Genomic DNA, 288,358 nt, shown 5'->3' with positions numbered 1-288,358 from the left:
TATCAAAAGGCAAAACGATATGATGCTGGAAGATGAGGCGCTCAGGTCGGAAGGTGTCCAATATGCTACTGGGGAAGAGCAGAGGGCTAGTACTAGTAGCGCCATAAAGAATGAAGCAACTGGGCCAAAGCTGAAAGGACGCTCAGCTGTGGATGTGTCTGGTGGTGAAAGGAAAGTCAGATGCTGTAAAGATTTTTTCTCCATAGGAACCTGGAATATAAGATCCATGAATCAAGGCAAGCTGGACATGGTCAAACAAGAGATGACAAGACTTAATATCGACATCTTAGGTATCAGCGAACTAAAATGAACTAAAAGATTGCCGGAAGAAATATCAACAACCTAAGATATGCAGATGATACCACTCTAATGGCAGAAAGTGAAGAGGAACGAAAGAGCCTCTTGTTGCGGGTGAAGAAGGAGAGTACAATTTTTATACAACATTCAAATGGTAGAACACAATCAATCATAAATCCCTTCTGCTTAATAGGCTCAATAAGGCAATTAAGTAAGTCTTTTCTTGATGGTAGCCAGGACATTTCCAGCATTTTTATTCCCCAAACTCTCTGAAGAAATTTGAGGGTGACTGACTAGTCAGTTTGATGTAGTAGTTAAGGCATCAGGCTAGAGACTATGAATTCTAGTCTTGCCTTGGGCATGAAGTCAATTGGGTGACCTTGGGCCAATCACTTTGTCTCAGCCTAGGAGCAGCAAGGGGGTTAAAAAGCGGATAAGACACCAGGATAAAAACCAGGATAATTTGAGTACTGCTCCTGCCTTAGGCACAAAGTCATACCTTTCTAAAGGTACCCCTTCTCAACAAGTAACTGGGCGAAGTACATCATAGAACACATACACACACACACACACACACACACACAAATGCAATTAAAACAGGTATGTGTGTGTGCGCGCACACACATTATACACACACACATACGTATAGCAAATGTGAAATTAATGTAGTTAGCAGAGTTGTACAAAATGGAAGTATAACTTTGCCAAGTATTTATTAGATATCATAAATCATACATATTTTATGTTTTCTTCCATTCAATTGTGTCCAGTTCTGGAAGAGTGCCTGAACTTTTCCTGGCAAGGTTTTTCAGAAGTGGTTAGCGATTGATTCCTTCCTATGGCTGAGAGAAAATGACTAGCGCAAGATCGCCCAGTTGGCTTCATGTCCAAAACAGGCTAGAACTTTCAGGCTCCTGGTTTCTAGCCACATACTCTAAAGATGATTTAAAATTGGGAAGAGGAGACAATTAATAGGTAACTATTCTAAGGAATAGAAAACCACTCAGGAAAAATCCACCTCCTTCTTTCCATTCCACTCAGTCAAACAGCCTTCCATGAATAGAAGACGACTGCTGGATTTTTAACAGCATTTTGATAGGCTTTTAACACTGCTTCCTTCTGATTTAATCCTAGAGGACTACTACACTGCTAACTATTCCATTTGTGAATAATTTTCTCTGCACTTTGAAGCCAACCAATGGTTTGTCCACATTATCCTCACCATCTGCAATTTTCAAATGTTTTCAGCACAGTGATAGTGCTATGAGGTTCTAGAATTTGCAGAGAGCACCATCGGTCAAGCCTTCAGCCAACAGCTGAAGACAGATAAGCTAGCCGGTCAGTGCTCTTTCTTTCTGTATCGAACTAGATAATTGCTGAGTGTGCTACTCTTAAAGCTTTTAGTACAACAGCAAACAGCTTTTCTACTTCATTCACAAAAAAAGAAAAGCAAATATGTTTCTAGTACTGCACACACATTTACACAATTTGTGCATTTGTCCACAAAATGACATTCCTTTGAGTTCTTCTGAAGAGTTCCCAACAAATCCTGAAAATGTTGTACAGCATCAAGCTGTGGTGGTGCAGTGGTTAGAATGCAGTATGGCAGGCTAATTCTGATGACCGCCGGATGCCAGCAGTTTTGCAATTCGATTCTGCCTTCCATCCTTCCAAGGTCAGTAAAATGAGGACCCGGATTGTTAGGGGCAATATGCTGTCTTTGTGAGCTGCTTAGAGAGGGCTGTAAAGCACTGTGAAGCGGTATATAAGTCTAAGTGCTTTTGCTATCAAACTCTATTAAAATACATGCAAATAAAATTGCATGTAAGGGTTTTTTCTCAGGAAGGGAACATACTGACAAACATGGGATGAATTGCTTGGAGAGTGAGTTTTACCCATCTCTGAAGCAAGGAAGCGTAATGGGGTTTCTAAGGGTAGGGAAAGGACAGAGATTTTGGAAATTGACAGATTTAAGGACAATGTCTTTTGATTACTAAGGGTTCTGTAAACCAAAAAATAAAAAGAAAGTGGATGAGTTTTCAATTTCTTTACTTTCCTTCAACATCTCCAAAGGAAAGAGATTCTAAAATAAATTTAAAATATAGAAAATAAGAGTCACTTTCTCAGAGTAAATCCGTTACAATATTAGAAAAAAGTACACTAAATTCATTATCATATTAGGGCCTTGTAAGCCTGAAAATATTACTTAGCCTCTCTAATAGCTAGATTATTATTCATCAGATAGGTGTTAATAGGTCATTTAAGGACAAACTTAGCAGTAGTCTTGGAACTAGTTTATTTATCTGTTCATCATTTATGAATAAGAAAATTGAAATTGGAAATTGAAATTATAGTAATAACTAGTAATAGTTCTATCTATACAGATTCTAGTGAACAATTCAATCGGCAATAGAATCAAAACAAGCAATAACATTAATAATAAGAAGGTACTTAGGATGATTCCTAGAACAGCACTGATTTAAGTTTTGCCCAGAAAGCAAAGAGGTTTAGGGCTACCCATACTTCCATGGGGAAAGTCTTCCAAAGAATGATGGTTGCTGTCAAGAAGACCTGTCACCAGGTCCACCCTCCATATATCTCACAAATAGAGGTAACCTTAACAGGCTCTTTCAAAATGTCCATACTGAAAAGGCAAATTCTATTTTGAGAAGATACTTCTTGACTGAATATGTATACTTTTTTCATATTACCATGTTATGCAACCTATATATAATTGCATATTTCCACTTTCTAAAGATAGACTATAAATTACATTTCTTTTTATTTCCCAACTTTTCCTCCAGAAGCTCTAAGTAATATAGCTAGCTTTCTCCCACGGTGCTTTCGGATGCCTTAAAACAGCATTTCCCTGTCCCCAGATAAAATGTTATTAGCACAAAGATGTATCCACATTGCTTACAGATAGAAGAATCCAGCTACAATATCACATGTGATCAGCAGAACCTCATCTCACTCCACTATTGGGACTGTGCCTTTTATAAAACAGGAAAGTAGTGCATGAACGTAGCTTTGTGAAATATGCTGTGATAATCACACCCGTTAAAACAGCCTGTCCTTGTTTCAGTGACCTTAAAAGTAAGATAGGGTGTAAATGTTAGAAGAAGAAAGCTCCATGCTCTGGTCAAAGTCAGAAGATTGAAGTAAAAGGCTCCATTTCAATTCTTGATGTGTTTCATTTGTCAAGCATATTTGGTACAATCTAATTTTTCTTCTTGGGGTGTCCAATATTTTCTATGCTGGAGAAACAGTACGGCTCTTACCTTGGTCTCTTTAATTAAATAGAATACTAACAAGATAGTGCGATACATTTATCTATATAGACTAATGATAGACAAAACAATGGGGATGCCATTTTTAAAAATATGATGCTATTCTACTGTTGAAAAAAAAATCTTCAGGTCCAGTCCAAGTCCAAGAAAATGGAGACTGTTTTAGGAAAGAAGGTCCGGTTTATTGAGTTGCCAGCAACTTCAGTGACACAGCATGTGTTTCTGGGGTGGCTGACAAAATGGAGCTGGGAGTAGTGGATTTTTATACCTTCTGTAATGTACTGGCCTTATATGCTGTAATTACTTGCTTATGTTTGAACTGTTTGCTAATGGGTGAATTCAGACACACATAAACAGTGATGTAGTAGCATATACAATGGGCATTCTGGACTGGTTCTGAATTGATCCAGAACCCCCATAGTATCTTGTTGAAAGTTGCCTGTCTTCTCCATTCAGCATGAACAATCGCAAGATGATAATTTCTCAGATAATTTGTCATGATAGAGCTCCAGGAACCATTTTGTTACTTTCCTGTTTCTAAACTGGGAATAAAGTGGCTCTGAAATCCCTTTCAGAGGATTTTGTGGCTTTCATCACAATGAATGGGATTTTGGTTAGGCAGCATTACCTCAAAAAGAACACAATGGAGCAGTTACTCCCTCTTCTGGGCATCTAAAGAAAATTTGATCAGCACACATTTAAAGACTGACATTACATTACATTCACTTTTCTTTCAGGTATCTTATACTGTTAGAAAAATATTCGAAATCAATATATTTTTGTTAAATTAATTGATATTTTGTTTTTCCCTGATGACCGCTGTGCAAAGGAGTATGGATTTTAAAATTGACATTGTTTATTCCAAAAAAAGAAAATGTTATGATAAGTATAGGTCAGGGGTCTGCAACCTTGACAACTTTAAGATTTGTGGACTTCAGCTCCCTGAATTCCTTAGCCACAAATACAATTGAGCCCAAAAACCTCTGTTGTTAAGTGAGAAATTTGTTAAGTGAGTTTTGCCTCATTTTGCAACCTTTCTTGCCAAAGTTGTTGAGCAAATCACTGCAGTTAATAAGTCAGTAACCTGGTTGTTAAGTGAATCTGACTTCCTTGTTGACTTTGTGAGAAAGTCGCAAAATGTGATCACATGACTATGGGACATTGCAATGGTCATAAGTATGATCCAGTTGCCAATCATCTGAATTTTGATCACATGATCATAGGGATGCTGCAAAGGTCGTAACTGTGAAAAATGGTCATAGGTCACATAGGTAACTTTGAATGGTCGCTAAATGAACTGTTGTAAATCAAGGACTACATGTGTAGATTTATACACATGTACCAATCTGAGTAATTCAGTCAACTTTAGAATTAATTAAGCCCACTGACCCCTTCATGGATTACTGCCTTGTCGTGGCGAAGGGGCTTGTGTAATTCAATGAAGCTATGAGCTATGCCGTGCAGGGCCACCCAAGAAGGACAGGTCATAGCAGAGAGTTCTGACAAAACGTGATCCACTGGAGAAGGAAATGGCAACCCACTCCACTATCTTTGCCATGAAAACCCCATGGACAGTACCAAAAGGAAAAAAGATATGACGCTGGAAGATGAGCCCCTCAGGTCGGAAGGTGTCCAATATGCTACTGGGGAAGAGCAGAGGGCTACTACTAGTAGCACCAGAAAGAATGAAGTGACTGGGCCAAAGCCGAAAGGACACGCAGCTGTGGATCTATCTGGTGGTGAAGGGAAAGTCAGATGCTGTAAAGATTTTTTCTCCATAGGAATCTGGAATGTAAGATCCATGAATCAAGGAAAGCTGGACATGGTCAAACAAGAGATGATAAGATTGAACATTGACATCTTAGGAATCAGTGAACTAAAATGGACAGGAATGAGTGAATTTAATTCAGATGACCATCAGGTATACTACTGTGGGCAAGAATCCCTCAGAAGAAATGGAGTAGCCTTCATAGTCAATAAAAGAGTAGGGAAAGGAATACTGGGATACAATCCACAAAATGACAGAATGATCTCAGTTCGAATCCAAGGCAAACCATTCAATATCACAGTAGTCCAAGTCTATGCCCCAACCACCGGTGCTGAAGAGGATGAAATTGACCGGTTCTATGATGCCCTACAGCAACTTATAGTACTAACTCCAAAAAATGATGTCCTTATAATCATGGAGGTTTGGAATGCTAAAGTAGGAAGGCAAAAGATAACTGGAATAACAGGCAAGTTTGGCTTTGGAGTACAAAAATGAAGCAGGGCACATGCTGATAGAATTTTGTCAAGAGAATACGATGGACATAGCAAACACTCTTTTCCAAAAACCCAAGAGACGGCTCTACACTTGGACATCACCAGATGGTCAACACAGAAATCAGATTGACTATGTGCTCTGCAGCCAAAGATGGAGAAGTTTTATACAGTCAGTAAAAACAAGACCAGGAGCTGACTGTGGCTCAGACCATGAGCTTCTTGTTGCAAAATTTAGGCTTAAATGGAAGAAAGTAGGGAAAAGCACTAGGCCACTCAGGTATGAACTAAATCATATCCCTGATGAATATACAGTAGAGGTGACAAATAGATTTAAGGAATTAGATCTGATAGACAGAGTGCCTGAAGAACTATGGACAGAGGTTCGCAACATTGTACAACAGGTAGCAACCAAAACCATCCCAAAGAAAAAGAAATGCAAGAAAGCAAAATGGCTGTCTGAGGAAGCTTTGCAAATAGCTGAGGAAAGGAAGGAAGCAAAAGGCAAGGGAGAAAAAGAAAGATACACCCAATTGAATGCAGAATTCCAGAGAATAACTAGAAGAGATAAGAATGCCTTCTTAAATGAACAGTGCAAAGAAATAGAAGAAAACAAGAGAATAGGGAGGACCAGAGATCTTTTCAAGAAAATTGGAGAGATGAAAGGAACGTTTCGTGCAAAAATGGGCATGATAAAGGACCAAAATGGCAGGGACCTAACAGAGGCAGAAGAGATTAAGAAGAGGTGGCAAAATTACACAGAAGAACTATACAAGAGCAAGCTTAACATCCCTGATAACCATGATGAGGTGGTCACTGACCTCGAGCCAGACATCTAGAATGTGAAGTGAAGTGGGCCTTAGGAAAGCTGAGCAACAACAAAGCTAGTAGAGGTGATAGTATTCCAGCTGAGCTATTCAAAATCTTAAAAGACGATGCAGGAAATGTGCTACACTCAATTTGCCAGCAAATTTGGAAAACTCAACAGTGGCCACAGGATTGGAAAAGATCAGTTTACATTCCAATTCCAAAGAAAGGCAGTGCCAAAGAATGTTCAAACTATCGCACCATTGCACTCATTTCACATGCTAGTAAAGTTATGCTTAAAATCCTACAAGCTACACTTCAGCAGTATGTGGATCGAGAATTACCAGAAGTACAGGCAGGATTTTGAAGAGGCAGAGGAACTAGAGATCAAATTGCCAACATACGCTGGATCATGGAGAAAGCTAGAGAGTTCCAGAAAAACATCTACTTCTGCTTCATTGACTATGCTAAAGCATTTGATTGTGTGAATCACAACAAACTGTGGCAAGTTCTTAAAGAGATGGGCGTACCAGACCATCTTATTTGTCTCTTGAGAAACATGTGGGCCAAGAAGCAACAGTAAGAACTGGACACGGAACCACTAATTGGTTTAAAATTGGGAAAGGAGTCCGGCAAGGCTGTATACCAGTAGTGGCGAACCTATGGCACACGTGCCATAGGCAGCACTCAGAGCCCTCTCTGTGGGCACGCACACCATGCCCCGGAGATGGCAATCATCCCTCTTCAACCAGCTGCCTGCTAACTCGCCAAGGTCCCATGTGGCTGGATGCATTCCAGCACAGCTGGTTTCCCTCCCCCCATCCCATCCCTCCTGGCCTCACATGCACTGCTTTTCCTGGGCATGACCCACTGCATCACCTCCTCAGCTGTGGGCCGGCCATCCAGCTCAGAGGGGACTTCTCTGAACTGCTGGTGGTGGGCTGCGGAACCCCAGAGTGCGCCAGCGAGGGGCCAGCAATCTGTGGCGCTGGCCTCTGTGTGCGGGAGCCGGTGGTGTCAGGCAGCAGCCCCCCTGGCCCTTGCCTTGCCCCATGACAATGGCACCCCCACCCTGCCTCTCCTCACCCCACAGAACGAGTCTCCTGCCCACTGCCCCACCTGCCAGAGATCCCCTGGATCTTCCCCACAGGTGTCCTTCCCCATGAGCAATATCGAGGTGACCACACCCACCTTGGCCACACCCACCCAGTCTGCCATGACCACCACAGCCATGACCACCCAGTGGACCATGCCGACCTGGCACCCGGTGATACAAAAGTGGGTTTTGGGTTGCAGTTTCGGCACTCGGTTTCTAAAAGGTTCTCCATCACTGCTGTATACTGTATACTATCGCCCTGCCTGTTTACCTTACTTTCAGAGCACATCATGAGAATAAAAAGATGAATGAATAAAAAGATGAATAAAAAGTTGGAATTAAGATTGCTGGGAGAAATATCAACAACCTAAGATATGCAGATGATACCACTCTAATGGCAGAAAGTGAAAAGGAACGAAAGAGCCTCTTGTTGCGGGTGAAGAAGGAGAGTGCAAAAGTTGGCTTGAAACTTAACATTAAGAAAACCAAGATCATGGCATCCGGCCCTCTCAATTCCTGGCAAATAGATGGGGAAGAAATGGAGGTAGTGACAGATTTTATTTTCCTGGGCTCCAAGATCACTGCAGATGGGGACTGTAGCCAAGAAATTAAGACGCTTGCTCCTGGGGAGGAAAGCCATGGGAAATCTAGACAGCACACTAAAAAGCAGAGACATCACCCTGTCAACAAAAGTGTGTATAGTCAATTTAATTTAATTTAATTTATTAATATTTCTATACCGCCCTTCTCCCGAAGGACTCAGGGCGGTGAACAGGGCAAGAATAAAAAACACAGAATTACAAAAGTTAAAAAATGATTAAATACATGCCCACTAAAAAAACAATTAATACATAGTAAAACCCCAATAAAATACAATGAAAACCCCACCAATCCCCCATCAGGCCAGGCCGGCTTGTTCGAACAAGTATGTTTTTAGATCGCGGCGAAAGGAGCGAAGATCGGGCACCGTCTGGAGCTCAACCGGTAACTGATTCCATAGTTCTGGGGTGCCCACAGAGAAGGATCTCCCCCTGGGGGCCACCAATCGACACTCTCTGACCGGTGGCACCCTGAGGAGGCCCTCTCTGTGGGAACGCACAGGGCGGAGGGAAGTTGATGCCAGCAGCAGGTGTTCCCTAAGGTACTCCGGACCCCTGCCATGTAGGGCTTTAAACACCATTACTAGTACCTTGAATCTCACCCGGAAGACAACTGGCAACCAATGCAGCTCACGGAGCAGAGGTGTAACATGGGAGTATCAGGAGACTCCCAACACAACTCTCGCGGCTGCATTCTGTACCAGTTGGAGCCTCCGGGTGGTCCTCAAGGGAAGCCCCATGTAGAGAGCGTTGCAGTAGTCTAGACGAGAGGTCACGAGCGCGTGAGTGACCGTGCATAAATCATCCCGGCTTAGATAGAGCCGCAACTGGCGCACCAGGCGAACCTGGGCAAAAGCCCCCCTAGTCACAGCCACTATGTCAAGGCTATGGTCTTCCCAGTTGCAATGTATGGCAGTGAAAGTTGGACCATAAAAAAGGCTGAGCGCCAAAGAATTGAGGCCTTTGAACTATGGTGCTGGAGAAGACTCCTGCAAGTCCCATGGACTTCAAGGCGATCAAACCGATCAGTCCTAGAGGAGATCAACCCTGACTGCTCTTTAGAAGGCCAGATCCTGAAGTTGAAACTCAGATACTTTGGCCACCTAATGAGAAGGAAGGACTCACTGGAGAAGAGCCTAATGCTGGGAAAGGTTGAGGGCAAGAGAAGAAGGGGACAACAGAGAATGAGGTGGCTGGATGGAGTCACTGAAGCAGTAGGCATGAGTTTAAATGGACTCCAGAAGATGGTAGAGAACAGGAAAGCCTGGGGGAACGTTGTCCATGGGTCGCGATGGGTTGGACACAACTTCGCAACTAACAACAACAACAACAAGCCCACTGAAAGTAATTAGATATAAGTTGATCATTACAATGAGTATATTCTAAAGTCTACCCACTCTTATTTTAATCTTCTCTGTTTTTCAAAACTGTGACAATGCTACTAAAATATCTTAACCAGAATTACCTAAATATTTCTTAAATTTCTTTCTGATTAAGAAAGAGAGTTATATGAAAAAATTCCAGCAATTCATGGATCTGTTTCATTTAAGGCAAGAAATTATGACTGGCCATAATTTTCACACACTTCTGACATTTCATAGACTTACTTCCTATGCTTAACATATTTTATATGTTTTGAAACATGATAATAGGGAATTGTGTGTTTAAAATATGACAACTGGGAATTCTTGTGTAATCAACCTTCACTGAAATATAAACTGTTGTAAAACACACAAAACAAATATTTCTGCTCATTTCAGACTTTAGGGATGATATATAAGAGTTGACCCTGCAAGTTATAGCTATTCCTTAAGCTTTCGTCCCTGCCTGTTTATGGATCTCTGTTGAAATGTCCATCCATACTTCAATTATTTCTTACATATTTTGCTTTATATTATCCAAGCAACCAAAACCATTTTTTCCAAATGCTTTTAGCTCCAGTTGATTGTGAATTTTTGCTTTTAATCTGTTGATTTTTGAGTAGTTTTTTTTTCCTTTTTTATCAGTTTTCACCACTTGGAAACCATCAAAATTGGAACAGTTTCTAATTTAAGTAGAATGAATCAATGAATATGAAAGACCTATCATATTCTGTAGAATCACACACTCATAAAAATAATAAGCACATGATCTAAAAGACAACAAACATATATATTCCTTGATAAGATTAAAAATGCGAATCCCAGGCATGTTAAAATTAACAAACAAACGAACACTGGAATGGAATTAAAAAAACTAAAACAGTTTTTATCAAGCTTTCATTGGCTAACTGCCAACGTCGTCAGGATGGAGACGCTGGGCTGGGGAGATCACGTTTATACTGCACTCTGCTCATGGAGCACGTCACCGGTCTGTTTGTTGAGACAACTACATCCCCCAAAAATGGATGCGCGACAACTCAAAGAAATACAGCAGACCTCAACAAACAGACCGGTGACGCGCTCCATGAAAAAATTTTTACACAAATATGAGCTTTCACTGCTGTGACTACTGCCTGTTGATAGCCTTGGGTTAGGCTGAAACAGAAATAAGATTTGTCCCATGTTTGGGGCCTAGCAAGGTAATCTAAATCAGCTTCCCTCCAAATGTATGAAAAACAAGTCATGAAAAAGAAGGTTGTCCCCATAAATTATTATAAAGCAGAAACTTGGAAGGGGAAAGATGGTCCACTGATTTCCTGGGATGGTTCCTTTTAAGGACAAAGGGTAAAAGTAATATTTTTAAGTAGAGGATCAGGAAAAATATAAAAATCTTTCCAATGTTAGTCTTTTGCCTCCTTATAAGTCCTGGTAAAATATGCTTTAAAAAAGCACTTTCTACAGTATATCTCTGACATATTTTCTACTGCTAAGATCATCTTGCAATATATTGGTCCCACTAGTCATTTGTAAGTATTTTGATGCATTCTTTCTTTAAATGTATGCATTTCATTTGGAAATTTGACATGTTCTTTATGTTGTAATTTGCGTATTGGCTCAAAAAAAAATTATTTCTTGTCTCCCACACAACACATATCAAGGAACATGGGCAGACTGACAGGATAACAGAATGACTGAGGTGGAAGGGACGTTGGGAATCTTCTAGTCCTGGGGTCTTCAAACTTGGCCCTTTTATGACTTGTGGACTTAAACTCCCAGAATTCTTCAGCCAGCGTGACCAAAAGAACATTTTTTCACTCTGGATAGAATTAAATAGTAGATTTTGATGAAGTGGGATCGATGTTTTTGAACTTTTGTGTTGACTCCCTAGAATACCATGGACAGCTGAGAAAATAAAAAGGATCATCTAACAAATCAACCCAGAATTCTCAGTTCAGGCTCCAAAAACGAAGCTCAAATTATCATATTTTGGACACTAAAAGTCAACCCCATCTTGAATCAATCACACAAAAGGGTACTGCACAGGAAAATGGTCAGGAATACTTTCCATGCCACAGAACCTAGAAACAATGGATTTACATGTATTTCATTTAATCAGTATAAACAGAATTTTTCTGATAATAAGACCTGTCCAACAGTGGGACAGTCTGTCTATGGAGATTGTGGATTCTTCATTTCTAGAGGTTAAAGATAAAGATGGACTATGACATCGCTAGCATGATTTGCTTAATTTTCCTGCACATTCCAGAGAATTGGTGCAAGTGTGTAGAATGATCCTCGTGGCTCCCACAATTTCAGCTCCATAGTTCTATAATTCCATGATTCTATTATCCATCCATCCATCCAATCACATTTCTCACCTAGGTCACCCTCTGTAGTTTATGCCCTACTGACAGGTTATCCCTAGCCAGCAGTTTGACCAATGCAAGAATAGAAGGCTAGTTGTACTTGCACTACTCTTGTTACATTGTTATGATCAAAACACATTTTTTTAAAAAAAATGCATTCCAAAATATTCAAAACAATTAACTTTGGGAGATTACACAGGTGGTGTATAACTCAGCAAAATAAAAACCGGAAGTACTGAACAATGCAAATCAGTTGAATCCTCCAATAAATCAGATGAGATGTTTATGGAGTTTGTGAAATATTAGGGACTTTCACTTGCTGATCTGCTTAGCATATTTAATGTTCTAATTTGCTCTGGTTTCTATGACATTTTGGCTCCACCTAGGGATTTTGAGTGGGATTGTACCTGCCCTCAGTGTGGAAGGGACTGCCACTCTCCAATTGGCCTTTTTAGCCACACCAGATACTGCTTTAGGACCTCTTTCCAGAGCACGATACCATAGTCTCTCGAGACTGAAGGATGCCAATGATGATGAGGGGTTTTGAGTTTCTCAGAGAAAACTGAAGTTGATTAACTATTCTGATTATTACAGCTTAGTTGGTACTTAAAGCCTAGGAGTGAGCAACCTGTGGCTTACAGACCTCAAAAGATCTCCAGCTCTAGGAGAAATCAAAGCATCTATACCCAGATCTCTTCCTTTCATGTTGGTAAAGTTGAGCACTAATCAACCCAGGTGATCACAGTGGTGCTTGATTGCTCTATGGTGGACACCATCTTTATTTATTTAATTTTTTTACCACACCCTGCCGTGTCCCCTGTTAATTGACATACTTAAGAGGGATAATTTTCCTCTTTTATGAAATAATTCTTTCTAAATAAGCATAACTTATGTCTCATCTCTGTTAATGTCTTTGCTGTGTCATGACTACACCCACTGCAGCCTCAGAGAGAATATGTAAAGGCAAGTTGGGGAGTTGAAGTCCACACATCTTAAAGTTGCTAAGGTTGAGAAACACTATTCTAGGAATATCTGAGGTGTTGAAGTCATATATTGTATTCACCTGTAAGGGGAAATCAGGCAAAAGATGATTTTTCTCAACTCATTTTTTTCCTGTCCCTTCCCCGCACCCTTGGCAATGGGTTAGGAAGGCACTTGAAGCAGAGAAACTTCCAGAACTTTCTGCAACTTTCTCTGCTTTTTCTCTTCATCACATTATTAAGGTTTTCAGCATCTTACGATATTGAGAACAGGTATATGCATTGGTAAATATTGAATTGATCTCTGCTGTTATTGAATCATCCTCATCATAGGTCTTTGGGAAGGGCTTAAACTGCCAAACTCAGTCTAAACATGTGGCTGACTGTGCACCAAACATTAATAATAACTGAAAGCTTCATTTTAGCAACTCAAGAACAACCTTTGCTAACTAACTGCATGAAAGTGAAAATTCAACATGTAACAAAAACAGCAAATGTTGCCTTTGTAATAATTGACACAACTGACCATTTGATCAGTAGCTGCAGCAAAATTTCACAAAGTGACTACAAGCATGATGGAGTTACCAGAATTATTGGAAACTTTGCCGGAGGCTTAGATTTCAATGTAGTGAAACCTACCAGCACTATCACATTGGGAAGGTTTTGGGAAATGACCTGGTTAAGATCTTGTGGGATTTTAAGATCTAAAAAGAGAGGCATCCTGTTTGTGATATGCCTGATATAATGGTTATTGACAAGAAGAAAGTCTGGTTCATTCCAGATGATGCTAGGATTCAGAAAAAGCAATTGGAAAAAATAAAAAAATATTGATACCTGCAGATTGAGCTTGAACACTTATGAAAAAGAAATCCGTTGTTACACCAACAGTGATTGGAGTCCTCAGAGATACTTCAAGGGCTTCTCAATATATGGAAATATTGAATTTATCACACCTGAACACACACACACACACACAAATCCTGCTTGGAACTGTATAATATTCTTAGACATTGCCTTAGTAATTCTTACGTCCTTGGTTAGGACTTGAATTATTAAGTTTCCACTAGTCTTATCTTAGTCTATGAATCTTACTGTAGATTGCCCATACATAATAATAAAGTCTCATAAATAGCTCGGCTATGATGTACTTCTGTGTTTTTATCTTCCAGAAATACAGACCTAGTCATTCTTGGCTGCCTGCTGAGTATTTATTCCTGTTTTTAACGAAATGGTGTCATGTTACAGCACATAGTAGGCCGGAAGTCGACTTGTCTCTATAAACTGTATTAGCCAGCGCGGTCTCAAATCTCTGGCTGAAAAATGGAGTTAATTCAATCTTCACAATATCATCGATTTAGAGAAATCGATGGAATGAACGAACATATTCGAAGAACAGTACTGTACCATTCATCGAGATAAGCCAAGATGATAGGTGGCTCCATAGCTCAGTGGTTAGAGCACTGGTCTTGTAAACCAGGGGTCGTGAGTTCGATCCTCGCTGGGGCCTTAGCGTTTTTTAAAAACATTCAGCGTTGTTGTTTTTTCCAAAGTGTTCTGTGTGCAATTTAACACAACACGTTCAATATAGAAATTTAAGGTCGGTGACAGCTCTATTGTGCACAAACAAGCTCAATTTCTGATTGCAAAATACTGACAATCGAAGAGGTGTTTTTTTTTCAAACAGTGCGGGTGAAATCAAAACATTTTGATTTATTTATATCTTGAAATCGGGTGCTGCTTTGAACGACTGCTTCGTGCGCAAAAATGATGCTTAATCAGCTAGGATCCCAAGTGAATTTTAAGTCCGAAGGACAATAAGAAGTGAGCGAGTTGTATAAAATCTGTGGTGTAAGTTGTCTTTCCACGACAGGACCGGCAGGTGGGGCTGCTGATCAAAGAATATGGTGAAAAGGGCAGTGGCAGCCGAGAAAGATTTATTTGGAACAAGAAAGGGGGGGGAAAATCAGCCTCCTGAGTACACAGTTGGAATGCTTAGCCTACCATCCCCTATTTCCATGACACCCAGACAGGATTTGGATGTCTATTCATTAGTCAGATTTATATTCCGCCCGAATCCCTAAGTCTAATTTCTCTTACAGGCTGTTATGGAAAAGTGAAGTGTGGTGGGTCCAGAAAGCAACTGGGTCTGAAGTTACCCATCCGGGGCTCCTGGTGGATTTATATCTGTGGGTTCCTGCTCCCCATCCAGTGGGTGCTTCATCGCTACAGGTTTTTTGGAGGAGACTGGACAGTCAGTTGTTTGAGGTGTTGGTGGGTCTCCTGCTTGGGCGGGGGGTTGGACTGGATGACCTCCAAGATCCCTCCCAACTCTGTTATTCTACAGTTCTGTAAGGGTCTCCTACTTGAGCAGAGGGTTGGACTAGATGGCCTCCAAGGTCCGTCCCAACTCTCATTCTATGATTCTGTAAGGGTCTCCTGCATGAGCAGGGGGTTGGACTAGATGACCTCCAAGGTACCGTCTAACCCTGTTATTCTATGATTCTATGATCACACAAGGACTGCAACAACACGGGGGACAGGAGGTGTTTCAGCTCAGACTGACAGACAACTGTGCTCTCTTTATTTCTCCCACTGCATTTCTTTTATGGGGTTATTTGGGGTTATTACACCAACACCAACACACATACACCCCTTTCACAAATTAGCAGATAGTCTGAGCAACATTAGACTGGTTAGTAAGGCTCAATACCTGAACAGGGAATTCTCTATTAGCATATAGAGGCAATCTGCCTTCTCAAAGCAAAGTCTCCTCCATGGATGTTGTGTTATGTTTCCCGTAAGTCTCAGCCAGTGCATATATTAGCAATGCAACCAGGATTGGGGGAGTTTTGCTATAACACATCTGGGAGGCACCAGCATGGAGAAGGTGAGAGAGATGAAATCCAGAGCACAGTTCACAGAGACATGCATTTTAGAGATGGAGAAGACTTTGATGTATAACATTTCCTCTGATTAACATCTATATTCTTGCAATAGTCTCACAGAAACCACAAACACTTACTTCCTTTTTTGTTAATTCTATATTTAATAGAATACAGAGAGAGGAAGAAAGAAATTTTTAAAAATTCAGCTTTTGGGTTGGCTTCACTGAAATATAAAAGATTGAGTGGCATTTGGTCATTTTGACTTCTGTTGTAAAAATGCAAACATTTTAGAAGACAAATTAGAAGATTTCATTCTTGAGATACAACCAGCTTTCCTCATTTGCTCAGCCCTTCCTCCTTTGCCAAAAATGAGCTCTTAAACTGCAGCTCTCTGTATTCTTAGGGATGCTTTTTCCAAGGAAGTCATGAAGGGTCTGGTTTTTCAGAAAAAGGGAGCAAATCCATTCTCACATGATACAGTTGTAATTTTGGTGGACTGTAGTAAGTGCTCACTAGAGTGCCTGCTCAAATTCACTAGGCAATTCTCAGAGACAGACCTGTGCAGAGCAGAAAACTGGAAAACATCTGGGATGGTTAAACTCCCAGTTGTAAACATTTAAACAATTAAACATTTAAATGTATGTAGCATATCTGGTGTGGTCAGTGGCTGCAAAGCTGCGTAGATTCAGGTTAAAAATGTTTTGTATAAAATCTATATGCTATTCTGATTCACTTTCTTGGAAGTAAAGTGAGTCACTTGGCAATCCCACCCAGATCCCCTTCTCTTGATTCTTGGAAGCATTTTGGATGTTCAAACAGAACTTCTTGCACTGACCCTACTTTCCTTCTTTCCCTTCTTCTTCAGTGTTTTCTCTTTAGCTGCTGACTTCAGCTTTGGAGACGGTGACGGTTTCTTCAGGGCTCCGGGTAACTGTGATCTTGTCTTCTGGTGGGGCTGAGTTCTTGCTCCAGAGATAACCGGCGCTTTCTCCTTTTGTGTTCGCCCATCAAATTTGGCTTGGGAACCCCGGCCTTTGGGATGCTGTGCTGTTGGCGGCTTTTTACCAGACCGTGTAGGAATTGCTGAGCCACGAGTCAAAGATTTTCTGTGAGATGCAGGCTTCTTCCGTTTCTGCCCAGAAGAAGCTGGGGGACGTTCTGTAGAACGGACAACTGTTTTGGAAAACTGGGTTGCAAGGCGCTCTTTGATCAGTTCAGGCACAGTCTCTGAGAAAACATGGTTTAAAAGGTCATAACTCACCTTAGCAGATTGACTACTTACAAATGTTGCCTTAAAGCAAGCAATACTCTCCTCCCACATTTTTCCCTCATTTGCAAAAGTAGTGGAAGGTAAGATCACGTTTTCATTCAACCATAGGCATTATATTTGAAAGGTTGATCTGGGTAGCAGATTAAAGAAAAAGATCTTTAAACGCCATGCCCATATCTGTAGATATTTGGGGGTAAAAGTGCAACTTTACAGGAGGGAATCAGCAAACACTATTGCCTAAATCAAGCATTTAATGTGGACAAATAGTCTACAAAGCCATGATTTCCTGTGACCCTCAAACACATTATTTTGGCCCCAAATTCAGCAATATAGTTGCTGAAAATCAACAACACATTTCCAGAGAACACTATAATGTAAGCTCCAACATAGGTCTTATATAATTAAAACAAAAGTCCAGAAAGGGAATAAGTCGTATGAACCATACCAACATGTGATGTGACCACAGGTATTTGCATCGCCAGATAAACTTTTTTCCTCCCAACAATATTAAATTGCCCAAAGTTACTCACTGCTGGTTTTCTAATTTCCAGGAAGGAAGGAAGGAAGGAAGGAAGGAAGGAAGGAAGGAAGGAAGGAAGGAAGGAAGGAAGGAAGGAAGGAAGGAAGGAAGGAAGGAAGGAAGGAAAGGAAGGAAGGAAGGAAGGAAGGAAGGAAGGAAGGAAGGAAGGAGGAAGGGAGGGAGGCTGTTTATAGGCAGTTCTTTATTATATTTTTCAGTTAAGACAGAAGAACATTAAAATGCAGTGCCACTATTGACAATGTTATCACTATTTTTTTTTAAAGAGAGAGCTAATGAGACTGAAAGTGTTTGCCATTCTGAGAACAGTATTTCCTTGTATCAAAACCAAAATCTACAACTAAATAATGGACAAAACCTAAGGAAAGAATAACATAGGATGCCAGGGTTTGGGAGAGACCTTGGGGGTCTTCTAGTCCAATTCCCTGCTCAAGCAAGAGACCTTATACCTTTCCAGACAAACGGTTGTGCAATCTTTTCTTAAAAACCTCCCATGTTGGAGCATCCACAACTTCTGCAGGCAAGTCATCGCACTGATGGTTTTCACTGTCAAGAAATTTCTTTTTAGAATTCAGGGAAATGTATTTAATTATTTAGATTCTCAAACTCAAAAGTTCCAGAAGTTACTCCAGTTCTGGTTTCCAGGAATTACGTGCGAAGATGCTCAGTTCCCTTTGCTTTGTTGGATCTGATTCTTCTCTTGGCATCCTTCAGTCTCGAGAGACTACGGTATCGTGCTCTGGAAAGAGGTTCTAAAGCAGCATCTGGTGTGGCTAAAAAGGCCGATTCGAGAGTGGCAGATACAGTCTGTCCCCTGTCCAGCCCCCAGATTTTGCTGGTTCCGGGACTGCCTGCTTGCCTCAGCCTGCCGCACAAGTGTCTCTTCGAATTGGAGAAGGCCATGCTGTGTCTTTAGCCTCCAAGCTGAACAATCAGAAGTCAAGGTTTCCCAGCTGTTAATGTCCATTCCCAAGGCCTTTAGATCCCTCTTGCAGATATCCTTATATTGCAGCTCTGGTCTGCCTCTGGGGTGTTTTCCCTGCACTAGTTCTCCATACAGGAGATCTTTCGGAATCCGACCATCAGCCATTCTCATGACATGCCCAAGCCAGCATAGACGACACTGTTTCAATAGTGTATACATGCTAGAAATTCCAGCACATTCCAGGACTGCGCTATTTGGAACTTTGTCATGCCAGGTGATACCAAGAACATGTCGGGTACAGCGCATATGAAAGATGTTCAACTTTCTCTCCTGCCGTACGTGAAGGGTCCAAGACTCACTGCAGTGCTCAAGACGCAGGCTCTATAGACCTGGATCTTTGTATGTTCTGTCAGCTTCTTATTAAGCCATACTCTCTTTGTAAGTCTGGAAAATGTGGTGGCTGCTTTACCAATACATTTATTTAGCTCAGTATCTAAAGAGGGAGTGTTGTAGATAGTTGAGCCGAGGTACACAAAGTCAGGAACGACCTCCAGTTCTTGTGCAGAGATTGTAATACAGGGAGGTGAATCCACGTCTTGACCCATGACTTATGTTTTTTTCAGGCTGATTGTTAGTCCAAAGTCTTGGCAGACCTTGCTAAAACAGTCCGTAAGTTGTTGAAGGTCTTCAACAGAGTGAGCAATAATGGCAGCATCGTCAGTGAAGAGGAAATCTAATAAAAATCTAATAAAATTAAATTAAATTAAATCCCATAGGCATTTCAGCTGGACTTTAGACTTTGCTCTCAATCTGGAGAGATTAAAGAGTTTTCCGTCTGAACTTGTCCGAAGATAGATACCCTCTGTTGCGGTTCCAAAAGTATGTTTCAGCATGACAGCAAAAAAGATCCCAAATAAAGTTGGCGCAAGAATGCATGCCTGCTAAACTCCACTTCAAATCTCAAAGGAATCCAGGGCCATGTTTAGTTCTTCTAAAGTTGGTTCACTATCAAGCTCCTCCAAGACAGGAAGGCACTCAATATTATTTAATGCTTCTTCAGTTACCCCATTTTCTCTGGAATATAACTCAGAGTAGTGCTGCACCCAGCATGCCATCTGCTGTGCTCGGTCCTGGGGGGGGGGGGCGAAAGCCCTAATAAGCAGGCATATACATAGAATGAAGGGTATCGCTAAGCACATTGATTTGTGCTTTAGATTGTAAGCCGCCCTGAGTCTTCAGAGAAGGGCGGGATATAAATGGGATTAATAATAATAATAATAACCTCTCCTGTAGCAGACTTCAGAGGGACAGATTTCTTCTGTCCTAAGGCCTGCTTGATGCCATCATACATCCCCTTGATATTGCCTGTGTCAGCTGCTATCTGGATCCGAGAGCAAAGCTGCAGCCAATAATCATTAGCACATCTCATGGCGGTCTGTTGGACTTTCCTATGAGCAGCTCGCAGAACCTGTAGGTTGCACTCACTGGAACAGGCTTTATATGAAATTAAAGCTCTCCTTTTTTCCTCAATGGCTGGCGTCAGCTCCTCCGAATGGGCTTCAAACCAATCTGCTGTCTTTCTGATCTCTTTACTGACAAGGCAGTGTTATAAACAGTATTCTTGAAATATTCCCATCGTTCAGATGTATTTGCTTCAGCCGGGCCTGGGAGAGTTTCCTTGAGTGCTTGTTTCAAATTCCTCCACTTTACCCTGATTGCGGGTCTTGCTGATGTCAATTCATGGTCTTCCTTCCTTCAAGTGATGCAATCTCTTTGTTTTTAGTTTTATTTTGCTGCACACCAAGGAGTGTTCTGTATCGCAATCAGCACCCTGATAGCTGCGTGTGATTGTAATACTGGGAAGGTTGGAGCACCTGGTAAGAATCAAGTCGAGCTGGTGCCAATGGAGCTGCAAGGACAGAATTCTTCACTTCCTGCAGTAGGTGGAGTAATGAATCCTAGTAGGGTGTTTCTGACCACAAAGCCAACCCTATATTCCCTAGTCTCATTCAATGGTTTTCCCTGCCAGAAGAACGAGAAGTTTCTTTCCTTAACAGATCCCAAGTGTGACAGACTTGTCTCCTGAAGGGCGACGATGTCCATCTGCAGTCTACTCAGCTCCATTCAATGACAGCTGTCTTACGTACGTCGTCTATTTCTTGCAAATTGTCAAAAAGGCCAGGGGTCATTGTCCAAACATTCCAAGTGCCCAACTTTAGGGCTAAAAATTTTTTATGTTTGTTGCATGGTGCAGAGTTGTTGATCTGCTTGTCAGCTTTGACCCTAAACCCCATGCACCCTGTGAGGTTAACAGACTGTGGCAGGGCAGCACCTTACTGGCTGGGGGCTGCCCAGCTTAAGGCGGGCGGTAGCTGCCCAATGAGGTACAATGACCTCTCCCACCGTTGAAAGTGGCCCCTGGCATCACGCTCTATGCCAATCAAACAAAGACTTATAACCGGTAACTGCCACTTCCCGTGTTGTTACAATGCTGTATGCAAAGCTGGGGTGTCCTCTCCAGAGCACGAGGCCTGGGTAGATTAATATGGAGGATAGACTGTTACCCAAGCAGCAGATCTCCCCTCTCCATGTCACTGAAAATAGTCCAATGGAACGGCAAAGCCGATACGATTAATTCCAGTTGCATCACAGGAGTTACCAGAACATGGTTGTAAACATTCACGAACTGCTTCCAGGACTTTGGCTCCGGATTTTGCCTCGAGGTTGACTCCTGAAGCCTTCTCCAGTAGCAGATATAGCCACAAGGCAGTGGAGGTTTGAAATCAGAGTTTCCCTTCTCCTGGAAGATGGTTCTGCCGTTTTATCCGCTGTTGGGGCATAAGGTCCTCTTCTGCCTTCAAAACCATTGACCGTCTTCTCCTGTAACCCTAGAAAGGGGCCTTTACAAGATGCTACCAGCCGGGCCAGCTGGACCAAGATTTTTTAGGGAGGTATTACTCTTCAGCAGCCCCAAGGTTTTGTGATCCAGAACTAGTCTGGATTAGATTAGACTAGTCTGATTTGATTAGAGATCAGTAACTTTGCCCATCATCTCGGCTCTCCTCTGTCCTTTCCAGAGTTTTTTCCCATTTGGGAAGAAAAGCTGCATCTACCCTGGACTATTTTTCCTTACTTCCAATGGTATGTCTATCATAAATTAAGAAGCACTACCAAATCATGCTATCATGTTATCTGTTATATATTGAGTGTTAATTGTTAGACAGCTCAGCTGGGCATCAGCTGTGTAACACCCGGCAACAACAGGTGGCGTTATAACTCCCATCCTATTGGTCAGGCCATTCTGGCGGGACGTTTTTAGGATGTGGATTGGTCGCTGGCTTGCCGGCAACAGTATTTAAAGGAGCTGAGCTGTGGAGACTCTGCCGGTTCCATCCACAATAAACCTGAGCACTGACCCGGTGTCATGTCATCTGTTCCTGATCGGTCTACCCACAATATTACTCTTCAGCAGCCCCAAGGTTTTGTGATCCAGAACTAGTCTGGATTAGATTAGACTAGTCTGATTTGATTAGAGATCAGTAACTTTGCCCATCATCTCGGCTCTCCTCTGTCCTTTCCAGAGTTTTTTCCCATTTGGAAAGAAAAGCTGCATCTACCCTGGACTATTTTTCCTTACTTCCAATGGTATGTCTATCACAAATTAAGAAGCACTACCAAATCATGCTATCATGTTATCAGTAAATGAGTACACGAATCATTGACCAACTATATTATCTAGACAAGGAATTATGTGAAAGAGATAGCAATAGAACAGAAACAACGTACAATTTCTTGCTGAACAACTGACTTCTTGGGACCTGGAAAAAAGTGTTGAAAGCTGAACAAATCTTTCCTTTCAGGACGTCTGAATATTTGTACTATTACATAGTGAAAATAAACAGCAGAGCAAACCCAAATCTTATTGACTTACTTGCAGCTGGAACAAATGGGATCCGCTTGCTCTTTGTTTTCACTGGAACTGGCTTCTGTTTACATTTTCCTGGTGGAGCTCTCCTAAAACACAAATTGGATCACAAAAAATGTATCTAGGCATCTTAATGTAGATAAAGAGTTTCAGGTTTTTTATCCTAGGGGCTGAAGAAGGTTACCTAATTTTTGAGTAATTCAAAGGTGTGCAGTTGATGCAGATTTTTTTGGATCTTTCCAAACAGGAAAATAATTAAATACAAAGAAGATAATAACTGTATTCCGTGAATTTAATTTAAACGCAAAAAAAGACATTTTGTAGTTTTTGCTATTAAAGTTATTATTCCTTTTGAATATGGGGACCAAAGGACAGTATCAAAAAAAGTCAGGACATACCTAAAAAGGGTGGGCTTCAATAGTGCAATTGCCATTTTGACTCTTATCTAGATGCCCTGTTTTGAATCCTGATGTTATCCTTTCCTTGACAGAATAATGGCTTTAATTAAGGATGTTTTTTAATATATTTTCTAATTAAAATGGACATTATTCCTCATTTACATAATCTGCCAATGAGATCATAGCTGCTTCTGTATATTTTCCATGCTCTGCTAATTAACTGTGACTTTAAACACAGACAGATAGGTTGGGCAGAAGGAAAACAAACCATATTACAGCAGTAACTATATTAATCCAGCCACAAAATGTATTAAGAGTTTGAAAATTGGGAGATTTTTGTCAGAAAAAAATAGTTATAGGAAAAAAGGGGAGGTAGACGCATGGCTGGTATACTGTATTAACATGATTGAAAAAGTTCCTGAGTAAAATAAACCTCCCTTGACATCTGCCTATTTTGAAAAAATAAGTGCCCCCAGAAGTGGCTAGAAAAGAGCTATCATGACATCTCACCACCAAAGAGTTGATTTCCATAGTTACATTGCATAGTACTTCTTGACAATCATGGTTGGCACACATCTCTTAAAGGAAACCAGGCCTTGAGGCTAACCCTTGGCCTACATGGGATGATAGAAGGGATAAACCAACTTCTGAAGGATCAGAAGTTGTTATTATTATTATTATTATTATTATTATTATTATTATTATTATTATTATTATTATTATTAAACCAACATCTTTCTCACCCACGTTTAAATCCTATATTTGGCCTCCTCGACATTATAGTAGCCCATACCTGCTACCATTTTATGACCCAACTTTACTGAGAACATAAGAAAATACACTTACTACCAATTAAATGTATGGATATGTGCAACAGATGCCAATTGCATAGAATGAACAATGTTGATCCTTTCTTCTTTCAAAGGTTTTAGTCAAAAGGTTTTCACATACCCTAAAATACATGTATGCATACATACAATTCCTATTCAAACAACTCAAAGTTATGGCATATTTAAAAGCAAAACCAGTAGCTTCAACTATAAACACAGCCAATTTTACTTTGTATGTACAGGTAGTCCTCTTTTAGTGACCAAAATTGTGACCAGCAACTCAGTTCATTAAGCAAGGCAGTCACTAAGTGAAATCCTGACTGGGTTTATTATTTTACTTCAGCTTTTCTTTGCTGTACAGATCCTCAAAGGCTGTAAATGTGAGGATTGGTTATAAAGTTACCGTTGTAACTGCAAATGTTCATTAAACAAGGATTGCCTGTAATCATCTGAAATCAATAGCTCAAATGCCAGTCCTGAAATTTCCTATGTAAATACTTCCCTTTTTCAAAGAATACTGTAAATTACATTTCCTACGTTCATTTTTTCTACCCTTTCATAAAACTAGCAGCAGATAATTTTTTCTGCTTTTCCCCCCCATGCTGCTGTTTTTCTTACTGCGGCTTGTTCTTGTGTAGAATATATCCAAGAATATATCCAATATATATATATTTCAGTTCAAATCTATCAATGGAGTTTTCACATTTGTCCTAGACTTGTTCCTCAATTGCAGACAAATTCTGTGGTAATCCTCCATTTTAAAATAAATACACACCTAATTTACACGGAATGGAAAGATATATTTTTGCCTGCTTTCCAAGCTGTCAGTCCCACAGAGCCTCCTGCAGGCCAACTTTCCTTGATGACCAGTTTTGCTTACCACAGCCTTCCCTAAACTGGCACTTGGTGAGATATGTTGGACTACAACTTGCTTCAGATGAGAATTAGAGTCCAACACATCTGGAGGGCATTGGCTGGGATAAAACTATCCTCTAAAATAAGAACAAGACAGAACAGAAAGAACTGGAAGAACATGATAGCTTCCAGTGATGAAAACAAGATGCACAGAGAGATGAACTAAACAGATTTTGGAGAACAGGCCCAGGCTTATCCCCTTGCCTCTTTTAAAACACTGATTACTTGAACCATTATTATTATTATTATTATTATTATTATTATTATTATTATTATTATTATTATTATTATTCCCATGTTAATTGGAATATAAACACTCCTCTGGATTGGTGGGAAGAGTCAATTAATGTAGCCTTAAGTGCTTCTTTGAGACAACTAACTATCATCAAGAGTATGGGATGACTCATATGTCATATGTAATATAATTTCTTTGCTTTTGGCTTAGAATGATGAATGGACCACGATGGTGAAAAAGCAGAACATTGAACATATATTGATGTGACCCATAATTTTTAAATAGGACACTTTTAAAAATATTACAGATTTCACCACATACCCTCACACACATGAACTGATGCTTATTTGACTTCTGAGCAGAGAAAATAAAGCTTTTGTTGTGGGGCTATACAAATTATTTGTTCAGGCCCTGTAAACAAGCTGTTTTTGAGATCATAGAAACAATCTTTCAGGTTGTTAGAGCACAAATTAGAGTCTATAACTAAATGTGTTTCATCTGTTTCCACCTTTTCAGTCTTAGACAGATTTTTCTGACAGGTTTTTGTTTTACAGAGAAGCAGCTGTAGTAACAGGAAGCTTCAGTGCGGGACTAATACAGACGGTGCTCTCTAATCTAGTGTTTCTCAACCTTGGCCATTTTAAGACGTGTGGACTCCAACTCCCAGAATTTCCCAGCCAGCTGCTGAAGTCCACACATCTTTAATGAGAAATACTGCATGGCTTTAATCTCTTCCACTCCCTACTCCGTGAGGGGAGAAAAGGCTTTCCCAGCTGCAAAGGAAAAAAAATACAAATAAAAGTTGTGCACTCCTTCGTTAAGAAAGAAAGAGTAACTTATCAATAATGTAAATTCATCCACGGATATCATTCGTGAAACTGAAGTCAGATGGATTCATGAGAGTGCCTATGCAATTACAGATGCTTTCTTTCTTCTTTTTTCTTTTAAAGTAGCTCAAGAAAAAAGTTTCAACATCTTGGAAGAAGTACCCACCTTGCTGGATCCACAAATTTGTAAATAGAGCCACGTGGTGCATAGGCACTTGGATAAGATGTAGCCATAAAATAAAGTTCACCTGGAGAAAACAGAAGGAAGGATGTGTACTAATAACGGGACTACTTTGCACAAGACTGAATTGGTTGTTAGGATGTAATTTCTCCTTTGGCTGGCTCATGTAATAGGTCACATCAAGGCTGAAGGTAGCTGAGTACTATCGCCATCCAGTCTGTCTTTCTTTCCCACTCCTGTTCTTGCAATTTCTGGCAGATATAAAGCTGGAAGGTTATTGGTAAAATAATACATATAGTTGATTTGGCTTTATTCATTGCTGGTCGACCATGTCCGCCCACCTCTACTTTAATACAAGCAAGAACAATGCTCTATTTTGCATCCAACTGTGCAGCATGAATGACCAGACATTTCTCTTGGCATCTGCTCCTCACTTTAAATTTTTAAAGATATTTTAAAAGCATACTTTAATGGGAAAGTGGCATACAGTATCAGCCTCAAGTGTAATTTTTGGTTCTAGGTTGAGCTATGTGCCTCACATTAGCCCACAGGCATCCTTAGGAAATAAATTAGATGGCAGCTGAAGCTCAGGACTTTGGGACTATGTCTATTTGATGGGAAACAAGACATATGTAAATTAGCATATTAAAAATATATCTGTGAGACCCAAAGACTTGGCAGGAGCAACCTAACAGGTTGCATTCTGATAAATGGTTTTGGGGGACTAGTCACAATAGTAATTTTGCAAATATTCCTGCAGTAGCCATTTTGTCAGAGCATCCACAGCAAGCTCTAAACCTTTCAAGCATGTCCATCTATTCAAAAATGTTGTCTGTGACCAAAGACATGCTTTGGAAAGTCACCACAAATGCAGAACAAGTTTAATTAGTTAATTACACATACATGCAGTGGATACAATGTGTGTAGACTGCCCCAAACAATTAAAACATCTTGGCAGTAAACAAAGCAAGAATAAAACAGAAAGCATGGTAAATAAAAATTAAATAAAAAGATGCATACATACCCAATAAATTCAAGCCAAGGGTTTAGTAAAATAATACCGAGCATGCACATTATTATAGAAAAGGCCTATCCTCTATCTTCCACCCATAGGTATGTCATGGCAGGTAGGATTCCCAGCAGATCATCTCTATGGGTTCAGACCAGATGGCAGATTCAATTTTGGCAAGACAGTGACTGAGATATCCCTGTACTAATCATATACTTCTTTGAATTAGATCCTCCATTTTCTAAGATTTGGAAAATAAGATTTAAGAAACAGGTTACCTGCTTCATCTTCTGCAAAAGAGATTATAAATTTGCTGTAGGAACTAACGAGCCCTGGAAAGGCACAGGCTTTCATGCTACCAATGCAAATATCTTGTTTCTTCCATGTATTTGTTCTCTCATCTTCCCGCAAAGCCATAAGTCGACTGAATGGGGAAAGAAAGTTTAATCTTATTTTTATTTTGCAATCCCATGATAGCTTGAAGTTTTAAAAAATAATGGTGGTACATACAATATCTACAAAACGAGGGTCCCTTCATAATACAAGCAGAAATGAATTTAAACCTTGGTGATCCTGAGCCACACACCCTACTGCGTTCACTTAGGAAAGGCCATAGGTCCGTACTGGAGCATCTGCTTCCATTTTATCAATCCCAGGTTCAACCCCAAGCCTCTCTAAAAAAACAGCCACAAAAGGTCATTAAAACTGTCAACTAAAAACTTAAACTAGAACTTCAGTGTAACAAAACTGAATTACAAGGATAAATATTATGACTCAATATAAGTCACTTCCTATATTTCTCTATTACCCAGTATAGGGATTGTACAAAAGGTTATTCTTGTTATTAGCATAATGACCTCCATTTTGCTTCTGTGAAGGCAAGAAGATCACATATACAGACCCAGAGACAGGGGAAAGAGCAGGAAAGTAATGAAAGTCGATTGGTCAACATTTTGTGTGCTAACAAGTGTCACCTTGTGATTGGTTGTTATCTGTATATAAATAGAAGTGGCTAACTGTGTGGCACTTCTGAACGCAGCTGCCAGTGTTTCAGACAGTGATCCACCCAGCAACTTCTATTGGCCAAATAAAGTTCTGTTTTACCTGGAAGCCTCCGCTTGAGTCTCCTGATTTGCCCTCTTGGAAGCTCAAGTTTTTTGGGTAGCTACTGACCCTTACACCAGAAATAGGGAGTTTGTGACCCTTCAGATGCTATTAGAGAATACTCCCATTATTCTTGACTACTGAACATACTAATTAGATATGATGTGGATTAGATGTGATGGGCAATAAGTTGCCATCTATTGCTCTATTCCATTTAAATAACTTCTATATATTTTCCCTGTCAGAAATACTCTATGATATAGATTTTTAGATATAGATCCATGATTTTGTACCTGTGGGAAGGACATTCATTTTCTGATGATTCTCTCTGTCTTGAAGGAATGGTTACCTGAATGTCTGCAACTGAGACATAGCACTGCCTGATAAAAACTGTCAAAAACTGCGTGATAAAACTTTACAGCAATTAGAACAGGAACAAGACCTTTAGAAAGATGGTTTGAACTTCTCTACCATGGTCACTTCCTGTACTTTGATGTTTTGCTAGCCACTGGCTTTTACCTAATGGTAACTATCTTCAAATATATAATCCCATATACATATTTGGGCTGAATGTGCTAAAGACCTATAGCTTGGAGAGCCATCTTTTCAGACTGTCTGTAATGGATGGCCATAGTTTGAAATAAATGCTGATAAAAAAAACCTCTTGAAATTTGATGTGAATTGCAGAATTTAATAAGCATAATTATCTCACCTCAACAGTGAGATAGATGTTATATACATTTAATTAATAAATAAATAATTTTCATAATGGGCAACACTGAGAACAGTCAAAAAGAAGCAAATGTTTTGCATACTCAGGCAAGATAAACAGAATTTTATCTGATCATAAAGTTTATTTGTAATCAATAAACTTTGTCCTTTATGTATTACACATGTTAGTGTATTTAAAAGTAAAAGGAAATAACTGTCCTCCTTACCCATTCATAAAGTCACCAAAAATGTAAAGGCCATTGAGGTTTGGAGACTCACACCCTCGATAAACATATCCACCAGTGACTGATTTTCCTACAGAACGTCCATAAGAAAATATTGGAAGTACATCCTCTGTTAAAAAAAAATAGTTACTCAACTGAAATTGTCTGATGATCTAAAAAGAAGCAAAAACAACAACAACAACAACAACAACAACAACAACAACAACAATAATAATAATAATAATAATAATAATAATGCAGTGACATTGACAGACTCTATCTACCAAGGCAAATAGGTGGACGTGGAATGCTGCAAGTACATCAGATGGTTGAAGAAGGAAAAATGGCTTTGGAAGAATATCTGAAGGACAATGATGAAGATGCACTGAAATTAGTATATCAGGAAGGCTTACTGACTACTGGAGAGACCAAACTGGCCTACAAGAAAGACCAAATGAAAAACAGAATAGAGGCATGGGAAGACAAAGCACTACATGGCCAATACATTAAAAAAATAGCTGGGAAAGCAGATAATAATACAAGACCTGGCAATGGCTAAGAGCAGGAAAGTTGAAGAAAGAGACAGAGGGACTAATTCTGGCTGCACAAGACCAAGCCTTAAGGACAAATGCATACAAAGTCAAAATTGAGAAGACAGCAACAGACAGTAATTGCTGCCTATGCAAAGAAGCTGAAGAAACAGTGGATTACCTGGTAAACTGCTGCAAGAAGATCGCACAGACTGACTACAAGTAGCAACAATGGTGCATTGGAAGATCTGCAAGAAATATCATTTGCCTGTAAGCAAGAACTGGTGGGATCATAAAATAGAGGAAGTCATAGAAAATGCTAAAGTTAAACTGCTCTGGGACTTCAGAATTCAAACAGACAAGCACCTGCAACATAACACCCCAGACTTAACAATTGTCGATAAGAAAGACAAAAAAGTCTGGATAGTGGACGTGGCAATGCCTGGAGACAGGAGAATAAAGAACTGGAGAAGATAACAAAATACAAAGACCTACAAATAGAAATAGAAAGATTGTGGCAAAGGCAAGCAAGGGTAGTACCAATAGTAATAGGCACCTTGGGTGCAATCCCAAAACGACTTGACCACCACTTGAGCACCATTGGCATTGACAAATTCTCCATTAGTCAATTGCAAAAGGCGGCCTTACTAGGAACTGCTTCCATCCTGCGACGATATCTGTAATACCATCAAACATCCATATCTGCTTATCCCAGATCCTTGGTAAGGACTCGATAGGTAGACAAAAATGCCAAATCCAGTCTGAACATCTGGTTGACTGTGCAATGATCAATAATAATAATCATCATCATCATCATCATCATCATCATCATCATCATCATCATCCTGTGGCTGGACCTGGACAGCTATCGGGTGTGGTCCCTATGGTTATGGGATTACCGGTCTTCTGATTGGTAGTGGCTTAACCACTGTGAACCAACCCAGGCACCTCCAATCATCAATGATGAGAAGAAATAAAAAAAAATCCCATACCGGATCGGTCGTCACCCGGGTCAACAAGGACCACATCAGATGCTATGGCTCCTGGACATCTGTCAAAAAATGGGCCACAGGGCTCAGTTGTTACTGCTGGGGAACCAGAGCATACAACTGTAAAGCGACTGGAACAAAAGTGCAAAACCTGGACAACCAAATAAAATCAAGAAATCATCCAATGCTACTACTAGGCAGAACCAACAGCCAGGGGATTTAAAAAAAATAATGATGATGCAACTGTGGAAGGAAAAGCATCCGGAAAGTGATGTAACCGAACAACGATTAATGGTTCAAAGACATTTCATCATCCGTAATAAAGTTTTTACAGATGTGGAAATTCAACATCTAGGAACATTGGCTAAAAAGAAAACAACAAGCAATGATGAAGAACAGGCTGAAGAAATTGTTCCAATACCTGAACAAACTGACCAACAAACTGACCAACCAGTGGAAGAAGCCACCACACAGGATAAAGATTCCCCTGTGCAACAACTCGAAAGTGTAGAGCTAAGTAATCTAGCAAAGATGCTGAAAGAAAAGATTGAAAACCACATCAAAGAAAACACAGAACACAGGCATGCTGGCTGAGGAATTCTGGGAGTTGAAGTCCACAAGTCATAAAAGGGCCAGGTTTGAAGACCCCTGCTCTACACCCATGAAGTGACATCGACAGATTGTACCTGCCAAGAATAGGGGGCAGAGGGCTACTGCAAATCCACCAAACTGTAGAAGAAGAAAAACAAAGTTTGAATGACTATGTGAATCAAAGTACAGAAAAATTGCTGCAGGCTGTGAAAACAGAGAGCATTATCAAAATAACAGAAACAAAGGCAGAATATAAGGAGAAACAGCTGGATGACAGATTAAATAGATGGAAAACCAAAGCTTTGCATGGACATTTGAAAAACATTGAAGGAAAATGTGATGACAACTTGACATGGGCATGGCTTAAGATATGAACCATCAAGAAAGAAACAGAAGGCTTAATACTGGCTGCTCAAGAACAAGCACTACAAACTAATGCCATGAAAGCGAAGATACAAAAAACTACTAACAATCCAAATTGCTGACTTTGCAACTACAAAGTTGAAACTGTTTCACATTTAATATGTGAGTGCAGCAAAATCGCGCAAACTGATTACAAAGGTAGACATGACCGAGTTGCTAAACTAATCCACTGGGCATTGTGTAAAAAATACGACTTGCCTGTGTCCGAAAAGTTGTGGGAACATAGGGTGGAAAAAGTTATCGAGAATGAGAGGGTGAAGATCTTGTGGGACTTCCGAATACAGACAGATCACCATTTGGAACACAACACGCCAGATATCACAGTTGTAGAGAACCGAAGCATACAGCTGATTGATATCGCTGTACCAGGAGATGCCAGAGTTGAAGAAAAAGAACTGGAAAAAATTATGAAATACCACAACCTGGCCATCGAAAATGCGTGATTATGGATGAAACGCGTAACAGTGATACCCATTGTCATCGGGGCATTGGGAACTATGTCCAAAAACTTTGCAAAATACATCAAGAAATTGCAGCTTCCTGCAATAACTCCAGCAAAGCTACAAAAAACTGCGCTACTCAGAACATCTTACATTTTAAGGAGATACCTGGTTGATACCTAGGACGCTGGCAGCAACCCGTGCCAACCATTAGTGCCAGTCAATTTGAGTGTTCAGTTGACTGAGTTTCATGTTTTATGAATAAAAGTTTAATAATAATAATAATAATAATAATAATAATAATAATAATAATAATAATAATAATAATAATAATAATAATAATAATAATAATAGAGCTGGAAGTGATCTTGGAGGTCTTCTTGTCCAACTCCCTGCTCTGGATGGAAACCCCATACCATATCAGACAAATGGTGTCCAGTCTCTTCTTAAGAACTTCCAGTGTTGGAGCATTCACCACTTCTGGAGGCAGGTTGTTCCACTGATTAATTGTTCTAAATGTCAGGAAATTTCTCCTTAGTTCTAGGTTGCTTCTCTCTTTGATTAGTTTCCATCCATTGCTTCTTGTCCTGCCTTCAGGTGCTTTGGAGAATAGCTTGACTCCCTCTTCTTTGTGGCAGCCCCTGATATTGGAACACTGCTATCATGTCACCCCTCACCCTTCTCTTCATTAAACTAGACATAACCAATTCCAGCAACCGTTCTTTATATGTTTTAGCCTCCAGTCTCCTAATCATCTTTGTTGCTCTTCTCTGCACTCATTCTACAGTAGAGTCTCAACATCTTTTTTACATTGTGGTGACTAAAACTGGATGCAGTATTCCAAGTGTAACCTTACCAAGGCACTGTAAAGTGGTATTAACACTTCACGTGATCTTGATTCTATCCCTCTGTTAGTGCAGCCTAGCACTGTGTTGGCTTTTTTGACAGCTGCAGCACACTGCTAGCTCATATTTAAGTGATTGTCCACTAGCACTCTGAGATCCCTCTCACAGTTACTACTATTGAGCCAGGTACCACCTATACTGTACTTGTGCATTTGGTTTTTCTTGCCTAAATGTAGCACCTTACTTTTTTCACCATTGAATTTCATTTTGTTAGGTAGCGCCCAATGTTCAAGTCTGTCAAGATCCTTCTGTATCTTGATCAAGAGCAATGTCTTTGTTAACCTCTGTTAATTATCTGCTAATAAGAATCTTAATTTCCATTGGGTCAATCCTTAAATAGTCAAACCAGCACCACTTCTGCAGAGGAGGATGAACCTCAAGATTTATAGGTATACAAAACAAAGGTTTATTGGGAGAATAGTATCTCAGAAACAGGCTAGTGGCCCTTTCAGGGTACACAATTAATAGTAGTGTAGAGCAGGGGTCCCCAAGCCCCGGTCAGTGGACCAGTACTGGGCCACGGCATGCCAGCAACAGGTCTGCACAAACAAGGAAAGCCCCATCCACAGGATGCAGGCAGCACACAAAACCACGCCCCCTCCAGTCCGTAGAAAACCTATCTCCATGTAACCGGTCCTTGGTGCCCAAGAGGCTGGGAACCTCTGGTGTAGAGCACCATTTTTCTGAGCAGTAAGCATGCACACAGGTATTGCTTTCTACTATGTGTTGCTCGGAGAAAATTTATTTGCCTGATATTATTCTTGATTAAGTACACTAAGTGTTCTTAATGCACTTGTCATTCGACCCAACTATAACTGCAACATACTATGTAAACAGTCTTATAAGTAATAGGCCTGTCGAAATATCTATTTAAAGATTATTTGTTTGCTCATTTATTTTAAGAGGTAAACAAAATGTTAAAATGTTTATAGGCAGGGCTTTCTACTTGAGTGACATATATAGAAGTAACACACTCATTTCAAAACTCAGGAAAGATCTTAGCTGCAGGGTTTGCAGAGAAAGTCTGGGGAAGGCCAAATCCCCAAATCAACATATGGTTACAAGCTGCATGATCCGCCTTTTGGTAAGGAGGCGGAACTGGTGGCACAACTCCACAACACATTTTGCCATTTTGAGAAAAACATCCTGAGGATGCCTGCATCTCTTAGGAAATGGATGGCTTAATGTAGACTTTTGATCTGACAGACTCTGTTCCCACTATATGGTCCATGCCAGGTTTTTTTTTTATTCTAATGCTTTATCTTGCATTCTATGAGTCTTTGTGCCAAGCAAATACTGGCAAGTCTTTGGGATATCACTACTTGTTGTTTGGACCAGGCTGGCAGAAATAGGGCCATGCATTGGTGAAGGTTAGCCTTTTCTGCAACACTTTTTAAATGTAGGTGGTGCCATGATTGCCTATGTGGAGTTACGTATGTCTATTTTTGATTAGTTATTTTTTTTGTCTGTTTTCAGCAATAGGTTGTGCCTTGCCTTCATTTTCTTCTAAGAAAACAGGTTCAGCAGCATGTAAGAAACAGGCAACAGGAGGAGGGCTGAAAAATAATGAAAGCAGCTTCACACATCCCTTTTGTATGTGTGTTGTGATGTTACATGCATGCATGAAAGGGGTTTCATGCCATAACACTGCTTTTATTGTTTTAATGAAAGTAGTAAGCTGCTATAGATGCCTACACATTGGCGTTCATCTTATTAGAAGCCCTGAGATGTTGTAATAGGATAGGATATCTTTATTGTCATTGTGTAACTCACAAAGAAATTAATACTTACCTAACGAGGAATTTTGACACAGTTTTGTGTCATAGCACTCAAATCCTTCCTTGGCTCTCCAACCATAGTTCCCTCCTTTAATAATTATATCCACTTCTTCAAATCTGTTCTGGCCGACGTCTCCACAGAAAATTCGTCCCTTTCCCCTCTGACTGAGTGGATCTCCACGATCCACAGAGCAGCGCCACATGTTCCTCACACCATATGCATAGACTTCAGGGCGAGCTTTGGGATCTGAGGAAAATGGATTGTCATTGGGAATGCGGTAGGGCTTCCCCTGGGGACCTCTTCTATCCACATCAATCCGTAAAACTTTTCCTAACAAGCTACTCCTAAGAAAAAAGCAAGACGTAAAAAGGCACTGTTAGAGACATGGACAAAGAACTTAAGTCTACAAAAAGTTAAAAATGGATAAGCAGTTTGGTTTGGTTTAAACTACTATAGATGAAATAATATAATGTGCTACTCAGCACATAATACAGTAGTTGTGAAAAGCCTCAATAGAGATTTATCCTGGTTTGGGAAGCAGAGAAAATCTTGGTTTATTTTTTATTTCATCATGGAACTCCTCAACTCCCGAATGAAATCTTAAGCCAAGGCTTGATCTCCACATACAGAATACTACTAGTTACAATATACTATTTACATGTGAGCAGTATATTAAGAAATCTAATTGGTTTGTCTGTTTGTTTACCATGCATTGAATATATGTTCTAATAAATATTTTCCACTGTTATAGGGGACTATTAGCATATGCCAGTAACTTTATTTAATAGTTTATATTAATAAATTGCAGAATTATTTGAAAGGCGCACACCTGCCATTTTATCAATAATATTTAAAACAGTTTTATTAAATAGTTTTAAAAACTGATAGAAAGATTTTTCCCCCTTTGGTTCAATTATATCTGAATTTTGGAGACTGTCTGAACAAGCCCCTGAAGTTTTCTTTGCAAAGTTTTTCAGAAGTGTTTTGCTATTGCCTCCTTCCTAGGGCTGAGAGACAGTGACTGGCCCAAGATCATGCAGCTGGCTTTGTGCCCAAGGCAGGACTAGAATTCACAGTCTCCGAGTTTTTAACCTGATGAGTTAACTAATTCACCAATCTGGCTCTCAATATTAAAAGTAAAGTTCAATAAAAATTAATTCACAATAGTTACAATAATTAGCTTTATTGAACTGTTTATATTAACAAACTTCCCATATAACCATTCACATTTAAATGCAATCAAAGGTGAATATATTTACTTGTTTTGAGCATTTCCGAATTTACCAAAAGGGTCCCCAGCTTTCCCTCCATCTCCAGTAAACAGATACAAGTAACCATCTAGCCCAAACAGGATCTCTCCACCATTATGATTTGCAGCTGGTTGTTCAATCTCTAAGAGATTCCTAAAGAAGAAAAGAGAAACAATATGCAAGGGGAAGAAGAAAAAACAGATATAGATAAAGTTGGATGCCTTGGATGACTTTCAAGGATTCTTTGCAAGTAGATTATTTATTCAAGCATTAACTACAACAGTTTATCAGTTTAGTGCTTTTGTTTAACTTTTCTTACACTAAGCAAAGAAAGGATATTAGCATTCTTTTGCTATTTCTATGTTTCTACTGAAGCTGATCAGAGGGACATGCTAAAACTTGGGTCAGGACACAATGTCTATCAGCATCTATGCTTCCGTGATTGTAGACAGATTGTAATTTTCAAGAAAAGTATGACTGTTTTTTATTGAATCCAGACTGTTAGTCTGCACAACTCTGGATGCAATAGCAGCCTTGTTGCTGCTTCTGGAGTATTACTGAAGCTCTGAATGGCCTTCTGCATAAGCCATTATTATCTCAGAATGGATTCATGTCTCTCCCTGTCTTTTGAAAAGGGAATATTCGAGCATGGGTTCAGGATTAAAAATAACATGGTCTCATGAACCTTTTTTTAGGACCCCCTCTGTGCCTTCATGAATGGCCCTAGTTCTGAATCGGACATTGGTTGATCAGCTTCTAAATCAGGACTCTAAAACATCAGTCATGCCAGACCTCAGTAAAACCAACAGAAAAGCCTGTTTATGGATCAGAGTTTTAGTTATATTCAGAGTCACAAACAGTTAAAAACCACTGCTCTGAAATGATGTGGGCTAAAGAGTGATGTGCACCATAGATATAGATGTGTTCTTGGCTTAATACCACAAAGTTACTTCTCTTGCTTAGCAGCAGAAAAACAGATGGCATGCATTTGTAGGATTTGTATAAGTGGTTCTTAATTTGATTTATTTATTTGGAAATGGGTTATCCATGGTCTTAGTATTCTGTTTTGGTCTATCCTGTCTTACAAGATTTTATGTAAATGAAATGAGCAAATATGTCCTCCGGACTTGGAAAAAAGCAAGTTGAGGATAGGAGTTACTACCTTTCTGTGGTTACATCCGCCTTGTTGACATCCGATGTGGAGACCATCAGTTCACTAATCCTGATTTTTTCCACCTTTTTCTTGTCCTGGTAGGAGTAATAGATGTAGAATTTCCCATTTTCCTTGTATTGGGGATGGAAAGCCATCCCGAGGAAGCCCCTCTCATCCCCAACCCAGGGGGTAGTCAGCACCAATTGCTTAATGTCTAGAAAAGGTTCTTCTAGTCTACTTCCATCTGGGAGGTAAACCCACACAAGGCCCACTTGTTCAGCTACAAACATTCGATGGCTATTGTCATTGGCATGCACCATGAGCACTGGATTCCTTAGCCCATTAGCCACTTCTTTGAGGCACAATTGAAGGCAACCTTTCTTGTCTGCCACCACAGCACCCAAATTATCATTTAGGTCAGTGTTCTTCAGTACATCAGGGAAGCAATAGTCTTTGTCCTGAATGTTTAAGATGTTGCAGAAATGGGTCCTGTTCTTCTCACACCATTCCTGAATGTGCCTGTCATCTGTAAGCAGTGTGATTGCCGAACGGCAATAGAGATGGAATTCTGAGCAGTAGTCAAAACAAAGGCCAGGGAGGTTTCGAAGGGGCGTCTGGGGATTCTCAGCATCATAGAGATGGGCTGCATAGGGCGAGCATTCCTGTTAAAGATTAAAACATTACGGTATTCTCTGAAATGTTATGGAATGGATTGTGACTGTTTGCATCTGCTCAACCATTTGAATCTGCTTAACTCAAATGTGAATAAATAGTTATAAAGACATTTCACATCAGCAGGGCTTCATGTTCTTAAGGAACGCAATCATCTAAAGATATTTCTAATTTTTTTCTGCAGAATGGAGGAATAAATAATAAATTAGATCCAACACAGTAGACTAGTCATTAACCCATTGATTGCAACATGGGTGATTAAATCTGGACTTCCCTGTTGTGCATACAGATTAAGAATGTGTTATTTGAGTCGAGTCCTTATATTCAGCAGACAGTCAAACATCAGGTGCTGGCAAAATTGCAGGTGTGTGTCTGTGTGTGTGTGTCTGTGTGTGTGTGTGTGTGAAGGGAAAGAGATAACGTGAGGAAATATCATGAAGAATTAACTTAAAATAGATTGCTTGGAAAGCATTTGTTACCATAGCTTAAAATATTAAGATAATGATTTGAAGAGAAAGGTTAAAATAAAAACAACTATGCTATATTTATCCTAGGTAGGCTAGAAGTGAAAAAAAAAATTAAATTTGGACTTCTAATATGGGTCCAGTACCTGAGACGTTTCCAGAAAAAGTCATGTATTATTTGAAGAGTTTGGGGCAAATGAATTGTGGTTGCATTTACCTCACATATTTTATATTTTCACAGCCCTTTTTGAAATTACCTAAAAACCATCTTATTAAACCAGTTAAAGTCAAGCTTTTATTCCAATTTACCATGTTTAAATTGTGATTTGTGGTAGCAGTGCTCTTTCCCATCAACCACTATCTGATATCTTTAATGGAAAATGTCAGCAGCATTTTCCATGCAAAGAAAATTATCTGGGTTCCTGAAGAGATTGGGCTGAGACAACAAATGAGCAATCAAGGTCAGCAGTGTGATTCAGCCTGAGCCAAGAGCTCTAAGAAAGCTTTTTACCCTAAACATTTTCAAATTATACAGATCAGGCAAATGCCCAATCTGTAGAGGAGGTTGGTGGGTATGGGTCTTCCATTCTTTTAAATCATGTTACGTGTAGGATAATACACACAATTTTAAAATTTTAAATAAGTGAATCCTACAAAGTTGCTACTTATTTTAAAAAAATGTAACTGAACAAATTAATACCCATTTTCCCACAATTTCCTTAGGTTTATGATCTATTGCTTAAAGCCCAAATCTTGTCCCTGCTTTGCTTCTATATCAAAGAATACAAGTAACATCCACTGTGACTAAGCATGCCTAAAGTTAAGACAGTTCATTGGGTTCACATAAGAATTAAATTACTTTAACAGTAAAAAAAAAACTCAGTCCCTCTGCTGCTTTTCATTTTTCCATGTGAGATAGTAATTGAAGGGGTATTCTGATTGCTATTCTTATTTTTCCTCAACAAGAACTGGGCACATGAAAATTTCATTCCCACGTTGTCCACTGTATAGTGATTCCATTTGCTCATTTGAAAAAGTTGCTTCCACTACATAATCTTTAATTTAGATCTACGCAGAATTAGTGGTCACCAGTGTGTAAATGCTACAGTAATTCTAGATCAAAGGTCCCCAACCTTTTGGGTACCAGGAACCAGTTCCATGGAGAGAGGTTTTTCCGCGGACCAGAGAGAGCATGGTTTTGTGTGCTGCCTGCATCCCGCGGATGGGCCTGTGCTTCTTTGTGTGGACCGGTTGCTGGCATGTCACAGCCCGGTACTGGACCACAGACGGGGGGTTGGGTCCCCTGTTCTAGATAGCTCTCTGCTTGTGTGAGCATCTATTTATCTTCCTTTCTTCTTGAGAGCCACTTATATTAAATGATACAGATGGTGTTTAACTATATTGCATCTTATTCCTTTCCTACAAAAGAATGTCTTCAAATCAGATTCCCACCCAGCTGCAGATTTTTTTAATCAATCAAAACTTTAGAGAACAATCCTAATCTGTTGGTTGGAATTCAGAATGAACAAAAAAAAGTCATCCTTGCTTATGCAGAAATGTTCTGCTGAAGGGCTAGGAGAATTGCTTTTATACATGTTGATCTGCTGGTGATGATGTTTCTGCCAGTAGGACCCCAACCAGGGATTTTCAGGGATATACGAAGGTAGATCAGAGAAATCCTTGGATGAAGTTTCAGGACTGGACCCTCCAAGTATCCCAGTCTGAAGCTAACCCCAGTTAATTTTCCATTCTTGAATTCAAGAGTCAGATAGAATTTCGAAGATGCAAAACTCTCTTGTGGATCATCTTTCATTTTACTCTCATTCACTTCACTCAAGAAGGATTTAAAACAGAATATTATAATCTTTGGGGTTTCTATTTGAGAAAAAAATTAAAAAGCATTTTTTTCTTGCAGAAGATAATGACAATTTTGTTTATTAATTTGTATAACCCTTCATTAGTCTGCAGCTTTCAGGAACTATAGTGACTGGCTGGAAATTTGGGGAGTTGACTTGAAGTCCAACAGATTTGGAGCTGCCTAATTAGAAAGGGCTGCTGTGCCAAGACATAACAAGCATGATAAAAAGTCCAAAATGACATGATTCACAGCACAACCGTGAATAAGGCTGCTTAGACTACTGACGTCAGTGTTTTGTATTAGGAAAATGAATCAGGGATTCCAACTGTGACATAATTAAAATGTATTTTATTTAAAGCGCAGATTTTTAATGCAAACTCATCAGCTGCTATAAGATGATATTAATGAAACTTGGTACAGATTTAGCTTAATCCCTCTCTCCAACTGTGCCTGCTTAGAACATTTCTCTTCTGAAGTTGGTCTTTGCACTGAGATGAAAACTACTATGTGATCCATTTTTTGTGTGTTAAAAAAGGGGGGGTTTCCTGCCCTTTGGAATAACTCATCCCCTGAGATCAGCTCCCATCCTTCTGACCTTCCACAAGGTCAGACCTGGCTGTTCTAGATGGCTCGGAGCCCTATGGGGGGGAGTATCACACTGGAGGTGGTTGATTAATTAAGAGCCAATCCCACCTCCCCCCCCACCCATTTCCCCCACCCGTCTTGTAACTGTGATTTTACTTCGTTTGCATTTTCATTTGACCTCTAATGATTTTACTGCTTTTATGCCATGAGCCACCTAGAGTCGCTTTGAAACGAGATAGATGGCAGATAAATTTAATAAATAAATAATAATTTTATTTATACATCAGTTGCAAAATTGCATTGAGCATCATAATAACTTAGGGTTCAGCAGCTGTACGATTGCGTTCAAAATGTAATCCTGAAAACAATTCTATACTGACTTAACAACATTAGGACATACCCGACACGTATAGGTCATTGACGAAGGAATGGCAAGCTGGGAGAATGTTGTTTTTTTTTGCTTTTGTTTTTTTGTTTCGTTTTTGCTGCTCAGTGCTGGCATGTGGTAAATCACAACCACTTGGCTTCAGTCAGAAGAAACCCCTTCCTACCCACAAATCAATGAATACTGTAGGAAGGAGGCCAGGAAGGGTTCCACCGGAAAGTCATTGTTCTCCTCACACGGGTGGAATGGCTATTTTGGCAAGGCAAGGAGCAGGCTGGGAGACAGGGAAAGGTGGGGAGGGAGAGAGAGTGGAAGGCGGCTGTTCCAACAGTTGTTCTAGAGCAGGGGTGGAGAACCTTGGCTCTTTTATGACTTGTGGACTTCAACTCCCAGAATTCCTGAGCCAGCCATGCTGGCTCAGGAATTCTGGGAGTTGAAGTTCACAAGTCATAAAAGAGCCAAAGTTCCCCACCCCTGTTCTAGAGGCATGAATCCAGCTGTTTGATCTAAGACTGTCTTCAGGAGCATGGCTATTGCTGGTCATTAAGTGTGCAGTCTAAACACCCCCTTTATAGCAACCAGAAACCAAAATACTAAGGTCTGTGGGTTGATTTGATTCATTTGCCAAGTGCCTACCTGGGGCTGCATTTGAAAAGCCACCAAAAAGGTCTTTTGGCTTTACCCTTGAACATGAAATAATCACTTTAATCCTTTAAAGGAATGCAATATTTATTTTTTATTTCATCGCCAGGATATGCCATTCCATAATCTTCCTTCCTGAGCTCACAGCTGTCTTGCAGGGGAGGCTTCAGTTTGACAGACAGGCCAATTATGCAAGAGGTGTTTATATCATTCTTCCTAGATTTGAGAACATTTTTGCTTCTGGTGGAGCGCTTTATATAGATAGCGGTATACAATTTATCACACCCCTGCCACTGTCCAAACAGGCTTATCCCAAATCAGTACTCTATGAAATTTGAACAATCTGTTTATCAGGGAATAAAATGGTGTTAGTGTTTAATTATAAGCACTGATTTTCTTTTCAAGCTACCTTTACATTTTTGGAGAGAAGAGAAGAGCAAATGAACATTACTCTCTCCAGCTGCAGTGTCTTACTTGGAACTGTGAATTCATCAGAAGGCAAATTTCTACCCTTGAGTCATCCTTAAATTATTGGTTTAGTCATGTAACAGAATCTTTCAATGGTTAGCATCTGTCTGTCTGTCTGTCTGTCTGTCTGTCTGTCATCTATCTATTTAAATGATATAGTTGTCCATCTCACAAACAAGTTAGTCTGGGAGATATACAACAAAACTAACACAATAATTTTCATGCAAAGCAAATTTGCAGAATTTATGCTCATTCAATAGGCTCACCCTACTTACAGCAGAAAAATGCTCCTGGGAACCTTAAATGCAAATTCTTTAATTACCATTCTCACCATTTCTCAGAAAGGCCAAAACAGCTGACAATCATATCCATCATAAGGGCACATAAGGAAGATGAAGCTACTCACCAACACCTTACCTGGCACAAGATATCTTTGATGAATCCTCCACATAGTTTTTGGGCTTGGGGATCAATATAATCCATGATGTCCCAGTATTTGGCAGCAATATGGTTGTCCTTCTCTTGCTCGCAACAGCCAAATGTTTCATAGGCAGAGCAAAACTCCAGATGGAAAGGAGGCTGAAAAGGAGGACCATAATCCAGGCACTGGGGATGTCCCAGAACTGCAGCATGGTGCAAAAGGAGTATGGAGATGCAAATGAGGAAATAAGATCCGTGGAGAGAAATCCTGGAACTGTGGAGGCTTAAAGTAGTTTTTTCCCCTGGAGGTTTCCTGGGGTCATGTGAATCTGATATGTGTCCATCTGGAAAATTGGGTTTATTCATCTTCTAAGCTGTGATACATCAGCATGAAGCCCAATGTTTGCTCAGGTTTGCTTCCAGGCATGCAGGCGCACACATCCACCCTAATCCCTCCCTGTCTCATTAAGTTTGCTAATAGTGAGCTGAGAAGCAACCTTCTTCCAAGTCCGCCTCCTTGCAGTTCCACGCCCCCCTCCTTCCTTTTCCACGAAGTTATCTGCTCCCTTGAATACCGTAGATTTTGTCCAAGAACACATCAGACTGAGATCAATAAGAGGCAGATAGGCAGGCAGACCGAAGAATGACAGCCACTGCAACTGTACAGGGATGTCTGGTCTATGGCTAGGGGGGGGGGGGGAAGGATCTGTTTTTTCCCGTTCCAAATGATTCCCAAACTTCAGCCAAATAGCTGAGAAGGAAGATGAATCATGTCCATCAGTTACATTCCCATTCCAATTTATTTCAGCTTAGCCAGACTGAATTATAAAGAAGCACAATTTCTGCCTCCACATCTGACCCTAAGCATGTTGAAACAAAAATAGGATTTTTAATCACTTGTAAAGGAATTGCTTCTCACTGCAACAATTTGGGATTGATAGAATATATTTCAAACTCACAATAATATATTTTAAATGACTGAGAGGAACAGACTTCATACATACACACACATATATACACACAAAGTACTTTGTATGCTAGAGATGCTCGCCAAGCAAAGGGACCACAGAAAAAAAAAATTCTGCTGAATTATGGCATCACACGAACAGGTCATGTGTTCCCTACTGACCTAGCCATATCTGGTTTTTGTCTGATTTTAGAAAACTGTTGACTCTGGAAAAACTGGTTGCACTATATCTTCTGTATATAAAGTCCTCTGCTCCTGAGCTCTGCTCCTGTCTAAATTAGCAGTTCAAGAATTCTGTATATGGCAGAATGAAATTTTATCTAATTTCTGATTGCTGTGAGAAGGTGAAAGACTGAGTCTGATCTCAAGTTAAGTAATTAACTGGCAGTTAATTACTCTTCCCCCAAAAGATTTAAACCGGTTATTAATCTTCTGTCCTTTTTATTTCAACTTTTTACTCTGCTTTATTAGAGAGTATTGTATTTGCTATATTTTACTTTACTTTTTTTGTCCTTGGGCCTAAATACTGAGTAGTATTTTTGTTGTTAACTAACGGTTGGATTTACAAAACATTATAAACTGCACAGGAACAAATTAATTTGCTTTGTGAATCCACTAGGCCAAGGGCCTGCAACCTTGACAACTTTAAGACAATTGTTGTACCATTGCTCAATACGTTTGTTGAGAATTGTAACTGATGTGGATTCATTTACAAAACTGTACTAGAAGAAATATACATTGGCTAATAAGAATAAGAAGGGACGCGGTGGCTCAGTGGGTTAGGACGCTGAACTTGTCGATCGGAAGGTCGGCAGTTTGGCGGGTCGAATCCCGAGTGCCGCGTAACAGAGTGAGCGCCTGTTACTCGTCCCAGCTTCTGCCCACCTAGCAGTTCGAAAGCACGTAATAATGCAAGTAGAAAAATAGGGACCACTACGGTGGGAAGGTAACAGCGTTCCGTGCGCCTTTGGCGTCTAGTCTTGCTGGCCACATGACCACGGAGACGTCCTCGGACAAGCGCTGGCTCTTCGGCTTTGAAACGGAGATGAGCACCGGCCCCTAGAGTCGGAAACGACTAGCACGCATGTGCGGGGGAACCTTTACCTTTACCTTAATAAGAATAAAGACTGATGCTATCCTTCTGTAGCAGCTGTCTTACTCATTTTCATGTTTTTTATCACTCACTGAAGGGCAGAAGCTGCCTTGTCCAAGTCTAGACATTCTCTGCAGGATATCTTTGAGTTGCTTTGTCTAGTCACATATCAGACAATGACACAGTTCCAAGGACTAGAGGTTGGGCTGGATGGATTAATATTCTTTTAAAACATATCATAGATATATCCATGATATTCCTTTCTTTCAGGCTAACCTTATGCAGAATGTTCTTTAAAGAACCTGTCCTTTGGTGTTTCAAAACAGCTTAGAGTTTCAATTCTCTAAAATTTAAATAAATGTATGAATTGATAATCAGTCAACTTACACAGTGGCTTACACTGTGCAGTTATCTAAGGCACTAACTTTACCACTTTCCAAGTATAATCCTGCCCGCCTCTTGAGCTTGGTCCTCATATACTAAGACATACTATCCATGAACCAGGAAGCCCTCAGAAATATATGCCTTCAGGATGCATCAAAGAGCACAATGTGCCTGTTCAAAAATTATATACAACAACTAGCCACATTTAACATATTTTGAGTTGTATACCACAAGATGGGCAGCCATATAAACATTTTAAATAAGTTTCAAGTGTTGTATTGTAAATGCAATTTTGGAAATGTAAATTATTATGTCTATTTCCTCTAAAGTCTCAAGTTTTAAAAGTCTAAAATTTAAAGGCCCGATTTTTATTTTAACATTAACATAAATAAAAAAGGAAAGAAGTTCATTCATGAAACAGATTTATTACAGACATATTTTTATTGTAAAAAATACAATTCTTATACATATACATACAAGTAGTCCTTGACCTAGGACAGTAACGGAGCCTGCCCATTACAGTCGCAAGTGTGGTCAGCCATTAAGCGAAACAGTCTTGCTTAACAATCCCCAGCCCTGCTCTCCCTGATGCCCTTAAACAAATGTGTGGGTTGTTAAATGGAGCATGGGGCGCCTTCTGGGTGGGGAAGGCCCATCACTCAGCTGGGTCCATAAAGGAAGCAGACAAGCAGCAAAGCCAAAAACAGCTCAGCAGGATTAAGGCCCAACGCCATGTTCCAATGCCAGAGAAGCTTCCAAACAAGCCTCTGTGCATGCCTGATAAAGCCACCTTTGGGAAGATAATCCTGAAGCTTCCACTTTTGCATGCAGGCAACTGGCCTCGCCCAAGCCTACCAAGAGCCAGGAGAGCTTTGCAGTCTCCCTACAGCCAGCTGACCAGGGCAGAATGCTCTGAAAGCAGCCGCCATTTCCACAAGGAATTGTCAGTATGTGGGAAATGGCAGGTGCTTCCGGGAGGCATGGGGAGTAGACCAAGCACTGTGGGGTCCCAGGGGGGAAAGCCATTGGGGGGGAAGGTGGAGGATGCTGCAGCATCTCTGTTGCCAGTTGTAAGGGGTGCTGCAGCAGCCATATTTCAAAATAGATCATATGTAGCTTTTGGGGGGAGGGGGGTTGATGTAATTTCAAATAGCCCTTAGGTGACCGATCACATCTCCAGAACTACCTGAATTTTACAATAATTGCTTGTCAGGATTTTTCAACACCCTTGAAAAATCAAGAGATTTGACACTAAGTAATCACGTAGCAGCCAATCTTAAACTGACCCAGCTGTGTTCCTTCACAAATTTCTTCAACTGTCGGAACTTTCTCTTCTGAACTTTACAAGCTTCTTTTGTGACGTACTTAAAGTACTTGCAGTCTAAAAATATATAAAAATTGAAATGGCATTAGCACAAATGTGACACAACAATGGTATTAAAATAACTTGTGACCCAGATAGGGCTCTTCTAAACACAATTAGTCAAATCAACTGGACATATTTTGTTAACTCCAGGAGATGAAACATCAGAAAAGGCACTTGGAGATGAATAGCAAATCCAGACAAATACAGGTATTGCTTTGTGGCAAGAAAAGGAGCCAAACATAACCATTTTTCTGCTCTTACTGCCTCTGCAGCCCTGTTCAAGATGACCATGTTCCTCCTGGGGAGGGAAAGACCAGAGAAATATCTGCAGGACCACTTGAGGCAACTGCCATATGAAGTCATTCGGATCTGCTCTGAGCTAGACCCAGTTGGGTAGGTCATCTGAAGTGGATTGAAGCATAGTTTGGCTCAATTTCCTGAGGACAATTTGCACCTGTTGGTCCTGAGACATTACCAAGAGCAATTTAAGCATGGTCACCTGTCTATTAAATCAACCTCATTTTCATCCTGCCTCCTGCTTTTCCTTTTAGGGAAGCTATTGAGAAGCCCTGAAGGATATGACTTATCAGACACCAGTATTAGTGTGAAATTTGCCAGGTTTTTTTGGACTTTGGGCTCTTGCTTGAACAGCAAGTGGCAGCAGTGGCAGGGAGGGCCTTCGCACAACTCTTATCTTGCGTGCCAATTGCACTTGTTCCTAGACTGGAAAGCCTAGCTCATGGCCACTGACTCCTTAGTCACCTCCCCGTTAGATTGCTGCAATATGTTTTATATGAGGTTGCCCTTGAAGATTACTCAGAAGTACAACTGGCTAGAATACAGTGGCCCAGATAAGTTATGATGCCCATGTACCACTGCTATTTGGATAGTGGCACTAGCTTTCACATCTCATCTGAATGCAATTGAGTGTGCTGATAATCACCTATAAAGCTCTTCATGGCATAGTTATGGACTATTGCACACGTTATGGGGAAAGAGGAATAGTTTTTTTTAAACACTATTTAAACGGTATTTGAAATCCTCACTAACATAAAATAAAATAATATTTAAAGGGAAAGAAAACCTTACCTTTTCCCAACAGTATTCCGGCTACCAGAACTTTTTCACAAGTGAGCTTTTTGTTTTCCTGCCAGTTACTTTTTGCCAAATAAAGACTGAAGTGAAAAGCCGGCCACCAGTCCTTTCGAATATCCCACTCCTTTTTGAGCCAGTGAAATTGCTTATCAGAGCTGAAAAACATTTAAAGAAAACCCAGTAATATCTGAATTAGATCTAAACCTGAATAGATACATCTCAAATATTAGTAGGGGAATTTCCTACTTTGTTACAGGTAGTTCTCAAGTTACAACCACAACTGAGCCCCAAATTTCCATTGCTAAGTGTTAAGTGAGTTTTTCCCCACTTACTGCAACAGTTGTTAAGTGAATCACTGCAGTTGTTAAATGAATCTAGCTTTGCTTATCAGAAGGTCACAAAAGGTGATCACGTAACCCCAGGACATTGCAACCATCATAAATACATCCCAATTGCCAAGCTTGCTCACGTGACAATGGGGATATTGCAATGCCTGTTAAGTGCGGAAAATGGTCACAAGTCACTTTTTTCAATGCCGTTGTAACTTTGAACAGTCACTAAGTGAATAGTTAACTCAAGGCCTACCTGTAAAAGACTGCAAAGATCAGGTACAAAGCATACATTGCTTCAAAAAATTCAATCTGGGTAATATAAGGCCATTTCTGTTTTCCATACCACTATAAATGTACTCGCAGTAAAAATTAACTCAAACCTAGCTCAAATTCAAAGGGACAGGCAAAGAAGATGAAAGTTAGCCAGGAAATCCAAGTAAAGACAGCTTTGTTCTAATTAGATATCACTTTGGGCAAGTATAGCTTTGTCCTGTATTTAATCAGTTAGAATCTTTCCATGGAATCCAGCAATAAAAACTCTATGTAACTGATTTTTTTAAAAATCAGCAGATTACTATGCAATTGCATTGAGTTCAATATAGTTTTTTTTTTAACTTTTATTTTTAATGTTTTGACCTGGTACAGATGGATCATCTAAAGTCTAGAACAAGGGAAAAGAACCCTTCCCAAATGTGCATTTTATTAAAATTAGCTAATGTTCACCTAAGGAGATTGCTAAATTTTCTTGAACATTTCGAACTCTGGGTTTCAGATTCTTTTTTTAAAGAATGTCTTATTTCCATCTGAAAAGATCCCCCATTTTATGCAGAGGACTAGACCTCTTCCCCAAGAAAATTAAAGTACATTAGATTTTTACAATATATATAGCACACATATTTATATAGATATAACAATACTGCAAGACCTGATAGACTTACTTTTGCAGAATTTCTACTGTCTGTTTTGCCAAATAACTCCAAGCTTTTACATTTTCCTTCCATCCAGCAAAATCCAAGGCTGCAAAAATAACTTTCAGCTGTAACTTATGTTTTTTCCTTTTTTCTGAAATTAGAATAGATCCCATTATTTTTATAGTATTCTAATGTATGCAAAAGAAATAAAAAGTTCTCATTTTTCCAGTTGGTGAGGCTTTTCCTTATTTTTAATTTCTGAAACCAAGCACAAAAATCCAGCAACCGCTGCAGTAGTAGCAACTAATTGTATTTAATGTAATCTCTTCAATTTGCAATGATTAGATACTATATATGAACCTTCCCCAACCAGACGCCATTCTGAAGTCAGCCACTAATTCCTAGCTTTTAACCATGGTAGTTGGAAATTATAGGAGATTGAAAAAGACTCAATAAAATTATGCGATAAAAAACTAGTTTTTAAAATTAGCTTAAAAGCCAACAATATATATTATTCAAGAATAACAGGCCACAGCTAACTGGATAGTAATAGTGGACCAGAAACAGAGGGGCCCATCACAAGATATGAGCAGGTTCATAGGAGTTCAGGTGATTTTTTTAAAAAAAAATTATCAAGCCTTTTAATATGAAAACCAATAAGATAAAAGGAGCCAGGAAAAAAGGGAAACAGTAATTAGCACAATATCAGAAATAATTTAATCAGTGTGCTTGGCTTTCATGAGCATCCAGGCACTATCACCTATAGCGATGTTTTCGAAACAAAGGCGGTTCTACACAGAATGCCTTACACTTAGTCAGGCTGTAACCAATGCTGGTAGAACAAGGTTGTTCTGCTTTCCTCCAAGAGATAAGTCCAAGATAGCAAAATGAACTCTTGGTTGTAAACTTTTATTTGCATTAGGATTTGCTTGAAACTTTTTCTTTTAATTATGGCTCAAGGGAGGAACAGAGCAACTAATCTGAGTTCAGTGCTGGGATACCTTAAAAGGACTCACTCGATTTTCTAAGCAAGTTGTAAAATTCCAGCATTAGTTCATGGGAAGGAACAAGCTCGTGCAGGATCTAGGAAGAAACAGGCAAATGCATAAATGTTGGAAAGCAAAACTAGGCACTTTTATATCTCAATGGTTTTACAGAAGATGCCTGCAGAAGTTTATACCAGAGGACAGAATTAGAGTGCCAGTTTCACCTCAGAGCCAAGGCACATTACAGGCAGTCCTCAATTTATCACCAGTCCTGAACCAGTCTTAATTTGAAGATACAACAGACTTCAGAAAAGCTATTCACAGCCCAATCTCAAAGTTAACATGCGCCCCCCACACACACACACACATATACAAGCAGAGTCAAATTATTGCATTTTGGGCACAAAGGGGAGGTGATGACATTGCATTTATGACCAGGTCAGCATCCCATGACTGCAATCTGTTACATTTTTTTTGCCATTTTCCAGCAGAAAATGATGTGATTTGCTTAATAACCATCTTAAAAAGGTTGAATCTGCTTATGTAGTACCTCATCTTACAACTGGAACAACTTATGACTGAAATCCCAGGCTCCATTGCCATTGTAAATCAAGGATTGTCTGTATATCAGGTGTAAAGTACATGCCGCGCTAAAGAATTTGAAATATGTATTCTGGCATCAAAAAATTATATTTTATTAAGCAAAAAAGGTACGTAGAAACTGAAGTCAGCCCATTAATCTATTCCAGTTATTGCAGAGATCGCTGGCACTGCATTCTTACTATAATAATAGTGTCAAATTTATAAGACAAATATTTTAGGATTGTGGTGTAATTATTGCATTTAATTTGTTTTCTAAAAAGTACTTGTTTGAGCATTTTACACTTGAAAAACGCAGCATGAGAATACATCAGCACAGAAGACGGTGGTTATCTACATCTAAAACACTGCAATATTTTAATTACAAATACAAAAGGTGGATTGGAGAGCCCAGGGGTACATGTTTGCAACTTCTTAAAGCAGCCCTGCCTTCTCCCAGCATCATTGCTCAAGCCTAGGAAAAATGTATTTGGTTGAAGAAGTTGCAAACAGACACTACATTTGCCCCTCCCCACACTCCCAAATTCCTATTTACTGTAAAGTAAATTGTGCAGTAGCAGCTCTGCAATAAAATATTGTGATGGTCACAACATCCCTGCTGTCACATGATTTTTGCAAACGGTATGTATTTATGAAGTCTGCAGCATCCCAGGGACACGTGATTGCTATTTACATTCTTCCCAGTCTGCTTCCAACAAGCAAAGTCAATTGGGGGGGAGGGGGAGCTAAATTTGCTTAACAATTGTGTGATTCACTTAATGGTCATAAAATCAGTCATAGTCAAATGATTCACTTAATGGCCCCCATCACTTAGCAATATGGTCCCACTTGTGGTCATAATTCAAGGACTACCTCTACATTGTTGTGCCACCCTGATGTTGTTCCAGCTTAAGTTAAGAATGTAGGAATTTAGATCAACATACATGAAGTCATTGGGTGAGATCACCCGTCACCATGGCTTGAGATATTATCAATATGCTGGTCATATTCAGCTCCACATCTCTAGACATGGTAACCCGAGTGATGCCGTCTCTGCCCTCTTGCAATACCTGGAGGCTGTTAAGGATCTGGATGGGGACAACAGACTTCAACTGAACCCTGGCAAGACTGAGTGGTTTGGGGTACAAGGAGCCTCAGGAACCGAGTATTTGTCATCCTTTGTTCTGGATGGGTTGCACTACCCTGCTCAGACCTAGTTTGCAACCTAGGGATTCTCCTGGCCTCACATTTCCTGCTCGTGACTAGAAGAGCTTTTGCACAGTCCAGTCTGTGCACTAGCCATGACCTTACCTGGATCATGGCTCCCTGCACTCAATTACTGAAGTCCTGGTCATCTGTCACCTGAACTACTGCAATGCTCTCTGCACGGGGCTACCATTGAAATCTATTCAGAAGATTCAACTGGTGCAAAGTGTCCAAGAGCAGTCTTTGTGGCCTGAAAACCTGGTTCTGCTGATTGGCCCAGGGTCCAAACGGGGCAATTCCACTCTGAAGGAGGCTGCTGGATTGATGGCAGACTCCACCTCCCCCCCTTGTTGTCTGCTGTCCACCCACCCATCTTTTTTTGGTTTTCATATTGATGTATTCTCATTGTGTTCTTTTTCATTGTTTCATTGATCTATTATCTTATTTCTGTTCTGTTTACACTTTTCATTTATTCCTTTTTATTGTTGTAAGCCACCTAGAGTAGCCCCATGGCCAGATAGGAAGGAAGGAAGGAAGGAAGGAAGGAAGGAAGGAAGGAAGGAAGGAAGGAAGGAAGGAAGGAAGGAAGGAAGGAAGGAAATAAATTTCTCAATTTATGACAACTTGAAACCGAAATCCAGCTGTAAATCACTGCAGTTGTTAAATCAAGACACCTGCACCACCAGACCTATATATTTTTTTACATTTTTCACAGTAGTTGTTAAGTGAATCACACAATTCTTAAAGGAACAATGCAGTCATTAAATGTATCCATTTTCCCAAATGGGAGTTTTTTTTGCCAGAAATCACAAAAAAAAAACCCCACCAAAAATTGTGACAAATCACAAATCACGTTCCTATGGCCACACAATCCTGCAACTGATCCTGCAACTGATCATACATGCAAGTCAGCTGCCAAGCACCATAAATGTGATTACATAACACTCTCTCTCTCTCTCTCTCTCTCTCTCTCTGTGTGTGTGTGTGTGTGTGTGTGTGTGTGTGTTTGTAATATTTTACAACAGCCAGAAGTGCTTTATGGGTCATAAAGCACCATTCCAAGGCTGTTGTAACTCCAAATGATCATAAAATGATCAGGGGTAAGTTGAGGACTACCTCTAGTTGTAAGTTCTGTTGATTTCAGCAAGCTATTTGGTACACTATATTAGACATATTCAACTTCCAAGAAAACATTCATTAGCCAGTTTGTGGTGTTCATTATTCACAGATAAAAGAGAGTAAGAACAGAATCATAAATAAACAGAATAGTAAAACTCCAGAATTCTTGCCTGCAGTGCAGCGATCTGTGTTTTCCTGGATTCCCCCCTTCTCTTTAGAAACTGGTAGTAGTAGACATGGGCATTAGGGTTGGGAGGAAACTTGGAATTATACGCATAGTCACTTAACACTTCTCGTGCTTCTTCGTACTCCTCGTAGTGTTCCAGCAACTAAAGGAACATAAATTTTCAGCTGCTCATTTAAAATAAACACAAGGTTACAAAGTAGTACCAAACTGTTTTGCAATAAAATGAGATTAAAATAAATGTAATTTAACAGTGCAATTATTTTTTTAAACTGCATTAAGGCAAGGTGCAAAAACATATGGCTTCAGGTGCAGTTCGGGGGCGGGGGGGGGCTGGATGTGTCCCTTGAGGCTCCCTGACAAACTTTTCTCTCCCCCAAGTGCCCATTGAAGCTTTTGCTTGCTAATATTACTAAGATGGTACAGGGACTGGAAACCAGGTCCTAGGAAGAACAGTTAAAGGAATCCGCATAAGAAAAGACAGCCCTCTTTGGATAACTAAAGAGCTGTCATATGAAGGAGGGAGTGAACTTCCCTGTATTTTTCTCCCCTCTCCCATTTAGTTTTTCTGTTTTTTCATTATCCAACAGACTTCCTCACTTCCCTCTCCTTTTTCTTCTGCAGCCTTCCTTGCTTCTTTTTACAATTTTTATCTCACCATTGAAAATCGGTGCCATAGGGCCATCTATTGTCATCTATATGAACTGCAGCACCAAGGAAGACTGCTACAATTATAAATATGGAAAGGGGGTCTGTGTATGCGTGATGAGAAAAGTACTATCATGGCACATATTATGTAATAAGCAGTTTGGACAGAAGGATCACCAGCTTCTGTTTGTAGGCCTTCAGTGAAGGAGAACATGTGATTCCATAAGGCAACTGTTCCACTGAGTCACATACCATCAGGAAATATTTCCTAAAATCTTAATAGTTCAATCCGCTGGTTCTGGTCCAGCCCATGACTGATTGGTTCCACAAAAATATGTGGAATCATACACTTTGGTTTAGAGATCAAATGGCTGGTTCCCACAATATGTTAAGCTAGAAACAAACAAATCACATTATGGCTTAGTGTAACATGTAAACCTACTCACTCAGACTCAGCCATAGTCCACTCTCAGCCATAGAAGCTCATGGAGTAATTCTGAACCAGTCATTTTCTTTTAGTTCAACCTACCTACCTCACAGGGTGGTTGTTATGGGGGGAATGGGAGGAAGGAGCACCATATATGCTGGCTCAAGCTCCTAAACAAAAGGTAGGATATAAATCAAACAAGCTGTGTGATGGTAGAGCTTAGAGCACTTTCACAAATTTCTGAATCTACAGATCTCTGCAAAAACCTCTACCACTGAGTTACTTAATGACTCTCTAAAGCTGCCACATCTGACAGCCATCCAGATTATGTGACACAGAAAGTTTGTTATACAAAGGGTGCTCTTACATCCACATAACAAATTACGAAAGGATCCCAAACACCAGGAATTCTGATTATTTCCCTGAGGCCGACTTTAGCCTGTTGGTACAAGCCATGCATTTCCTGCTGAAGAGAAGTTTGTGTACAGCTGTCTTCATCTGTGAAAGGCAAGAGATCCATCTCATAAATTCAATTTGAAACAGATGACATCATGATGTTATCCTTGATTTTAAAATCAACTTCTCAAAAACCCTCCAGAAAGAAAAGCTTAAAAAAAGAGATAGTCAAAGAATATAGTCATTCAAATTGAACACATAAAAGAAAGTCTTATTTACAATACAACAGCTGCCATTTCAGATCTCCTGAATATTTTTTATACTAAAGAAGTCAAACAATAAAAGGAATGGTGAGGGGGAATGATAAAAAAAAATCCATTTCATAGCTGGCAAAATATTTCACCAATGCTTTGCCATAATATACTTGGTAAGTTATGATCAGTATCTCTTTCATGAAACCCAAAAGTAGCATCCCGAGGTAATCAGTTCAGAGCCAAATATATCTGCACATCTTTTGGAGATGGCAGAACGTTTCTTTGAAATACACAACTCAGATGTGTTTACCTTCTCCCACTACTGTTATATGTAACAATGTGGAGTCCTTAGTTCTCTCTGAGCTTTGTTGTTTGCTTACAGACATTTTATTACCTAACTAGGTAACATTATCAGTGCTACTGCTTTATTTATATAGAGTAGCTTGCCTTGCGAGTATCAGTGGGGGAGTGATTTTCCTTTTGGTAGTTCCTTGGTCAGAGTATTGTTTTCTGCCTGATCTTTTGTCTTATGCTGATCCCTACTAATCTGAGTGTTGGCTGTGGGTAAGAATATGTTCTGGTCTTTTGATTTCCTTAGCTTTTTATTGTCTCTTCTGGATGGTGTGTAAATGTGGTTTATCTCTCTGTGTCCACTAATGGCTGAGTTGTTCAAGTGCCAAGCTTCCAGGAATTCACTAGCACTGTTAGACTTACGTTTGGTCTAGGATGCTCACAGTTTCCCAGTTCTCAACCTTAATACTTACTGTGGTAAAATATTATAGGTGAACTGAACAACTAGTGTTTCCCTATTTCATTTTGTGCCTTTGCAAAATCACTAACAGATTATTATGATTTCTCCTTACACTTTCCTTTGTAAAAATTTAGCTTATCAACAAAACCATGTCGACAGTGTTTTTGACAGTTCTGATTATGGCTCCAAATCATAATTAAATACTATGATTATCCAAGGCCAATAATTCTGATAGAGCTTATCAGCAAACAAACTAATATTAGCCAGTTGAGAAAGCCATTTGAGTTCTCCAGGGGCAGGTTTTTTTTAAAACTGCAATACAAGAGAAACAACATATACAATAATCCTTAGTCATCCCCATTGTTAAGGAAGATACCAAATGAATTTCAAAACCTTCTACATACTTCATCAGGTACCAATTCCATGAAATTCTCTAGAACTTATTTCTTAGTAAACATGCCAGAGAAGACTCAGCCAAAGTTTTGTCTCACCTCTCATATTTCATGAATGGAATTGAAAAATTCACTGACAACTGCAACCGTTACTGCTGCATGCTGCCACTGTGGCATCTACAGGCATATACTCACCCAGCTCCAAAAGGTCTGTCTTTTTTTTTAACCACATATAATAGTCTATCAGTCCCTTATAAGCTTGAACGAGTTTCAGCTCTTTTTCCTGAGCAACAGTTTCTTCTCCATATCGCCAACTTTCAGCCAAGATCAAATTCTGATAGGCTTCATCCAGAAATCCATTGCACAAAAGGTGGAAGGCATGCTCTAAAGAAATCTGTAATTTGATCTTTATTTACTAGGTTGAACAGACGCAGCAACTTTGGATATCAATATGCATAAATAAAGCAGCAGTTTCCAATAACTTCAGATATGAGTTGTGTCTTTAGAACTATTTTGTTTTAATAACAAGGAACCACTTTCAACTGCAGTTGTGTATGGGTATGCTAGATTGTCATCTGTATAAGAAATCAAAGATTCTTACTATAGAAATAATCACACTTTTTTGCTGATACATGAGAGTGAATTTTGCCAAGTTGTGGAACAAATAAGCTTATGGTATTAAGTTAGAATAAATTATGGAACCACTCAGTTTTTAAATAGTTCCAAAGCCATAATTAAAATACAATTCTGTATCATTAAAATTTGAAGCCATATATTTTATCAAAAATATCACACAAGAAGTGTAATTTAGAGATCTATACTAACATTTTACAATAACAGTATATTTTCTTTTTTAATATAATTTTAGCAATTTTAACAAGGTATTAGAAAGTAAAATAAGAAAATAAAACAGAAGGAAGGGAAGGGAAGGGAAGGGAAGGGAAGGGAAGGGAAGGGAAGGGAAGGGAAGGGAAGGGAAGGGAAGGGAGGAAGGAAGGAATTGTGGCTTCTAACCATTTTGATAGTGTGGTTATAAATGTATTTTATATTTGACCTTTCTAAGATTACATCATATTCTTAAAGGAATCAGTGGGAATTCTCATAATAAAACATGTTTTCAATATTAAATATTGCATTAAAGTTATTTTTACTTAAGAGTGTTTTTCTTACCTTTAAATATCTTTTGACTCCTAAATTTTTCATCCGATCTGCAAAATTGTTGATCTCTTCTATATTACTTTGTGGATGCTGCTGCATGATTTCAGTTCCTATTCTCCAAATCTCCTAATCAGGTAGAAAATACATTACAAGCAAATCATAAAACCACAGTACTAAAAGCAAATGCACTATGACTACTGGTGCACTCTTATACAATTATTTACAAAAAAATCACTAACATGATGCCCATGAGCAGGGACATGCATAGGAGCAAAGTCAAGAAAGTCAAGTTGCCAAACTCAACCGCCTGTTCAAGGTTGCCATCTTGATTTTCTTGATCAATCTCCCAATACATTTGCCTGTAAACACTATATTTCCAATATTCACTTTCCCATGAGCTGTGCCATCAGGCAGGCAGGTAGACAGAGAGATAAAGAGATCTGACATTCTACAGATCAAAACACCAGCCTCTATCATCTTTATTTACATAGAATACAGGACCCCATATAGACCCAACATGTATTACAGAAAATAAAAAGGGTAGGTGACTGTAAGGTAGGGCTTTAAGAAATTTGCTTAGGTGTCCAGAAAAATGTGAAAGATAAAATAGAAAATGCCAGGAAGCCTCCTGAAGGGATGAGAGGAGGTGAAGACCAGCCAATAGGTTGCCTTATATCAACTAAATAAGTATTTCATGATTGGCTGCAATGTTTGTAACTTTTTTGTGAACAGACAATCCCATTATAACTTACTCTGACATTTTTTGAGAGTACTCACTACATCCATTCAAATTTTCAAAGGTTCCTACGGCCTAAAAAAGGTTTGAATCCCACATTTATGAAAAAAATGTCCCATGTCATACATCTAAATACACGACACAATGCATAAATGGGACATTTTTATCCTGTTCTTAATTATATAGAGGAACATGCTAGAGAAATGATATATTTCCAATCATTTCAAAGATATTCTATTAATTAACTCACTTACCTCTTGAGCTGTCACTCTTTTTTCTGCAGTTGTATTTTCCAGCATTTCCAAGTAGCTTATCATTAATTCTGCAGCTCTCTGCCACTGACTTTGTAAGAGAGCATCTTGGATACAGCATAAACAATCCTCTTTCACCTTCTGAAATTCTGAAGATGTCACAGCCATATTTGCTTCAACCAACATAAGAAAACATTGATTATTTATTTTATAAATAATGCATACATAAAGCATTTATGGAACTAAGTTTGCCATTCACAGAGAAAATGTGAATTTATATTCATGTCTGGAATCTGAACTCCAAGAATATATTGTGCATTAATTTGGCATTATCTTATCTCAGAAATCTTATCAGTATCCTGAGGCATCATACTCATGGATTTTCCTGGTATAGCTTACTATGTGTCACATCAACTGAAAAGCATTATGAATTTTAGCTGTTTTCTGGTGACTGCATAAACATTATTAACATAAACAATCCTTCCTAGAATGGAATTAAAATAAAAAGGAATATTTCTTATTGGAAGAATATTAAGAACATCTGAGTGTCCTGCCCTGACTCCCAATTTTTTGTCTGAACACAATCCAAGATGCTGATTATCATCTTTAAAGTGCCGGATCATTTTATTTATTAAAAAGATTTATAAGGCCATCCAACACACTCACTTTGACTCCAGGAGACTTACAAAGACCAGATCCCAAATGCAAAACACAATACATTCCTACCTTCCTGGCAACAACATTCAGACAAATCACTTAATGGGCTCCAAATCATCCTGAGGTCCCTAGGCTGGCTGGCAAAACCATATCTTCAGAGATTTTCAAAAGAGTATCAAGGTGGGGTCCAATCTTATCTCCATGGGGATGATGTTCCCTAGGAAGGGAGCCACCACAGAAAAGTCCCCTCATCTTAGTCCCACTAGACGGACCTAACATACCTTGCCTCCTCGCAATTGGATCTACTGGGAAAAGATGGTCCATCAAATAACCTGGTCCCAAGCCATGTAGGGCTTTAAAAGTGGTAACAGGCACCCTGAATTGGATGCAGAAGCAAAGTGGCAACCAAAGCAGCTCCCACAAGAGGAATCTAGATTTGCACAAAACCACCACTTTTTGAACCAATGGAAGCTTCCAGATACTTTTCAAGGGCAGCCCCATGTGGAGCGCATCATAGTAGAAAAACCCGGAGGTGACTATGACATAGGTAAATGTGTGCAGAGCCTATTTTTCAATTATACAAAAAACAATTTTAATGTAAACAGTGTACAGTGTATAAAAGCACAGTATCTTGATAATCGTCATCTGAAAGTACAAAATAATACTGCAATCAGTTAACTTTAGACAGATCATGTAATTGCTCTTTGACTCAGCTAAAAAATTCTGAATTCCATATCCTTTCACGTTCAGTGCTCTTTTCTTCAAAGACTTTCAGGTAAACTACTTACAGTTTAATTGCTTCTAGAACTTCTTTTACTGGCTTCAAAAGAGGATCCCTTTTATTAAATACATTTAAGGTTACAGATAAGGGACGCGGTGGCTCAGTGGGTTAGGATGCTGAGCTTGTCGATCAGAAGGTCGGCAGTTTGGCGGGTTGAATCCCGAGTGCCACATAACAGAGTGAGCGCCTGTTACTCATCCCACCTTCTGCCAACCTAGCAGTTCGAAAGCACATAAAAATGCAAGTAGAAAAATAGGGACCACTACAGTGGGAAGGTAACAGCATTCCGTATGCCTTTAGCGTCTAGTCATGCCGGCCACATGACCACGGAGACGTCCTCGGACAAGCGCTGGCTCTTTGGCTTTGAAACGGAGATGAGCACCGGCCCCTAAAGTCGGAAACGACTAGCACGCATGTGCGGGGGAACCTTTACCTTTACCTTTAAGGTTACAGATGCTACTCTAACTTTCCACTAATTCTCTGGTCTATCCTCTTTTCCATGTACCCCATTGCCCCAAGAACTCACATTTTGTCCCAAAGCAACAAGGGAATTTGGGGAAACAGAACAAATGGAAGAACCTGATCAATAGGTAACAGATGAAGCTTTACTAGATACATTAGCCAGTTTGGCCTAGCAGTTAAGTCACCAGGCTAGAAAACAGGGGACTGTGAGTTCTAGTCCCATCTTAGTCATGAAAGCCAGCTGAGTTACCTTGGGCCAGTCAGTCTCTCTTTCAACCTACCTCATAAAGGTGGCTGTTACTGTGGGGAAATTACAAGGAGGAAGGTGTGTTGGATATGTTTGTTGCCGTGAGTTATATGTAAAAATAATAAAGATGGGATACAAATAAATAAAAATTATATCCTAAGTCTGGCCACAGAATTGCAGGAAGAAACTATAAGTTACTAACATGAGATTTTCGACTACCAGTCTGTATCTTATTAAGTATCCTATGTCACCATCACATTAATAACAGTAAGTTAACTAGCAATTGTACACTCCCAAATTCAGCAAATGAATAAATAAAAATATGTACTATAGCACAGCAATTGAATTTGCTTTGCAAAAAGGAAAAAAAGTATCAGGGCAACAGCTAGGTTAGAACCCATCCTTCTAATTGCTAGTTTTTCTATAAACGAGAATTCCATGTTAGGTTAATGTTCAATATACCATTTCCTCAACTGCATTTCAAAGTGGCACCCAAAAGATATATTATGCAATTTTTCTGAAGAAAACAATTGGTTATAACAAGTTCATAGCAAAAGATAAAGGTAACACTACCATATACTGCAGGCTGATGAAGGTCTATATGGGGGAAGGAGAATGACCCCAGAATTTTGCTAGTTTCCTTCATCTCTACTTTCCATCATGTCAGTAAAAACTTACTTGGATGGTTGAAATGTTTTGGTAGTAAAGGCAAATAAATTTCTGGGACCAGAGCACTGGCTGCAGACTCATCCTCTGTTTGTCCTGTGGATGGAGACCTTCTTTCTTGTCTCAGTTCTTCAACGAAGTTATCCATTTCTATGACTATATTTAGAAGAAAACCTGTTACCTGTACAGTAGTGTAAAGCTTATAAATAAATCAAACCTAATAATCTGCAAAAAACAGGAACAAGGAAAACGCACAATATATGGTTTAGAACAAAATCAGCAACATTAATAGTTTTAAATGTATTTAACAGGTCTCTTCATTTAATAGACATACTAGTGATATCTCTGAACTGGCTCCCAGAAATAGTTTTTTCCATTAAATATATACTTACATACATCAGCATTTAACCATTAAGGAAAATGCCGCATATAATCATTAATAAAAACAGTAAATGAGCGCCAAACTCCAGCAAATACCTAGGTCTGAAATTTTGGGCCATTCTCAAAGAAATCTTTTAAAGTTTCAATATCTCTTAAAAGTGGATCAAAAAGGGACCTGCTACTGATTCCTTTAAGAATATGGGATATGTTTATTCTTGATTTGTTCCCTCTAGAAATAGATTTACAATATAAACAGCCTCTTCAATCCACCAATGATCTCGATAACTACATAATAAAGTTGATAAATTAGATGGAGACAAATCTACTCTAAATGATTCATGTAGCACTAACTTTACGGCTTGAACATTACAATTCATTCTCCATGGCTTTGAAGACATCCAGATTATATCCAATACAATATGTTAGCATTTTTTATTTTATTTTTTTATTTTAATTCCATTTATATCCCGCCCTTCTCCGAAGACTCAGGGCGGCTTACAAGCTTAGCAGTAGCCTTCATTCTATGTACCGGTATATGCCTGCTTATTAGGGCTTTCACACACACCCCAAGCATGGGAGCCTGTTCAAGATGCCTTATTATCCATGTTGAATCAGTTTCATTGGCTACCAGAAATCATTCAAGCACAACTGAAAGTGCTCACAGTGGTGCATAAAGTTTTACCTAGATTAGATGCAAGCTACCTGCAAGGCTATGAATTCATGGACAAACTGTGCTTTCAGATAATCAATGGACTTTTATGGATAAGTTGAATATAAGCAACCAATCTAGCTTTCTTTGTGGTAGGAACCATATTGTGGAATAAATTGCCATTGGGATTGAAACAATCTCTCTCCTTGTTACAATTCAAGAACTTTGCAGCTTGAATCCTCAAGTGCAAGGCTCCTTTCATTTTGATAAAAGCATTGGTCCTATAGAGATCATTAAGTGTGCGTAAATAATTTCATGTATCTTTTTCCTATATCTACCTTCAGAACTCTTAGGGAAGTGGGTGGCACTTAAAATTTCCACACAATTACAAGTACAAAATTGCATTGACCAGAGAGCGCTTCCCAAGTAGAAGATAATGTGACTGAAAGGAGTTAAGAGCCCACCTTGTTTCACAGAACCTGTAAGATTCACAGGCTCATGGAGAAAAAAAATGTCCTTCCAATATCACCCAGTAACCCCAGAGCTGCAAAACAGGAAACTCAATTGACCTTTGCAGGACACATTTTCTAAGCATTTGTTTTAGGCGCAAAAGAAAAACGACAATACGAAATAACAACGGAGTTATAAAGTTATCGTGAAGACTGTGTTTTAGGGCGTCGCTTGCCTAATGGTCAATGAATTCGTTGGTTATGCTGTAATAGCAACCACCCGTACACATTACACACATTTCCTTCCCTTTTCTTATTTTTAACAGCCGATGAGAACGCAACATCTGAGAATTCTCAGGATAGCGCTACCTACCAGGATAGGAAGCCTCCTTTCCTCCCCCCTCCCTTCGTTCCGGTTCCGAGAATATACGCGTTACATTCTATACGACCGCGCCTTTTCTTTCACTTCCGATGCTTTGCTGCAGCGAGCGCCATCTTTTATTTGGGCATCACGAAAAACTGTTCTCTGCGTGATACTCTGCCTTTCAAAGTATCAAATTCACCTGCGCATGCGTGAATCCTTTTCCTTTGGTGTCTAATTGGTGTCCAATTACCGGTGGCCCTTCGTTGCCTTGGAGTCCCTGGACGCCTTTTTGTGCTCGTAAACTGAGCCTTGTTAAAGATAATACCAGTTCATCATTTACGTATTTTTCAGTGATTCTGGTGGTCTCTCGATACATAACAGAATTGGAACCTAGATAAATTGAAGAAAAAGCAAGGTCTAATAGGTTGACAAATAGTTTGTTCTTTTCCCAGGCTTTTTTCTTAGGTTCTTTCACCGCTGTGCAGTACTGTCTTATTTTATATTATGGACTGTAGTTATTTTAATATTGTATTAAAATATTTACACCTAGGCTAATATAAGCGCACCATTTCAGATTCATTTCCAGAAAATGCTTTTTGTAGAGGGACCTTTTTAGATGGTTAAGCCTAGTGAAGCAGGGTCAGGCCATCGCCCAGAAATCCCAGAGCTGAAGGCTAAATTAAGAATATTTCAAAAGAAGGCAATGGTTAACATATGCTGGTGTCAAGAAAAGTATGTGAAACTAAACTTGTTTCAAGCAATATACTGTAATACAGATAGAATTAATCTCTCCCTTCAGCTGTGATCCTTGAAAATCCACATTCTCCAGTTCCTTTGGGACTAGAATATTAACTAGTTCTTTCTACTAGTATCTAACCATTCATTTATATCTAATCACTGTGCACAAAGAAATTTCTTCCATCTATGATTAAATGTTAATTGGCTCAGCATGTCCAGTGTTAATTGGCTGGGTTTTTTACATATTACATGGACTTGGGGAAAACAGGATTGTATGATTGCATGCATTCTTTCACAGAGTATGGTTTCCCTACTGCTTACAAACTGAATTTTATTTTATTGTGATCCAAAGTAATCCAGTGAGTTTCCACCTGAACTTTGGTGTTCTTAGTCCTATGGCAAAATCCTAATCATTATCCACATTAAAAGTCAAACTAGTTTACAGCTGTATAGTAAAGCTTATTCTCTGATTTGGTGAACTATAAAGAACAAAGTAGCCATAGAGGAATTTCATGGATGTGTGCCAAAGTCTGCAAAGGAACTTGCATGCCAAGGACTTTTCAGTATACTTACAAAGTAAAATGGATTTGGGAGTCAGAACCAGAAACTTTGCAAATAATTCTTTGTCTAATCAAGACCCAGGAATGATATCTCTGCATTCTAAAGCACTCCAGGGGCTTTATTATGTAACTTACTGACACTAACTGTGGATTTGTGTTTTGTATCATGTTTCCACTTCTGTACCATTTATCCAGATGAATGAAGAACCTGATGTACAACAAATATTCCGCTTTGTATGGCACAAAAACCCAGTTGTAGATCAAAGATCCTGGTTATCAACAAAAAGATTGAGGGCAATAGAAGAAGGGAACGACAGAGAATGAAGTGGCTGGATGGAGTCACTGAAGCAGTAGGCGTGAGCTTAAATGGACTCCAGAAGATGGTAGAGGACAGGAAGGCCTGGAGGAACATTGTCCATAGGGTTGCGATGGGTCGGACACGACTTCGCAGCTAACAACAACAAAATCAACAAAAAAGTAAGCCAGCTGAAAGAAAATTACTTTTATACTATATTTAGACATTACATTTAAGGAATGGAATAGTAGGCAATTTCCAGAATGTTCAGGTTCACAATGAAGATTCCCTGGAATGAAATAAAACAAAAAATAAATGTGATGTTTTTATTAGTTAATAATTAAGATTATTTATAGTAATTGCAGGTAAGGAAATAGCAATGATCAGAAGGATACAGTGGACTGCACACAGTCATATAAAGTGTGTACTTAGCACTAGGAACTCTGCCTGCTTTACACATTTTGTTATTTTAAAGGGCTCCTCTGCCAACCAACCAAAGGTGAACACAATTGCATTTCATAGGTAGCAGGCTCTCTGCTGCTTTTATGGGAGGACACAAATCCAACAAACCTCAGCTTTCTTATGTGAGATTCTTGGATGAATATATTTTCCTGTTCAATACTTCTGTACTTTTCCATTCAACCATATCTTCAGAGGTAACATCTTTCACCTGCTTAATCCTTTCAAGAAACTAATAAAAGATAGTAAGCCAGAGGAGAAGGCTTTTTTTGTCTTGCAGCCTACTGTCTTGGACAATGTGCAGGAAAATTATTTTTCGGAGGTTAAAAAATGGATTTCTCTTTTCTTTTAGTCTAAGTCAGTGTTTCTCAGCCTTGCCAACTTTAAAACTTGTGGACCTCAACTCCCAGAATTCAATCTAAATTGTTTTACCGCTTGTATCTGAAAAATGATCTCCCACTCCCTTTTCATTTTTTCTTTTGGGAGAGATCCCTCAGATGTAAAATCCATCTGTTTTGAGACTTTAACTGAAGGAAACAAACAAATCCAAATAAATTGTGGGACTCTGGCTCAGTTAAGTTAAGGCCTAAGCTCACAACTATTTGACAAGTGAAAAACCATGAATCTGGTAGCACTTTTTCTGACTAAAACAACTGTGAGCTGCAGTTCACTAATAGAATGCATACAGTGGCAAAACTGATATAGGATTTGAAATGATCTGGGAAAAAAGAAATGGGAACCGGTTGGCAGATGCATCTTACATGTGAGATACATTATAACTGTATAAATTAGTAATTGCAACATGTTAAGTTCTACATCAGTCTAGCACCTTTAGGCACTGATGAAATGAGCTGCAATTCATAAAAGCTTGTCTTTTAGTAAATTTTGTTCGTCAAACTATTACGAGACTTCCAATTTTGGGTGACTGTGACATAGCTCTCCTCCTATACATGTGTGATGAAAGTCAATGAGATAACTTTTCTTTAATAACAGAGGAAGCTCACCTCACTTATTTATATGGAATATATAGAGTATATTTATGTGTCTGTCTCTCTAGCTAGCTATCTGGAATACCAATAGCAGCAAAATTTGGGGATGAACAGTTGAATGCCTCTTAGCAAGCCAGGTACAGCGTTCCTTCCTCTGGGCTTTGGTGGGCGTCTGAGGATGCTCGGAGGGGGAAGCCAGGGCGTGGTGCGCCTCCATCCCCTCCGCCTTTGGGAGAGAGACCGAGTCGGCTCCAGCTTCTGCTCCTCCTCCTCTTCTCCATATCCTTCTCTCGGGCGGCTCTGCTGACGTGTCTGCTTTACTTCCCCCCTCCACCAGCTCGGCAGCCCTTGTCGACTAAAACATGGCTGCGGCGCGGCGGCGGCGGCGTCTTCTCCGAGCGCTCCCGCTCCTCGCGCTGCTGCTTTGCATGCCGGCGGCTCCCAGTCACGCCAGTCGAGAACCGGACCGCCGGTTTGCCGAATACAAGCGCTGCGCCGATCCCGAATGTAGCAGTAAGCGGAAGGGAGGAGGGCATCCGCCGGGTCCCTGCGACTGCCGAGCCGCGGCAGAGCTGAAGCAGGCTGGACCTGTGGCATCCTCAAGGCCACGTCAAGCAGCGCCGCGATGGGGCTGCTGCCTTCCTCGCGGGCGCTGGGGAGGGGGGAGTAGGGGTGGACCCTAGCCTCTGCCGCCTTTCGTAGAGCCGCGCTTTGTCTCCAATGTTGGGGGCTATGGGGGAACGGGGGAGGGAGCCGATAGCAGCGGGCATCTCTCCTCTCGCCTTGCCTGGTTGAGAAGAGCGAGGGACGCCTCTTGCTGAGCATTCCTGGCTTTTTCCTGTGCTACTTATTGGAGTCGATGATGAAAGCAATCGAGTCTTGTTTGGGCCGCTGTAAAACTTAAAGCGATTAGGGCAGGGGTCTTCAAACTTGGCCCTTTTATGACTTGTGGACTTCAGCTCCCAGAATTCCTCAGCCAGCATTGCTGGCTGAGGAATTCTGGGAGCTGAAGTCCACAAGTCATAAAAGGGCCAAGTTTGAAAACCCCTGGATTAGGGTTTGTTTGTTTGTTTGTTTGGGTTTATTTGATAACTACAGGATTTATGGCCGACGTAAAACAAAAATCGCTTGGAATTAAACCTGAGAAATCTGCCCGCGGTATTACTTTTGAGAGACTCTTGGACAGGTTATCATCTGAGATACTGTGCTGTTGACAGAAAAAAGACTTTGGTTAACCAAATGTTAAAAGACTTTTGAGGCTCCATTGCCATTTTATTAATGGTATTTTCATGCCACTCTTATCTACTCTGGATGGCTCAGAGCCGCATTCAACAGAAATAAAAATTAAAAGCATTGGAACAGTGATGCAATATACAGTATATTGCACTAGTACTAACCAGCAGAGAAAGAGCGTAAGAGGAAATCTTATGTGCCCAAATGCTTTTTTCCAGAGACAACCTTTCTTTTTTCTTTTTCTTTTGGAGACGGTGGAATGCACAATTATTACATGTAGAAGCAAGCCGAGTTGTTGAGGGGGAGGGAGACCACCATTAAGCAGGCCCTGCTGCAGAGCTCTCTTTCACTAGTAGACCAAACCAGGAAATCAACTTCATAGAAAGGTTATAACTATTGTGGAAAGTGGTTATAATATCAGAATCTTGCAAGTCTGATTGTGTTGAACCTTCTCCTCATCCAATAAATTAGGGAAGCATCTGCTTGTACCTGTCTCCTAATGTTGTCTTATTCTCTTGATTTAAAATATGTTTAACTCCTTTTCTTGTTCCTGTATATTTTCCTTGAGGATGTCTTGCCTACATGGCAGACCAGTACTCCTCCAGGCAGAATTTTTTTCAGAAATGGGACCCTCAGCAGGGCTGCTTTTCCAGAGTTTACAGAATATGCAGGTTCACTTTGAAGCAGGTAGTCTTGGAGATAGCTGTGCCTTGAACTGTGTAAGGCTTAGAACTAGCATCCTGAATTGTACCAGGATGCTGACTGGCAACAAGCCAATTGTGTTAGTGCTGCCCTACATGAACCTCGGGCATGAATGTGCAATTTTAACATTGGATAGGGGTGTAAACTTCTAATATAACCTGTTTGCCTTAATTCTCCCCCCAGCATTGCTTCAGTGTGTTACATGTATATTTAATAAACATGAATATTTTGTGCCTTTTTTTGTAAACAAATCTGCAAATTCTGCAAGTCATTTTAATGAGAAGCAATTTCAGTATCTAATTCGCATTTCTGTATTCCTTTTCTGTCTCTGTCATGAAATTGCTAAATATAAAAGAAGATAAAAATATGTTCTTTGAAAATAAAAAGTAAGTGGGTGGTTCTTTAATTGCACAGCTGAATCTGTTGACAGATTATTCATTTGAACTGATGTTAACTGATAATGTATCTAATATTTCAAGTTCCTAGATGGAACTTAATTGTGGGTTGATTTAAGTTGCAGCTGTGGCTCATTGACTTAAATAGGGATTTTGTCATAAACTTCAACAAATCCTGGACTTGGTTTCATTGTGCTAGTAGGAAATAATGAAAACATAATTTCACTATGTTACTATGGTGGTTTTCATTCTTAGGCTACATGGCATTCTTTTGTGAACATGATGGACTATTTCTCAGTGACAGAGTTCCTTTACTGCCTCTTATTTTTGTCTCTGTTTCTTTCAACAGTGTTAATGTGTCGAGGAAAAGCAGTAAAGGATTTTAAAGGTCCAGATTGTCGTTTTGTAGATTTTAAAGAAGGTGAATCGATATACGTTTATTATAAATTAATTGGAAGAACAAATGAGCTTTGGGCTGGAAGTGTAAGTTTTCTTTCTGTTTTTACAAACATTGGGGAACATGATATTTAATTAATGTTCAATTAGAAACTCAGTTGAGTTCACCAACTTTAAAAAAAAAATCTTATAATAGCAAAGTTTCCTAAAGTTGCTGAGAAATAATTGGATTACTGGAACTAATTCAAGGCTTCGTTTGTTAGTATTATAAGGACCCATTCCTTGATTTCTCTGCCTATTAAGACATGATATGAATAGTTCAAAATAGTTAAGGCATGATACAAATTTTGAATTGGATAAAGGAAATGGTTAGAAATAGCTTGCTTTTGGGATCCCATGTGTTTATTTTCTAGGACTTGTGAAAAATCAAGGATGCTGATTTTTTCAAAGTATGACCTTGCTTCTGCTTAGCATTTTTGTAAATGTAAAGCAAACCAGGAAGTCTGTTACTTCTGAGTGGGTTGTAAACAAATTGGGATAGTGTAATGGTATGTGGGAATGACTTAAGGGGGGGGGACGACATGCTGCCTACAGAAGAGATAAGAGAGGCCATAGAGCACATCTGTATAATGAACTATGAAAGAGATTCAGAAGGAACCCCCTCAGACTGCAAAGGAGACAGCAGGAGATTTGTACTTTCAGACTTTAAAAATTCTATTAATAATAGCTTTACAATAAAGTAGAATTAGTTCCTCTGATCATATTTCCTGTTTGGTCTACATAGGAAAACTGACACCAGTGTTGAAAGTACAAATTTCCTGCTGTTTATTTCACAACCTGAGAACTTGGGGGAGATCCATTCTGAGCCTCTTTCTCTGCCCATCATGCATACATGATTGTTCCCTAAAGTCATTCTCACATACCATTACAGATAGTTACCAGTTATACTTTAATATTTTGGCTTGTTCTGAAATAACCACCATTTCAAAGTTGGGATAAAATGGTAAATTCTTGATTAGAGGTATTATGGTTTGAGGAAAAGATTGAAGAACATAATCGCAGAGATAGATGTCTGATTTATGTCTTGATTTATGGAGTGAATACGATTTTCCAAACATGGTCTCTATGGCATTTTCCAAATTAGTTAATTGGTTAACAGTTTCCTTTTCCTTCACCCATGCAGATCAATGGTCTTGAATCTGATTCTGTATGGACAAAATTCCCTTTCGGGAAAATATCTCTAATCCCTCTGTGACCAAATATCAATTTATCTGAAGAAACATCTAATTAGGAAAAAGAAAATGCCATTGCCAGTTCATTCTATTTCAATTGTTAAAATAACAATTGTAATAACATGGTCTGGCATAGCAAACTAGATTAGAGAGGGAGAGAATTTTTAAACATCAACCTGCTGTGACATTGAAGAACACGTTATTAGCAAGTTTAATTTTAACAATTCAAGCATCTGTACTTAATTTCAGTTGAAAAAGTTGATTATAGTAACATTTCAAATATTATTGAAATAAGCTTGAGGATGTAAGTGTAATGATAAGTAAGTTGTAATGATAAGCTTTTCCCCAACAATTTCTTAAAGGCATTGTTATCATTGTTATCCATGTCAAAAGCTAAAGACTTTTAAAAGATTACTTTGTGACTCATATAGAGGACTTGAGTCCCACCTGTGGCATGCATGCCACCCGTTGAGAATGATTGTGCTATTGGACACCATTCTCTGTTGTAAACATGGTATAGTAATAGCCTAAGTGATATTTAAAATAATACTAGTTATCTCAAATTGCTATGATATCTGTGGATTTTCTTCGGTACACATAATTTTTAACTCTAATATGGCCGGTTTTGTTTGTTTCTGGATTAGCATGATAAGCTGTTATCTTAGGCTGGTGCTGGAATTCCTTTCAGAGATGCTACTTTAGTTCAACATGATTCATCTTTTATTCAGTCCTTTATTTTGCAAGTGAGGGTCAAGGAGATATTAGTAGGCTACTTTTTCTTACTAATAAGTCACTGGTGAATAGATCCGTAGAGGTGGCTATATTAGATGAGGGGATTCACTGTATCACTAAAAAGATTATTTTCCTGTGCCAAAGAAATCCTACTGTGCTCTGAGTGCTATCTATATAATATTAAAACTCTTGTTTCTGTAAACTTTCACTGGGCAAAACAGGACATTATAGGGCAATAATTTTTGAACTAAGGTACTTCAGATTGGCTAATTTACAGAATGCATCCAAAATCCAGAATCTGGGACTCCAGTAGAATTGAAATTTGGCAAATTTTGTAAAATATTTTATGACATAAAAGTTATTATATAGCATTTTATGCCATGTCATAAAACATTTCCTGTGGTCAGTTGCTGATGTTTAATTCTTCCTATAATAAAAGCTATTACCAGAAAAGGACACCATTCAGGAATCACACTTTAATTACACCTAGTATCTGTAGAGAGTGTGTTTACTTTTAATATGCTCTGCCAGCATCTAATTGCCAAGGTTATCTAATCTCAGTGGCAATTCTCCACTGTTAATATTGTCTTCCTGATAACAGTTATAAAATCTAGAGCAGTATTTCCCAACCTTAGCCATTTTAAGGCATGGGGACTTAAAACTCCCAGAATCCCTGAGTCAGCATGCTAGCTAGGGAATTCTGGGAGTTGAAGTTCACACATCTTAAATGGCCAAGTTTAAAAGCACTGACCTAGAGAATATAGTATGAGCATAAGCTTTTTATAATTTTATTGAGAAAAACCTCTACTGTAGCTATGAAATGAATTTAGGATTACAGCTAGTCCTTGACTTACGACTGGTTGCTTAGCAACCATTCAAAGTTATGATGGACCCTGAAAAGGACTTACAATCCAGATTTGAGGTTCAACATCTGTATTCTCCCATTATCACATGACAGCATCTTGGGTGTCTGCAGCATTCCAGTTACATGACCACAATTTATTACAGGAAACCAGCATTTATTTCCAATTTTCCAGAAAAACCTGACCCATAGCGAACAATGGTTTCACTTATTAACTGCATTCACCCACTACTGGAAAAAGGTAAAATTGGGCATAGTCAAATGGTGACCCACTTTATGACCATCACAACTTACTACCAGAATTGTTGGCTCAGTTGTGGTTGTTAAGTCAAGGACTACCTGTACAGATTTTGCTGTTCATTATAGTGCTTGTTTTACTGGAAAAGGAATTTTTTCATTTCAAGTAGCAAGCCTAACTCTAAAAGAAATTGTGTATATCAACAAAGAGGGAGGAAATGCTTTTGTACCAATGTACACTTGACTCCAATTTATAAATTTGCATATGAAGTTTTCTTCTGACACTGTTCTTTACTTTGTTTTTGTGAATAGGTTGGAAATGAGTTTGGATATTTTCCCAAAGATTTACTTGAAATAAATCATATTTATACTCATGATGAGCTAGAATTACCAACAGATGTAAGTTATTTAAATTTGTGTTTTGCTTTCCAGTTACATAATAGAATTGTATGCAGACAATAGATTCAGAGTGCAGAGGAGAATGATTGATGGGGAAAGTAGGAAACTGCTCATCAAGTATTCATCTGTGTTTAGGTTAATCATTAACTGGGTGCAATTAGTTTTGTCAACTATTGGGGAGGAAGGGTGAAGAGAATTCTATTAATTTATGAAGTTTGCACAAAATGCAACTCTCTGATTCAACAACTGTCAGTCCTTTCTTTTTTCACCAGATATGTATGAAACTCTACAGCAGATTCAGTAAACTTTATTTTTTTACCTTACTGGACATAGAGAAAAGGGTGTTGTCAGGCTCCTACTATACCCGATTACCAGATTTTGTGATTTATATTTATGTTAAATGGCATCATTGCCTGCTTCAATGTAAACCAGTGCAGTCCAGTTCCATCATGTACATAGGATTGTATCTATAGCTTGAAGATAGATAAGTTCTGATATAGTCTAATTCAATATAGCTCATGTTCTGTGTAACCTAACACAATGCATAGTTATGAAATCCCAAATAAATTTGATGGCCTTTACTCATAGGTAAATATGAGAGGATTGCAGCACAGATCTTATGTTTTAAAGAGTTTCTGACTGCTAGTATTATTATTTAGACACTAGGGACAATTTATGTAAATTGTAGTTAAGTAGTTAAAATTGAGATTTTTTGTTCCTTTCAGGAAACAGATTTTGTTTGCTCTGATGTAGGCAAAGATGATTTTGACAATTATGATGTTAACGAACTTTTAAAACTATCAGAAAACATGGAAAATAAAGAACCAGAGTTGGAAACAGTAAAGGAAGAAGTGATTGACTGGACAGTGCCTGCTGATCCAGAGACTGATCATGGTTTTGAAATAAGCGTAAAAGGCAATGAAGACTATCGTGAACACAGCAGGTTTCTCCATAAAAAGAATGAGAATATAGAAGAAGCTCTTGATTCCAAGGGGGAGAGCCTTGCTGTAAATCAGGAGGCAGACGTTTCTCAGGAAGACAAAAATGCACATCAGCCTTCTGAAGAAATGCTGCAGGAAACATTAAAAGTGCCAAAACACGAAAGTGCCAAAACTCATAACTCTCAGGGTGAAACTAAACAATCAGATTATGTAGATAAAAATGATCCTGCTTATACACTTTTACACCACAAACGATCAGAAGATTTGAAAACGACATTTGGCTCAACTGCAGATGCCTTTGTATCTGATGATGAAACAACAAGCCTTGTTACATCGCGGGATGATGACAGCTTCACAGAAGAACTGGATGTCGATTCTTATGATATTGAGAAGCAACAAGAACCAGAGGCACAATCAGAAGAAATTACTTCATTATCATTTGTAGAAGAAATCACATTGTCAAAAGACCCAGAAGCTGAAAAGCTGACGTCTGATGATGTATTTGAATCAGAAGCCAGCAATGATAGTGATGACGATGATGATGATGCAGATGATGGTAATAATGATGATGATAATACTGAGGAAACTGCTATAAAACTGCAGCATGAAACAAAAGATGATTCTGCACGTTTAGGGGATAATTTTATTGCAGATGTCAGTCAGGATGAAAGAATAGTTGATAAAACTGATGGTGATCAAACAGGAGTAGAAAGAGGAGAAGAAGCAGCTTTATTTAGAAAACAGCAAAATATTGAGCATGTGTTAACCCATTCACATACTTCATTGGGAGATGGTCCTTTAACATTAGAACATGATTTTGTTAAAGAACAGATACATGATGTAAATATCAAAGACCTTACAGGAGAAACAGATACAACTCAGTACTATGAAGAAAAGAATGAAAAACAGGAAGAAGAGCTAACAAGAGAAGAACAACTGCCAAGCTCTTCTACACATAGTTTGGGTACATTTCCTCATAACTTAGAAGACCAGCAAGCTAAGACATCTATGAAAACAACAGAAGAAATATTAAGCCCACCTCTAGATATCAAAGTTGATCCAGAAGGCCTTTCTCTAAATAAAATAATGAAAGATAATGAAAGAGGGGAAGAAAAAAGTGAGGACAATAGCTTGGAAAAAATGAGCAAAATAGATGAGAAAGATAATCAGCAAGTGAACATAGTACTAGATTTATCAGAAGACCTAATGAATAAGTCTCTACGTGATTTGGATGATGGAAAAGCTAAGTATGACACAAAGAAAGATAAAGCAGATTTTGAATTAAACAGGATTTTCAGTAGTAAAAAGCACTCAAATGTCTCTGCAAAGAGAAATATTTCCAATGAGAAAACTGTGGCACTGCCTATAGAACAGCCTCAACAAGGAAATGCAATGCAGGATTTAAATAGTGAAAAGAATGATGTTACCAGTGTCAAGAAAATGTTTGAGAAAAAAACTGTTATAGAAAAATCTAAGAGAATTACCCAACATAGAAATCTTACTCAACATAATGTTGATTACATTGAAGCTGATTATTTAAATACAGAAAAATCACTCACAGAAGAATTCCTACCTATAGATCTAGAAGCTGAAGATGATGATTTCATAGAAGAAATAGAAGAGGGGTTACTACAAGATGAAAATGCTGAAAGTGCAAAATTATCCAAGGGGCAGCTTATAGATGACCAGAGTTTCAAATTAGATACTGATATTCCAAGTCCTCAGCTGCAAATGCCAAATGATGCTATTTTAAAAACTGCTAATCCTGTTGACGAAACCGGAGAAGAAGCAATGACACTTGATCAGGCTAAGGAAGAAGTTGTTGGAGAAGAAATTGACGAGGCCAGTGATGAGACAGCGCAACTAAATTATAATTCTCAGCAGAGTAAAATGAAGGAAAATGAAGACAATGAGAAGATTAAGTCAATAATATTGTCTGAAATTAAAACGTCTCCGCATGAGAAAAAAACTATATACGATAAACTAATACCAAGCAACTTAAATGTTTCGGAACCAGAAGACAGAGATTATGATTTCAGTCAAAGAAATGAACACCTCCCTACAGATTTTTCAGAAAAAGGTCTTAAATTGCCAAAAACCTCAGAAAACCAATTTCAGAACTTACATGATCCCAGAGATATGATGGAAAACACAAAAGAACTTACAGAGCCAGAATATAGTGAGTCTGTGTCCGAGCTCCTTATAATGAAAGAGTTTCTTGATGAAAAACGTATTGCACGTTTAAAAAAGTATCTTGGACAACAGCATCTTTTCAAAATAGAGCATTTATTTCATGACATGGAATTAGAGTTGATGCTTGCTCAAAAACACAGCGATAATCAAGAAGATACTGAAAAAGCTTTGGACCAGATCCTTGAATCTTCAGAATCTAATATTCTGGATATTCTGAGCAAAGTTTTAGATTCAAGGGAGTTGGAAAATAAAGAGGAGATTAAAGAAACAGATTTGTTTGATGAAGAAGATGCTTTAATGGATGATATTCAAGAGCTAATGTATGCATTAAGGCAGAAGTACTCTCCAGTTAGCCAGAGTGTTCCACTTGCATCTCTTCCAAAATCAAGGATGGACTTCCCTGATCCAGTTAAAGGTAAGACTTAAGGTTGCAGTTCTGTAACGCTTTGTTGGAAATAAATTCCATTCCCTTTTTAACATATTTTGGATTGTGCTTCTGATCTGGTGAAAGAGCTAAAAAGAGCCAGATTTCTCTTGTGATATAAGCAAATTTGATAGTAATCTCAGAATAAATGCTAACTTTTTATATCCCTTGATTAGATAAAATGTTACAGATGGTGTTTAATAAAGTTGTTGGATTTCACATCTGATTAAATTACAACAATGATATGACAAATCAATTTCTTCCACATTTAAATAACAGAAAATTAGCTCATTTAAGCTGTTTTTTTTACATTTTGAACTGAGGGCTTGGTGCAAATGTCTTTATTTCAGTGCAAATCCTAGTAAGATAAAAGATATTTTCAATTTTTATACTTTTGGGTGACAGTCGTTTTTCAGACTTAACCCTAACCCTAACCCTGAGGGATGGAGACATATTTTGCTACTCAAATTAATATATTCAATTGCTCAGGTGAAACTATTTTTAAAGATATGAAGTAACTATATTTAAGCACAGTTCTGTAATTGTTTACATGTTGGGTAATATCCCAACATAATCATTCTTGGAGTTTAAATTAATGGAACACATTAATCCCAATTATTTCAGGGCCACCAGGACTGCTACTAGCATAAAAGATGCCATTATGCAGAACTCCACTTAGCTCCCCATATTTTTTTTAAAAAAATTTCAAAATGTATTAAATATTGCACTTGCTTCCAGCTCCATTCATATGCAGTTGCCTGCTGGTCCCTTCCCTCATGTGGCAACCTTGTGTGGTGCACAGTTTGCACCTGGATTGCAATGGTCCTGAGGGCTACTTTAAGCTTATGTAAGTTGGAGGATCTATTATATACTTTTACAAAAGGAACGACACTCCTAGCAATAAATTGTGCATTACTCTGGAACTCAGTATTATATTTTCCTAAAAATGAACGTCCAAGCGAATGTCCACCAAATGACATTTTTACAGTAGACAATCATAATTGGAATCTGCTTTACTAAGGCAGTAAAATAAGGCTAGAAACTTGACCAACCTCAATAAAAATAATACTGCATATACATCAGTTTAATATACCTATATACCTTGTATATTATTTTAAAATTAATGTATAACTGATAAAAAGTTTGTACCAATTCTGTTGAAAACAACAATAATAATGTGGATAAAATCCTTGTAAAAGATTATAAATTCTGAGTTTTATTTTGTTCCCAAAATTTCAAAATATGTAATTAATATTTTAGCAATCTGGAATATACGGTAATCTTATTGGAAAGAATAAGAAATGTGTTATAGCTGAATAAGGTCTGGTCACTGCCTGCTTCAAGGACTACTTAGAAATTTGCTGCCATGAGTTTTAAGGTAAAAAAACGCAGGAGAAAAACAGAAAATGTAAACAATAAAAACAACCCACTTCTGCAGGTTTCTTGCAGGAAAAAGTACTTTTAATATCTCTGTGTGTATTCTGCCTAACTTTAAATGCTAAGTTAGAGATAACTAAAATACATTTGCAAGAAAAATGTATGTAAATAAAGGTAAGTAAAAGTGTGAACTTATAACTAACAGAAATCTCTACTTACTTTAGCTAATGGGAAACAAACAGAATATGACAGACATACTTTGGAAACCCTGGTGGAAGACACAGATCAAAAGTCTGTACTAGACACAGAACAGGTATTTGAAAAAGAAGAAACTGTTCACATGGATCAGTCAAAAGACGATGAGAACATTTTGACAGACACTGGAATGGTGCTTAATATGGAAAACAAGGATATTCCTGTGGGTGACAAAAACCTGCCAGATGTGGATGATGTCTTTGGATCAGTTGCGTCAGGAGCTAAAAAGGATTTCATTACAGGTAGCTTTCAGTATAGCTTGTTTCTTTATACAAAAATATAATATAAAAATATCTGCAAGATTATAATTCAGGAAATAACTATTTTTAAAGATATATTCATTACGAGATAGACATCCTCTTCTGTATGTACATTTTTAAAGAGACAAATGCTTAGAGCACATGTGTCAAACTCGATCGTGTCACATGTTGTTTGTGACATATCACGATGTTTTTTGCTTTGTGGAGCCAGGGTGGGCATGGCCTGCACATGATGCATCTGGCCAACAGGCCGCCAGTTTGACACCCCTAGCTTAGGGGATAAAAGTTGTTACTATGAATCAGGTTATATCAAAGTCATAGAGCTGTTTGATTTCAATTTAGCAGATTATGACAACCTAGTTAGTGTGGTTTATTAGCCATGTTTTGTGGCTTAGGATATGGTACAAACCTATGAATCTGTTCTGTTCCAGCCTACGACCAGCCCTGTTTGAATGTGAGGGACAACCCCTTTTTATAGTCAACAGGCTGGAAAATACCCAACCAAATTTATTTACAAAGAGCTCAAACAAAAGTTAAACCAAAAGTTCAAACAAGAGTTAAACAAGAATAACAGACCAGGACTCTAGCAGAAGATCTTCAAACGGTTGCCTTCAGCAACCAGAACCTCCCACACCTTCCCCTTTTATCAGCAGTCCCAAGGCGTGGCTTCTCATTGGCTTCTCCCGAGTTGCCTCATTGCCTTCCTCTGTTCTGCTCTGCTAGATTGCCTCCTGCTCCTAGCGTCCCTGAACAGAGCCAGCTGTGGATCATCTTCTTCCAATCCCTTGTGCTCACACAGCTGAGTCTGATGAAGAACAAGACGGGAGGGGCCAGGCTGAGAGTCCTGCAAAGGCTCTCCAAACCCTTCCTCCTCCTCCTCTTCAGAATCATCCAACTCAGCTGCCAGAACCACAGGCTGACACTGAATCACAACAGAATCTAATGATTATAGTTAAATAAATAATAGCTAGGGACAAGTACAAACTCAGCAGTGAAATCAAAGCATTGTTTTCTCTAAATAGTGCTAGGTGTCCACTGTACTTGCCTCATGATAGTGGAACAAGAAATATTTATTTTCAGGTTAATTGACTGGTTATGTGCCATCAACTTACTATCAACTCCTAGCAACCATATCGTTAGATTTTCTCCCTGACAATCTCTCCCTGACCTGGTCTTCCAAGGATGCAATGATAGCCTTGCTGTTGGTCATCCTCTTCTCTTTCTTTCCAGCTTTCCCAGCATCAGGGCCTTTTCTAGAGAGTTTGTCTTTGTATAACGTCCAAAGTAGGATAATTTGATTCTAATATTTCAATTGAATATAAATTTAGATACACTTCTAATTAAAAATGATTTAATGAGTCACTCAAATCTATTAAAAAGTCAGTTCAATGAGTTATGGGCAATCATTCTTTTGAACATAGTAAATTACAATTTCTAGAATTCCTCACCACCTATTCTGATTAAACTGTTAAAACTGAAATGTACAGTTCAGGATACAGTTAAAAAAACAGCTATGCAAGCTTCAGAATACAAACAGTGAAAATACAACTTCAAAATAGGTAGCCTATTTTTAATATTTTATGTGTCTGATGAACTAAACTTATTTTATGAAAACATTTATAAACCACAAGGTTTTGGTTGGCTTCTACATACTAACATGATTAGTATTATAAGTTGTGTCAAGATGCTCCCAAATTATTCTTTAATAAAAATAATTTCATTAAAAGATTCAAAATCTTTGTTTTAATTTAAGGTCAAATTAATGCTAAGGATGATGCAATGCAAGAAGATAGTAATCTATCAGAAGGAAATTCTGCTGCTCCAAACATTCTATCTATCTTGGATGAGGTAGTCCTGTCAGCCAAAGAAAATATGCAACCCATCACAGAAATTGTAAGTATTTTATCTTCTTCTTGTTGTTGTTAGTTGCGAAGTCGTGTCGACCCATCGCGACCCCATGGACAATGTTCCTCCAGGCCTTCCTGTCCTCTACCATCTTCTGGAGTCCATTTAGGCTCACGCCTACTGCTTCAGTGACTCCATCCAGCCACCTCATTCTCTGTCGTCCCTTTCTTCTCTTGCCCTCAACCTTTCCCAGCATTAGGCTTTTCTCCAGTGAGTCCTTCCTTCTCATTAGGTAGCCAAAATATTTGAGTTTCAACTTCAGGATCTGGCCTTCTAAAGAGCAGTCAGGGTTGATCTCCTCTAGGACTGACCGGTTTGATCGCCTTGCAGTCCAAGGGACTCGCAGGAGTCTTCTCCAGCACCATAGTTCAAAGGCTTCAATTCTTTGGTGCTCAGCCTTTCTTATGGTCCAACTTTCACAGCCATACATTGCAACTGGGAAGACCATAGCCTTGACTATACGCACTTTTGTTGGCACTTTTATTTTCCAGGGTGCCCAGGAAAATAAAATCGGTTGCTACCTCCATTTCTTCCCCATCTATTTGCCAGGAATTGAGAAGGCCGGATGCCATGATCTTGGTTTTCTTAATGTTTAGTTTCAACCCAACTTTTGCACTCTCCTTCTTCACTCGCAACAAGAGGCTTTAGTTCCTCTTCACTTTCTGCCATTAGAGTGGTATCATCTGCATTTCTTAGGTTGTTGATATTTCTCCCGGCAATCTTAATTCCAACTTTTGATTCATCTAGCCCTGCCTTTCTCATGATGTGCTCTGCATATAAGTTAAACAGGCAGGGTGACAGTATACAGCCTTGCCAGACTCCTTTCCCAATTTTGAACCAATCAGTGGTTCTGTGTCCAGTTCTCACTGTTGCTTCTTGACCCGCATATAGGTTTCTCAAGAGACAAATAAGATGGTCTGGTACTCCCATCTCTTTAAGAACTTGCCACAGTTTGTTGTGATCCACACAATCAAAAGCTTTATCACAGTCAATGAAGCAGAAGTAGATGTTTTTCTGGAACTCTCTGCCTTTCTCCATGATCCAGCGTATGTTGGCAATTTGATCTCTAGTTCCTCTGCCTCTTTGAAATCCTGCCTGTACTTCTGGTAGTTCTCGATCCACATACTGCTGGAGTCTAGCTTGTAGAATTTTAAGCATAACTTTACTAGTGTGAGAAATGAGTGCAATGGTGCGATGGTTTGAACATTCTTTGGCACTGCCTTTCTTTGGAACTGGAATGTAAACTGATCTTTTCCAATCCTGTGGCCATTGTTGAATTTTCCAAATTTGCTGGCAAATTGAGTGTAGCACTTTTACTGCATCGTCTTTTAAAATTTTGAATAGCTCAGCTGGAATACTGCCACCTCCACTAGCTTTGTTGTTGCTCAGCTTTTCTAAGGCCCACTTCACTTCACATTCTAGGATGTCTTGCTCAAGGTCAGTGACCACCTCATCATGATTATCAGAGACGTTAAGCTCATTCTTGTATAGTTCTTCTGTGTAATTTTGCTACCTCTTCTTAATCTCTTCTGCCTCTGTTAGGTCCCTGCCATTTTGGTCCTTTATCATGCCCATTTTTGCATGAAACGTTCCCTTCATCTCTCCAATTTTCTTGAAAAGATCTCTGGTCCTCCCTATTCTATTGTTTTCTTCTATTTCTTTGTACTGTTGATTTAAGAAGGCATTCTTATCTCTTCTAGCTATTCTCTGGAATTCTGCATTCAATTGGGTGTATCTTTCTTTTTCTCCCTTGCCTTTCGCTTCCCTCCTTTCCTCAGCTATTTGCAAAGCTTCCTCAGACAGCCATTTTGCTTTCTTGCATTTCTTTTTTTTGGGGATGGTTTTAGTTGCTACTTCTTGTACAATGTTGCAAACCTCCGTCCATAGTTCTTCAGGCACTCTATCAGATCTAATTCCTTAAATCTATTTGTCAGCTCTACTGTATATTCATCAGGGATATGATTTAGTTCATACCTGAGTGGCCTAGTGCTTTTCCCTACTTTCTTCAGTTTAAGCCTAAATTTTGCAACGAGAAGCTCACGGTCTGAGCCACAGTCAGCTCCTGGTCTTGTTTTTACTGACTGTATAGAGCTTCTCAATCTTTGGCTGCAGAGCACATAGTCAATCTGATTTCTGTGTTGGCCGTCTGGTGATGTCCATGTGTAGAGCTGTCTCTTGGGTTGTTGGAAAAGAGTGTTTGCTGTGACCATTGTATTCTTTTGACAAAATTCTATCAGCCTGTGCCCTGCTTCATTTTGTACTCCAAGGCCAAATTTGCCTGTTATTCCGGTTATCTTTTGGCTTCCTACTTTAGCATTCCAATCTCCCATGATGATAAGGACATCATTTTTTGGTTCTATAAGGTGCTGTAGGGCTGCATAGAACCAGTCAATTTCATCCTCTTCAGCACTCGTGGTTGGGGCATAGACTTGGATTACTGTGATATTGAATGGTTTGCCTTGGATTCAAACTGAGATCATTCTGTCATTTGGGGGATTGTATCCCAGTATTGTTTTTCATGCTCTTTTATTGACTATGAAGGCTACTCCATTTCTTGTGAGGGATTCTTGCCCACAATAGTACACCTGATGGTCATCTGAATTAAATTCACCCATTCCTGTCCATTTTAGTTCGTTGATACCTAAGATGTCGATGTTTAGTCTTGTCATCTCTTGTTTGACCACGTCCAGCTTTCCTTGATTCATGGATCTTACATTCCAGGTTCCTATGGAGAAAAAATCTTTACAGCATCGGACTTTTCTTTCACTACCAGATACATCCACAGCTGAGCGTCCTTTCAGCTTTGGCCCACTTGCTTCATTCTTTCTGGCGCTACTAGTACTAACCCTCTGCTCTTCCCCAGTAGCATATTGGACACCTTCCAACCTGAGGGGCTCATCTTCCAGCGTCATATCTTTTTTTCTTTTGGTACTGTCCATGGGGTTTTCATGGCAAAGATACTGTAGTGAGTTGCCATTTCCTTCTCCAGTGGATCACATTTTGTCAGAACTCTCTGCTATGACCTGTCTGTCTTGGGTGGCCCTGTATGGCATAGCTCATAGCTTCATTAAATTATGCAAGCCCCTTTGCCACAAGGCAGTACTCCATGAAGGGGTATTTTATCTTACTTGACATATAGTAGTCGTAAAAGCCAAAATTTCCCATATGCTTTCATAGAATTTGTTTCCATGGTTAAGACATAAGGGTAGAAACCAGGAGACTCTTGAATTTTATTCCTTCCTTAGGCACAAAGGCAGCTAAGTGAGTCTTGGGCCAATCACTTTCTCTAAGCCCTATTGAAAGGATGCAATAGCAAACCATTTCTGAAAAACCTTGCCAAAAAAACTTAAAGGAACTTGTCCAGGCAGTCTCCAAGAATCAAATATTGAATGGAAGGGGAAAAAAACCCAGTCATCTGGTCATCCTCTTCTCTTTCCTTCCAGCTTTCCTAGCATTAGGCCTTTTCCAGAGTGTTATAGAATTAAAATGCACACAATATTTGCAGCCTAGTCTGTACACTATTCAAATAGTAAAAACGGCACTTCCTTTGAAGAAAATTATAAACATGTAGGGGGAGAAAAGCAAAGTACAGTGTAGTATTTTTCAGTTTTAAAATCTAGTAGGAGATTGTTATGTAAAACAACTTGATATTTTCTTTAAAATTCCGTTTTGGAGCTTGCTTGTGGGTCTTTCTGTACAGCTTACTGGGTTTTTAAGCACATACTTGAAAACGTCCAGGTAGCTTTGCCTTCTCACATTGGGGTCAATAGATCTGAGCTCAGAACATGGGAACCCGGAGATTATCTGGAACCTAGAATCAGCATTGTAAGTTCCCTTTCCTTATTTTGCTGGCTAGGTCATAAGGAAAATGTATTATTTTTCAGGAGCTCAGAAGAGTCCACATAACGCAGGAGTCTTCAAACTTGGCCCTTTTATGACTTGTGGACTTCAACTCCCAGAATTCCTCAGCCAGCAAAGCTGGCTGAGGAATTCTGGGAGTTGAAGTCCACAAGTCATAAAAGGGCCAAGTTTGAAGACCCCTGACATAACGTATGATGGCTCTTCTTCTATAAAAAAAAAAGACCCTTCCTGCCATCACAGCTTACAAAAACAGAAGCCTCCACCACCACCCCCCAAACTCTTTAGCAAAGAGGCTCGTTAAACTTAGCGAGCTCAAACGCTCCTCCCTGCCCCCTTCTTCCGGTCAGAAGCCGGCTGAGCTCTGCTTCCGGGACCTTACAACCGTGACTTGCCGGCACGGGCCGATGACGTCGAGGGGTCGCGGTGGGGTCAGGGTGAGGTGACGTGTCCCTGTGGAAACAGAAGCCGGGAAGGTGCGCGCGCGCGGGGGGGGGGTGTGCTCTTGCCCCAACGGGAACGGAGGAGAGCGAGAGGGTCGTCGCGGGCTGCTTTCTCCATGGCGTCCGTTGTTCCTTCCAGCAACAGTAGCGCCGCTCTGCTTCACGGGCCGCTCTCCCGGGGCTGTGCTTCCTTTAGGGACCGTCTTTTCTGGGTGAGGAAAGGGAAGCGGGAGCGATCGAGAGGGACCAAAGGGTCTTTGCTCTGGGAGGAGCGGGGTTGCCTGCCAAATACTACCCTCGGCTACGGGCGGCGAAGGACGAGAGGGGCGTATTGAACGGGGCGGAGGGGCCTGGTGAAGACAGCTTGTTGTCACGATAGTGAGCTGAAAACAACCGCGCTCTCGGCGAGGAAATAAGCGAAAGTCGAATTGGGCTGCTGGGGAAAGACGGGGTTCTTTGTCTTCCGAAATAAATAGTAATTTTAAAAAACTGCCAGAACACATAGGTCAGGGGTAGGCAACCTCGGCTCTTTTATGACTCATGGACTTCAACTCCCAGAATTCCTGAGCCAGCTTGGCTGGCTCAGGAATTCTGGGAGTTGAAGTCCATGAGTCATAAAAGAGCCGAGGTTGCCTACCCCTGACATAGGTAGTAATTTTAAAAAAAAAAAAGACTGCCAGAACAAAATGCTGGCTTCGTACTTTGACAGGTTGTGCCACCAAGTCGCTTTCCGCTTCTAGCCACAACGTAGCCAGATGTCCTTTATACTTAAGGGACAGATTTGTGGCTGTGGGTGGCCCCGAGTAAATAGAAGTGCTAAGGAAATCAAGGAGAGGTGGGATTTTTTTTGGGGGGGGAGGGTGGGGGAAGAGTTTGTATCCTTATTTGCTTATTTCCAAATGCTGAAGGGAGTCAAAAGTTGTTAGCTACTGTGGTGGCAGAAAAATAATTTACGTACGAATTTCTGTGCTGGTAATTTAGTTCTACTTTTTAATGTTGGTGGAAACTTGATATAATTGTAGCTTGACTTCAGATAACGAAAATGGAAACGCGTAACCATCTGGATCGGAAAATGTTTGTAGCATACAGTGTAGGAAGCTGTCAGAGAATGCAACCGTTTTTAAGAGTACACATATCCACCTGAAAGCATAGAATGTAAGCATGGGAAGTTCAGGAAAAAGTACTTTAAATTAGTTCCATCTGTGTTTTCTTAATTACGTTAGGTATAGCATTAACATTACTTAAAAGTAAATTTGTTTGGCTGCAGCAGTGCCTTATATTTCTGTTTTAGTCTTAAAACAGTGGTAAACTAATTAGCTGTGGTATTTTTAGTAGCATCTTATGGATCAAAAAGAAAATATTACAACAAATCTTTTTTTTTTTGAAGATTGTGGATGGGGGAAATAAGGCAAACATGATGAGCTATGCTAAAAAAAACCTACTTACTAGGTTACGTGCACATTTTTAAAACTTAGTGTATTATATAACAAAGATGAAACAATACATTCAAAATCTGTGAAGTGTTAGATTCTAAATGTGAATCATCAGGAATAAAAAAACTAGAATGTAATTGACCTTAAGTTGTTACCATTAGCTTCTGATCTTCTGACTATAATTAGAATAATAATAGTAAAGAATGTAAACAAGAATTGTTCTAAACAAATTCAGAGTAGGAGAAAATTCCTTGTGTTGCTTGTTGAAACTTGTTATTCAACAGAGCATTGTGAATACACTTGACTCTGGCTTTATGGCTTTGGGGAATAAGAACATAATGGAAAGTTATGGAATTAATTTGAGTGAACCTTCTTAAATGAAATGTTCATAGTAGTATCCTGTATTTCTAAATGCATATTTAAATTATTTTAAATGTAGAGACTTATCCCCCTTTTTTTAGCTGGTTTCAACACTACCTGAAAACATGCAGCCTGGCCCTGACTTCCATGGATTTCCTTGGGAGCCCATTATCATCACTGCCTTTGCTGGAATTGCTACACTTGCTATTTTCTTCTGGAGAACCTGTCTATCTGTAAGTAAATTTTCAGAACTGCCTGTTTATAAGTAAACTAAAGCAAATAAGCAAACCTGGTATACTAACAATTAGAGTAGATAATTAACTTCAGCAGTGAATTATAAATCTTTGCATATCAGTTGATGCCTTGTTTTATCATTAGAAGCAAAACATAACATATATTCAAAATGTGCTGTTACTAAAATACTTAGGTCATCTTTTTCATTCATCTGAAAAATGTGTTGTTGATATTTGCCAGCTTTGGTGTTGTTGCTTTTATGATTAAGTTTGATACAGTAATTAAGCATATTTAATTCATTCATTTTTTATAATTTGGGCATTGGTCTGAATTTTCAGGATAAAGTGATTTGGGTGAGTGTATTATCTGTGGAAACCAATTGTTGTAAGGAAGAGAACAATAACATTGAGGTTGTAAAATCATAACAGTAAATCATGGCTATTTATAAGACATATTGATGTGAAAGAGGATATCGGTATGCATGCTGCTATTAAAGTCCTCAGCTTGAAATTACGATATAGGCAGTGACAAATGATTTGATAGGCAACAAAATTTGGGCAATCATTTAATCTTTATCTTGTTTATTATATCATGTGGACAATTCTCTAATTAAGCTTTGAAATTCTTTGTGTATGTGAAAAATTGTTGACTGAATTGTTTCTATATAAGAATTGAGTAATCAAACCTGTGACTTGTTTTTCTAGTAAGACATTGAACTTGAAACTAATTAGAATCAGCTTAGATGTGTTATGTCACTTGATGCTTGTGCTGGAAGCAGTTTATTTGAACTTGTCTTGGTAGCAGTATATTTGGTCAGCACTTGATTTTTATTGTTGAAATTCTATTAATAAAATGACTATTTTTATAACATTTTTATTCTTTTTATTCCTTGTAGGTTAAGAGTAGAATGTATCAAGGTAAAAAAAATTGCCCTTAAAAATTGTACTGTGACTAATTTGGGGGGCGGCGGGAATTGCTTGCTTAATATAAGTATGTGCTCTTATAAGTAATAGAATATGCTGTGCTGTCATGTGTACTTAATGCTATTTGGGCACGATGAGCTTCTGTTTCAATGTTGTGGGTCAATGACAGAGAAAATTTAGGATTTCAAAACATCTTAACTCTTTCTCAATTCTCTATTTCTCAAATAGCACTGTCCTGTTTATTTGAGTTATATTGGCTTTCTGCACTTTATTAATATCACTTGGGGAAAACACTTTTTCTTCTGTAGAGTTTTTGGACAGCTGAGCTGAGAATAGGAGACTTAAGAAACATTAATGTAATTTCAGCATTTTGACTACTGAATATTTATTATTTCCAAAATTCCATTGTTTCCTCTCTGCCTCAGTCTTTCCAAATAAATTCCTAAATACACTGTCTTCACTACCTCACTATAATTTTGGCCAATTTGTTCTCACAGTGAGAAGTACCTTCCTTTTGACTCTGAAAGAAAGCCATAACAGGAATGTTTATCAGTTTGAAACATTACTGTATTATAAACTTGTAGAATTTTCCCCATCAGTATTTTTCATCTAAAAATACCAAACAGATTTGTACATTTAAATGATATGCTCCATAGTGGAAAATTGCCTGTTGTTTTCCAGTGATGAAATTAATGCTGTGGGAGGAGGAGTACACGGGAAATTCATTGGTCAGCTTTTGAGGTATAACAGCAAATATTCCAGTTCTGCAACAAACTGTTCTACATTTGTCTTTTTTTTCTTAGTGACAGAAGCACAGCTAGCAGAAAAAATTAAGACTCTTCTGAAAGAAAAGACAGAAATATTAGAAAAGTTGTCAGAATATGATCAAAAGGTATGTATGCATTCATATCTTTGAATTGTGACATGAGACAAATATCTGGAATAAGTATAAATGTCTTTCTGTGTGAATTTATTTACTTTGATTAATCTAAAATTTATCATAATTTGTAATACTGAGCAGGTAAGTAAACTGTCCTAAAAACCTTAAAAGTTAAAAGAATAAAATAAAAATAGTAGAGACTGTCAAGTAACAAGGAAAACTTGGGATTATAGGCCATTATTTGTTATTTACTACATTATTTTCCCATTGTGATTAGATAAAGGAAAGGGTAAAAGAAGCTGTGGAGGAAGGCCAGAAAGAAAATACAAGTCTTGCAGAGGAAATTGCAAAGCTTAAGGTATGTAGGATTGATGATTTTTGTTGTATGTGCAATGTGTTAAAGAATTGGAATTCAGTTCAGTTCAATTGATATCACATATGTTACAGGACACAAATAACTTTCTGGATAACAGAATGAAAAATGTAAACACCATGCTAGAAGAGGAGAAAAAACACAGTTTGAAGAAACAGAAAGAAGTAAGTAATTTATTTGCCACAGAGAGTTTAATCAGTCTTGGAATCCATTAGGAAGAATAATATCCCAACTCTTTATTTTTGCTCCTGCTTCTACTCTATCCTGAGATCTAATATTCACATATTTACTCAATTCATATATATATTATTGTAGTTATACTGATTTTACAATCTGCTTTTGTACTGTGGTACCGTATTTTCCGGCATATAAGACGACTTTTTTACCCATGAAAATCATCTCAAAAGTTGGGGGGTCGTCTTATACGCCCAGTCGTCTTATACGCTGGAAAATAGTACATAAATCAATCGAGCGCCCCCGTTCTTGCAAAGCAACTTCAAGCCTCTCCCTTCCCACCCCCAAGAGCCTCTCAGCCCCTTCCCCTTGCAAACGCCAGACCCCGGGAGCTCTTGCGTCTATTCCAAAGGGTGGGTGGAAGGAAAAGCCCCTTTCGGCTCCGGCTTGGCTGCAAGTCAGCGAGCCCGGGAAGGCACGCCCTCCCCTCTCACTGTGGAGGAAGCAGGGCAGGCTGGCGTCGGGCGGGAGCCGGCAGGGCAGTCCTGCGCACACGCGCGCTCCCCAGCTCCTAAGGAGTCCTCGGGGAGCCATGGCAGGCGCCTCACGCTCTTCCCTCTTGAGGCAGCATCGGCGGAGCTGTCCGGCGTCGGGCGGGAGCCGGCAGGGCAGTCCACCCGACGCCGGACGGCTCCGCCGATGCTGCTTCAAGAGGGAAGAGCGTGAGGCGCCTGCCGCGCGCGTGCGCAGGACTGCCCTGCTGGCTCCCGCCCGACGCCGAACGGCTCCGCTGATGCTGCCTCAAGAGGGAAGGGCGTGAGGCGCCTGCCATGGCTCCCCGAGGACTCCTTAGGAGCCGGGGAGCGCGCGCGTGCGCAGGACTGCCCTGCCGGGGAGTGCCAGACACTAGCCTGCCCTGCTTCCTCCACAGTGAGAGGGGAGGGCGTGCCTTCCCGGGCTCGCTGATTTTCCGGCGTATAAGACGAAAAATCTTGAAAATCATCTCAAAAGTTGGGGGGTCGTCTTATATGCCCAGTTGTCTTATACGCCGGAAAATACGGTATATTCTTTTGAGGATAACATAATTTTCTAAACATTTCTTTTTCTTTGCAGATTATTGATTTGTTATAAGAATACCATATACATTTTGTTAAAGCATAATATATATTATGTTTACATACTGTATTTTAATATGCAAAGTGTTTGTTGGAATTTACATAATAGTCCTGTCAAGTAGGCAGTATTATTTCTGCTTGGCAGGTGCTGTGAGAGAGAGTAAGAAAACAGGGCCATTCTTGTTTGAAGCTATTGCTAGTAAAAAATAATACAAGTAGTGCTCGACTTGCAACAGTTTGTTTATTGACCGTTCAAAGTTACAACGGCACTGAAAAATGTGACTTATGACCATTTTTCACAGTTACGTCTTTTGAAGCATCCCCATGATCATGTGATCAAAATTCAGTTGCTCGGCAACTGGTTCATGACCTTTATGATCTTTGCTGTGTCCCAAGCTTATGTGATCACCTTTTGTGACCTCACAAGCAAAGTTAATGGGGAAGCCAATTCACTACACAACTGGGTTACTAACTTTATCAATTTCAGTGATTGGCTTAACAACTGTGGCAAGAAAGGTTGTAAAATGGGGCAAAACTCACTTAACAAATGTCTCAACAGCAGAAATTTTGGGCTCAATTGTGGTCATAAGTTGGGGACTGCCCGTATCCAATGCTCTATATTAACTATGTTATCATTTTTTACACTGAAACTAGTCAGTTCTTAGGCATAACTAAGAGCCTTTCTAAACCTTTTGTTGAGGAATTAAGGATGCTCTTTCTAAAATGATCTATATTGGGGATTTATAACCATTTTGATTTTCTGATTTAATCTAATAAATAATTGGGAATTTGGCTGATATTAATCTAAAAGATTGCTTAACTCTTCCCAAAAATATGTGCACAAAAACAAATCTGTTATTGCAATAACTGAATTTGACTTTATGTACAATGTACATAATAGTTTTTTTATTTCTATTTGCATAGATTATGGAAGCACATAAGTCTTTGGAGAAACTCCAAGAAGTCATTACTTTGCATTCTGTAGAGCTCTCTGAGGTAAAGCATCTGGATCTTTAACTTAAAGCAGCTTTTATGACTATTAAAAACAATATCTATAAACTTAATGTTTGGGCAGATAAAATTCTTGCATAATCAGTGCTTGATAATATGATTTTTTAAAAAAGATTTGTATCACAGATGTGCAATTATTGATACAGGTTCAGATAGCTCTTAATGAAGCTAAATTAAGTGAAGAAAAAGTGAAGTCTGAACTGCATCGCATGCAAGAAGAAAATATGAGACTGAAGAAGAGTAAGGAGCAAGTGAGTTGTGCTTACCCAATTATTCCTAATAAATTACCTTTTTGAATATTCTAGCCTGTGTGTTAGGTTTGCTGAAGACTTGAATGTTATATATTTCATTGAGGACACCAGTAATGCCATAAGGCAATTAAGAAAAGGTGAGCCTTGGATGGTAATTTAAGACATGTTGAGGAAGCAAACCGTCCAAGTAACTAAAGGCTATTGCAGTTCAGGGCAGGCCTCTATGGAGAATTGCAGTTAAAGGAAGACATGGTTTTCTAATGCCAGCTTGATATTTCTTTGGAATTATACTTTAAGAATGCTTTTGCCGCTAAACACCCTAACTGGCCATTATATCCATTATTTTCCTCTGCTTTATTGTATGGCGTATTGGCATCTTGGGCTAACCAGATTATTCCACCTTTAACGATGGGGAGGTGAGGTGTTACCCCCCGTTGATAGGGCTTGCAACTTGGGCGTCCTCCTGGATTCACGGCTCAATTTTGAAGATCATATAGGAGCCATGACCAGGGGGGCTTTTGCCCAGGTTCACCTGGTGCGCCAGTTGCGACCCTATCTGGACCGAGATGCCCTACGTACAGTCACTCATGCGCTCGTGACCTCCCGTCTAGACTACTGCAACGCTCTCTACATGGGGCTGCCCTTGAGGACCACTCGGAGGCTTCAGCTGGTGCAGAATGCGGCCGCGCGAGCTGTGATGGGGGGTTCCCGATACTCCCATGTAACACCTCTACTCCGCGAGCTGCATTGGCTTCCGGTTTCCCTCCGGGTGAGATTCAAGGTGCTGGTGATGACCTATAAAGCCCTGAATGGCTTGGGTCCGGGATATCTGAGGGAACACCTGCTGCCAGCATCAAGCTCCCTTTGTCCAGTGCGCTCCCACAGGGAGGGTCTTCTCAGGGTGCCGCCGATAAAAGACTGTCGTCGGATAACACCCAGGGGAAGGGCCTGCCCTCTGGAACCAGCTGCCCGTGGAGCTTAGGACTGCCCCCGACCTTCGCACATTTCGCCGGGACCTGAAGACCTGGCTCTTTGAGCTCTCCGGCCCAGGCTGAGAATTTTTAACTGGGGTTTTTAATTTTAGGGATGATTTAATCTTTTTAAATTTGTTTTTAACTTTTGTACTGGTTGTTTTAAATACCCTGTAAACCGCCCTGAGTCCTTCGGGAAAGGGCGGTATATAAATCTAATAAAATAAAAAAAAATAAAAAAATAAGTATTGTTTATATTCACAAATGTTAAACAAGTGCACATGAGTGTATGCACATCCTCAAATACGAGTGAAAGAAAAGCATTTCAAATCTGATCTTCATTTTAAACCATGTGAATATTTAGATGCCTGCAGTAGTTCACCGAGCACTTCATGTGAACCATGTAGGATTGTTTTGAAAGATACATTTTGATAAATTTTAACTTATTTTTTTAGCTGCTGCAAGAAGCAGAGGGCTGGAGCGAAAGGCACGCTGAGCTCAGTGAACAGATAAAATTATATCAGAAGTCTCAGAAAGACACTGAAGAAGCACTTGCCTATAAAGAAAATGAAAATGAGGTAAATTCAGTATAGCTATGCAGTAGTTTATTCCATGATTGCATCATTATATTGCCGTATCAATATTCTATTTCTTTTGGGTTTTTTCCTGCTGCTTTAGGTTTTGACAAACTGTGTTATGCAGCTGAAGCAACTTGATGCAGATTGTGAGTTAGAAGATAAGAAACAGGAAGGAAATGATCTGGCCAATGGAGAGATCTCAGGTACCTAAAACTCAGAAGACAGATTTCTTGTATGGTACTAACACAAAGGCCAATTTTGAACAATAGTTAATTGAGCAATAGTTAAAGTAATAGTGGAGCCTACCACTGTATGAACAAATCTTATATTATAGTGATTTTATTTAAAGGGGAAAAATTGTTCTGTCTCTCAAAACAATATAATTTCTGCCTTGACTTGAGTTCCTTACACTAACTGGCTCTGATAATCATCATTCCACTTTATGTGATATGTCTGTTGGAGCAAAATAACAAGTTGGTTCAAAATAATGTTTACAAGTTGTTAAACAACTATTTTTCTCTTTGACAGATATGACTGTAGAAATGATGGCTCTTGGGTAGGAGCATGGCTTGTTCTCAGAATTCCAGATTTCCCTACCATCCCCAAAAGAATGAGGACCCAAACAGAGAGCATGTTGTATTAGCAATAGCACTTAGATTATATCATATACTTTATTATATATTTAGTGTTTTTATTATACTTTACTACCGTGGTCATAAGAACCTTTGGCGGGGGCTATAAAGATAAAAGCAAAATGATCATAAAACCACTAATAATGAATTATTAGATAAGTGCACTTCTTACATTCTAGTTTGCAATGTAATTCACAAGATAACTAGCTGAATTTCTTTTTCTTTTTGTAATATTTTATTAATTTCTAATTTTACCTTTGTATTTAAAAAGCAACATGGTGACTGGGTTAATTGATAATTCAATAACATACAAAAGTCTTTAGTACAATTCTCAAGTTACCACATGAAATAATTCCTCTCTTTTTCCCTTAATATCTACTGTCTCATATTTAAACTAATACAGTTCTTATTATATCAATTAAGTAAAGATAGCATTGTTACATTTATCAATAAATTTTTAGCTTACACATATAATAACAACAACAACAATAATATAAGTTGGAAGGGACCTTGGAGGTCATCTAGTCCAACCCCCTGCTCAGGCAGGTAACCCTATACCATTTCAGGCAAATGGCTGTCCAGTCTCTTCTTAAAAACTTCCAGTGTTGGAGCATTCACCACTTCTGGAGGCAGGTTGTTCCCTTGGTTAGGCAGGTTGTTCCACTGGTTGCAGGTTAGTTTATCCTAGTTACTTTGACGTTCAATCTTTATAGACAATCAATGTCCTATAATTAGTTTTTCCCAATTTTTAGTTTCCCATCAATATTTAAATTTAACATTTGATATTTATAATTTCCAAGTTTTAAGTAACCAGTTTTCTTTATCACAATTCATAACAAAGTCTAATATTCAAAATATACATCTTATCCATATGAATATATTCTATTTCCCACCGTCTTACATCATCTAGTTAATAATACAGTATAACGTCCTTATTTTCAACTAATTTCCAAATGTCTTAAATTTAATGACCAAAACTTCCCCTATTTCAACATCAAATATTTCCCCTTTTTCCCTTAATATCTACTGTCTCATTTTTAAGCTAATACAGTTCTTATTATATTAACTAAGTAAAAACATGTTTATTACATTTATCAAACAATTTTTAGCTTATACATATCTTAATTACTTTTGCATTCAGTCTTTATAAACAATATCCTATTTATTTGTTTTCCCCAATTTTTAATTTCCCATCAATATTCAAGTTTAACTTTTAATATTTATACTTCCAAATTTTAAATGACCAAAATTTTCTTTACCTCAATTCATGACAAAATCTGGTATTCAAATTACACATCTTGTCTATTTGAATATATTCTGTTTTAATTAGTAATATAAAATCCTCTAATAAATCAAAAACAATAATTTTCTTCAGCCTTATTCTGGCTTTCTTCCTTAGCCAGCTTGCCTTCCATGTCAATGCTTTTAAGTCATCAAATAGATCTCCCTCTGTTGTTATATATATTATTGAAGTAAAAGAGACCATCAGTCGCCATTTTTTTTGGAAGCGAATCATCTCTCTATTATTCCAGATCTCCATAGTTCTCCTCATATGTCTGTCTTCCCTTCGGTCTGTTCTTCTTCTTGGTCCTCAGGTTTCTTCTGGTTTATATAGAAAGTCTTTTCCATTTTCAATGTTGTCAGCCCCTTTACTAAATTTTCCATTGACTCTATTTGTTCGTCAGTTGAATCCTCTATCATAGTATTTAATTGTTCCAGTTCTTCTGTTATGTTCTGCGTAGCTGATTCTTTAATTGTAGTTAAAGTTTGAGTTCGTATATCTAGGCTGACATCTTGTTCTTTTCTGTAGCATCATATTTCATCACAAGCTGAAAGAATGGTTTCATGTATTGCTTTCAACATAAAAAGAATCTGTTCCTGGTCTTCATCCATCCATATCCATAGCTGAATTTCTATTGCCATAACCCTTTCTTACCTTAGTAGAAATGTTTAATTTGTATGATGATTGTGTGTGTGTGTGTGTGTGTGTGAGTGAGATGTGTATATGTGTATATAAATATATGTATATAAAATAAATTGGCTCAAAATGAAACTTTTATGAGAAATTATCTGTGAGCTCTCTTTTGAAAATATTATTTGCATGTTAAACACAATGAAATAATGTCTTTCTTTCCTTAGATTCCAGGAATGAAAAGATGAAGGCTCAAATTAAACAAATGATGGATGTTTCAAGGGTATACAACACATTGATTTACCTAATCAATATGACCCATGTTTATATTATAGCATAGTTCATCACTTGCTATTCACTAATCTTTTGCAGGTTAAAACAACATTATCTATCATTGAAGAAGAAAGAGATAACTTACGTTCCAAACTAAATGATGAAGTAGCAGCAAGACATGAATTAGAAGGTGTGTTCAGCAAATAAGAGTTTAAAATTATCATTTTAAATCAAGTATTATGCTTCATTCTGGAGACAAACAATGTCTATCCTGATTTCAGATTTTGATTTTACGTCTTAGCAGTTCATACTTTTTTGTGACAATAGAAGTTATAGCTTTTAGGTTAGCTATCTCTTAGCCTTGACTTCATATCCAGTAACCCAGAAAAATGCAGTTCTTACCGGAGAGCAGTTCCGAGTGAGCCTTGATTATTTGTTTCAGGTCCTGCATTTTGATTCCACAGAGGGAGTGCAAAACGTAGGGAGGGAAACAGATTGTCTACCCACTTTTTTTTCAAATTCTCAGGTTTTCAAGTATGCCCTGCCTGCTATCCTGAAACTAGAATGTATTCTGTGCTTTTGAGCCAGTTTTTAACTCCTGGCAACTGCCTAGACTAGTTTCTGCAGTTTTCTTGGCAAGGTTTTTCAGAAGTGGTTTGCCATTTCCTCCTTCCTAAAACTGAGAGGAGTAATTGGCCCAAGGTCACCCAGTTGGCTTTGTGCCTGAGGCAAGATTGGAATTCAACCTATTTCTAGCCTTATACCTTAATCACTATGCCAAACTGGTTCTTCAAACAAGAATATGGGCCTAGTAAAAAGAAGGGCTGTGCATAAGTCAATTTTATATTTTTTTTGTCTACTTTTAAGATGTGCATATGTATATGTTGACTAATATAAGCCTCGTGTTGCCTCTCTGCTCTCTTCCTCATTTCCCTGATCCATACTTCACTTCTGAGGACTGCTATCTTTTTTTAAAAAAAAAAATCTGCTCCTAAATGGCTTCATTCTCCAAGTAGTGTTTTGTGTTGCTACATCAGTCCACATAAGAAGTGTTAAAAGCATACAAAGAATGAAGTAATACTATGTAATTTATTTTATTGCAGAGCAAATCAAGAAGCTGGAGCATGATTCATGTTCCACACAGACAGTAAAATCTCAGCTGGAAAGTGAGTGTAAAATGCTCCACCAGAAAGTAGAGATTCTCAATGAACTTTATCAGCAGAAAGAAATGGCACTTCAAAAGTAAGTATTTTTAAATAACCATAGGGTCTATAATATAATATAATTAAGCTATAATATAATGCAATCAATCTAGCGATCAACTCCTAGCCTCGTGGGTACAGCAATTTTCAACTGGTGGCATGAGTGATAATGTTAAGGCATACCTGCTAGCAGTCCTGGAAAAATAGAGGAAACCTCACATGGCAATTGTTAAGACAGCAAGCACACTCTCCAGTCCTGGTCATCATATGTAAATATTTACTTATCCATTGAAAATCTATTTTATGTTTGGCATCCTGCAGGATAAACTGTTTATAAAATTAATACATTCAGTAGAACGCTTACATATTCATGTTACAAAAGGAGAGTGTGTTGTTTTTTTTAATCCCATTTATATCCCGCCCTTGTCCGAAGATTCAGGGCGGTTTACAATCTAAAGCACAAATCAATGTGCTTAGCAATAGCCTTCATTCTATGTATATGCCTGCTTATTATTAGGGCTTTCGCCGCCGCCGCCCCCCCAGCGGCATTATTACAAAGTCAGCTTAATTGCCCCCAACAATCTGGGTCCTCATTTTACCTACCTCGGAAGGATGGAAGGCTGAGTCAACCTTGAGCCTGGTGGGATGCGAACCTGCACTAATTGCAGGCAGCTGGTGTTACTTAAGGAGGCATTAGCCCACTGCTCCACCAAGGCAGTATCATGAGAAAGGAAACCTAATGAAGTAGTAAGAATTGCTAGGTGTGCCTTCAAGATGTTTCATTAGGGAAATCGTATCCTGTATATGAAACCCAAAATTTGTCCATACCTTTATTGCATTTAAACAGGGTTGGGTTTTTTGGCTAGTGGGTTTCTTTAAGCACTGTGCTGTTACCATTTCTTCAGTGACAATCACAGCTCTGAAGTTTTGTTACAGAAGTTTCAGTTTTCTAAAGTAAGATGAGGTGTTTTCTTAAGGGATGTATTGGCATTTTAAATGAGCTTGTCTTTGCTGGTTTCTCATGCTGATGTTCTTTTGCTGGAAAGTAAAGTGCCAGCATATTTGATAATACTAAATGGAGAAGGGCACGCTCTTACTCCTTCCTTAACAAGAGGCAGTGCTCTTGTATCTTTCTTCAAGATTAGTTCGACTGTCTTCCTACCACCTCTCTTCTGATTACTTGCTTTTTGGTATTAGCAGTTGAACATAACTTGATTGTGCTTCATTATGCCACTTTTTATTTTGTCCTAGGAAATTGACACAAGAGGAGTATGAACGTCAAGAGAAAGAGCAGAAGCTCTCTGCTGCAGATGAAAAGGCAGTCCTGGCTATTGAAGAAGTCAAAGTCTACAAGTAATTCTCATATATAAATAGTCGACTTTTGATTTTGAGGGAAAGCATTGTGATTAGAAAGAATTTTTCATCTTCTTTAACAGGCAGAGAATTCAGGAAATGGAGGAAGAATTGCAAAAAACAGAGCGGTCTTATAAAAATCAGGTCTGGAGCTATTTCAAGACATTCTGAAAAAGAAAACTTTGGATTATAAGGTGAAATGCAAATTAAAACATTTTTTCTTTCATATTTTAAGATTGCTGCTCATGAGAAGAAGGCCCATGACAATTGGGTAAGGCTATGTTTTCTTTTAAGAACAGCATTTCAGCTTTGAATATTTTGCTGCATTACACTTAATTTACTATAGCCTCTTGATATTCCTGAAAGCTGTTCTAGTAGGCTTTGATTTCAAGCGATATTTGACTAACAGTTTCTGATTTATGTACTTCTATCTTTTTTTGCAGCTCATAGCACGTTCTGCAGAGAGGGCATTAGTTGAAGAAAAAAGGGAATCTGCCAGCTTGAGACAAAAGTACGCATGTTTTATACATGTGATCACTATTTCTAAGAGACAACATTAAGAAAGAGTTATTTTTTTAAGTGGCTGGATTGCATTAATAATGTTCTTTTTTCTTATTAGAATCATAGAGGTGAATCAAAAACTAGCTTCCCTTCAGAGACCAATAATTGTGAAACCAACTGCAGGCCGGCCAGACCATCAGACTTTACCTCGCAGAGGTATAGTTGTTTCCCATGTCTTTAAACTTACCATTTTAGAAGAGGAAATAGATACTTTGCCATATTTCCTGTGTATTATTTCTATTTCATAACAGGTCCATTAAGTCGAGATGGATCTTTTGGCCCCTCGCCTGTGAGTGGGGGAGCTCCTTCCCCACCACTGATGATGGAACCACCTGGACGACCTCATTCTGCCAACCCAAGAGATGGATCAAGAGGTGAACTTAGTAAGCAATCTTTTTTTAATAATTATTCTGCAGCAAGAAATTGATATTTTTATATCTTCTAAACTAACATACATAATTTAATATTTACTGTTTACATATTTATCTCTTTACTATTAGTAAGCAGCCCAGAGTTGCCTTATCATTGAGATGGACAGAATTTAAAAGTAATAAATAAATAAATAAAGGAATTCTCTGGGTTAACAATAGCACAGGTAGTCTTCATTGTAAAACTGCCACTGGGACAGACAACTCACTCATTAAGTGACATAGTAAGTGGAAAAATTGCATGCCTGCGACTGTGTTTACAATTTTATTTCAGCTTTCCTTTGTGGCATCAGAAGGATATGACCCTAAGCAGCTGAGTGAGCTCAATTGGCAGGGAAGGTTTCTGAAACTTAACTCATGAAAAAATCTTATACTTCTTCTCTCCCACTCCCTCGCCCTTTGGAATGCTCCCCCAGAAGAAAATTGTATTTATATTCATTGGAGAGGAAGGGATTACCACAAAATAAGCAGCACACACAGGGGAATACACATTGAAAAGAATGCACTACTGTGTTTTTCCGGAAATAAGACCTATGCTGAAAATAAGCCCCAGCTTGATTTTTACACGTGCGCCCAATATAAGCCCTACCCCAGAAATAAGCCCTATTTTTGGGGTGAGGCAGACATGTAAAAATCAAGCTAGGGTGCGGGGGTGGAGCTGCCCCACGTGCCCTGCACCTGCTTACTTTAGGACCATGATAGCCAGGTCTCCCACGCCCCAACACTTGTCGCACCGCTGCCTGAGTTTTGCGGCCGCTTGTGGCCAAATGCCACATGCCATATCGCACCACTGCCACCACTTGCCGCAGGAGACAGTAAGGCTCGTTGTACTGCTGCTGCCACTTGCAACTAGAAGCCGCACAATGTGTCATGCTGATTGCACCGCTGCTGCTGCTCGCAGCTGAAGTCTGCAAGGCTCATTGCGCTGATCTCCCTGCCGCCGCCGCCGCTGCTCACAGCTGAAGGCCATGAGATCTGTCGCACCAATCTCACCGCTCCCACTGCTCGCAGAAGGAGGCCCCACGGTTATCGTGCCGATTGCATGCCAGTGCCATCGATCGCAGCAGGGGTGCAATTGGCATGCTGAGCCTTGTGACTCCCTGCCGCAAGTGGTGCCAGCGGCACAATCAGCACAACAAGCCACGTGGCTTCCTTTGAGAGGCAGCTGGGGCGCTCTGTGCCACGTGGCGTGGGAATGCAAGCAGCCACAGAAGAACTCAGACAGTGGTGCAAGAGGTATCTGGGCATGGGAGGCCTGGCTGTGGCAGTCCTAAGGTAAGCAGGTAAGACATCCCCCGAAAATGAGACCTGGTGCCTCTTTTGGAGGCCCAAAAAAATATAAGAACAGGTCTTATTTTCAGGGAAACACGGGTAGTGCCAGATGTTTGCTTATCACACAGACCAAGATAATATGCACCTTGGTCACAAAGTTACTTTTCATCACTGCCGTAACCGTGAACAGTCACTAAATGAGGACTACAACATGAAAGTGGACTGTCACTTGCACAGTGGGATTTGCTTTTTTTTTCCTTTTCCCTTTATTCCACTTGAGGATATCCTCATTCATTTGAAATAGACATGGGGAATTTTGGTAGAAACAAACCTTGCTCCACTAATGATATTTGTTCAGTTGGATAGACCTGGTTAATATTTCTCTCATTTCTATTACCGTCGCTCTCCATTATGTTAACATCACCTTTGTATCTTGGAGGAGCTCATATCTGGTTAACCTTGCGCACTTCAGTTACTAAAGATTGCACTTTGGCCATATCTATTTTGCACCATCATCTTAATCACCTGAAAAATATTAAACATTCTTTCCAGTAATCAAAAAGATGCTCACCTTTGGCTTGGCACAACATATGGATCTACCCAGTGGTGGGATTCAAATATGTGAACAACCGGTTCTCTGTGTGGATGCCGCTTCTGGAAGTCCATTCTGGGCCTGGGCAACAAAAAAATTAGCTACCGGTTCTGTCAAAGTGATGCGAACTGGCTGAATCTCACCACTGGATCTGCTCAGTGTGGCAGATGCTTTTCTTGAATTGTTAAATCCACTAACTAAATCAAGTGGTTCTTATATTTCTACCTTGTGCTAAGTCAAGATAAGAACTGGGGAGGAGATACTTGGAATCATAACTTTAAAAAAAAACCAAGCATGATAATTTTTTATTTGAATTTGTGTGAGAAAGAAATTTGCCTACGAGTCTTCCAATGCTAAATCATAAAAGACCTTTACAGGAATACTTGGCTAAACCCTATATGTGAAACTTCCTGCCACAAAGTTTAGATTATTTCTCTATCATACTGTTGATTAACTTACTGATTTTTAGTTCAGATCTTTTGCTTTTTGTTGCTAAACTTCATCAAGCAATTATGTACTAGTGATGAATTCCTTTTATAACCCCTGTCGTATGTTTTAATTTGAATATCTCATGCATGAAAGGAAAAATACACATTTCTGTATATTTACTTAAATGTATATTCTACATTTTCTTTTCGAACTCAACTAATGCATAATGCTGTCTTTTTTTCATATAGCAATCTTATAAGATGGTTTGGACAGAAAGATGATTAGCATAAAATCACTGCATTTTCAGAACTCATCTTGAATTCAAGCCTAATCTTTTCAATCCTAGACTAATACTTACTTCCTAAACCACACTAGTTTAAAAATATATGTATCACTTTTTATAAGGCAGGTATAAGATATAAAGAAACGTAGAGTGGCCTCGTGGTGTTTTCCAGGTTGTTTTGGACACCCTTTGTTATTTCTATCAGTTCAGTTAATGTGAAGAATAGTCAGAACTGGGAGGTTTTTGTCTAAAGTATCTACAGGACACTGTATTGCATAGCCGTTAATTGGCGACATAATATCAAACTGCATTGTAATCCTTCAGATACTATGACTGATGGCCCTCCAGTCCAAAAAAGGCATTCTGAGCAATCAGGAAGGATATCTGCTCCAGGTAAGAATGGCAAGAGATTCCATCTACATTTTGAAAATGTAGCATCTTTTTTCAAGCAGTATTAAATGTGTCATTTTTCCCCCTCCTTCCAGACCTTGGTCCTCCTGTAACAACACTGATCAACTGTGGGCCAAGAACATCTTCTCCTTCAACTGCAGTTCTTGATGGAATAGTAAGTGGGTGGTTGCTATTTCTTTGGGTGAAATGACATACTGTACAGAATCTTTGTTTTGTTACCTTATATGTGCCATATCATCCCTTACTTATGTAACAATTTCTATTTGTCTGTCACTCATCTTTATATTGCTGGGTGGGAAAAAGCAAAATCTTACCAAAGAGCTTGAAGTCTCCCATGTTTCTGCTGCCCCACCTTCCTCCGGTGAAGCAACTGCAGTGAGTACCAAGAGGCTGGGAATGGTGCCTTTCTCCTGCATTTGATGGGGAGGATGTGAAAAGCATGGTGCTTCATGACTCGGCATGAGAGATGCAGTGCAGAACTCACTCTGGGTTGCAGTTCTTTCTCTTGGTTTTGCATTTTGTTAAAGCTACATGCATTGTAATAGCATTTTGGAAAACCATATTTGAGTTGCTTTAAGGAAAACATAATCTCATTGCTTCATAAATGGTGGCGCTTGACACTTAAGGCTTTTCTAACCCCTGAGGTCCTCTGATCATTTTCTTCTGTAGATGGGGTGGGATATGCTGGTATTATAAAGGAATGCACTTAGAAGAGTGTCTAGTTCAGATCTGGGTGGCCATTTTGAGAATGCTTTTATAGGATAATACCTCTGATGCCTGAAGACGAGAATATTCTTGAAAAAAGAAAATTTCCATAAAACACAGTGAGCTAAATTTGGAAATTTGAGGTCTTTTCAGCAACAATATTTCTTAAAGTACTTTTAATCTACAGTTCTCTAATTTCATGAATAATGCCGTATAGACAACTAACACTGCAGTCTTCTACAGGTTAACCTTGGTCCTAAGGGCCCACCACCTTTCCTGGGAGCTCCCATAATGACATCCCCAGCAGTTGGGCCTTTGCCACCTCCTATTCGATTTGGACCACCACCCCGCCTGCCCTATGGACCTCGGCCTCTTCCTTTAGGTATGGACTGTATTGTACATTGTGCTTTTTTCGGATTATTTAGCTTTATTGCTAAATAACTTTCACATCAGAGTTTGCTAAAAAGGCACTTTAAAAGAAATTCCGTTCTTAGTATTCCAAGAAATGTTATTTTGTATAGAATATGAAGTTGTGTTATATATGGAACCTGCAAGGATTGGATGAGAATACTAATACCAATTTTGAGTATTATAGGCTTCCTTGATGGCATGTTCAGTCTTGTACTAAGTATAATTGATTTTTAGCACACACACAAAAAAAGGAAAATGCTTGGAAGCGTCAAAAGGCTATAAAGAGCCCCGATTCTTTATCCTTACAACCCAGAAATCTTTTGCAGCCTATTTTGAATATTTATGTGCGGGCGTAAAGATTAGAAGCGTGCTTTCCTAAAATGAAAAGGATGACAAATAATAACTTGATTTTGAACCACCCAGTTTCTTTTTTTTTTCCTCCCCCCTTTCAGTTCGTGGAGCTCCTCCACCGCCACCTATTCCTAGAGATTATCCACCTGGTCCTCCATTTGGAATGCGAGATTTTCCTCCTGTTCCACTGCCACATCCTGAACAGAGATATATCCGTGGGCCAGCTCCTTTCCAGCCACCTCTCCCCAGAGATTATCCTCTAGGTCCACGACTACCTCCACAAGGTTTAAGGGATTATTCTCCTCCTGTTAGAGACTTGCCACCTACAAGGCCCAGTGACTACCGAGAAAGCCCTCCGTGTTCTCAGTCTCCATCTAGCTCACAAGACTCTGCACATCTTCCCGAACAGAAACCATGACTTCAGATTTCTGGACTGATTTTGATCACGTTTCATGTGGTGAGGATTTCAGTGACTTCAGCAGGACTCTTCCTTCTAAATTTGGTTTCAGTGTAGCTTTTTTCTTTTCTTTCTTTTTTTTTGCAAAAAAAATAATTTCTATAGTAATGTGCATTTTGATAAATCTTTAAATCGGACTTGTTCATCCTCTTTGGATGTACTTAGAATGTTTCTGTGATAAGCCTGAAGCCTGCTTTTACAGCTGTGAGCAATTCGCAGCTCTCCACGTGCAATATATAAGAAATACCTGTATAGTTAGTTTTTAAATAATGTAACCTATGTAAATGATGTTGTTAAATGATTTAAAATTATAATCTGAACATTTCCTGTGGAAACAGCTTCAGTAAGAAATGCTACCATTCATATATAGCCTACAGTCACTGTAGACAAATGGTTTACATAAAGAGAGATTCCAACTCATACTTTTTAAAGCATCTGGCATAAAAGTACCAGAAGAAACCTACATGCTATATTGGAAGGACAAATCTACTAATAAAGCAAGATTCTTTTTTTGCTATATACAAAATTATTTTTAATGTCTTAACAAGTTGAAAGTAGTTATGAAGAGTAAGTATCCCAGAGTAAACATTGTTCCAATTCAGTGGATTCTGTACTAAGAAAGAATCAAGGTTAAATATACATGACAGAATCCTCTGCTGCTTTAGGAAACACTAAATCAAATATATACAAAGTCTGTTAATTTCAGCATAATTTACAGTGAATTGTAGCAATTAGTTTGTTGTTTTGTCCCAGCTAAAGGCTCAGGTAGAATTATGTCATTATTTTTATACGAAATAACCGGGCAATTTATTTTAAATAATCACTGAATCAAAGGAAGCTAGAAACTGTTTTCTAACTTAATACTTTTTCATTATATCTGTCTTTAAAAATTCCTATCCTGTTGTGTAAGGGCAGATGTATTTTCTAGGAGTAGTATTGAATTATGCAGTTTTCTTCAGAGTAGGAGGGTGGATAGAATGACAAAGTGTGAAAGATAAGACAATCTTCATTTCACAAAACCTCTGAATCAAACCCTTTCTGTTTGTATGCTTATTTTGATTTATACACACATCTACGTATAATGATGCATATACATATGTGCCTGCATACATATACATATTCTACTTATATCTACTCATAATACTATTTCCAGATTGTATCAGTAGAAAAGATAGCCTAGCTACAATTCAAAAACTAATTGTAAGTCCACCTATTCAGTGATAAAGCCTACAGCGGAGAAATTAAGAGCTAAATGTTGTTGGAGGCTTGGAACAGAGCCTAAAGTATACGTGCCTTTCTCTCAACCCACAACTGCCAAGACAAGTGATGGTTTATAGACAGTAAGCCAAGGAATGCCAATTGTTAGTCCTTATAGAATTATGGTGTGGGATTTTCAGCCTAAGAAAGACTAAACCATGATTGGAAGATTAAGCAGAAGTTCAACAGACATTATTTACCTTGAAACAAAACTTTCACTTCCTTTTTATGAAATGGTAATTGAGTGTATCGAATAAGTGGTAATCTTGAAAGGGCCCTTCTAGAACAGAGCATCTCTCTCCCTTGAATATAGATATTCTGCCCTATAACTTAAGAGTGATGACTTTTGAAAGATTTCTTAGAACTTCCTAATTTAATAGAAAGGCTTGATTATTTTGTAAGGTGGCCTTTTATCTTTGGAAATGCATTATTACTATTGCAGGCAGTTCGAGATTTTGAAATAAATATGGGATGAAATAGCTATGCAAATTTTCATATACACGTCTTTGAGTCAGGAGTATCAGAAGAATGAAACACTTAAATGTTTTTTCTTTCCTGACAGCATCTTCTCCCCCTCTCCTGCCTCTTTTTAGATTTGGTTTCATATTTTTCTTTCATACGTAGAGGAGGACACAATAGGATAAGGTATTCTTGATTTGATATTAGAATATTCAGGGAAAGTGACCACATAAAGTTGGGGAGAGTTGATTTTAAGAGAAACAAATGCTGGTGTATAATTGTGTATCTCTAACTCAGAAATCAATGGAAAAAGAACTTGAGACAAGTGCTAATGCCAGAGAAGGCCATTAGCACATCTGATACAACATTTGAGAAATTCACAAGGCCAAACTGAAGGCCATCGGCCTTCTATCATATTGGCTACAAATCAGGATGTTGAGCATACTGTTTGTGGTTTAAGAAATAATATACGGCCATTAGTGTTGTAGCCCTCATGATCCTTCATGAGATTATGCAATCCCCCTTTAAAACCATTGAAATTACCTGCAATTATTGATTTGTGCTTTAAATTGTAAGCCGCCCTGAGTCTTCGGAGAAGGGCGGGATATAAATGGGATTTTAAAAAAAATTACCATAACTATAACGAGGGAATTTCACAGTTTACAGAGTGTGGAAAAAATCTTTTATGCCATTTCTGAATTTCCTTCAATTTAGTTTCATTGGATGTCTTTGAGTTCTAGCATTGTTAGAGAAACAAGCTTGTCTCTCCACACTATGCAGTGTTTCTCAACCTTGACAACTTTAAAATGTATGGACTTCCCTAGCCAGTAACATCTGAGCATCTCAAAGTTGCCAAGGTTCAAAAATTCTGGGAGTTGAAGTCCACGCATCTTTAAGTTGCCAGGGTTGAGAAACTATTGACCCTCCCTTTGTTCCAAGTGAAAAAGTCTTGCACTCTGCAGTCTACCCTTGTGGGGAGTTGCTGTAGTTCCCTAACAACTACTTTGTATACTTCATTTTGTAACAAAAGTTTTATACAAAAATGTGGTTTCACCATAGATATTTTTTAAGGGCATCATTATATTTGCAAGTTTTAATTACAATTTTATTTTACTTTTTTTTTCAATTTCCTTTTAATTCAAAGTATAGATTTTTTAAAGCAGCAGCTGCCAATTAAACTGGCATTTTCATCTACTGGTAGCTGTTCACTGTAACTCCAGGATTCTTTCCCTGGTCCAGGCTCTGCTACCTGAGATCTTTCAAATGCATAATTGCAAATGAAGGTTAGTGGTACATAACTTTGCTTTTACTATTTTGAAGCTCATTTGCCCAATTTGGAGGTCTTTTAGTGCTTTTTACAATCCATTTTTGATTGTACCATCCTGAATAGCTGATACCATCAACAAATGTGCCCACTTCACTGATAAGCCTCAACTCCATTTCATCTCTATATAAACTGAGGTTGAATACTTAATGTCACAGAGCCCCCAAACAAACCAGAATAAAAGCACTAAAATAAAGTACAGTAAAATAAAAGAACATGAACACAGAGTAGAAGCAAGATACCGTAAAATCAGGTAAGATTGATACAGAACTTCAAAATTACAGAATACTCTGTTCTACACAGAATAGCCCCAAATCAATCCAGAATTCATTTGCTATTAGCAAAGCACACATTTTGAAGGCTGCAACTGCAAACTTAGCAATGGCTTATTTTATCTGGGGTCTTTGTTTACCAGAAGGTCATTTATTGCAAATTCTGCTCATCCAGAAAATTACTAACAATGAAAGACACTAAGAATTCATTATGCATATCTGTACAGAAGTCATAAGAAGTTAACACATGGCCCACAGATGCAGTATTTCTAGATAGGCAGGGGCAAGTCCTTGGGTTTTCTGAAAGTTGCCCTTCAATGTAGTTGTTGGCGGGATATCAAAGAGCCTCAGTTATAATCTGGTTAAAATGTTGATCTGATTGAAAGTAAAGTTTACTATCCCTCAACTGCATTCTATGTAGTGCTTTGTATTCCATTGCAATTCTCTTTACCTTTTTGTCTAAAAACAGCCATAGCCTGTTTTTGTCCCAGCAACAATAGTGCCTCTGTCATAAAACCAGTTTCAGAACTGTCTCCAACGTCTTTTTCTTTTTCAAGATGGAATGAAAGTTTTTCTAGCAAGATCAAAATGTCAAACATTTAAGTTAACGGAGATCATTCTTTTGCCAGTATATGAAAATTCTTAACCACCCTTTTGTCTGAAGCCTCCATTAGGGATACATATTGCTACTTGGAACAACTTTCATAAGTAATTAAGTTTTTTCTCTTTCACATTTAGTGTAATTGATACCTGGTAACAGACACATAGCACAGTTGAAATTAACCAACTGCCTTTAAGAAAAGGAAAAGGGTTGTTGCTGAGCTCTGAGTATTCAACAAAATTTGGTTGTTATGAGCATTTCAATTACCCGTGTATTGCAGCATGAATCCTAATTCAGAAAATGCCTTCTGGAGAACTATATCCAGGAGGGTTGATTATTCAAATTATTGGTAAGAATCAGATCAAACCAGCGCTTTGATCTAAAGTGATTACTTAGCCTATTGCCATATCTGAGGTAGAGAACAAGTGGACCTCTTCTTGCAACCATTCAACCATTCATTTAGTGATCATTCAGAGTTACAACGGCATTGAAAAAAGTGATTTATGACTTTTAAGTTGAGGTCATTGAGACACCCACATGATCACCTCACTCAACCACATTTACTGCTTCCTGCATTGTGGTCATTAATCGGAACATAGGGTGCCAAAGTGGTGGGGGAGGCCCTGTGAGGCCTAACACAGGCCCAAACTTGCACTGCAGCACCACCCCAGCTTACATTTATTTTATTTTTTTTATTTTAATTCCATTTATATCCCGCCCTTCTCCGAAGACTCAAGGCGGCTTACAAGCTTAGCAGTAGCAGTAGTACATGTGACCTGCCCAGGCCTACCTCACCGAAGCAAGGTGTTGGGCCTGCTTCCTGACTTGCTACATCCAACACCCTCCCAGTCGAGGGGTGGGGGACAATAGACAGGAAAAATGCTACTGCATCTCAGTCATAAGGTGGAAAAATTGACAAGTGCCCAATTTTGTTCATGTGACTGGGGGCACTGCAGTGGTCATAACTTCAGGCAGGGGTCTTAAGTCCTTTTATCAAGTGCCACAAAACGTTTGTTGAATGAATAGTCATAAGTCAAGGGCTACCGGTATTTTAAGTGGGTGAAATCCAAACGCCCTTTCAGAGTTGTGATCAGGGCAAGAGATTGTTCTGTTATTGTTAAACATTAGATTTCTGTCATCTTAAGTCTTTTCACCTTTGTGAAAATGGCCTGTTTATGATGCGAAGGACGTATTTGTTAATACAGTTTGCTAGACAAAAGCTAGCATAATTATATTGTCCATTTTTAAATAAACTAACAATGTGTCTCTAATGGTGGAAAATCACTTTTTGGAAGTTATCTAAAGTTATTTTAGATAAAGGGTCAAATCAATGTGGCCTAGTTTTGCAATAAAATATCTTCTTAGAATAACCTAAGATTGAGCATGATTGGTTATCACTTCACCATATAATTTTCTAAGCTTTACCATATTAATTTGCTTTGAGAGGTTATCCTTTGTTTTGAAAAGAACTCAACAGAACAGTGATTGAGTCAATCTCTGTCAAATCATTGTGCTATAAAGCCATTGTCAATTCTCAGTGACCACATAAATAGATTACTCTTAGTGAAGTTAGGTAAATGAAGTGTGAGAACTATCAAAAAGATAAAGTCAAAATTAGATATAAATCTTGTAATATTTGGATCTCTTAACATAGCTTTTCATGTGACAGCATTCTAGGATAGCATGGAAAGACAGTAAAATGAAAGTAATTGTTTCCTGTAATCTGCAAATGATCTGCCTCTTTTCCTAGTAATGATTTTTCTTCTTAGTATCAGCTGGCCCTTGTTACAATATTATATTCTTGTGGAGAGTATTTCATTTGATATGAAATTGATATATCCAATAATAATTTCAAAGGAAGCCTTTGAAATCTGCATGCTTTATTGGCCCCTGGTCCTTCTTTGGCAGCCTTCATTCCTAGTGCCAACCAGGTTTCTCTCTTGATACTCCAGTATGCTACCCCTTGCTGGTCTGTCCCAGACTAAATCCCTTTGGATCAGTTCAGGAGAGACTCAGTATTTGCAAGGAATTGACAAAGTAGTAAAATCTCTCTTGTAATTGCTCCAAAGGACTGCCATTCCCATGATCTCAGAAGAAGAAGAAGAAGGACTTCTAGTTCCAGATCCCCTTCTGATATATTATTCTTTCCTGCAAGCTCCAAAGCTAAGGCGGTAAATTATTCTTTTTCCTGTCATCATGAGCAGAGGATTTGTTTATGCCAAACTTGACTTCTTTGGAATATAAGATTGGTAATAAGTTGTTGTTGTTGTTGGTTTTTTGTTTTTTTAGTGTTTCCAGTTGGTAATTTGTTTCCTTGCTAGTTTAGGGAGGGCAATAAAGGAGTTAGACTCTCATCCTCACCAGGATTTTGACATTCATCTCCCTCCCTTTTCAGAGAATGTTTGCTTAAAATTGGCCTTGATGGAAGGAGGACTTCATGACATTGAGCAGATTTCTGTTCCTCTCTCTAATTTAATCTCTGTGTCATAGTTACATTTTGTTTTGGATCACAAAATGTTCCTTCTCCTTTCAAGGTAAAAGTGATAAGGTTCCAGTAAAAATAGCCTCAAAAACTCTTAATTGGTGTTATATGGAATTCTCTCAATACTTGCATGTGTAAGGTGGATTTTGTACATTTATTCATTATTCTATCCCCAGAATAATAAGATAGTAATTATTCTATAATGCCCGTGTCATCAGAGTAAATTTGATATTGTATCAGCTCTCACAGAAAATTTAGTAATCATTTATGTGAACATCATTTTTTCTCTTAATGTTGATCCTTGAGTTGCCCCTGACATCAAATTTGTTCTTACTGCTTGACATTGGGTTTTGCTGATTATAACTTCTTGTTATAGAAATGGCTAGTACATATTAGTAGGTAAAAGTAAAATGTCAAGGCTATAATGTTGCTATCTTATTCTACTACGTTAAAAGGAGTCAGAATTCAATGTTTTTCTTTCTTTTTTCCCATTTCCCCTACACCTTTTTTCTCCTTTTTCCTCCTGCATTTTCCTATTTTAATTTTTTTTATTTTATATCTTGATAAACTTAATAAAATTATTAAAAATATTCATTCTTATTGCTTAAAGAGTGGAATGGAGCAAGATTCTTTGGGGCTTCATTTCCCTTTTGAATTTATTTTGTTCTTTATTATGTCCAGTTTAATTGAAGATTTTTTTTCTTTCTACAGTATATCGTCAGCCAAATTCTTTTTCTAAACCAGTTTGGTTAGCTTCGATGTTCTGTGCCTTTTGTGGCCTCTGAACAGTTATGTGTAAACCAATTAAAAACTTGTTTTCATTTTTTGTTATAAACTTTATCCAGTTGGTTAAAAATAGAAAGCACAGTTTGAGCAGCTAAAGGTATTGTTTTAGCTATAAAAGTCTGTTGTTATTTTGTACTCACTCATACTTTCTCTGAATTAGCTTTAAGCCTTATTTTCTGATCTGTGGTTGTTGGAAATAGTTTTCTCCCCTGGCATCTAAATTTAGTTTATACTTCTAATAAGGTTAATTGCTTATATCTGTTATTTAATGGTAGTAAATAAAAAGCATTCTGAGAACAAAATGAGCTTTGGATGTCAGCAGGTTGTCAATTTTCAGTTGTTTTGACAGTCTGTCCTATGATTTGTACAGAGCATATCCTGTCTTGTTTTTTTTAGACTACTTTATTTTCATTTCTGGATTATCTCCTTTTGAATCAAGTCTGAGAACAGCAGAGGTTGTACATCCATTGTTTTCATAGCAAGGTGATATAAATTCTCATTTAACATGTTGGGTTAGATCAGAATTAAGACAGTATTCTGCTCCTTCAGTCCTCTGGATGATCAAATTAATGAATTAAAATGATTTTTTTCTATACAAATTAATGATTCCAGAACCAGAACCATTTTTCTGGGGAACTCACTTTATTTGAGTGAGTTATTTATTTATTTATTTGCATCTCACCAATGCAAGGATTGCCTATTTCTGCTCATTTTCTGTTTTTAACAGTTGCCAATCTATGCAACCACCCCTCTTTTTCTTCCATGGTTCCCGAGTTTGCAAAGGACTATATCCAAGGATGTTTTAACAGTCCAAATGTATCATATTTTTAGAATAGTGATCCAGCATGGATCATTGTGTAAGACATTTTCATTCTTTTTCATCAAAGACATGTCCCATGTTTGCTTATTTTCCTTGTAATAGTATTATCTCTGTGTGTTAGGGGGAGAGAGCACAGGGGGAGGCTCAGCTAATCTCAATGTACACATGTTGTACTTTGACAATAAAAGTTTATTATTATTATTATTATTATTAATTTATTAAATCATTTAGCTGATCATAAAAAGTTCCTAAGAAGTTAGTAGTAACAACACAGTTCCAAAGAAATCCAACAAGATGAAAATAAAAATGAACAGAAAAAGCCAGTGCTGCTGCAAAAAAGTTCGTCAGAGAGGTCACAATGAGGAATATGTATTAAGTAGCCTGGAACTGTAGTTAGTATTTTAAAAACATGCAACATGAACTGACATTGAAAGGATACTAAAAACAGCGGCAAATGGCTTCTTCAGAAAGATTAAAAATAAAGATTCACTTGCTCAATGAAGATGACCTAATACAAAAGCGCTATTGCCAATTTTTGATTTTGGCTCATTCTTCCTCAAGAACAAACTACACATCCCACAAAGCAAATGCAAAAAGTAGGTTGAAGGGACATAATGGAAGCCTGAGATAAAGAAACATGGTATTTGAATTTTGGTATCTGTCCAGATTGCACTTTAGAATACTGAAGGAGCTTGCTGATAGTTTGGCCAAATTATCATGTATTTGAGAAATACTGGAGACCATGTGAAGGTCACAGCCTAGGGAGGGCAAATGCCCTTGGAACTACAGTACAGGGTAATTAATCTGCCATTTCTCCCCAGTAAAGCTATAATAGCTGATTTTAAAAAGTGATTAACATGTTATTGCCTTGAAAAAAATGTCAGCAGATTACTGACCAGATCATTTTTAAAAAAATAATCTCACTTCCTTAATACAATGTGGACATTTTGTAGATAAAATTATCCTGTTTGCAAGGTTCAGTCTCAGGATATTTACTCTTAAACATGTTATCAATTACTTGGATGAGAACAGGATGAGAATCCGCATCACATTTGCACACGATACAAATTTGGATAGAATAGCTATGACTATAGAAAAAAATCAAAATGATCCTGATAAAAATAAAAATAACCAGAAAGTAGAGACCTAATAGAAAAAGCAGTTAGATGGAGAGGTTAGGATGGAGGATGCTTAGCTAGTATCAATACTCTGGAAAATAATTTGGAATCAATTTCATTTTGGGTAAGTTTTGCTTTATGAAAACAAAGATGATGTGATGGCGGTATCTCATCCTGTTCTATATTCTAGAGTGGCATTTGTAAACTTTGTAAAGTAATGGATTTACCTTATGGGAATACATTTCTGGTGAATGTTAAAAAAAATGAGATAGAGCTGTTTGATGGAAGAACCAGATACTGCCATGATGAGTTCAAACAGCAGCAGTATAGTCACTTGTGGATGCCTTAATTTGGATTCTTGCATGGAACAGATTTGAAATTGATGGTCTAAATCAAGTGTTTCCCAACCTCAGCAAGTTTAAGATTTGTGGGTATCTTAAACTTCCCAATATTGCTGCTAAGCATGCTGACTCAGGAATTCTGGGAGTTGAAGACTATGCTTATTAATCTTGCCAATGGTAGGAAACTTTTGTTTGTAGTAAATAATATATTACTGTTAAGAATCATCAGTTTACTATATTCCAATACACGTAGTTAATTATAACCATGAAAGATACAGCCTTTAAAATGGTGATGTATTAGATATTAATAGCCAGAAATAAGATGCATAATTCATGACATTTGTACATCCCCCTAATATAGATAGCATCTTTAGGCACATAATGTAGTGTAAATTTAGAAACTGGAAGCAGTGTTCAGCTTTTTTCTTAGAGCAATTTAGGATGGATTCATTTCTTTTATAATCACCCAGTTTGTCTTAAAAATAATAATAATAAAGTTAGAAGGGTCCTTGGAAGTCATCTAGTCCAGTGTTTTTCAACCTTTTTTGGGCAAAGGCACACTTGTTTCATGAAAAAAATCACGAGGCACTCCACCGTTTTCCACACCGTTGGACCTCCCCACGGTCGCTACACGAATGGTCGTAAGTCGAGGATGGCCTGTGTTCTCAAGGGGTTGGACTAGATGACCTCCAAGGTCCCTTCCAACTTCTTCTTCTTCTTCTTCTTCTTCTTATTATTATTATTATTATTATTATTATTATTATTATTATTATTATTATTATTATTATTATTATTATTATTATTAGCCTCTTTATTTTATTTTATTTTGGGGCTTTTGTTTGTTTGTTTTTGCTGTGAAGGAAAAGGAAAGCTTGCATTTCTTTTTAATTTTTCTTTCTGTATTTTCTTTTTTCCCTTCTTTTCTTTCTTCCTTCCTTCCCTCTCTTCCCTCCCTCTCTTTTCTTTCTTTATCTTCCTTCCTTCCTTTCTCTCTCCCACTTTCTTTCCCTCCCTCTCTCAATTTCTTGCTTTCTACTTGTTGTGGAAACTGGAAGCTACTTGCATTTCTTTTTAATTTTTCTTCCTTTTTTTCCTTCCTTCCTTCCTCCCTTCCTCTCTCTCTCTCTTTTCTATTTTCCTTTTTTTTCTTCCTCCCTCCCTTTTCCCCTTCCCCCTTTCTCCTTTTTTCCCTTCCTTTTTTCTTTCTTTCTCACCTTTACCATCAAAAGCACTTCACTCCAGGGGGGGGGGAAACCCCAAAGATTTTTAATTGCTTTGGTCCAAAGGACATTTTATTATGCAACGTATCAAAAGGACAGGTTAAAAAAAAATCAGCCATGTAATTTTTCAGACGCAAGCGAAGCCTCCAAGAGCGAAGCGGTCAGATCCCTCTATTTCGGGCTGGGGCGAGGGGTCGCAGCGAGCAACCAGGCAGCCGACCAGGCGGGAGTCTCGCATCCTCAGCCGCGCGGGGAGTAAGGAGTAAGCGGCGCGTGCTGGGGAAGAAGAGCTTTTTTGAACGTTGCAGGCAACCAACCACGCGACAGCTCAGGCGAGCTGGGCTGGCCGCCCGTCCGTCCTCTTCCGATAAGCGAGCCGGTCGCCTCTCCCCAGCTTCTCTCTCTTCAGCAAGAGACCCTCCGAAGCCAGAGAAGGGGGCGGAGCTACACTGCCGTGGACCCCTGGTGCCTAGAGAGGTCGAGCCCACTTCTTTTCCCGGGCTTTTGCTTCCAGCAAAGTAGGGCCGTCAGCTTAGCCAAGGCTCCCCGCCAGAGAGTCTTGCAGCGCCGCTCCGCCCGTGGCTGTTCCTCCTCCTCCTCCTCCTCCTCTCACCGCTGTCTCCTAGGTCAGTGTTTTTTCAATTCTTCCCACGGCACACCAGGCAACATCTCGCGGCACACTAGTGTGCCGCGGAACAGTGGTTGAAAAACACTGATCTAGTCTAACCCCCTGCTCAGGCAGGAAACCCTATACCATTTCAGACAAATGGCTGTCCAGTCTCTTCTTAAAAACTTCCAGTGTTGGAGCATTCACAGCTTCTGGAGGCAGGTTGTTCCACTGGTTAATTGTTCTATCTGTCAGGAACTTTCTCCTTAGTTCTAGGTTGCTTCTCTCCTTGATTAGTTTCCATCCGTTGCTTCTTGTCCTGCCTTCGGATGCTTTGGAGAATAGCTCGACTCCCTCTTCTCTGTGGCAGCCCCTGAGATATTGGAACACGGCTATCATGTTCCCCATCGTCCTTCTCTTCATTAAACTAGACATACCCAATTTCAGCAACCGTTCCTCATGTTTTAGCCTCCAGTCCCCTAATCATCTTGGTTGCTCTTCTCTGTAATCTCTCTAGAGTCTCAACATCTTTTTTACATTGTGGTGACCAAAACTGGATGCAGAATTCCAAGTGTGGCCTTACCAAGGCATTGTAAAGTGGTATTAATACTTCACGTGATCTTGATTCTATTCCTGTTAATGTGTTCTGTACCAGCCTGCTACCGGCCCTGCAGAAAAGGCAGGGACAACCCCTTTTACAAGAAGGCAAGAGGCTGGAACTAAGCCTGCCAAATTTATGGACACAAAAGCAAACAGAACAAGACACGAACCATGAAACAGGAGCTATTCAAGCGGTTGCCTTCAGCAAACCAGCCCTCCCACGCATTCCCCTTTTATACAGTTCAGGGCGTGGCTTCTCTCTGCCTCCTTCCTAGGTGCCCCATTGCCTTCCTGTTTACTCCTGATTGACTGCTTCCTGCGTCGGGCGTCCTTGAACAAGGCCAGCTGTGGGTCATCTTCATCCACGCTGTCAGGCTCACACAGCTGGGTCTGCATCGTGACCAGGTGGGAGGGGCCTGGCTGAGGGCTCTGTGGAGCCTCAATATTATTCTCAGCAAGCTCTTCAACACCCCCCCTCCTCCTCTGAGTCGTCCGACTGCCGAACCCACAGGCTGACCCTGAATCACAACATAATGCAGCCTAGCACTGCATTGGCTTTTTGGGCAGCTGCAGCACACACATAAAATTAAACCATGAGTTGCAGCCTATTCCCAACAGTAAAATTCTATAGCCGTTGAAATTATCTGGAACAAGTGTACAGGTAGTCCTTCAGTTATGACCATTCATTCAACTACCGTTCAAAGTTATGATGGAACTGAGCTGAATGAATGGCACTTACTATATGATGGACCCTTGGAGTTCTGGTCATTGCATTGCCCCCATGATCACGATTGTGATCCATGTTCCTGGCTCATGATTATGATGTTACAGTGAGCCAGGTTCACATGGTCATAATTTCTCACATTCCTGCTGGCTTCCCAGAAGCAAAGTCAATGGGAAAGCTAGCAGGAAGTTGGAAGTCAAGGTCACATGAGGTCCTCCCTTTAATGACAACAACCAGGATGACTTGGATTGCCATTGTTAAGCAACATGGTAATGTGACGTTGCACAACTATATGACCAAGTCATTTAGCAATGGCAATTCTGGCCCCAATTACCGTTGTAAGCTGAGGACCAACTGTAATGCATTTACTAGCTTTCAGAACAAATCTAATGCACTTATGAAAATGATACAAACAAAATACAGTAGAAGTGTAAAAGTTTTTTTGATACTGGCATATCTTTATTGCTGTATCAGGTTTGGCAGACGGGGATTCCTCAACTGCTTTAATTAAGGGTTCTGATATATCTGTAGAAATCAAGTTACAGAACTGAACTTAATAACCGGCCCATTTATGAAAAACCTGCAACACACTTTGGAACATCTGAATTAAAAATATACATTCCAAAGAAAACTGGGCTTGGATGCAGAGCGTGGCTACTTGATCCACTGCTGTGCAGCATTGATGGTCATTTATGACCACAAGGTAAATGCATCCATTCTTCCTTCCTCCTGAAAGACAAGTGCTACATACGCAGCTACTATGAATTTATGGCAAGTGGTTCAGTTCACAAAAGTCACTCTTTGTGCAGTGTTTGATGAAGGTGAAGATAAAGTGGCTTCTTGGTCAACAACTGAAGTTTCTTCCTCTTAAAATCAGTGGGTTTTTTGTACCTATAATGATAAAAAGAGTAAATATCAGAATTAATCTTAATGCTGTTTAGGAAGCAACCCCAGATAATTCTTTTCTTACTTAAAAGGATTTTGTACAATTTGAAAAGCCAAGTTAAACCAATAGCTAGAACTCTTAATTCTAATTTCTACCACCACAATAATTGTCCCATTTAAATTCAGTGGTACTTGTTTGGTATAAAACTGTCTCAGAATTTGTTCTAGACTAATTATTCAGATAATCATTTAATCATTCTTTCATTTTTCTCTCTACTGGTTTTCTTCTAAATTAAGCCAAAGTAGTTAAAGTGGTTTCAGAATCACAAACACATAATCTAATATCTATTCTGAATATTACATTTTGGAGGGGGGGGGGAAACCCTTCAGATCTTTTAAACATGCACACTTTTATTTGGGTTCAAAGCTAAGATATACCTTAGCCACCATAAAATAATATACAAATCAAGCATTGTGGAAACTTAGCATTTTTCTTTGTATTCAGGAAGAATATTAATAAAGTACACTATTTCCAAGCATAACTTTCAACCCTAATTTGTATAATAAAGATATGGATGCCTATTTTATGCAAAATTTTACTTACATTTAGAGATATGCATAGAATTTTTGTTTTTGGACAGTCCATGTCTCAACTAAAACTCAAATTTTGGCTGTACATGGAATAAAACAGAAATGTTTTGTTCTGAATATGGATTGAAATACACAGCTCTGGGGAAATACAACAGTATGTAAGGGATTTTCTTGGCAACGGGACATGTAGATAGCAGCAGCTGGAGTGGAGAGAGAAGGTATGGAGAAGATAGGAGGCAGGTGGATGGACCCCATGCAACACTGATGATCAGAGAAGATGATGCATACTCATTGTATCATACTTGCACCATAAAATCATCCCTAATTTGTTTTGCACCAAAGTCTGGGACCACCAAAACATTCCAGATTTTGCTTCTGACTGAACTGAAAGAGTTTAGCAGAAGTTCTGGAATGCATTGTTTGTTGTGGTTCATGCACACACTTACTTACAGTTCTATAACAATTGGTCCAGCTTTAATTTCATCCATCTCCATAAAGGCAAAGCACTTTGTGCTGGTGAACCTTTTCTTGGGTTTATAGTGTTTAAATTCAAAGAAAATAGCTGCACCTGAATGGTAGAAGAGAGAAAAAAAATCTGAAACACTCTTCAAATTACATCACTGTACTTCTTTATAGACTAACATAGTTAATACAAAATTGTTAGAACTGCCTTGAGGAAAAATGATCCTCATTGAAGATTCTGAACCTTTGCAAAGAACCAACCTAAGAAGTTTGAAGGCACTATCATTTGATCTGCTCCCATTCCAAATCATAAATAACATCTTTAAATTTTTTTGAGTAGTTTGGTTAAGGTAACCAATTTTCCTGGGGATAGCATATCTGCCTCCTATCCAAGTTATTGATCTAAATTATACTTTGTCCTATTGATCACAGTTCAACATGATTTTCAAGTCTTCATGCAACAAACCTTTTGTTAATTTTTCAACATGTTTCTGAATTTCAATGTCCACATTAAAATGAATGTAAGTGTCCTCCTTTCTTGAAGCAACAGGGGTGTCCTGCACAGGTGTAAGATCTATCCCATTGAGATCTGTCCGAGAATAAAATTTAAGCATTAAGTAGGGGGAAAACTGTTGTGACATTTGGTATATTGAACAAGGAGTACTTTGATCTGTTCCCCCAGCGTCATTATATTCATGATCTAAAAGTCTAAGGAAAAGATTGTTTCTTTTTGTAAACATTCAAACAATATCTTTTTACACAAGATTCTTTACAGGACTGTCACTTCCAAAAACATGGCAGTAATCATGAGTAACCAATACTGAGGTGTGGTTATGGTAAAGTAACTTTACTTATTTGGCCTTCCCAGTGCACATTTTCTGAGAAAGGTGACACATGCTTTCCAAATTAGGTATTAATAGAAAGTTGATCCATATGTCCAGTTTAGGGGAACATTGAGCAGAAACAAAATAGACTTAGGACAACACTAATTTTAACCAAGGCTCCCTGAAGAGCAGATGGAAACCATTTAATACACAGTCCTCAACGTGCAATGTCAATTGGGACTAGAATTTCCAGTTCTAAGCAATGTGGCCACAAAGCAGTTTCCTATCAAGGGCTTTTTGAAAAAAGTGTGATGGAAACCCATCAATACAGATAGCCTTCGACTTACAATGGCAGTTCGGACCAGAATTTCCAACATTAAGCAATGTGGTTGTAAAGTGCAAAGGCATTGCTTAGTAATGACAATCCCTGAAGTCCCAGATCCCATGGTCATTAGGTGAGGCACCTTCCTCCCAGCTTTCCACAAACAAAATCGGGCAGGAAAGGGCACAAGGCTGGCAGACAAAAAAGTGGGTGCTGCCAAGCGGAGAAGGAAATGAGGCACTACTGAGAAGGGTGCACGAGGGTGTGAGGGGTGTGGGGGAGGTGATGCCCAATCAGGCAGGGTACAAGTGGGTATGTGAGAAGTGCCACACAAGTTGAGGAAGGTGCTAAGGGGTGCAACGCAGGTATGGGGACAGTATGTGTGAGACATGGCAGAAGTGTACAAGAGATTTGGTGCAAGCTGAGTGCATGAGAAGCACAGATTGGGGAAGGTGCGCAAGAAGTGCCATGTGGTTGGGAAGGATGTGTGGTTCTAGCGTGAGTGCAGAAGGACTGTTGAAGGATACACAGAGTGGCATGGAGAAGATGCACGGAAGGGCTAGGGGAGACTGCACAGGTGGGAGACACTTATCCAGCAACTTCCCCTTTGACTTTCTGGGCAAGCCAGTAGAGAACACTGCCAATGGTGATCACATGATCGCATAGTGCTTGGCAACTGATAAATGCAAATGGGTTGTTAAGCATCCAGATCATGATCACGTGACTGTGGGTGTGCTGGTAACTACTCACCATGACCAACATTAATTCAGCACCACTGTAACAAGGAATGTACTCTAACTGAATGGTAATAGATTGAGGACTAACTGTACCCTTTCACTATCCACCAGAAGTTAATCCATAAAAAATTGTTTTAAATTAGCTGATATGTAAATGGCAAATTAAATTTCAAGAACTCTGTATGCTAAATCAAAATGACTCATTATAAAATTAAGAAAATACAGGAGTTTTCATATGTTAAGGCTTGCAAGGAATCAGGATAAGGCAGTTCTGAAAGGCAGCATATTGAAGAGCTGCCGTGGGGGAAAAAGAAATCCAATATGACAAATGTCAACATTTTAAACTCTAAATGCTGATTACATAGTGGTATATTTTGCCAATTCGGTTCTAGCTAATATTGGATAAAAAAGGATCAAAATTACATGCCTACCCAAATCAATTAAGAAAAATATACCTACCTTTCACACTAACTGTGATATAGGGATCAATGCACTGCCCAGCATCTTTAAGACCAATTTTTTCTATTTTGATAGTTAGTAACGTCATCCCGGGCTCAGATGGTAATCTGGGTAATAAAGTACCTGAGGGAAAAGCAGACAAGAATAATAGTCATTCAGCATGCTTTCGTTCTCTCTTGCTATTAATCCTGTCAACAAAAGATAGCTGATACTAACATCATAAGACACAATATCTGGCATAATTTATTGATATGACCTGATTTTAAATTACAGCATCTTGGGAAAAGTAGGATCCTTTTCATAGTAGGATCCTTTCAGTTCCTGCACAAATAATTTGTCAACTGTACTCTACGAGCAAATAAACACAGAAACATATGCTTCATGAGGAGACAAGTAGTTAACAGTTCGGATAGAGCCAAAACTAGACATAAGGCTTTTCTTTTTGAATATTAGTCTAAAACCACTTGCTAAATACCAACTTGGGGAGGAATCAAACCCAAATGCAGAATTATTGTCAAAGTCAAAGTCTATAGCACATCAAGATCCAGAGATAAACATTAACTTCCAGATATTTTAGACTTGTGGTTTTTAACTTATGATACATATATTCAGGGGTGAGGCATGGGTGAAGACATTGAAACTTAGTATGTTTAAAATTTACTGTAAAAAATAAATGCAGCAAAATTCCGGTGCCCTTTATTTATTGAAGGAGACATTTGGTGGAACAGTGGGCTAATGCCTCCTTAAGTAACACCAGCTGCCTGCAATTAATGCAGGTTCGCGTCCCACCAGGCTCAAGGTTGACTCAGCCTTCCATCCTTCCGAGGTAGGTAAAATGAGGACCCAGATTGTTGGGGGCAATAAGCTGACTTTGTAAAAATGCCGCTTGGGGGCCCCCCCGAAAGCCCTAATAAGCAGGCATATACATAGAATGAAGGCTATTGCTAAGCACATTGATTTGTGCTTTAGATTGTAAGCCGCCCTGAGTCTTCGGAGAAGGGCGGGATATAAATAGGAATTAAAAAAAAATGATTTTTTTTATGATGTAACCCAAATTCTTTAGTATCATCACTGCTGGAATATAAGACATAAAATCCAAAATTGGTCTTCTAGATTATAAGTCTACAATCCACTGCCATTGGCTATGATGGCTGGGGCACTGGGAATGAAAGTCCAAAACATCACTGCTCACTCTTGAAGTAAACAGTATGTCACATACAGGAGTAATCTGCATAAACTATTATAGTGTATTAAAGTAAGCTTACATTTCTGATAGAAAAAACTTTCTACAATCTTCACACATGCCAACTGATTTTTTAAAAGATGGATTTTCTCCATATCAAAAGCAATTCAGAAACCTGTACAATTTGATTCTGTGCATATAGGATGGACATTCATTGTGTACCATTTATTTGGGGAAAAATAAGAGCTAGATGGCAGATGTTAGCAATGTAACATATTTACAATGTTAAATAATAAAACAACAGCAATATGATTATCTTAATAAACAGCAACTATTAGCATTAGAACATTATCATACCTTCATTGGCTCCTGGATTAGATGAATGATGTATGTAGCACATGGTTACACAATGGAGCCATGCAAGTAGAAGATAAGACAAGACCATGAATGATTAGGCAGCAAAATAATGCAATATGGGATCCGTGAAGAGAAATAGATTGTACAATGAAGTACGTACAATGGAAGTTACACTGTCAGCAAAACAGTCTAGTATCATATGTGTAAGCTATTTCAAACTTCATCTGCACATTTTTAAATGGCATCATCTCAGCACTATAGTATTTCAACCATTAGAAAATTCTATTTATCCACTTTAGTCAGCATACAAATGTCAGGTTTGTACCCAATTATTCTCATCTGGAGAACTGAATGATGCGTGTGGGTTCATGGCAAAGTCTACTCATATAATATATGAATATATCCCCAAAACAGGATTTCTTGGGACTTAAACTTGTGTTGGAAGATTAGCTGTTTCATACATGACAATGAACATACTGTAGAAAATAGTAACTATCATTTATTGCGCTAAATCTAGTATTGCATAAAAAGACTTTCAACAGAACTAGTATAAAGTTTATCTACTCTTCCTCTTTTAGCTTCATAAGATCTTAAAGATCTCACCAGTTCTCTAGAATACATTTGGTCAGTGGAAAGCCAATCGCAAGGGGTGTTGACCTCCACTAGTGCTGTTTCACTGTCGGATTGATCTATGGCACTTCCGAAAAAACATTTACTGTTGTTCAAAATTGGTCCAATTTTAGTGCTTTCATCTCTGCCCCCCCCCCTTCAAGATTTTAAATCGAGTCTGAAAACCTCCAGCTATTGGCTACATATGACCAAAAGAAATATGCAGTTCCTGGCCACATCAGGCTTTTACTTCAAGCCTCTATTTTTTATCAGCAACTGATTGCAAATAACAGTTTTTCCTTTCCAGAGCTTTTATAAAATTGTTAAAATGCACAACTGGGGCTACTTTTAAACCACGATTGTTGCATGGAGTATGTTTTGGGGTAAAGTGGGGGAATTGTAGAAGAAAATCTTTTCACCAATACAGAGCCCCTCTCTTAAAAAAAATCACCCATGCTTTTTTGCCTTATCTATGCTAACATGTAGCCCTGATCAACTTTCTTGCAATCAATTTGGCACTTAAGCCAAATTATCAGAGATCTGTATCCAAAGAGGAAAAAGTACTTTGGGGTGAGTGTAGGGTGCATTCATTGCACCTGTCAGTACCTCTCAGAGAAGCAATGCACATTAGCCATGCTTAAATCATACCCTTTCATTTTTTGTGCTTAGCAAAGATCTATAATCAATAAACTTATTTAATCACTGGCTAATAATAATTATGAAGCACCAATTTCCATAGAGACTATGCACTGATAAAATGGTAAACTTCAAATCCTATCTGAATTTGAGAGCTGACAAAATATTAGTATGGATTTTCATAAAGCAAGCCTTCTTGATATTGGGCAGGTTTTTCTAAAAAAAACACTCCATGATTTCTGCTTTGCTCTCTGTCTTTCACCTTACCTCCAGAAGATGAAGGACAATAGTTAACAATAATGGCATGTCATACAATCTCAGCACATAGGCATTATATCGTGTTTTCCCCAAAAGTAAGACCTCCTTCCAAAATAAGCCCTAGTTTTATTTTTTGGGGTGGGCCTAACATAAGCCGTACACCAAAAATAAGCCGTAGTTTGGGGGCAAGGGAGATGCCCAAAAATCAAGCTAGGGTGGGGGGTGGAGCTGCCCCATGCGCTCTGCACCCGCTTACCATGGCAGCCAGGCCTCCCATGAATCGACATGTGCCTCACCTTGCCGGTCCACTTCTTCTGCGGTGACCCCAGGCCTGCATTTTGCTTCCAGAAAGGCCTCTGCTGCCATGAACCGAGCTACAGATTCAATCCTCTGTCAATCTGGAGCTCCATTCTCAGCTGCAGAGGCATTTCTTTTGGCCGCAAAAGTGGGCTGCTTGGGCGGGGCTGTTGGTGCCGCCACGGCAAGGTGAGACTGTGGAAAAGACATCCCCCGAAAATAAGACCTGGCACCTTTTTGGAGGCAAAGAAAAAAAAATAAGACTGGGTCTTATTTTAGGGAAAACATGGTAGCAGTGGCATGCTGAGCTTCTCTTTACTCAGAAAGAGGTTTAGCTAACAAACATAGAGTTGCAGATTCCCCCCCTCCAAATAACTCTTGCATATTGTTGGAGAGACAAGAAGATGAAAAGAGGCCCGGAAAAGAAAAACTTACGAGAAACATTTGAAGGTACTGGGTATTTTAACCTGGAAACAGAAGACTTTATAGAGATTTAACAGCTATGTTCAAATATCTGTAGAAGATGGGGCAAAACTATTCCAGAACGCAAAACTAGAAACAATGGATTTAAAGTACAAGAAATAGATTTTAATTGGACAACAGATAAAAACATTGTAACAGCAGGAGGTAGCTGCGGCTAGAGTGAATTCCTGCACCAGTCAGTGATTGGATTAGATTACCTTTAAGGCCCCTTCCAGTCCTTGCATTTTCTGTTTCTAAAACTGTAATTCCAACATTCTCATTCTCAGTTTGGCCTCTTACCTGGGACTCTGGCAGGAAATGCATCTGGAGATCCTGCTCCAGCTCCACCTTCCTCCTCATCTTCTTCAAATTCTAAATCTTCCTCTTCACCAGGTGCTAAGATTTTCCTTTTTAAAAAGAGAAATTGAGTTAGATAGGAATCACCAATATATCTGAATGTAACACTGGGAATATTTATGGCCTCCTATTCAAATATTAGAAGCTTAAAATTGAATGGCAGAATTTTTACATTCCACAAACCTGTATTTTGCAATTTTTTAATATAACTTTATTTTTTTTATAGAACACAAAGACAAAAACTAACGTATATAATTGGTCAGAAAGAAGGCGAGACAGAGAGAAAGAATAAAGAGAAAGACAGGCTAGGAGTGCAGAAAACAAACTATAGAAAAACAGTATAAAAGCAAAGTGACTTCTAACTTCTACAAAAGATATAAATAAAACTTGAAATTCAACTTTTAATATAGAGCTATAGGATTCAGTGATAGGTAAAAACTATTGATGCTTTAAAAAATGGAAATTTTGCAATTTCTGACACTGGTTCTTTCTGCATGCAATTCTTCCATACCTTGGTGGAACGGGCTGAACATCAAAAGGAAATTCTTTATTATAGGTAAGAATACTCTTTAAGACTGTAAGAAAAGACAGTAATAATTACCATCAAAATTCTGTATAATTATATAAAAAGAGTAGGGCTTAATCCTTGTAGTCACAGTAAGAAAGCAGTAAGTCCTTATTAGATTTTCCATACATTAACACGATTACTTAAATTAGCAAATGTTAAATATGAGACTTCTATATGAGCCGTAGTGGTGCAGTGGTTAGAATGCAGTGTTGCAGGTTAATTTTGCTGACTGCCAGCACTTCAATTCTGAACAGCTCCAGGTTGACTCAGCTTTCCATCCTTCCAAGGACGGTAAAATGAGGACCCAGATTGTTGGGTGCAATATGCTGACTCTGTAAACTGCTTAGAGAGAGCTTTAAAGCAATGTGAAGTGTTATGTAAGTCCAAGTGCTACTGCTATTAAGTAAAAGTGATTAGAAAAACATTAGATGTCTGTCCTAAAAGGGTAAATTTAACTTAGTCAATATCTATGACTAATATTATGCAGGAACAAATTAGTTCATATGCAATTAAGAAATTCAGAGAATTATAGTTCTCATATATACTAAGTACATTTGTATATACTAAGTATATAATGACTGTGTGTGTGTATCAAATTAAGACCATTCACCTAAAAAAACCCAAAGCTATATAATGTCACAGCAACAGTACATATCCAATGCATCAAACACACCAAGATCAACAAGGAAGCAATTATGGTCTCCTTCGTCGTTACCACCCTCTTCACCTCGATTGACATTGACATTGACCTGGCTAAACAAATCATAAACCAACTACTCACCAAACACCATACACACAATGCGGATGCCTTTATAGAACACTCCATGTCCACAGAAACCATGTACAGAAATGTAAAAAAGATACTATATAGATTGAGTTTCATAAAGTATAATGTAATTATTTGCAAGGGAAAGGCACTCTGTTGTATAAAACCTGAAGTTATACAGATTGGTAAAATCCATTTTTCTGGTGGGGGGTATTTCTTTAATACTTTTTCCATTGTAACTATTATACCACCATTTCTTAGTGTAATTAAAAACATGGAAATACTTACTTGATTCTAGTTTCTTCAGATCTTCCAGCTTAAATTCTTCCTGGGACTGGGTAGACTATAAGAAAAACAATATTTAACATATGCAGTTATTATTAATTGCTATATTGTAGTGAGTTACAACAGTTAAACAGTGGCAGTTTTGCAGACCTCAGGGATAAAATGTGAGACTATAAACAATTAAAAATTCCATCATAATTGAGTATAAAACATCACACACACTGTTCGCCTATTAACCTAATCAAGGGGATATCATGGTTCAGAGACCCTCAACATGAATTTGATTTGAACTGAGGAGGCATTCCAAAAGACCACCTGCCTCCAAACTTCATTTCCTTTCACTGCCCTAAAATGGGGAATGACTAGCAGTTTTTTTTCAATTAGATCAAATATACTAGGCCAAATGCAATGGAAGAATGTGGTCCTGCAGATAAACTGGTCCCATATCAGAGGCCCATAGCACCAGTATAGTGGGCTCCCACTGGGGAAGGCACAAGTTGCCTCATTGTGAACCAAGTACCACTTCCAAGTTGTCTTTAAAGGCAGTGTCACATAGAGCACATTGCAGTAGTTTTAACGGGGTGACAAGTATATGAGTCACTGTAGCAATGTCCTCCTGCCCCAGATAGGGCTACAACCGATACAACAGCCAAAACTGGGCAAAGACTTCCCTGGTTATGACTTCTGTCTGCTGTTCCAGCAGAAACCACAAGTTCAGGAGGACCCATTTAGAGGTACTACTGGAACAGATAGTGTCTTGATGGACAAAGAGTAATCCTGAATCTCAAAGTCTCCAGGAAGACAGTACTTAATTACCAGCCTGATCTGGGATAATGATGTAAAGCTGAATATCTTCAGTCCATTGATGATGCTGGATCCCAAACCATTAGATAACACATAGTGATAACTTACTATATAAATGTTAAAACGGGAGGAGGGGGGGGAAGTCATCCCTATGGGATTCCACAAGAGTGCAGCCACAGACTCCTCTCCTCTCCTCCCCTTCCTACTGACTGGAATAATCTATTATGAAAGGAGCAGAATAATTGCAAAACACTGCTCCAGTTGTGCCTTTCTGGAGTTGGGATATGGTAAAAAAGATTGCCGGCGGATAACACCCAGGGGAAGGGCCTTCTCAGTGGGTGCGCCTGCCCTTTGGAACCAGCTGCCAGTGGAGCTTAGGACTGCCCCCGACCTCCGTTCATTCCGCCGGGACCTGAAGACCTGGCTCTTCGAGCTCTCTGGCCCAGGCTGAGAATTTTAATTTTAATTTTAACTGGGGTTTTTATTTGTTCAGGGATTGATATAAATTTTTTAATTGTTTTTAACTCTTGTATTTTTCGTTTTAATCACCCTGTAAACCGCCCTGAGTCTTCGGGAAAGGGCGGTATATAAATATAATAAAATAAATAAATAAAATAAAAATAAAATAAATAATATACAGTCAGGGCCAAAATTGTTGGCACCCCAGAAATTTTTCCAGAAAATCAAGTATTTCTCACAGAAAAGTATTGCAGGAACACATGTTTTGCTATACATAGGTTTATTCCCTTTGTGTGTATTGGAACACAACAAAAAAAGGGGGGGAAGCAAATTGGACATAATGTCAAACAAAACTCCAAAAATGGGCTGGACAAAATTATTGGCACTCTTAACTTAGTATTTGGTTGCACACCCTTTGGAAAAAATAACTGAAATCAGTCGCTTCTTATAACCATCAATAAGCTTCTTACACCTCTCACCCGGAATTTTGGACCACTCTTCCTTTGCAAACTGCTCCAGGTCTCTCTTATTGGAAGGGCGCCTTTTCCCAACAGCAATTTTAAGATCTCTCCACAGGTTGTCAGGACCCACCCCAAACCACGTCTTAGGAAGACAAAACTCTTGGAGCCAATTCCAGTCCAAAAAGAAATCTTTACTACGACATGCTTGGCTGTGGGAATACAAGACAGGATCTAATATTGTTCTACAAATTGAAACCTTATAAAGAGTTCCCTGTTCAACCCCCCTTCCCTAACCCCATTTGGTCAGCCCCCCCATCATTTACCTTTCGTGGGAAAAGGAACTTTGGATTTTTATGGTTATTGCTCTTACAAATTCAAAAGGAGACACAAGCCAGATACCTCCTATCCTAACCCTCCCTTTTGTTCCCCCAGTTCAAAAGACTTCTCTGAATCTTTGAAATGCCTAAGGCAGGCTGAATCCACATTCGTTCCTTCCTCCTCGAGAGATGGCAAAATCCATGGAATAATGTTTTAAACATACATTTATGAATATGATCTAAATGGATTCTGACACAGGTGTTCAATGGGATTCAGATCTGGACTCATTGCTGGCCACATCAGAACTCTCCAACGCTTTCTTGCCATCCATTTCTGGGTGCTTTTTGATGTATGTTTGGGGTCATTGTCCTGCTGGAAGACCCAAGATCTCGGACGCAAACCCAGCTTTCTGACACTGGGCTCTACAGTGTGACCCAAAACCCTTTGGTAATCCTCAGATTTCATGATGCCTTGCACACATTCAAGGCACCCAGTGCCAGAGGCAGCAAAACAACCCCAAAACATCATTGAACCTCCACCATATTTCACTGTAGGTACTGTGTACTTTTCTTTGTAGGCCTCATTTCGTTTTTGGTAAACAGTAGAATGATGTGCTTTACCAAAAAGCTCTATCTTGGTCTCATCTGTCCACAAGACGTTTTCCCAGAAGGATTTTGGCTTACTCAAGTACATTTTGGCAAACTGTAATCTTGCTTTTTTATGTCTCTGTGTCAGCAGTGGGGTCCTCCTGGGTCTCTTGCCATAGCGTTTCATTTCATTTAAATGTCGACAGATAGTTCGCGCTGACACTGATGCTCCCTGAGCCTGCAGGACAGCTTGCATTCCTTTGGAACTTGTTTGGGGCTGCTTATCCACCATCCGGACTATCCTGCGTTGCAACCTTTCATCAATTTTTCTCTTCCGTCCACGACCAGGGAGATTAGCTACAGTGCCATGGTTTGCAAACTTCTTGATAATGTTGCGCACTGTGGACAAAGGCAAATCTAGATCTCTGGAGATGGACTTGTAACCTTTAGATTGTTGATATTTGTCCACAATTTTGGTTCTCAAGTCATCAGACAGTTCTCGTCTCCTCTTTCTGTTGTCCATGCTTAGTGTGGCACACACAGACACACAATGCAAAGACTAAGTGAACTTATCTCCTTTTTATCTGCTTTCAGGTGTGATTTTTATATTGCCCACACCTGTTACTTGCCCCAGGTGAATTTAAAGGAGCATCACATGCTTGAAACAATCTTGTTTATCCACAATTTTGAAAGGGTGCCAATAATTTTGTCCAGCCCATTTTTGAAGTTTTGTTTGACATTGTCCAATTTGCTTTTTTCCTCCCTTTTTTGTTGTGTTCCAAAACACACAAAAGGAATAAACCTGTGTATAGCAAAACATGAGTTCCTGCAATACTTTTCTGTGAGAAATACTTGATTTTCTGGAAAAATTTCTGGGGTGCCAACAATTTTGGCCATGACTGTATGTTGGGATATGGTAATATCTCCCTCTCTCTCTCTCTATCTAATATATCTATATCTATATCTATATCTATATCTATCTCTATCTATCTATCTATCTATCTATCTATCTATCTATCTATCTATCTATCTATCTATCTATCTATCTATCTATATGATGGATGAATGGATGAATGAATGAAAGGAAAAATGAAGCCAGATTTCATATTCATTTTTGACCAGCTTCAAAATACACCTTTGGTAACAAAAAACAACAACATTTGGTAACAAAAAACCCCCATTATTCTCTGGTGCAGGGGTAGGCAACCTCAGCTGTTTTATGACTCGTGCACTTCAACTCCCAGAGTCATAAAACAGCCGAGGCTGCCTACCCCTGCTCTGGTGGATACAACTGAGAACAGTATTTTTGTCAATATTACGACTTGATAGAAGATGGGAAGAAGATAACCATTATAAACTTTCAAGTTGTTTGAATGAAAAGATTAGAGAAACCAGTATAAACTAGCATTTTATATTGTTCCAAAGTCAAGTTCTTTTTAAAGATTCATATTATAAACCATTGTTTAATTTTTCTATTCTCTTGGACCCAGACACTGTAATAAATCACACACAACAGAAAGATGAGTGAGACTAGAATACATGCCCCTGAGTCAGATTTTTTACAAAGAGTGTTTTTAAGCTTTTAATATTTAATGAAATCCATAAAGAAACCAGAAATCACAGGTAAAACAGAATTATACCTGCAAAGCTGCACTCCTGAGTTCCAAGCATGTTGCAATCTTAGCTAAAGTTTTCTGCAACACAGGAAAGACAGATTAATTTGATGCTGTTGTATTAATATTTTTATATGAAAAGTAAACAAAAATAACTGTTAACGATATATGCTGAGGGAGCAGCAACTCAATAGGTAGAACAGAAACAAGAAAACCAAGTCCTTGACATAGCGTCTCGAGGCAGCAAACAGAAAAATCAAAAGTGCACACCCAAAAGTTGCTTGTTACATTAAGGTTTCCTATGGGTTCCCATACACAGGCATAAATACGTTCATTTTTTTAATGCAACCAGCACTGCGATATAAAAGATCTGGAAACAGAATGCCATTATGGAGACATACATATTCATACATTACTGCGAATCTATATATACAAAAGCAGAAACTCTCATTTATTGTACAGTAAGGATGAAGATACTATTTTTCCTCTATCATATTCTCACCTGCATATCCCTTACAATGAAGCAGAGGTAAATGAGCTTTCAGCCCACTGTCCTTTTCCAGTTTAGCAAGTATGCTTAAGAGATTGTATGTTCGCCTTTTAAAAAAAAATTACTGCTCCTTGAATTTGGCAAATACCCTTTGTTGTGAACCAGAAAGTTTTAGGATATATTAAAAGGCACTTTAATTTAATTTAATATTTGCATTTGTATACCGCCCTTTCCCTGAGGACTCAGGGCGGTTTACAGGGAATTAAAATCAAAACATACAAAAGTTAAAACCAATTTAAAAAGCATTAAATTCACCCTGTACATTAAAACCCCAGTTAAAATTTTCCCCTCAGCCTGGGCCCGAGAGCTCAAAGAGCCAGGTCTTCAGGCCCCGGCGGAATGATCGGAGGTCGGGAGCAGTCCTCAGCTCTACTGGCAGCTGGTTCCAGAGGGCAGGCGCTCCCACTGAGAAGGCCCTATCCCTGGGTGTCACCCGCCGGCAATCTCTCACCGGCGGAACCCTGAGCAGACCCTCCCTGTGGGAGCGCACTGGGCGAAGGGCGTTTGATGCCGGCAGCAGGTGTTCCCTCAAATAACCCGGACCCAGGCCATATAGGGCTTTATAGGTGATAACCAGCACCTTGAATTTCACCCGGAGGGCAACCGGAAGCCAATGCAGCTCGCGGAGTAGAGGTGTTACATGGGAGTATCGGGAAACCCCCATTACAACTCGCGCGGCCGCATTCTGCACCAGTTGAAGCCTCCGAGTGGTCTTCAAGGGCAGCCCCATGTAGAGAGCGTTACAGTAGTCCAAACGGGAGGTCACAAGCGCATGAGTGACTGTGCGTAGGGCGTCTCGGTCCAGATAGGGACGCAACTGGCGCACCAGGCGAACCTGTGCAAAAGCCCCCCTGGTCACGGCTCCTATGTGATCTTCAAAATTGAGCCGTGAATCCAGGAGGACGCCCAAGTTGCGAGCCCTATCAACGGGGGGTAACACCTCACCCCCCATCATTAGAGGTGGAATAACTTGGTTAACCCGAGACGCCGATATGCACAGCCACTCAGTCTTGGCGGGATTGAGACGAAGCCTGTTTCTCCCCATCCAGACCTGGACCGCCTCCAGGCACCGGGACATCACGGAGAGGGCATCACTGGGTTGGTTCGGGGTGGAAAGAAAAAGTTGGGTATCATCAGCATACTGGTGATACCCCACCCCAAAACCACGAATGATCTCGCCCAGCGGCTTCATGTAGATGTTGAACAGGAGGGGCGAGAGAACCGACCCCTGAGGGACTCCACAAATGAGAGACCTCGGGGCGGATCTCTGCCCTCCTGTCAACACCGACTGCGAGCGGCCCTGGAGGTAGGAGGAGAACCACCGTAAGACGGTGCCTCCCACTCCCAACCCCCTGAGACGCCGCAGCAGGATACCATGGTCGATGGTATCGAAAGCCGCTGAGAGATCTAATAGGACCAGGACAGAGGAGCAACCCCTGTCCCTAGCCCTCCAGAGATCATTCACCAGCGCGACCAATGCCGTCTCCGTGCTGTGTCCGGGCCTGAAGCCCGATTGGTACGGGTCCAGATAATCAGTTTCCTCCAGGAACAGAGGGAGCTGATGCGCCACCACACTCTCAACAACCTTCGCCAGGAAGCGAAGGTTGGAGACTGGACGATAGTTGTTTAAAACAGCCGGGTCCAAAGCAGGCTTCTTGAGGAGGGGTCTCACCACCGCCTCCTTCAAGGCGGCAGGGAAGACACCCTCCTTCAAAGAAGCAGTTATCACTGCATGGAACCAGCCTCGTGTTCCCTCCCGAGCCGCATAAGCTAGCCAGGAGGGGCACGGATCCAACAAACAGGTGGTGGAGCTCAGTCTCCCCATGATCCTGTCCACATCATCAGGGGAAACAGGGTCGAACTCAGTCCAGATAACGTGCTCAAGACCGCCTGATTCCTCCACATCAGACTCTGCCCAGTCAGAGTCCAAGCCGGTCCGGATCTGAGCGATTTTGTCCGTCAGATGATGACTAAACTCCTCGGCTCGTCCCTGCAAGGGATCCTCCCTCACCTCCTGGTTAAGGAGGGAGCGAGTCACCCTAAACAGGGCGGCCGGGCGATTATCTGCGGACGCGATAAGGGCGGCAAAGTAGTTAGACTTCGCCGTCCTTATCGCCGCAAGATAAGACCTTATGAAGGTTCTTAACTGCAATCGGTCGGATTCGGATCGGCTGGATCTCCAACCGCTCTCTAGACCTCGTCTCCGACGCTTCATCTCCCGGAGCTCCACAGAGAACCATGGAGCCCAACGGGATCTGCGCCGAGTCAGAGGTCGCATGGGTACAACACAGTCGAGTGCCCTGGTGGCGGCCGTTTCCCAGGCCTCCACCAGAGCATCGACTGGGCTGTGGGTAAGGGTGATAGGTATCGGCCCAAGCGCCCTCTGGAACCGATCCGGGTCCATTAGGCGCCTGGGGCGGAACCACCTGGTCGGTTCCGCCGCCCAGCGGCGGGGGATGGCATGACGGAAAACCAGCCTCAGGAGGTGATGATCTGACCATGACAGAGGGGTGATGGACGGAGAACCCCCTCCCAGATCATCCAACCACTGTCCAGACAGGAACACCAGGTCGAGAGTATGATCCCCCTCGTGAGTAGGGCCCTCAATAACCTGGGTCAGGCCCATGGCTGTCATGGAAGCCATGAACTCCCGAGCTAACTCCGACGACCCCCCCAGTGATGGCAGGTTGAAGTCACCCAGGACTATAAGCCTGGGGAACTCCACCGCCAACCCTGAGAGGGTGTCGAGCAGCTCAGGCAGGGCTGTTGCCACACAGCTGGGCGCCAGGTATGTGAGCAACAAGCCCAACTGAACCCGAGGACCACATCTCAAGAGGAGGGATTCACTCCCGGCCATCTGGACAATGGTGGCCTCCCGGGGACACAAAGTCTCCCGAATAACCACTACCACCCCACCACCCCTGCCCTGAGCCCGTGGCTGGTGCAGCACCCGGAAACCTGGCGGGCATAACTCGGTGAGAGGCACCCCTCCCTCCGAACCCAACCAAGTTTCCGTGATGCACGCTAGATCCGCACATTCCTCCTCGATCAGATCACGGATGAGGGGAGCTTTGTTAACTACGGATCTAGCGTTAAAATAGACCAACCTGAGCTCAGGGGCCTGATCACCCTCATCCCCGGGTAGGAGGGTGCTAACCGGAGGGTCGGAGCGCGCCACCGCTCGGAGATAGCGGGGGCGCGATCCCAGATGTTGATATGGCCCTCCGCGCAAACACCTGCTGCCATACCCTATCGCCGTGGGGATTCGATGCCCCACCCCCACATTCCCAGCGCCAGCAGCCACCTCCCCCGACCCCGTCCCGTCGGGACCTCTAACAGGTCCAGACTGAGTGCCGGTTACAGATTCCTTCCCCACCCTCCCCTTCCTCCCCCTCCCTAACCTCTTAAAATAACCGGCTAAGAATCTTATCAGGGGCCTCTTAGCGCGTCTTAACTCGAGGCCCCTGTCCAAGCCCAACCACCTCTCGGAGTCCCAAAGCTTGGACCCGTCATTAAGGGGAGTATGGAAACTTGAGAGTTGAAGAATGAAAGTATTCTGAACAGATTTTCTTGAATGTTTTAGAGATAATTTTTTAAAGTAAAAGCCTCTTCTGAATTGTGGCAAGATACCAAAAAGTATTATTCACAACTGTTTCTCAGGAACCGCACCCAACACAAATATTAAAAAAATTAAAACACTACAGCTAGACTTGGCTACAGTAATGTTTTTCTAAGTGATCCTATCCCCAACAAGGCACTTTACTGTTCACCAATAAAAATATCTCATTAAACACATTAAATTAACAAAGTGAATCTTTATATTTTTCAAAAAAAAACAACCTTAAAAATTCCTTGATCACTAGATTTGTTAGCCATCACCAAACAAACACATTTCTCATTTCATGCAGAATTTTGTAGCTCCAATGAAATTCTATCTTTTCAGAAACTTAAATAAGTTTTTAAGAATAATCTTCTAAAATAAAAATATTTTCTATACTTTCTATTTTTATGATTTCATATGGCCAGAAAAAGAAAAAAAACTTTTTTCAGGTGCCAAAAACACAAGGTGTCAAAATTTAGCATGGAAAAAGGAAGGAAGGAAGGAAGGAAGGAAGGAAGGAAGGAAGGAAGGAAGGAAGGAAGGAAGGAAGGAAGGAAGGGGAAGGAGAGAGAGAGAGAGAGAGAGAGAGACAGAGACAGAGAGAGGGAGAGGGAGAGGGAGAGAGAGAGATATCATAAAATTATCCAAATGTCAGAAGTTTTGCTACTCTAAAGAATAAGGAGCATTTCCTGGTCAACCCAACATATACATCAGAGATTACATCTTAACATTAACACAAGAGCTATTGCCTCCAACTATTTCGTAAAACAACTCCCATTCCCCCTAAGAACAAATCCATGCCTTTGTAGGATGTACTTTGGCAAGGCAGGGAAATCCTCTTCCCTATGCCTCATCATATACTTTTTACATGAAGGATTCATTACTTAATGGCAGAGATCCAACAAAGCCTGAGAATAAGTAAAAGGTATTTTCCATCCATGTTACAGAGAATGGGGAAGAGGGGAGAAAAGAATGTCCACCTTCCAGCTGCAGCTTCCCAATCAATAATGTCCTCAAAGCCTCCAAATTCACAGGTTTAGATTTGGGTGGAGTAGGAGTTCATAGGATGAAGAACAGGCCTGAGTAAAATTCTACCAGTAATTTTTAATATTTATCAGAGCAATCTGATTAATGGCAAAACTCAACCACAATTGAAGAGGCAGAATTTTAACTCTCTCTTTATTCTCAAACAGCCTAACGTAAGAGGAATAGCGTAGCAGAATGTGGCAGTCTGTGGTTGAAAGAAAGATGCTTTTGAGAAAAAAAGCTGGTGTTGAATTCCTGATGGAAGAAACCTGTGGAGAAGAAGTATAGTGTTTCTGGTAACCTGTCCTCTGAAATATTTGGCTTTGAGCTTTCAGGACAAGAAACCAGACTGCTCTTCTTTAAAAAGTGTAATAATCCAGCAAAAGTGATATATCTCTTTGTTAAATTGATATAGAACAGGTATTTCAGAACACAGTTGTCCGCATTATAATTCCCCCCCACACACACATATTCACATTTAACTATGCTAATGTATTATCTAATGTAGTGGAGGCATGTATAACTAGTATACAGGAAAAAATGTTTAATAAGATAAACATGTATACTCTATTATGATAACTTTCTTAGATAATTTATATTACATATGAATGCAATATAATAGGTATTGTTTCTTAGCAAGCTATTTTATTTCTTTAAAGAACTGAAGTATTAAGTTTGCTATCTGAACTTGGTGTATACAGATCACTGCTACACGACCCCAGCTCTTGTAAACCATAGCCCAGACAAGCAAATTATCTCAATGACTGCAAGAAACAGATTAAAAATGCCTTCTAAAAATAGATTCACCATGAAATGAACATACACCATCGTGTACCTTTTGATCTTCTGAGAATTCTGAATTGTTGGGCTGAGATTGTGCCTCTTTCTGTAGATGTCTTGCTAATCTGGAGAGAGATAAAGAAAACAAATAATTTAAGGGCTTTAAGGAGTCTCTAATTATAAAAGTACTCTCAATGAGATATAAATTGAATAGTACGTTAAGCAAATTACAGGCAGAATGTACTTTGTGATCCCAAGAAGCCTATAAAATAAAAAAGATATATAAACCAACATATCTATTTTCTACAAGAGTTTTAATCTTTAGCGATCTAATAGCCCTTTTGTTTATGCATGGAGAATGGAGCATATTCATTCATATTGACTATGAGGGAAATTCTGCCCTGGCAACTTTGCCTCCTTGCCCTCACCCCAAAGTAAAAATAAATAAACTACTGCAACCTATGACAAACCAAATTTTCCACATCTTCAATTCTCTCAAAATAAACAAAAATAAAACAAAAGCCAAAAACACCAGCATTTTTATAGCATCCACTCTCTTTGTAAATCTGTATCACATTTACATCTTCTATAAATTTAAATCCATCCCATAATATTTTAAAAAGAAAAATTTTCTGCATTAAAGTATGTATAGAATTCAGGGGTGTCAAAGTGCCGGCCTGCAGGCTGGACGCGTCATCCGGACGCCATGCCCACCCCATTGCCTGCAATGGCAAAATAGTCCCGATATGTCTCGGGATGTCATGTGATGTCGCAAGTTTGACATGTCTGATCACTAGTGTCAAACTCACCACGTCACGTGACTTGTCGCGACGTATCGTGACTCTTTTTGCATTGCCGGCAATGGGGTGGGCGCAGCTTCGGTATGATGAAACCGGTCCACGGGCCGGCAGTTTGACACCCTTGATATAGATGGTCAATTCAACAATAATGCTTTCATTATTTTATCTAGAAACTGCTTCCCCCCAATCTATGCATCTATTGGTATTGGTACAACACTTCCAATGGAACAAATAATACTATACAACACATTTGTAACTTTGTAATAGTATTCTTTCATGTAACAGGCAATGCTGACCCTAGATTGCTTTATACAGAGTTGCCAGAAACACATCTGGACAAGTAAATAAATATCTATACTTCCAGAGTTTCCAAGTCATTTACTCCCAATATCAACAAATTGCATTATCCAAAAAAATCTCTCCCTCTTTTAAACTGGAAACTTTACAAATGTATTCAGATACCTGAAAAACTACTGGGTGAGAGGAATAGGAAGCAACCAGTGGCATGACTAGATGTGATCTTTCAAACCTAATATTTAACATGCATAGACTGGGTTGTTTGAGATTCACCAAAACACTAAAACAAATATAACTTCAGCCCCTTACCTGAAGCTTAATAGTATCTTAATATATAAAAATATATTTGCTACATAAAAACTGATAGATAAGTTGAAGTAATTTTTCTCTTACGAGATCCACGTAAGAGCAACACACATCACATATCCTTTTACATTTGGCTTTCCAGCTGATCTCCCTTAGTGCAAAGAGTGAAGCAGTGCATCCCATTGATTTCAACAGAATTTGCTTCTAAATATACATTTGGCATAAACATCTTAAGGTAATCTAGAGTTTTGTGCTTTCTTCAAGAACTATATAAGCAAGAATTCAATCTATTCTGAGGGGTTTTAGGGCACTTTTCCTTTTTCATCATATAGTTAACCATTTTATTTCCCTATTGCCACTTGTTTGATGCATCAGTGAAGTAATCTCTATTTGCTTGCCTCCTGGAATAAGCTTCATCTCTCCACGTTTTCAAGACTAGAAAAAAACAAAGATTGATATCCATTAGCTAATCACAAAGAACCACTTTGGTGTAGTGGTTGAGAAATCAGGCTAGAAACCGGTTGATCATGAGGCACAAAATCAGCTACATCACTTTGGTCACTCTTTCATCCCTAGGAAGTAGGCAAATAGCAAGCTACCTCTGAAAAATCTTGCCACAAAAACTGCAATAACTAATCCAGGCAGCCAGCAGGAGTCAAGACTAACCTGACCTTACACACACACAAACAATAACCACAGACAAATATTCACTTGTTTGTATGTTCAATGACTTTAATACCCAGTAATGAGACTTTCAACAGTTACATGTATTACAACCATCCAAACAGAACATCAATAAAGACAATATTTCATAAAAGATAGCTATCCACCATTATTGAAATTTACTAACATGAGTTTTATACATGCAGAACAATGAATTATATGATGTTTTGGCCAAATGACATTATTGCTTTACATCTTCCATAATCCTCTATAACAGGGCTTTTCAACCAGTGATACGGGTACCACCTGTGGTACTTTGGCACCTGGCAGGTGGTACACGACCATCCTAGAAAAGTGGTAGTGGGGAGGGGAATGAGCTGAACCGGTGGCAGCACCGCACAAGCCTGAGCGAGAGATGGCCGGAGCTGCAGGGCTGTCAGGGTTCAGTGGAAGCGCCAGGATCAGCGCTTTTTCAGGGCTGTCAGGGCTCAGCAGAAGCACCAGGATCAGCGCCAGGCTCTAGCTTGCTGAGCCCAGAAGAAGCACCGATCAGCTGGAATGATGCAGCATCTCCAGGGTCTTGAGATTCATATTTATGACAGGCACAGTGTCCCAGGGTCATGTGAAGTGACCAAAACCTGCTGCAACCACTCAGCAGAGTGAGGGAAATAAAAACTAAACACCCCCCTCCTACCCCGGCTGCCAATCCTCAACAGAAATGCTCACAACAATGAAAACCTCGGACAGGAGGAAGAGCGCCGCCGGGCGGGCAGGTGTCTTGCTTGGCTGTGGCTTGGGGAGCACTTTTTTCAGTGCCATTGTAACTTTGAACAGTCACTAAGCGAACTGTTGTTAAGTACTTCATCACTTTTTTCCTTTTTGTTTTTGACACCTTGCTAGGCGACTGGTGATACTCGGATATTGCCATATCCTAAAAGTGATACAATGGGTGAAAAGGTTGAAAAGCCCTGCTCTGTAACACAAATGGATGGCATAACAGAAAAGCTGATGAAGACTTCTCTAAAGACAGAGATTTGAAAAACTACTGCTACAGTATTCCATGTTGACCATAGGGAATTCCTAAATTTTATCTTAATATTCCTTCTAAACTTCATGTGTAGCAAGAAAGGTAACTGGTAGGATTAATACTAAAGTTATAGGTCAAGAAGACCCATAACAATAATGACATACTTTATAATTATAACAAATGTCTGCTGCTTACTGACATCACTCTAGGCAGCTTACAATCAATGACAAAGAACACAATACGCTTTAAATGTCCCAACAAGCTCAGAATACTAAACGATGGGAAACTAGTTGATAAGTCACCAGGTATATTTAGGGAATAAACTCATATCACAGTAACTACTTTATGCAGATAAAATAAATGAAGGAAGAATAGAAAGAACTTAGAAAAATCCTGTTAGGTAACAAACCATAATTATTTCAGTTACTGTATACACAGTAATCTACACAAACACAAGTTATAAAAGTATCCAGGAAACATGAATATTTGTTATTCACATTAGTTTCTGAGCTGCCTCTAAACAAGAGATAAAATATTGCAGGAGATGCTGGGATATACTAAAACTATCTTTTAGTCACATAGATAATTATGATTTCAATAAAATAGCATTACAACATGCCTTTAAGGTAATAATAAAATGTGCTTCTTGAAGAAATTACACACCTGGTTTACACCAATGCCGACAGATATTGTAAACCAGAAAGAAAGAAAAAAGCAGCCAATTCAGGTTGCCAAACCCAATTCCATATTCAATGCAATACATTTTGCATAATCGGAAATGATCTCTATTCAACACATTTATTAGTACAGTACTAGAAATAGAGACACTTTGTTTTCAGATAAACTTAGAAATAAAAATACATTTTTCAAAAAATGGATTTTAAATAGGAAACATTTTTATCCTCAATGATAACACAGAAAATGCAATATGAATATAAAATCTTAACAAGTTTAAGGAAGTTGACAAAGTACAGAATAAGTAAATTTAAGAGTTCTCTAAACGAGGTGTTTCCATTAGCAGCTGGCCTAAAGAACTGAAGCCAATGAGGGAGAATTCAGTGGCTTCTACTCTTCTAAGGAAGTGACCATCTCAATTTCTGTTTGTATCCTCTAACTTCAAGAACAGGCACTCAGGATTCCAAACACCATCTTTAAAATAGCAATAGTAGTTAGTGATCACTTAATTTTGAACATAAAAATGAACAATTGGGAAAAAAATATAATTTTGAGAAAGAAAACTTGTCCTCCTTCCATAATACATTTTTAATACAGAAATTTCCACAGCGAATAGGATATCCATACACATTCTTTTATCAATTTAAGTATATTTTATTGCATTTAGACCGCAGTATCATTCCCACTAAGCAAGTAACCCTTTCAATTTCAATGGGATCCACTTCTGAGTAGTTAGGGGAAAAAATCCTATAAAGATATAAAATGCAATACTATGTAATGTAAACATGCCTTAATTTTATTTGAATATTATTTACAGTTATACCAAAAAGTTTTAAAAAATAAACAGCAAGCAACGGGCAGCCAAGAAACAGATTTTTAGTGCCTAATAGCTGCATAATGGGGGGGAAGAATCTTATCCAAAGTGTTCTTAATCATTTCAATTTAGACATTTTCTCCATAAACTCAGTCATGAAAAAACATATCTATGTATAGAAAGCAAAGATTATTTTTTTCAGAAATTATTTTCAATTTTCTTATACAGAAAACTCTCTGGCCTAATAGAAAAATGTTTGAGTTATAGATTGACAGTATTCAAGTGTTGTAATATTTTAATATTATAGAATGTTGCACTTGTAATTCTAAGGGAGATGTTAATACAAACATGCTAAATGTGTATTTCAATCATATATCAATTATACAGAAATTTGGAAAAAATTCAGAAAATGTGCTTTAGAGCAGGAGTGTCAAACTCAATTTCATTGAGGGCCGCATCAGCATTGCGGTTGCCCTCAGGGGGCCGGGTGGGTATGGCCAGGGTGGGTGTGGCCTACTGGGTGGGCGTGGCTAGAGTGCATATGGCCTACTGGGTGGGCATGGCCAGCTATACATCGTTTGTATCAAGGGTGCCTATGGGTGCCTGGGCAGGAGTGGGACAGATCTGAGGGTCTCTGGCAGAAGGAGGGTCTCTGGGCCAGGGCCAAGGCAGTGGGGGCCGTTCCCTCACTGTTTCCAGGGTGGTTTCGCGGGCCACATGAAATCACTTCGCGGGCCGGATCCGGCCCCCGGGCCTTGTGTTTGACATGTCTGCTTTAGAGTATGAACGTAATGCTAGTCTGCAACACTTTACAGCAGGGGTGTCTTTTCTTGGGATTGTAGTTATACTCTGCACCTGCTACACGATCACAGAAAATAATGCACCTACTTTAAAGAACTGCAGAAGACGCTACAGTCATACTCCATAAACATTCTAAATATTTTATGGAACCAAATCTGAAGCACTGTCACCCATTTTTTCATCATGTTTTCAAAAAATGTTATAAACTTTTCCACTAAAAAAAGTCCCCCTTCCTCCCCAAACTCTACTTAGTTAGCAAACCTTGAGAAAAATCACTGATCTTTTTTTTTAAGATGTGAAATTGATGCTGAAAGATGGCAATTTGAGCACGGCCATACAATGAATCAAACTGCAAAAGCGTAACTTGGAGCTAGCTTAAACTCCAGATCTGCCCACTTGATCGCACTTCTTGGAAATGGCTAGATTTACAACTTCAAGCTTATCATTTCCAAATTTCACTTTTCTTTCACAAATGTGTCTATCATATCAACTAAAACTACGGTAATTTTGAAAATAGTTTTGCGTGAAGTTCAAAGGAAAATGATCTTATGCTCACATTTAAGTTACTTATAGTGAAACACTGTTGAGGGTCCTAGCATCGTATTCAACGAGGTAGTCCTCAATTGCACTACATCCACATGGAAAGAAGTAAGCAATTGGGTACCACAAGGTTCCGTCTTAGGCTCAGTACTCTTCAATATCTTCATCAATGACTTAGATGAGGGAATTGAAGGAGAACTCATCAAATTTGCAGATGTCACTAAACTGGTAGGAGTAGCCAACACCCCAGAAGACAAACTCAGGATCCCAAAAGATCTTGACAAACTTGAACAATGGGTCCTATTCAATGAAATGAGTTTCAATGTGGAGAAAAGCAAAGTTTTACATTTAGGCAGGAAAAATCAAAGGTACAACTAGAAATTGGGCAAGTCCTGGCTTAAAAACAGTAACTGTGAGAGGGACCTTGGAGTCCTAGTGGACGATCACTTAACCATGAGCCAGCAGTGTGCAGCAGCAGCCAAAAAAGCTAATACAATCCTGGGTTGTATAAACAGACATAAAATCAAGATCATGTGAGGTATTAGTACCGCTTTATAAAACCCTAGGAAGACCACACCTGGAATACTGCAGCCAATTTTGGTCACCATATCACAAAAAAGATGTTGAGAGTTTGGAAAAAAATTCAGAAAAAAGCAACTAAGATGATTAAAGGCCTGGAGACTAAAACATATGAAGAACGGCTGCAGGACTTGGGTTTGGCTAGTCCAGGGGTGTCAAACTGCCAGCCCATGGACCAGTTTCATCATACCGAAGCTGCGCCCACCCCATTGCTGGCAATGCAAGAAGAGTCGCAATACGTCACGACACATCCGTGACGTGGCAAGTTTGACACCCGTGGGCTAGTCTAAAGAAAAGACATGATAGCAGTATTCCAGCATTTGAGGGGCTGCCACCAAGAAGATGGGGCCACGTTATTCACCAAAGTACCAGAGGGCAGGAGAAGAAACAATGGTTGGAAACTGATCAAAGAGAGAAGCAACCTGGAATTATGGAGAAACTTCCTGACAGTAAAGACTAACTAACCAGTGGAATAACTTGCCCCCAGAAATCGTGGGCCCTCCATCACGGGAGATTTTTTAAAAAGAAGCTAGACAGTCACTTGTCTGAGACGGTATATATTTCGGGGACTTTATTTCGGGGACTTTATTTAATTAATTGTTTTTAATCTGATTTTAATTTTTGTATGTTTGTTTTAATCTTCCCTGTACACCGCCCTGAGTCCTCCGGGAATAGGGCGGTATATAAATTTAATAAAATAAATAAATAAAAATATAGGTTCTCTTGCTTGAGCAGGGGGCTGGACTACAAGGCCTCCAAGGTCATTTCCATCTCTGTTCTATTCAAACTATTCAATCATAACTAGGCTTTCTAAGGACACAGCCTTTAATAATAATGAGAATTGTTATTTTTACAGTTTGGACCAGTCTCTTTTTTTCACTTAAGAAAATGTTGAGAAGTAAGGGGGGGGGGGGAAACAGTTAAATAACACTAGCTCAATCATTAAAACTACAAAAATCGCTGGAAATTATGCATAATTTGCAGTTTTGCACAAAAACTTCTTGTCACCTATCTTTACCATAACATTAAGTTTTATATTAAATCTATATAAATATGACATCAAATACATCTATCATCATAGACATATTATATTGTTACTAATGTGCTAACTGGTAAGGTACTCTTCGACTTACAACAGTTCATTTAGTGACTTTCAAAGTTACAATGAGACTGAAAAAAGTGAGTTATGACCATTTTTCACACTTACGACCATTGCGGCATCCCCAGGGCCATGGGATGCTTGGCAACTGACTCATATTTATGACTGCAGTGTGCCAGGCTCACGTGATCATCTTTTGCAACCTTCTGACAAGCAAAGTCAATGTGGAAACCAGATTCATTTTACAACTGTGTTACTAACTTAACTGCAGTGATTTACTTAACCAATGTGGCAAGGATTGTAAAATGGGGCAAAATTAACAAATGTCTCATTTAGCAACAAAAATTTTGGGCTCAATTACGGTCGTAAGTTGAGGACTACCTATGTTTCTTCTGTTTTTATATTGAAAACTACTTATTTGCCATCTTTTTTCAGAAAAAGCATGCAAATTAACATGTGATCTCTAAGCTCACCTTTATAAAACAATAGTGTCACTCTTTGATAAGGCAATATAGTTTAAGAAAATGTAATGGGCACCATACTTTAAATCTAAATATCTATAGATGCTAAGTATCAGATGTGATAATGGCCAGCAGTTACAAGCAGTTTAAAAAGGATTGGATAAATTCAGATACAGCTTTCAATGACTATAGCTTATGCAAATACCACTAAAATAAAAATGCTTTAAATTCCAGTTAGAGATCAACAATAAAAAAGAGAGATTACTAACTGGCTGATTAGCCATATTATGAAACTATAAAATGGAAGCCTAGGCCTTGATCCGTAAAGCTCTTAGAAATGCATACAATTATAGATCAAGACTTCAAAATGTTGCACATTCCAACTGGATGGGCAAGGGAAATGCTATAAACATTTAAGCATTCAGTAACCTCCCTCCCAATGTAATCTTTCAACAGTTTAATTAAAGCAACAAATGACATTTTTGATTCCTAACTGCTCAGGTTAATCTATAAAAGTTAAATATAAATGTCTGATCTTTTATTAGACACATGCAATATAATTTTACAATTCTGAACCAACAGGCTATAAGTGCACTTGCTAAGCTCTAGTCAGAAGTAGATATCATGATATCATGATATCATGAGGACCCAGATTGTTGGGGGCAATTAAGCTGACTTTTTAATAATGCCGCTTGGGGGGGTGTATGAAAGCCCTAATAAGCAGGCATATACATAGAATGAAGGCTACTGCTAAGCTTGTAAGCCGCCCTGAGTCTTCGGAGAAGGGCGGGATATAAATGGAATTAAAATAAATAAAAATAAATAAATGATGTTGTAGCATAACATATGTTAGTCTTGGAGGTCTTGGAATAGCTTAATAGCAAACAAAAAATAGCATACAAGTTCTCCTTAACTGCAATTTAGGGAGGGACACTTTCGTGTTGGGAATAAAATTAATTTGTATATTCTGAAAGCAAAAAAGTTAATGGATATCAACTACTCAATATGATATATAATTGTCAGAAGCCAAAGAAATGTTAATTTCCTCCCAAGAGCCAATTTCAGAAATTTCTCTCAGCTAGATTCCTTCCCCAGCCAGGAGGTTTCTGAAGCCATGGGAGTTTTCAAAAGCAACAATTGGCCAGACAATATATTAATTGCTTCCTAACAAGCTATTAATATTACAAAATATCCTCTTGTGGCAGTTCAATAAAAAAGTTAGCCAAATACTATATGGAAACCTAGCTGGTTTATCAGGAATGGGACTAGAGCTGCCAAATACACAATTTTAAATCATTAAAAGAGAAGCAATCAATCCACAAAAACTCTTTTTTCCCCATTTCGACTACATTATACACCTGGTAGTGCAAGTGATGACCCTGAAAAGGAATCCCATGGTTCAGATGAATGATCTAGAAACAACAGGTGGCTTCCAAGGCCAAAACTTCCCTTAGATATCCCAAAGCTGCCCAACCTAAAAAAAAACGTTCAGAGCTTGGGTGTGGGGGGGGGGAGCCGCATATACATTAGCGGAATCATTTTGTTGGCATTTTATCTTTTTTTAAAAAAAAAACAAACCAATACATTTCCAAGCACCAATCTAATGCAGATCGACAGCAAGAGCCTCAGCATCTTATATTTAGACACAGGCACGGGGCAGTGGTGGAAGCGACGCTGGCCAGGAGGGCTTCCCCAATTCTGTAGCCTCGACGCCAGAGCCCCCTCTTCGTCCCCTAGACCAGGGGTCGGCAACCTCGGCTCTTTTATGACTCGTGGACTTCAACTCCCAGAATTCCTGAGCCAGCATAGCTGGCTCAGGAATTCTGGGAGTTGAAGTCCACGAGTCATAAAAGAGCCGAGGTTGCCTACCCCTGCCCTAGACCCTTCGCGCCAGACAAAGCCTCCTTAGCGCGAAGTATTTACGACCAGAGAGACCCTCGCATAACCTCCTCTCCCCTTGGCCGTCTTCTTGAAGCAGCCCTTCGCCCCTGGTCGCCTGCAGCTGCCCTTCGCCCCACCCAGAGGCTTTGTAGCGCCTGCCTGCCCTCCGGGTCACCCCCTTGGGGCTCCGCCCAGCCCCGCCAGACGCACCCAGCCCCGCGGGTGCCTGAACCCCAACTTCTCGCCCCACCCAGAGGCTCTGCCCTTCCCGCAGCAGCTCCCTTTCAGCCAGCCCGACCCTTTGAAGCTGCTGCTGCTGCTGCCGCCGCCGCCGACCACCCCCCCACTCACATCTGATACTCGTCGATCGCTTCCACCAGCTGCCCCCAGGAGTCGAAGTCGGTCCCTTTTCTGAAGCTGGCGCCCCAGCGCTGCAGAAGGCTCCGAGTCGCTTCCGACATGGTCCCAGCTGCTAGGGCTCCATCTTCATCCGCGCTCGCGCCGCGGAACGGGGGCCGGGGGAGCGAGGAGAGAAGGGCTCTCGCCGGGCAACGGCCGCTCGCTCCAGCCCAGCAACACCACCGCCGCTCACTCCCCGACCAAGCCCATTTGCTTTCTCATCCAAACCTGGCAGTCGCTTCTAACGAGTCCCGCCCACCAGCATGGTCGGTTGTACCCAAGCCGCCGCCGCCTCCTTGCCCTGCGCAGCGGAACTCGGGACCCTATTGGTTCCCGACGGCGCGTGCGTAGATCTAAATCAGGGGGTCTTCAAACTTGGCCCTTTTATGACTTGTGGACTTCAACTCCCAGAATTCCTCAGCCAGCAAAGCTGGGAGTTGAAGTCCACGAGTCATAAAAGGGCCAAGTTTGAAGACCCCTGATCTAAATTGTTGTAAACTTGCAAAGGCCTCCTCGGGAGGAGCTTCTTGGTTACTTTTGAGATTCTATTCCAGCGGGCGGCCGCTTGTAAAATACGACAAGCCGCTTCGGCAGAAAACTGCAGAACTTTCTAAAAGTCCCAAGGCAGCAGAAAACACCGCCCTGTTAAAAGAAATGGGGCTTTAAATGTGCTGCACCCAGAAGCACGCTGATTACGCTGTTACGCATTGTATGTCCCAAAGGTGTTTTTTTTTTCAAGAAGTAACTGGACTTTCTTGCCGTTGCCTCTTGAAAAAAGCACCTTTGGGACAACCATGACAGAATCTCCATAGTCACGGAATGTATGTGCAGTATGATCTTGAAAGAGGAGTAAATTCTGCACACTTGTTACTCTCTGTATTTACCTGAACTTTGAAAAAAAAAGCTTATGCAAATTCGAAGTTTGCATTCGGATGGGTAAATCAAACCTCAAATATTCTTGGAGTATAGGTGCCTCGACTTGGCAGGTGAGGAAAATATTTACGTTTTTCTGCGCACTAGCTTTTACGACGTCCCTTGCCTTTACTCCTGGTAAACGCATCAAGAGGTGCTTTCAAACTTTCTTGATGTTCATTTGCCGCCGCCTTACATCATCACAAGCCAAGACAAATCAGATCGTCATCCCTTTCGGTGGCCCTCTGGCTTTGCACGCTCACGGCACTTTCTCCTTCACGCCTCAAACTGAGCCAGGAAAATTGGGGGGGAATGATTAGTCACCGTCCTTCTCTATCTATCTATACCAGGGGTCGGCAACCTCGGCTCTTTTATGACTCGTGGACATAGCTGGCTCAGGAATTCTGGGAGTTGAAGTCCACGAGTCATAAAAGAGCCGAGGTTGCCGACCCCTGATCTATACAGATGTAACAGGTGCAAAGAGGGTAGTTACCCGATTTCCATCATTCTCCAGCTCTTTATGTACGGAATTTCAGTCGGTAAAAAGAAAAGAGAGACCCTGAGAGTCGACTAGTCCCTCTCGCTCTGGTTTGTCGAGCAACTGAGCTGCATAGAAAGCCATGGCACTCCTTCGGGGGCATTCCTGCCTTTAGCGAGCCGAGAGCTACCCGGCCCGATTTCGATGCTACCATTACGTGAAGCGCTTCCGCCCGGTTAGCGAGACCTTGCCAGGTCCAGGAAGGCCACGTGACTTTCGACTATTGGTGCCTAGGGAGTCGGGCGGGTTTTTCTTGGTTTATTATTGCCGAGGTCACCCTACAGAAGTTATCCTTTAACTCCTCCACAATTTTTGGATCTCTGGGATAGAGTAGAGAATCTTCCGAGGTGGGTGAGTGGTAGGAAGCTTCTATTTATTATATCGTAGGCGCTTGTATTTTTTTTCCTCCTCTCTTTACCGCACTTGAACGCTGGCAGTGATGAATCGTAGCGGCTTCCTGCTGCTCTTTGATTGTTTTCCAAGGTCCAGCCTTGCACCAGACGGTTGATCATGGAATTAAGTGCATTCAGTATAGTGATTACCTTTTATTCTTTTGTGAAATATGCTCAGTTGAGAGTTAATTCCGAAACGATTGTTTTCCCACCTCCTTGCATTCCCAAGCTTTATTTCGTTTAGTCTTATGTATACACCATCAGTTGGATATTTCCGGGCCACTTAAGGAAAAAACCGTGTTTAAATAGTTACTACTTCTCGAATGAATCGTTCCCCTTTTCCTTTTTAAGATTTCTTAGCCTTATTTTACTATTACGATCCACAAATCTTTCGACCTCCAATCACAGCGCAATTTCGAGAATGGAATAGAATTAAACCAATCATTTCCGCCTTTGTTGCAAGACTTTATTAACCTTAAACGATTTGTGAATATCGTAATTGTTTTAACTCAAGACTGCTTTTGTTTTTTCGTCCGCTTGTTCGTCTCATCCTTTACCTATTGTCTGGTGTTCTCAAGACAGGGATAAAGTTGTGGAGGCTCTGTAAAGACAAGCCCTTTAGGAAAATAACAAGAGAAACTGGCTTAATGTCGTTATAAGCAGAGGTGGAGGAAATGTGAATCCTTTAAAGTGGACGCAGTCTTAATTGACGAAATTAGGATGGTATTTTCAGGGAGGGGATATGAACATAGTAGAATCTCAATGCGTCAGGCTAAACAGCCCACAGAGAGTGAGAAAATAGAGGATTATTCCCGGGCAGGCTCCTCGGGATGTTTACAGCCCAGTTTGTACTTAAAGGAGAGAACAATGAGGCTTGCCAGCTATGAGTAGGCGTGGCCTCTGCTCTGTTAACTCAGCGGGTCCTCCTTCGCTATAATCAGTGAGACTACTTAGAGGTGCAAACAATCGTTATGAGAAAAGAGCCTGACTTTGAGGCTTAAGGAAGTCCCGTTAAGGCCTCGGCAAATTAATAAGGTTGGGGTGCGGTTTTAAACGGTGGATGGAAACCCCCCCAAAAGCGGTATTGTATATCCGATGGAAAGCCCATTCGGATTAGCATACTGTTTCTTATGATAGTCAGTTGTGCTTCGGAGAGTTCAGCTGGGAATTGCTACAAACCGGCATCAATGTGCTCACTGTACCGCAGCATCCTTCAAATATATAGACGCTCAGGCCTGTCGGTCCCTGTCAGTGACATGGGACTACTGATCCGGAGCACGGGGAGCACCAGGGTTTCCAACAGCCGAACATAACTCGAACGACCACTTTTCAAAGTAATTGAAAATAGCTGGAGAAAAAGAGAAGAGACCGGATTTAATCGAGGTGATCCTCCAAACCGAAAAGCTTGTCGATTAGAAATCATCATAGTGTCTTCAGCAAATGGGTTCAGGTGCGCATTTCCCAGTCGAACAGAAGACTGGAAGAGGCGAATGCTCTTCCCTGCAGTGAAGCTGCCCGGGCTTACTTTTCAGCAGAGCCACCGAGAGGCGGACTCGGGCCTTGCCGCTTTCCTTTCATAGATCTGGGGATGCGGCTCCTCCTCCTTGAACTGATTTCCGTAGATCTGTACGGTAGTGGCTACTGCTGACAAGAGTCCGCTGGAAATCAAGAAGGTAAAATAGAGCAGCCCCACTCTAAGGAGAAAAGGCGGAGACAAAGTATGTGCTGAGAGAGTCTTGGATTTATACTGTTCGCTTTGCTGTCTGCTAGGAAGGAAGCGCAATTACTGTAGAGCCAGAGAAGGCCTGTGTGTTGCAATGATGGGCAGAATTTCCGAGCACTGATGCAAGCTCTTTTTATTTATTTATTTATTGATGGGATTTATATCCCGCCCTATCTCCCGAAGGACTCAGGGCGGCTAACAACAAAACATATAATAAGTATATAAATCAAGATGAAATGAAATTGAGAACATCAGTGCAATAAAAAATTAGAGAATTTAAAAAATTAATTAAAAATACTAAATATAAATTAATTAAAATGCCTGTCAGTCTAGGTCAGCCTGGTGGAACAGGTGTGTTTTGAGGCCGCGGCGAAAGGATTGGAGGTTTTGGGCCATCCGAAGCTCAGGGGGGAGCTGATTCCATAGGACTGGCGCTCCCACAGAGAAGGCCCTCCCCCTGGGGGTCGCCAGCCGACATTGCCTAGCTGACGGTACCCTGAGGAGGCCTTCTCTGTGTGAGCGTACTGGACGATGGGAATTTGTTCCCGGCAGCAGATGGTCCTGCAAGTATCCCGGACCTAAGCCATGTAGGGCTTTAAAGGTAAGTACCAGCACCTTAAATCTCACCCGGAGGGCAACTGGTAGCCAATGCAGCTCACGCAGGAGGGGTGTAATATGGGAGTATCGGGGAGCTCCCATCACAACCCGTGCAGCTGCATTCTGCACCAGCTGAAGCCTCCGGGTGGTCTTCAAGGGCAGCCCCATGTAGAGAGCATTACAGTAATCAATACGGGTTTTAATGGTTCCGGGTTGTTGTTTTTTTTAAAAAAGTTCAATACAGGTAGCCCTCGACTTATAACCATTCGTTTAGTGACCATTCAAAGTTAGTAGCCCTGAAAAAGTGACTTATGACCAGTTTTCACCATTACCACCATTGCAGCATCCCCCTGGCCACATGATCAACATTTGGATGCTTGGCAACTGGCATGTTTTGGATGGTTGCAGTGTCCTGGGGGTTACGTGGATTACCTTTTGCTACCTTCTCACAAGCAAGGTTAATGGGGAAGCCGGATTCACTTAACAATGTTACTCACTTAACAACTGAAGTGATTCACTTAATTGTGGCAAGAAATATCGTAAAATGGAGCGGAATTCACTTAGCTGTCTTGCTTAGCAACAGAAATGTTGGGCCCAATTGTGGATATAAGCCGAGGACTATCTGTATATGAAGGAGTATTTACCTTGTCTCTTTTAGGTGAACATTTTGGCTGTTACTGTGTTTAAGCCAGAACATGGGAAAAACTTGATTCATTACATGTAGTGGAGGCAGGATAAATAAGGGAAACCTTTGTATTGCTCATTGTTCAAGTTTCTGTCCAGGACTAATAAGCAATGTGAGAATTTTCTTACGTAAAACTTGAGAAAGGAGTTGGTCTTTTTTACTATGTTGCATTGGGAAAATATCTAAGGTTACGCAGTACAGGTAATCCTCAACTTACAAACATTCATTTAGTGACCGTTCAAAATTACAATGCAATGTCCTGAGGTCACATGTTCATCTTTTCTACTTTTTGACAAGCAAAGTCAATGAGGAAGCCAGATTCATTTTACTCACTTAGCAACTGTAGCAAGAAAAGTAGTAAAATTGGGCAAAGTTCACTTAACAACCGTCTTGTTTAGCACAGAAATTTTGGACTCAGTTGTAGTTATAACTCAAGGACTTGGGTAAGTCTTGCCCTGGAGATGCAAAGAATCCATTCCCTTCTTAAGAAGTCTTCCAATTTGATGCAGTATAATAATATACAAATCGGTCGTTCTTGAAGGACTTTTTAATCGGCAGAGGTTTAAAGGATTACTGAATAGAAATTACACTCTGCTTTGATATCAGACTTTGACCATGTTCCTTCAAGATTATTAGATAAAGTTGGTGTCCTAAAAGATAAAGATGAGCTAATTTAGGAGGGTAACACTGGCAGTTACGAAGTCCCAATGGCAATTCCAAAATCAATCCTCCTGCGAATTCTGAAAACAGGACATGATACTGTGCCAAAAACCTTTTCGCCATTCTGTATTAGATGTTGCCAGTTGCCAAGCTCTCAAATTGTGATCACATGACCACAGGTGGTATGGTGGTTGTAACTTCAAAGATGGGTAGCAAGTTACTTTTTCAGGGGTGGTTGTAGTTTCAGATTGTCATTGCAGGAAGGGTTGTAAGTCAAGGACTGCTATAATTATCTTTAGTTCTTTCTGGTTGCTTCTAGTAACCAGCCTTCAGGATCTCCTCTTATCATGTTTTTCTTTAATCCACAACATTTTCCCAGGGAAAGATTTCTTATGCTTAAATTCAAATTATTCACATAATTGTAATAGGATTTTAAACAAATCACAGGAAATATTTTTACAGTGTAATCATTTCATCTTATTTCTAGTCAGTCTGGCTCCTTAGTTTGTTTAAAAACTTTCCAAAATCAGTTCAATTCCAAATAAAGTTTTTAAATATACATAAAACTTCTTTCGCTAAGGATTGAAAGAAAATCATCCAATATAATAAAAACATGTCTTTCTGGAGATTCTTAATACCCAAAAGCAATATACAAGCCATATCCAATGGCTAAGAAACAATTAAGAAAGGAAGTAGGCAAATCCAGTGCCTGTATAGAAGATTCCAAACTGTAGCTCTGGCAAAGCTGACTCTTCCATCTTCAGAGCTCTAAAACAGGGGTCTTCAAACTCCGCCCTTTTATGACTCATGGACTTCAACTCCCAGAATTCTGCAGCCAGTGTGCCTGACTGAGGAATTCTGGCAGTTGAAGTCCATGAGTCATAAAAGGGCCAAGTTTGAAGACCCCTGCTCTAAAACATGCTGGAGACCAATGTTTTACAGTCTTGTCATAGGGAGCATTTGTAGGAAGCACTTATAGGCGATCCCAGATTATCGCTATAATCCCAGTTTGAGACATCTTTTTTAAAACCCCTCACAAAACAGCTAAATCGGCTGCTCAGTTATTGAAGAGCTGAAACAAATTAACCAGAAAGGTAACAGTGTAAATGGAAATAAAGAATGTATTGCGGGAATCAAATCAAGCAGGGACTAAAGTCTATTTGGAGCAATATTCCGTGGCAATGAAAATAATAATAATGTCTTATTTTAGATCTGCACTGTGTCTATATAGAACATGCCAACATTGTTTTTCTGCACTATGCAGCTTTTCTGCAATAGAATGATGGGAGTGGAGATACGTAGCAGTTGAGGGTTTCTTCTGGCAAATTTACTGTGTTCTTTGCAGATAAAAGCAAATTTACTCAACCTAGAGTTCATGGTTGTTGTTGTTTGCCTCTTGTTCAATCTGTCTTACAGAGGGGGACTCCACTCATTTTATTCTCTCGAGAACCATCTATGCTGAGCCTAGAGATTGATTGGTTTCAAACTCTGTGGAATGTGCATTTGAGTCTGAATCCCTTGTTTTCCAATTCAACATTGTAGTACAGTATACTTGCTCCTTCTGTTCTCTTGGAACAGAAACTGATGATGTAACCATGACAACTGCTTCTGCAGTTCTGAATTCTCATCAGTTTTTGGATCTCAAGGATGCAAAAAGTATATCTGAAGAAGTGAGGGCCAACCTCTCTTTGCTCAATTCTATTGGCCTTTCCTGGCTTATTAAAATGTTCAGAAAGAACTGGTTCCATGTTTATGGAGGTAATTAATGCTTGAAGGTATAGGTCTTCCTGATTAAAAGAAGCAGTGATATGTCATTAACAAAATGTTTCTTCAATCTAGAAGAGTTGAACAAATAACCATTTTCAAGGAAGAAAGAAGGAAAAAGAACTTTGTCTCACATGTGTATGAAATTATTTTTTGTTAAAAAACAATTTTATTCAAGTTTTAGTAAACTAAAACTAATGCAAAGTAAAGTAGAAGAAAAAAATCTTCAGAAAGAGAAAAGAAAAAAGCAACAAAGATAAAAAAGTGGCTTCCAATTTTCATCATGCCAAGCATAAGACAATATGCTAGCTTTTCACTCTCTTTTAAAGTTACAAATAAAAAAACCCACTTCTTCCCTTAGCCTAATTTGTATACAATGCAGAAACCATCCTCTTCCATCTTCATCTTTCACAATCCTCGTTCAGCAAAAAATCCATTAGGAGATATCGGAAATAGCAATAGTTGTATCTCTGATCAAATAGTCCAACTTTGTATTTTCCTTTTGCCCTGCACAGTCCTTTTACATCATTTCTATGGCATTGCAGGATTTGATCTTTCACCACCTGTCTTTAAAGAAGCCAACATTAAACTTTTCTACAACTTTAAAAGGAGTCTTCAAAGCTTTCACCAGCCTAATGTGTAACTCCCATAAAAAGGCATCATCCAGGACTGTTTGTCACAGCTTTTCCATCTCTATATAAAATTAAAACTTTTAAACGTAAAGAAAATTAAAAACGAACACATGAATATAAAGAAAAAAAGGAAAGAAGAAAGTGCAAGAAGTAAAAAAGTTGAAAAAGAGAAAGATAAAAAGAAGTGCCTTCCAAGATTCTTCACATAATGTTCTTATGAAAGGTTCCACCACTTCTGACAGCAGTGATGTCATCTACTGGTGTTTAAATCCGTGGGAGAAGCAAAACAAAAGTATTAAAAGAAACATGACAAACAGTCATATTAAAAAAAGAACACTACACACAACTGCACAGCATTTAAGAACTTCCTTGTTCTTCATGAATGACATTTTGTCTCCCCCATCACATATCTGCATACATTTCTGACAACTCAAAAGCTCCATTTTGAAACAGTTTTTCTTCATAATCATAAGACATTTTACAATATTAAAGGATGCAAAGACTCTGCGGAAAACAGCTTTAAACCCATTATTTTATTTCTTTTTAGCAGGCTAAAAGGAAGAGGCAACAACTGGCTCTTAATCATGTGAAAATAATGTGGCCCAGAGCAGGAGTGGCCTGCACCCTGATCATATCCACAGTCCCATTCACTATTCATAAACTGAATGAAAATTAGCACTTCCCGAAGAGGAGCAAATGCTTTCAATCTCTGGTCATCATTAGGAGCATCTACAATGACCCTCCAAATTCTATTGAGACTTGCATTTACTGTACTTTAATTTTGATTTTTTAAAAAAAAAGTTTTAGGTTTTAATCGTTTTTTATATTTATTCCTAATATTAATACTAAACAAGATGCAACAATTATAATGCTGCCTAGAGTCATGCATCTGAGAAAGGCAGTTTTATAAATTGAATAACTATCTTGCTTATTCTTAAAAGATGTGATTTTCTTCCACAGTTGTCATGAGTTAAGAGTCTAGAATATCAGTGTTGTACATCACATCTAATATAATGTTTCATATAGGACAACCCTTTGCATGTTTATTCAAACATATGGCTAGGTTTATTTTCTTTCTGACTCTGTAACATAAAAATATATGCATATGTGTATGTCAATGTCTTTCCATAGAAAAGTGAAATGTATTAAACAGATTTTAAGTGTTATGTTTGAAGTTATATAAAATCAATAATTTTTTCTCCTCTTTATTTTAGTCTTGCTGTAATCTAATCTTTTAGGAAGAGAATGACTCACTGGTTTCATCGAAACCCTTTAAAGGCTACAGCTCCTGTTTCATTCAATTACTATGGAGTAGCCACAACTCCAGCTGCGACAAAAATCTGCAAGTAAGTGATTGTAAGAACATACACAAATGTGAGTTAATATGAGAAAACAATGCACATCTGAGAAGTATCTTTTTGTTTTATTTCTCCTTTAATATAGTGATTTAAGGTTATCAAGAGCACGGCTCCTGGAACTTTTTACTGATTTAAGTTGTAATCCAGATATGATGAAAAATGCAACTGATTCCTATTTTTCACTCTTGAAAGGTAAAAAGAAAAGTTCAATTATTTGGGAAAGTGAATTGTGGAAGTTGTTTTGACTGTGCTGTTAAATTTTAGTCACACAATTGCCAAAACCTGACAGCAACTTTTAAGAAGCGTGGACTTTAAATTCCCAGAATTCCCTAATCAGCATGCTGGCAGTTGAATTCTGGGAGTTGAAGTCCATACTGTTGCTGAGGTTGAGAAACACTGCTTTAAACAACATCAACAGAGAGTTGCTTCTATTTTTATCAAGGTCTCTTCCATTGAGTACTTTCCCCATTTCCAGCCCATTGAGTTTATACTGCTCATTTTTATGTGTTTCCCCTTTCTTCTTTTTTTAACAAACAGATCTTAGTTTTTAAAACCATGAAAGCTATCTGCCACACGATATTTCAGTGCCGTATTCCTGTTCAGGGTACCATGCCATGCCTTCTTTTTCTTCTACAGCCATTGTCTCCGTGTACAGTGCAGTGCTCATTTCCTATTAGTCTGTCAGGGAAATCCCTTGAATTTTTTTGCACATGGTACAAATCGTGAAATTTACTAAAAATTTCTTTCTTTCTTTAATTGATTTATCTGGCTACCTGCCTTGCAAATGCAACTTCGGGTGGCTAACAGCCTATTAAAACATTTTTTAAAAAAAAAACAGCAGAAGGATAAAAGCCTCTTAAGGTTTGCCAAGGAAAAGCCAATAATAGTATACAGGCTGTCTAACCAACCGAGTCCTATGGGAGAGCACGTTGAGATTTTCCAAAAGACAAATGGGGTCTCGATAATGCAGTTTTTAGCTACTTAAAGATTATCTTTTGGAACATAAATTTGCAGTTAGCACGTATAGAGTATATGTTCTTTTGTTATAATATACAGTATAAACTGAATGTCTTCCTTGTGATGAGGCTTCACCATCTGTTCCTCCTTTCAGAAGCCATTTTGGGGGGGGGCTTCTGGAATGATATAGGACAGGGGTAGGCAACCTCGGCTCTTTTATGACTCATGGACTTCAACTCCCAGAATTCCTGAGCCAGCCAAGCTGGCTCAGGAATTCTGGGAGTTGAAGTCCATGAGTCATAAAAGAGCCGAGGTTGCCAACCCCTGATATAGGATAATGTAAGACCCCTCACGTGAGCAGAAGGACCTTCCATTTGTATCAATTTCTTTTGACATGAGGGGGCATCATTTTCTTCTTTTCCCCCCTTTTTTCCCCTATACTTAGTGCATTATCTTACTTGGCTCGTTTCCTAGCATTTTTTGTCTGGTGTTGCTGTGAAAATGGAATGTCAATTACTTTGAATTTAACTAAAGAAATGATAGAATTGATCTCCAAATATAGTATAAAACTGATCCCCAATCAGCCAAGTGAAAAGGAACTCTGAGGCTAATTTTGAATACCAGGCGTTTTAAATATTAAAAAAAATTATACTGTATTAACAATCACCTTATCAATAAAAAATATAGCAAAAAATGAAAATAAATGATTATTTAAAGTGCATTTTGATTTGTAGGGGATGTACTATTTTAATACTGGCATTATTTTAACAGGCTTTATAGTTCCACTGGATAACTCTTCACAGGATAGCAAACTGAGATACATTCAGAATTTTAAATGGACCGACACGTTGCAAGGACAAATACCAAGGTATACATATAGTATGATTTTCAAATCTTAAGGTAGTTTTTAGTACAAACAGTAAATAACTTAATGGATTACTATAATGATGTTATGGAATTTTTTTAAAAAATGCTCTTACATTTCTTTCATACCTTGAAAGAGCCATCTTATGACAGAACGTATTTCATCAGTGGGATCACTTGAAACCTTGGTTTGCAATTATCTCCATGTGTGATTTTTGTTATAACTTCATCTTTTTTCATTGTCTAATGGACTATACTGTACACACAAATACAACAGATTTCATAAAAATATTGCCCACATTACTGGCAAGATAATGACATTTAGAAGTGAGTATATGTTTTGTAATCTTTTATGTGGTTAGTTCTTAACATTATGTCTCCTTGGGATTTGTATAATTAAAAACAAGCCTTTGTGTGACAGTATATGCTTAGATAAATTAATCTTAGTCAAGATGAAATTTATTTTTTCAATGTTATTATATTGGGTGAAGCAAAGTTTCCACTTCTATAAAAAAAAACCTGTTGTCTGTAATTTAATAGTAGCGCTCAAATAAATATTTTAAAAGAATGGTGGTAACTTGATTGACTGCTACTTCGATATTTTCATTCTGAAGGGAAGAACTGTAAAAACACCACACTCTGGACATTCCTGACCAGACTAAAACAAAACATGAATTGTTTCAGTCAGAACAATTCCACTTTTCAAGATATCAAAGTTCTGTGTGAACATTTCAATACTTCGGAAGTTTGTTCCCATGATTTGGGGTAGGAAGGAATGAAAAAGAATTAAGCAAGACTCTTTAAACTCAATGTGACATTCCTGAAAATATATTTTGTAGCATTGTGCCTTATGTCTAAAAGATAAGTTATGTTTTGTACTTCAGAAGTGTTATAAACTCTGCAAAAGACAAGGTTTTTTTCCTTTCTTCCCTTAGTGCCCAGCAAGATGCCGTGTTTGAATTAATTTCTATGGGATTTAATGTAGCCTTGTGGTATACTAAATATGCATCAAGATTAGCTGGAAAAGAAGAGTAAGTATTTTCACTTTAATTAGAGTAATGTCAGAAAGTTAAAAACATACCTTAAGCCCATATGAAATTGGTGGGTTTGGTTTTGTTAAACTGTTCATAGAATTGCAGCTTAAATTGCTATTTAGAGTAAAGTCATTTACTCTATAAAATTCATCTAAAATATGAAATCAAAAGAAAAAAAATAATATAGTAACTAACACCTGATATCACAATTAATGACAGAACATGATATGGTTCCATTAATAGTGTATATGATGAGTGTATGCTTCTCCCTTAGTTGGCTTTTTTTTTGTAAGATACCTTTCAGAAGCCTTGATTTGAGTGAATTCTGATTAGCTATAGGATCTTTACAGCCCAGACTAGTTGCAGGAAACTTGGCTAGCATCACTGTCTTAGTTTTAGATGCCAAATAAACCATTTGGATTAGTAATGAATACCTTATGCAGTGATTTAATTAATTTGATTAAATAATGAATATCTTATCCAGTAAAACATTAGCCAGAGTGATATTTGCTTTAAGTTACTCCAATTAAAGTACAACAGTGTTGTGATAATCAGATTTTTATTCAGCAGTGTGCATCATAGTTCTGCATCCAATAGTAGAGAGTAGTGCATTAGATGAACCAAAGAGGCTGATATTTGTTCCCTGCACTACTTAATTTTTTTGATTCCTTAGAAATATGGTATATTATTTGCTGAGCAAACATGAAATAAAGGAAACAATATTTGGCTAAGCAATATTATTAAGTAAAAGAAGGCTAGCAATAATATTAACAAATTTGATGGATGATGTGTAAAATTCCTAAAGCATTTCAATACTAATGAATTGCTAATGTTTAGCATAACAGAAGATGAAGCAAAAGATGTCCATCGCAGTATGAAAATAGCAGCTGGGATTTTCAAACATTTAAAGGTAAAATACATATTTTTTCAGAAAAGTTGCATTTTCTTTGACTTCAGTGCAAGATTAAAATGGCATTTTAAAGCTGGCACAGAAGTCTGAATGAAAAAAGAAAGGCAGCATTAATGAATAATGGATAGAAATGTGCAGTGCATATGTGGATTCTGAAATACTTCTTCCAAAACATTTTTGAAGCATGCTCAACTCATTACTTCTCTTATTATAGTAGCTCATTAGGATCCACATATTATTATTAAAAGACATTTAATTTATAGGGTTAAAAATAGTTCCAGATGTTCAGGTAGAACACACAGACTACCTTCTTAGAATTGTTCCACTGCAAAATTTACATGGGGGATGCACACATTTCCCATTATTCCTTGCGTAAATAGTAAGTTTAAAAAATTATTCCCTAAACAAAGTGGCTCAATGAAGGAGATTTTAAAATATTAGATGCCATTCTTAAATTGATAAATGTCTGGTAGAATGGTTGCAGTTTTAATATGGGTATGCTTGATAGTTATTAAGTTCACATAAATCTTTAGATGCTTCATTAGTTAATTAAATGCAGCCACAGTTTCCAATCCTAAACTGCGTTTTTTTTCTTTAGGAAAGCCATATTCCTAAATTGATCACTCCTGTAGATAAAGGAAGGGATTTAGAAGCTCGACTAATAGATTCCTATATTATCCAATGTCAAGCTGAAGCACAAGAAGGTATTTATGCAATAAATACAACAAAGATGATTGGGGGACTGGAGGCTAAAACCTATAGGGAACGGTTGCTGGAATTGGGTATGTGTAGTTTAATGAAGAGAAGGGTGAGGGGTGACATGATAGCAGTGTTCCAATATCTCAGGGGCTGCCACAAAGAAGAGGGAGTCAGGCTATTCTCCAAAGCATCTGAAAGCAGGACAAGAAGCAACGGATGGAAACTAACCAAAGAGAGAAGCAACCTAGAACTAAGGAGAAACTTCCTGACAGTTAGAACAATTAACCAGTGGAACAACCTGCCTCCAGAAGTGGTGAATGCTCCAACGCTGGAAGTTTTTAAGAAGAGACTGGCCAGCCATTTGTCTGAAATTGTATAGGGTTTCCTGCCTGAGCAGGGGATTGGACTAGATGACCTCCAAGGTCCCTTCTTCTTCTTCTTCTTCTTCTTCTTCTTCTTCTTCTTATTATTATTATTATTATTATTATTATTATTATTATTATTATTATTATTATTATTATTATTATTATTATTATTATTATTATTATTATTATTATACTAACTTTGCATCTGAGAAATGTTGGGGACTTCCTCTCTGAGGATTTTAAAACAATTTGTTCTGCTGGAGAGCTGAATGGTAGAACATAGTCCAACATAATGTATTACATTGCCCCTTATTCCTTCCAAAAGCAGCATCCATGGAATTATTAATAAAAAGCAGGATGTAATAAATTGCCTAATAACAGACACCTCATGAATTTTAGAGGGGAAAAAAATCCTAAAGTGCAAGCCTGCCCACCTATAATAACAACATAATACTTATCCGGCACAAGTGGCAAAAGTATCTCTGATGATCTTAAAAATCTAACAGGGTCTCTGGCAGTGATGTGGTATATTAGGAATTATGCTCTAATTTTTAAATGCCCGAAGCAGAACTTTGGCTCAATAACTAATTGACAACCATGCATTTGCTTTGACAGATTAACCTGTGTATAGGTGCTTTACTGAGTACCTCACCGTATACACCTGTTGCAGTTTCCCAAATAAGTACAAGCACATAGTCTCACATAGTAAACAGAAAAAGTTATTTATTTAGGATGGGATGGATGGGATAGTGTCATAGAAAATGGCATATATAAGTAGTCCTCAGTTTACGGCCATAATTGAGCCAAAAATTTCTGTTGTTAAGTGAGATAGTTGTTAAGTGAGTTTTACCCCATTTTACGACCTTTCTTGCCACAATTGTTAAGTGAATCACTGCAGTTGTTAAGTGAATCTGGCTTCCCCATTGATTTGGTTGTGAAAAGGTTGATCACATGACTTTGGGACACAGCAATAGCCATAAGTATGAGCCAGTTGCCAAGCATCTAAATTTTCAGCACATGTTTATGGGGTACTGCAATGGTCATAAGCGTGAAAAATGGTCATAAGTCACTTTTTTCAGTTCATAACTTTGAACGGTCACTACATGAACTGTTATAAGTTTAGGACCACCTGTACTACTTATGATTTAGGCGTCTTCCCATTGTTTAATTACTCAGTGTTCACCAAAGTATTAAAAAGAAATCTGGAATCCATAGCACTGGATAAGGGCAAGGGTTTCAATGGCCTCTTCCATTTCCCTCCTCCATAAATCAGTGAAGTCACACAGCATCATCATTGATTCTAGTGCCTAGGCCAGCTGTAGGCAACCTTGGCTCTTTTATGACTCGTGAAGCCCACGAGTCATAAAAGAGCCAAGGTTGCCTACAGCTGGCCTAGACATTCCCTGTGAGCATTTAAAAACATCTGTTGTCTCAATAAAACCATCACCTGTCCAATAAATATGCTTTAAGACCAAACTTCACCAGATGGGAATCTATATCACAAGGTTACTGTAACTATCCCCCTCTTCCAAATATCCATCCCCTATCAGTGTGCCAGAGCAAATTGAAGTCCTGCCTTGCATGCTGGCATAGTGGCAACCTGCAACAGAGCCAGGTCTGCCATCAAGATTGTAAATTCCCATGCCTTTCCCTTCCCCTCCTACTATCAGTCTGCCATAGGGATTTCCTATCCATACATATGTACAGTGAAGATGAAAATGGAATCAGTTATAATTTCACACACAAAAATGTGCCTACACAACAATCTCTTTGAATATAAATTCAAGGACGGAGACTCAGTTCTCACATAGGCTAATATCCCAACTCAGTTCTCAGAACATTATAAGTAAGAAAAAAGAGAAAGGAATATATATTGCATTCTGAGCAGGTTTTAGGCAGAGACGCATAAATTAGAGAAATAAATGGAATGCAAGGTGATATTTACAGTAGTTTCTCATTTCTGTCTTAGTGACAATTGCCAGAGCTATTGAGCTGAAACACAATCCTGGTCTAATAGCAGCCTTGGCCTATGAAACAGCCAATTTCTATCAAAAAGCAGGTATGTTAATATTATTTAATTAAAAGTTGGTTAATATTTCATGCAGTTTTAATGCACAGAATCTTATCTGTGGACAGAGCACCAAGGAAGTACGATGGATAAAAAAATGAAATCTGTATCCAGGTAAACTTGCTTGATTATTATTTACTTTTCTTTTTATGGTGACTGAAGGCAAGAAATCAGCATAAATTTTTCACTTTTAAGGCTTGGAATATATCTGATTCATGGACAAATGTATCTCTACAGACAATATTTTGGTTTAATCAGGGCTTTAACACTGAATTAGCAGATATTGCAAATAGATAAATTAATGAATAGATTACTGTTTTAAAAATATTATCTTTTCCTAGATCAAATGTTATCTAGTCTGGATCCATCATATACAATGAAGTGGAGAAAATACCTACAGTTGAAATCATGCTTCTATATGGCTTACGTGAGCATTCAGCATTTTAAAAACAAATTTAAAACTATTTTCAAAGGGCTATGAAATTGTTATATAAAATAGCAATCTATGTTATTCAAGCAATCTTTTGTAAATCTTTTGGAGTTCATGTATTTATAAATCAAAGGCAGCTCAACTCAGAATGATTCTGAAACAATAAAATCCAAAACAATAAAACAATGGTGATAGCAGAGGATGAATATTCTCAGCATTTTAATACAGTTACATTCAGAAGGCACTCCGTCCCCTAAATCAGAGCTTGGGAGGAAAAGCCAGGCCTTCAAAACTCCTTTAAAAGACAGCAGGATCCAAACTACTCTTATCTTCAGGAAGCTGCTGTTTTTCCAGAAATCAGGTCCTAGGACAGAGAAAGCATGCATCTTGGGACCTATCAAATGATATGTTTTAAAGATAACGCCTGGAGCTTTCACCTTTGTTGGATCTTATTGGACAAATAGTGGAATACATGTCGTCCATGTACTACATCTTCCCTTCTTAATTTATTATACATACAAACTTTTCCTGATCTTGGGATTAAGAGTGAAATGATATGTAGTAGACTTTTGATTTAATGGACTTCAGGATAGTGGACTTTGGATTTGATTGATCTGCATATCTGCAAATCTGCATATCTGAATTTTAATCTAAATTTCAGGCAAGCAGACTTTTCTCCAAATAGTGAACCAAGCCAGTTGTTTGGTAAATCAGTGTTTGTTGCTTTCTTTCAAAGAATATTCCCTGTTATCTGTAAAGTATACTTTCTCATGTATATTCCATTTGAAAAATCCCAATGAATGGTAAATTCAACAGTAAATGGTAAATTTAAACCTTTTGAAGTAATGCACATTTCTTTGCCTCATGTCTGTTCAGCAGAGGGAGCAGTATATTGTCTCAAATAAAACATGGCAGAGTATAATTACCCATTTTTATGCATATTTTTTTTTATTTTGCTCTGTGCTGGGATAGCTGAGAACATATAGCAGGTACTTGTCTTTTTTAATGGATTTAACTACCATATATCAAAATCCTTCTGCTACTGTAAGTGTGTTAGTGAACATGTTTAGCTGGAACAGCCTGCCTTTATTTTGCAAAGTACTTTGGTAGTAAGAGCTATAGAAACAGCTAATTGCTCTCTCTTAGCTCTATGCCTTCCAAATCTTGAAGTTCACTCTTCTCTCCTCACTTCTAAAGTAAATAAGAAATTAAGGTAATTCCCAGAGCATGCCAAGAATATTAAAGAAAGTCTTGCTTCCCCCAGGCCTATTGCTACCATGGTCAGACCCTCTTGGCCAGCGATAAATGTGGAGACTCTATTAGGTCTCTACAAGAAGCAGAAAAATGTAAGTGCTTTTTCATAGTTTATAGAATAAATTGCATTTCTCAACATTAAATTAGTAAATACTCAAGAATTCATAAATTTGAATAATCAAAGCCTAACTTTAATTCTTGAGATGTGTAAGGATTACTGTGGTAGAATTGCTTGTGACAGTCTAGTCTGCAGGGAGAAGATCATATCCTGTTTTTTAAAAAAAATCATATAGGAGCTATATGTCATGGTTCCAACAGATGAAACCCTTCAAAAGAACTTTGAGGCATTGTTTTCCTTAAAGAATCTTTTATTTGGGAAACAAAGTATCGGCACTACATAGTTGAACCCAAAAACTAAATTCCCTTCCCCCTGATACAAAGTAACAAAGTGCAATTCCCACCCCCAATAAACTGTCAAAAATTAGCTTAAAGCACCGGCTTTCTCCTTAGCTCCAAAGCCTGCCAAAATGTTATCAGCTTGTCCTTGGTTTCCCACCACAGCGTTATGTTATGGCTAGCTGAGCTTACATTCCAAACCCCCACCCACCCACCATCTCTGCTGCACCTAATTTCTAAAGCAAGAAAAAGCATGTTAAAGGAATAGAGAAAATGGCTGCATTTTCATCAGTTGTCAAAGCGGGAACATCCAGTGTTAGCAGCATTGACACTATATATGCATAAAAAATAGTGGTTTTGTTTTTATAATGAGGTGTGGAACAAAAAACATAACAACATAAAACAGTACTTTTTTTTCCAAAAATTGTTCTTTTCCGGTGTAATTGTAGCTGCCACCCTACGTCCCTGAGTAGCTAATATCCTTGTATCTATCTTAACATTTTATTGACTGAATAGAGCATCGTGACTGAATACAATAGACTATGAAGTGAAGTACAGGTAGTCCTAGACCAGGGGTAGGCAACCTTGGCTCTTATGACGTGGACTTCAACTCCCAGCTGGCTCAGGAATTCTGGGAATTGAAGTTCACGAGTCATAAAAGAGCCAAGGTTGCCTACCCCTGTCTTAGACTTACAACAGTTCCTTTGGTGACCATTCAGAGTTACAAAGGCACTGAAAAAAGTGACTTAATGACTGTTTTTCACATTAACAACCGTTGCAGCATTCCCATGGTCAGGTGATCAAAATTCAGACACTTGGCAACTGATTCATATTTATGGTTGCTGTGTCCTGAGGTCATGTGATCAGCTTTTGGGACCTGACAAGCAAAGTCAACGGGGAAGGCAGGTTCACTGTGCAGCCGCGTTACTAACTTGAACAACTGCATTGATTCACTTAACAACTGTGGCAAGAAAGGTTGTAAAATGGGGCAAAATTCAGTTAACCAATGTTTCACTTAGCAACGGAAATGTTGAGCTCAGTTGTGGTCGTAAGTCGAGGATTGCTTGTAATGCACTTTATTAAAACTTGTATAAAAAAGCTGCAAGAACGCAGACTGACTCTTTGTTTTCTTGTAAAGTTTATGCCAAGGCGGAAAAGCTATGCAAAGAATATGGTGAAAGCAAAGGGCCAGGGACTACAGCGAAACCATCTGGGCATCTCTTCTTTATGAAATTAGGAACTGTAGTGAAAAATGCCTTAGAAAAATCTCAGCGAGAAAATGGATTCATGTAAGTATATTTTTTTCAAACAAATACATTTTAGTCTGTTGTTTTTGTAACATGCATTTAATAAATTGATAGACCACTTAACTTTACCATGTTTGTGGATGGCATAGAATATCATACAATGTAAAAATAGACATTCAGGAAAAAATACCTCACAAACTCTAGGAGACCAATTATTTTGGGAAATGACATTCACTCTAGCCCAAATCCTGGGGAAAGAGCCAGGTTTTAAGGGCTCTCTTAAATAAGATCAGAGCGGAGGTCATTCTAGAGCAGGGGTACCCAACCTTTCCAGCTTGGCCCGGTATGGGGAGGGGAACGGCAGGGGGATAGTTCCATGCAAATGAGAGGCATGCGCACACAGCCCCATTTGTCTGAGCGCAAGCGCCAACCACTTATGCAAGTGGAGTGCACGCACACTCTCTCTCCCGCTGCTTGCACGGCCCGCTTCCAAACAGGCCATTGGAGAAAAGGCAGGGACAACCCCTTTTACAAGAAGGCAAGAGGCTGGAACTAAGCCTGCCAAATTTATGGATACAAAAGCAAACAGAACAAGACACGAACCATGAAACAGGAGCTATTCAAGCGGTTGCCTTCAGCAAACCAGCCCTCCCACGCATTCCCCTTTTATACAGTTCAGGGCGTGGCTTCTCTCTGCCTCCTTCCGAGGTGCCCCATTGCCTTCCTCTGTTTACTCCTGATTGACTGCCTCCTGCGTCGAGCATCCTTGAACAGGGCCAGCTGTGGGTCATCTTCATCCACGCTGTCAGGCTCACACAGCTGGGTCTGCGTCGTGACCAGGTGGGAGGGGCCTGGCTGAGGGCTCTCATCAGCAAGCTCTCCAACCCCCTCAGCAACCTCTCCAACACCCCCCTCCTCCTCTGAGTCGTCCGACCCAACTGCCAAACCCACAGGCTGACCCTGAATCACAACAAAATGCTGAGAGAGAGTTGTCATTGCTAATAAGTGGGACTGGAGAATAACAATTCTGTCTGATTGAATAATATGAGCAGAAACTATAGAAAACAAATGGTGTCTCATATAATCAGGTTCTGTGCTGTGAAGGGCTTTATAACTAGCACTTGGATTGTACCTAGAAACCTACTGGTACCCACTGCAGCTCATGAAACAACTATATTATGGGGGCATACGACGAGATGCCCATAACTGCCCCTGCCCCTGAGTTCTGGATTACCCGCAGCTTCCAAGTGGTCCTGAACGCAACCTCCTTGCAAAAGTGGGATAGCACTTTTACAGGTTTTCTCAAGCCAACTGGTTTTTATGATAGAATTGCCACACTGTCTGCATAAAGCTGTACAGATACCTGCCTGCTTATTGCTTTTAGGGAGTTACGTTCTTTAAGTACCCCATTATTGGACTGTCTCATCAAATTATTTTAAAGGGACTGTAGAAGGAAACCTGAGGTCTAGTCGTGAAAGCCAGTTGGGCAGCCCTGAGCTAGTCACTCGCTCTCAGCCTTAGGAAGGAGGCAAATGGCAGACCACTTCTGAAAATGCCACCAGGAAAAACTGCATGGAGTTGTATGGGAGGTCACCAGGAGCCAAGCGTGACTCAAAGACAATGTTCCCCTCACTCTACGAATATGTCTTAAGGGAATGCTGCTCTTTCCTTTCATTAGAATTAAGGATTTAGCCAAAGGTGGTATTGCTGATTGCAAACTGATGAGTGAGAGATTTGCTTCAAGTCTATTGCCTTGTAATGGTGCAGACACACAGTAAATATTTGCAGATGCCACTGGAAAGTGGCACCTTCCTGGCCCAGATGCACAATGTTGTTGAGGTTTGCTATTGGCTTCAGGGTATCGCCTTAACAAATTGGTCTTGGGAAGCTTGCAGAACGTAGTTTTTCTCAAACCAGGCACTAGCTTCACTGACAACTGCAACAAACCACCATTACAAAGTGATGACAATATGCATCATAATGTCAGAATGCAAATGTAATGATAAGATAATATCTGATATATCTGATGTACAGTTGTATTATGATGCCCATACATATTTCTCCTTCTTCCCTGCCAATTCTTCCCAGCTTTTCTCCCTTTAAAAAAAAACACGAAAACATGCGGCTTCTTCACTGAACTGTGTGTGTCTGTGTGTGTGTGAGTGAGTGAGAGAGAGAGAGACTTGCATTATTATTCAGTTCTAAATGAGACAGTTCTGCCTAGAGCAGAATAATTTTTAATCTACAATTTACATTATTGAAACCATAACATACAATGGAAGGCCACAATGAAGTAATTTGGGGACTCAATTTTCCATTCAGCCAGTTGGAGTGCTAAAACTCTTCTTTGTCTTGGATTCTGTTTTGACTTGTTTGTACATGTCGTTATAAAAATAATCTTTAGTGTGCTTAGCACCTGTCATATCTGTGAAAGTGGAGTATAGATTGTGAATTCCATGCAGTTAAGTTATGCAAGCAACATGTAGCTTTAATAGGTGCTAAACTATATGGAATTACATTGAAAAGAACTAGGACTGCTAACATCCAATTTGATTTTCTTTTAGTTACTTCCAAAAGATTCCTCCAGAGGTTCCCCAACTTGAGCTGAAAGCAAACTATGGTCTAGTTGAGCCGATTGCTTTTGAATTTCCGGCTGTGCATGCTCAGTGGTCCCCAGAATCCCTTGCTGCATTTGATCTCACCAAAAGGCCAAAGGAGGACAGTGTAAGAACACACATAGGTTACTTTTTTCACCAATATTCTCTGTAATGTTTTATATTGGTTCTTTCTTACTCAGGAGAAGAGAAATGCTGGGAATAGAGGGGAAAGTGAGAACATCTTGTGAAGGGTGGGGGTTTTACCTTTTCTCAAAGGCTATATTTATTTTATTTTATTTATTTAATCCCATTTATATCCCGCCCTTCTCTGAAGACTCAGGGCGGCTTACAATTTAAAGCACAAATCAATGTGCTTAGCAATATGTTGCCAAATTTTTAAAAAGTCTTTAACTTTATTGTAACCCCAATGCAACATCATTTTTTTCTACTTTACTTTTATTAATAGGCTAAACCAAAGCCAGAGGAAGAAGTGAAACCTGTGAAAGAACCAGATATAAAGCCTCAAAAAGACACCGGCTGCCAGATCTCATAAGATCCTCAATTGCAAAGAAGTACTCTTTGTGAACTCTGTTCTGTAAACTTCAGGATTATTGTTGCCTATCCTGTGCTAGTTCTTCTGGCTGCCTTTACTGTAACAAATACATTCCTTTTCAACTTTGTGTGTGTGTATGCATGTGTGCACACGCACACATATGCACACACACAAGCATACATACATACATCTTTTCATTGACTGGATTGAATGGCTTTCTTTCAGAAGAAGAAATTGAAGAGATTAAAGCTAGATTGAAAAATGTTTGGGACCATAGTGGAAATTATTTTTTTTTTTATTTTAATCCCATTTATATCCCGCCCTTCTCCAAAGACTCAGGGCAGCTTACAATTTAAGCACAAACCAATGTGCTTAGCATTTAGATGAGCAGGCATTAGATTCTGGAACAAATAAAGGTGAATGCAAGGGATGAGGTTGAGGCTCTGCGCGGGGTTTTTTAAGGTCTGCACAACAATGAAGGAAACAAGACAATAACGTATTACTTTGTTTTAAAGACAAATTATTCAAGCCTCGAGTTATTTAGAATAAACCACATTTTAAGCAAGAGGAAAATACTGTTGAGCACAGGAAAGTTCTAGACAGTATAAATTAAGTCCCTGCAGGTATACAGATTTTTGCACTTCAAATTTTACAAAGGAAATCATAGCAAAAGTGATTTCAGATCTAATGGTTGATTTTATGTGGGCACTTTCTAGGGAGTTACTTTTAAGTACTGCTGTGTCAAATCAGTAAGCATATTTTCCTAAATAAAGGAGGCTTTCCATAATAAATTCTATTTATTAAACATTTAGATTTATGACACAAGGTAATAACTGAATATGTGAAAAAATCCCTGAGCAAAAAGTATTAAAGCATGTTAAATTAGAGAAACTGGTACACAAGAGTGAGTTTTATTGATGTAATTGGAAAGATAGATACCAGAAGATTCAGAAAGATGATACCAAGAACAAGTCTCGTTTGGGAGTAAAAACTGAAATTCAAAGCATGCTTTTTATCTCTGCTTATGTCACTTGGTTTCCACCTCTGTTCACATGTGAGAGATTTGTCCTGTAAGACTTCAGCAATATTGTTTCATGGTATACAGAACTAGAAACAAGGCTGTTTTGAGTATTTTGTGCAGTTACATTACTATATATCTTCCTTCTATATGTACTAACTAGAAACTTCCAGTATGCAGTTTGTTGGCAACAGTTGTGTACTTGCTGCCAGCAGAAAACATTGCTGTTTTTCAGTCTCTGACATTAAAAAATCAATAATAGGTAAGTTACAGCTAAGATATTTAAGGACTTTTCACATGGAATTTGATTTCATTAAAATTTTAATTTCAAAATGGAGAATTCCAGATAATGTGTACTTGGCATAATTGACATCAAATCTGGTAATTTATATATTGGATTTGTTTAAGTTTATGGTAACTTCTATAAACTTCTCTGACTTGTTTTTTTGGACCTATATTTGAAGACAGTGGGCATATTTAATGTAGTTTAGGGATATCACCTAGCACCTTTGGGAATCCTAATATCAAAATGTTTAGGCATTTATTTTGCCCCATTTGTGTTTATTCATTAAACTGATGTGTTTGTCCTATTACAATCCTATGTTTTGACTGTCACCAAAAATCAAGTCAATATTTTCCTGCTTACTTGAAATAAACAAGATAAATCAGTCACAAGAAAATATTTGAATTATGAACATAAATATGTTCTGTACATATTTTACTAGATACGTAAAGATCTTGAGGATATCCAAGCACTTCTCAATGGTGATCAAATGGATCTGAGCTACACAATGTATAGTAAGGAACTGTAGTCTTGATAAACCTGGTTGGTAATACGTTGTATGATGCATTTCATTTAGAGTTATTGTACATTTTGAGAGATTTTATTCATTCAGTTCCACATATTTGCGCAGCCATGTTTTGTTTCTTTAACAGTTGGACAAAAGGTTACAATATTATCAGTTTCACTATAAATATCTTAAAGGTTTGCAACAATTAAATAAGTATTACAAAATATAAATGATCTAATCTGCAGACATCAGGTTTTTTTTTAATGTATTCATTTTTTGAGGGAAGGATTCAGAAAGTCATCTTGCTGTGTTAAAAAACATTTTGTTGCATCATTGTTAAGGTTTCCCAGGAAATTATTGGTTAATGATATGGGAAATAACATACTGTCAGAATTGCTAAATTTTAAAAAGCATAGACCTAATCAATAATTAGGATGGAAACACTGGGAAGCTTACATAAAATTGGAAGTTGAAGTAATGTTTATTTTTAAACGGCTTCCTAACACATCTACAATTAGAACGTAATATTTGTGACGATTCAACTATTTTAAATTATTTTGGTTGCGTGTGCATGCATACACACATGGTCACACAAATCCAGACATACCCTCCCTCCCACACACAATTCTGTCTTTTTCTGAAAACTCCCCAGTTATATTATGTTTGGAATATGAATAAATTAACTTTAATGTTTGGCCATTGCAGAATGCAGACAAATGCATCTTCACATGCTGTTTGATTGTTGTTGCATTTTGTCCTGATCCTGGCCTTTAGGCTTTAATTATATCAATAAAATATAAATTAAAGTACTCCTTGTTTGATTTTTCAGGATAAAATATTTACCATTATTTTGACTCCTATATATTACAGAAAATATGATTTTGAATGAGACATAACATTTTACACTCTTAAGATATATGTATGTGTATATATAGGTTTACTTTCAACAAATGTACTTTTCTCATTAAAAATGATCAAATTATTCACTATCAATATGTTCCATGTTCAATATTTTAAAATTGTTTCTTTGTATGTTTGCATATTTTTAGATGAATTAGAGCTGGGTTTTCTATCTATACAAGATGGAAATTGGACGTACTGTTTACATGTTGAGTTGCTTTGTTTTACACCTGTGTGCCTGGGAGGCCGCATCCAGGGCTGCTGATCAGCTGGCAACTCTGTACGGCCAGCCCCAACCTCCGCCGATGGGCTCCAGTCCACAGAGCTCCCGGCGGGTCGACACAGCAAGGCTGGGCACAATGCCGGGAGGCCACATCCGGGGCCGCCGATCAGCTGGCGACTCCATATGGCTGGCTCTGACCTCCGCCGATGGGCTCCAGTCCACAGAGAGCTCCTGGTGGGTTGACGGCTTCCCGGCGGCAGCCCCGGATGGTGAGGCTGGGAGGGAGGTGGCAGCCCAGCGCTGGGGTTCCCCCCCTCCTTTGTGTGTTGGGCTCATGGGGCTCGACGTAACCGTTACCACCTTCCCCGCAAACAAGTGAGCTGGGCAGGAGCCCAGGCAACACCGGCACTTCCGGCTTTTCTGCAGCGCAGACCCGAGGGTTGCTTCATTCCTGCTTGGCCTTTCGCAGGACCCGGACTGCCTCCACTGGTGGGAAATGCGGTGCTTCTTTTTCCGCAGCGGTGGAGCGCAGGCGTCTTTGCCTCTGCTTTGTTCTGCTGGAGAAACCCTTGTCTTTCAAGAGAGGCAGAGGATGAGTCCTCGGGGAGGGCGCACGCCATCTGGCTGCTTTGCTTTCCCCTCTGTAAAACTGGGCACCTCGGGAAGAGGAGAGTGGGAAAAGTCTCGAGCCCCGGGAGGCAACATGAGGGCTGTGAGAGGTATCGTAAGCTCGCGGGGGGGGGAGAGGAAAAGAAGATGGAAGAGAGTGAGGCCGCAACAGAGAGAATGAAAGAAGGGAAAAGAAGGGCGGTTGTGAGGTTGGCGCTCAGGGCCACGATGCAAATGGTTTCAAACACCTGCTGAGGGAGTGGATGGCTCTGTCCCCTTCAGGCTTGTGCTTGCTTGTGAAGTAAGAAGAGGGGGGAAAGGGCGACATGGATCCTGCATTAGAAGAAGTCAATCCGGTTGCTGCACAATGAGTCCTGGGGAGGGCGGGGCCTCGCTCTGCGCCTGTGCTCTTCGCAGCGCCCTCGGTAGGGTTCCTGCAGGCCACCAAGCAGCATGTTTTCTGCGAGATGGGAAGGAGCGGAGCGGGGGGGAGGAAGGCGACGCCGCGTACCACCAGCCAGGTGCTCGTGTACCACCGGTTGAAAAGCCCTGTTTTAGAGAGTCATTGAGGCCACTTGGGGGTTTGTCTGTGTCCTCAGGGTCACCTGAATAGTGCAGATGGGTGTGGAGCCTTCTTGGAACTGCTGAAAGGACTGTGTTGTGGAGCTGTACTTTCTGCAGGATGTTTTCTGACCTGTGTCCCTTCACAGTTGAACAGAGGTGTAGGCTGTTGGGGGTTAGTCTGTGTTGTCTGCATCTCAAACTGAAGCGCAAATGGTTCCTGTAACCTGCAATTTTTCTGGGAATCCATTCAGTTAGAGCTAAAGAAGCTTTTTGGATGAGAAAAAACAAGAAAGTCCAGTTGCCTTTTGAAAAAACACCTTTGGGACCTGTGTTTTGTAATTTCTGATGCTGCATAGTGTTCTTTCCAGAACTGATGTATTCTTTTCACATAAACCATTCTCATTGGACTTGATGTGTAATGCTAAATCATTTTTTTCATTTTCAATCTTCATATATTTGCAGTGGGTAACCAATTTATGGTTGGTCATTATTACTATTGAAGGGCTATAGAAGGGAGAAAGAATTAATTGGAGGGCTATTGAAAAATCAAACAAAACAAATGTATACTTTGTTTTAGTTTCTCCACAGGGCACTGTTGCACTGTGAGATTTGTTTATTAAAACCCAATGTTTTGGGGCACAAGCTGCTATTATTATTCTTGTTGTTATTATTATTATTACAGCATAAGCTTTCATGGATCAAAGTCATAATGTGGAGAGAAGAAGAAACAAATGATGTTAGAGAGAGAGAATATAGAATGGTTTAGAACTCAAGGGTTTTTTTTATTTCATGACACTTATCTGGAAATAAATGCAAAGAGATTGGTAGAAAAACTTCAACAAGTCCATCTTTATTTGCAGCTGCATCCAAAATTCTTAACTTTGCAGTGGGGTACCCCTTCAATCACTGCCCTCTATTGAAAATATCAAAAAGGAAATATATATGAAGACACACGTGTCTTATTCTCAATTTGCACACAGCAAACAGTAACGTGTTTTTTTCTAGGGTATTTGCAGAGAGGGGTCCCAAAAAATCAATGTGGCAACCCCAACCATATGATTGGAGCCCTGCTACATATTGTGCCATATTGGTTTTTTTTTAAAATTCCTCCCCAGCATCCTTGTTTTCTCTTCTTATATTGTTCCCTCAGTCACCTTAAGAAGTTAGCACGCAGCAAGTTATGTCACAATGTCTTAAAAGACATGGCAATGCTATAAAGCAGCCCATAGATGGCATAGCATCTACGGTTCCAGGTAATGTGGCTTTTCAACATAAGTGCAGTGTTTGTTTGTGGCTGATTAGACCTGTTGAAAAAGAATTGTACTCCCGGAACTTCTAAACCACACAAGCATTTGACTTAAAAAGGCTGTGGCGGTGGGGAGGGGGGGGAATGGACCATAGAAAACAAGGTGCTGAAGATAGCTCCCCAAAATGGGAATGTATTGATTGTAATCATGTGTAGCCATTTTTTAAAGTCTCATTTTACATTCCTTTAGCTTTCTGGTTATCACTATAAATATTTAGATTTGGTAATTAAACTACGGAAGAGGAGAAAGTCCAGCCCACATTTCAAACCTGACCAACCCTTGTTGACAAAGGGATAGCCTGGTCTATTATACTGCTTTTTTTCAGCTGGCCTCCTTTGAAATGTTCTTTTTTTCCAAAATTTCTCTGCATCGACTGTCAGTGATGTGTTACACATCTCCTATCTCAGCATTATTTTAATCAGATATTATTTCCATGATGGACAATACCAAAAAAACTCTAAAGGTGAGTTCTTGTTCTGCTCTTTCAAATCTTGATTGCTTTAAAGTCGATACAGGAGGAAATTCTTTGTGTTTTTCAAAAACTTTATAATCTTTGGTGCAACAATGACTTGAAAGATAATGCTGAAGAATACATTTGTAGTTTGGGGAAACCTGTTATTATACAACAAAAATGCATAAAATTATTAAAATGTGTGCTGATGTGCAATCTTCCTTAATGGGATTGAAAATTTACTGCTGATAGTTAAGCATTGTTTTGAAACAAGCTGAATATAGCTGAAGGATGGATTTAGAGATGAAGAATCAAGCATGCTTCATTTTCTCTCGTTTCCTTTGGCCTTCAATCATAAGGAAAGTTAACTGGAATGCTTACAATTGTTTTTGTGTACTGTATATGCGTCATATCATGATGGGTAGCAAGTAAGTACATATTAATCATAAGGACACTATTTGGCTTAGGAGTATCTGAATAATCCTTTGGCACAAGCTTTTTCAACATTGTGCAAAGAACAGAATTTACTCTTGATTTTTTTGTGGGGTGTGTGTGAGAAATGAGAGAGCAATGGAAGTTTTATGTGTGTGTATTGATTTACCAGCCCATCTGGAATGAACAGTAAAAGTACATATAGCTAACCCTCCTTATTTTCAAGCATTATTGTACATAATATAACAAATCAATGCCAAAATAGTAAATCTGATTTTTGGTTCACATTAAAATGGATAGTTTCATCTTCTAATGGTCATAACAATTGATGATATTATTATACCAAAGGTTCCAACTTATTTCAAAGGAGTATCTCTTTGTTAGAGGCCTGAAAGAACAAATGAATACACATAAATCTCCAGGAACAACACATATAAACACACCCTAAAAGAATGAGAGAAAACAGCATGAAGAAATTGGGATTTATGATATAATAAAGCGTATATTTTGTTCATGCTAATTTCTTTCTTATTTCTCACCTAATTGATTAATGTGTTTCCTTTTTTCGTTGCTCAATGTCCTCAACACAATATTTACAAAATTTAGATCAGACTTTCCTCACTTGCTTCAGAGGTTTTGGTTTAATTTTAGAAGCCATCAAATGAAATTTTCAAAGCTGAACATGTCTGTTTTCATTCTGTGAGGTCCTTGGTGGTCGCTGAGCTTGGTTGCTTTTCTTTTCTTTTCTTTTTGGCAGACGTTTCATTACCTAACTAGGAGATAGGATAACATCATTGATGATGTTACCTAGTTTGGTAATGAAACATCTGGAGGAAAATAACCAAGATCAAAGAGCCCCAAGGACCCCACAGTTCAACCCTGAGCTACAAATATGATGTTTTTATTCTATTTTTAGAAGATGAAATAAAAATCAGAGTTTTCATCTTTTCCTAAAATTGTTTTGGCTGAGTTGATTTTCCTTTTGATGAACAGGAGGAAGTGAATGACAGAAAGGAACTGGGAGATAATACTCGAAAGGAAAATGAATCTCCTGGAAAGATCATCTATTTTGCAAATGGTGAAACGATGGAAGAGTGCAGTTCAGAAGAAGAAGATGTTGAGGAAAGCAATCAGAAGCCATTACTTGACACTGTGAGTTGTTGATGATGAGGAGGAGGAGGAGGAGGATTAATAGTAGTAGTCAGGGCTTTTTTTCTCATAGAACGCCCAGAACGGCGTTCCGGCACCTTTTTTGGATGGAACCTTGTAGGATAGGCAAGGCGGGTTGTATGACATGTGTGAGTTCCGGCACCTTTTTCTTATACAAAAAAAGCACTGGTAGTAGTAGTAACTATTTGAATGGCTGCTGAGACATTAGTGCAACTATGGATCCTCCTCTTTTTTATCACTGAAAATCAACAGCAACACAATTGCTGATCATTTCAGCAGCAATCACCTAGGAAAGTTTTTCCTGTAATCTGGGGTTTGTTACTGTCATTTGAAAAAGTTAGTTTTTTACTCATTCTTTAGAAAGGGAAGAAAGAAAAGAAAGGAGCAGACCAACCCCAATAACACAAATGCTAAGAATTTTTCATGAAGTAAATGAGATGAACTTCAGAAATATTTTAGAATCAGCTTGTGGACCTTTCACATATCGTTTCTAAGTACCTCACTAGATGATAAATGATGTGCATGTTTTCAAATATGTGAAAAAAAACTATATGAAAGTATATTGTCTGCAAAAATCTTTATGTCTAACTGCTGGATTTCTTGGCTGCTGATAAAGGCGATATATTTTACTCATGTAATATTAAATATTAATTCATAGCTTTGAATGTTTTATTTTGGCCCCACTTACCTTTCATTAGAAACTCTGCTATTTTATAGACATTCTATTTCACGGGCACAAGGAGGCTATTGTTTATTCATGAAAAAGGATAAAAAGGGAAGATAAGCTAGACAAATAATGTTGGTAGGGTGGGAGGAGGGGAAGGAATTGCCCTATTACTACAGTATTACTTTTTTGTTCGGGATTTTTTTTTTCAGGAAAGTGATGCTTTTCTTTATATAATGTAAGAATGAAATTTCAGCAAAAGTGACCACTTGATTGTAGTTTTGATACAGCAATAACTTCCTCTTTCTCTTTTTGCAACTGAAACCTATGATCTTGATCTGAAATGCATCCTCACAGTATGACTGCTTTGTAGCAGCTATGGATGAGTCTCCGTATTGTTACCAACAGACCTCTGGCTTTATTCACAGGCCAATCTCTCTTGGGGTAATTACCTACAAAGTTGGGTACATCAAATTGTAGCCACAGCACTTTTTGGTAAGTATATTGTTGTGTGTGTGTGTGGGGTTTAAGTGTAAGTGATAGGCTGGTAAGATAAGAATTTTTAGTACGTCATCAGCAATTCCTGAGAAAACCTATGTTCTTACACCTTTATAAAGAAATTAATTTTGGATAAAAATTTGGTGGAATATGCAGAAGATCTTCAAGCAAAGGATAAAGTTTTGTCCGCAATTGTTTTTGTTGGGCATAATTACAGATGCTACTGTTGTGGACACTAAGTTGATGTTGAATTTAATTACAGCAGCAAGACTTTTAATAGGTCAATATTGGAAGAAGGAGGAATTGCCGACTATAGAAGAATGGACTTTAAAGGTTTCTGACCTGGCAGAAATGGCAAAGATCTCGGCTTATCTGAAAGATCACTCGCAAGAACGTTATATTATGGAGTGGAAAAAATGGATTGAATATATCCAGAACAAATATGGGACTAAAAAGTTTCATTTAGCATTTGAATAAGTCTTCCTTTCTATTTTTTTTCTTTTTTTTCCTATATGAAATATTAGTATTGCTTGTAGTTATCTTATATGAGCTAGAGAGTGATAGATTTAAGAATTTATTGTTGGTAGCATATGGATGCTTATGATTGTTCTTTGTTTTTATGCCCTGTACTTAGCTCTGGGAAGTCGGGGGGGGGGGGAGGGGGGAAAGGGGGGGAGGGGTAGGGAGGGATAGGTAGGGGAGGGGGAGGGGGGATTGTTAAAGGTAAAATGTATTTTAAAACTTTTCAATAAAAAAAAGAAATTAATAATGGACTGTGCCCCAGCCATAGAATTTATTTTCTTCTTCCAACAACCAGAAAGTAAACTGCATGTGATAGGAAAGAATTTGTGGACTAATACAGGACACTCTCTACTACTAGATGCTCTGATTATATCCATACTCCACATACACATTTGCATATCTGCACACACAAAAATCTATGACTTGTTCAAATTACTTTTTCCCCCAATATCCTTAACAGCTTGTGAATTTCTTGGTGGGAAATTTGTCACATTCCTTGGACTCAATGAATCTAAATATCAGTATGCAGTGGATGAATACTACAGGACACAAAACAAGGTAAATATAACAAATGCAATGTAAGGGCATGAAGCAATTTGTTGACCACCAAGATTTGGGGATTAAATTTTAAGTTGTATTATACCCGAAATATGAAGTATTGGGGCTCCCAAAATCCTGGAATGAAACAGAAGGGATGATGTAATGATTTTTAATTTTAGCTCTATTAAGAGGCTGACCCACCTAAATAATGTTAATGCTTGCACGTCATATATCACATTGCTCGGTTTGTGTCTGGATGTTTTATCCTTGGGGTGGACAAGCTTCTGCCTTAATGTATTCTTGGGTTTAAACTGTCCATATTCTGGACAGAGGGGACCACTAGTTTGAAAAGAGGGGTCAAAGAGGCCATCTATGTTAAAACTGGACAGCCCTCACTCAACCGAGGGGGAAGGGAAGGATCATTCTAGCTGTCTGACTAGAAAAAACAGAGAAAACGAATGAGGGATTTTGCCCTAAATTTCTAATATATTTTCATTTTAAAAATAGATTTGCTAGAATTCTTGTTATCCTATTTTCCATCTAATAAATGTCAGAGATGTTATATTCTCATTCTCGGATTAACTGTTTCCCATCCAGTTTTCAAGGGGAAAAAAAGCCTGATATTAATATATGCTTCCTGTTGTCCTTAAACTACTCATCAATCACTGAATTGAAATCTGAGCTTAAATTCTAACATTACTAATCAGGTATTTTGCAAAGTACTACATAGTACTTTGATTCATGGCCCAGAATCTTGATCCTTGTAAGCTAAAACTGTACCTTGTGAACAATTTTTTCTTTTAATAACTTTCAGAGAATTCAGAGCAAAATTACTGTTTAGCTGGTCATGTTGAGAAACCTGTTTGCTCTATAAAGTTGGTATTTTATTGGAGGCTCAGCTACTTAAAATCTGACCATGTGATAGTGTAGCTAGAACCATATGCCACAAATGCAATTAGCTTAGGAAGAGTAAAGTAAAACCTGGCTTTAAAAAAAACAGTGAATGTGGATCCTTGAGTATCATAACATAGAAACTTTGGCTATGTTAACAGTAAAACCCAGAAGTATTTGTACAATCAGACAATAACAATGGCCCTTTTTCCACAGATGACAGATAGAGGGAAAATCCATCCTATTGTACCAAGTGGGATAACCGACACTGATTGTTCTATATTTTTTTTTAAAAAAAGAGCTTCTATATTAATTCTAGTAATCTAATAGAAGATCGTTCCACCCTCACCGCACCCATAAGATCAACCCCCATAGAGTAGCCATGGTCAATGTTCCAAAAATGTAATATATGGGATCAGAAAAAAAATCATATAATTAAGGTGACTTATGAAAAGAAGACCTTTGATGGAGAACACTAATGCAGACATACCCAAAAAGTTGTGTGTTCTTTCTATAATGTTCATACAGTATTATTAAGGCATTCTGTATGCTTCATTTTGAAGGAGCAGAGAAAATCTCGGTGCTGATACTTTTTTGAGTGCATAGTCCACCCTATTCCACTAAGTTCAAGTCTTTCCACATTAATTAGACTATGGATTGATTTGGTTATCTATGCATGAATCAAACGCATGTTCAGTTTCATTTTAAATCAGCATTGTCTAATAAAACACATAATATAAATTCTACAAAAGCATCCTATTAAAAACATATCTGAGAAGAAAAGTAATGGGAAACCTGTGGTTATCAGTCATTCTTGCCTCCCTCCATCAAGACTTTCTAGAATATATTTTGTTTTTACAATGCATAATTTTTCCAGAAAAATGAAAGTGATGAAGATGGTGAAGAGATGTCAGAAATGAAGGAGACAACCACATCAAATGAAACATACCACCTAGAAATGAAGCAGCTAAGATATGGGTCTATTAATTGCAACAATATCCCATTCCTTCCTCAGAAAGACACTGTTGCAAATGTAAATGAACTTGAAGAAAATGGGCTGCAAAATCTAAAATAAATCAAAATTACGGGATATAAAAAGTGCATGGTTACTTTTGGCTAGATCAAAATATCTAATCCTCAGGTACATGTACTGAGAGGTTAAATCAGTTCTCTTGGTGGATTGTTTGATCTTTATGGATTAAATTGGACTGTTTTAGACCACACTGCCATATATATCAACATTACTACTGTTATTATTTCTGGATTGTGCTTGGTTAAATTTTGTTTTTGGTTCTACCACTCAGAGCCATGTTATGGGCTGGGTAGAAATATAAATTGGTTAAATAAATAATCAATATATAAACCAATCTTTTTAGGGGGAAATCAAGAAAAAATACCATAGGAGGATCTATTGTATAAGCTAATACTAATATAACAAACAGTGAAACACCTTCACTTTAATAGTCTGTTTATGAATTGAACTGCATTTGTTTTATGTTGTAACAGTTCAATCATTACACCTTCATGATTATAAATATATATCTTTCATGGGCATCTCTAGGCTAAGATGGGCTATACACCAAATAAATAATAAAAGGAACTAATGTTTATTGAAAACTCCAGTAATGATCGGCAGGATTCCCTGAAAGATTTTTCCAACTGCTGTTCCTAAAGCATATTGTTCTCAAGCAAAAGAGATTGTGGTCTAGGCCCTGCTCACATTCCAATGGGCAAGTGGATTCTGTGTGAGCTTCATGCATTCCAGAATTTATTTATAGTGTGGAAAATGAAAATATTGGCTATTGCTTTTTTATGCAAGGTTTAGGCCCAGGTAGACTGAATCAGGCCTCATGGACAAAGTATTGAACCAAAGTCTGTGCTATGCTTAATTTTGCAGTTTGCAATTGTATTTTATTTAATATGATTTTGCTAAGCTTCCTTGTTTCAAATATATTTAGAAGATAAGGACTGGAACAGTAAGAAATAGGGAACTGAAAGTAGCTGATGGATGCAGGTTCCAATGTACATGGAATATGTGGAAAGTTATGTTCAGCAGAAGATCAGCAGGAGGTCAGTAAAAAGTCAGCAAAAGTCAGTGGACCATCTGACTACAGTCTTAGAACGAGAAAGGGTATAAAGGGTTGGGACTGGACCTGATTGATTTGCCATTGGCCTATAGCTGTCCTTTTGGAATCTGCTATGCCATATGGTCCTCACTTATTAATGTAGGTGATGTTGTGTTATTATGCTTGCCATGTTCCAAATCATTAGCAAAATAAACCTCTGAATCTTAAAGTAAGAATTATTGTTTTGTGTTGCTGTCTCTTGTCTTTTCCATTGGGTTTTTCCACGACAATAGGTATTCCTCAACTTATGGCTCCAATTGGGACTGGAATTTTAGTTATAACTCATGACTGTCATAAGTCAAGGCACCCACACTTTATGATTTTATGACTGTTTTCAAAATGTTAAGTAAATCATGCAGGCATAAGTCCAAATTCGTTCCTCTGAATGGGTACTTTTTGCCAAAAAATGACAAAAAAAATAATCACAAATTGCTATCACATGACTGAGGAACACTGCAACCAGCTGCAAGTGTGAACTAGTTGCCATGAGCCCAAAATGTAGTCATGGGATCTTAGAGAGGGCATGTGTATGACAATTTATGATGGCCAGAAGTGCCTTATGGAGGAGTGATTTCTGATGCTGCCTGCCAACTTCCCACAAGCAAAATCAATGGGAAATCTGGCAGGAAGATGGAAATCACTCCCACTCCACTGCTGCACCCAATCAGTTGGTGGCAAAGTCTAATGGGGGAATGGTGATTGGCTGCTTTGGAACAGAGGCTGAAATTTGAAATCTCTTAATGGCAGCAGGCAGCAAGGGAAGGACGAGAGAGTGAGTCAGATCCATGCTGGTCAGATAAGATTGGCTGTGCCGCACTGGTGGTTGATGGGTGAGCCCTCTTCCTCTCTGGGCAGAGGGGGCCCTCAAAGACATACTGGGATGGGGAAGAGATGCAGTTTTCTTTGCAATCCGCAGCTCCCTGTCCCAGTCTTGTTCTTTTTACAGCTGCAGATTAGAGCAACTGTTTTCAATCTAGTAACCTTTAGATCTGTTGGACTTTAATTTTTATTATGCCCAGCTAACACAGACATCTTGTCTTGGAATTACAGGCTTGGTTGTCCAGTGTATCAATAGACAACCCAGATGAGGCAGGCTAGATTAGACTTTTACAAACAAAAAATCAAAGGTTCTGAAAGTCTGTAAAGATATGCAGAAATAAAGAAAAGCTTTCAAATAAACAGCAATGCTGGATATTTGTGAAAAACTTCTCAAAGACACTGTCCATCAATTTTAAAGCAATGATTATATCTTTCACCTCAAGATGGCACTAAATAACAAGCTGCAACTTCTGGCGCACAGGCATGATAAAAAGCAAAGCCGGATACAGCTGATATATGGAGGGGCAAATCTCTAAAACATGACTTGGGCAATACTTTTGGTAGGATACTCTGCATATTTGATAGAATATGCAGTAGAATATGCAGTACTTACTTGTATCACTCTGGGGAGGGGAAGACTAGCCTATTTTCTCCGTTATCCTCATGACTGAGTCTTACTCTACAATGGAAATCCTTAATGTGTAGGAACAACTGGACTTTTGAGTACTATTCTAATTCTGTGAATGTTACCACACTTAGCTAATGAAGAGTTCTGAAGAATTAAGAACACTTTCAGTAGGCCTGAGACATTTTCCTTGGTCCTAAAGAGAATGCTATTGAGTGAACGGCAGATTCTGCTATTTTTATAACAAGGTGCTTAGTTCTCACTAATGCCACTTTCACTTATTCCAAGATTTTCCCAAACTTGGATGGCATACAACAGGGGTCCCCAACCTGTGGGCCATGGCCCACTACCGGGCCATGGCCTATTTGCAAGCGGGCCACATGACTGGCAGGCTGGCGAGTGTGCATCCCCACTTGTGTGAGTGGTGCCTCAAAGCTTCTCTCTTGTATGAGCGGAGCTGTGCAGGCACACGCACTGGCCCACCACTCATGGGGCCCAGTTCCCCTCCCTCTCCCCCGCCCAGCCAGGCCGCCAAGCTGCAAACGTTGGGGACCGCTGGCATACAATTCAACCTGAAAATGGCTCATTTCTTCTTTTTGTCCTGTGTTAAAAAGCACACAGCATGTTTCCTCTCAATAGTTTTGGTCCTGCAGTTGCTTTCAACTAGTCCAATAACTGTCATGCAGGCCACAAAGACATGAGCTACGCTAGCCCCCTTCCTTACAGCATGGAGACTGAAGTTATTCAAACTTCAGAAACTCTAAAAGCAACTCCAATGTGACATTCAGTAGCTCAGGGAAAGATACTCACATTGAGACATTGTTGTCAGCAATGTCTCTCAATGGAAGATCATTCAAGATGGTTTCATCGTCTGGGGAAGATCTCCTTTAGCTTAGAAAGTAATAGCAATTATTCTGTACAAGGAAGGAAGCATGTCTGACAGCCAAAAAGAGTGGAGTAGATCTAGACTAGTCGCCAACAGCAGGTGGAGTGGCAATGGTGGATGAAGATATAAAGTAGGTGGGGATAACTGGGGAATAACTGTCAGGACTGTTTTTGTTTTTAAAAATTTGCAAATTAATTTGCAAATTATACAAATCACTAACTTTTAGTAAACATGTCACCAAAATTCACACAAGTAGTTGGAGAGGTCTACAGGTGCCACAAAACCCGAAAAGAGGCTGCACTAATGCCAAGCACCTGTAAATCCTAACAAATGCAATGAGATTTATTTCTGAAAAGGTAACAAAAGGAAGACAATGAACTGAACTGGTTATATTCTCATTTCAGCAAAATCATTTTTCTAATGTTATGTACAGAATAAAGCTTAGATTTAAGGGTTGAATGAATACATTAGACTGATTGTGTGTAAAATGCAAATGGCTAAATGGTTGTCTCTGATCAATCAAGCAGAAAATATATTTTAAATACACATTCTTAAATATTTTCCCTTTTTTACTCAAAGTTTTATTGGTTTACAATACACGATACAATGGAAATACAAAAGTAAATACCAGTAGTGGAAAAGACAGGGAAGGGAAAAGGGAGTAGAGAAGTGAGATGGGGGGGGGGGGAGAGAAAAAAGGCATTGACTTCCGACTTCCTTTGGTGCAATAGGGTATCAACTTCAAACCTCAACTATACAAAATAATATAAACTAGCCATTTCAATAACATCAAACAATAACATTCTAAAATATTTTCTAAAGAGCAAGCTCTCTTTTTGTGAGTTATTGCTCTTTACATGTATCAGAAAACATGCCTGCTAGGTTGAATAGGAGAAGCCAATGTGTTTTACAGATTCATTGCAAGTTCCAAGATAGACAGTCACATCAGACTGCCTTGGTCAAAAGTCAGTTCTATGTGCATAAAGAGGTAGGGACCAGGTGTGGCTTAGAAAGCTGCCTTATATTCAGGCACATAACCTGTCAATCTAGCCTTGTTTTTAATCTGCTTCAATTCAGTAATGATCTTCTCTACTCAGGTTATTGTCAGCCTTTCGAGGTAGTCTAGACAAGAAGTATCAACCATGAGTATTAACACTACCTTTACTGTAAGGTTACAGTAAGAGAATTTTGTGAGTCTGAAAATACTGTCTCTTGCCTCCCTTAGTTTCACTTTCCTGAAAAGTATGGAAGATCCCTTCTGAGATGCTTTTTCCACCCCAATCCCTCCTTTGGACTCAGATTTCATTTATCAGACTATTATCTAATCTGGGGCTCATCTGTCCCCCCAAAGTCATTCCCACATACCATTGCAGATACCAACATGCACACTTGAATGTTAGTTTACAGGCTAATAATAGCATCACTGAAGTTTCATTCCACATTCCACAAAAATACAAAAGCCATACAGGCAATTATTAGGAAAGGATCTACCACTATTGCAATATCTTTAACTGAATTATTGCTGGTCATATTTAGAATACTGCATCAAGATTGGGTCATTGCATTTAAAAATAAATACAAGAGCTGGATAAGGTGCAGAAAAAAGCATACAAAAAGGCAAATGAGCAACAGTTCCATGAAGGAAGCTTATGAAATTTGGGGCTGAAATATAAACAAGAAAAGACTTGCTAGCTATGTAAAATTATACCTGGCATTCAATAAGCAGCTACAAAGAATATTTTCCTGCAAAATACTGGAATGTAGGGTCAACTTAATAAAATCAGAGAGCTACAATATAACTATCATATAACCTTAACCAAAAATTTGTACACTTCTTTTAATTATTATGAACCTTTTTCATAAAACAAAGGACAAAGCAAAAGAAAGGAAATTAAAAGGAAATTAAAAGTGCAAGAAAAGGGGGGGGGGAATCCAAAACTATACTTAAGAAGTATATAAATGACTTCCAACTTTCTTTTCAACAGATAATTCAATTTTGTCCCTCCTCCCTCTTAAATGTAAAAGAACAATACACTTCTCTTTGCAGTGGTCATCATTTTTCACTGACAGGCAGCTTCTGGAGGAATGCACATGGAACAATGAGGGAGGAAGTCCCCCCCATCTAGACAGACAGATGTCAGTCCTCCAAGGTAGAGGACTTTGGAAACCAAAGACACACAAGTCAATATTACTTTTATTAAATATTACTTTAGCCTCCACCCACTCCTTTCTACTGTCTTCATGAGAATTAAGGAGGGCTATGTTTGAAATGTTTCTCAAATTACATGTTCTGCTCTGAGCTCAGATTTCTTTTATCTTTTATCTGGCCATTGTCTTGGTCTTCCTCCTGTTATTTAAGGTAACTCTTTTTGTCCATTACAAATATTTTATAATACAAATATTGTGAGAAACTCACTTTCCCCTACTGTATTTGCCATATTTATTGCTGAGGTGCTATTTGTACAAACTTACTCCTGTAACTCCCTCTGCTTCTAAATACTTCACTTGTGCTGATTACATGTTGAAATTCTACAAAGTTATTTCACACAGGGTTTGCAGCAATTCTGATGAATCTGTTAGAAATTGTTACTTAATTTGTGTCCTAGATTTTTGAACAATACTGAAACCAAAATATAAGATGTAAGCTTATTCATAATTTATTTTACCTTTAAATGGCTAACACCTGCCCAGTAAGGCTTTCCCCCTCAAACATGGTTTTTTCCCCCCAGTTATTTTTATCTGATGAAGTCTTAACTCAAATTCTGCACTGTAGGTTTACAATACACATGGAAAACTCATGGTCTACCAGATGTTAGACAATAATCCCTATCACACCTGAACACAAACCATTTCAATTGATAGAAGAAATCTTAACTACAAAGAGTGAACATTTATTTTCTTGCTCCTGGAGAACACAATCCTTTACATCCATATTATTAACTTAGAATAATAAGCTGTTATTTAAAAATGAATATAAAGGCAAATAATTTTCAGGGTTATGTAGTTTTTGAATATGGTTAGGAAGAGATTGTTCTGACCTTGTGCGGGCAGATAACTTTGCTACTCTGCTACTCTTTGAAACTTCTTTTTTCAGGCTTCTATGCAAACCTGAAAAAATGCTACTGCATTTAGGAATCAACTAAAGTAGAATCACTGACTACTAAATAAGGGACATCTGAAAAAAAATGTTTACATAGAAAGTAAGTTACTGTAGTGTAGTAGTTAGATACTGTAACATAATTTGGTAAATACACACTTTCTTTTTCTAGCAAAAGAAATCTGAGAGCTCAGAGCAGAACATGTAATTTTCCCCACAGAAATGGTTGGATTGTAAATGTCATCATCCTTAGTATTGGTGGGATGGAGGCTAATGAGAGCTGGAATTCATTACTGTAACATCTGGAGAACAATATACTGTGTGCTATATTGCCCAGATTGTTATAATCTAGCATATAATATATTCTCAGAATTAACCACTGTGTTTGCTACAGTCCTTGAAGCATTTAACATACATGATCTGTGATTCCCATCTGAACCACAAATTACCATAAATTTAGTCTAGCATAGTTTAGTCTAGCAAAACCTGTGGGTCATCTTTGGTTCAGGGTGTTATGTAGACCTAGAAAACCGGAATCATTGAGTGAAATCAATTGATTAAATTCCGGTTAAATCAAGTATGAGACGTAGCTTTTTGATAACGCAGCCCATACTGTCTGCTTAACACTCAGTCCACAATACAGCCCGTTTTTAAAAGTTCTGTATGCCAAAGGAAGGATTATCTTGATCTGGGATGCAATCACCCGACGATCACTAAATGGTAACAGAAAAGTTCTCTGTATTTCTTTGCTACGGTCTGGCAATCTTCCAGATGTCTGTAGCCCTACCTAAACTTGTACCTTTCCTCAGTGCCTGGTAAACCACAGGCTTCCCCGTCCAGCCTCCCTCCGGCGCAACTACAGCTTCAATACTGCACACGATCGCCACCCAGAGGAATCCGACTGAACGTGAAGCCCTTCCGCAAACATAAAACAGCATTCTAGGAGATGCCATTGTCTCTGGAAGGGCGGGGGGGGGGAAGGAAAGAAAGACAATGAAGAGATCGGGAAAACAAAATTCATCTTCTTCAATGAACGGTAGAAAAACAGGGATAAAGATAACACTATTTTTCTTGGATGTGACTGGTTTATTTTTAAGAGACCTAGAAATAGCTGTGGAATACTGACCAGTCCGTGTCCCCCCTCTTATTTTCGGTTGGGCTAGTCGCTCAGTTTTGGAACGTTGATCCTTTACCCCGGAACGAGTCCCGAACCCGAGGCGCAAAGAGCTGCTTCGGAGGGCTTTATTTACCTAAAACGGTGGGCAGACTTTTTAGCTGTGGATGAGGCTTGCCTTGGGCACGTATTTTCCATTTCCAGGACATCGCCACCAATCGTTCCTTGGGACATAGCCCAGATACGGCGCTAACGGTGCCTTGAAAGCAGCTTCATCGCAGCCGTAGTTTTGTCCCACCACGCTATGCACAAGCCACAGCCTTACATCTGTGTCAGTATACAGCCCCCTTGTTAAACTTTTAATATCGTCTTTTAAATACTTGCTGCCGCCTAGAAGCTGGTTAGCAACTTGGGACACGTTTTCGAGTTTTTAGCTTTATGATTTCGAAGAAGTACAGATTTCGACAGGGATAGAGTTGGAACTCTAGCAGACAAGGTAAGTGGTGCAGGGGTTCCAAAAATGCACTTTTAACTCTACTTTTAAATATTAAAATGCTCGCAAGTATTAGAGAGTGTGTTGATTTGTAAGCGTGTTGTTGCATCATGTGTGAGTCTTTGAATATTGAGATTTTCCTTGTGCCCAAATGTGGGATCCCATTTTCTTTTTAATCACATCATCTATCAATTGACTTTCTAAGTACCAGTAGTTGCTGGGATATTATTAATAACTTGTCATGTCTATTTGTCTTCTGATCTTACTGGCTAGATTTTCACAATAGATTAAGCCATGTAGTTTATTGAATGAATTACATTTTGATGTGTTTGCATAACATGCAAAATCAAAAGGCCTGCTTTGCAAACAACATAGCCCACAGTGACAAAACACATTGTGAATTAGTGTCTGTAGTTTGCTTCTTTATACCAGTGTATATATAAACACAAATCATTTATTTAATAAATCTAGTTTAATCATAGTTTTCAATTATCCCTCTGTATCCATAATCCAGGATAGTATTTTGTGGTTCCAGTGAAACAGACATTAGTCTGTTGAAGCTTTTCTTATGAGAAATATTGCAACCCTTGTTTTTACTGAGTTTCCCCTTAATGCATTTAGCATTTAAATATATCCATCCCTTCTTTTATTTCATGGACCCTATTATAGAATAGAATAAGGCCAGCCTTTATATTGGTCCATTGGAAATGGAGAAAAAATAGGTAGCTCAAAATGAGGTCCAATTATAATTGTTACCTTTTAATCTATTAATAACATTCATATCCTTACTATCCTGTATAGAATTTTGCAAGTCTCTTGTTTAAAGTGCAGAAGTTGTGCAATCAGACAGGGAATGGAGACAAGCCTTGCTGTTAAGCTGTAGCTTGTATTTTGGTAGTTCATGTCACTTGGTAGTAGTCTGTTAATACTATATAGATGTGAATAGAGGAAAAGGATTGATTGACTTTTGTATATTGTGAAAATGGCATTTGAACCTGAGCACTATTTTCTAAAGCTCCATGCTGCAGTTGCTAAAGTAACTTCCCCACTTTTTGCACATTTTGGATTGTAATATCTATAAGAACATGAATGTTAGGGATGAAAAGAAGTGCAGTTCAACGACTGGAATTCTGGAAGGGGCTAGATTAGATAAGGCTGTCTGCAGGAAATTGACATCTGCTTGTTTTTTTCCCTATGGTTTCTTGATTTTCTGGCTTCCTCTGTTTTCTGGTTGTTTGGAGACTTAAAATATTTTAGTCTTGCTTTGATTTTAAGAAAAAAGCAGAATGTACATATTTTTTTTTTCTTTTAATGAACAATAAATGGGGTCATGATAAAGTTGAACACGAATTCCCATGTCAGGTGTGCTTACCTTGTCAACTACCAGAACAGCTCTGGAAATAATTGTGTGCATGTATGGGGGGTATATATATATAAAGCATTGCTCAAAAAAGTTTGCAGTCAGTAATTTGATTATGAAATCACTATGTGAAGAAGAGAGCCAGTTTGGTATAGTACTTAAGGCATCAAGCTAGAATCTTGGAGAATGTGAATTCTGGTCACACCTTGGTTACAAAGCCAGCTGGGTGACCTTGGGCCAGTCCCTCTCTTTTGGCCCTAGGAAATTGTTGTTGTTGTTAGTTGCGAAGTCGTGTCCGACCCAGCGCGACCCTATGGACAATGTTCCTCCAGGCCTTCCTGTCCTCTACCATCTTCTGGAGTCCATCTAAGCTCACGCCTACTGCTTCAGTGACTCCATCCAGCCACCTCATTCTCTGTCGTCCCCTTCTTCTATTGCCCTCAATCTTTCCCAGCATTAGGCTCTTCTCCAGTGAGTCCTTCCTTCTCATTAGGTGGCCAAAGTATTTGAGTTTTAGCTTCAGGATCTGGCCTTCTAAAGAGCAGTCAGGGTTGATCTCCTCTAGGACTGACCGGTTTGATCGCCTTGCAGTCCAAGGAACTCGCAGGAGTCTTCTCCAGCACCATAGTTCAAAGGCCTCAATTCTTTGGCGCTCAGCCTTTCTTATGGTCCAACTTTCACTGCCATACATTGCAACTGGGAAGACCATAGCCTTGACTATACGCACTTTTGTTGACAGGGTGAGGTCTCTGCTTTTTAGTGTGCTGTCTAGATTTGCCATGGCTAGGAAATAGGCAATGGTAAACTGTTTCTAATAAACCATGCCAAGAAGAGACTTGTCCAGGCAGTTGCCTGGTGTCAAGACTGATTCAAAGGGAAAGAGAGAGAGAGCAGAAAGAATACTAGAGAAAAAAAGTTCTACAAAAAATATACACAGATAGCCTTTGAGTTAAGAGCACAATTGAACTTTAATTTCTGTTGCCAAGTGAGACAATTGCCCCATTTTATGACCTTTCTTGCCACAATTCTTAAGTGAATCACTGAATTTGTTAAGTTAGTAACATGGTTGTAAAGTGAATCTGTTTTCCCCATTGACTTTGCTTGCCAGAAGGTTACAAAAGGTAATAACATGACACCCCCCCCCCCGGATACTGCAATCGTCAATACAAATCTGTTGCCAAGCATCTGAATTTTGATCACGTGACCATGGGGATGCTGCAACACTGTGAAGTGAAAAACGTCCATGTCACTTTTTTCAGTGCCATGGTAACCGAATGGTTACTAAACGAACTGTTATTGTAAGTTGAGGACTACTATTACTTTAATACAAAGGCTTTCCACTGCATTGAAAATAACTGTAGACCTCTGTGCTCCCTTCCATAAAAGAACTGAGTTGATTTTTTGCTGGCTCAAATCCCTTAAACCCCCCCCCCCCATTTCTTATATATTTTAATAGTTGCATCTTTGTAGGTCTTGTGATTAGTGTGTCTATGGAGATTCTCAGTCATCCAGGTCACAGTTATCCCAAAGATGCCTTTTCACAAGGCAGAGAGGTCTCCAAAGAAAAACAAAAAAGTCCAGTTGCCTCCTGAAAAAGCATCTTTGGGATTGTGATTATTGTATTGCTCTTTTTGCAGGAACTCTTGTCTTCTCTCACTTTCCTGCTCCTGGGCTTCAGATTCCACTGAATTCCAGTTCCACTTCAAAATTACTGCTGGGATGGAGACACACACACACACACACACACACACACACACATTGGTGCTTGTTTCCTACCAAATAATTTTTAAAATGTAGCCTTTGCAGTTCTTGAAATGAGGCATTCATGAAGCAGACTTCTGCCTTCCCAAAACTTTTTCCTGCTTGCTTTCTAATGTGTTGTATTGGCTTCAGGCATGCCTGTGCATAATGAGTGCTTCTTCATCCAAAAGCGTTCTTAAAATATAGGTTTTCACATTGGCACACATTCATATCTGAATACTGTTTTGCCCCTAGAGCATTTATGGCTCCAAAGTTATCCCCCTCCGCCCCTTCCTTCAAGCACTACATAAAAATGTCTGTGATTTAGTACTGATACCCTTCTTGAGTATATGTTCTCAGAGTGGCTATCAAAGTGCAAAGAAAGCTGTTTCAGATCAGTTGGTTCTCTTTAAAGAAAGCTATTAAAAGGGGAACCTTAAGCAGAACTTGCTTTACTGGCAGATTTCTTCTTCATCATTTTTTTGGGGGATAGTACAGTAATCATGTTTCCTAAAGCTAAATTGCCTACAGAAGAGCTTGTTTCTCTCCTCTCCCTCTATGTACTCCCAAATCTCCTCAAGATCAGATTTGTTTTTTTTATTAGTTTTTTTTAGAAACATAGAAAGTTTTATTGAAAAGTTTTAAAATACATTTTATCTTTAACAATCCCCCCCTCCCCCCCCGACTTCCCAGAGCTAAGTACAGGGTATAAAAACAAAGAACAATCATAAACATCCATATGCTACCAACAATAAATTCTTAAGTCTATCACTCTCCGACCGATTGCAGTTAAGAACCTTTATAAGGTCTTATCTTGCGGCGATAAGGACGGCGAAGTCTAACTACTTTGCCGCCCTTATCGCGTCCGCAGATAATCGCCCGGCCGCCCTGTTTAGGGTGACTCGCTCCCTCCTTAACCAGGAGGTGAGAGAGGATCCCTTGCAGGGACGAGCCGAGGAGTTTAGTCATCACCTGGCGGACAAAATCGCTCGGATTCGGACCGGCCTGGACTCTGACTGGGCAGAGTCCGATGTGGAGGAATCAGGCGGTCTTGAGCACGTTATCTGGACTGAGTTCGACCCTGTTTCCCCTGATGATGTGGACAGGATCATGGGGAGACTGAGCACCACCACCTGTTTGTTGGATCCGTGCCCCTCCTGGCTAGCTTATGCGGCTCGGGAGGGAACACGAGGCTGGTTCCATGCAGTAATAACTGCTTCTTTGAAGGAGGGTGTCTTCCCTGCCGCCTTGAAGGAGGCGGTGGTGAGACCCCTTCTCAAGAAGCCTGCTTTGGACCCGGCTGCTTTAGACAACTACCGTCCAGTCTCCAACCTTCGCTTTCTGGCGAAGGTTGTTGAGAGTGTGGTGGCGCATCAGCTCCCTCTGTTCCTGGAGGAAACTGATTATCTGGACCCGTACCAATCGGGTTTCAGGCCCGGACACAGCACGGAGACGGCATTGGTCGCGCTGGTGAATGATCTCTGGAGGGCAAGGGACAGGGGTTGCTCCTCTGTCCTGGTCCTATTAGATCTCTCAGCGGCTTTCGATACCATCGACCATGATATCCTGCTGCGGCGTCTCAGGGGGTTGGGAGTGGGAGGCACCGTTTTACGGTGGTTCTCCTCCTACCTCCAGGGCCGCTCGCAGTCGGTGTTGACGGGAGGGCAGAGATCCGCCCCGAGGCCTCTCATTTGTGGAGTCCCTCAGGGGTCGGTTCTCTCGCCTCTCCTGTTCAACATCTATATGAAGCCGCTGGGCGAGATCATTCGTGGCTTCGGGGTGGGGTATCACCAGTACGCTGATGATACCCAACTTTTTCTTTCCACCCCGAACCAACCCAGTGATGCCCTCTCCGTGATGTCCCGGTGCCTGGAGGCGGTTCAGGTCTGGATGGGGAGAAACAGGCTTCGTCTCAATCCCGCCAAGACTGAGTGGCTGTGCATATCGGCATCTCGGGTTAACCAAGTTATTCCACCTCTAACGATGGGGGGTGAGGTGTTACCCCCCGTTGATAGGGCTCGCAACTTGGGCGTCCTCCTGGATTCACGGCTCAATTTTGAAGATCACATAGGAGCCGTGACCAGGGGGGCTTTTGCACAGGTTCGCCTGGTGCGCCAGTTGCGTCCCTATCTGGACCGAGATGCCCTACGCACAGTTACTCATGCGCTTGTGACTTCCCGTTTGGACTACTGTAACGCTCTCTACATGGGGCTGCCCTTGAAGACCACTCGGAGGCTTCAACTGGTGCAGAATGCGGCCGCGCGAGTTGTAATGGGGGTTTCCCGATACTCCCATGTAACACCTCTACTCCGCGAGCTGCATTGGCTTCCGGTTGCCCTCCGGGTGAAATTCAAGGTGCTGGTTATCACCTATAAAGCCCTACATGGCCTGGGTCCGGGGTATTTGAGGGAACACCTGCTGCCGGCATCAAACGCCCTTCGCCCAGTGCGCTCCCACAGGGAGGGTCTGCTCAGGGTCCCGCCGGTAAGAGATTGCCGGCGGGTGACACCCAGGGATAGGGCCTTCTCAGTGGGGGCGCCTGCCCTCTGGAACCAGCTGCCGGTGGAGCTGAGGACTGCTCCCGACCTCCGATCATTCCGCCGGGGCCTGAAGACCTGGCTCTTTGAGCTCTCGGGCCCAGGCTGAGGAGATATTTATTTTAATTGGGGTTTTTAATAGTACAGGGTTGATTTAATATTTTTTAAATTGGGTTTTAACTTTTGTATGGTTGATTTTTAACTCCCTGTAAACCGCCCTGAGTCCTCAGGGAAAGGGCGGTATATAAATGCAATAAAATAAATAAATAAATAAATATAAGATAACTACAAACAATACTAATATTTCATATAGAAAAAAAAAAGAAAATAGAAAGGAAGACTTATTCAAATGCTAAATGAAACTTTTTAGTCCCATATTTCTTCTGGATATATTCAATCCATTTTTTCCACTCCATAATATAGCGTTCTTGCGAATGATCTTTCAAATAAGCCGAGATCTTTGCCATTTCTGCCAGGTCAGAAACCTTTAAAGTCCATTCTTCTATAGTCGGCAGTTCCTCCTTCTTCCAATACTGACCTATTAAAAGTCTTGCTGCTGTAATTAAATTTAACATCAACTTAGTGTCCACAACAGTAGCATCTGTAAGGTAAAAGGTAAAGGTTCCCCCGCACATGCGTGCTAGTCGTTTCCGACTCTAGGGGCCGGTGCTCATCTCCGTTTCAAAGCCGAAGAGCCAGCGTTTGTCTGAGGACGTCTCCGTGGTCATGTGGCCGGCATGACTAGACGCCAAAGGCGCACGGAACGCTGTTACCTTCCCACCGTAGTGGTCCCTATTTTTCTACTTGCATTTTTTACGTGCTTTCGAACTGCTAGGTTGGCAGAAGCTGGGACGAGTAACAGGCGCTCACTCTGCTACGCGGCACTCGGGATTCGACCCGCCAAACTGCCGACCTTCTGATCAACAAGCTCAGCGTCCTAACCCACTGAGCCACCGCGTCCCTTTTAGCATCTGTAATTATACCCAACAAAAAGAATTGTGGACAAAACTTTATCTTTTGCTTGAAGATCTTCTGCATATTCCACCAAATTTTTATCCAAAAAGCCTTGACCTTTTTACAAGTCCACCACATGTGAAAATATGTTGCATCTTCACCACCACACCTCCAGCATTTTGGCTGATAGTTCGGATACATACTTGCAAGCTTTTTAGGATCTAAATGCCATCTATAAAACATTTTATAAAAGTTCTCTCTTAAGTTTTGAGCTTGTGTAAATTTTACGTTCCTCACCCAGATCTTTTCCCACGTGTCCATTGTAATAACTTCTTGGGTGTTCTGGGCCCATTTTATCATACAATCTTTAACCAGTTCTGTTTCTGAATCAATTTCTATCAATGCAAGATATATCCGTTTGATATGTGCTGGACCCTGATTTCTAATTTGCTTTATCAAATTTTCATCAGTCATTGCAAAACCAGTTTTCTGATCTTCTTTCCACCTGGCCCGTAACTGAGTATATTGAAACCAGGTTTGAACAATCTTCTCATCTCGCAAGAGATTATACGATTTTAAACACCATACACTTCTTTCCAAGCTTAAAATCTCCTTATACGTGGTCACGTCATGTTTGAAACCAACATTTATGTTTTCTATTGCGTGTTTTGGAATTGCCCACAATGGTATCTTACAGTCTAACTTGTATCTATACTTCTTCCAAACTCTCAACAATGCCTGTCTTAAAATATGCACTTTAAACACATTATCCTTCTTATCATACAACAAATATGCATGCCAGCCAAATAACAAGTCGTGGCCCTCAAGATTTAATAATCTCTCTTGTGTCAAATTAATCCAATCACTTATCCCTGCTAACGCAGCAGCTTCAAAGTATAATTTAAGATTGGGCATTTTAAGACCACCTCTTTCACGAGTATCCTGCATAATCTTAAGTTTAACTCGTGGCCTTTTCCCTGCCCAAACAAATTTATTGATACCCCGTTGCCATTCTACCAAATTAGAATCTTTCTTAAGAACCGGTATCATTTGAAATAAGAATAAAAATTTAGGCAGGACATTCATTTTCACTGCTGCGATTCTTCCCAACAAAGACAATTGCAATTTTTCCCAACTCTCCATTTCTTTTTGAATTTTTCCCCATAGTTTTTCATAGTTATTTTTGTATAACTTTGTATTAGAGGGTGACAAAAACACCCCCAAATATTTGACCCTTTTAGCAATCTCAAATCCAGTTAATCCTTCTAAAAGAGCCTTTTGCGATACTGTCATATTTTTGGCCAGAATTTTAGTTTTTTGTGCATTAACTTTAAATCCAGAAACCCTCCCATATTGCATTATTATCTCCATCAGCTCCACAACAGAATTTTCTGGCTGGGTCACTGTAACAACCAGATCGTCTGCGAACGCCCTCAATCTATAATCCTGATCTCTAATTTGTATACCCTTAATTCTTTCCGAACTCCGTATTTTTACTAGTAATATCTCCAATGTTAACACAAATAGTAAAGGCGATAACGGACACCCTTGCCTTGTGCCCTTCTCAATATTACATGCTTCAGTCAAACTATTGTTAACTATTATTCGGGCAGTTTGTTTTTGATATAATGCCCTAATTGGTTGCAAAAATTTATCCCCAAAATTCATTTTATCTAAAACTTTCATCAAAAATTGCCAATTCAATTGATCAAAAGCTTTTTCAGCATCTAAAAAAATTAGCGCCGCAGGGATCTGGTTGTTCCTTTCCAAAAACTCTAACACATCAACTATATGCCTCACATTATTTTTCATTTGCCTACCACTAATAAACCCAGTCTGATCCCCATGAATCACCTGTTGCAGAACCCTCATCAATCTGTTAGCCAACACCTTAGCAAATATTTTATAATCTGTATTTAAAAGTGATATCGGTCTATAGTTTTTAACTTGAGTAGCATTTTGATCTTCCTTCGGGATCAAAGAGATAAAAGCAGTTCTCCAAGACGGAGGCACCTTTCCCCCTCTCTGAATTGTCTGAAACAGTTCCTTTAACGGCTTTATCAACTCCATTTGTAAATTTTTATAGTAAACCGCAGTCAAACCATCCGTACCTGGCGCTTTATCCAACTTCAATTCCTTAATTGCTATGAGAATTTCTTCTTCTGTTATCAACTGGTTAATCTCCTCTTTTTGTGCTTGCGTAAGAACCGGGATGCTAGCATTCTCCAAATATACATCAATGTCTTTTTCATTAATCTTCTCCTTAGCATATAATTTAGAATAAAAATCCACAAAGGCTTCCTTAATAAGATCCTGTTGAAACACAACCTTTCCCTTATGTTCAATTTTATCTATATTAGAAGCCCTTTGCTTTTTCCTTAGTCTATAAGCTAGCCATCTACCTGGCTTATTAGCATTGCAAAAAGTATTATGCCTAGCAAACCGCAAGTTGGTTGCCACTTGATCAGCCATCAATTTATCAAATTGTCCTCTTAATAGCTTAATAACCTCCTTAGTCTTCACATCCGATGGGTTCAAAATTAAGACCTTTTCTTTTTCCCTAATTTCATTCTCCAATTCTTTCCTTCTGGCTTCCAAAGTACGTCTGTATTTATTATTCATATATATCAACACCCCTCTCATGTAGGCCTTGCTAGCATCCCAAACCATGTCCATAGATGTATCCTTATTCATATTAATTTCAAAAAAATCCTTCATCCGCTGTTTACATTCTTCCACATTTCTCTGATTTCTAAACAAATTCTCATTTACGCGCCACGAGCGCCTATCCCTATTGTCCTTATTGATCTCTAACCAAACTGGACTATGATCCGAGATAGTTCTTGCACAAATCTTTACCTTCTTAATCCTAGAAAAAAAATCATTAGTTAACAAAATAAAATCAATCCTAGAAAAAGATTGATGTCTGTCAGAAAAAAAAGTATAATCCTTTTCATATAGGTGTATGTCACGCCAAATATCTCGCAATTCCAAGTCGTCCTTCATTTCAAAAAAAGATTTAGGCAATCTGGCATGACTCGAAGCACGCTTAAAAGAACCAGCCTTGTCCATCTGTACATCCAAAACACCATTCCAGTCCCCCATAAAAATAAACGATTTGTAATCCAATTGAGTAAGCTTTGTATGGAGTGAACTAAAAAAATCAGCTTGTTGTTGATTAGGAGCATACAGTCCAACTAAGAGCGTTTTTTTACCTTCTAACAACAAATCTATCATAACATATCTTCCTTGCTTATCTGCTTCAATTAATTCCGCTGCTAGAGTACTTTTAACGTAGACAACCACTCCATTTTTCTTATTCATTGCAGAAGCAACAAATTGCGTGCCCAACCTTGAGTTCGATAAATACTTTTGGTCCATAACCCTAATATGCGTTTCTTGCAAACATATAACATCAATCTTAAATTGTTTTAAATATTGAAAAACTTTCTTTCTCTTCTGTGGTGAGTTTAATCCATTAACATTCCAGGTTAGAAATTTAGTCACCATGCGTGGCATCCCGAAGCTTTTGGAGCACATCTTTAATAGCCCCTATATTTTCTTTGGACCGCGCTCCTCCCACAGCTTCACTATAAGTACGCTTTGAGAGTTCCATAAACTTCTGCTGGTCTTGCTCTTGTACTTGTCTTGCTCGTTTTACAGCGGCGCGCGTCAACCTCTGCTCTCCAGCAGCAGCCGATGAAGCTGTAATTTGATCCCCTCCAGCACCATTCTCCTCTGTCTGTCCACCTTCAGCCTCTTGAGGTTTTCCCTCTCCAGATCCCTTTACAGCTTCCAGGAGTGATAGAGGGGTTGCTTTTAAAACATTATTGTAGAAATCACGCGCCTGAGTCACAGTAATCAGACGATATCTTTTACCTTCGTGCATCACCACCAATCCAACTGGAATCTCCCATCTAAACTTAATATCACGTTGCTTAAGTTCCTGTACGAGAAATGCAAAATCCTTCCTTCTCCTTAAAATCTTTGGAGGAATTTCTTTTAGAACCAGCACTTCTTGCTCAGCAACCACAACTTTAGTATCATAAGCAGCTTGAATAACTTCATCTCTAGTTGCTCTCTTTGTAAAATAGACCACCACATCTCTAGGTAACTTCCTCTGCCTTGCAATCCATGAATTTACACGAAAAACTTTATCCATACATCCCTCTATTTCAGATGCTGGCTGGCCCAATACTGCTTCCAAAGCCTCAGAAATCAGCTGCTTTAGGTCTTCTTTAGGATTCTCTTTTAAGCCCCTGATTCTAATAGCATATTGCATCTGATGATACTGGACAAGACTCAATTCTCCATCCATTTTATCCCTTAAATTTTCATTCTCCAGTACCTTTACTTCTAATATAGTGTTCTTTTGACTAAGATCCTCCATTTTTTCTTCCAAACATTGCACACATTCAGCCACGCTTTCCACTGTAGACAAGATGTCTACCCTCATTGCACTAAACTTCTCGTTAAACTTCTCTTCCATCCTCTCCTCCAATTTCTCCAGTTTCTCCTCCAACTTTACCAACTTATCATCCAGCATTTCTGACATTACCTGGGATTGCTTTGCAAAGGCATCTTGTAAGTCCTTAAGCGTCAATGCCACAGGAGGTGCAGGAGGAAGCAGAGCTTGCAACGATGTCTGTTGCACCGGGGAAGTTCCCGCACTCCGAAGAACTTTAGAGGAAGGTTTAGCCGCCATCTTTCTTCACTTTCACTTGTTGCGCACTTTCACTTTAAGTTTATAAAGTCCATTAAGCTAGAGAGTAAGAATAAAAGTCCTCTTCACCTTAACCTCCTGTACCGCTCTGCCTGCTCCTTTTACTCCAAAGTCTTTCCTTCTGGCAGGGGTGGTCGCAAACGCCTGGCTCCGCTCCAAAAATCCCGGAGCAGAGACGCTAAGCAGCTGGGAGCAACCCAGGCTACGGGGGAGTTCAATCCTTCAGCCGCCCAAGCTTTCAGCTCAGGCGGCCCCGGAGAACTCAACCCCTACCTGGGGCCTCACCCCCTCCTCTTCTCCCGAGGAGGGGGCTTCAAATCCACCTAAACAGCTGATCGGCGCTGTTTTAGGTGGAAAAACTCAGCTGTGAAGCGGACAGCCCGAAACGGCTATCTTCGGCGCCGCGCCGCCACCGGAAGTCCGTCTCCTCAAGATCAGATTTGACTAGGGGAGCTAGGTGAAATTCACCTAATGTTGGATGCTGCCCTTAATCTTTTGGTTCAGATGACAGTTTCTCTATTTTTTTGCACAATATTATTTCTCAGATATAATTTCCTGTGTCAAGGCTTTTAGCAGATTTCTAGAAGGCTGTTGGATAATTCAGTAAGTTTCATAGAATCTCTTTTTTTCATTTGTGATTCCATTGCTAGCTGTCCCAAAGATGCTTTTTCATGAGGCAACTTGGACTTTCTTGTTTTTCTTTGAAGACGTTTTCACATCTCATCCAAGAAGCTTCTTCTGAGCTGAGAGTCCAGTTGCCTCTTGAAAAAGCATCTTTGGGGCAATTATGACTTGGATGACTAAGAATCTCCGTAGAGATCCATTGCTAGCTATTCTTAAAGCTTTGAAATGTTAATGTAGAGCAAAGATTAAAAATGGATGGTTTTCCAGTTTGTTGAATTCCCATAATTCTGAGACAGTGTAACCAGTGGTCGCAGTTAAAGAGTGATGTAATCTAATGGCGTGTAGTTCTGATGTTATTAAATCTGCAAGGATAATAATTGACTTAGAAACTGAGTTAAATAAAGAAGAAGCCATTTTTTGGCCAACCGTTTGAAACAATTTGAGTTGATACCAATAGAGGAAAATATTTGTATTCAAGACTGAAATGGTTGTTTTCTTGCAGGTGTTTCATTACCCAAACATCATCAACACTGATGAGTACCAAGAACCCCTAATTTAAATTGAATCTGTTACCGTCCCTCATTAATGGGGTTTTTTTTCCCTTCAGGCCAAAGAATGGAGAAAGAGGTAATTTTCAATAATTTAGCTTCTCTCTGTATCACCCATGTTCCCCAAATCAATTCTAAAAGACAAGAGTGATACACAGGGAGGAGATTTGGTACTTAGGCTTGAGTTTAGATGCCCAAAATTGAACATTTGAAATTGAATGATAGGTGGGTCACGAAGAGTCGAACACGACTTAGCGACTGAACAACAACAGCAGCAAAAACAACAACAGCAAAAAATTAGGAACCATATGCCAATCTTCCCCTAGGGCACAGGTCTGCAACCCGCAGCTCCGGAGCCGCATGTGGCTCTTTCAGCTGTCTCCTGCGGCTCCCAGTCCTCTGCCATGTGCAGTCCAAAAAAAAAAAAAGTGGGACTAAAAAAGTTCAACCAATCAATTCAAATACGCAGGGTAGGTGCATATCTCGCCTTGGCTCCACTCTTCAGTCAAACTCTGTTCTGCGCATGCGCGCATGTACGCGCATGTGCACACATTTTTTGCGGCTCCCAGTTTTTCCTTTTGTGAGGGAACCGGTTCCGAGTGGCTCTTTCACTGTTTCAGGTTGCTGACCTAGGGCAGGGGTCAGCAACCTGAAACAATGAAAGAGCCACTCGGAACCGGTTCCCTCACAAAAGGAAAAACTGGGAGCCGCAAAACATGTGTGCACATGCGTGTACATGCGCGCATGCGCAGAACAGGGTTTGACTGAAGAGTGGAGCCAAGGCGAGATATGCACCTACCCTGCATATTTGAACTGACTGGTTGAACATTTTTAGTCCCACTTTTTTTTTTTTGGACTACACATGGCAGAGGACTGGGAGCCACAGGAGATGGCTGAAAGAGCCGCATGCGGCTCCGGAGCCGCGGGTTGCAGACCTGTGACCTAGGGGGATATTGTTGCTACTGCTCTTCTGATTCCAGGGAAATTGATACAGTTCAACATGCCTTTTTTATTGTGGCCTTTCTAAAGAACTCTGAAAGGACATCGAATTCTTCTTTTACCCCATTTTTTTCATACAAGTAGTCCTCACTTAGCAACCATAATTGGTGTCTTGGTAACTAAGCATTGTGGTTGCTAACTGGAAAATTTTATGACCAGAGCAGGCTTATGACTACAGTACAGAGTTACAAAACAGATGAATACTGATATAGGTATACAAATAGCTTTAAAGAAAAAAAAGGTTAGGAACAATGAGGTAAGTGTGTAGAATAAGAGTAAATGATCAAGCATAGGAATTATAGAAACAAATATTTATAAGGATAAGCACAAGCTCAGTGGCATTTAGTTTTTTTAAGAAAATGCCCATATCCACTCAATTGCTAATACTCGTGCATACATTGGGTCATCCCCAAAAGAATCTGTGTGTCTGAAAGATCATCTTCCATATGAATGTGCACTGATTTTAAATTATGGAAGAGGGGCACCTGCTTTCTAAGAAATGTCAAGCGGCAGCCAAGGAAAAGGGCTTTTCAGTCAGTTAGGACGCTGAGCTTGTCGATCAGAAGGTCGGCAGTTTGGCGGGTCGAATCCCGAGTGCCGCATAGCAGAGTGAGTGCCTGTTACTCATCCCAGCTTCTGCCAACCTAGCAGTTCGAAAGCACGTAAAAATGCAAGTAGAAAAATAGGGACCACTACGGTGGGAAGGTAACAGCGTTCCGTGCGCCTTTGGCATCTAGTCATGCTGGCCACATGACCACGGAGACGTCCTTGGACAAGCACTGGCTCTTCGGCTTTGAAACAGAGATGAGCACCGGCCCCTAGAGTCGGAAACGACTAGCACGCATGTGCGGGGGATCCTTTACCTTTACCTTTATTCAACGGAAAGGCAGGCTTTATTTTTTTTCTGTGCCACTTACCTATAGAATGAGATGCATTTGCTAATCTAAATTAAAATTTAGATTGAGAAATTACAGTAATGTTAAAGGATAAGGAACACTCAGAATATGATCTGTTTGAAAAAAAATCATTACAGCATTTTTCTTTTTGCAATGCTCTTGGATTCTTCTATGCTCAATTGAAGCAAATCAAGTTCCCTGCAGATCAGTTGACACTGTGATTTTGGATGCTTGCCATTTTTTGAAGTTCCCACCGTCCCCCATTGCAATCTTGGATTTTCCTTCAAATAGAAAAAAATCCAGTTCAGGCTTCTGCAGGTGGCAATGTTTCACTGCTTTATGGGAAGCCTGTGTGATTGGAGGGCTTCCTAACTTGTCCTGCCTTTTAGCCCCATGGGATCCTGCTTTGATAGACTAATTAACAGTGCAAACACAGAAGTGCAGCCATGCCAGCATAGGGAAAATACATGGCTCCATAGCAATTCTAAAAACGCCAACAAATTTCTCTATTTTTTAAATGAAAGTTGATAAATGTTTTAGCAGAATGAGGATTTTTATTTTATTGGCTACTGGTAACCGAGTATAAATTCTGCCCAACTTGGCCTAAATCCTGACTGGCTATTGTTTTTCTGCAAGTTCTGTAGATTTGCAAACATCCAGATTTGTTTATTCTAATTGTCAGAATAAACAGCTCATCCCTGCTGAATGTTAATAGTGGAATCAGAGACTTGGGTGATGGAAACACTGATTGCTGGGAAGGACTTGACCACTCACATTAGGTGCTTATATTGGGTTATGGACCAAATTAAAGCTCTTTGGTTAACTGAGACATTCCATGGTACTTACGTTTTGCACTTCATTACTTTACTGCAAGATTGCTTTTCAGACTAAATGCATTTGATCACACTTCATCCAGCTTAAAGGATGGATTTAAGATGTCAGCAAAGGGACAGACAGAAAAAAATATAAACACTAAAAGACAAAAGGCATGTGTAATATTCATTTCAAGGCTCCCCATTTGGTCAGCCTCTAGTCTAGTTGCTAACTCCAGCTGAACACAGTTCTGTAGATTTTACTGTCCAATAAATTTCTCTCAGTATGGCATATTTGTCTGTATATCTGCCAGAACCCATGCTCCAAAAAAGAGAAGGGCCAGGTCAAAAAAAATGTCTTAGTGCAAGCCAAACTCCTCTCCTCAAAGCATTAAAGCCACTATGTGCTTGACAAAGCTCAGATGGCTGTTTCAGAGGCTGTACTCAGCCACTTTAGCTCAGCAGCAGCCCCTAATAACTGGGAATGGCCTTTGGGGTGGCTGAACAAGGCTTCCAAAAATGTATCTGCTTTAACACTTCCAAGGATTACCTTCCCTCTCTCAATTCACGAGGCTAACTATTTAGTTAGAAGGAGCAACTTCATTTTCCTCCATGCATGGTTTTTTTTTCTTTATTCTAAAGGGGAGGCTTGTTCTTGTTATTTCTTCTTTTTTGTACTTAATAGAGTTTTCTGATGGTCCTTGCGATGGGTTGCTTGTATTTCTTGGGAACTGTTTAAAATTATTTAATTATTCAATTCATGTTTTAAATTTTCTTTTAAACATGAATTTCCCATACTCAGATTTGATTGTTTATAGCAGCTGTCACTGTCCGTACAATTGAAACATTTTTAACACTGGTCGGAAACAGGTGGACCCATTCTGAAAGTTTTAAGCTATGGCGACAGAAATGGTAAAAGATACCACACATATTGTTGAGAATGTGGTTTTGCTATAGAACCAGTTCAGCTTGTATTTCTTTTTTTTCCACCAGAAGAAATACAAGCTTTATGCAAACTTATTGGTGGTTAAATAATGATAAATTAAATTGAATTTATTTCTGAGCAGACCTATGTAAGATTTTAAATTGTTATTTGGAAATGTTTTATTAATTTTACTTTGTTATTTAAATGACCCTCAGTTATAGGTAATAAACAACTGTGCTGAAAGTAAAGAGCTGTCCTAATTTTTATATTATGCGGCTAAAGCAATTTCAATTAGGGTCTTAAATATTTCTCCCTGCAATAAATTTCGGCTGCAGTTAGTCATAACTCTAGATAGCGTAGTGCTGGCTATATATTCATCTGAGTAAATGGAAGTTTATTCAGACTTTTCTCTTTTAAGTGAAATCCCTTAAGCATTACACAAGCTAAAACAAATTCCACCATTTGGTTTTCATTAGCCCTGTAACTGAAACGAAAACATATTTAATCCAGGAGCATTTTGAAGTTAATACGCAACTTTGCTTGGGAGGTATTTAACAGTGATATCAGTTGCAAGCCAGTTACATGCCAGTGCCTCAAAACTGTCACTAAGCAAGATGTTTAATTACCTTTAATGTGCGCAAGATTACATAGCATGGTAGAAGCAATGAAGAGATTTCAGTGAGGTGAGAGAGAGATTTGATCACTGAAGTAAACACTTAAAAAAGCACTGTCAATGAAATGCAAGCTGATTTACTAAACTAGCCATCTCCGACCTGGTGGCCTTTGGAAATGTTGAGGTTCAGCTTCTAGAAGTTCTTACCAGCCTAGCTAGTGAGAACATTTTTTTGCTTTGTATTTTGATTTTTGATCAGTTCGCCAGCCTGATCTGTTTATCTTTTGTGGGAGGCTGTTGGAAACAGAAAATTTAAGTTCAAAAGCATGGTTTTGCGTCATTCCTTCACTCATTAGATTTATGTCCCATCTTTTACTTACATTATTAGACAATTTTCTTCTGTCTTTATCAACAGGCCATTCTCCAATTGACAACAACAAGCATGCTTTCAAACTTCCAGCATTCTTACCAGCCCCAATTGGTCATGTGATAATGAAGGAAAGGTCAAAAGACCCCCCTCTTCCTCCAAAACTCTGGTCTATGTTGGGCGTTATTATTTGCAGTCATTTTTCAATCAGTCTGATGCATAAAGGGTCATGAAAACAGCTTAGTTAGTAAAACCGTCAGAAAATGCTTCCTCTAATGAAACCCAAATGTAGTCATGGGACAAGGCGACTGCGTGAAAAGGGAACCTGGGGCTCATAAGTGTTGGGAATAGATGTGTGTTGAAATATATATACGTATAAGATTTACAGGCATGTCAAAAGACAACAGCTTGGGAAAAGACGAACTTGGGGCAATGTACTAATTATGGTACAATGTGGTAATTGTTACTGGAAATTAGGGGCACACTGGGCGCAACTAACTTTCTGGGACAACAACCCAAGCTAATTCAGAACATTTTAATCAGGCAAATAACAAATTTAAATTTGCACACTAAAGCTATGTTTTAAAAGTTGTTTATTTGTTTTAAAATGAGGATGACATCTTTGCACAGATAGCTTGTGTGAGAAATTTAAGAGGAGAGGCATGTCGGTCGATGGTTGTCAAAAATCAGAAGAACTCTGGTGGTACCTTTTCCAACTAGAAATTTTATTAAAAAGCATAAGTTATCATGATCTGCACTTGGCTTAACTAGATGTATCAGTTGTTAGTTGGAAAAGGTACTATGATTTCTTGTATAAGAAAATTAGGGAGTTTGGATCGGGGAGAATTTTCTAAAATAATACATGCAGGTATCTCTATTTTTCACAAATAATGAAGAAATAAATTTCCTAAAGAGTTTAAAACTCTGCTGCCTGCTGAAGGGTATTACTTCAATTCCATTATTTGTAATGAATTGAACATTTCGACAAATCTGTGCGATAGTGCAGGCTTAGAAATATTCATTTGCAGAAAGACCTATTGAAACATATGAGATGGATCAGAAATGAGATGAAATGTTTTCAATATGAGAAGTGCAAGATCAATACCAGGAATTGGCAACTTATTGCTTCTGCTATGTTTGGATTATAGTTTTCTAAATCCCTCACTGTTGGCATGCTGTTTACAGCTTATGACTGTTTCAGGGCAGAGGTTCCCAACTGTTCTAGGTTGGCGGCTTGGAGGGAAAGGAAGGGGGAGGCATGGGGCCGTGTGCACAATAAAAATGGGGGCAGCTCGAGTGCGCCCGTGATGCTCGGGGCCGACCTAGTGCCCGCGCGACACTCAGGGCAGCGCTAGTGTGATTGGGGGAGGGGGAGTGCCCATATATGTGTGCACACTGGCCAGCCGTTCATGTGGCCCAGTGGCCAAGAGGCCACGGCCCGGTAGTGGGCAGTGGCCCACAGGCCGGGGACCCCTGTTTTAGGGCACTATCTGGCTTTTTGCTGATCTGGAAAATGAGGTTTTGATATGAGAACATAGGATTTTAGATTGGGACAAAGGATTAAAAACAAACAGAGAGAAGGAGTAAAGAAAGTGTAAGGTAAATTGGACGAGTCTTATAAAATAAGCTGTTGTATTCTGGGCTTTGCTATGAAGTCATTGTTATCTTACCTGTCACTGAAGTGACAAATACTATATTTAACTTCTGAGAGGGATTTCTTCTTTAACAAACATATGATTTTACAAATATATAAAGTGTATACTATTATGGAAAAAAATATTGGGTGGGTGGCCAACTCTATTGTAGATACACCTTCTGAATAATTAATACTTGATACACTTGCTAAATTGAACTTTCTATCTTTTTTTGCTTTACTGCTGAGAAGCAAACGTCTTCACTTATTTATCTTTAAGTCGCATTATAAGCTATTATAGAAGCTGAATGCAATTGGAGCTTAAACACTTCATGTAAGTTCTAAAAGCCAAATCTAAAGTATTTAATATTTCGATTATGCCTTTTTATTAGAGGCACATAAGTTATTTTGTGTTAAAAATGGAATTAGGGTAGTTTTTGCAGGATAAAATGAAGAAAAAAAGGAAGAATCATACAGAATTGCCTATAGATTTTGGGTCCAAATTATACCAAACATATTTGTTTACATTTCTAGTACAATTGGATTTTAAAAGTACAGATATTAATGTTCCAGTTTTGACACTAATTGGTAGGCTGAATAATTTGCTCTGTATGTTCTTTCATTATTTTCATACATGCTTGAACCATTTTTTTATTTTTATTTGCTTACTCTTGTTTCCTTTGTAACTATAATGTGCTTCATAATGTCTAGAAATGTGAGAGCTCTTAGAATCTAAATTTCAAGAGATGTACTCTTTAGGCAATAAATCAGAACTGACAGACTCCAAAAAAATGTATTATTAATTTGAAGCTTTTAATTTTTTTCCCTTAAAGAAATCAAATTAAAGATTGCAAAGCTTGAAATAATCCAGTTTTCCTTTGAATGCAAGTTTGCCAACTAAAATAGGAAAATTCCAACTGTGCTTTCAAAGGCCACGGTAGGTGTGAGTAAAATTCCTAAGCCTTAGAGGCTGTGTAAAAATCTTCAACCTCACAAGGCCCCCAGGATAGGGCATTTTTTTCTCTTGAAGATTTGAGAGGGGTGGAGGAGGAGAGCTATTAAATTTTCTCTCACCCCACATACTTTTCTTATTCTTCTCGCCTTCCTAGCAATTTTGAAATTGAATACAGTTGCACAGGGCTTTCAGTGAGATGCAAATGGAAACGTGATTGTTAAAAGTAACATCAGTAATTTTCACTCCACTCTCTTTTTTCCTAGCTTTCTTAAAATTTATTTGTTCTTATTGTAGTTCACTGCAATAATTTTTTGTTGCCCAGGCCCAGAATGGACTTCCGGAAGCGACATCTACACAGAGAACCGGTTGTTCACATATTTGAATCCCACCACTCTGTCCCATTTCTGCTTTCTGATAATTAGCTCAATGGGTGAGGCTGGCTACTGTAGTAATGTTTGACTAAATGCAATTAGTATTCTGCCACATTGGCAAACCTATGCAATGAGAGTTTGAATTTTATAAGGAGAAGAGTATATTCATATTCAGCTGCTTGAGTTGGTTAATATGAGGAATGAAAACTGAGTTCGGTTTTTCTAGATGTGTCTGGTCAGATGGTGGCTTAATCTTTCTTTATGGAATACAAAAATAGTTGGGTCCATATCACAGGCTAAGACTTAAACAAAGATTTATAAAACTACAATAATTTGGTGTATGTCACATGTTAAGCAAAGCAAGGCATGTGTATGTGTGCTCACAAATGCCCTTTCTACTTTGCCCTTTCTTCTTTTTTGATCTCTTTTCAGCTGCATTTTAAATCCAAAGTCAGACTGATGAGCAAGGAATATATTTTTTTAATCCCATTTATATCCCGCCCTTCTCCGAAGACTCAGGGCGGCTTACAATCTAAAGCACAATGTGCTTAGCAATAGCCTTCATTCTATGTATATACCTGCTTATTGACTGTAAGCAGATTCTGGTATCTCAAGGCTTCCAGCAATTCTAGAATAAAAACATAATCTGTGAGATCTCTGTAATATGGATTGATTCCTCCCAAAACTAGCTATTACCATTAGATATGAGCTGGCTTTTTAAGGTGACTCGTTCCCTTTTGGAAAAAGAAAGAATAACAGAATTACAGAGTTGGAAGAGACCTTGGAGATCTTCTAATCCAGTGGTCCCCAACCTTTTGGGCACCAGGGACCGGTTCCGTGGAGTGAAGTTTTTCTGCAGACTGGAGGGTGCGTGATGTTGTGTGCTGCCTGCATCTCGCAGATGGGGCTTTGCTTGTTTGTGCAGACCGCTGGCTGGGATGCCGCGGCCAGTACTGGTCCACGGACTGGGGGTTGAGGACCCCTGTTCTAATCTAGTCCAACCCCCTGCTCAAGCAGGAGATCCTATACCAGGGGTAGGCAACCTTGTCTCTTTTATGACTCGTGGACTTCAACTCCCAGAATTCCTGAGCCAGCACAGCTCAGCATAGGGTCAGCATAGCTGGCTCAGTAATTCTGGGAGTTGAAGTCCACAAGTCATAAAAGAGCCAAGGTTGCCTATCCCTGTCCTATACCATTCCAGACAAATAGTTGTCCAATCTCTTCTTAAGAACCTCCAGTCATGAACACCCACAACTTCTGGTAGCAAGCTATTCCACTGATTAATTGTTCTCACTGTCAAGGAATTTTTCTTTAGTTCCAGGTTGCTTCTCTCCTTGATAGAGTTCCAGTCTGTTATTTCTTGTCCTGCTTTCAGATACTTTGAAAAATAATCAGAAGGGCCACATTGTGCAAAATTTCAGACCATAATGGCAGATAAAACTATTCAGATTTCAGAATGGGCTTCTTCCTGGAAACATGAAATGTGAACTGTAGAACCTCCAAAGGTTGCTTCTAAATGATGTTAAATAGGACCCCAAATTGTAGACATTTTTATATGCTGCAAATATATACAATCTGCTAATGTTTGTGTAACAGGTGCTCACTCTGCTACGTGGCACTCGGGATTCGACCCGCCAAACTGCTGACCTTCTGATCGACAAGCTCAGCGTCCTAACCCACTGAGCGCCTGTTACTCGTCCCAGCTTCTGCCAACCTAGCAGTTCAAAAGCACGTAAAAATGCAAGTAGAAAAATAGGGACCACCCCGGTGGGAAGGTAACAGCGTTCCGTGCGCCTTTGGCGTCTAGTCATGCCGGCCACATGACCACGGAGACGTCCTCGGACAAGCGCTGGCTCTTCGGCTTTGAAACGGAGATGAGCACCGGCCCCTAGAGTTGGAAACGACTAGCACGCATGTGCGGGGGAACCTTTACCTTTACCTAATGTTTGTGTATTATTTGAATGCACTCCTGATAAAACATGTCAATATAAAAATAGTTTACATGTAGCAATTTTGTCTGAATGTAGCTGTAAAAATATACAAGGAAACAAATAGGATGTGGGTGAGATGAATATCCTAGAAAAAGAATATATTATATACTTTTTAAGATTTGACTGGCATGCTGGATATCATACTCCAACAATGTGGTCACAGCCAGGAAAATAAAATTTATTTAACTCATTTAGGTTTAAAACTAAAACATAATTTTATTTAATAGTGCATTTAATTATTTCTCCCTTATGTCATTTTAAAAAGTGTATAAATATATTTTATTGCTACTAATAATTTGTCCACAGCATTTTAATATTGTTTGCGGTTCTCCCACTTAAAATGTCTTTCTGTTAAAAGCTTAGGCAATTACTAAGTGTGTATTCAGCAGTTTTAGCCTGACAGTTATTAAAGTGGGTAGTCTGAAACTTGTTTTTCACAGGATTGATGTCACTGGTTAGGTTTCTAAAATGCTTTTAAAAGTTCTTTTGATATTCAATCCACTAAATATTTTAGAATTATATGTACATTGTATAATACTGTGTTTTGTAATATTGAAAGTAGGGATGCAGTTACCTAATTTCTCATTAACTCTGCTTCTTGTATTTTTGAGTCTCCTTCTCCCCATCTATTTGTATCTTAGGGAGGAGATGTCTATTTTGATTTAACTCAATATATTATTGCATCTAAATTACATCATGATTAGTTTTAATCTGTTGTTTAAAATTACTGGGGGTTATAGACAAATTTAGGTCGATGTGCTTAAATCTCTTTAGAGAGGTTCAAACAACAGGATGCCCAGGGAGTTTTGTGTGGAGTTTTGATGAGCCCATACCTTTTTAAATCTGTAACCTTTCTACTCTACTCCCATTAAGCTGTACATATCCTAACCCTTGACTTGTATAACATCCCTGTCCTCGAATTTACTAAATAGTGAGGCTCACTGGACCAGTGGTGGGATTCAAATATGTGAACAACCGATTCTCTGTGTGGATGCTGCTTCCAGAAGTCCATTCTGGGCCTGGGCAACAAAAAATTAGCTACCAGTTCTGCCAAAGTGGTGTGAACTGGCTGAATCCCACCACTTCACTGGACTCATATGCATGCAAGGTACATAACGTTTGTAAATGTTCCGGGAGGGAGTGACGGAAGGAGGGAAAGAGGGTGAGAACGCTTTCAATATCTCTGGGTATCCATTTTTTAAACTGACCATTTTTCAAAATGAAGGTTAAATGGAGAATCCAAGTTATCTATAAACTGAAATGCTACAATTTTTTTTAGAGATTCTGTGTTCTCTAAAATTTATGCATTATCATTCCCTTGCTGAGGACCTGCAGAATTGCAAGAGCATTTCACCATACAGGTGGTATCATTTCCCCAAGAATAGGAAGAAAAAGTTTTTCAGTGGCATCTTTCGATATGGAGACTCCTCTCCACTGTTTTGGGAAAGCTTGGTGGATTCATTCATGGTAGGGTTACCAACTGACTGAAAATATCCAGATGACTGACCTAGCCCTTTGTGGCCATCTAAAGGTTGCCCAGTCTGGTAGTCTGAATTCATGGGCTTCCTAGGAGAGGTTGGAAGGAGGATTTTTACTATCCTGAATAGAATTTAAAGTGAGAGGTGCAGACAATGGGTCAGCAAGTCTATATAATCCTGAAAAGAGAAACAAAATCAAGAAAGTACAGGTGATCCTTGACTTACAACAGTTCATTTAGTGACTGTTCAAAGTTACTGTCAACGCTGCTAACATGGAATGTTATTGCTTGACAAGAGATGAAGAAGTAGCCACTTCATATGTTAAACTTGTGTATTGCTTTAAAAGATTTAGTTTAAGGTTGGGAGGGGGAATGAGTAGGATTGCACCTTCAAGGCCATCTCTAACTAAAGAAGATAAGGCCTTGGCGGGTTTTCTAATGGAAGGGAAACTGATTCTTTAAATTACCGTATATACTTGAGTATAAGCCGACTCGAGTATAAGCCGAGACCCCCATTTTCACCCCCAAAAACTGGAAAAAGTTCGTGACTCGAGTATAAGCCGATCCGCCGTTCTGCAAGCCTCCGCCGCCAGCAGAGGCTCGATCCGCCATTTTGCAAGCCTGAATACACAGGAATACCCTGTGTGGCCGCGGCTCTCGGGGAAGCCCTGGCTGTCCGCTTCCTCGCTCCACGCTGCCATTTGGGGCCCGCGCGTTCCCCGGGCAAATCGCGGCGCCCAGCAGGCGAGGAAACACGCCCGCTCCAGTCGCCCCCCCTTCCCTCAGGAGACGGAAGCAAGTGACCGCCCGGAGCTTACCGAGGACTTGCGCGCGGCCGAGGCTTCGGTGCTTCCAGGATCGCGCGCACCTCTCCCAAGCCGCCGCCGTCCGGAGACCTGCCGAAGTTTGGGGAGATTTGGGGAGGTGCGCGCGCACCTCCCCAAACCTCCCCAAACGTCAGCAGGTCTCCGGATCTCCGTGCCTTGCCTGCCTGCTAATTTCCGCTGCAGAAAGAAGCAGGCAGGCAAGGCACGGAGATCCGGAGACCTGCTGATGATTGGGGAGGTTTGGGCACCTCCCCAAACCTCCCCAAACGTCGGCAGGTCTCCGGATCTCCGTGCCTTGCCTGCCTGCTAATTTCCGCTGCAGAAAGAAGCAGGCAGGCAAGGCACGGAGATCCGGAGACCTGCTGATGATTGGGGAGGTTTGGGCACCTCCCCAAACGTCGGCAGGTCTCCGGATCTCCGTGCCTTGCCTGCCTGCTTCTTTCCGCTGCAGAAAGAAGCAGGCAGGCAAGGCACGGAGATCCGGAGACCTGCTGATGATTGGGGAGGTTTGGGCACCTCCCCAAACCTCCCCAAACGTCGGCAGGTCTCCGGATCTCCGTGCCTTGCCTGCCTGCTAATTTCCGCTGCAGAAAGAAGCAGGCAGGCAAGGCACGGAGATCCGGAGACCTGCTGATGATTGGGGAGGTTTGGGCACCTCCCCAAACCTCCCCAAACGTCGGCAGGTCTCCCGATCTCCGTGCCTTGCCTGCCTGCTTCTTTCCGCTGCAGAAAGAAGCAGGCAGGCAAGGCACGGAGATCCGGAGACCTGCTGATGATTGGGGAGGTTTGGGCACCTCCCCAAACCTCCCCAAACGTCGGCAGGTCTCCGGATCTCCGTGCCTTGCCTGCCTGCTTCTTTCCGCTGCAGAAAGAAGCAGGCAGGCAAGGCACGGAGATCCGGAGACCTGCTGATGATTGGAGAGGTTTGGGCACCTCCCTAAACCTCCCCAAACGTCGGCAGGTCTCCGGATCTCCGTGCCTTGCCTGCCTGCTAATTTCCGCTGCAGAAAGAAGCAGGCAGGCAAGGCACGGAGATCCGGAGACCTGCTGATGATTGGGGAGGTTTGGGCACCTCCCCAAACCTCCCCAAACGTCGGCAGGTCTCCGGATCTCCGTGCCTTGCCTGCCTGCTAATTTCCGCTGCAGAAAGAAGCAGGCAGGCAAGGCACGGAGATCCGGAGACCTGCTGATGATTGGGGAGGTTTGGGCACCTCCCCAAACCTCCCCAAACGTCGGCAGGTCTCCGGATCTCCGTGCCTTGCCTGCCTGCTTCTTTCCGCTGCAGAAAGAAGCAGGCAGGCAAGGCACGGAGATCCGGAGACCTGCTGATGATTGGGGAAGTTTGGGCACCTCCCCAAACCTCCCCAAACGTCGGCAGGTCTCCGGATCTCCGTGCCTTGCCTGCCTGCTTCTTTCCGCTGCAGAAAGGAGCGCGGATCCAGTGGGGGGGGAAAGCCCTTTAGCAGGATTTGCCTGCATGCCGGCGGAGGCTGGATCCGTGCTCCACAAGCCTCTGCCGCCGGCTGGATCCGCGCCCTGCCGCTGCGGAGCGCGGATCCAGCCTCCGCCGGCGGCGGAGGTCTAGGGGTAGTGGGGGGGGGGCCGCGGACATAGATGGGCTCAAGTGGAAGCCAAGCAGCCCTCCCGAATCTGGGCTTCTGGACGGAGCAGCCGGTGGTGCGTTTCAAAAAGCCAGATAAGGCAGACAGGGAAATGAAGAGTTCAACCGAGTTTCCTCTTTTGTTCAGGCTCCCCCGATCAGACAAAGAACTAGCCAGCGGCAGGTTTCTCCCCTTTTCCCTCCCATCTCTCTTCCCCCAACCCTTGGGTCCCACAGCAACTCACGAACTCCAGCCGCCCCTTCTCCTTCGAAAGGTCTAGATCCCGAGATAAGATATATACAGAAATATACATAAAGAGAGACGGACGCAGGCTGTTGGTTTCTCGCCTCATCCCACGCACGCACGAGGGGGAGAAACAACGCTCTGGGCGGCAGAGTCTTGGAGAAAGAAAAATCGGCTGCAGCCTCGGGGTAGGCTTCTCCGGGGGCGCCGCCGCGATTCTGCAGGGGCCAGGTAGGGAAAACTCGCCGGGGAAAACGGGTGCCGTTGCAGCGCCCGGCGAGTTTAAAAGCAGCGGGTGCAGATGCCTGAACAAAAGAGGAAACTCGGTTGAACTCTTCATCTCCCTGTCTGCCTTATCTGGTCTTTCAAGAGGAGGGTATTCCTTTCACTTCTTGAACTTTCCCAAAGACTTGCAAACTTTTCCAACCATTACTTCCAAGGATCTTTGATGGGGAGAGAAAGCACGGGTGAGCGATGGGGAGAGAAAGCACGGGTGAGCAATGGGGAGAGAAAGCACGGGTGAGCGATGGGGAGAGAAAGCACGGGTGAGCGATGGGGAGAGAAAGCACGGGTGAGCGATGGGGGGGAAAGCACGGGTGAGCGACTCCGCTCCCTCACCTCACCTCCGGGCCGGGCTTCTCGCCGGCGGGCTGGCTGGCTGGTGCTGGTCCCCGGGCGAGGAAGCGAGCAAGCGGGCGAGCGGCAGCGGCATTTTCGGGGCGGCACGGGTGAGCGATGGGGAGAGAAAGCACGGGTGAGCGATGGGGAGAGAAAGCACGGGTGAGCGATGGGGGGGAAAGCACGGGTGAGCGATGGGGAGAGAAAGCACGGGTGAGCGATGGGGAGAGAAAGCACGGGTGAGCGATGGGGGGGGGAAAGCACGGGTGAGCGATGGGGAGAGAAAGCACGGGTGAGCGATGGGGAGAGAAAGCACGGGTGAGCGATGGGGGGGAAAGCACGGGTGAGCGATGGGGGGGAAAGCACGGGTGAGCGATGGGGAGAGAAAGCACGGGTGAGCGATGGGGGGGGAAAGCACGGGTGAGCGATGGGGGGGGAAAGCACGGGTGAGCGATGGGGAGAGAAAGCACGGGTGAGCGATGGGGAGAGAAAGCACGAGTGAGCGATGGGGGGGGAAAGCACGGGTGAGCGATGGGGAGAGAAAGCACGAGTGAGCGATGGGGAGAGAAAGCACGGGTGAGCGATGGGGAGAGAAAGCACGAGTGAGCGATGGGGGGGGAAAGCACGGGTGAGCGATGGGGAGAGAAAGCACGGGTGAGCGATGGGGAGAGAAAGCACGGGTGAGCGATGGGGAGAGAAAGCACGAGTGAGCGATGGGGGGGGAAAGCACGGGTGAGCGATGGGGAGAGAAAGCACGGGTGAGCGATGGGGAGAGAAAGCACGGGTGAGCGATGGGGAGAGAAAGCACGGGTGAGCGATGGGGGGGGGAAAGCACGGGTGAGCGATGGGGGGGGAAAGCACGGGTGAGCGATGGGGGGGGAAAGCACGGGTGAGCGATGGGGAGAGAAAGCACGGGTGAGCGATGGGGAGAGAAAGCACGGGTGAGCGATGGGGAGAGAAAGCACGGGTGAGCGATGGGGAGAGAAAGCACGGGTGAGCGATGGGGAGAGAAAGCACGGGTGAGCGATGGGGAGAGAAAGCACGGGTGAGCGATGGGGAGAGAAAGCACGGGTGAGCGATGGGGAGAGAAAGCACGGGTGAGCGATGGGGGGGGAAAGCACGGGTGAGCGATGGGGGGAGAAAGCACGGGTGAGCGATGGGGAGAGAAAGCACGGGTGAGCGATGGGGAGGGAAAGCACGGGTGAGCGATGGGGGGGAAAGCACGGGTGAGCGATGGGGGGGGAAAGCACGGGTGAGCGATGGGGGGGGAAAGCACGGGTGAGCGATGGGGAGAGAAAGCACGGGTGAGCGATGGGGGGGGAAAGCACGGGTGAGCGATGGGGGGGAAAGCACGGGTGAGCGATGGGGAGAGAAAGCACGGGTGAGCGATGGGGAGAGAAAGCACGGGTGAGCGATGGGGAGAGAAAGCACGGGTGAGCGATGGGGAGAGAAAGCACGGGTGAGCGATGGGGGGGGAAAGCACGGGTGAGCGATGGGGAGAGAAAGCACGGGTGAGCGATGGGGAGAGAAAGCACGGGTGAGCGATGGGGGGGGAAAGCACGGGTGAGCGATGGGGGGGGAAAGCACGGGTGAGCGATGGGGGGGGAAAGCACGGGTGAGCGATGGGGAGAGAAAGCACGGGTGAGCGATGGGGGGGGAAAGCACGGGTGAGCGATGGGGAGAGAAAGCACGGGTGAGCGATGGGGAGGGAAAGCACGGGTGAGCGATGGGGGGGGAAAGCACGGGTGAGCGATGGGGAGAGAAAGCACGGGTGAGCGATGGGGAGAGAAAGCACGGGTGAGCGATGGGGAGAGAAAGCACTGGTGAGCGATGGGGAGAGAAAGCACGGGTGAGCGATGGGGGGGGAAAGCACGGGTGAGCGATGGGGGGGGGAAAGCACGGGTGAGCGATGGGGAGAGAAAGCACGGGTGAGCGATGGGGAGAGAAAGCACGGGTGAGCGATGGGGGGGGAAAGCACGGGTGAGCGATGGGGGGGAAAGCACGGGTGAGCGATGGGGGGGGAAAAGCGGCAGCGGCATTTTCGGGAGCAGCGGGTGAGCGATGGGGGGGGGGAAAAGCGGCAGCGGCATTTTCGGGAGCAGCGGGTGAGCGATGGGGGGGGGAAAAGCGGCAGCGGCATTTTCGGGAGCAGCGGGTGAGCGATGGGGGGGGAAAGCGGCAGCGGCGGTTGTTGGGGGCGCAGCAGGCGAGGCAGCTTCTCTCAGCAGCCTGTTCCGAACGAAGGGACAGTTCTTTTTTTTGTTGACTGGAGTATAAGCCGAAGTGGGGTTTTTCAGCCCAAAAAGTGGGCTGAAAAATTCGGCTTATACTCAAGTATATACGGTAATTGGAGAATATGATTAATGACAAAATTAGCAAGGTGGAGAATTTTGTTTTAATATATTGTGCAAGGGGCGGAGATTTCAGATTCCAGCTTCCTTCGAGCAAGCATTTGCCGGTGTATTAGGCTAATAAAGGACTTTTAAGGTAAACAATGCCTCAGAGTCACTTTAAAAGCCCATACGTCGGAAACTTGACAGTTACAACGGCATTGAAAAAAGGGACTTATGACCATTTTTCACACTTATAACCGTTGCAGATCCCCATAGTCACGTGATCAAAATTTAGATGCTTTGGCAACTGATTCGTATTTCGGACGATTGCATCGTACCAGAGTCGTTCGTGATCCCCTTTTGCGACCTTCTGACCAGCAAAGTCAATGGGGAAGCCAGATTCACTTAGCAACGGTGTTACTAATTTAACAACTGCAGTGATTCACTGAACAAATGTGACAGGAAAAGTTGTGAAATGGGACAAAACTCAGTTAGTAACATACATTTTGGGTTCCAATGGGATTGTAATTGAAGGACTACTTGTGGTCTTGTTGGGAAGGATAACTTTCCCTTTGAAAGGCACAGCAGAAGAGAGAAGGAAGAAAATATTCTATATTTCTTAACTGAAAAGTAAAAGTTCAGAATGAAATATAAGTGCTGTTTTAGCAATATTAGAGTATTTTCATAACCTATCTAAATGATTGGATTTTTATTCATTTAATATTTTTAAAGAAAACAGCTGAGCCAGCCAGTTTAAATCTAATACATTCAAGCATGATGATTTTAAGAGCGGAACAAGTTTAACATAATGTATTCTCTGTTCCTAAAATAATAGAGTACTGTAACTTGAGATAAGCAAATGTTGCTAAAATCAGTTTTTCCAAATCACTGTTCCACTTGACAGCCTCAAAGGTAAAAGATTTTCCAGGTTTCACATTGTTTGAAAATTGCCTACTTCTGAGTTAAAAATAAATAAAGATTTTTGTGAGCTAACATTTATCAGTCACAAAATAGCCACAAAACAAGCCCCCAGTACAAAATAATGCAGCAATGTGGGGATAAAGGAGAGTCGGTGTGTTTTGATATTTAGAAATTTCAATAATGGAAAAAATGCTGCTACCGGGATCAGAAATTTGCAGCATTGTCTGGCAATTTGCTTTTTCAACCAGGCTATAGTGGAGAACAGGTTGACAGGCAGATGCCTGTATGATATCCTGACTGGTACTAATCATAATTTGACATGGTCATCTTATTGTTTTTACAACAAATTCTCATTTCCATGCAATTGTATTAGAGAATTCTGTCATAAACTTGCTTTAATTTAAATACAGCTTGATTCTGATTGCAAGTATTATAAAATCACTGCGTTCGGAGCAGTATTAGCAATATTACTATCCCTGTTTTGTTTGTTTTTTCCAGCAAAGGATTTAGAATTTGTAGAATTGTGGCGAAAGAAAGAGCTCTTTTTAACCCTCATGATTACTTTACCCTGGCATGTGAGCAAAGCGTCCCCTAAATCCAGTTTGTTCCTTGAAGGCGTGAGAATTTCTCTGCTGCATGAGGTCTGTGCAAATCATCTGCACTACAAAGGAATGCATCTCAGCCCATTTTAGTAATCTGGGAATCGCAAATATTTAGAAACAGCATGCAACAATGGCAAAAGGAGAAGTAATTTAAAGTTTGCTGGGTTCTTATCCTAAATTGTATTTGGCCTGAAGTTCAGGAAGGAAAAAAGATCAATTCTTTAAATTGAGGGGTAACGGAATAGCAACATTGCACATTTCAGAAAAAAGGAGAAAATAATTGGCTTTATTTTAAAATTTAAATTGAGTCTCTTACATAATCTGTTTGGCTAAGGTAAGAAATTCTTTATTCCTTTTAGGCATTGTGTTATCCAACTTTAATATTATTGTATATGTCTAAGAAATAATACAGCTGAATTTTTAAACAATAAATCTTGACCAAACAGAATTGTATTATCCATTCTTTCCATTGCACAGATAAAGACCCAGTTCCAGGTTGAGATGATACACATTTTGATAACTCAGTTTTTGGTATATGCTGTAAAAGTGTCTTTCCAAAAACATAATAATCTATGCTTTCCAATAATAGCAATCCAGGCAAAATAAGTTCAGAGTTTCTTGTAAATAACTAAATTCTTTGTCATCTTGTATGCCGGTGAGTAAGTGGTATCTTATAACCTTGTTTTGGCTTAGAATAAAAAATAAGTCCATTTTAGTTCTAATTTGAGCAATTTGTTACCTGATAATGTCTGTGCATATTTGTTGTCCACTTAGTGCTTTTTTTCTGTCCTTGCAAAAGTTTGACAGTAAGGAGAGAGAACAAAGAGGCTATTCTATTCATTGCAGAAAATTCCTTGTATTGTGAGTTGTAGTATGCAGTAACCTGTTTCTGGAAAAGTCTAGGTTCAAAAGGATGGGACAATTTGGCAATCCGCGTTCACTGGTATGGGCAATATATGTCAGACCTTTGTGTTGTTTGTTCATGGGAAAATTACTGGTAGCAAATATACAAAAATGCTTTATAGGACTCAACTCTGAGATCAGACTGGATAATACATTTAGTAAGTATGTATTGTGTTGTAGAGAAAATTGATGGATCTTGCTATAGGAAAATTTAATGTTCATTGACACTTTTTGTACTTTTTAATAAAACACTATTGCTCTCCTGATTTACTTGGTATACACTTATAATGCTGGACTAGAAATTGGGAGATTATGAGTTCTAGACCTCCTTAGGCATAAAAGCCTGGTCTAGACGTTGGTTCAGTCATTCTTTCTCAGCTCAACTGATCTAACAGAATAATAATGCTGATGGTGCTATTATGGTTGCTTACACAGTCAGCCAGATGTTGAGATTGGATTTGACATTTTTATCCATCTACTGAGTCCTTCCCAGGTTGGGAATCTTATCAATGTTTTCCTGACCATTTCAAAACAGATATATTTCATGCAGAAGTATTTGGTCCAGGCTGATAAATAAATGAAATTGATTGCTACACTTAGTTCATTATTTGTATTTCGTTCAGGAATCTTGGCCAGACTAGATTTAATTCTGGCAATTCCATGAACTTCAGCATGAATCTTCCAGTCATTTATTACAGAAAGAGGGAAGGTCAGATTTACTGTATAAGCGAAAAATAAAGTAGAACTAAGTCTCTTCCTTCTACTTTTTTACAACTGAAGTTGAGAAGGAACCTGGAGAAGAACTATAAAACAGGGTATTTTAATTCTCAGCTGAGTAACTTCTTTGTCTTTATATGTGGGCTATTTCCTGTCTCTTAATCTATTATCAAATTTAGTTTGTTCTTTAATAAACTATATTTAAGTCTGTTTGCTGATTAAATGGCACCCACCTGTAAAACCAATTCCCATTACCCACAGCTCTTCATATTTTGTTCTGGAGGTTGAGGGAATCTGTCAAGATGATAGGTTTGTGGAAAAGGGGCTTAGAGAAGACAATAGAATAGGAAAATACCTTACATGAGAAGGTTGAGTAAAGCCTTCTCTTTCTCATTTTTAGTTCCCAAAATGACAGTTATTCTTTGTCAGCGATAGAGCACTTGCATGGGGAATATTGATGAATCTTTAGTTTTGAGGTGACTGACACTGAATCAGAGGAGAAAAAAGTAGCAATATGATGTCATGTATTTGAAATAAGGTAAAGGTTCCCCCGCACATGTGTGCTAGTCGTTTTCGACTCTAGGGGCCGGTGCTCATCTCCGTTTCAAAGCCAAAGAGCCAGCGCTTGTCCAAGAACATCTCCGTGGTCATGTGGCCGGCATGACTAGACGCCAAAGGCGCACGGAACGCTGTTACCTTCCCACTGTAGTGGTCCCTATTTTTCTACTTGCATTTTTACGTGCTTTCGAACTGCTAGGTTGGCAGAAGCTGGGACGAGTAACAGGCGCTCACTCTGCTACGCGGCACTCGGGATTCGACCCGCCAAACTGCCGACCTTCTGATCGACAAGCTCAGCGTCCTAACCCACTGAGCCACCGCGTCCCTTTTGTATTTGAAATAGACCCCTGTATAAATCAGATCAATCAATCAATAAAATTTGGAGCAGTTCTTTTCCTATTTACATCTGTTTCATCATTTGTCATTAGGCAAATTTATAATGACAGTTTCATATTTTAAGGAAGCTCTGGTGACCTCTAAAAATAAGTCAGTGAACCTGTCACTAATAATTACATTATTTAGCTGATAGTGCAGTCTTTAATCCAGAAATTATGTGTTAGGCCCCCTTTCCCCAAGGGAATACGTTTTCTAAACACATTTATCCACAGTAAGGATGCTGTGCAGTATATTTAAACAGGGTTTAATAGATTTTCTACTCTGAATATAATTTAAGAACTAAGCTGTCAACAAGTTCTATCACTTGATTTAAATCAGGATTTATAATGATAATTTTTGTTTCTCAATATTGAAATCATAACCATGAATTTACAAATACCATGTGTGAAAGTGCTAAATGTTACTGTCACATTTTTAGCAATTTTTGCAAATATTCCTATGTCAGCAGGCTTTATTTTATGGCAGGGTGTATTTTAATATCTTTATGGGTGATTTAGAAATATTAGGGACTTAGGAGAAAGTAAAAAGATAACATTAGGTTAACCCAGTGTTCTTCAACCATATATTGTGGAATGTAACCTCCATTAGCTCTAGCCATATCCTGGGTAGTTGATGTTGTTGTAACTCTACATATCTGACATTCTCAGAATAGAAAAGGTTGGATGGGGAATATAGAGGAGGATAGTTTGCATTTTATGTTATAAACTGGATGGGTCTACACATCATGTTAACTATGATTTGGCCTAATCACTTATTCACCAATAAGAACAAATGGTTCATGTAGAACTAAGCAAAAGTGTATCCATTGTTTGCATTAATCTGGTATGCAATGTAGATGTTAAAAATAGGGATGCTCATTTGTCTTCCATAGATAATAGACAACCTTTGCTTCAGGTCCATATCGACCTAGATATTTGTTCTTCATAAGTTTTTAATTCCCATATGTTGTTATTACAGTCCCAACCAATACCGTATGGCTAATGATCATGTGTATCAAAAAAGTCTGGAGATCTAAGTATGGGAAAATTTTAAAGGACTTTTAAAAAAAACACCTCCACACATCTGGACCAGGTATCTGAATTGCAGCAAATATAATTCCCAAACTGTTGCTTAGTTTGAATGAGATTTGTGAGAGATGTACTCAGTACTTCAGCAGTAGCTCTAAATGGGCTGTTATCTCAGAATTCAACAAACCTGATCTGTTTGTGATATCTGGTTAAAAACTAATTGAGAAAGTGAATGTGCAAATGTCAATTTTATGGGTGAAACCTTTTTAAAATGTTAGTTTGAGGGGAAATAGTTACATTTATATGCATTGAAGACCTGGCTATTTTCCCAGGTATATGAGTGAGGGTGGAGATGAGTCGTGCTAGTGTCGGGTTCACAGCTGAAGGTTCAGTTAAGCTGATTTATTGCTAAAAGCCTGTGCACCGGAGTCTTCTCAACTAATGGTTGGCATCTGGTTAGAGTTTGATAAGGGTCAACAGCCCTCAAGGGGTGTTAGACTTAGTTTGCTTGTGGCTGCTTAGGGATTCTAAGCTGATCCCTCTTTTCACTCTGTACCCATGTTCTGTCTTTCCTTCTCCTACAGCTACTATACGTGGTTAATAGTTAATTATTTATTCTTGGCACCAGAGGGCTAAGGTTTGGGGTGGGTGGGGTGCTGGTTGATCTGCTTTTAAATCTTGTAAGATGCCCAGAGCCACTTGATATGAGTGGCTATATAAATTATATAAATATGTTATTTTGAAAAATTAATGAAAGATTATTGCAAAAACATGCTTGCTAGGTAATAATTAAAATTAGCAATTTTCATTTCACATATGCAGGGGAAAATCAAAGTATCTTGGAGAAATTTAACACATACTTCTTAAAGTGTTGGAAGTTGAGTTCTGGCCCTTGATTTATCTCTAGCAATTGAAATTCCCAGGCTTGCTTCTCTTTGCCAAGAGACAGCCAGGCAAAGTTTGTCTCTGCATTGGGTGAGTTGTATTTGGCCGGCTCAAAAAAAAAAAAAGTCACACTTTGTCTTGTGTTGTCTGCTTAAGTCTCAGATTATGTGCATGTATGCATGTGTTTGTATGCGCTTGTGTTTACAGTTTCAGAAAAAGATACTGTTTTTACTTTGTAGGATATAGAATAGTTTCTTCTGGAGAGTACTGGTTGTAAATAGGTACACAGTGACTTCTTTAAGTGACTGGCTAGCAGTGGAATCATTTTATGATGTCAAGATGATAGCATTTTTAATATATCGATCTCAGTCAATTTACAGTGTCCCACATGTGGCCATTATGAATGAAGCATTCATCATCTCCTTCCCTGGCTACTTGTAAAAACTGTCACAAAGTGCTTTGACAGCCCTGATTCTGCTGGTATCAAAAACAGATATGAATATGCAAATGACTCAGTGGGTAAGCAAATTTGTCTCAGCAGGTAACTAATTGATGTATTCCAGTCTCCCGTAGATTTTTCTAAATAGATCTGGATCTAAATGAAAAGAATATAGATCTTTCTATCAATATCTTTTTCTATTTCAAGGTAACAAACTCAAACTGAAATCTCAGTAGAATTTCCAGAGCATTTCTTGAATCCTTCACATTTCTGGAAATGGACCATCTTAATTAGTTCACCAACGTATTAAAGGGGACCTGCTGCTATCACAAGCTGAGATCGCACAAAGATCATTAACGCTGTTAAATAGCCATCCAGTTGAACTTTCTATCTTCTATGTGAAGGGGAAGCTAAAAATGTGAATTGGGGAATCCCTTTGAAGGCATGTTTATGTTAAAGAAGAAATAATGTAACTTTTGCATGCTACTGGTGTTAGTGTGTGTGGATAGTTGTTAGATATACCACAGATATATTTCTTTCCATGAGCTGGAATATATTGGATATGCCTGTTTCTAGAATGTGTGTATTGAATACTCTTATTGGGTATGTCAGTCATCTTCTCAGCACTGCACATAATTGGCTAGGATGGGTGGTGTTTGCAAATTGCCTCTCAATGCTTCCCACAGCTCAAGGAAATCTAGTACCAGTACTAGATAAGCCGCTAATTGGATCATGTTTCATCAAGCTCTAGATCAGAAGTAGAAAAAGAAGCAGATTGCTTCTTGATTTATTTATTTATTTTGAGACCAGAATTGTTGGACCTTCCATATCTATCTCAAGCTTGCAGTCCTGAACTATTTCTGTCTTGATTATCTTGATTGGAAGAGGATTGTAATTTTGAGAATTTATTTCCTTCATTCTTTCATATATTTTTTCTTCCTCTCTATTCCATTTTTTGGTACATGTGTCGCAATTTTAGGCTGTAGGTCAGAGAGAGGGACTGTTTTATTACTGATATCAATAAAGCAATGAAAGGCTTTTTTTGTCTAAAGAGTCAGAATGAAAAAAAAAGCTTTGAGTAATTAATAACCCTTACTGTAGAGAGATGTCTGAGTCAGGGGATGCAGCCTTATATGGAGATCTGATTTACCTGAAAGTCTCGGAATTGCAGTACAAGATGCCAAACTGGAAATAGACTCTTCCATGATCAGAGGCAGTGTACACTTCACAAAAGTTACTGAGGTGATGTGGGAGGGAGGAAAGATTTTAATTAGAATTACAATTAAGAGTGGATAATATTTACTGCCTTCATTTTCTACTTCTATCCAGTTTGTTGGAATTAATGAAACCTTTTGGTCTGTCCCAGCTATATAAATCAGACTTATTTTAGCACTGTATAAATTTGAAGCTGACAATATCTCTCCCAATATGTCCCAAAGGTGCTTTTATTTTAAAATCAACTGGACTTTGATTTTTCTTTAAGCCATTTCGCTTTTCATTCAAGGAGCGTCTCCAAGATCTCCTGATAGTTTTGAATTACAGTTCCCGTAATCCCCATCAGCTGCACCTCTGCTAGTTGGTACTGGAGAGAATTGTAGTCTCCAAACACCAGGAAGGTACCAGATCCCCCACTCTCTGTCTTTTAACTGGTTCAAATACTAATTAAAATGTCTGAGAAATTTTAATAAAGCTGTCTGAAAGAATATAGCCAGTGATAAATTTAGATTAGTGTTTTCCAAACTTTGTACCTTTAAGAAGTCTGGACTTCCACTCCGAGCATTCTCCAACCAGAATTTTGAAAGTTGAAAACCACATATCTTAAAGTTGTCAAGTTTGAAAAACTGTGTTTTGTGTTCTATATTCCCTTCAAACAGTGCAGCTATAAGTTACAGCGAAACCTGACACTTTCCCCTTATAAATCGAGCAAAGCCACATTACAATCAAAACCTGCCTTCCCAAAGTCTCATGGAGATCAAATCTTCACCCCCAGCTGTTACCATTGAGTCTTTGCCCCTTGGAGTTAGGCAAGGAAGCAGTGGAAATTCCTGCCCCCAGAAAGTTTGATTTGAGGTAATTTGCATCTGTGTGTCATTCCAGCTCGTCTCTGCAGCATTGCAGGGCACCCCAACTTGCCTTTTGCCTGTTGTTTCTGCTGATGGGAGCTGTTAACCAATCGCATTTGCTCAACTGAAGCTGTTAATGGAGCTTCACATCAAGGCAAAGCTTTACAATTCATCAAGGAGGGGTTTGCTGAGCCTGAAAGATTTGTTTCCAGGCTTTCCAAAAAGGAAAATCTTCATCTTTCATTTCTGTTCATTTGAGAGCAAGGATTTCAGAATTAGGTGAGTTATTTGTAAGTTTACAGTTGGGTGTTGTGTGGGTTTTTTTCCCTTTTTGTTTTGGCATTGATGAGTTAGATATAAAATTGTTGGCTAGAAAAGAAATTGCAATTGCAGATGAAGAACTTTATATGCCTAGATGGTTTGTAAAACTTGATTAAATTTAGTATGACAGGAACAGCTAAATCCCAATTTAAGGATTATGTCTTTTTGTTCTGACCAATGTGAAACAAGGTGTTTATACAATTATTGCAAAATGGGATTAGTTTCTTAATTTGGGGCTTATTTAAGAAAAGCAGACTCTGCCTGTAATATTGAGGTGACAACCTTGATAATTAAGTGTATTCAATTAAGTGTATTAAATGTAACTTCTCTTGAGAGAACACAAGTTAGGCAGACTTGCATTGAACGAAATGTACTTGCTGGTCATCGGTGTAACATTTTGGAAGTTTTTCATTGCAAAATCTGCTATGGAAGCAGCTATCTGAAGATATTCCAAATAAAATACATCTCAGAGCTGTGTTAGAATTATTTTTTAAAAGTATATGTATGAATTGTAAGTCAAATACCTGTTAAGGTTATTGTGTGTCAGAAGCCACTTTCACTTGTATCAGCTATGCAGTGTTTGTTAGAACTTTTCATTACTGAATAGCTGTGTTCAAGCTATTCTATGCAACTCTTGCATTATATAATTTTTCAAACATGTTGAATAGTTTGTATGAATTTATTTATGTATAGTGTGTTCTCTTTATAAAACCTCTGAGAGCTGTGTTTAAATATTGACATTCCCTGGTTACATAATTATTTACAAGCCTCGGTGTCTTTTCAACATAAGTACTCTCGCTTGCAGTTTGGGCAAATTGCATTTCATGCTAAGCTTCTGGTAAAAGTGGATTTTTTTTCTTTAGAATGTTTAACCTGAAAGTAATTAAAAATAATGGCAAAGCGGGTTAGTTTAAGTGCATGAATATGATTTATAATAATGGCCAAATATATTTAAATGCCAAAACCAAGGTTTGAAACAAAATTTCTATAAAGATGGAACTGATACTGTAAAATGAATATTTCTGGCAAAAGAATGTTTTTTAAAACCCAGTTGAGGATAAAGTATGTACAAATTATAGCCAAAATACATTATAAAACATTTGCTTCTTTAATTAAACTTAGCCTATATCTCAAGCTTACAGTATTTTAAATTATTCCCTTTTATCTTGAATTAGACAAAAGTTTTTGTATTAGTCTCTTAGGTATGATATTGTTAGGAAAGATAAAACATTAAGTGGAGTTTTGTGTCTATGTAACAGTTCTGTACTGCTTTTCATTAAAGTCAGAATAACCATTGTTGTACAAAAAGGAAACGAGATTATGTGTTGTAACACCAAAAATTGGAATTCCAGATTTTAAGTATAAAAGCTTGTATGTTCTGATGACTCTTTGTAGCAGAAAATCTTGGGAGGTGGGGTGTGTATGTTGTAAGTTGTGTAGCATTTTCTTTTGGCCATTCCTTCTTGTCAGCTATGTTGAGATGCAGTGGCATCTTGGATGGATGGATGAAGTATGAAAACCAATTGCCTTGACTTGCCCAAGCCAAGCTGCTTTTTGTTAAGGACATGTCATTTATATCTACTGTACAGTCATGTTTTTTCTTTAGCTTAAGCATCAAGATACTATTACGCTTTTAATTTCATCTCTCCATTTTTTATTCCTGTTCCCATGAGTAATTGATCTCTCTAGTGTATTCCATTGCTGGAAATTTTGAAAATGTGCATTGTCTGCACTTTACTTTTTTACATTCTTGGTGTGCTGATCTCTGAAAACATGTTAGAGAAAAAATGTGATTCCTAATCCATTCACTGCATGACATGAACCTCTTTGTTCAAGGTCAGAAGTATGTAAAATTACTGAAGACCCATGGATTGCTGACAAGCTTCATGATGACTGAGAGGAGAAAACATTAAATTAAAATATTTGGGTTTGGTCTCTGCTGAATAATGCCAGCAAAACAATTTTTGCTGATAGATTTATAAAGAAGATTCCAATAAATGAATGAATCAATAACTGATTCAAAATTTATGTCCAGTAAACCAAGTGCAAAAGAGCAATAATTGACTCAGATGTAAGAAGGGTGTAAAATTAATACAGCTGACACTCAAAACCAATACTGAGTGTAAAGTCACCTTCAAAGGGGAAAATTGCCCTTAGGTTGAGCTCAGTTCCGGCTACCTACATGGATTCAACAATGCCGCTTTGGGGAAGAGTACAGAAGAATTTTGCCACTCCAGCCTTTGTGAGTATTAACTTGCCCACAGCACTTGTATTGGTCTCTGATCCAGATATTAACCAGGTCCACCTCTGCCTCCAAGCTCAGCAAAGTGCTGCCATCCACCAATACCTTTGATTAAACCAATTTTTGGGACCTGGAAGCACACCTTTTCTGTAGTAGCACTTATTCTTTTGTGTTTGAATGGCCCTGAAGATCTGGCTCTTTGTCCAGGCCTTTGGCATGAGTGATTGAGATAAGATAACCTTTATTGTCATTTTTTTTTACTGTGGGCACAACTGCACACATCAAAAATGAAATTTAGTTGCCCGCTCTCAAAGTGGAACACATACATGACACACACCTAACCATACTATATAGACATATGTATAGACCCACACCCCTACATATACATAACAAATGTTAAATATTAAATACTGCCCATCTTGAATATATAACGGAAGGAGAAAGCTTGCGAGTTCAGAAGGTTAATGCTGTATGGAATGAAACTATGGCTGAATCTGGATCTTCTGCTGTGGATACCATGAAGCCTCCTCCCAGAAGGTAACAAGGAAAACAAGTCATGAAGAGGATGTGTAGTGTCCCAGATAATCTTACGGACCCTTCTCAAGCAATGCTTCAGTGCTATGTCCTGGATGGAAGGGAGGGAACTGCCAATGATGTCTTCAGCCATCCTCACCACTCTCTGCACTGCCTTCCGGTCTGAAGGAATGATGCTTCCAAACCAAGACTGTATTGCTGTATGACAGGATGCTCTTGATCGTTCCCCTGTAGAAAGTGGTCAGGACAGGGGAAGGAAGATGTGCTTTTGAAGCCTCCTGTCGAAGCAAGAACATCCGATGCCTCAGAGTTCTTTGAAGAGCTCATCCGTCAGAAATTTGACACCTCCTTTAGATTGCATTGGTGGTTTTTCTTTGTTCCCATTCATGTTTGTCATTTTGGGGGGACATCTTTACTCTTTTTGTTTCATTAATATTTTAAAATAATTTGGAAACTGCCCAAGATCAAATGTAATACATTTATTAAATTTATATAATATATATGTGTGTTTGTGTGTGTGTGTGTGTGTGTGTGTGTGTGTACGTACACACACATCCATGTCATTAAAATGTGAGTGCCACATTGTTGTGATTAAAAAAGGAAAAAAACAACAGCAAACCAAAGCAGTCAAATACCTGGGGAAATCAAGTAGCATTAAATAGGCCCATGCCACTTTTGGCGCTTATCAGCTTTAATCTGTGGACTTCGATTCCCAGTATACTGGCTGAGGAATTCTGGGAGTTGAAGTCCACACAACCTAAAGTTGCTGAGGTTGAGAAACAGTGGCCTAAGTCACACTTCTATGGGATGGGTGTTGCAATTTGAATTTTGCAGCAGAAAAAAACACTGGTGTGCCCCAAATTGTGCAATAGAGCATCTTATAAATAAAGTCACAAGGCAGTTGGTATAGGGAGAAGCAATCCTAAACACTTTCAAGTCTTAAGCCACATTGAATTTTAAAGGAAAGTGCATCAGATGGGCTCAGGAACAATTGGGTAGCACCTGCAGCTCTCTTTAAGGAACAGTCATAACTGATGAATTCACCCAATTGCCCTAAGTTCTGTAAGTTAAATTTGAGCAACTAACTATGCAATTTTTTTTCTCCAGAATAAACTCTTAAGGCCTGGTCCAAATTGATAATATGCATGGAGAAATAAAGAGGCTTTATCAATTTGAATTTAAAATTTATGTCGTCATAAAGATGGCAATCAATGCACAATACTAAAGCTGATGTCATAGTAAAAGTTTCCTTGCTGTTCTGATTTCATATTATTGGCCTTCATCCAGCCCATTACTGACTGCAAACACTTTCAGCACCTGCATAGATATATCATTTGACTCTGATGAAATTGACTTAAGCATTGTCAAAATATTGACTAATGTGTCCTACTTGATTTCAGTGGGGCTAAAACATAATTGAGTTTAGAGCCAACTCGTTGATAATAACACTGAATTTTCACTTAAAGATGAATTAAAGTGTAGTTAAACAGCTGTGGATTTCTTACACTTCATTCCTCCCTTGCTGCAATAAAGGTACATATCTATCCCTTTGGAAAGAGATGTCCAGGTGTTCTATTGAAGAGAAGGCAATTTTGCATTAAAGCTATCAGCATTTTCAGATTGGATCCTAAAGCTTGCTGGAGGCACATTCACTTCCAAATGAAGAAGCTAGTTAAATTTGTATGTTCTTTAACAACTAAAGCAAGTCCAAACCTTTTTCCGTGAAACTACAGATCTCCATGAGTACAGAAGTTCTGTAGGTTTCAGTTCTGCACAATTTCAGGAGCAGTGACAAGAAAGAGGGTTAAAAATAATTCATTTTTCAACAAGGTGAACTTTAATACACCACTAATTAGAGTAAATTTTCTAAATTGTCAATGCACAAATTTTCTTGATACATCTTGAGGTAGACTCAAACTTAGGGGAGCAATATTAGATGACCCAGTGCTTCTTTGATGAGAAAAGAATGGCATATTTTAATAAGTCAGAGGTTTCAAGAAATAGCTAGAGGCCTATAAACAAAATAAGCTAGTGCCAGGAAAGTCAGGAAAACTCCCACATATTATGAATAGCAAAGAGGTTAGGGAATTCCAAAAATGTCTAGTTAAGAGCCAGAAGCTAAGATCAATGACTTTATGCATTTTTAAAACTCTGTAACTGCCCAAGGAATAGTGGCTTGAGAGGTAAATAGATGTTACTGATAAAAAGATCAGGCACCACCTGTTATGTCTGTTTTAATTTCTTTCTTTCAATCCACAATTTTATGGCAGAGGCAAGCTTAACTTTTGCAACTTTCTCTTTGTTGGCTTGGATTTGAATTGTTGTGACTGAAAAGCTGGATGCTTTCTTAGAAGAATCCTGTTGAGTGACACTAATGAAATGAAACAGGTTATTGCATTTTGCTCAGTTTAATTTTCTGGCAATATTTTTTGAGAAGTGAAAAAAGCTTGAGAAGATATTTTTACCTTCTCTTTATAAGGGCCTCTCTTTATTTAACAGAACTATAGGTTCAAATAATATATTTCGAACTAGTATTGCTTATTTGAATTTATAACCAGGATTCATTCTCATTCTCTCCCTCTCCCTCCCTTCCCCTCACACACACACACACACACACACACACACACACACACACTTGCATTATCTAGGTATTTTTAAATGTAAAAGTTGTGATATTTGTTTTTTTTTTGAAATACAATTTATTTTAAGTAAATAATTATTGGAATCAAATGTATCTAAAAGTTTCCAGTGATTTAAAGACTTATAAATTGGGGTTTATAAATGCTTTGTTTGAAGGAATGGGAGATGTTTACCCATATCTAAAAATCATCTTTATTTGAATGAATGCAAAATGTAATACTGTGTTTAAGTGTAGACATGATTACAGGTTTTTTTAAACTTACAGAGTATTTCTGTGCTTTTTAAAAAGAGTTTTCAGTATTGCAAAAAAAAAGAAAAAAGGATTTTATGGAAATTGGAGAAAGAGGGAGAGGGAGAGAGAAGAGAGAGGTTGATTACCATTATATTGCTAGGTTTTGAATAAAGTTTGAGCATACTATTGGTATATTCTTAGAAGACATTAGCTGGACCAGTTTATTAACCTTCCTTTAAACAAACGTTGCTAGCCATGTTGATTCAGGAAAAGGTGGGGGAAAGACCACGCTATCATTTACCCAATTATTCAATTGGAATCAAACAATCTTTATCTTCCACGTTCTACCAAGAATGTACATAAAATAGCCCAAAATCTGATACTGAAATGAGGTTGCTGGGTATGATTTACATTATTATCTTAGTAATAGTTTATAATTCATTCATATACTTATTAAGTTAATGTTATTGTACTACAAGTCTTTCTCCCCAGATTGCTAGCAATATATCAACATATCAAAACAGCAGTAAAAACAATTCGGAAATAGAAATTAGCTGTCTTTTCTTTGATTAAGCCCTTTTTGGAACTTGGTGCCAAAATGAATGAATTCTTGTAGACACTCTTTTGTGTAAATATGGTCTTCCTACGTCAGATGATTTAATGTGGATGCTTTGTTTAGAAAACTCAGCCAATGGAAACACTTAACAGAGAACTGGTGGGCACCTCTTCCTTGGCCACAGCCATACTGAAGGTACATAGCCCTCTCTCTGGGCAAGTTTAATTTGGATCTGTGCTTTTAAAAAAGGGTTGGATTTGATGGCCTAAATGGCACCTCTAAACTCTATAATTCTGTGATCTTGCAGCTTACCAATATTAATATATTATCAATATTCCCTTAAGTTTAATATGTAACAAAGTCTGTGAGTGTATGTTTCTTAAAGGGGAACCTTCTTTATGAAATGTAGCCCTGCTTAACATCTGTTTTATTAGCTGCTCTGAAGCTTGCTCAGTCCATCAGAAACTTGTGGTAAAGTATTTTAAAGAAATACCGTACTTTGTTCAGAAAATTACCACTTTCATGCTTAGTTGTATTTTTGGGTCTGCTTATTTAGTAAAATGTTCTGTGTTGATATTGTGGTGGTGTGAGAAGGCAAACAGAATGCATGGAACTGTTTCTACTTTTGAGGTTATGACTTGTTGCTGTTTGGTATTAAGTTTACAAACTAGGTATAAGGTAAACCTTAGTGTTGTTTAACTCACATTTTCCCCCATTAGCTTTAGGCTGTGAGGACTCCAAAATACACCAGCTTTGTGAAGCTGCATTGATGTTTCTAGGGCAGCTTTCCATTGTACAAAACACCTCGTACTCAGTATTCATGACTGGCCAATTCATGTTCTCAAACTGTTCCTTAGCAAAAAACCTGAAAAGCTCTTGAAAGGCCCATGTTTAGGTAGCAGAGTTTCACCTCCAGAGCCTGCTCCATTTTGATTCCAGCTCTGTTCTGCCAAATAGCAATTGTGTCTCCAGCTCCAGAGTGTATCTGAACAAAATGACCAGATCCATCCCAGCTCTAAATTCTGGAACCAAGGCCCGACTATGCCTAGCAACAAAATCCACCTCAGTTTCTCCCCCCCCCCCACATCATCACTCTGCTAAACAACTAATTCCCACAACATTGTCAAATATCTAGTAGGGCTTCTCATCTTTCCTATTACCTATTTCTTTATCTTCTTATGACTATAACTTTGTTGCTTGTATCTTACGATTTATATTGTTTTATTTGGTATCCTAGTATGATTTATGTTGGTTGCTTATTTACTATCCTATGACTGTCACTGAGTTTTGTATCTTATGACTTATATGAATGCATTTTATGATGATGATCATGATTTATCACTTGTTGCTTGTGTGTACACTGAGAGCTTATGGACCGGAAACAAGTTCCTTAAGTGTCCAATCACACTTAGCCAATAAAGAATTCTAATCTAATCTAATATAATCTGGTGATGACCTATAAAGCCCTAAATGGCATGGGTCCAGATTATTTACAGGAGTACCTTTTGCCGGCATTAACTTCCCATCGTCCTGTGCGCTCCACAGAGAGGGCCTCCTCAGGGTGCCGTCAGTCAGGGAATGTCGACTGGCGGTCCCCAGGGGGAGAGCATTCTCTGTGGGCGCGCCTGCCCTCTGGAATCAGCTCCCTGTTGAGCTCCGGATGGCTCCCGACCTTCGCTCTTTCCGCCGCAACCTGAAGACTTGGCTATTCGAACTTGCCGGCCCGGATTGAGGGACTGGGATTTTAGATTTAAAATTTAAAATTTTATATTTTAGAATGTGTTTTATTGTTTAGGGCTACTTGTTTAATTTATTTTAATTTTTGTATATTATGCGTTGTATATAGTGTTTTAATTGCCCTGTACACTGCCCCGAGTCCTTCGGGAGAGGGGCGGTATACAAATCCAAATCATCATCATCATCATCATCATCATCATCATCATCATCATCTAATCTAATCTAATCTAATCTTATTATCCCCCTTTCTTTTATTCATCAGCACTTGAGCAAACATGTTATGTTAATACTATGCCTTTTTAAAAAAAATTCAGGTTTTTTTTTCTTCTCTAAACTTTACAGGCCACCCGAATTTTAAAATATGGCTGCAAGCAGCAGAAGCAATGAGTTAGTAGTTCTGGGCAATGGCAACATTCCATTTGGAGCAGCAAGTCCAGATCTTCTTGCGACCAAGGATGGCGCTATCCTAGTTTACAACCTCCCGTCATCAAAAGAAACTGCAAGAAGAAAAATGAGTGCAAATGGGTGCTTTCAGGTTAATGGCACACTCAAAGCACCCTTCCTTGCAATGGATGAGCAAAGGACACCGCAGGTATTGCTACAGTGTTGCCATCCTTGCCCATATCCTCAGACACTAAGTAACCAAAGCAGTCAGCAAGAATGTCTTTCAGTGGCTGGTAATGCAGCATCACCTCCATTGCCTTCTGGTTCCCCAGACCCACATACTGAATATTCAATAACTGATTGCCAGACGCATACACCTTTGTATCAGACTGCTTGTTGCCTTCAGTCCTTGCCCTCCTTCTGCCTACATCACCAGTGGCCTGAACATTTTCAGCACCAGCCTGTACAACAGCATATAGCCAATATGCAGTAAGTAGATTTCATTTCATCTAGTGTCTAATGCAATCCTGTGTACTACTGTGTTTCCCCAAAAATAAGACCCGGTCTTATTCTTTCCACTGTTTCACCTCACAGTGGCAGCAGCCACAGCCCCATCCAGCAGGAGTCCGTGTGGCTGCAGCTGGCCCACCTCTTCTGTAGCTGCTCATTGCCACTCATCCACGTTGCCCTCCAGACTCCATTTTGCCAGCAGAAGCCTTCAGGAAAGGCCTCTGCAGCCCAGAATGGAGGCCCGGGTTGACACACATGCATCAACCCTGGGGCTCTTTCTCGGTTGCAGAGGCCTTTCCTGAAGACCTCTGCCGACAAAACAGAGGCCGGGGGGCAATGCACACATCAACCCAGAGCTCCATTCTTAGCTGCAGAGGCCTTTCCTCTTTCATCGTGCATGCACATACACCCCACAAGCACAGATGCTATTCTGTGAATACTTTTTTTTTATCAGATTTGTACATTTTCAGGGACTGTGGGTTTACTGCATGATAAGTAGTATGTAAATTTTTTAAATACACTGAAAATTACATTCAACTATACTTTTGAATAATTCCTTGTTAGAAGGACATTTACCACACCATTCAGAATATTTTATATGTGATCATTGTGTTTGACATTCTCTACAGTTTGTACATAATATTTTAAAATGTTCATTTCATCATGTGTTAGAGTATGGAAAGCTGTTAAAAATAGTGTATAAAACAACCCTTGTTGGAAGTCTTACAGCATGCAGATTTTGACAGAGTAATATTAAATGCAGGTGTTTTCCATTCTGCTGTGACCTGTTAATTATATTTAATGTATAAATGAATCCATCTTTCATAACTGTGTGTGTCCATATTGTTAAATTGACATGAAAAACTGAACAAGAAAAAAAACAGTACTATGAAAGGTGAAGGATCTCTTCCCAACTAAAAACTGAGGTTTGGCATGTAACCAGAACAAAATAACAGGTTACTGCATGGTTCTCAAGCCTGCAGAGTGTAAAGTGACTTCACATTAAAAGAATGAAATGTTGATACTTGGTGTTATAAATTAGTTCTTAAAAAGCAAAGCCACATTTTGCCTTTTGTTTCAAATGTTGCAGTGTTTAGGTTTGAATTATGTAAATTAAGTTGAATTTGAAATAAAAATATATACACTTCAAATCAATTTCACATTTTGCAGGAATGTAGTTCAGATACATTTAGTTAATACTTTGGAGTTGTGAGAAAAATAAATCCTGGGAACTATTTTTTTTACCTTTTTCAAAAGCTGAACTTTATTGCTTTTCATTTTTAAAATATAACTATATCCTTCAAAGGATGCTAAATCAGAAACGGGGTATCGGTGGTCCATGTGTGATTCAAACTGCCATCAGCCCCAACCAGTATGAGCAGTAGGCAAGAAAGATTGGGATAACATCTAAGAGACAACAAATTTATTTTTAAAAGGTAAATGTAAGCTGTACAGCTAACCTAGAAAAATCACAGGTTTTGTTACGATTTCTCAGTACAAGTTTATATTGTTTTTTTTCTTGATCTGTTTTGGAAAATTACTAATTAATATTTGTGGTTTGGGATTTTGGCTATGTAACCATATGGCTATAATGAAAACAAGGTGGAAATATCAGGCTAACAGCTAAATCTATAAGAATGCCCCATCCATAGTAGTTTTCAGAACAGGAAGCCATGTTAACTGCATTTGGGATGTAGGAAGTAATAAAAGGATCAGTTTGTTCACAATTGGCCCAATCCAGAAGAACTGAGGAGGAGCAACACAGATTGTCATTTACTGGCCAGCTTGCAAACTACAGTGATTATTGATGGTCACCTATCCACCCATTCCACTATCACATTGCCTCACAGAAAGTACCATGAGAAGAAATGCATAGATATAGAAACCCACATTTATAAAGGTTGATAACCACCATACCCAAAACTGTTTCTTGAGAACTGAGTGTGCTCAGTAGCTACCAAATCCTACGAGTAGCTCAGATTTGACAGTAAGAAGTACTTTGGAATGGGAATGAGTGCACATTTTAAATGTAAGACTTTTCCAAAGTGTAGAAGGCAGCCATGGAAGATGGCAGCAATATTCTGAAAGAAGACATAACTGGCATTCACCTCTCCCCTATAGTTCCCTTCCAGTTGGCATTTGAAGACATGCTGCCACCAACCCAGAAATAATACTGAGTCTTGAAAACCAGTAGTCCTGGAGTCTATGTAGTTATCCTTTTAAAGAGTTCCAAGTTCATGGCCTTCACCACACCTGACAATGAATTCCATGAGTGTGCTGTGCAAAGAAGTGTTTCCTATTGTCTTTTTGAAAAGTTCTTCCAATTAATTCCAGGGATTGGCTTCAGATCTAAATATTTTTATTTATTTATTTATTTTAATTCCATTTATATCCCGCCCTTCTCCGAAGACTCAGGGCGGCTTACAAGCTTAGCAGTAGCCTTCATTCTATGTATATGTATATCGCTATTTATTTTTTCCATGCTGTGCATTATTTCACCCATTTCAGTCATATCTCTTCTTGCTTGTCTTTCTCCCAAGCTAAAGGGTCTAAAACATTTTATTTTTTTTATTTAGACCCCAATCATTTTGATCCACCAAGAGATCCTATTGGCCACAACCTTGTTAATCTTTCACAAAGCATTGAAGGTGTTGCTGTTTCCCAGACATTTGGCTCAAGGATAGATGAGTTGTTCTATTATTGATTGTGAGTGGGTTAACTATTGATTCTTTGTGCCAATGGGTTGTTTGATGGATTTGTTTGTTTTAAACTTGTAAACCCTCTGAGTGAGATGGGCAGCTATATAAATCACATAAATAAATGTAGTATTAAAAATGTGATTTCTGCTCCACATTCTGGAACATTGATCTTTCTTGACTTTTATAATTAGGCATTTTCAGATGTTGGCAATGAATGTTTGAAAGTTATTTCCCATTCTCTGTGACTCTCAATTTGAAAGTAATATTCACTGGTATCCTGAATAAGCAATGAACTTCATAATTTAAGACCAAATATGGTGTCTTTTGGTGGTATAATTTAATGTGTTCCTTTTTTCAAATGCTGTATCAAGATTAACAAAATGAAATTCAATGGTGAAAAAAGTAAGGTTCTACATTTAGGCAAGAAAAACGAAATGTACAGGTATAGTAGGCAGTACCTTGCTCAATAGTAGTGACTGTGAGAGGGATCTTGGAGTTCTAGTGGACAATCACTTAAATATGAGCCAGCAGTGTGCTGCAGCTGCCAAAAAAGCCAACACACTGCTAGGCTGCATTAACAGAGGGATAGAATCAAAATCACATGAAGTGTTAATACCACTTTGCAGTGCCTTGGTAAGGCCACACCTGGAATACTGTACCCAGTTTTGGTCACCACGATGTAAAAAAGATGTTAAGACTGTAGAAAGAGTGCAGAGAAGAGCAGCAAAGATGATTAGGGGACTGGAGGCTAAAACATATAAGGAACGGTTGCTGGAATGGGGTGTGTCTAGTTTAATGAAGAGAAGGGCAGGGAGTGCCATTTGTCTGAAATGGTATAGGGTTTCCTGCCTGAGCAGGGGGTTGGACTAGATGACCTCCAAGGTCCCTTCCAACTTTATTATTAAGAAAATATTAGACAATAAATAAAAGACCGTCCTGTCCAACAAGTCCCTACTTTTGTGAATGCATATACATTCCATGCTTTCCCGGAAATTTATGAAAATTGAACTGACATATTTGTTCTCAGATGTATATTAAACAATTAGACTTGAAAGATTGTTTATAAATCTGGACCATTTAGTTTATCTTAATAAAGTTGTTACTATAATAAATAGTTTATATATTTTCCTAATCGACCAACATGACCAAATGCAACATTTACTAGCGTTGTTACTTGTTTTTGTTACTTCTGTTTATAGGATTATGACATGAAAGCAAGTAATTTTTGAAAATTGACATATTTGTTTTTCAATTAAACATCCAGTCAGAGGAGATTGTTCAAAATCAATAATTGAAGAAATGATGTTGATCTGGAAATAAACTGTAGATCCATCTTCCTCAACTTAGCACTTACTAGAGATACTGAGACTACAATTGCAGTTCCAGTATATCTGGAAGAGATTAGGCTGTAGAAGATTGCTGAATCTACCTGATTAATATCTCTGACTGAAGCAATACTTTTTTCTCTCAAAGGCTGTCTCCCCTCAAGGCTACTTGTGGTAGGTAAATGAATTTCCTCAAGGGCTACAAGGGAGATGAGCTGAAACAAATGATGAGTTGTTGTTTTTTTACTTTCTTTCATCTCTTGATTTCCTTCTAAAATCAAATTCACAATCAATAGGATGTAGGGAAAGGATGGATAGTTTTACATAGAACTCTTGGAAAAGCTTCTTCCCTCCCTTTTTTTATTAAAAAGCTATTAATTTTTTTAAAAAAAATATAAAATACAAAAAAAGCAAAGACGAGGAGTTGGGGGAAAAAAGGGGAACGGGATAAACAAAAAATTAGGGAATGCAATTTTTGAAACATGTCAACAACTTCTAGCCTAAAGTTTTTGCTGTGGGAATGCAGACACTGCTAATTTATTAGTTAGTAAATCACTCCTGGTTCAAAATTCAGAATTGACTTGTGTTTATGAACTTTTCCACTGGGGATGTGGGGGAGGCTTGTCATGGCTTCATTGTACATAATTGTAATCAATAGTTGGTAACTGTTGGACAAAAAAATAAACTTAAAACCATTCCTTGTGTGTGTGCAGGACCCCATTTTGCATTATGAGTTACAGAACATTTTTAAAAGCAAATTCCATTTGGAATATATGCTATATATTTGAATATTATAGACCAGGTAAAATTCTGTTCCAAGTCAGATAATGACAGTCTTTGACAACATTGTAGGGTAAGACATTTGGTTTTTTCCTTGCAGAAATATCTGCCTGGCATATTGCACAGACCTCTTTCCTATACTCAATGAAACAGTTTTACTTAATGCTGCCTTGATTTTAATGTACATAGAAATTCAGAATCCAGGTGAAGATTAAATTAGTATCATTCTCCCTGACCGTGAGAAGATTTTTGAAAACTACCTCTAGCTTGAAATGGTTTCATCTGCCCTGCTATAGAGAGCAACTGAAAGGATAAAATATATCTATGGAACACTGTACCAACCTTCTGTAGATTTTTTTTTAAAAAGCTGGACAGTCATCTATTGAAGATGTTTTAATTGGTTTACCTGCTTATTGAGGAGGACTGTGATAGATCCATATGCTTGATTCCAGCTTCACAGTCCTGTGATTCTGTGTTGCTATAAATGGAAGGTATATTCTCAGTATCTTAACTGATTCTCCTATACAAAGGAGTGAATAGCTTATAAACAGGGCAACTATAAATCAGTTTGAATTCTTGACAGGATAGCAGAGAAATGTAAATAAAACTTGTTTTTAGCTGATGACTCTATTGGATTAAAATTCTTCGATATTTCTTTCTTTCTTTTGCTTAAAGAAAAGGTAAAAATCTCAGTGGGTTAGGATGCTGAGCTTGTCGATCAGAAGGTCAGCAGTTTGGCGGGTCGAATCCCGAGTGCCGCGTAGCAGAGTGAGCGCCTGTTACTCGTCCCAGCTTCTGCCAACCTAGCAGTTCGAAAGCACGTAAAAATGCAAGTAGAAAAATAGGGACCACTGCGGTGGGAAGGTAACAGCCCTCCGTGCTCCTTTGGCGTCTAGTCATGCTGGCCACATGACCACAGAGACGTCCTTGGACAAGCGCTGGCTCTTCGGCTTTGAAACGGAGATGAGCACCAGCCCCTAGAGTCGGAAACAACTAGCACACATGTGCGGGGGAACCTTTACCTTTACCTTTTTATATTCTCAGTATCTTAACTGATTCTCCTATACAAAGGAGTGAATAGCTTATAAACAGGGCAACTATAAATCAGTTTGAATTCTTGACAGGATAGCAGAGAAATGTAAATAAAACATGTTTTTAGCTGATGACTCTATTGGATTAAACTTCTTCGATATTTCTTTCTTTTGCTTAAAGAAAAGGTAAAAATCAAATCTGTCTTTGCTAATAATTCTGTATGCTATTTATTTTAGCTTAATCCTTCTAATTTTTTATTCTATTTTAATTATTTTCCACAAATAAACAGAAATCTGGCATTTTCTTTGGAGGCAAGCTCAATCTATTCATTTAATTTATTTCTAATAAAGATGTTGGATAGAATTAAAGAGAATTTCCCCCTCATCTGGAAGGAAAGAAGATGTTTAAGCAAGCTAAAGATATTTTAATAACTAGGTGTGTCAGCAATGAGTCAAACCTATTACTGGGTTTATAAAAAAAACTCACTTTTGAGTACTGCCTTCTAATGAAGTGCATGTTTTATGCTTGGCAATAATCTTTATTGTCAGCATAGGTCTTCTGTTTAGAGGGAGAGAAAAAAAAAATAACAAAAACAGGAAAAAAGGAGAGGAAAGCATATAATTTTATGAGCAATATTACACAAACCTCACTTTCCAAATGACCTATGTAAAATTTTTAAACTACATTTGAACAAAGAAGAATTGTGTTTACTGTGATTTATTGACTTAGACCACAGGTCTGCAACCTGCGGCTCCGGAGCCGCATGCGGCTCTTTCAGCCGTCTCCTGCGGCTCCCAGTCCTCTGCCATGTGCAGTCCAAAAAAAAAAAGTGGGACTAAAAAAGTTCAACCAATCAATTCAAATATGCAGGGTAGGTGCATATCTCGCCTTGGCTCCACTCTTCAGTCAAACCGTGTTCTGCGCATGCGCGCATGTACGCGCATGTGCACACATTTTTTGCGGCTCCCAGTTTTTCCTTTTGTGAGGGAACCGGTTCCGAGTGGCTCTTTCACTGTTTCAGGTTGCTGACCCCTGACTTAGACCAAAAGAATAACACACTTGTAATTACCACTGTAAACTGTTTTTTAAGTAAAATTCTAATGGACAGTGGATGTCAGTTACATTTTGCATACTTATTATTTGTGGTGCATTGAATTTCTTCTTAAATGGACCATATGTAGCCCAGAGACTCCTTTTAAATGTTATGTCTTAAATCTTTATATGCCAAAGGAGAACAAAGTCACAGAGCAGACCTGTTTGGATAACTGGGATTCCTTTTGGTTCTTGCCTTGACAAGTTAGAGTTGGAAGCCACAGTGTGTTCTTGATAAGAAGCCAAGGGTCCTGATTTAGACATCAACAAAGCAAACTTTTGAAATTCCATAGTTTATTTAATAACCCTGTCTAGAGGGTTATTAAGGGGGACAAACATGGACTGATTGATTAGCAATACACCACTGTGCCCTTGTTTGTGCTATGCTAGATATCTAGATCTGGTTTAGCTGAGGTCAGATGTAGGTAGCTAAGGTAGTGCTTGATTGATTTTAAGCATGTGGCTGTTTGTAATCTTAGATACTATGCTGCACATTGATAAAGTTTAGTATATTTTCACCCATGTTCTCTTCATTTTTTTAAAAAAATAAACATTTTAAATTCTGCCATAGGGCTTGAGTGTTCACTTTAAACAAAGTTACCTTGTAACTTGAGAATTGACGGGTATATTTTAACTCCCAGATAATCAATTTCCACGGCTGGTTTTCCCTCCCCCCCCAAAAATAAAATGTTAGAGTTCAAAAGCAAGAAGTATTGTTAGACAAAACAATATAAGTGCCCTATGGGCAGGGGGACCCATAAATAGAAATAGTGTCAATAATCAATATTATTATCTAAATGATCTTTTCATAATTAATCATTGAAAGGTAAGATTATAGCTCTATCTTCTGAGAGATTTCTAATAAACTCTGTTTGGTACAAAATCTAAGCATTCAATGAATGCTTTCAATCTCAGCAAGGTTTCATTCATTTATTACTAATCCCTTATGCCAGAGGTTAATGGTCCTACTATTTCAAGGCTGCCAGAGGAATGCAATTTTATACCTTTCAATTGTGTATAGAGAAATTTAAGAATAGCACTTCTAAGGTTAAGTTCAGTAATAGGAATGAAACAAAATTATTTAATCATCAGTCTGTAGGCACTTGCATAAGGAATTCAGACTTTTAGCAAGATACCATTTGGGGAAGAAGAAGTAATAAAACCTTGGATAAGAATGGAAGCAGTACCAGCTGGTGCAAGATACAGATTCCAACAGAGTAGGAGTACTACATTTTTGAGAATCTAAACAGCTCTGAACTTGCGATTAACTTAATTTAGCATGCCATGTTTTATTTAGGTACTCAATGAATTTCTAGTGGCTGATCTAGGACAACAGAAGCATGTGAGAAAAATGGTTTTGGAAAGGACATAAGAAGAGGTGCTAAATGGGGAAAGCACAAAAGGTTCTATTCTGTTGATCTGCTAACATGTACTAGATGTTGGTGTGGTATCTAGCTTAGCATAAACAGTGAAAGCTATTTGTAGCAAATTAAATTGTAATGAATAAGAATGTATAGGCACATTCATTGCAGAATAAATTATATGGACTTCAGATCTGGCATTTTCACAATCAATACGGTGAAAAGTTTGTGTTAGTAGGACCTTCTTAGGTACATTTTGAATTTTTTCTATAAGGACGCTTATGGTACAATAATTAGGGGTGGCCTTTGTTTTTGAAACACTTTTACGAAAGGAAATTGAAAATAATATTGAAATGTTTATAGGTTTTCATTGATGAATTTTTATAATTCACCATTGAAACATCACCCATGTATCACTGGCACTTGCTATAACCTCCTCTTTTATCCTAGAGCAGGTTTTAATTGCTGTTATTAGTGGGCAAAGGTCACTTGCCCAATAGTGGCTGGAGTGATGAAAAAAGTGGGCAGGACCATGCCATGAAGTGTCTGGGTTGACTTTGGTGATTCTTTTTGATTTTTTTCCAAGGGAGGAAGGAAGCTTGTTTTTCTTACAGCAAACAGTAGTCTGTGTTTTTTAAGTGTTGACAGTACCTTGTCAAACTTTGCTGATCTCCAAAGAATCAGACCACCCTAGTACTTGAATTAGTACTTAATACTTGGAAGACCATCAAGAAATCTCAAGACACCAAAGTAATCTGCAAGATCCATAAAACCTCCCAGAAGGCAATAGCCAACCACTTCCATATTGTTGCCAAAACATTCCCATTAAGTTATCCCACTTTAGGGATGGCACCATATTTCACGATTGCCATTGTAATACTGATTTCTACAACTATAGAGCTGAAATTTGGCAGCACAGCTGAATGCGGACCAGTAGGCCACAAAATGGATGGGGATAAGGGTTCTAGTCAGTTCCCCCTTATTCTCACATGGTTTTGGGGGGCTCTTTTGGAGCTTTCTCATGGTGCCTCATTGCATATAATTTTCCATCCCCAAATAGCTTTTTGTGTAAGAATATCTCCTGTATGGCAGAAGATGCTGGTCTTGAAAGCCAATATTAAAATACAAAACCTAATCTCCCATTAAGAAAGTACAGCAGTATCCAGGTTAATAAAACCTAAATCTTTACTATTTCCTTATACAAATAGTTATGCTGGTAGCCTTCTCCCTCCAGAATAAAGGTTAGGTTGGCAATTTGCACTTCATTTTTCTCCATTGTATGCATGGGGTCTGATAGGACAAACGTGAATTCATTAAGAAGAAAGAAAATTCTGTTAATAAATTGAAGTAGTGCTTCTAAGACAAAACTAGCAGCAAACTTTGATTTCATTCCATAGTAAAGTGTGAACTTGTTTGAGGGAGAGAGAACGACTGAGTTCAGAGTAATCCCTCTAACAAGGAAATTGCAGAATTCAGAGAAGATGAATGCTATTTATTTTTTCTCTGAAAACAACCTTAATACAAAACAAATATTAAATACAACAAAAATAACATTTCTAAGGAATGGCTTGGAAATAAACGATGGCTTGTTTATATTTGATGTGACCTGTTAAGATATAAAATTGTGGTGTGCGTATGTTTATTGAGGTGTGCTTATATGTTTAAAGGTCCTGGGTGCATGTCAGCCTTTGGCTGGGCTCTAAAATAGTCTTAGGATTCCAGGCCATATTTGTTCTATGTTCTGTTTTAGTCTTTGTAAGTAAATTTTATCCTGCCCACAAGAATGATAAAATCCTCCATATTTGAAATGTTAAAGGACACACCTGCTATCACACCTGTTTCATTTCCAAATGCATACTTGAAAAAAAACCAAAAAAACAACAACCCTGCATCAAAATGAGTCCCAGCACTGTAATTAGTTCATTGCAGCTGATTATGACATTTTTGTTATGCTGTAGTTTAGAATTAAAAAAATCTTAATTTCAACAACAGCAAAAAATAGTTATATTCTAGGACAGGGATCTACAAACTTGGCCCTTTTATGACTTGTGGACTTCAACTCCCAAGTTGAATTCTGGGAGTTGAAGTCCACAAGTCATAAAAGGGCCAAGTTTAAGACCCCTACTCTAGGACTATGCTTCCCAAATCTGGGTAAATTACCCAAAATAGGATTAACAACACACATATGCATTACCTACTGACAACAAGGACTTTTAAATTTCCTCAAAGGGTTTTATCTATATTGGGTGAAATGAACTTCTGATAAGCAGTTTTGGGTAATGAAAACACTTGGGAAGCACTGCTTTAGAATGTTTAGCAAAATAGAGCTTCTCCTTTCAATTAATAGTGATGAGTTGCTGTTTTGATCTCTAGACCGTTTCAAGGGAAATGCTCTCCTCTCCACATGAAGGAATAGCAATTCTTCATAGTTTGTCCTTATGTTGTCCAAAAATGTAGAGCAGGAAATGGAGTGGGACTAATGCAAAACAAATCCAGGGAAGCACCTAACTAAAATGAGTCCATGAGTCCACTGTACTTTGCTATAAATGTAATAAGTAACTTCAATATAATAAGGAAGTTCAGTGTAATAAGTTGCAATAAGTTACTTCAAATACTCTAGTCTAGTTCAAGATAATCGTCACCTCCTAATACACTCAAGATGATAAGTTGAATTTAAAGGAAGTTGAAACTGTCATATATGGAGGGAAAAATATATTTGTGTGATATGCAAAAATAAGAAAAGTGGCCATGTCCAAGTTGATTATTCTCAATTATCCTTAGTTGAAGCAAACCAATTTCAAATTATAATTTCTCAAGCATTAATGCTTTAACAAATGATATGAAACAATTGCTCTATTTTGTATTTTGATTTCAATCTGAAATCAGAAGGAAAATGTTTGATCTCTTAACACTTTAAAAAGAGGTAGATCAATATTGCAACAAATAATAGATTACCACTTTGTTCCAACTAGTACAATGAACTAGTTATAATATTTCTAAATTAGAAATAAAGACTATTTAGATGATCTTTTTCTCTTTTGGTATACATTTTATTTATTTCCAAGGTTAAAATACAGGATGAAGAAAAAAGGGAAAAAAAATACAATGCAAAAGAGAAAAAAGTGCATAAAACAAAAATTCAAACATACACACAAAAGTTTCCCCTGGTTGAACACTGATAAATATAGTTTCAGCGACAAGAATTGTTCCCGTCCCCCCCCAAACAGGTCCACAATCTATAAATTTCTACATCTATATTTGCAAAATTGCTATATAACATTAAAATATCACAATTGTAGAAATCTATTATCAATTAACCAATTTGACCTACCATCTATCTACTAAAAAAAAATAATCCAGCTTTCAGGCAGTTCCAACCACAAAGCTAAACCTCAGAGCCCTCTGTTAACAATCTGTTGTCACATTTAACTCACAGAAGGTCTACAGGCAGCTTCTGTTCTCTCATAAATTCACTACAACCATTTTTTCTGATCCATTCAGGATCAAATACCATTGATTAATTCTTGATCATAAAAATAGCTCCCAGTTTATCAGCATTGCTTTTCTTTATGATTATGAGTGGAATTGTTCCAAGCAACTGCTTCTCACTCTCCAAAAAAGGTCTTCATTGAGAACACCTCCATAATACTTATTCAATAAATCTTCCCACAAATTGGGACCCAATATACAGTATCTTGACAGCCATCCTCTAATTGCATATAATGTCTCCATTCCACAAACTTCATCAAGCTTTTCTGAGAAAGTCAAGTTCATTAATACCCCTTCCAACCTCCTCTAAGAAATATCAGTTTTCAAACAAAGCTTCTTTTCTTTTAAATCTCTTAGCAGCAAATTAACTTTCAGTCCATCCAACTGCACAGCTGATTTAGCTACTGTTTCCTTTGTCTTGAAGTCTTCTTTAGGTTGATTTACGATTATTACAAATTCATCAAACTTTTATTCGGTTTTTCATTTAAAACTTATAAGTTGGCAAACATTGTTTTTTCAAAAGTTTCCACCAAGAAGGCTTTAATGTTAAAATATCTGAGTCCCATCTCATTTATATCTCTTTTTTGGGGACATAAAGGATATATAATTTTCAAAGTCTTTAATATATTGTTGCTTTGCTCTCTTAGTCAAGTTTTCACAGCAAAGTGTAAGCAATTCCCTTTCGAGGACAAAGAAAATGCGTACTCTATAACAAAGGGGGCACAAAGAAGTTGAGATTGAAAATTCCAACAGAGTGGATGGAGAGAAAAAAAAAAATAAAACGAAGCAACAGAGTTCTTTTAGGAAAACTAGTAAAATACAAAGGGACGCGGTGGCTCAATGGTTTAGGACGCTGAGCTTGTCGATCAGAAGGTCGGCAGTTTGGCGGGTCGAATCCCGAGTGCCGCGTAACAGAGTGAGCGCCTGTTACTCGTCCCAGCTTCTGCCAACCTAGCAGTTCGAAAGCACGTAAAAATGCAAGTAGAAAAATAGGGACCACTCCGGTGGGAAGGTAACAGCGTTCCGTGCGCCTTTGGCGTCTAGTCATGCTGGCCACATGACCACGGAGACGTCCTCGGACAAGCGCTGGCTCTTCGGCTTTGAAACGGAGATGAGCACCGGCCCCTAGAGTCGGAAACGACTAGCACGCATGTGCGGGGGAACCTTTACCTTTACCTTTACCTTTAGTAAAATACAAAATCCTTAAGGTAAAAATCCAGCATAGATCTGATTGAATCACATTTACTACAAAGGAAACAAACCCTCACGCCCACTGCAGTGAAAGAGAAAGTATTTTGAAGCACCGAAATAAAACAAAGTTTATGATTGTATGCAAGCAAAAGGATATAAGGCAAGTTAATATCCAACCAGACTAGCCATCAAAAATGGTGTTAAACAGAAAGTGCGCTTAAAAATACAAGCAGCTGCAGGAAGAGATGGACAACCGACTATTCCGGCCGCTCTTGCCTAGAACTGAAATTTTTCAGATTTCTCTCTCCAGGCAAGTATGTGGTAGTCTGAGAGTCATTAAAGCAAAGGTGCTTTTTCAAGAGGCAACTGGACTTTCTTTCAGAAACAATGGTTGTAGTGAGTTTATGAAGAGCTGAAGAAACTTCAGGTCCCCACCATCCAGTCAGCTGAAGAAGCTTCTTGGATGAGAAACGAAAATCTTCAAAGAAAAAAAAAAAGTCCAGTTGCCTTTTGAAAAAATACCTTTGGGACAGCCATGACCTGTACGACTGAGAATCTCCATAGTTTCATTAACTTTACTCCCATTCAAATCTGGGGAGCACGCTGCCAAAGAACCAGCCTTGGCAGCAAAATCAGGTTATGGGCCGGGAGGAAAAAAAATATATATGCCCCACCATTCAGCATACCACTTTCTGGGAACTCTCTAGAACAGGGGTGTCAAACTCAATTTCATTGAGGGCCGCATCAGCATTGCGGTTGCCCTCAGGGGGCCGGGTGGGTATGGCCTGGGTGGGCGTGGCCTACTGGGTGGGCGTGGCTATAGTGCATATGGCCTACTGGGTGGGTGTGGCCAGCTCTATATTGTTCGCATCAAGGGTGCCTATGGGGACCTGGGCAGGAGTGGGACAGATCTGAGGGTCTCTGGCAGAAGGAGGGTCTCTGGGCCAGGGCCAAGGCAGTGGGGGCCGTTCCCTCACTGTTTCCAGGATGGCTTCGTGGGCCGCATGAAACCACTTCGTGGGCCGGATCTGGCCCCCGGGCCTTGTGTTTGACATGTCTGCTCTAGAAGATCTTTTTCTTGAAAAAATTAGGACTGTAGAGAAACGATGTTAAAAGCCAGTCATCTCTTAAAGATTGTGTTCTTTCCGAAGAAATGACTTAATTTATTATATTCATTGTTTCCATTTAATTAATAATGTTAAAAGGCTTGCAGCTTTTCTTTAGAGGTTCTGCCGTCTAAGCAGATTTTGGAAAGCAAGACCATCTTTAAAAAAAAAAAGAGTGGGATCTCTCCCCTGCCTCCTTTATTTGGAGCAAATTGGTCAGAACACACTCAGGTTTTTTTACAAAAAAAAATGCACTTAACCACTGAATTAAATGTGCCTATGTGTGTGCAAAATATGTTAATGAATAGAATGAAAGGAAGGCACAGCAATTAGGAACAGTATTTCAAGGCATAATTAAGAATTGGATAGATGTGCCTCAAAGAGCAACTGATCAAGAATTCCGTGTAATTTTCTTCCCTCGGAAAAGAAGGAAAAACGTGAGTTTTCCGGCTGGAGATGATGAAAGTTATCCCAAACATTTGAAAATTGGAAAATGCTGATCTAAATAAGTAGGCAGGAAGAGAAAACTTGAGTGCTGGCAGAACTTCTCCCTCTAAAATAAGTTTGTGTTTAATTTTCAGGCCAGCCAGAGCGGTAACGTTGCCAAAAAGGTAAGAGCCCTTTTCCAGTTAATGTATTCCCTTTGTTTTTTTTCATGCACTTATCAGCATTAAAAATTATTGGTGATGTCATCTTAACGGAAGGGATAAATAAAGTTTCATTTTATTTAGAACAGGTGGCCCCTGTGAATTAGCTGTATGCTTTCTTTGTGCTGCCAGACCGCTGGAAATCCAGAGGCAGCTGGGATACCCTTTGCTGCCAGGCAGCTGGTGTGCGTTGGAGCCAATTCCCATGTTAAGGTTCACGTATGAAACCTCAGAAGCATCCCCTTCCTACTTGAGTTGACATCCTGCCCCTCCTTTTTTTCACAAAGTCCTCTGACAATTGGAAAAGATTTTGATTAGCAGCGCAAATATTCGTGGATTCAGTTCAGATAAATAGATGTCCTTTTTTGTAAAATAGAGCTTAACCATCTGGCCTACTGGATCTCTTCAGGCTTTCCCCCCCCCCTTAAAGTGATCCAGAATCGTCCAGATTCAGGTGGTGTATAAATTTGCTAGATAGATAGATAGATAGATAGATAGATAGATAGATAGATAGATAGATAGATAGATAGATAGATAGATAGATAGATAGATAGATAGTGTCCCTTCACCTTTCTCTTGATTTCATATCCCGAGAGAAACAGGAATAGTCCTCTAGAGCAAAGGACCATGAAGCCTAGAATGATCCGAGATGGTCCTTCTTCAGGGGCTCTTCTTTTCTTCCAAAAGGATTTTTATACTCTTCTGGAAAAAACTAACTGGATATAATCATTTTTAACTCTCTAATTTCCAGTAGATATTTAACAAGCTTTTGGAATAACAAACACATTGTCAGTTAAGCTACTGATAAGTTTCAGTTTGCTGGTGTTCTTCAATTTCTTGATTGAAAGCTGAACAAAACACAACCAATGCAGAAGGGTGACATGCTGTTTTGTTTTAGAATGTAACCATAGTTTTCATTGAATTCTAAATTAACATTGTGTAATTTAATTTACACAATTTTGTAAAATTCATTGTAACTTTTGCAGAAATGATGACCTCTTGCTTTAATATTGCATAGTGTTTAAGGAGATGAATTTGGAAACATTCTGACCAGACCAAATATATGCACTAGTCACTAGTGGGTAAAAATGAAAAAATCAGTAACGTGTCTTTAATCTAATAGAGTGCTTGCATTTGAAAAGGCATGGCTTTTCTGAATCACAGGTGCCAAATGATTCAAGTTAAATATATAGCAATTACCATTAGTATCCTTCAAGCCAAACAAATAGTGAATAAATCTGAAATAGAAAAGAAAGGAGAGAAAAATTAATATATTCCTTTTCATTATACCTGAAGGACAAATTTGTATCAATTGTTCTAAACATTCTTGCATGAAGAAATGCTGAAGTGGAAAGAAATGGGTGGCAGATCTGTTTTTTATTGATTGGAAAGTAATATTGGAAATACCACTCGCCACAAAGTTGTGTACTTTCCAGTTTGAAGAGTAGCACAATTCAGTCCTCTTTAAACAAAGATGATGGTGACATTCTTAAAACCATCTTAGTCATTAAAAGAAAGAAAAAGAAAAAAATAACCCTGTCTCCTGCTTTCTTTTTCTCTGCTGGTACCTTTCTCCTATTCACATTTGTTTTCCATTTTGTTCTAGCTATGCAGCTCTGATAGCAGACTGGCCTGTGGTGGTTTTAGGCATGTGCACTGTGTTAATTGTGGTGTGTGCATTGGTTGGAATTCTAGTCCCAGACCTTCCAGACTTCTCTGATCCTTTATTGGTGAGTAAACTTTACTATCTTCTGCTGTCAAAGCATTGTGTTGGCACATCCTCCAATTCCCACCCCCCAAAATAATAATAAACAGAGAGCTGTAGTAAATTATCGGTTAACATACTGTACTGCTTTCAAATGCAGATGTGTCCAAATCCAGACCCCACATCTGAATATTTATAAAGTACTTAAAGCCAGATGTCTTCAGCTATATGGGTGTAGCTGTTGAATCTTTTCTTAAAGAACAAACCTGAGAAGAATCCTTTTTCAGCAAGACCTCTAAGAGTGATTTCAGCTTATTTACAATAGAAATACTGTACATCAGCACAATACAGTACAGTAACTTCAGATAGCTTAAATAGTAACTTAATAAATAGAAAATTAATTTAGATAGTAGTTGTTCTATTCATGAATTATGTGAATTGTGAACAGTTCTGCCTACAATATTGCATGTCTGATTTGGCTTTTCACCCAAACGTTAATGGATGCTATCATAAGAGTTTACCAAGGAAGGGTTTTGGTTATTCAGCAGAGGCTTTCACCTAGCTGGAACCCATCTGAAGCAAACTCTTAGCACATGGAGTAGGCTTCATGCATATTTATTTATTTTATTTATTTTATTTATTTTATTTATTTTAATTCCATTTATATTGCGCCCTTCTCCGAAGACTCAGGGCGGCTTACAAGCTTAGCAGTAGCCTTCATTCTATGTATATGCCTGCTTATTAGGGCTTTCACACACCCCCCAGCGGCATTATTACAAAGTCAGCTTAATTGCCCCCAACAATCTGGGTCCTCATTTTACCTACCTCGGAAGGATGGAAGGCTGAGTCAACCTTGAGCCTGGTGGGATGCGAACCTGCACTAACTGCAGGCAGCTGGTGTTACTTAAGGAGGCATTAGCCCACTGCTCCACCATATACTCTATGCATGATGGCTCCCCCTGCAAATCAGAGGGCTGAGATATTTCAGTATAAGAAAAGAGTTACCGTATTTTCCGGCGTATAAGACGACCCGGCGTATAAGACGACCCCCTATTTTTAAGAAGTTTTTCAAGGTTTTTTGTCTTATACGCCGGAAAATACTTACATGCCCTGCCCTCCCTGTCCGTCGCAGAGGAGGCGAAGGCCCGACTGGCCCCGCCGACCCTCCCGCTGCTCCCGCGCTTCTGTCGGCCCCCAAGGCGCAGCGTTTCCCGGGCGGCAGGCAGCGCCAGAGGGCAGCCGCCACCCCGCCACGGCCGGCGCCCCTCCTGCTTCCCCCCAGGCCTTGAACTTCTCCCATTCGGCGCAGGGCGGGGCAGCTCCGCCCGCAGCCTCTTTTTCATGTGCCGCTTCCCTCTCACCGTCGGCCGAGGCGCGCTCGGCCCGGGCTCCCGGTCCCTCTTCCCGGCCGGCTTCCCGCCCTGCCCCTCATGTAGCTGGACTGGGCGTACAGCCTCTCGGTGTGGCTGCTTTTCCTGGGCAGCCTGGCGGTGCGGCTCCTGCGCTCGGACCTGTTGCTGAGCCGGCGGCTGCTGCTGCGCGTGGGGCTGCTGGCCGTCCTGCCGCTGCCCCTCAGCGCCGTGCTCACGGCGGCTGCCTGCTGGCTCGTCTTGGCCAGCACCGCCGGGCGGAAGCGCATCCCCGCGGGGGGGAGAGCGGTGCTGGTGACAGGTGAGTCCGGCGGGCACGAGGCCCTCCCCTCGGGCAGCGGCAGGACGGCCCAGTGCCTGCAGGACCGGGAGCCCGGGCCGAGCGCGCCTTGGCCGACGGTGAGAGGGAAGCGGCACATGAAAAAGAGGCTGCAGGCGGAGATGCCCCGCCCTGCGCCGAATGGGAGAAGTTCAAGGCCTGGGGGGGGAAAGCAGGAGGGGCGCCGGCCGTGGCGGCTGCCCTCCGGCACTGCCTGCCGCCCGGGAAACGCTGCGCCTTGGGGGCCGGCAGAAGCGCGGGAGCAGCGGGAGGGCCGGCAGGGCCAGTCGGGCCTTCGCCTCCTCTGCGACGGACAAGAGCCGACGGGCAGTGCCGCCTTTGCGTGGGGAGAGCCGCCCGACGCTCCCGCCCAGCCGTGTCCCGGAGCCGCGCCGGAGATAGCTCGGTTGCGCGGGGCGGCCTGGCTTTGCAAGAACGGGGACGCTCGACTGATTTGTGTTTTTTTTCCGGCGTATAAGACAACCCGGCGTATAAGACGACCCCCCAACTTTTGAGAAGATTTTCATGGGTTAAAAAGTCGTCTTATACGCCGGAAAATACGGTATACTTTATTTTCATGTTTAAGGATATTTAAGAGTAGCAGGCAACGTGCTAGATGTGAACATGGCTATATACAATATGGAGGGGGGTGGGAAAGGAAAGAGAGTCTTCTCTCCTGTTATAATAGTTCATTGTTATGTAATAAAATTGAATGATAGGAAATGCAGAGCAAATAAAAGAACTTGTTTTATATGAGATATAAACTACAGGTTTTAGTGCAGCAAGATGTGCTAACAGTCAACTGATTAGTTATAATGAATACATGCAAACTTTAGAATCCGTTTCTTTCCTGAATAGCAGTTGCTGAACAACAGCAGAAGGAGGCTGTTATGTTCAGGTCCTGCTAATTAAAATTTGGGTGTCACTGTGGGAAACAAGATACTCAACTAAATAGGCCTTTGGTACGATCCATTAGAGCTTCCCAGATACATCAAACTGGATGATTTCTGTCTAGAAAGCAATTCCTACGGATTGTTTTGGTGACACGGTTGGTCAGAAATCTTCTATACATTGTGTTGGGTGACTCAGTAAACTAGAAATAAGTCGCTTCTTATTCACAAGCCATGTTATTTGGAAGATGTAGTTAGCCATATATTTTCCACTTTCTAAGAAGACGGCTTCTCATGTTTATCTGAAAACAGTTAATATATAGCATAAATTGCTCTGTCCTGATATTACTGTCTTAATGTTTTTGTACTTGTGTTCAGTTATGTCTCCTCTCTCCATTCGGCACCAGAGGCTCTTGGGAATTGCGATTGCATAGTGACACTGGGATGCTGGCTATGTCAAGCAGTGGAAGGCTGTGTTTCAATTCGTGTCACTCTGTCATCAGAATATGAACCAATTTAAATGTTTAAGTGTTATCGATAGAAAAGTATTTTTTAATAAAACTCTTCCATTTTAATTTATCTCTGCCTGTTCAGTGAAAGAATAGCATGCATTAAAAAATCATAAATGTTCTGCTGCAGGGTTTTGAACCAAGAGGAACTGCTATTGGGCAGAGACTGGTCACTTGGAATAACATGGTGAAAAACACAGGCTACAAAGCGACTTTAGCAAACTATCCATTTAAATATGCAGATGAGCAGGCTAAGAGGTAAAGACTTTCAATCAAATTATCGGCTTTTGGTGGTAGGTGCCACTTATTCAAATAACCACTCCTCCCAAGGGTTTGAATAAGAAATATTTAATAAATATTATTTCTTGTCTGCCCCCAAATAAATAGAATTTGCATTTTACATCTGGCTTTTTTATTTGTAAGTTAGTAATAGGATGTTGCAGAAGAAATGCTTTGGAAGGTGCAGAAGCAAAAGTGCAGCATCTGTTTCTGATTAATTAAAGCAACTGTGTGATCCTGAAAACAGGCAAGGTTATATTTCAGGGGATTCTGTGTTAGTGTTCAAATCTGAAGCATTGCACAACCCTAGTAAAAAAAAATAGGTCGCACAAGCCTACAGACTTTGTGACTTTTTTCTGTGATTGGATGATTATGTGTTATAATTTTTAAGTGTGGCTGTCATTAGAAATGCCATTAATCCTTCTGTGCTGTCTTTTTGCCATTTTGTAATGCTTCTGCATTTCTCATGTAATTGCCAATTTTTTCTTTGAAATTTTATAATAGTCAAGTAACTACTCACTCCGTTTTATTGTCAGTTTGAATGCAACCTGCATCAGTGTTTTATCTTTTGGCTTTAGGATAACCTTCTCCAGTGTGTCAGTTTTCCAGAACTCCTCAGTCTGCATTTTGTTTGGTTGCTTTTCTCTAATTTAGTACTTTTAAAATCTAGGTAGTGTTGGAACAAAAATGACTCCTTGAAATTTATCATCAGTTTTAAAAATTGTTCTCGACAGTCATCAAGATGGCCGACGGTCTGACGATCACTATGAAAGAGAGAAGAGGGAGGCTGACTGGAATTTCCAGAAGGACAGCTTTTTCTGTGAGATTCCAAGTGAGTTGATTAATATTTCAGCTGTGAAATAAATTGGGCTATGTATTTGCAAGCATGATGAATTTGACTGAATAAATATATTTGCAATTTTTCTTTTTTTTAATTGAAAGGTTTTACAGTACATTTTTGAATACAAAACCCCTCCCCTCCCCTCTCCCCAAACCTCCCCAACTCTCCCCTCCCCTCCCCCCCTCCCCGACTTCCCAGAGCTAAATACAGGGTATAAAAATACAAACAAACATAATCTAAAATATGCAAACAACAATAAAATATTAAATTCTATTGCACTTTAACTCTTAATAAGATAACTACAAGCTAGTTATACATCATATAAATCCACTACTTATTCAAATGCTAAGTGAAACTTTTTAGTCCCATATTTATTCTGGATATAATCAATCCATCTTCTCCACTCCACAATATATCTCTGTTACGATTGGTCTTTCAAATACGCTGAGATCTTTGCCATTTCCGCCAAATTGGAAACTTTTAAAGTCCATTCTTCTATAGTCGGCAGTTCTTCCTTCTTCCAATATTGCGCTACTAAAAGTCTCGCTGCCGTAATTAAATTCAACATCAACTTAGTGTCCACAACGGTAGTATCTGTGATAATACCCAATAAAAACAGTTGCGGACAAAACTTTATCCTTTTCTTGAATATTTTTTGCATATTGCACCAAATTTTAATCCAAAAAGCTTTAACCCTTTTACAAGTCCACCATATATGAAAATACGTTGCATCCTCACAACCACACCTCCAACATTTGGGCTGGCAGTTCGGATACATACTTGCTAATTTTTTAGGATCTAAGTGCCACCTATAAAACATTTTGTAGAAGTTCTCTCTTAAGTTTTGGGCCTGTGTAAATTTTACATTTCTCACCCAGATCTTTTCCCAAGTATCCATTGTAATAACTTCTTGAAAATTCTGAGCCCACTTTATCATACAATCTTTAACAAGTTCCGTCTCTGAATCAATTTCTATCAATGCAAGATATATCCTTTTTATATGTGGTTGACCTTGATCTCTAATTTGCTTTACCAAATTTTCATCAATCATTGAAAAACCAGTTTTCTGGTTTTATTTGCAATTTTTCATTTCCCAGGAATTGGTCTTTTCTGTCTGAAAAAGAATGCTGGCCTCCATGGACTAAGCCAAATGCATTTCAGTATTAAGACTGTCTGATACCGTTAGTATACTGGCAACCGTGTACTGAGGATACTTTAATTTGGGTCTCTGCACCAAGCAGGGGATTGATCTAAGTGACCTCTGCCACCCCTAAGATCTTTTACCATTCCTTTTTTTAAATCATAAGTGGAGAAAAATAATAAATTTCCACTTTCTTTTATAACATTTGGACTACTGGAAGAAACAACATTGCTCATGGTTGTTAGAAATAAACAGGAGACTTACTCATTTTTTCTAAAAATAGCCCTAATAAAAATGATATATTTAAATTTAGCTATTCATTCTCTTGTCAAAGTACAGAGAATGTTTTAGAAAGATATTTTTATGTGTGGGGGAGGAAATCATGATGCTCCCTTTCCATTTTAGCTTCATACAATCCTACAAGCTACATTAGGCTAAAAATTGGTTATTACCTGGAGGTCCTGGGGCACCCTCTTCTATCTGCCCTGTTGTATTGAGTTCCGTTAATTCGAGAGTCCTGTGATACCTGTGATCTTCACAATAGATTAACCTCAATTTCAGGTGATCGTTACTCCCGAGTGGTATTTACATCAGCAAGTGGAAATGACTTGTGGAATTTACCAGCCATAAAGTCCATGTGCAGTGTGGAAAATATGCAGGTAGGTACAAGTGTTAACTTTAATGTAGTGGAATGTACATTTGAAATGTTGGTCTCTGGTCTTAATCATTACTCAGCTGCTGACATGTTGCAGAGTAAGCTGTTGGCAAGCATGTAATGCTACTGCCTGATATTTCTTTGCACACCCCTTTCAGCCCCAGCAATGCCATCCATTTCTTTTGGGATAGGTTCTTCAGAGTTTCTTTGGGACAGTGCTGATATAGGAACGAGAATTAGTTCAGATTTTCAAAGCAGCACATCATCTCTTCTCCAAAACTCAGCACTTCTTTGCCTTTTAAAATAGTTCATCTGCATAATTCAGCGTGATTCTCTTGCTGATTGGCTACATTTAAATGGTTGGTAATAGGAACTCAAACACATGTATTGTAATTGATGTGCATACACAAATATGCATCCATGCTCTGAGAAAGGAAAGTTTTCTTTGCACCCAGAGATGAAAAAAGACAGTCTGGTCTTGATTAATTAGTTCTGAGCAGGAGAAAATGTTTTCCATCATCCAAATAGTTGCAACTTTTTAAAAATTTCCCTAAGAAACCAGAACATAAAAAGTAACAGGCTGCTTCAGGGCCTTCATGAGTTCTTCTACCATGTGGTAGATGTTAACTTTGCCCATAGCTGAGACTGAGGTCTGGTTTTAACTAATGGCCTTAACTGATGCAGGATCTATGTCAAAATGAAAGACCGGCGTTCATGTGTATGTATTTGGAATGATATCTGAATCTGTCAGTCCTTGGGAGCACAGTGACTAGTATTCTTTGACAAGGAACCCCTGTCTGCTAATTCTCAGCAAGCAGTTTAGAATTCAGTGATGTTGGCAGAATTTGTGGGGAAGAGAAAAAAGATGATTATGTATTATTGTACCCAGTGTTGACAGCGCAAGAAGTGAAACCAGTTAAGATGTTGGAGAGGTGGTTAATATTTACCTAGATGCAGGAATCAGTGGGTGAGAGATGTAATTTTTATTTGTCCCAGATTTTGCACAACCATCCATGAGTTCACAGATGGGTTGGCTATGTTCAGTCAATTCTTTATCACAGATTGATTACAGTGTAAGTTAATTAAAATGTTATTAAAATGTTCTCAGCTCCTTTTTAACTTTCTACTTTTGAAACAAGATATTTCATATTACATTTTTTATTATAGTAATATCAATTATACCATAGACAATCATTTTAGAAAAATTAAAAAAACATTGGGTGTTATTGTGATTTTTAATAAAGTTTCCAGAAAGGTCTGGAAATTGAATTACTCTTAAAATAAATGGAATATTTTTATGCCAGGTGACAGCTGTTAAGATTATTCATCTCTGCATTGCCCAAATATGAAGATACATGACTTCCTTTTAAAAAAATGGTTCCATGAGGCTCACTTCATTTTGTTTATAACCTTTTCTGTAGTGTTTAAATCATATCAAGGTGTTATGGTCTCTCTTGACTGGATGTTATGTTTAGAAAATTGCTGGGCTAAGCTGCAAACCTCTAATTTTTTTTAACTGCTGCCATTTGTATAATACTGAGAAATGTACATCTTCGTTAATCTTTAATCTTTATTAGAAGAGAGAGTCTTGGCTGGAGTCCATATCTCCTTCCATCGCACACTCCACACTCCACGGAGGCTTGAGTTCTTTTGTACTGAAGTCACTGCTGTCTGTTCCAGTCAAAGCAAGTTGAACTGCTGTAATGGTTTGACTGGTTTCAACTTTAAGTCTACTTTAAGGGTTTTGCTCTTTCCTCTATTAAAGGGAATTTTGATTATGCATTCCCAACATGACCATAAGAGAGAGAGAAGCTCAATTCTTAAGCAATGTATTAACTAATAAATAAAGGTAAAGGTTCCCCCGCACATGCGTGCTAGTCGTTTCCAACTCTAGGGGCCGGTGCTCATCTCCGTTTCAAAGCCGAAGAGCCAGCGCTTGTCCGAGGACGTCTCCGTGGTCATGTGGCCGGCATGACTAGACGCCAAAGGCGCACGGAACGCTGTTACCTTCCCACCGTAGTGGTCCCTATTTTTCTACTTGCATTTTTACGTGCTTTCGAACTGCTAGGTGGGCAGAAGCTGGGACGACTAACAGGCGCTCACTCTGTTACGTGGCACTCGGGATTTGACCCGCCAAACTGCCGACCTTCCGATCGACAAGCTCAGCGTCCTAACCCACTGAGCCACCGCGTCCCTTTTAACTAATAAATACTTAAGCACAAATTGTCTTGGGCTTGCTGTATCAACTCGAGCCATCTGGTTTTCTTGTTCTGAGGCTTGTAGCCTGTAACTGATTCACATATGGCACCCACATAGGCTTAACAGTAGTACCATATATGGTATGGCTAATTAGGAATGGAATATTACCTAATACTTAAAACACCCTACCCAGTTTGAATTTTCTTTCAGGTTAGGGATAACAGGAGCCTAGTCCAGGAGTAGGCAACCTTGGCTCTTTTATGACTCATGGACTGCAGCCAGCTCAGGAATTTTGGGAGTTGAAGTCCATGAGTCATAAAAGAGCCGAGGTTGCCTACCCCTGGTCTAGTCCAAAGGGCAGCAGAATAAGTGGTAGACAAAAGTCTTCTAGAAAGACAGGTGATCTGCCATTATGAATCTTCTCTTCTGATTCCCTTATAGGAAAATATTGAGAGGATTTTTGGAGACATCGGTGCATAATTTACATATGAGAGGAATATGTGCTGTAGATTTACTGTACCCTCAAAGCTCTCTGCAGTACACAAGTTTTCTTTGCTAAGCAAATCCATGTGGTATGAATAAGAAATCTGAAAAACATTTCCAAATAATAGAACTGCTGTGTTTTCTTTAGAAGTTCCCAGACAAGTGGAAAACATCCTGCTGATACTTTTAACCCAGCTTGTACAAATGCCTTTTTGATCAAGCAATAAAATAGACCCTGGCCATCTTTTCTAAAGACTGTTTTTAGAAGGCATTTGATAAGTTCCAGGCTAAGCCTGATCTTCCAAGTATGAGCAGCTAATCCATTTTTATCTTCAGTGAAGGTGACTTTAGCAGCAAAGATGGACAGCCTCTAATGTGCTGAAGAATAGTAGATAAAGCATCATCTCAACCTGAACTTGAATAATTGAAGCACATAATCTTCTTTTCCTCTGTTGTCTAGGTGACCCTACAGGGTTTACATGCTGCATTTTCCTTATAAATCTGAACTCTGCCATGAAAAATAAGAATATAGTATTCCAGTACTTTGTTTTTATTAGGTAGCTCATTTTTTCTCGCTAAGCTTAATTGATATTTTTATCGGGAAACAATCAAAAGTAACTTATCCTTTTCTTCTTGGAATGTGAGGTGATTTCTTGTTCTAAATTTGTTTTAACAATAATAAGGCCGTATTAATTCTGTTATAATATCCAGGCAGTGTTAGTCTAAATCCTGTTTATGTATGTATGCACGTGCTATAAAAGAGCTGCACTTGAGAAGTCAGTTTTGCAGTGAACTTATCGAAATACACTTGGCTTAGAAATGCTTAAGCAGATGTATAATTCAATCAATATAAATAAAACTGCTAGTGGTTTTGGGAAGTACACAGACTATATCAATATTGGCTTTTTGTTACGCATTCCAATCAAGAAGGGAAATTTGGTTAATAAACACCATGAAAGAAATATATTAAAAGTTATATAACACATTATATAATATATTAATGTCAGCCCAATTAATGGAATGCTGCAGCCTTCTAAATGATTTGTGTAAGAAGATTTATGTAGGAATACTCTTCTTATGTCTATTCAAGTTGTTTCTCCCATTGTTGTGCACATTTCATTACTTATGAGTTGGCCCCAGGAATGTCCTATGACGTCTGTCTTAGTAAAGAACAAGTGGGAAATGGTGTATAGTCTACTTCTTGCCAGGTTTGAAGATCAACAGTTTAGTAGAAGAGTCCCATTTGATCAAGTTGACCTTCAGCCTGTTGACCTGGGTACAAACCATACTGACTGTACTGACACTTGAAACAAGTGGAGGAGTTACTTAACTAGGCAGAGGAACTTCTCTAGAGCTTTTCTCTGCAGGTTTGAGAATAGAAAACAGCATGAATGCCCATTTCAAAGGCTTGAGAGATTTCTGCATATTCACTATAATTTGAACAAATTTATCAGAATTGTCTCTGGAGTTTGACAGTTACAAATTTTGCATAAGCTGTGAGCCTAGCCTTCAGGCATCCTGAAAGCATTATAGCCTGTTCTTGATTTTGTGCATTAGAAATTATAATCAGTTTTGTCTGGTAAAGTTCAGCTGTTCATATCAAATTTTTCCTCTTAAGATAAAATGAATTTGCTTTTGAGAGTTGATTCAACTCCCAAATGAAGGTGGCTGATGGATAAGCATAATTAGTGTACTTCTTTATGATATGTGAAGGACAAATCTGTATCAACTGATCTAAACATGTTGTCTTCTTGTCTCTGGAGGTTAACTGAAAAATGTCCATCCTGAAATCCAAGCAGGATTTTGGCATGGAGAATTTGCAGCCAGAGAGAGAGGACTTGTCCTGGTTACTAGAGGCTTGTTGGAAACACCTCTTGCTGCACATGTTCTGTGCTAACATCCTGCTTGGATTTCAGGACTGACTTTTTTCAGCCAGCCACAAGCAACCAGAGAGGATCTTTTTGGCAACCAGCAGCAGCTCGCAGTCTTTCCCTGATGGCTTCCCCATTGACTTTCTGGAAAAACTGGCAGGGAAGATTGCAAATGGCAATCACACGATTGCAAGGTCCATCAAGGATCTCTCCCAGTGTGTGGAGATTGTAGGAGTGAACAGACTTATTCCAAGCAAGAACAAGTGGCTTAGGTGTTTAGATCCGGCAACTTCCACCCTTCCACAGTGGGTAGGGTTTCAGTCCCCCAGACAAAACTGGTATGCAGCTTTTCCTTGAGGATGGAGGAGTCATGGCCAAGAGGGCCTTTGCACAACTTTATCTTGTGTGCCAATTGCACCCATTCCTGGATGGTGATGCCTTGCTGATGATCGCTCCTAACTTGATTATTTCCTGTTTGGAATATTGCAACATACTCTACATGGGGCTACCTTAAAGACTATTCAGAAACTACAGTTTGTCTAGGGAATAATTAGTCTAGGGAACAAGCAGCAACTACACAGGTAGTGATAAGCACGATGGTATCTCCATGTAACACCACTACTGGTCATTTATCATTGGTATTCAGTTATAACTCTCAGTTTTCTTCTTCCCACAGATACGATCCCATGCTCAGTTTGGGGATCTCTGCCAGAGGGCCACTGCTGCTTCATGCTGTCCCAGCTGGACATTAGGCAATTATATTGCCATTTTAAATAACAGATCATCATGTCAAAAAATAGTGGAGAGAGATGTTTCTCATACTCTGAAGCTGCTCCGCACATGTGCCAAATATTATTATAATGGGACCCTGGGGCCAGATTGTTGGGATACGGCAGCAAGAAGAAAAGACCAGCTCAAGTGTACAAATGTGCCACGCAAATGTACCAAGTACAATGCTGTTTACCAGATACTTCACTACATAGTGGACAAAGATTTTCTAAGCCCAAAGACCTTGGATCATGGCTTACCAGCTTTAAAATATAGTATGCTTTTTCTACCAACCGAAAAGGGAGACAGTATGATGAATATCTATTTAGATAATTTTGAGAACTGGAACTCGTCTGATGGAATCACCATCATCACAGGGATTGAGTTTGGAATAAAGCACAGCTTATTCCAGGACTATCTATTAATGGATACTGTGTATCCTGCTATAGCCATAGTGATTGTTCTGTTAGTGATGTGCTTCTATACCAAGTCCTTGTTTATCACACTGATGACCATGTTTGCAATCATCAGTTCCTTAATTGTTTCTTACTTTCTTTATCGGGTTGTATTTAATTTTGAGTTTTTCCCCTTTATGAACCTCACTGCACTGATTATTCTTGTGGGTATTGGAGCTGATGATGCTTTTGTCTTGTGTGATGTGTGGAGCTACACAAAATTTGACAAGTCTCATGCTGCCACTTCGGAAACCATGAGCATCACTTTGCAACATGCGGCTCTTTCGATGTTTGTTACTAGTTTTACTACTGCTGCTGCCTTCTATGCTAATTATGTCAGCAATATTACAGCAATCAGGTGTTTTGGTGTTTACGCTGGCACTGCCATTTTAGTGAATTATATCCTAATGGTGACATGGTTGCCCGCAGTTGTGGTCTTACACGAGCGGTATCTCCTCAATATTTTTAGTTGCTTTGTAAAGCCACAAGCAAGAGTTTACAGTAACAAAAGCTGCTGGACAGTGCTGGGCCAAGTGGTCCGTAAAGTATTTTTTGCCATCTCAGAAGCATCTAGGATATTTTTTGAAAAAGTGTTGCCATGCATTGTGATAAAATTTAGATATATTTGGTTGGTCTGGTTCCTAGCCTTAACAGTTGGGGGAGCATATATTGTGTGTGTAAATCCAAAGATGAAGCTACCCTCCTTGGAACTAGCTGAGTTTCAAGTATTCCGGTCTTCCCATCCTTTTGAGCGTTATGATGCTGAATTCAAGAAACTTTTCATGTTTGAACGGGTCCATCATGGAGAGGAGCTTCACATGCCCATCACTATTATCTGGGGGGTCTCTCCTGAGGATAACGGGGATCCCTTAAATCCTAAAAGCAAAGGCAAGCTGAAGCTAGACAGCACTTTCAATATTGCAAGCCCAGATTCACAGCTCTGGATTTTAAAGTTTTGTCAGAAGCTGAGGAATCAGACATTTTATTACCAAACAGAAGAGCAAGATTTCACGAGCTGCTTTATTGAGACATTTAAGCAGTGGATGGAAAATCAAGACTGTGATGAGCCAGCTCTTTATCCCTGCTGTAGCCACTGGAGCTTCCCTTACAAGCAGGAGGTCTTTGAGTTATGCATCAAGAGGGCCATCATGGAACTTGAAAGCACAGGCTATCATTTAGATAGCAAAACTCCTGGCCCTCGCTTTGATATAAATGATACCATCAGAGCAGTGGTACTAGAGTTCCAAAGCACCTACCTTTTCACCTTGGCCTATGAGAAGATGCATAAGTTCTATCAGGAAGTGGACACTTGGATTTCAGAGGAGCTCATTTCTGCTCCAGAAGGTTTAGGTGGTGGCTGGTTTGTGAGTAATCTAGAGTTTTATGATCTCCAAGATAGTCTCTCTGACGGTACTTTAATTGCCATGGGTCTTTCTGTCACTGTTGCATTCAGTGTAATGCTGCTTACCACATGGAATATAATAATAAGTCTCTATGCAATAGTCTCAATAGCAGGAACTATTTTTGTCACAGTTGGATCCCTGGTTCTGCTGGGTTGGGAGCTAAACGTCTTGGAGTCTGTTACCATTTCTGTGGCAGTTGGCTTATCTGTGGACTTTGCTGTCCACTATGGCGTTGCTTACCGCTTGGCTCCAGATCCTGATCGAGAAGGGAAAGTTATATTTTCTCTAAGCCGCATGGGCTCAGCAATTGCTATGGCTGCATTGACTACGTTTGTAGCTGGAGCAATGATGATGCCTTCTACAGTTTTAGCCTATACACAGCTTGGCACCTTTATGATGCTCATAATGTGCATTAGTTGGGCATTTGCAACTTTCTTTTTCCAGTGTATGTGCCGTTGCCTGGGACCCCAAGGAACATTTGGCCAGATTCCTCTGCCCAAAAGACTACGGTGTGGTGCTTTCTCCCAGGCATTGTCAGGTGGCCAAAGAGATGGAGAACAAACTAAAGCTCAGTCTGTCAATAAATACCAGTTTGATTCAAGACCTCAGAAAGCAGATGTAGAAGGCGAACGTGAGCACTATGAGTTACAGCCATTGGCATCCCACACCAGCAGCGATACTGCAGTGGAGAAGAGAACCTGTGAAGAAATGCACATCTGCCCTGAGTTCTTCAGTGGCAGGCTGTCAAACCCACATACTCTTCACTCAACATATAACACAGAACTGAATGTAAACATTAACAGTGAATCAGGTTCAGCAGTGTCATCCTTGGGTGAGCAGGATCCCACTTGCTATTTGTTGAGTCAAAACGAACAGTGTCATTCTTTAGAGCCACAGCAGCATACAGACATGAAATGCTCCCCTCTGCATCAACATAGAAATGAAACATTATGCTATCGCTGCTCTCTTTCATCTGGGAACATACAAGTCCAGAATTCCCTAGTTCCCATCAGTGCCTTGGTACATTCTTCTGGTGGTTATGTGAATGCTGTCCAGCATGTTCTCCACTGTAGTTGTCTACAAGGCAGGTTCCAAAGACCCTTGCTTCAAAATTCTCTTCCCCCAAATGTTTTTCTCCACTCAGTCCCTCGTTTTCAGTCCCACAGTCCTCCAGACACTGAAGAGAACTCAGCAGTTCTTCCAAATGAAGTAGGTTCATCCTCCTCCCTCTGCAAAAGAGTGCTTATGAAACCTCTGTCTGAAGCAGAACAAAGATTGTCTGACAATCAAATAGGGCTGTGTAGTAACTACAGATCCAAAGGAGATAAAACTGTCACTGAAGTGAACAGGAATGAAAATAAAAGTTCTTCATCTAAGCCAAACAAGCAAGCTCAAATGGAGGGTGTCCAGGGTTTGCCCCAAACTGCTCCAGGGATAGAAGCAAAGAATCAAACTGAGAAATGTTTGGAAAATGTTACGGTAGAGGCTGGTCCTGAGTTTTGCTCTGAAAATTCAGAGTATTGTAGCCGAACCATAACAAAAAAGTGCAATTCTGTTGAATGTCCTGTGCCAAACACTGAAGCCCATGTGCCTCCTCTATTAGCACACCCTGAACTTTCCAGTGAAAACTTGCTAATAAAAACTCTTTAATAAATCTTAGCCTTGAAAGTTTTTTTTGTTCCTGTTTAAAAATATTAAAACATTATTCCAAAGTTTGAAGTAGATTAGACTTCTCCTTTTGGAAAGTCAGCTCATGTTTAATTCAGATTGGGCTGTGTAGATACCCAAAGCATGTGAGCGTGGGATAGCCGTTCAAATACCCTTTTTCTGCAACTCCTGGCAATAGAAGATGGAGATGGCGAATACTAGATTCATCAGCATGCTCCTCTGATTGTTCTTGCTCATAAGGGAGACAAAAAAGGCAGGAAATACCTGGGAGGTTCTCCAGCCAGGGCACTTCATGAGGGGAATGAGAAAGGGGAAGCAGTGCCATTCCATATCTTACCAATTCCCCTCCAGTTATTCACTGTATTGAATGACAGTTTGATCAACAGTGTAAGACAAAATGTCTGTCACCAAATGTATAAAAATGTCTTTATGTGGCAAATGACTTAGATGTTACACTCAGAATCAATCAGTTGGGGGCTGGGGTAAGGAGGGGGAAAAAACCCTTTAAATAAGGAAAAGGACTAATAGCCAAATTGTGAATCCACCAGGCTTTTCCAGATAACAGATTTTCCACAACTACTCAGGAATGCCTGCAAGAATAGGCCTAAATGAATCTGATCCATCCCCCATGGACTTGGTGTTAACAACCATTGTCAGCAGATGTGTTCTCTGAGACTAGTAGCTTTGCCACATGCAGAGGTGGTGAAGAAGCCATTATTGGTTAGTTATAAGGCCTTGTGAATCATCACTGTAGAAATCCTATGCTCCAGTCTCCCAGGTGCTTGAGGTTATCTTCCCAATATACCTATCTCACAGGAAATTTCTGAGGCCAGGGCCTCCACCAAGAACTTAGTACTACCTTCAGAAACATTTAATTACCTCCAGAATTCCATGCTCATTGGAGAATGTTGGATGATGGGAAACCTGTGATGGAGATGCTGGTCACTGAGTATATCTAGAACATAAAAGCAGTTCCATAGTCCAAGCATCCATTATTTGCTTATATAAACTAAAGTGATCAGCCTTCATCCAAAACACATGCACACACAGAGTGTTCCTATCAGTGAGTCTATATAAGGATAAAATTTTATGCATGCAGGGTTCTTAGCTCTGCTTGGACCTAACACTGAGGAGCAACAAAAGTGTCTTGACCTACTTTACTATGAGAGTCCTAAGAAAAGATGCTCTATTATGTCTATCTACTCTTTACTGGTATCCATTATGGGATCCCCAGCTAGTGCAGTACACATATCCCTTTCTAGACTTTGAATGAATCATCCATTTAGCCCAGAACATCATCATTCTACACCTAGACTTGATCTTTATGCCCAAGGTGAATTCAATAGGTCCAGAAGATGATCCTCCTCCTGCCTCTGTGGCAAAACCAAGTAGAGAAAGATCAGTCACCCAGCAACATCTACCTGAGAACAAAGGAGCTCTGGGTTTCAGATGCTTTCCTAATTTCATTTCTGATAACTCCACTTAAGCTGCAAAGTTTCACCAGTTCGACCTATAGGCCTATCAAGGCCTGTATCAAAATAGTCCACAACATAAACAGTAATGACCCATTCCATTGGAAGCTCAGCCAGCTTGGCTCATCTACATCTTCCCAGGAGAATTTGGTAGAACTGTAACATAGTTCTCTTTTTTATCTATTATTAAAAATTACAAGCTTAATTCCTATCTTCAATTGGCCCATCTTTTAGCAAGAAGGTTGTCCAAAATTAGTGCCCAGCAATGACAAGGGCCCTCTGAAGGTAAGAACCTATTCTCAAAGACAACATTCATTTTTCTCACTGGTTCCACATGGAAGATGTTATGTTGGACTTGGAAGATCCATTCTGTATAGCAGAGAGAAGACATCCAATCCACCCAAATATTGGCAGAAAAGCAGAAAATAGGTACTGGAGAATACATCCATATCTGTGGCCAATTTTGGGGAGATTCTCATATTTCTTTATTTCTACCTTTATTGAAAATTCTTTTTCTAGCTTGTGATTCTGGATATGGGAAAGGAACCAACCCCTTTCATTGGTCTTAGATACAAAATTGTGGTGTAATGTATATAAAATTAAATTACCCTGGTCCTTGGCTACATGTTCCTTTCTCTCAAACTTTGGAATTAATATTGCAGTTGAAATCCTAGGAATCTTTGCCAAAATGTTTCTTGAATCTCTCCTGAAATGTATTGCAAAACTAAAATATATTTAGTCCCATAAATCAACACACCAGAAACACAAACTCTTTTATTCTGAAGGAAATGTACAGCTTATTTTCTTTTTTTAGGAGAAGCTTTTTTATTCCGTTTTATTCTGTTCTTCCATTCTAAAATAAAGTAAGCAGGTAATAGCACCTACCAATCTTATTTGGGATGGAAGGTTTTTCTAAGTTATTCATAAACATGGTCAGTTTTCATCTAGTATTTGAAGTTGTGCTTCCTCTTGCTCTAGTGCAGGGGTAGGCAACCTTGACTCTTTTATGACTTGTGGACTTCAAGTCCCAGAATTCCTGAGTCAGCCTTGCTGACTCAGGAATTCTGAGAGTTGAAGTCCACGAGCCATAAAAGAGCCAAGGTTGCCTACCCCTGCGTCTAGTGCAGACGTGTCAAACACAAGGCCCGGGGGCCGGATCCGGCCCGCGAAGTGGTTTCATGTGGCCCGTGAAGCCATCCTGGAAACAGTGAGGGAAAGGCCCCCGCTGCCTTGGCCCTGGCCCAGAGACCCTCCTTCTGCCAGAGACCCTCAGATCTGTCCCACTCCTGCCCAGGCCCCCATAGGCACCCTTGATGCCAATGATGTAGAGCTGGCCATGCCCACCCAGTAGGCCATACGTACTCTAGCCACGCCCACCCAGTAGGCCACGCCCACCCAGGCCATACCCACCTGGCCCCCTGAGGGCAACCGCAATGCTGATGTTCTGAACCAGCCCTCTTCTCGCAACCCCTATTCAAAAAGAAGAGACTGGAAAGCGTCCAAGGCTAAAAGGCTTCTGCCAAGATTTAATTACGCAGTTAACAAAAACACTAGAGCTTGTCTTCTCAAGCGGAAAAGTTGCTTTCAGCAACCAGCCCCTCCCCAAACACTCCTTTTATAGAGAGCTCAGGGCGTGGTCTCCCTGTGCCTCCTCCCGAGGAGTCCTGCAGCCTTTCTTTGTTTGTTCCTGCTTGACTGCCTCCTGCGTCGGGCGTCCTTGAACAGGGCCAGCTGTGGGTCATCTTCCTCCGCACTCTCGGGCTCACGCAGCTGAGAAGAGGTCCCCGGCTGAGGACTCTGCAAAGCCTCCAAACCATCATCAGCCGGTTCGTTTCCCTCCTCCAAACCATCATCAGCCGGTTCGTTTCCCTCCTCCCCCTCAGAGTCATCCGATACATCAGAGCCGGCTGTCGGACCCACAGGCTGGCCCTGAGTCACAACAGCTGATGCGGCCCTCAATGAAATTGAGTTTGACACCCCTGGTCTAGTGCATGGTTATCCAACCTTTTGGCTTGCCTGGGCCACACTGAGTGAAGAAGGATTGCATTGGGCTGCATATAAAATATATAATTCATGTATATAAATAAACCTTTATTTTTAAATAGTTTTTACGAACTTGTGGAACTGCATTACTAGCTGTGAGTTGGACACACTTGCTCTAGTGCTTTGTACTTTCTTTTATAACCTTTGAAATAAGAAATGTTATACAACCAGGGCTAGCATAAATAAATAAGATTTTAATAGTCTGTCAGCAATTTAATATCCTAAAAATGTATTCTGACTAAACACATGAACAAAATAATAGAGCAGAGAAAGTACTAGACACCTTTCCTTTGACTACTCTATTTATATAATTAATATCTCTCATTTCAAAATGTCCTGCAAGCAAAAGAAAAGAATGTAGATATTAAAACAAACTGGTTGCAGATTCATCATGACTAATGAAATGTACATTTGGCCGTTTTCATAATGTCTGTTCTAAGAAAGAGCTTATCTCGAGGGGATGGGAGATTGGGAAGATAACATTAAGAGAAATGTCCATGCAACTTGCCTTGAGATCATGATCAAACTGCTGCATGCTTTGCTTTATAGCATGCCAGATTCTAATTTATTAATATGTAATTATATGAATCTAAATATATTAAGGTCATATAGAGTAAGGAGAAAGATAAATACAGAGAAGATGTACAAAGACACTTTGGCTCCCATAAGGCTCTGTTCCTCACTTCCAGTCTAAATCCTTGGAAAAGAACAGAGAGAGACTTTGTATGACTGCTTTTTCTTATTTATTTATTTTTTCTGATCTTGCTCAGCAGATAAGCCATAGCATGGCAACAGCATCTGTATTGGGATCAGTTTTTCTAAGAAGAGGAAGAATGTGGCATTGGCTCCAAATGATTGGTTATTTAATGAATTATATGACAATCTTGTCAAACGTAGTATGTCCTGATCTGTTGGCTAGCTAAGAATCCTGGAAAATGCAGATGCTGGGAAAGGCTGGATAATATGAAAAGATGAATTTCTGTCATACTCATGACTGGACTTGTGGCTGGCGACTGTGCAAACTAATTGGTGGGTTTTTGGTCTGACTGATTGAACTCTTCTTATTTTCGTATGTATTTTATGCAAGAGATATAACATTTTTTTCTAATCTGGTTGAACTCCTGATAGTTGGATGTCAGTTCCATAATTCCAAGAAAGCAAGGCCATCAACCATACCAGATTGAGAAGACACCAAGTCAAAAATAAGGCTAACCTGGAAAATTTGGAGTTCAAGTCTCCATCTCACAGAAGTCTCTTTATCATTCTGATGAGCCACAAATAAACTCATTCTAAAATTAGCTGTTATTCAGTTTAAGATAATTGAAGTTAAAATGAAGGGGGACACAGCCAAATGTTTGCTTACTTTCTTGTCTAGCCAGTGTTTTCCATCCCTAACAGAGAGATTAACTCATGATTGAACATCTGGCATGAACTCCAGTTTGCACTTGATTAAATTAGAATGAGGATGTTCCCTTGAAGAAGAATTTGGAGTACAGCATATTCTGCCAGATGGAAATGGGGCAGCCTGTCCAAGAAAAATCTCTGTGTAATTTCATATATAGTACAATCAGGTAGATATTTCCTTTAAGATTTATTTAAAAAATATCTAAAATGTTTTACTGTAGGAAACATTTAGTTATGAATTTGCTTGCTAATTGTAAGAAAAATATATTACAGTCTTGCATGGGCTGTTTCTACGTTCCTTGCTTTTGAACCTTAAATGTGATTCTCATAAATAATAAAATCAGAGGTAGATTTTGGAATTACTGTATCTCTGCAAAAGAAGGCTGGCACAAATCTAGCTAGCATACTACCATAGGAAGGCTCAGTTAAAATGCTATTATCTTTAGGAGATTCACTGATAGGAGTTCCCAATGTTTGTTGAATAGTCCCCAAACAGCCTGATTTCTCCTTTTTCATCAGCTATTTTAAAAAGGGTGTGTTTGTTTAAAACTGAAAGGAGGACACATTCATATGTTACTTTTCTTAATCCATCATTATATGAAAAACAAACATAATTAAATTTGCAATATACATTTTTAAAAACAAGAACCTTTGAAATTATGAAATGAATAGCTTCCATCTCTACCGCAGATTGGATTGGGGGGGAGGGGGGGAAGAGAGATTGAACAGCCAGTCTTGACAAATGCTATTTGAAACAGCCTAATGCTTCTACATATACAAATATCCTGTAGGTTAAGGGTCAAGGGTCATAACTGCTAATTCTTTGAGGAATAGAATAGAATAGAATAGAATAGAATAGAATAGAATAGAATAGAATAGAATAGAATAGAATAGAATAGAATAGAATAGAATAGAATAGAATAGAATAGAATAGAATAGATGGAAGGGACCTTGGAGGTCTTCTAATCCAACCCCTGTTCAGGCAGGAAACCCTATACCATTTCAGACAAATGGCTGTCCAGTCTCTTCTTAAAAACTTCCAGTGTTGGAGCATTCACAACTTCTGGAGGCAAGTCATTCCACTGATTAGTTGTTCTAACTGTCAGGAAATTTCTCCTTAGTTCTAGATTGCTTCTCTCTTTGGTTAGTTTCCAGCCATTGCTTCTTGTCCTGCTTTCAAGTGCTTTGGAGAATACCTTGACTCCCTCTTCTTTGTGGCAGCCCCTGAGATATTGGAATACTGGTATCATGTCACCCCTCGTCCTTCTCTTCATTAAACTTGACATACTCAATTCCGGCAACCGTTCCTTATATGTTTTAGCCTCCAGTCCCCTGATCAGATGAAACAGGCATTTTGCCACCTGCTCAGAACATAAATCCAAACTAAAGCATCTCATATAGATAAATGGCTGTTTAGCCTCCACTTGTATATATCTAGCGAAGGGCAGCCCGTCACCTCTCTGGGCAATTAATTCCACTGAACAACTGCTCTTCTTACTAGTGAAGGGGGAAATTCCAACGGCAGTGATTCACTTAACAACTGTGGCAAGAAAGGTAGTAAAATGTAGCAAAATTCACTTAACGAATGTTTCACTTAGTAACAGAAATTTTGGGTTCAATTGTGGTCATAAATCGAGGATTACCTGCAGTGTAATTTGGGATTAAAGAGCGATTGACCCAAAGTCACCCGGTGAAGCTGAGTGGAACTTGAGTCTCTCCAATTTCAACTCCCAGTCTCTCATTTCTGGCCTCCTTAAAAGAAATTTGAATTCACATTTACTATATGTAGGATGAAAACCCTACTAAGGAGATTTACATAAGTCATAAAGTACTTAAGTGAGTAATTCGCAGTAGCCCCAGGTGCATATCTAGTTTCCCCCCCCCTCAATATCCTCTTGTATAGTTTTGTGTCTGCTTGAGTCCTTTCAGTTCCTTTCCCACGTGGACTGTTCATACTAGTGCAATCACTTAGTATTTATTGAATGTGGTAAAATAAGCAGATTTCTTCTCCACTAAATTGTTTGTTGTTGTTCTCTTTCTTTCTCTCCTCTGAATGAAAAGAAAGAATTTTGCATTAAAAAATCCATGGGGGAGGGAAAAATAATTACGTATATATAATTAAAAAAAGGTAAAGGTTCCCCCGCACATGCGTGCTAGTCGTTTCCAACTCTAGGGGCCGGTGCTCATCTCCGTTTCAAAGCCGAAGAGCCAGCGTTTGTCCGAGGACGTCTCCGAGGTCATGTGGCCGGCATGACTAGACGCCAAAGGTGCATGGAATGCTGTTACCTTCCCACCGTAGTGGTCCCTATTTTTCTACTTGCATTTTTACGTGCATTCGAACTGCTAGGTTGGCAGAAGCTGGGACGAGTAACAGGCGCTCACTCTGTTACGCAGCACTCGGGATTCGACCCGCCAAACTGCCGACCTTCTGATCGACAAGCTTACTTATACTGTAAACAACTATACCCCAGAAATAGCTATGTAAGCACACAGAATCTGCTATGAAAGCTTGGGGAAACAAACTGAATACTGCAACTTCTGAAAATTAGCAACCAAGTATTGAGAAAGTTCAGTCAATCAAACTATATACAAGTGTATCTTCCCAGGAGGTAAAGTATCGTAATTAAGATAACTCTCTAGTTTCCCTCTGCTGCTCTCATTATTTGCCAAGGAAAAGTGAAATATGGGTGGGTTGGGCCCTTAAGCAAGAATCAGAGACAGCTTTGTGGGTGACCCAAACAGCTAATTTCTACAGTTGTTCAGTCTTAGGTAATCATAAGCTAAAAGAGCTTTGCCCCAGAGTCAAGCACTAGTCAAAAATGCTAATGAAGTGTAATACATATTAAAAAGCTAAATTCTCTCTTTCCAGTTGATTAAATGCATCCAAAGCAGCTTTTCTCAACCTGATGTCCTCCAGGTGCATTGACACTGCATCTTGCCCCATATTTTGAAGGCTGTTGAAAGAGTACAAATTCCAGACAGCCTAGATAAGGGGATTTATCTTAGTTTCAGCCCATTCTTTGCAAGCGCTGGGATGAAGGAGCTGCAGGGCCAACTTTTACATATAATGGAAATAAAAATACAACATGCTAAATCAGGGTAGGTAATCTGTTTTCAGCTGGGGCACACTGGAATTTGATGGACATGTGAGTGAATGGCTTCCATTGTGAGCATGATCAATCACAAGCTATCCTCAGGCAAAAGCAATCCAGAAGACTCCTCACCATTCCATTAGGATGTTTGTGGGGGGTCCCAATATATCATCACAAATAAACAGATTAGTAGAAACTGATGCCAGATTTATTGATTGATTGAAAGGGTACAGAGAAGAGCAACAAAGATGATTGGGGGACTGGAGGCTAAAACATAGGGAACGGTTGCTGGAATTGGGTATGTGTAGTTTAACGAAGAGAAGGGTGAGGGGTGACATGATAGCAGTGATCCAATATCTCAGGGGCTGCCACAAAGAAGAGGGAGCCAAGCTATTCTCCAAAGCACCTGAAAGCAGGACAAGAAGCAACAGATGGAAACTAGTCAAGGAGAGAAGCAACCTAGAACTAAGGAGAAACTTCCTGACAGTTAGAACAATTAACCAGTGGAACAACCTGACTCCAGAAGCAGTGAATGCTCCAACACTGGAAGTTTTTAAGAAGAGACTGGACAGCCATTTGCCTGAAATGGTATAGGGTTTCCTGCCTGAGCAGGGGGTTGGACTAGATGACCTCCAAGGTCCCTTCCAACTTCAACTACTTCTTCTTCTTCTTCTTCTTCTTCTTCTTCTTCTTCTTCTTCTTCTTCTTCTTCTTCTTCTTCTTCTTCTTCTTCTTCTTCTTCTTCTTCTTCTTCTTCTTCTTCTTCTTTTTCTTTTTCTTCATCATCATCATTATTATTATTATTATTATTATTATTATTATTATTATTATTATTATTATTATTATTATTATTATTATTATTATTATTTTAAATGTGGCAGATGGCTGGTAGAGGTCTGTGGGAGCAGATTGTTGCCTATAAACACAACAACAGACCTGCAACAGATATTCCATCCCCCCCAAAAAAAGTTGAAAAATATAATTTAAAACTTTGAAATAATATATCATACTCCCTAAGAGGTATGATCTTGATAAGCCTCTCCAAGAAAATCATCCATAGAAGATCTGTTTAACTTCTTAATATATAGTGGGTACACTGCAGATGAATCTTTCAAGTTCTGATGTAGAACCTGCACTCCATCTAGTCAGAGTGAATAGAGTAGAGCAGATTGTGAAAGTAATGACTATCACAGAAAGTACACCTTGTTGTGAAAATCAGTTTCATAAACAAAACTTGAAACCTTCCTTTTATCCTTTTCCCCCCACTTTGAAGCTAGTCTTGTTTTTATAAATTTGCCCCTGAATTTATGTACTGTACTTAGCTACCCTGTATTCTTACAATCCCACCTTCAGCATTTCAGTCAAAACCCTCTTCCTTTGATTATCTTTAGAAAAAAGGGCAAATTCACTGGAGAGTTAAATTCATAGAAGTCTTCTGCACACGATGGTGGATGCTAAGTGAGGTCCATAAAACCACGATTAGTAACAGCTAAGGGGCAGGATATCTTGAACTTTCAGTCACTTTTGAATCACTTGAAGGTGAAAGGTCATTCAGAGGCTAGTAAGGAAGTCAGTATTATTTTTATCAACCTAGAGCAGGAATACAGTGACCTATATTTGAGCTGACTTCTGTCCCTTTGTGTATATTGCTAAGTCAGGCTAATAAAAATATCTGTAGAAATCATGTGAGTTCTTATGTCACTTTTCTCCCAGTCCATGCATTTTCTAAGTGAGTTTGTTCCACAAGTCATGCCTCTTAGCACTTGGTACTAGCATTGGCCGGCGTCAACTTCCCTCCGCCCAGTACGCTCCCACAGAGAGGGCCTCCTCAGGGTGCCACCGGTCAAAGAATGTCGACTGGTGGCCCCCAGGGGGAGGGCGTTCTCTGTGGGCGCGCCGGATTTATGGAACCATCTTCCGGTCGAGCTCCGGATGGCGCCTGACCTCCGCTCCTTCCGGCGCGATCTCAAAACCTATCTTTTTGAACAAGCTGGCCTGGCCTGATGGGATGGGGTTGGGTTTTATAAATTTGTTTTAACTTTTTTAATGTGTACTAACTTATTCATGGGCATTGTTGTTTAATCGCTTTTAATTTTTGTATCTTGTTTTTTAATATGTATTGCCCTGTTCACCGCCCTGAGTCCTTCGGGAGAAGGGCGGTATACAAATTAAATTAATAAATAATAAATAATAAATTTGCAAAGTCTCCTATTTGCCTACGTGTCCCCAATTATTAATTCTTTGCTTTGGGTTGTGCAACAATGGTTTTGATTTCGCATTTAATTCAGCTCCCGTGCCATCTCTCATGCAGTTCTGCAGCATTCGTACTTCCTTGAGTGAGAAATAGTTTATAGAAGAGCTCCATTCCTCTGTATCAAAAGACTTCTGCTGTTCAGATAAAGTATTTTAAACTATAATCCTATCATACTCAGGAATGAGTGGAGAGGCAAAACATTTGAAGGGCCCAATCTAGAGCTCTGGAAGTTGCCTGACTGACTCCAGTTCATTTCAAAAATAGTTGGATCTGATCTAAAGCCTGCATCTGAAGAGTGATTGCCAAAGATGAAACTGTTTCTCATAAGGTACAATGAGAAAATGTACTCCACCCCTTCTCCATCAGAATGGGCTTTTGACAATTTCAGTATTCTTTTCCTAGACCAGGGGTCTTCAAACTTGGCCCTTTTATGACTTGTGGACTTCAACTCCCAGAATTCCTCAGCCAGGCATGCTGGCTGAGGAATTCTGGGAGTTGAAGTCCACAAGTCATAAAAGGGCCAAGTTTGAAGACCCCTGTCCTAGACTATTTGAAGTACTTGTTCTATTCTGATTAAGATTTTGATTAACAGACTAGTTGCCACTTCCTATACTTTTAAATAGGAAGGTATATTATTTCGTTAACCTAAAAGAATCAATCAATCCATCAGAATAGAGCTGGAAGGGACCTTGGAAGTATTCTAGTCCAGGGGTCCCCAACCTATGGGCTGTGGCCCACTACCAGGCCGCAGCCTCTTGGCCAGTGGGCCACAGCAATGGCTGGCTGGTGCACACACGTGTACACGTGTACTCCCTCCCACTCATGCTAGCGCCCAGGCCCTTTGTGCATGCACACAGGCGCAAACGGGGCCACTTGCACCAGGTGGGTGTACGCGGCCCATTTGTGCATGTGTGAATGGAGCTGCTAGTGCCTCACCAGTGCACGCGGCCCCATTTGCATGCACGCATTTGCATGCACGCTTATTTAGAAGCTGCTCTCCTTCCCTCCGGGCCGTGAGCCTGAAAAGATTGGAGACCTCTGTTCTAGTCCAGCCCCCTGCTCAAGCAGGAGACCCTATACTATCTCAGACGGGTGGCTGTCCAGTTTCTTCTTGAAGACCTCCAGTGATAAAGCCCCCACAGATGGCAAGCTGTCCCAACTCTTAAATAGCTTTTAGTTATATGTAGGTAGAAGATACTCTTGCTTTTACTAAATTATTTTTATAGGCAAGTGGGACTACATTATATCACCAGAGAGTCCATCTGATAATTGCCTGCCTGATTATCTAATTACAATCACAGCACCAGAAGTCTCTGTGCCCCTTACGATTTGTTCTCTTAAATGAGACCAATTAACTTTTCTCATAAAGGAGAGGCAGTGATTCACACATCCCAGGCTAGCATTTTGCAAACTGAGTGATATATTTTTCTTTCCCCATAGGCATTTGCAATTAAATTCTTTCAGGTCTATGCAATATTAATTACCTGTGAAATATCAGGGGTGGGGTTTTTTTGAGACATGCATAAAGATTCATTTTGATATTCTCTTTCAGGGCAGCAGATCATGTGCATCAAGCTACATGTTAGAAAATGACAAAGAATATAGCTCTAATCACAAAGCAATGTTGTTTTCCCCTCCTCTTTTTCTTCAGGGGAATTTCAAGCTTCAATCTAAGGCAGTGATGGCAAACCTTTTACAGACTGAGTGCCCAAACTGCAACCCAAAACCCACTTATGTATCATCGGGTGCCGGGTGGGAGTGGCTGCGGTGTAATGGCAGACTGGGTGGGACTAAAAAGTTCAATCAATCAATGCCAACCTTGCAAGATTTTTTTTTTTCTCCACGAGAAGTTAAAATTGATTGATTAATGGGACGCGTGCCCACAGAGAGGGCTCTGCGTGCCACCTGTGGCACGCATGCCATAGGTTCGCCATCACGGATCTAAGGGAACTTGCAGGAGTTTTAGTTCCTGACATTGCTCTAATTCTTTTTCCTCAGGATTGCTAGTTCCATCAGAGCAGCAAGTGGTGTCTTCACTCCAAATCTCTTAAGGGTGTTTTTTTCATCACTGAACACCATTGCCCGTGAGGCAGCTTTTGGCACCTTCTTTTCCACTCACTTGCTGGCAGTTGTTCTTGTCCATCATAGCACCTTCCTGGTTTGCATTCCAAAATGCTCACGTACTGCATTGGCCCTAAAGTGCTTGTCAAAAGGGGGGAGGGCTTGCAAAGGCTGCACTTCTGACAGCTTTCCTGTTGAATGCAGTTCTTTGTTCTCTGCTGCAAACTTTACTGAGCTTGAACCCATCTTTGTGGACATCAGTTGGCTCGCACAATACCTCTGGGGAGCCTGTGCCATCTCAGAGAAATATGTAGCTTTCATTAGTCATTGCTTCTAATGAACAAGATTCTTTTTTTCCCCAAGGTTAACAAAGAGAGCTGATGTGTGTACCAGCTGGATCCTGCAGTTCTCACACTACTTCTGATTTCATAATTATAATTTAGGATTAAGAGATCTACTCCAGACTCATATTACCCTTGCTCTTCTCAGCTCCTTTGTGCAATTTGCAATTGCTGTTTATGAACTACTCTTTTTGAAAATTCAAGGAAGTTAAAGTCTCTTTATTCTGGTCTAAGAAAAGGGACTGGCCTTGTTATTGACCTATAGTTATTTGGTAGAAACCTTCAATTGATCCACAATGCTTGATTGGAGATTACTGGAGGGAGTAGGCCTTGTTATTGACCTATAGTTATTTGGTAGAAACCTTCAATTGATCCACAATGCTTGATTGGAGATTACTGGAGGGAGTAGCAAGCGTCTTCATTCCTTCACTGGCACAGCTCAGGAACAATACTATTTGAAAGTCCATATTTCCCCCTCCCTCGTGAACCAATCACTGAGTTCTTTGGGACAGTGCAATGCTTAGTCCTGTCACCATCACATCTAGGTTCAATACGCAAGGAAAGGACTGCTTATATGGTACTGCTTATGAAGAACATCTGGAAGTTGCAATTTATAGGTATATCTTGGTACACCCATGTTACATTTCTGCCTTGGGAGCTGTACTGGAACCCAGTTTGCTTCTGAGTGTGGTTCAAGAAGCGATTACCTATAAAACCGTTCACAGTATGGGGCTAGGTTATTTGAGGGAATGCATTTCTCCAATAGTTTGTACTTATCCTACTAAGTCTGAAAGGATGGACGTGCTCGGGGTTCAGTTTATTAAATCTGGCAAGATCGATGAAGTAGGTCTATTCTGTTGCACCATTTATTCTCTGGAACACAGTCTTCTTGAATTAGAAGACCACAGGTGATACCTGGGCTGTAGACTATAAGGTCAATAGGTATTGTGCCTTAAACAGGTGACCATTTTGGGGTGTTGTAACCTGTCAAAAATAGTTTCGCTGTGTTGCCTAAGGTCAATGTAAAATTGAACTTCCTATTGAGCTTTGATGCCAAAATTGTGGTATGTATTGTGCTTCATTCTTTAAGGCTTCCTGACATGACCTTGTGTAATAGCTTCAGCATTCCCAGTGTCAATCTTATCCTAGATTCATAGTTCCTAACAGATTTGTAAATCTTTCCAGGAAAATTTGCAGAAATTCTTTCAGGTCTTCTTTTGAGGTTGACTTCTTCAGTTTTATTGACTACTTTCTGTGGAATTCCAAGCTCTCCTACACTTGGTTCATTGCTTTAAATTTATAATCTCATATGCCAAGGATTTTTAGGATATTATTTTGTTAGCAAATCAATGCACTTTTGACTATAGTCTTTCTGCCTTCCAGAATAAAGTTAATCAAGAGAAATGGATGTGATTAGAGCAATGTGTGAGCTTTCCCTCCCTCTGGTCTTTCTCATACACTATCTAACTTGACATTCCTTAGGCAAATTTGAGCTGTAGCTCTTGTAGCATCTGCCTTGGACTTTGGCCCCAGCAGAACTGACCAGACCACTGTGAGTAGATCATTTTTCAGTGCTTTGCTTTGCACTGTCTCACTACCTTCATAGTTGCAATGTTATTTTTTTAAAAAATCATTTTTTTTAATAAGATGCTCCTGCCAGCCCTACCGAGCCTCTCCAGCATACACCTTGAAGGATCACTAGCCTCCTTAAATTTGAAAGTAATTGCATACATTCTTAAACAGTAAGGATTGGTGCTGACCTTAAATGTTGTGGCCTGAAATGTTTGGCCTTTTGGCTCATTATTTAAGTGGACTTCAGAGAGCTGGTTTAAAAGTAAAGCAAGATTTTTTCCCTCAAGTCTTCTGGAATTTCCCCCCATTATTACAATGCTAGCTAATTCAAAAAAACAAAACACCCTTTTACCCCAGAGATATTTTATCTGTCCTGTGCAAAAGAGCCTTTCTCCAACTGGACTGAGCAGTCTGTTGTCCATGGTATTAGGAAGGAGACACAATAAGATTGCCTTACAAGATCATCTTTGCCCCTGTTCAAAGCAGGCATTTGAATCGGTCTCCCACATCTGACCATAATGCGAAGTGGGCATGGCTGGCACCTTGACCTACTAATGCTTTGCTACTTAATCACTTACTAGTTTGGACAAGGTGAATGCAGTCTTTCTACTAGCAGATCAGGTGACTGAAATTTCAGAGGGAGTTTGCCAAATTCTGTCTGATTGCAGTTACTGGAAGGAGGCTTGTAATCTAGCTTTGAAACAATCAGTTAGAACATTGGCTGCTGGATTTTGGAGTACTTTTTAATATCTTATTGCCTAATTTTAATTTAATTATATTTTCTCCTCTTTTTTTGGATTACTTTGCCTTTTTTATTTGGTGCATCTGTGAGGGTTTTTTTTATTCCATGACTAAAAATATAAAATATAAATACCCAAGTTGCCAAGCTAATCAAATAACATTATGTCTTAGCAGGGTGCCGCTCTCGCTCTCTGCCTAGAGATTAATTGTGCATGTTTAACGAAGCTTGTTTCTAGCATTTTAGACATCAGTTGAAGGAATGACTTATAAATCAAGCAGAATCTTGTTTGGTTCATTATCTGTCCCTTGGAATCCTCTAAACTGATACAGGACAAGGACCTAGAAAAGAGGCAGGGCTTCTGGTGTGACAATGTGCCTGCCATCTAGCAGTTTTTGACCACCCCCACCCCCAACATCCTTCCTTTCCTTTCTGTATCCAGGAATATACATTCATGAGGGTTATGCCTATTCTTACAACTTGTATATCTAATTACTTTATAATGGTTTGTTATTATTATATCACTAGTAAACAGAGCTGCTTCATCAAGGACTGTGGCACCTGACATTTTAAAATTGCACTTCCCAGGGTTTAAGAAATAACGTATCTGGTGTGCCAACTAAAACTCAGTTCAGATGAAGCTTACACAAGATCTTATATGATGTTAAATGTATTTCATTTATATTCTGCTTGTAAACACATTTACAAGAAACTGTATCTGGACTTAATACATGTTTTTTGAAATTTGGGTAAGGACTAGTGTGTTTTTATTAAAGTGCAGATTGTTTTGGCTCTACCATCACCCAAGTGGCTTTAAATATAAAGATAGCCATTTGGTTATGGGAAATGGAGAAACTATTTTATGATCCTGAGCCTATAGCAGAAGCTACTTCTGTCCTGCTTCACTTGTGACAATGAGGAGAAATGGGTCAAAATTTAAGGAATGTTTCTGAGAAAGGTCCTTTCTGGGTCATGTAGTTCTAAGTATAAAAACAAAACTTTGACTTGAGCTTAAGAATAAATTGATGGTGTGATCAGCATTACTTATTCAGGGACAATCCTCCATCATGGTGAACAAGCAGAAGATTGATGGTATAATTTATGAGGCTTCCCCCATTATCTACCATGCATTCCTTAAACCTTTAGAATGCAGATTTAAAGTAATTTAGACTGAGGTGGCTGGATGGAGTCACTGAAGCAGTAGGCGTGAGCTTAAATGGTAGAGGACAGGAACAGAAGATGGTAGAGGACAGGAAGGCCTGGAGGAACATTGTCTATGGGGTCGCGATGGGTCGGACACAACTTCGCAACTAACAACAACAAGACTACTACTAAGTTGTCTTTTCAGTTTCCAGAATCATACTGATATTCAAAACACTATAATCATGGGCATGATTTTTTTAGAGAATCCAAGCTTGCAGTGAACATCAGCAAGTGTTTGCCTATTTAGGGGTATTTTGCCTATTTGCCTATTTAGGGGTATTTTAACATTTTATATTAATCTATTTAATTGGGCTACTGTATTTAATATTTCTTTTAATTTTTATATATTGTATTTTATTGTATTGCCCTGTACACCGCCCTGAGTCCTTCGGGAGAAGGGCGGTATAAAAATTAAATTATTATTAATGATAATAATAATAATAATAATAATAATAATAATAATAATAATAATTACTACTACTACTACTACTACTTCCAAGCTGAATGACTTTTCAGTCTCATACGATCCCTGTATCAGGAATGAATGAAATTTATTTTGTCTATTCCACCAAAAGAAACTTAACATAACTGGTTTATATTCCGCCTCCCTCCCCAAAGCTACATTTATCTCCATTTATGTAGAAATTTGTGATGATGATGATGACAATGGTAACAACAACAAAATAACAACAACAACAATAGTAATAATAACCATCTACCAATAGTAATAGGGGCCTTGGGTGCAATCCCAAAACAACTGGAGCACCACTTGGACACCATTGGCAATGACAAATTCGCCATCAGTCAATTGCAAAAGGCAGCCTTATTGGGAACAGCTTCCATCCTACAACAATATCTGTAATACCATCAATTCAAACATCCACATTTGCCTATCCCAGGTCCTTGGTAAGGATAGATAGACAAAAATGCCAAATCCAGTCTGAACATCTGGCTGACTGTGCGATGATGATGATGATGATGATGATGATGATTACTTCAGAGAAGATGGGAAGTGGTAGTAGAGAAAAAAACATTTGATGAAATTAAATATTGTTTGACATTAACATTTTCATGGTAATATAGTAAAAAATCTCTATCCCAATACTTTTCCAAGTGTCTTTACCAAGGTGGAATGGCTATAAACCTTCATTCAAAGCCTTGTGGTGAGATGGGTGGCAAACAAAGGTAATCATAAAAAGTAAACATAAATACATATACAATATTTGGAACATTGGAAGCTCCATGAAAAAAATTACTAAATCTTAGGAACAATAGTGGTAGAGTTGGATTACAGATGCCACTCTATTTCAGTTGGAAATAAAATACTGAAACGGAGTACAAAAATCAGGCAGAAAGTATAGTGTAATATTACCTCAAAAATGTCTATGGAGATTCTCAGTCATCCAAGTCATGGTTGTCATGGTTTTCAAGAGGCAACTGGACTTTCTTGTTTTTCTTTGAAGAAATTTCGCTTCTCATCACTATTCTGACTGAATAGTGGAGAATGGAAGGATTTATATTCCTTGCAGACAGCTGGTCATTTGCATTCTAATTGTTGAGGTCCCTTGGAGGTTTGACTGTGTCCTCAGAGTCACCTGAGTAGTGCAAATAGGTGTAGAGCCTTCTTGGGACTGGTGAAAGGGCTGTGTTGTAGTGAAGGGACGCTGGGCAGAGGGTATCCTGCAGAGAACACAGCTCCACAATACAATTCCTTCAGCACTTCCTAGAAGGCTCCATACCCAATTGCACTACTCAAATGACCCCAAGGACACAGACAAACCTCCAAGTAGCCTCAAAGTCTGTCTAAGGAAGTCCAGTTGCCTCTTGAAAATGCAAAACAAACAAATCAGACAACTTCTTTTGACCCCAGAAGCATTACAAAGATTCCTTGCATGTCAACAACACAGTCCAATTGAAAGGATTTTTTTTATTTGGATAGGGTATATGGTAAGAGAGAGTTGAAGAATTATGAGGAATGAGTTAGTTATCATACTATTAAAAAACAGCCATTGTATAGTGCATTTTGCTTTCAATATTCTGAAAGTGCACATGTAGTAGACAAATTTAAGGAAAAACATTGTAAATTAATTCATCAATATCTAAACTACAGCAATTATATGGGAGGGAGCAAAAATTACTTGGGGGCCCTTAAGGAAAGGACAAGAAGAAACAGGTTCACCCAGTACAACAGATTTATGTATGTTATCAGACAACTCTTCCTGGAGTAAAAATGGATAGGCAGATGAATATATGCTCTGGAATTTCATTTCCTGGAGGGCTTTGAAAAGAATAGATGAGCACATGCTGAATACTTTCACTGAAGAAAATCCAGCTGTTAACATCCAGGTGATTGAAGGAGATTGTCCATAATATCTTTGAACTCTACCATTCCCTAATTGCTGTCACTGCAATCATTCCAGAGGCTTTATATTAAACTTCTAGAAGCCCTTTGGGTTATTTATCTTTTATCTCTTGTACCAAAAAATATGTCTGCATATCTTTGCTACAGCTGCCATGATTTTTAACCATCTGATAGGCAGTAGCAGTCTCCGTTTCTTATTTACTTAATTCAATTTATATAGCTGCCCATATCATGGAGGCAATTCTGGGTGGCAAACATGTTTAAAAACATCAGCATAATAATTTTAACAAATGGAAATATGAACATAATAAGAAAACATAACAAGATTCTAGAAAGAGCCAGCATAGTCCTACTCCACTCAGTATCAAGGATGCAGCTGTAGAGGTGGTCAACAGTATTATTTGGGGGTGCAGATAATTGATCAGGATTGGTCTCTCCACACCTCATCCTTGGTGAAGCGTGCAAACCAGCATCTGCATTTCTCGCATCGGAAACTGTCAGATTTGGTGGCAGTATGCCTCAGATAGAAAGTCCATACAGAGACTGGTAAGGACAGCTGAGAAGATCATAGGAAGCTCAATCCCTGGTATTCAGAATGCTACTTATAAGCGCTATGTGCTTAGAACTCAAAGGATTGTTAGAGACCCCACACACCCAATTTATGGTCTGTTTCTGTTGCTCCCCTCTGGGAGGAGGTTTTGAAGTATTTCTAGCTGGACTACATGTTTCTGTAATAGCTTTGTTCCCTATGCTATCCGTCTGGTAAACTCACAAGATTCATGTTCTCACCATGCACATGTATACATAACCCGAACTAGACTGTTGTTTCTCTGTGTCATTTAATATATGTGGGTATATGCATAATTCTGTATGTATGTATGTATGTATGTATGTATGTGTGTGTGTGTATGTATATCATATTTATGTAGTGTATATTGGAGGTTGTGACTCTTTGAGAGCTGCATGCAACAAAATTTCATTTTAATGTATGCCAATTAGCATACTTTCAAAGTGACAATATTCTATTCTATTCTATTCAATAAAATAAAATAATAAAATAAATAATAAAATAAACAAAACAAAACAAAACAAAACAAAATAATAAATAATAAATAATAGAATGGCAGTCAAGGAGAAACTTCCCATAATATCTCACTAAGCTTCCAATGCTTGGAAGAAAAACCAGATTTTAAGTGCTTTCTGAAAGATATGCAGAATCAGAATGGATATCTTCAATGGTCCTAAAACCTTCTCAGTTATTATTCTTTCACTATTTCTTCACTGATGCTGTTGTCATGTCTTCTTCCTCCAGGATCTCTATTATTGGCTGCTGATGGCATTTTTTTGCATACTTACTCTTGACCTGAGTCATAGGTGCATATGTAAGCAGCCTATTGTATGTTTGTCCCAAAAGCAGTGTGGTGGCCTATTAGTATAGATCAGTGTTGGCAAAACTTTTAGAGACCGAGTGCCCAAACTGCAACCCAAAACCCACTTATGTATTGTCGTGTGCCAGGTGGGCGTGGCCCATTGGGTGGCGTGGCTGCGGTGGTAACAGCAGCCTGGGTGGGACTAAAAAGTTCAGTCAATCAATTCCAACTTTGCGGCATCTTTTTTTTCCCCCGCAAGAAGTTGAAATTGATTGATTGAACCTTTTTTTTTGCACACAGCGGCGGAGGCCTAAAGCGGAAAGGTTTTATAAAACCCAGCTGAAGGCCTAAGACTTGGGTGACGCCGCACCTGGCCACAGAAAGGGCTTTGCGTGCCACCTGTGGCACGCGTGCCATAGGTTCCCCACCACGGGTATAGATGCTTGCCTCTCATTTAAAAGGTTGAAAGCTCAATCCTAGATAGCAGCAGATGTTTTGTTTTATCTGCTGCATCTCCAGGTAAATGTCAAGAAAGGCACATGGCCAGTAAATGCTCAGCTTCATCCAGTTGCCCCAACTCTACCCGAAATTGTAAAATGGGAGTTTGCTGTATGTTTGCTCCTTTTTTTTCCTAGTCGATGACAGTATATTAGCAAAGGAAAGCAGAATGTTGGAGATGAACAACTGGTTGCAAAAACATTGAGTCCATGAGGGATTTTGTTTCTGGAAACAAAGTCTGTGTTTTCTGGAGGGAGGGTTGTTAGAATAAAGTACATAGATTGGGGAAAAAACACTGAAAGCTTGGTCAGTAGAGTTTTAAATTAAATCCCAGTATTACTGGAAAGAAAAACCTACAAGTGAGAACTGATAAGGAAGATTTATATACTTCCCCAAAAAAGGGGGGAAAGTCCCTGCTTTCAGAAATTCAGGGATTTTAAAGGGTAAATTAGGTGATTTAAGTCTCTGCAGAGCTTAAGGTATTTATTTATTTTTATTTTTATTTTTATTCCATTTATATCCCGCCCTTCTCCGAAGACTCAGGGCGGCTTACAAGCTTAGCAGTAGCCTTCATTCTATGCATATGCCTGCTTATTAGGGCTTTCACACACACACACCCAAGCGGCATTATTACAAAGTCAGCTTAATTGCCCGCAACAATCTGGGTCCTCATTTTACCTACCTCAGAAGGATGGAAGGCTGAGTCAACCTTGAGCCTGGTGGGATGCGAACCTGCACTAATTGCAGGCAGCTGGTGTTACTTAAGGAGGCATTAGCCCACTGCTCCACTGCTCTAACCCTTAACCTCCCTCAAAAAACCTCTCCAAATACGCAAAATACATGTTGAAAAATTTGACCATCTATGTCAAATTCGCAACATCACGTGACGTGTGGTGACATATTGCGATTTTTTTTTGCCATTGCCAGCAATGGGATGGGCGCAGTTTCGCTATGATGCATCTGGCTCACTGGCCAGCAGTTTAACACCCCTGATCTATTTGTAGGCATAACAAAGAGGATGTTGCCAGCCTGCACTGTTGCTATCCCTTTGTAATGATAGAGCTTTTGCTTTTGTCTTTGTTAAAAAGAATTATTACAAATTGTGTACTTTTATGGAAAAAATAAAGGATCATTTCTTTCTTTCCTATCTTACTGCAATCTTATAAGAACTGTTTTGGATGCATTTGCATCATTTGGGGTACAAGTTCAGATTTGGATGCTACATTTTTAAACCAACCAGAACAGTTGGAATGAGATTCAGGTTTATCTTTGCCACTTAGCAAGGAAATCAGGGAGCTCAGATGTCTGGAAACCAATTATATTTACTGTAAGAACTACATGCTTTTACTTTCA

At 39.6% G+C, this 288,358-nt stretch overlaps 7 protein-coding genes across 16 annotated transcripts; 4 read left to right on the top strand and 3 right to left on the bottom strand.

Annotated features, from left to right (window-relative positions):
- Nucleotides 1-16,156: 16,156 nt before the first annotated feature.
- HHIPL2 (HHIP like 2) lies at nt 16,157-42,952 on the bottom strand (the record flags this gene model as incomplete). Its single annotated transcript, XM_081314901.1, has 9 exons — nt 16,157-17,167; nt 22,605-22,687; nt 25,970-26,051; nt 27,272-27,417; nt 29,036-29,162; nt 34,702-35,033; nt 35,949-36,092; nt 37,102-37,754; nt 42,584-42,952. The coding sequence occupies 9 exons, from the start codon at nt 42,950-42,952 to the stop codon at nt 16,752-16,754; spliced, it is 2,352 nt and encodes a 783-aa protein (XP_081171027.1). The 3' UTR covers nt 16,157-16,751.
- A 2,506-nt stretch (nt 42,953-45,458) lies between these two features.
- On the bottom strand, nt 45,459-62,579 carry TAF1A (TATA-box binding protein associated factor, RNA polymerase I subunit A). The gene is made up of 11 exons (XM_081314446.1): nt 62,487-62,579; nt 60,647-60,790; nt 57,825-57,994; nt 56,847-56,960; nt 55,872-56,070; nt 54,251-54,381; nt 52,795-52,953; nt 49,751-49,817; nt 48,762-48,885; nt 47,486-47,646; nt 45,459-46,411 (listed from the first exon to the last, which is right to left on the bottom strand). Exons 2-11 carry the CDS (start codon nt 60,780-60,782, stop codon nt 46,290-46,292), a joined length of 1,383 nt encoding a protein of 460 aa, XP_081170572.1. The 5' UTR covers nt 60,783-60,790; nt 62,487-62,579; the 3' UTR covers nt 45,459-46,289.
- Nucleotides 62,580-65,812: 3,233 nt separating this feature from the next.
- Nucleotides 65,813-108,116, top strand: MIA3 (MIA SH3 domain ER export factor 3). Of its 2 annotated transcripts, none has more exons than XM_081342705.1 (28): nt 65,813-66,031; nt 68,198-68,331; nt 71,620-71,706; nt 72,432-75,255; nt 76,866-77,138; nt 78,910-79,049; nt 85,257-85,388; nt 86,285-86,306; nt 87,116-87,204; nt 87,470-87,550; nt 87,640-87,729; nt 89,779-89,850; nt 90,012-90,116; nt 91,543-91,665; nt 91,766-91,868; nt 94,437-94,492; nt 94,582-94,672; nt 95,586-95,724; nt 96,936-97,037; nt 97,121-97,181; nt 97,273-97,308; nt 97,481-97,548; nt 97,657-97,754; nt 97,850-97,972; nt 100,927-100,995; nt 101,088-101,167; nt 101,962-102,100; nt 102,582-108,116. In XM_081342705.1, the coding sequence occupies exons 1-28, from the start codon at nt 65,881-65,883 to the stop codon at nt 102,896-102,898; spliced, it is 5,805 nt and encodes a 1,934-aa protein (XP_081198831.1). In that variant the 5' UTR covers nt 65,813-65,880; the 3' UTR covers nt 102,899-108,116. The 2 variants fall into 2 exon arrangements, with proteins under 2 accessions (XP_081198831.1, XP_081198830.1); XM_081342704.1 differs by having other exon boundaries at nt 65,818-66,031; nt 97,850-97,981.
- Nucleotides 108,117-115,985: 7,869 nt separating this feature from the next.
- AIDA (axin interactor, dorsalization associated) lies at nt 115,986-146,396 on the bottom strand. Of its 3 annotated transcripts, none has more exons than XM_081312636.1 (12): nt 146,100-146,396; nt 135,861-135,930; nt 129,876-129,929; nt 125,610-125,664; nt 124,499-124,562; nt 123,931-124,037; nt 121,369-121,380; nt 119,829-119,951; nt 117,953-118,075; nt 117,475-117,592; nt 117,038-117,224; nt 115,986-116,439 (listed from the first exon to the last, which is right to left on the bottom strand). In XM_081312636.1, exons 1-11 carry the CDS (start codon nt 146,207-146,209, stop codon nt 117,083-117,085), a joined length of 978 nt encoding a protein of 325 aa, XP_081168762.1. In that variant the 5' UTR covers nt 146,210-146,396; the 3' UTR covers nt 115,986-116,439; nt 117,038-117,082. The 3 variants fall into 3 exon arrangements, with proteins under 3 accessions (XP_081168762.1, XP_081168764.1, XP_081168763.1); XM_081312638.1 differs by having other exon boundaries at nt 117,038-117,104; nt 146,100-146,394; XM_081312637.1 differs by lacking the exon at nt 117,038-117,224 and having other exon boundaries at nt 146,100-146,391.
- A 313-nt stretch (nt 146,397-146,709) lies between these two features.
- Nucleotides 146,710-168,911, top strand: BROX (BRO1 domain and CAAX motif containing). Of its 4 annotated transcripts, none has more exons than XM_081312634.1 (13): nt 146,710-147,133; nt 155,265-155,396; nt 155,494-155,600; nt 157,137-157,233; nt 158,165-158,260; nt 159,101-159,173; nt 159,772-159,877; nt 162,207-162,296; nt 162,647-162,732; nt 164,000-164,081; nt 165,524-165,674; nt 168,197-168,356; nt 168,696-168,895. In XM_081312634.1, the coding sequence occupies exons 2-13, from the start codon at nt 155,296-155,298 to the stop codon at nt 168,780-168,782; spliced, it is 1,236 nt and encodes a 411-aa protein (XP_081168760.1). In that variant the 5' UTR covers nt 146,710-147,133; nt 155,265-155,295; the 3' UTR covers nt 168,783-168,895. The 4 variants fall into 4 exon arrangements, with proteins under 4 accessions (XP_081168760.1, XP_081168759.1, XP_081168758.1 ...); XM_081312633.1 differs by lacking the exon at nt 146,710-147,133 and adding an exon at nt 147,843-147,948; XM_081312632.1 differs by lacking the exon at nt 146,710-147,133 and adding an exon at nt 147,847-147,944.
- A 5,563-nt stretch (nt 168,912-174,474) lies between these two features.
- FAM177B (family with sequence similarity 177 member B) lies at nt 174,475-181,651 on the top strand. Its single transcript, XM_081325860.1, has 5 exons — nt 174,475-174,657; nt 176,071-176,229; nt 177,340-177,406; nt 178,392-178,489; nt 180,240-181,651. The coding sequence occupies exons 1-5, from the start codon at nt 174,628-174,630 to the stop codon at nt 180,435-180,437; spliced, it is 552 nt and encodes a 183-aa protein (XP_081181986.1). The 5' UTR covers nt 174,475-174,627; the 3' UTR covers nt 180,438-181,651.
- Nucleotides 181,652-188,127: 6,476 nt separating this feature from the next.
- DISP1 (dispatched RND transporter family member 1) lies at nt 188,128-266,576 on the top strand (the record flags this gene model as incomplete). 4 transcript variants are annotated; one of them, XM_081313719.1, is made up of 8 exons in its annotated part: nt 188,128-188,525; nt 234,765-235,295; nt 249,973-250,002; nt 251,645-251,768; nt 254,962-255,089; nt 255,845-255,942; nt 257,654-257,751; nt 262,977-266,576. In XM_081313719.1, the coding sequence occupies exons 2-8, from the start codon at nt 234,784-234,786 to the stop codon at nt 266,574-266,576; spliced, it is 4,590 nt and encodes a 1,529-aa protein (XP_081169845.1). In that variant the 5' UTR covers nt 188,128-188,525; nt 234,765-234,783. The 4 variants fall into 4 exon arrangements, with proteins under 4 accessions (XP_081169845.1, XP_081169847.1, XP_081169846.1 ...); XM_081313721.1 differs by having other exon boundaries at nt 188,155-188,173; XM_081313720.1 differs by lacking the exon at nt 188,128-188,525 and adding an exon at nt 232,861-232,880.
- Nucleotides 266,577-288,358: the final 21,782 nt, after the last annotated feature.

This window comes from Vipera berus (assembly GCF_964194415.1).
Source record: "Vipera berus genome assembly, chromosome: 1".
Lineage (NCBI taxonomy): Eukaryota > Metazoa > Chordata > Lepidosauria > Squamata > Viperidae > Vipera > Vipera berus.
This window is presented reverse-complemented; position numbering and strand designations above follow the sequence as displayed.

Coding starts and splice junctions, on each gene's coding strand:
- TAF1A (XM_081314446.1), bottom strand. CDS start 60,782: ATGGATAACTTCGTTGAAGAACTGAGACAAGAAAGAAGGTCTCCATCC. Junction 48,886..49,750: donor CAACTTGCTTAGAAAATCGA/GTGAGTCCTTTT, acceptor TTCTAATTTCAG/AAAAAAGGAAAAAACATAAG. Junction 47,647..48,761: donor ACAGTAGAAATTCTGCAAAA/GTAAGTCTATCA, acceptor AATGTTTTTCAG/CTCTGATAAGCAATTTCACT.
- MIA3 (XM_081342704.1), top strand. CDS start 65,881: ATGGCTGCGGCGCGGCGGCGGCGGCGTCTTCTCCGAGCGCTCCCGCTC. Junction 87,205..87,469: donor TGTCAGAATATGATCAAAAG/GTATGTATGCAT, acceptor CATTGTGATTAG/ATAAAGGAAAGGGTAAAAGA. Junction 91,869..94,436: donor GGCCAATGGAGAGATCTCAG/GTACCTAAAACT, acceptor TTCTTTCCTTAG/ATTCCAGGAATGAAAAGATG.
- AIDA (XM_081312636.1), bottom strand. CDS start 146,209: ATGTCGGAAGCGACTCGGAGCCTTCTGCAGCGCTGGGGCGCCAGCTTC. Junction 135,931..146,099: donor GCGATCGACGAGTATCAGAT/GTGAGTGGGGGG, acceptor ATCTCTCTCCAG/ATTAGCAAGACATCTACAGA. Junction 117,225..117,474: donor GGACCAATTGTTATAGAACT/GTAAGTAAGTGT, acceptor TCTCCACTCCAG/CTGCTGCTATCTACATGTCC.
- BROX (XM_081312634.1), top strand. CDS start 155,296: ATGACTCACTGGTTTCATCGAAACCCTTTAAAGGCTACAGCTCCTGTT. Junction 159,878..162,206: donor TCAAGCTGAAGCACAAGAAG/GTATTTATGCAA, acceptor TTTCTGTCTTAG/TGACAATTGCCAGAGCTATT. Junction 162,297..162,646: donor CAATTTCTATCAAAAAGCAG/GTATGTTAATAT, acceptor ATCTTTTCCTAG/ATCAAATGTTATCTAGTCTG.
- FAM177B (XM_081325860.1), top strand. CDS start 174,628: ATGATGGACAATACCAAAAAAACTCTAAAG. Junction 177,407..178,391: donor TGTAGCCACAGCACTTTTTG/GTAAGTATATTG, acceptor TATCCTTAACAG/CTTGTGAATTTCTTGGTGGG. Junction 178,490..180,239: donor ACTACAGGACACAAAACAAG/GTAAATATAACA, acceptor TAATTTTTCCAG/AAAAATGAAAGTGATGAAGA.